The sequence below is a fragment of the Metopolophium dirhodum genome, chromosome 1, assembly GCF_019925205.1.
Source record: "Metopolophium dirhodum isolate CAU chromosome 1, ASM1992520v1, whole genome shotgun sequence".
In the NCBI taxonomy this organism is placed as follows: domain Eukaryota; kingdom Metazoa; phylum Arthropoda; class Insecta; order Hemiptera; family Aphididae; genus Metopolophium; species Metopolophium dirhodum.
This window is the reverse complement of record NC_083560.1, coordinates 137,969,165-138,174,179: the sequence shown is the minus strand read 5'-3', so window position 1 is coordinate 138,174,179 and position 205,015 is coordinate 137,969,165. Positions and strand designations below refer to the sequence as shown.

The 205,015-nt window shown below is 32.2% G+C and overlaps 23 protein-coding genes, 2 long non-coding RNA genes and 4 pseudogenes across 26 annotated transcripts; 15 read left to right on the top strand and 14 right to left on the bottom strand.

The window, feature by feature from the left end:
- The first annotated feature begins 8,794 nt into the window (after positions 1 to 8,794).
- LOC132932685 (zinc finger protein 862-like) lies at positions 8,795 to 10,520 on the top strand. Its single transcript, XM_060999054.1, has 2 exons — positions 8,795 to 10,327; positions 10,392 to 10,520. The coding sequence occupies exons 1-2, from the start codon at positions 8,795 to 8,797 to the stop codon at positions 10,518 to 10,520; spliced, it is 1,662 nt and encodes a 553-aa protein (XP_060855037.1).
- A 1,281-nt stretch (positions 10,521 to 11,801) lies between these two features.
- LOC132932684 (zinc finger MYM-type protein 1-like) lies at positions 11,802 to 14,000 on the top strand. The gene is made up of 3 exons (XM_060999053.1): positions 11,802 to 12,648; positions 12,721 to 13,074; positions 13,837 to 14,000. Exons 1-3 carry the CDS (start codon positions 11,802 to 11,804, stop codon positions 13,998 to 14,000), a joined length of 1,365 nt encoding a protein of 454 aa, XP_060855036.1.
- A 1,138-nt stretch (positions 14,001 to 15,138) lies between these two features.
- Positions 15,139 to 16,842, top strand: LOC132932683 (zinc finger MYM-type protein 1-like). Its single transcript, XM_060999052.1, has one exon. It carries the CDS (start codon positions 15,139 to 15,141, stop codon positions 16,840 to 16,842), a length of 1,704 nt encoding a protein of 567 aa, XP_060855035.1.
- A 5,814-nt stretch (positions 16,843 to 22,656) lies between these two features.
- On the bottom strand, positions 22,657 to 23,812 carry LOC132933972 (uncharacterized). The gene is made up of 3 exons (XR_009662966.1): positions 23,711 to 23,812; positions 23,579 to 23,636; positions 22,657 to 22,809 (listed from the first exon to the last, which is right to left on the bottom strand). It is a non-coding gene; the product is annotated as an uncharacterized LOC132933972 (long non-coding RNA).
- An 8,091-nt stretch (positions 23,813 to 31,903) lies between these two features.
- On the bottom strand, positions 31,904 to 35,225 carry LOC132933502 (uncharacterized). The gene is made up of 5 exons (XM_060999770.1): positions 35,110 to 35,225; positions 33,175 to 33,285; positions 32,715 to 32,971; positions 32,140 to 32,299; positions 31,904 to 32,022 (listed from the first exon to the last, which is right to left on the bottom strand). Exons 1-5 carry the CDS (start codon positions 35,195 to 35,197, stop codon positions 31,904 to 31,906), a joined length of 735 nt encoding a protein of 244 aa, XP_060855753.1. The 5' UTR covers positions 35,198 to 35,225.
- Positions 35,226 to 54,243: 19,018 nt separating this feature from the next.
- On the bottom strand, positions 54,244 to 54,957 carry LOC132932682 (proteoglycan 4-like). Its single transcript, XM_060999051.1, has one exon. The coding sequence runs from the start codon at positions 54,955 to 54,957 to the stop codon at positions 54,244 to 54,246; it is 714 nt and encodes a 237-aa protein (XP_060855034.1).
- Positions 54,958 to 64,179: 9,222 nt separating this feature from the next.
- On the top strand, positions 64,180 to 67,267 carry LOC132932681 (uncharacterized; annotated as a pseudogene).
- LOC132936678 (uncharacterized) lies at positions 65,047 to 66,495 on the bottom strand. The gene is made up of 4 exons (XM_061003445.1): positions 66,448 to 66,495; positions 66,028 to 66,388; positions 65,291 to 65,953; positions 65,047 to 65,186 (listed from the first exon to the last, which is right to left on the bottom strand). The coding sequence occupies exons 1-4, from the start codon at positions 66,493 to 66,495 to the stop codon at positions 65,047 to 65,049; spliced, it is 1,212 nt and encodes a 403-aa protein (XP_060859428.1).
- Positions 67,268 to 68,286: 1,019 nt separating the features above from the next.
- On the bottom strand, positions 68,287 to 70,665 carry LOC132932680 (52 kDa repressor of the inhibitor of the protein kinase-like). Its single transcript, XM_060999050.1, has 2 exons — positions 70,167 to 70,665; positions 68,287 to 69,983 (listed from the first exon to the last, which is right to left on the bottom strand). Exons 1-2 carry the CDS (start codon positions 70,663 to 70,665, stop codon positions 68,287 to 68,289), a joined length of 2,196 nt encoding a protein of 731 aa, XP_060855033.1.
- Positions 70,666 to 79,192: 8,527 nt separating this feature from the next.
- On the bottom strand, positions 79,193 to 80,344 carry LOC132933727 (uncharacterized). The gene is made up of 3 exons (XR_009662928.1): positions 80,247 to 80,344; positions 80,115 to 80,172; positions 79,193 to 79,345 (listed from the first exon to the last, which is right to left on the bottom strand). It is a non-coding gene; the product is annotated as an uncharacterized LOC132933727 (long non-coding RNA).
- A 1,869-nt stretch (positions 80,345 to 82,213) lies between these two features.
- Positions 82,214 to 83,281, top strand: LOC132932679 (uncharacterized). The gene has a single exon (XM_060999049.1). It carries the CDS (start codon positions 82,214 to 82,216, stop codon positions 83,279 to 83,281), a length of 1,068 nt encoding a protein of 355 aa, XP_060855032.1.
- A 15,804-nt stretch (positions 83,282 to 99,085) lies between these two features.
- On the bottom strand, positions 99,086 to 102,631 carry LOC132937130 (uncharacterized). 2 transcript variants are annotated; one of them, XM_061003961.1, is made up of 3 exons: positions 101,929 to 102,631; positions 101,542 to 101,721; positions 99,086 to 101,463 (listed from the first exon to the last, which is right to left on the bottom strand). In XM_061003961.1, the coding sequence occupies exons 1-3, from the start codon at positions 102,128 to 102,130 to the stop codon at positions 99,962 to 99,964; spliced, it is 1,884 nt and encodes a 627-aa protein (XP_060859944.1). In that variant the 5' UTR covers positions 102,131 to 102,631; the 3' UTR covers positions 99,086 to 99,961. The 2 variants fall into 2 exon arrangements, with proteins under 2 accessions (XP_060859944.1, XP_060859943.1); XM_061003960.1 differs by having other exon boundaries at positions 99,101 to 101,721; positions 101,929 to 102,131; positions 102,381 to 102,631.
- Positions 102,632 to 105,559: 2,928 nt separating this feature from the next.
- Positions 105,560 to 108,538, bottom strand: LOC132932678 (E3 SUMO-protein ligase KIAA1586-like). Its single transcript, XM_060999048.1, has 6 exons — positions 108,509 to 108,538; positions 108,146 to 108,211; positions 108,004 to 108,069; positions 106,056 to 107,598; positions 105,806 to 105,995; positions 105,560 to 105,764 (listed from the first exon to the last, which is right to left on the bottom strand). Exons 1-6 carry the CDS (start codon positions 108,536 to 108,538, stop codon positions 105,560 to 105,562), a joined length of 2,100 nt encoding a protein of 699 aa, XP_060855031.1.
- A 6,614-nt stretch (positions 108,539 to 115,152) lies between these two features.
- On the top strand, positions 115,153 to 115,590 carry LOC132934414 (uncharacterized; annotated as a pseudogene).
- Positions 115,591 to 119,313: 3,723 nt separating this feature from the next.
- Positions 119,314 to 120,092, bottom strand: LOC132932677 (uncharacterized). Its single transcript, XM_060999047.1, has 3 exons — positions 119,924 to 120,092; positions 119,750 to 119,854; positions 119,314 to 119,693 (listed from the first exon to the last, which is right to left on the bottom strand). The coding sequence occupies exons 1-3, from the start codon at positions 120,090 to 120,092 to the stop codon at positions 119,314 to 119,316; spliced, it is 654 nt and encodes a 217-aa protein (XP_060855030.1).
- Positions 120,093 to 120,115: 23 nt separating this feature from the next.
- On the bottom strand, positions 120,116 to 121,270 carry LOC132937448 (uncharacterized). The gene is made up of 4 exons (XM_061004276.1): positions 120,833 to 121,270; positions 120,655 to 120,765; positions 120,286 to 120,596; positions 120,116 to 120,232 (listed from the first exon to the last, which is right to left on the bottom strand). Exons 1-4 carry the CDS (start codon positions 120,900 to 120,902, stop codon positions 120,116 to 120,118), a joined length of 609 nt encoding a protein of 202 aa, XP_060860259.1. The 5' UTR covers positions 120,903 to 121,270.
- Positions 121,271 to 128,874: 7,604 nt separating this feature from the next.
- LOC132932676 (uncharacterized) lies at positions 128,875 to 129,828 on the top strand. Its single transcript, XM_060999046.1, has one exon. The coding sequence runs from the start codon at positions 128,875 to 128,877 to the stop codon at positions 129,826 to 129,828; it is 954 nt and encodes a 317-aa protein (XP_060855029.1).
- Positions 129,829 to 130,916: 1,088 nt separating this feature from the next.
- Positions 130,917 to 133,958, top strand: LOC132932675 (uncharacterized). Its single transcript, XM_060999045.1, has 3 exons — positions 130,917 to 132,513; positions 132,672 to 132,899; positions 132,976 to 133,958. The coding sequence occupies exons 1-3, from the start codon at positions 130,917 to 130,919 to the stop codon at positions 133,956 to 133,958; spliced, it is 2,808 nt and encodes a 935-aa protein (XP_060855028.1).
- A 3,184-nt stretch (positions 133,959 to 137,142) lies between these two features.
- LOC132932674 (uncharacterized) lies at positions 137,143 to 139,075 on the top strand. The gene is made up of 2 exons (XM_060999044.1): positions 137,143 to 137,484; positions 138,440 to 139,075. Exons 1-2 carry the CDS (start codon positions 137,143 to 137,145, stop codon positions 139,073 to 139,075), a joined length of 978 nt encoding a protein of 325 aa, XP_060855027.1.
- Positions 139,076 to 141,499: 2,424 nt separating this feature from the next.
- On the top strand, positions 141,500 to 142,546 carry LOC132933633 (uncharacterized; annotated as a pseudogene).
- Positions 142,547 to 142,814: 268 nt separating this feature from the next.
- On the top strand, positions 142,815 to 143,539 carry LOC132932673 (uncharacterized; annotated as a pseudogene).
- A 1,343-nt stretch (positions 143,540 to 144,882) lies between these two features.
- On the bottom strand, positions 144,883 to 146,253 carry LOC132932672 (uncharacterized). Its single transcript, XM_060999043.1, has one exon. The coding sequence runs from the start codon at positions 146,251 to 146,253 to the stop codon at positions 144,883 to 144,885; it is 1,371 nt and encodes a 456-aa protein (XP_060855026.1).
- A 6,537-nt stretch (positions 146,254 to 152,790) lies between these two features.
- On the top strand, positions 152,791 to 154,287 carry LOC132932670 (tigger transposable element-derived protein 6-like). Its single transcript, XM_060999042.1, has one exon. The coding sequence runs from the start codon at positions 152,791 to 152,793 to the stop codon at positions 154,285 to 154,287; it is 1,497 nt and encodes a 498-aa protein (XP_060855025.1).
- Positions 154,288 to 166,417: 12,130 nt separating this feature from the next.
- On the top strand, positions 166,418 to 167,284 carry LOC132932669 (uncharacterized). The gene has a single exon (XM_060999041.1). It carries the CDS (start codon positions 166,418 to 166,420, stop codon positions 167,282 to 167,284), a length of 867 nt encoding a protein of 288 aa, XP_060855024.1.
- Positions 167,285 to 168,596: 1,312 nt separating this feature from the next.
- On the bottom strand, positions 168,597 to 170,124 carry LOC132932667 (tigger transposable element-derived protein 4-like). Its single transcript, XM_060999040.1, has 2 exons — positions 169,896 to 170,124; positions 168,597 to 169,795 (listed from the first exon to the last, which is right to left on the bottom strand). Exons 1-2 carry the CDS (start codon positions 170,122 to 170,124, stop codon positions 168,597 to 168,599), a joined length of 1,428 nt encoding a protein of 475 aa, XP_060855023.1.
- A 1,019-nt stretch (positions 170,125 to 171,143) lies between these two features.
- On the top strand, positions 171,144 to 173,259 carry LOC132932666 (uncharacterized). The gene is made up of 2 exons (XM_060999039.1): positions 171,144 to 171,807; positions 173,210 to 173,259. The coding sequence occupies exons 1-2, from the start codon at positions 171,144 to 171,146 to the stop codon at positions 173,257 to 173,259; spliced, it is 714 nt and encodes a 237-aa protein (XP_060855022.1).
- Positions 173,260 to 179,256: 5,997 nt separating this feature from the next.
- LOC132932665 (uncharacterized) lies at positions 179,257 to 180,949 on the bottom strand. The gene is made up of 6 exons (XM_060999038.1): positions 180,764 to 180,949; positions 180,467 to 180,688; positions 180,229 to 180,396; positions 179,679 to 179,762; positions 179,433 to 179,604; positions 179,257 to 179,260 (listed from the first exon to the last, which is right to left on the bottom strand). Exons 1-6 carry the CDS (start codon positions 180,945 to 180,947, stop codon positions 179,257 to 179,259), a joined length of 834 nt encoding a protein of 277 aa, XP_060855021.1. The 5' UTR covers positions 180,948 to 180,949.
- Positions 180,950 to 194,075: 13,126 nt separating this feature from the next.
- On the bottom strand, positions 194,076 to 194,816 carry LOC132937255 (uncharacterized). The gene is made up of 3 exons (XM_061004089.1): positions 194,570 to 194,816; positions 194,336 to 194,489; positions 194,076 to 194,198 (listed from the first exon to the last, which is right to left on the bottom strand). Exons 1-3 carry the CDS (start codon positions 194,749 to 194,751, stop codon positions 194,181 to 194,183), a joined length of 354 nt encoding a protein of 117 aa, XP_060860072.1. The 5' UTR covers positions 194,752 to 194,816; the 3' UTR covers positions 194,076 to 194,180.
- Positions 194,817 to 194,895: 79 nt separating this feature from the next.
- Positions 194,896 to 199,677, top strand: LOC132932664 (uncharacterized). Its single transcript, XM_060999037.1, has 3 exons — positions 194,896 to 195,070; positions 195,963 to 197,127; positions 199,113 to 199,677. The coding sequence occupies exons 1-3, from the start codon at positions 194,896 to 194,898 to the stop codon at positions 199,675 to 199,677; spliced, it is 1,905 nt and encodes a 634-aa protein (XP_060855020.1).
- The last annotated feature ends 5,338 nt before the right edge of the window (positions 199,678 to 205,015 follow it).

Below are 205,015 nucleotides of genomic sequence, written 5' to 3'. Positions count from 1 at the left end.
AAACAGCATGAGTTGGGTCCCGATATACTTTATGTAATACACGAGTTGGGTCCCGGTATATTTTATAGAGTACACGAGTTGGGTCCCGATATATTTTATGGAGTACATGAGTTGGGACTAGCCTATTTGCGTTACCCAGGAGACACCACGTGGAGGTTGGCTAGAATGTCTCCCAAAAATTTTGTTTTTTGCTATGTTAAGGTCTGATGTAAAAATTATTAAAATATTAAAATTATTATTAAGTAATTAGATTAATTTTAGAAAATAAAAAATAAGTAATAAATATTTGTACTAAAATAAATATAAGCTAAGGAATAAATTTAAATGACACTTCTTTTACAAAATTTAACCGCGTCAATTCTCCACTAGTAAAAGAAAGCATCTTTTCTCTTAAAAAATTTTCTTTTTCTACGGTTTTTTTGATTGGCTGTGTGGCTGAGCTCCGAAGTGATACATAGATTTCACTTTGAATCCCAAGTAACATTTCTACTAAAACAAAAATGTTAGGGTGAGCTGCACTGATACTAGCATTTAATTTTGCATGATAACTTTCACAACTATTTGTGGTGCGATTTGTGGTTGCTGCAAACTCGGCCCAAATATTAGGTGGAAATAATGCATCTTGCTCTATATACGTTTTCAGTAGATAATCGCAAAATGTATCTACAGTTTTCAGAACCTTTTCATCACATTTTTGGTGATTATGAACGTTACATTTCTCTATTATGTCTAAAGTGAACGATAATTTTAAAAAAACACTTACATGTATTAAGATAACACTTCCAACGTTGTACATCATTTCGCAACATTTTGTGGAAGCGAAATTTAAATCTGTCTTCAATGATAATTTTTTTACCTTTTTCGCTTGACATGAAATCCATAATTTAATTTTTATATAATATTAACACTACAAAACACTATACTTATTTTATTTTATATTCTATTAGATGGACACTTCTAGCGTTGACATGTGCCGGTATACTGGCAAGTTACAATATTATGTTATCCGGCGACAACTGTCCGGTTACGTTGTATACGTCTTATATACGTCTTATTAAGATAAGATATTATCTACGGATATACCTAACCAAATATATTAATAAATATGGAAGAGACAAAATGTAAAAAAAAAAAAATGTTATTAGACATTATAATGTTATTATGGACACTTCTAACCTTGACACGTGCTGTCAATATTATACGTGTTAATATCTTATTAAAATAATATAATAATAATATATATATATATATTACCGCGGACCCAATTCGAGTATTATAAAATAATACCGCGGACCCAATTCGAGTATTTTAAAATAATACCGCGGACCCAACTCGTGTTTTTTTTAAGGGATCAAATATCTCGGGACCCAACTCACGTTTTCCCTTATGATCTACCTCAATTGTTTTATTTATTACCTGATCCGATAAATTTCTTATATCTGCCATAAACTCATTAATTTTATTTCGTAAAAATGTAGTGTCCCTATAACTTTGATCTGTTTGTTTCATTACCGTTTTAATGACTCGCGTTTGTGATTTCATTATATTTAACGTACTTTTTTCGGATTGTTGTAATTGTAATACATTATTTGTATTTGTTTCTACGCACTTATTATCGCATATTCCAAATAGTAAATTTTCTAAATTACCTATACCATCAATTATTCCTCTCCTTCCCCTTTTTGAAGGATGTCCTAACGTTTTCAAAATGTTTGCCCTTTTGTTTAAAATTTCATTAGTAAAATCCGTAAATACAGTTTTGAAATTTTGACAAATGATGTTAGCTTTCGATGGTATTAATTCGTTTTCCAGGCAATATTGTTTTGTACTATCTAAATATGTATCAAACATTTTCTCGCGTTCGTTATAAATTGTTAGATTAACATATGTTAAAAGTGTCCATTGTGTGTTTATGATCCTGACGGATCCTTTATTTTCAAAATAAAGACCTGAGTGATTGCTCACGTGTGTAATATTGTATAATGCGTGTTGTGTTCCGTGTGTTGGTGTGTGTAAAACAGACAGACCTTTGATAACCCTAAACCAATTTATAACCAGATTAGTACTTGGATTTCGATGTCAATTATTAAATTACACTTATTCTAATTTCTAAATTGTTTATATATTTATTTACCTACTTAATAGCTCGTTATTTAACATTAATTTTTTTTTTTAAGCATTTAATCAATTATTTCTTTAAATAACTGTAAATGATTCATATGAATGCGTATAACTTTATTATTTTTCATAATAGACACATTTACAGGTTCATGTACTTCTACTACTTCATACGGACCTATCCAATTTGGTTATAACTTATTTTTCTTTTTCATATTTTGCATAAGTACCTTATCGCCTATCTCTAATTCAATTGGATTAATATGTTTGTCATAAATAGATTTCGATTTTATTTTTGCTTCAATTAAATGTTTTTTCGCCATTTGCCTTGCTTCCTGCATACGAGTTCTCAAATCACTTACGTAATCATTGTAATTATAACCCTGTGATGGTGGTTTCAAAAAACTAGAAGGAACAACTGGCTGAATACCAAACACTAACTCATATGGTGTAAACTTATGCGCTGTGTGAGGTGTCGTGTTATACATGTACATAGCATAACTCAACATTTCGCACCAATTTTCCTTTTTTTTATCACTAAAGTTCCTTAAATACTCTTTTAAAGTCTTATGACTACGCTCTAAAGAACCGTTTGTCATCGGCGAATAAGCTGTTGTTTGCATTTTATTAATTTTTAATAATTTGCACATTTGTTTAAATAATGACGATAAAAAATTTGAACCTTGGTCACTTAAAATATTTGTAGGAATTCCAAAATAACTTACGAATTTTTCTACAAATGTCTTAGCTATGGTCGCTGCGTCCGTGGTTTTTAATGGATATGCCGCCGAAAATTTAGTTAAATCATCTTGAAGGGTTAAGATGTACATGTAATCATTCCTTGATTTCGTCAGAGGTCCTACTATATCTAAAGCTACTCTTTCGAATGCTCTCGATGACGTAGTGGTAATTACTAAAGGTTGTTTACTTTTCCGTTTTTCCTTATTAATTTGACACGGTTTGCAATTGTTAATATAGTTCCTAACTTCTTTTTTCATGCCTTTCCATTGTACCCATTGACGTAAACGTTTTACTGTTCTAGAAACTCCCTGATGTCCCCCTATGCACGTCATATGTTGTTCTTCAATTAATGCTTTTTTTACTTCATCGGAAATTTTGTAATCTGTATATATTTTTACTTTAATATCAGTACCTTTGAAAATGTATCGTAACATACTCCGAACTATATCATAATTAAGGTCAGACATTATTTTTGGAATTGCTAAAACTGTAATTTTTTCCTTTACGCATACGTTTTTTACATTGATTAGCGTTTCGTATAGTATTTTATACGTTGGACTTTGATTAAACGATTCTTCCGTAAAGGCATATAAATATTTCCTACCACTATCACATACTACTACGACCTCCTTCACCTTTGTGTTTCTGAATACCTGGCTAACTATGTGCCCTAATTGATTAATATACTTGCGTAATACATTAAATTTTAATTGTACATCTGCAGTTATAGTAAAAAGTATATCATAATCGCTCGGAATATCATTATATGTTTCATTAATTTCTTTGATATTATTATTTATATACACATTGTTGTTATTCATAAATTCTTCGAACGACATTTTATCCAATTTTTTTATTACGCATATACGCGATAATGCATCTGCATTACTGTGTTCCGTGCCCGGTTTATACACTATCTCGTAGTCGAATTCCTGTAATAATATACGCCACCGTGCTAACCTTGAGTTCATGTCTGATACGTTAAATAGCCAAACTAGTGGCCTGTGATCCGTAATTATTTTAAATCGTTTTCCCCATAAGTAAGGCCTAAAATGTTTAATACCAAAAACGATACCCACACATTCTTTTTCGATTGTAGAATAGTTTACTTCACTTGTATTCAGAACTCTCGACGCATAAGCAATTGGTTTATCATTACCCATTCCCCCTTGAGACAGTACACAACCTACAGCATAATTCGAAGCATCGGCTAATAAAAACTCTTTGTCGAAATCCGGGTACTGAAATATTGGTTCTCTAGTCAAAATATCTTTCAATTTTTCGAATGCGTATTGATGTGCGTCTCCCCATGCAAATTTTGTATTTTTCTTAAGTAACGAAGTTAATGGCTTCGTGATTTTCGCATATTCTTCAATAAACCGCCTATAATAACCTGTTAACCCTAAAAATGCCTTAATGTCGGTCGTATTTTTCGGTATTGGTATTTTTTTTACGCATTCTATTTTCCCTTCGTCGGGTTGTACCCCCTCGGCTGATAATTTGTGTCCTAAAAATACTACTTCCTTCCTTAAAAAGTGACATTTACGAGCAGTGGCGGACCCAGGGGGGGGGGGGGGGGTTGGGAGGTCAGCTGACCCACAGTTTTTTCCTCGGTAAAATGTGGCCTCTCAAAATGACAAACTACATAAATATGTACAATACTACAATAATCAAAATAGAAATAATATTGAATAATAATATGGGTGTTGTAAGTCATTTATAAAATATACATAGGTTTAAGAACATTTCTATAAAAATATAATTATAAATCATAAATGTATAAATATATTATGAATATTATGATGTATAGAAAGATACTGGGTATTGAAGTATAAATAGCGCATCCGAAATCGTACGGCCAGCACGTATCAACAAATATTATAATATCGAAAAACTTGCATACCGTAGTACCGTACGCACGGCTGCCTTTACAAAACATACACCGATTACCGATAGTCGATATTTTTGTTTATATAAATATATCTATTAAGTCAGTAAAATCACTTTTCTATTTATAGATTTTCTTATCGTATTATACTATTATAAGTGGAATCTACGATTATTTTATATTATCATTCAATATCCATAATAAATATAATATGAGCATTCGTCATTGGTTGTTATTGATGTATTATAAATATTATGTATAAATGTATAGTATCATATGACGTTATATAAAACTATTTTACTATTTTGTCAACGAGCGTCTGTTCACTCTGTTCACTATCATATTACTGTGTTGTATTGTATAAAAAAAAAAAAATTGTATTGCCTTAAGTGTAGAATAAATTAAGTAAGTTTAAGCATTATAGACACCATGTGGCGGTATTGTAACTAGGTGTACCCGTAGTGTAAGAAATTTATTTAGTAGTAATTAAGGTCGCAGGGACTGCTCCAGTTTAACGCTGGGGGTATGTTGTATATGCATGCACGCGTATGTATGTATGTATGTATGTATGTATGTATGTATGTATGTATGTATGTATGTATGTATGTACTATGTATATATATGTATGTATGTAATACATATATAGGGATAAATGTGTTGACTCGGGGTAAGACGAGTGTGTGACCGATTCGGTTCTCACGATGGTCTACGTGACCGAAAGGGCTGGGTCAGCACATTCTTATAGGCCTGGACGGACCGTTGCGGCGGGCCTCGCCCGGCGGACGGCAGTCGTGTAAGGTCGAAAGAGTGAGTAACACCCGCGTTACTGGTCAGAGCATCTTTTACAGTTTATTACAGAGCCTCATATAGTTTTAATCAGAACCTCTCTCAGTGTCAGTATTTATATAGATTCATTACATTAATTATATATACATTAATTCTTTTGTGTTTAATGGAAATATTTAGTATTAATATCAACTTATAAAAGCATTATATACATTATTACAACAAGTGTCTAATTTAATAAATTGGTAATCTTAGTATACGTAATCTACGTGTTACTTATTTAACACCAATACCTACGGTTTAACGTCATTCGACGGTGGATCACACTTCAGGACAGTGGTTAAAAGATGGAGTTTCAATTCCTCAAGAAGTGGTTTGCGATTACTCCAAAGCATTGTTGGGTAGTATTATCAGGGCTTTTAGCAATGGACTTTCGTTACATGATTATGTAAACAACTGTTTAGCTGCATCCAGTGGCGTGGTGAAAGGGGTTTAATGACGCCTAGGCGTCATGGTGGAAATTTGTTGGGTGGGTGGGTGGGTGTATGGATGGGTATGTAGTTGGATCCAACTTGGATACCAAACATTATGAAATAATATAACACAAACATTATATTAATATACCAGTAACCGTTGGAAACATTTCCACCTGCGCGACTACGCATAACAAGTCAACTACACTGTCTACACACAATAACACACTCATTGTTATATTAAGAATTAAATAGCTAAATAGGTAGGTAATTGCTTTCTGCTGGTAGCAATAATATGAATATTATTTTGTTATACATAAATACATAATAATATAATATTATAAACTAATGTTTTTAGAACATATTATTATTTATTACATTATATTATATCGTTGATTATAATTTATAAATAATATTTGATAATATCGGCGGCGGTTTACAACGATTATAAAAATAGTTTTATTCTACTAATTCCTAATCGACCCGTAGATACCCGTCTGTGCATTCTGTTTACAGTTTATAAATAATGACAGTTATTATTTATTTTGTGGTTATTTATCTAGATATAGTCGATATAGATTATGGCCAACATTCAACAATATATTGTTTTTTTTTTTCATTTACTATTTTATTAGTGGTGTCGAGCTGTTGATGCTTATTGCCTGGTCAATCGTCAACTTCGCTTTGCAGTGAATTATACAATCGTAAAAACGTACAGTTATGATTATTAGTTTATTACTAATTTTTAGTTAATACTGGTTGTTGCATTTAACTAGTTATTATTTTATTTTTGCTATACTGTAAATTGTGTTGTGAAAAAAAAAATGAATACAATATGTGAGTTTTGTGATCGAAAGCGTGTCGATCAAAATGATACTAATTGGAACAGACACACAGAAGCCTGTAAAAAAAAGAACAAAGGCATAAAACAAAAACAAAAATTGGATAAATTTTTTACAAAAAAAACCAAAATTTTAAACAGTAATTATAATGATTGAAATAAATAACATTAAATCGATTTTTTTTTTAATTATTTAAACTATAGCTATTCAACAAAATATTAATGAACTAATTGTTTATACTTGAATACTTGATAGTAACGAGGGAAGTAATTTCTTGTGTACAACTCTGAAATACCTGGTAATTTTATTTAATTTTTATTGATGTTGAAACTATTGAAACCTATGATTGTTAACGGAGGTCAAAGACATAGTTTCTCAATTATTATATTCATATTTTTTAATTATTAAACAAATTTAAATGTCTATGTAACTGAATTATACCAGACAATATATAATTTAAATGACAATAATAATAAATTACCACATTAGGTAGGTACTTTGTTTTAAATTAACTCATACTTTTAGAGTCACCATCTGAAATGGATGTACAAGAGTCAAGTACAAATAGTAATAAATTTATGCCAGAGATTATAGGTTGGTAGTTGGTACCTAAAGGCTATATTATATATATATTTTATTTTTTGTATTTTTATTAAACGATTTAATTAATAATGTATGTATTAATTATTTTAGTTCCAATATCTGAGGATGATTTTGTAGCTGAGTCAATTGCTGATGAATCTGTAGTAGCTTTGTCGACAACACTAATGGCTGAACATCCAGAAACAAGTAATTTATGTTCTTTACTAATAACTAAAACCATATAATGATCAGGATTGGTAGTTTTATATTAAATGGGGCCAATACAATTAGAATTTCACTCTTTTATATTTTACAACACTATACAGGGTGATCTGTTTAAGTGATTACACTCAATATTTTGAAAGTATTCACTATTTTAAAATTTTAGATTCATGCTTTTCTAAAAGTGTATATTTTAAATTTTTTCACCCTTATATGTATATTTTATTTTTCGTTAATACCCTGCCAAGTTATAGCTTCTCAAAGTGTTAGACCTTTTGGATAAAGTATTATGATTATATTAAGATATAATGTCTTATTTCTCAAATAATATCTACGTAGGTAGTACAATCTTATGTCCATACTGTGATTAAATTTTTAAATTATATTTATTCAGTTAAAATACATTTTCAGGTGATATTGAGTGAAATTTAGCAATTAAAATTTTTCCAAACGATCCAGTCTATATACCAGAAAATGTACCATACTCTCAGCTATTGTTATTTACCCAGTTGGGTCCTTGTCAACCATTACCTTCTGAGTTAATTGATAAAAAATATCCAATAACTACCAACACAAAAACAGGAAAGGTAAGGTCTTTTCATAATGTTTACAACTACAAACAATTAAAGGATCAACCCCCATGTAAAAGATCATGGTTATCATACTCTCCTGCTTTGAACAAAGTGTTCTGTGTGACTTGTAAATTGTTTGGTTTACCCAAAGCAAAAAGATTGTTAATTGCTTCCCAGGGTATAAATGAATGGTCTAATATTAAAAGAAATATTGAACAACATGAGTTGCTACCAGAACATTTACAGTCTGAAATGAGTAAAGCTCTTTATACCAATAACCATAGAATCGATTTAAAAATGGTACATGGAACTAATAAACAAGTAGCTGAAAATCGTGAAATTGTAAAGGTAGTCATTGATGCATTATTGTATACGGCTCGACAAAACATTGCTCTTCGAGGCCATAATGAGCACAAATTATCTAACAATAGAGGAAATTTCCTTGAACTAATTAATTTAATGGGAAAGTATCATCCAGCTCTCAATTTGCACCTTCAAAAAATAAATATTGTTTCAAAGAATCCGATATCATTTTTATCAAATGTAAGTCAAAACAACTTGTTAGATATTATGAAAGAGTATGTCCGTTCAATAATATTAGAAGAAGTCAAGCAATCACAAATGTTTTGTATAATTATAGACACTACTACTGATTTGTCGAGTTTAGAACAAGTAGTATTTGTGTTAAGGTATGTCTATATGGGAAAAATCAAAGAAAGATTAATTGCTTTGGAAACTGCCGAAGATAGTTCGGGTAAAGGGATTTTTGATGTATTTCAAAAAATAATGCAACAGTATGACATTAATTGGAAAGAATATTTATATGCACAATCGTATGATGGTGCTGCTTCAATTCAGGGACAATATAAAGGATTAAAAACATTAATTCAAAAGGAAAATGATAAAGCCATATGCGTGTGGTGTTTCGCCCACAGACTTAATTTAGTAATCGTAGACACTGTTGATTCTAGTACCAACACAAAAAAATTCTTTGGTGATCTTCAAGCATTAGTTAATTTTATGAGAGCTAGAAAAAGAACTGCGGAATTTGTAAAATCTCAAAAGCTTCTTCAGCCACTTAAGCGTGTTAGATCAATGAAAAATTTTTCAGACACAAGGTGGACATCACATGGCCGTGTCATTGAAGTTGTATATTCTAAATTTGATGCTTTACTAAATTCACTTCAAAAACTATCAAACTCTGAAGATAGAGTCACTTCTGCTGGAGCTAACAACTTTTTAAAAATAATAACCTCATTCAATTTTATTTTATCCATGATTTTTGTGAAAAACATATTTAGTATTACTACACCTCTTTCGAATTATCTCCAATCAAAATCCTTAGAATTTATAGAAGCTATTAATTTAATGAAAACTTGCATAAAACAATTAACTCATAAGAGGAATGATACTGAATATGAACAATTACTAAGTGAAACAAAACAATTTGCCGAAAATAATTGTCTTCCTTCTACAAGTTTTAAAGAAAATAGAAGAAGAAATAAAAAAAGGATGCCCGGTGAAAACACTGGGGATGAAGTATTATCTTCTCCAGAAAATAAGTATAAATGTGAAACTTATTTTCAAGTGTTGGATCAAATCATAAATTCTATTCATACAAGATTTAATGAATCCCATGAAATAATGAAAGATTTAGCTTTGTTATCTCCAGAAAGAATAGCATTATATAACAACCAAAATCAAACACTACCATATGATGCTTTTAATAGATTAGGTATGTGGATACAAAATCTTAATGTAGAACAATTAAAAAACGAATATAAAACATTTGCTAAAAGTTTCAATGAGTTAATTTCTATTATTAACTTACCATCTCAACTTCATACAGAAATGAAAAATATAACAAAACAAAGAGAAGGTGATCAAAACTCTGATTGTGAATTAAATAATAGTAGCAGTAGCAGTAGTAGTGGGAAAAGCAGTAAAATAACTGATAAATTAGAAAAAATACAATTCCACACCATGCTTCATGTATTATCAACTCTGGATTTATCTGTTGCTTTTCCTAATTTATATTTGGCATTTAAAGCTTATGGAACAATTCCAGTATCTTCAGCATCAGCAGAGAGAACATTTTCAAAAGTAATTAATTAACATACTTAAATTATATAATATTAACCATTAATTCTTTTATATGATTCTTAAGGCGAAACTTATCAAAACTAGACTGAGGACTACGGTTACTGAAGGAAGGCTTGAGAGCTTATTAATGCTTAGTGTTGAAAAAGATGTTCAAATTGACTACGAAGAAATAATTAATCGATTTGGTCAATAATCTACATTATTACAACGGGCACTTTTGTTTGTTTAATTTTAAATTTAAATTTAAACAATTTATTTTAGTAAAACCAATTAGTTAAGCCTCTCACATAAATGTGCTACTAGGTGGGTGGGTATAGGAACTAAAATATATGTTTTGCATCTTGGTTTATAAATGTTCACCACGCCACTGATTGTGTACTTGTGTTTTTGTCAAATATTAATGATGGAAGCTCCTAATAAAAAAATTAGACTATCTGGTGGAGCAAGGCGATTAATCAAAGAAAAAGAAAAAGCAGTTAAAGGCAATCAAAGTATTCTGTCATTCCTAAAATCAAACATCAGCCAAGAACCATCTTTGGAATATAATCGCAGTGAAGAGGAAGATAATCCACCCACTTTACCAACTCCTGGTGAGTATTTTAATTTCAAAAATAGAATTACTTATTTATTGATACAAATTTAAAATAAAAGTACATAAAAATATTAGATGCCTACAGCCTACTTACTAAAAAAATATAAATATATATTTTCAGATTTTGTTTCTATCTATGTGATTTTCTGTTTATAAATAATAAATATCAATCTAATAATTGTAAATACTTAGCCTAAAGTGTCATTAAATGTTTGTCCTGAAATTTGCATAAGCAAATCTAAGTTTTCACATCAAAATAAATAAATAATATATTCTATATTTCTATATTTTATTTATTAAATTATTAATCTTATTTAGACTATTTTCTTAATAGTTATTACTTATTACGAATGTACTTATTAGATATGGGCTGATGGGCAATACTTTTATTCTAATTCCGAAGTATCAGAATCAAGATTTATTATAAAATGTATATCCAAAGAATAAATATTTATTAATAATAATTAAAATTCTCCTGTTTGATTTTTTTTTTTTTTAATATTAAATACCTGATTCATATTAAATAATAATTAAATTATAAAAGAAAGATTTATCAATTATTAAAAAGAAAAATTATCTTATAGGTAGGTAATAAGATAAACTAAGAATTTTAAAATGCAGTATAATATGCAGTATTATATTTATAAATGCATTAGGTATTTAAATTTATATTTACTATTTCAAAAAAATGAATTGAAATACAAAAGTTTTGTGTGTCGTTATAAAATTGTTAGTTTCACTTTTCTCTAATTATTATATAGTTATATTTAATAAAGTAAGTCTTGATTATACAATCTATATTTTATAGATATTATAACAGGACATGACATTCTACCTCCAGCTTCTTTCTTAAAAGAGGAATTATTAATACAAACATCTTACATGCCAGACGATTCAAAACATAAACAAGCAGATTTGATACCTTTCAATGATAATATACCACAAATGGACAATTGTTCTTCTTCTCAAACCAACAAACAAATTGAACTTGCTCAAAATGTTTCATACTCTACATTAATTGATAGATGCCATGATTATCCATCAGATCCATATTTATTTATTGATACTGTGTTAACACCTCAAATAATCAGAACTCTTGTGGAAATAGGGCCTTGTCAACCTGGTTTTAATAGTAATAATTATGTTTTTGAAGAAAATGAGTGTGGCAAAAAATTTTCTCCCAACTGGTATAACAAAAATGTTAAATCAGGAATGAGCTGTAAAAGAAATTGGTTAGTATTTTCCCCAAAAGCTAACAAAATGTTTTGTTTTCCTTGCTTTTTGTTTCGATCTGTATCTCAGCATAGTTATCGATGGTCTAATCCTAATAAAGGTGTTTCTAATTTCCGCAAAGGAAATGAAAAAATTATTAAACATGAAAAATCCAAGGACCACAGAGATGCAGAAAATGAATATTTAATTTTAAAAAGCAGAATTTCAAAAGACATTACAATCCAACAAAATTTAATGAAAGTTCAAAAGTCTCAAATAGAATTTAATCGAAGTGTGTTAAAACGATTAATTGATCTATCTTTATTCCTTTCAACAAATGGTCTTCCATTTCGAGGACACAGAGAGGACATTAATCAGGATACACAAAGTAAAGGACTTTTTATTGAAATAGTTAAACTTGTGTCAAAATATGATGCTGTTCTAGCTAAACATTTGGCCGAGTCAAACCGAAATGAGACATACTTGAGTCCGAAAATTCAAAATGATATACTTAAATGTATGGCAGATGAAACATTACATAAAATATTAAATGAAGTAAAACAAGCAAAATATTTTACAATTATTGTAGATTCGACAATAGATATTGGAAGAATTAATCAATTTTCTTTTAGCTTGAGGTTTGTAGATCAACAAGGAGATATCAAAGAGCATTTTCTGTGTTTTGAAGAACTACATAATGCAACTGCAAATGATTACTTCGTCATTATAAAAAAGTTAATGGAAGAATATAAACTAGATATTTCTTTATGCCGTGGTCAAGCCTATGATGGTGCCAATACCATGTCTGGACGATTTTCTGGCCTGCAATCTAAAATAAAAGATGTATCACCATTAGCACTATATATTCATTGTTTTGCACATAATTTAAATTTGGTGCTTATAGATTCCATTAGATCATCTATAAATGCAGTTTCATTTTTCGGTATCCTTGAGGCATTGTATACATTTATAACTAATAGTTTACAAGACTAAAAATATTTGAAGAAGAACAAAAGAAAATTTATGGCCTAGTACTAACACTAAAACAACTTTCAGAAACAAGATGGGCAAGTCACAAACGTGCGGTAGACTCAGTATACATAAACTTGCCGGCAATTGTTACCTCATTAAAGCAAATCTCAAATGGAGAACTTCTCAATATAAAACTAAAAACCATTTCAGAAGCACAAGGATTACTTTTTCAAATAATGAATTTTAAATTCAGTTTTTTATTAGTTTTGTGGAAGAATATACTTGGAAAAGTTAATATTTTATCAAATTATTTACAAAATTCTAAAATTGATTTAATAACTGCACATGATATGGTTTCAACATGTTTTCTGGATATTTCATCTTTAAGAAATGAAGAACATTTTTTAAAAATAAAATGTAATGCTACTGAATTGTGTGGACAGTTTGGAGGCAACGATAACTTTGAGCAAGGACGTATAAGAACTAAGAAGAAAATACATGGTGAAAATAATTTAGAAAATATTATTGAGTCTGCTGATGAAAATTTTAAATGCAATACATATTTTGTTATTTTAGATTCATTTACAAATACATTAAAACATCGTTTTGAAGATTTCTCTAACATAGTTAAAAAATTTAAAGTACTTAATCCCAAAAAAAATGTCAAAAGAAAACATAGATGAAAATATTATTTCTATTCAAAATTTATCAACATTTTATAATGTTGACGTAGATGAAGTAGATATAGAAGCGGAATACCGTTCATTTTGTTTGGTTTACCATCAAGTATATGATGAAGTTGAACCATTAAAACTTAATGAAGTATTGAAGTTCATGATATCCCGAGACATGGTTTCTTCTTATCCAAATTTATTTACTTTGTATAAAATATTTTAAACTCTTCCAGTCAGCAGTGCAACTGCTGAAAGAAGTTTTAGCTGGCTTAAACTTCTCAAGACATACCTTCGCTCAACTATGACAGAAGACCGGCAATCAAATTTGGCAATATTAAGCATAGAAAGCAACATAGCAGTGGCGTAGCGTGTGCGTATGCTGTGTATGCACAGCATACACTTCACAAATTGAAAAAATATTTTTTTTTTATAGTAATAATTTAATATGTTTATAAAAAAATGTTTGATTGTATTAATTTAATATTTTATAATATTATTATATTTTGTATATTTTCTTCTAAGTTCATTAGGATTAATCCGCAACACTACGGCCGCCTCGCGCTTTTGTCCGTTATATTTATATCTAATAGCTATAATATAGTACATGACGTTCATTACGTACGCAGTATGCACGTTGGCGATTGCATACGGGTACAGACATTTGGTGACAGCTATTTATATTTCTTATCGATAATATTAATAAACAAACATAGAATTCTGGCGGTCGTGTTTTCGTCACTCGTGTATGCAGGATCAGTATTGCATACGCTATCGCATAGAACTGTTTGTCGTATATTTTGCCGGCTATAAGTGCGTATTATTAATCGTATATTATAAGACAGTGTGACATATCGTTTTAAATTAAAACTATTTAAACTCAATAAACAATAATGAATATAAATAATACAATATGTGAGTGTGCAATTGAAAAATTATTTTTAAAACCTTTCAGTTCACTCAATTTTGATGAAAAAAAAAGTATAATTGAGTTAGGAAGACCCACACAAAAATTACCCGATTTAACGACAAAATCAAAAAAATATGTTCGAACATTTAAATATGAGTATTACAGTACATATAAGTGGTTATCGGGTTGTAAAAAAACAAATAAGCTATATTGTTGGCCTTGTGTTATTTTTTCTCGCGAAGAAAATGTTTGGACCAAATATGGTTTCAACGATCTTAATAATTTTCATCATTTAAAAAGTCGTCACGAAGCCGCTAAAAATCACATACAATGCTTAATAGATTTAACTAAATTTGGTAAAATAAGAATAGATACTTGTTTGAGTGAAGCTTTTAGAAAAAATATCGAAAAACATAATATTACAGTTAAAAATAATAGATACATATTAAGCAGTATGATAGATTCAACGTGTTTTTTAGCTCAGCAGGAATTGGCATTTAGAGGCCACGACGAGTCAGATTCATCTGTTAATAAAGGTAATTATGTTGAACTTATTTACTTAATGGCCCAGCGTGATGAGTTGTTAAAAACACATCTTGCAACGTCCACTATATTTACTGGTTTATCTGGGGACATTCAAAATGACTTGATTCAATCAATTTCAAATGTTCTTCTTAAACAAATTGAAAATGAAATACGCGATACTCCGTTTGTTGCAATAATTATGGACGAGACAACTGATATTGTTTCAAAGTCACAGTTATCAACAGTGTTGCGTTATATTAATACCATAGATGGATACGAAGTTGTCGAAAGATTTTTGGGATTTACTGATGTTAGTGAAGATCGATCAGCGAAAGCATTATCAGAGCATGTATTTAGTTTTATTTCAAAGTATGCATGTGAAGAAAAATTAATAGCCCAAACGTATGATGGGGCAGCTGTTATGTCCGGGCAACATAATGGTTTACAATCGCTAGTGCGTTCGAAGTATGAAAATGCTATTTTTGTACATTGCTATGCACATAAATTAAATCTTGTCATAAAACAGTCAGTTGAATATATTAAAGATTGTAAAATATTTTTTTCAACCCTTTCTGGTTTATCGTCTTTTTTTTCAAAATCTACCAAACGAGTACATGCACTTGATAATGTAGTTAAAAAACGTTTTCCATCAGTAGCTTCAACAAGATGGAATTACAATAGTCGTCTTATTGAAATGATGGTTGAACATAAACTAGATGTTATAAATCTAATGGAATCAATCATAGAGAATGCCCAAAATTGGGATTCGGAAACATTGTCTTCTGCTAAAAGGTATGTGGAAATTCTTCAAAGTTTTGATTTCAATTTTTTTCTTAAATTATTTTCAATCATTTTACCACAAGCAACGATTATTTTTGAAATTTTACAAAAAAAAATTTTTGATATTTCTTATTGCTCAAAAAAGATTGACGATTTCATTGTTTATTTAAATACTGTCAGGTCAAGTTTTGATGATATTTGGTCACAGTTAGAAATTATAAACAATGAAATACAGCCTCAAATTCACCGTTCAAAAAGGCAAAGATTTAATCAAGTTTCTGGAGATCCAAAAACTAATTACAGACGACTATTTTTTGAAATAATTGACGTTATAATTAATAAGACAAAAGAACGGTTTTCAAATCTTAATCAATTACAATTTTTCGCATTATTAGACTTTAAAAAATTTAGTCTATATGCTAATGATTTTTCTATAAACTTATTCAATTCGTTGAAACAATTGTACGGTAAATATTTTGATTTACCCAAATTGAGAAGTGAACTTTCGGTTGTCTACTCGACCGAAGAATTTCAAAAACCTAATGTTCACGATCTTTTAATTTATTTAAAAACCACAAATTTAGACGAAAACTTACCACAAGCAACAAAATTGATTTCATTGATACTAACTATTCCAGCTACTAGTGCATCAGCAGAGCGTTCATTCTCGGCCCTTAAAAGGATTAAGAATTCATCAAGAAATTCCCAAGAACAAAATCGTCTTTCATCATTATCAATGCTGTCAATAGAAAAAAAATTATTGGTAGGGTTGAAAAAAAAATCTACGTTTCATGATGAAGTAATCAAAGCTTTCCTTACTAAAAATAGAAGAATTGATTTAATATATAAGTAATTTTGTAGTTAATAAGTTTATTATTTTTAAAAAGTGATTTATTTTTTGTTTATTAAATATAATATTGTGTTATGTACTAAGGTAATATATATTAAAAATTACGTAAAACTTTGTATGTTTCAAGTAATATTTTAAGATAAGTGTAGGGGGTGTGGGGGGCTATGCCCCCCACGAATTTATCAACTTACAAATTCAATGCATACACTAAGCTGAAACGCACGCTACGCCACTGCAACATAGCTCAAACAATAAATTTTAATAAAGTAATAAGTACATTTGCATCAATGAAAAAACGTAGAAAATTATTGTAATATTATACTTATTTTTTATATGTAATAATAAAAACATAATTTTGTATATGAATTATTTTTGTATTGGATTTTAACTACATTTTACTGTGAAAATGAAAGCAGTAATGCAGTTATTGGACATAAAGATAAAATAAATATACTGCAACTATAAGTATACAAATATAATAATAAATATGTATAATCTCTTCTCAAAATCTAAAGTAGGTACTCAAAATTATTTAAATATTCCATGTAAGTTTGTTAAATGAATTTCAATTTTAATGTAACAAATAAAAAAAAACATTAAACTTGAATTAATTAAGAGTATCAAAGTTTGTAAGTAAGTTTTAAATTGTATTAAAAAAATAGTTATGACTTATGCTTTATCTCTTCAGTTATAATAAATGTAATCTAAATAAGGTAAATCGCGAGCGTAGCGAGCGATTTTGTAATGTTACAGTTGATTGAACCTTCTACACAGTGGCCTCTCGTAAGTTAGGCAGACCCACAGTACTAAAATTCTGGGTTCGCCACTGTTTGCGAGGTTGTAATTTCAAATTGTTTTCCCTAAGCTTCATAAAAATAATCTGTAATTTCTTAATCATAGAACTAAGTGACTCAGCACTTATTACAATATCATCCAAATATGCGTACATATTTAGGTCTTCACAGCCTGTCAGTAATGCATGCATTAATTCCGAAAAAACCGCTGGCGCTGTTTTTAAACCGAAAGGCATTTTCAGCCATTCTCAATGACCCGTAGAGGTCGAGAATGCTGTTTTATGTGTGTCCCCGGGATGTATCGCAATTTGATGATAACCATCGGCAAAATCTAACGTGGAAAAGTACTTCGCATGGCCTAATTTATCTAGAATATCAGTAATTAAAGGAAGTGGCCAAGAGTTTCCCTCCGTAATTAAATTTAGGTTTCTGAAATCTACGCATAAACGATATTTCTTTTCACCGTCTATCCCTACTTTTTTTGGAACTAAAATCAACGGATGATTCCATGGTGAATTGCTTTTTACTATTACTTGTTGTTGTTCTAAAATTGCGACCTGTCTATTTATCTCTTTTTTTTGTTGTTCAGCCAATCTATATTGACGTGTATTAATAGGTGGGTGATTAAGTGGTGTCTTAATTTTGTGTGTAACGAGATCCGTACCAATAATCTTATCTCCTTCTACAAAAAACACGTCCGAAAATTCATAACATAAATCCGATAAAGCCTTAAGTTCTTCTTCGTTAAGATGATCAGTTACTAACTGTTCCGCAATTATTTTAACTATGTCTGAAAATTTAATTAATTCTGACCTACTATTACTATCAGCTTCAAAGTACATGATTACTTTATCATCACTATTTTCACCTATTAAAGCGGGCTCAATAACCTCCGTATCTGTATATAAATCCCAATTAATTTCGTTCATTTTAAACTCCTGCAAATTAACATAGTTTTCTGAAATATTAATAACATTCTGTATCAATTTATATTTATAAACATATTTGTTTTTCCCATTAAAGCATTTGATTCAATTTTAATCTGATTATTATTTAATGAAATTACTTCCTTATTTGCTCCGTGTTTTAACATAAGTATTGACCTATTTTTAATATCGCCTATCGTTTTTATTGTCGCTGAGGACGATGAACCAAATATTTTTCGCTTTTTGTTCGTTATTGTACTTAAGTTTACGGCAATCCTTAACTATGTGACCCGGTTTTTTACAATAATTACATAAAATTGGTGAATATGAAGTACTACTACTACCGTATTCTTTTTTTACTATCGACTCGTTTTTCGTGCTGTAGTTCGTATTACTCTTAGGTTTTTTACATTCCCTACTTAAATGACCGTAGGTTTTGAAAAAGTAGAAGTGTTAGGTTTGTCAAATTTTAGCTTTAAATTTTCTAACGCCTGTTCTTCTTCTAACGCTGCCTTAATCATTTCTTCAAGACTACCTAATTTTATTGCCCTCAATACTGTTCTAATTTGAAAATATAGTCCGTCTACAAAAATGTTTTGCGCTTGCGTTGTCAATACCTTAGAAATAGTTTTACTTTCCGTAGTAGATTTATCCTTCGTCATTTCGTTAATTAATCTATATAGAGCTAATTCTACTCTACCTGCATAGTCTTGGACTTTTTCGAATTTAGCCTGTGTAATTGAATTAAGTTGTTTTGATAAATACGTCTCCGAAAAGTTGTTCCCAAAATTCGCTCTAAGGACTGTTATCAAATCTTTATAATTTGCTATTGTTTTATGCTGAGTAATACATAACGCTTTGCCGCATAAATTGCATAGTAACGCTTCTAACACGTCATTAACAATTGCATCCTCAATATGTTTAAAAACGAACTCACATTTTTTTTCGAAAAGATTTAAATCCTGGGATGGTAATCCTGCAAATTCTGGCAACATCCTAATCGCGCTATCAAAACTTAATTTGCTCATTTTAATAAGTTCTATTTGTTCCGTTAATACTCCTAAGTGTGCTAGGTAATTATTTCTTTGTTCACCTGCTTCGACCCTACTAGCTAAATTGAAAAACCACTCTAACTCTGTATCTATTTCTGACATAAATAAAATATTATATTACCATAAAAATTGCATGTTAAATTCTTTGACTCGATTGATGATTGAATTGGTGTAGATGTTGATTGCAGTTTAATTTTATTGTTGATTGAAGTTGACTTGACTGTTGATTGCAGTTGACTTTTATTGTTGATTGAAGTTGACTTGATTTTCTGAATGCAGTTGAATTGTTGATTGAAGTTGAATTCGGATTTAGAAAGACGTTGTATTGTACTAATTAAATTTGTAGCTTAAAACATTCGACACACCGCTGCCACCAAAATGTTGTAACGTGTCCGCTTCAGCACTCGAAATAGAATTAGAAATATAATAAAGATACACCAATGTTCGTATTATTCAAAGTATTTTTATTAAAACATAACAAACGTCTGTACTGGATTTAGAAGTACATACTCTCGTCGTCTCTGGTATTCGACTCCCCGAGTTTGTCTATCACCTTCCTATTTATGCTACGCGGAATCACCTTGTTATGATGACGTCCGTACGATCTTAAGGTGTGCTCTATTTCTAGTCATCACCTTTGATCTGCGCACACGCTTTCCTATAATATGGACTTTTAGCAAAGTCAACGGATGTCCGTACATACATAATCATACATATTATTTATATACTAATAATGAGGATTATTACACTACTACTACTACAATTACCACGACGATATTATACATTTTATTCAGTTATAATAAAAACATTGTATTTACTATTCTAATTTGACTACTATTATTTTTAAAATCATCTACATAGTGAATCCCTGAAGGGGCAGCATGTAACACTGGCGCAGTCGGTAGGATATTCATTCAAAGGAGGCCACCGTCAAAGGTCACGCTACAGTAAACAAGGAGGAATTGATTACTCTTCCAAGGCGACAACTCTGAAGAGCACACACAAAACAAATAAGTCACGTTGCAGCACCATCAAATTCATCAGCATGTCATCAGCATCAAGGAACACGGATTTATTGTGAGTGAATAACTATTTTAAATTTGTTACATACACCAACATTTTTTAAGAAATATTGCATTTGAATGTTGAATTCAACATTATACAGGGTGTCCCACTGAGATCTGACAAATGAAATAACTTTTGTTCTAATTAATATTTTTAAAAAATTTCTTTTAAATATAATTCATAGACTATTGCAATACATTTTTAGTATACATTTTTTATTTTTTAATACTGAAAATAAAAAACTTAAAAACTGATAAAAAAAATTTCCAAAATATCCAAAATAGCCAATTTGTAAATCTGATTTTCAGAAAAATTTGTATCGTAAAAACATTTATTTAAGTCATGTGGCTGATTTTTTACCATTTTTTTAAATATCAATTTTCTTGTTAAGTAATATACGATCTAGTTTATGTTAGAAACATTATAATTTCAAAAAATATAAATCATTTTAAAATTATTTTATATGAACATTTTGAAATAGGTGCATGTTAAAATCTAACTATTTTTTTTATTGTATTTATTATAATAATAAGTTGTGTACTGGTGTATAAACTATATAATTCATGTGCTTATTACCAGAAATGTATAATACTATTTTTACAATTAATTTTAGTGTTTATACTTTTCATTTTAAATAATCCGTTGGCAGAATACAGTTATTTCAAAACGCAGTAATAGAAAAATAGAAGACGCTTTTAGCGTTTACTGTTCACACTTGCCTGCGGTATTGCGTAATCGCGGTGGCAGGCGAGTTATTACCCGTCCATAACCTGTTAACACAAAAAAAAATCGTCCCCACCCATAACCTACACAGTTATACAATATTATTCTATGACACAATAAATATAATGATAATAACAGAATATGTCCAATTTATAAAGACGTTGATTGTTTATTACGGACCACGGACTAAGAATAGAATAAATGGTAAATTATCTTGGGCCGTGTTCTTGATCATTAATATAAGATATTATAATCACAGATTTCTAAAGTTAGTGATTATAATTTATAGGAGCGTCTAAACACAGAACTGAACCGTGGCCTATCTGCGCATGCGCGAATACCATATCAAGATTTGAAATCTCTTATCATTTTATCAATTATTATATCATGCATTCATGTAATCATGTATAATATGAATATGTTTACAAAAAAACTAGAAACTGAAAAGTAAATCATACATTTTCATTTACATTTAATATTCATTAATAATCATTATGTATTTTTAGTTTAATTACATAAATAATGAATCTCTCAATACAGAATTGTTATTAACACATTAGTAAAATGTTTAAAGTAAAGCACATAATAAAATATTTCATTATTTTATGTAAGACTTACTGTGTATTTTTTAACCTTTCATTTCCTTTCTAGATATCTATAAAAATAATTAGCCACCATTAATATAGAAATTGTGGAAATTGATATTGTAAAATAATATTAGCTTGTTTTTAATTCTCATAACATCCTAAACATTGTTACTAAACATGTTATTGCATGCAATATTTTTATTGGATCTTGTATTTATCTTATATGTACAGTAATAAAATTTTCCTAATAAAAGTTGTAAAAATAGCTCTTAATAATTACATGAAAGATACAATCACAATGGTAGGCAACTTTGACAAAGTGTACAAAAAACGAGTTTCCACCTTAGAATTTCCACTAATTTTAACTTTATTTTCAAAATGTCAATTATTTGTGATATATGCAAAGTAGAATTTGCAACTAAGTCTTCATTGACAAGACATATTTTAAATAAACACAATGTTACTAATGAAGCTAAAAAAAAAATTTTGTCTAAATGTATCACTTGTAATGACAAAACTTTTTCAAAAAAAAAATTGCTTATTGATCATTTAAATACAGAACATGGAATGAGTATTCAAGAAGAAATAATAAACTTTTCTAGTGTATAAGGTACTACTATGACATAATAACATTTTTATTTTATTTTTTTTTATTAAATATACACTTCTTATAAACTAAAAAAATCATACATTAAATTATAGATTTTCAAAATTGGTTAATAAATTTTGAACTAAAAAATAATTGTCAATATTCACACCAAACCGGAAAAAGAATATGCAATGATGGTCGTAGAACTTACTATGAATGTAGTCGATCTGGCACCTATAAAGAAAAAGATGATTCTAAAAGACTAATAAAATCACAAGGAACTAAAAAAATCAACTCAAATTGTACGAGTCATATTATATTATTTGAGCCCGTAAACCAAAGCAATTGTAATATAAAATTTTATAAAGAACATTAAGGACATGAAAATGAACTGCAACACATTGGTTTACCAGTAATAAAAAAGCACGAGGTCGCTGCAAAATTATCACAAGGTGTGACAATTGGTAGAATATTGGATGATTTTAGGGATAACATTGGAAACAATTTGAAAAGAGAAGATCTAATTACTCGAGCTGATCTTCATAACATCAAGCAAAAATATAATATACATATTCAGGATGGTCAATTGCATAAAGATGACTCTACAAGTGTGGATATTTGGGTTGAACAAATGAAAGAGCATGGAGATAACAATCCAGTTCAATACTATAAAAAACAAGGTAAATTGTCCAACAAAATTATTTTATTTTAAATGTAGATTGGTAGGTACACAAAATATAATAGGTAAGTATAACATTATTTTAATATGTAATTTAATTTTTATTTAAAATATATAAATATAAATATAAATATATAATCATATAAATATAATTGTGTGAATTTCAGGAGTTATCGATATTACTGGAAAATTAGAAATAAATGATTTTTGTTTAATCATAATGGACCCAGCACAAAGACACTTGCTACAAAAATTTGGACATGGAAAAGTAGTTTGTCTTGATGGGACCCACGGACTTAATGGATATGATTTTGAGTTAGTTACCTTAATGGTAATCGATGACTTTGGTTCAGGGTTTCCGTGTTGTTTCATGTATACTAATCTGAAGGATACAAAAATATATACTATTATGTTCACAGTAATTTATGATGTCACAGGTATAATAAAACCACAAACATTCATGACTGATATAGTTGAAACTTTTTATTCAGCATGGGAAACTGTAATGGGCCCAGTCCCACATCGCATTTTTTGTTCATGGCATGTTGATAAAGCCTGGAGACAAAATTTAAATAAAATTATTGGACCTCAGTGTAAGGAAAAACAATCAACAATTTACAAATCATTAAAAATGCTTCAAACAATAACCAGTGAAACTGATTTTAAAAAAATTTTAAACAAATTTGTTATTGAAACGATGAATGATCCTGAAACTAAAGACTTTGGATTATATTTTGAACGAATGTATGCAAATAGAGCAACATTATGGGCATATTGTTACAGAAAAGGACTGGGAATAAAATGCAATATGCATCTGGAATCAATGCATAAAACTATAAAGTATCATTATCTAAATGGATGTAAGATTGGAAGATTAGATAAAAGTATAATGGCAATAAGACGATTCACACGTGATAAAAAAGTAGAAAGAATGATCAAATTAACAAAGGGTAAATCAACAACAAGAATACAGGAGATTAAAAAAAGGCATTTAACTAGTATTTCGCTTAATTTAAATATTACTAAGAACGATGCAAATAGCTGGAATGTAGATAGTGAACATACACCAAATCAATCATATGTAGTTAAAAAAAATAATGAAGAAATATGTTGTGTAATAGTTTGTAGTACGTGTAAAATATGCATTCATACATTTGAATGCACTTGCTTAGATTACTCGATAAAATCAATTATTTGTAAACACATTCATACTATCGCACTGAGTCATGAAAATGCCACGAATAAAATGATCAGTTCAGAATTAAATAATATAAATAAACATGTAAAAGATGGTACAAACAATACAAAAGAAATAGAAATACATATGAAGACTTTAAATAACAAAATTGAAAATGAAAATGAAAATTTGTATGAAATATTTTAAAAAAAAACTATGAGCACATTTGTTTAAACCATCGGAACTTGAAAGCAATGAACTACGAGACACCTTTTTAAATAAAAAATTTAAAATATTGCAGGAGAAAGATGTAGAACATTCATATTTTAAAAAACAATAATTAAAATTATTTTATACTTTCCAGACATTACTTTTATACATTTTATTTGATGAAGTCTAAAGACTTTTTTCATTATTTACTATTTAACTATTTATATTAACTTTATTATATAATATTATATTATACGTACCATGAAAATGTATGATTTACTTTTCAGTTTCTAGTTTTTTTGTAAACGTATTCATATTATACATGATTACATGAATGCATGATATAATAATTGATAAAATGATAAGAGATTTTAAATCTTGATATGGTACTCGCGCATGCGCAGATAGGCCACGGTTCAGTTCTGTGTTTAGACGCTCCTTAATTTATAACCTTAAAATAATTGTGATAAATGATAAGATACCATGTGGTTGTTGGTTGATAATCTGATAATGCTTGTGTTAGTTCTTCATGATTTTTATATGACTGTTAAAACACTTAAAACAAAAAGTTAAACTAAATTTAAATACGCATCTAATTATTTCATTATTTCAATCAAGTTGATATTTTAAAGTCATTGTAATTAGTGCCTTTGAATTTTTGTTAACTGGTTTAGTTTACTATACATATCTTTGTGTCTAGCTTATTTTAATATAATAAATGAAAACAATAATTCACCATTCAGATAATTTTATGAACAATATGTAGATGTGAATATTGTAGATATGAATATTGATTTATTAATAAATAAATTACTATAATAAAGCTTACAAGTTTAATTAATTGGTTATTTTTAATACAATGTGTCATTACAATGACTGAGTATTTATTGTCCGTCACTGACTGTCAAAAAAGTCTACAGTACGCATCACGAAAACGTGCGGATGACCGCCGCGCGCCCAGTGGCAATTTCTCGTTGGTGGTGGCCAAACTGTTTCGCGCCAAATATAAAATTTAAAACTCGTATTTTTATATTAATAAATTATGTGTATGTATTTAATGATATTAAAGTCAACAAAAGACAGGGACATTTTTAAAGGTGCAGGTTAGTTGTTTTTTTCAAAACGTATAGTACCCGTCGCACCAGTGGCGCGCACCTGTGATGGATCAAATATTGAGGCCCACTGGTTTACTGAAAAACCGACACACGGCGCGCTGCGGTCATCCGCACGTTTTCGTGATGCGTACTGTATGTATAAAAAGTAAGTATTAATAATTTGATTATTTTTTTACATACTATTTAAATTGTATTTTATCTTGTATGTAGTTCCATAAAATATGATCCAATTACTACAAGTAACATAATGTTTGATGTGCCGCAACGTACATTGTCAAAAAAAAAAAATTAAATAGAAAGTCTTACCTCAAAATGTAAATATAACTGAATAAGATCTTTACATTCTAATATTAATAGATATTATTAATTACTATTTTATCATTTTATTTTATCTTATAGGTAAAAGTAGCTTTCGAAATGAATTCTGTGATTCAAAATGTATACCTACAACATTGATGATCACACAATCAATATCTTGTCTGTTTAAGTATTAACATTCAAATAGTATGTAGGCTATATACACTACTATACTGTCTCTATAATCCTCTACAGTTTAATGTGTTGGAAAATCATCAATTTATGTACCAATGGATAAATTATGTATTTATATTTAAGTTAATAGCATGATTAAATAAATTAAATTATTAAAAAAAAAATGTTATAGGTGTTATAATAAATTAGAATCTTAGGAATACTGGGAAAACTCAAAAACTTTATAAAGTGCTAAGCAAAGAAAGGTTATTCTGAATTCACAAAATATGAGACTTATGGTCGTAAACTTCTAGGTTATAGAGACCTTTTATTTGGTTCTAAAATATGATTATTTTTCAATAATTTAAATAAAAAATTTAATTTATTTCTCCGTCACTAATGAGGTGAATTATAAACAGATAATTAATTTTTTTTTTTTGGAGTAATGACTGAATTTGTTTAGTTACTAAGAGTTTTCGATTATACACAAATACTCTGCTTATGCAATCCGTTAGGTATAAATTCTAAAAGTTTTTAGTTAATTAAGTGAATTTAGTCAGTATTTCAGAAATAAAATTATTTTACTACATTTGTATCTTAACAGCAATCATTGGAGTGCACAGCTGTATACCGTTGACATAGGTTTCCTTCAATAATTAATAAACTATACTGCAATACTAATAAGCATAAGGTATACATATAGTTTAAAAATAGTTATGATCATGAATATAAGTTGTTTAATGTTCATGAACTGTTTATTTATAATAATTATTAATGTTATATTACAATTAAAGTTAAATAAAAAAAGTTGATTTTTAAATTAAATGTCTGAGCATGCCTAAAACAGTTACATTAATATTTGATGCTTTTTTTTAATATAATATGTATATTTTAATATTTTTCTACTGTTTAAAACAATTAAATCAAACAAAAATAATTTCAACCTACAATCTTCTTGATTTGTATATTACAAATTTGATAATTATTACAATAATTTAATTATTAAATAAAAGTTAACCATCACAGATATTGATTTGTGCAAGTTTGTTAATGTTGCTGTTAAGATACTTAAAGATAAAGAAATTGATATTTAATAATTATTATAATAGGGTTTTTTTATTTAAATTAAAACAAATTATATGTATAACAAACATATATTGTTACGGCCAGCCTTTAGGTTGCTGGTAATGATTTTTTTCATTTTTGAACAGACAAGTTTTTCTATAAATGAAATCTTTGATTCAAGTGGCTGTAAATTATCTATTTTTACATAATTACTCATATTAGATGAGGGGGAATTATGTAAAATTTATTGCTCCTGAATGTAAATAATTTTAATTTAGTGAAATGTGTTGGATATTTTGTTTATTTGTGTATTTTATTATTTACTAAATTTATTTTTACCAATTTCTTTTCTTTGTAATCTATTGCAGTTTTATCATTCACCTCAATAGTGGCCACTTTTTGTTTGAGTAATTCCTATAAAAATAACACTTAGCATATTTTTTTTAAATAATTTTTTTACTTGTACTCACAATGTCTTTCTCTAAACCGTCATTTTTTGTTTTGAGTACAGACTATAAAAATATTGTAATTTATAATATTACTGCTAAAAGAGTGTATTTATACAATTATAATGTTACACCTATAATTAGGGTTAGGATGTTTATGCACTAAAAAACAGTTAAATATGCATAAAAAAATAAAGAAATGTGAAAAAAATGCAATATAAATATATATGTAGAGATAAATTAAATTATTAATAAAAAATCAACAAATTGTGTCAGTAAAAAAAAATTAAAAAAAAAATTTGCAAAATCATAAACATCCTAACCTTGTTTTATAAACATACATTTTTTTTCTTTATAAGCCTTTTCTTGAACTTTTAATGTTACCTAATAATATGTTATTGATAATAAATTGTATATCATGTAATTATTTTTTTATTATTTATTCTGCTATAGTTATTTACAATTTCTTCAGCAAGTGACTTATTTTCTGTTTTTCTGTTTTTGCGTATCACATCTTCAGCATAATAATTACTTTCAACATTTTTATTTTTTAAATGTTTGTCTAACGTATGGTATTGCTGTAAATTTGTGTATATACATAAGTGTCTCATTATTATTTTCAGAAAAAAAATAAAATTTCAAAAAAAATAGATATTAATTTCATTATTCACATACCTGACGTAGAGTATCCATTTCATTAATGGCATCTTTAAGTGCAGACTTGAAAATGATGTTTAAATTGAAATTCCTTTTTTTTTAAAAACTGTAATGTATTTATTAGTTGGGTTTTCTATTGAGGCTCTAACAGCCTATGTCTATCTGACTTAAAGATTTTTCTCAAATTTTAACTATAATATAATATAATATATTATATTATATTATAATTAATTTAACGATACTTGCTATTTATATAAATGCAGCGTATTCTGATATGTTGGCTATTTTTTATGAATGTGGTAAAAATACCCTAAATGCTTCTCGTAAATATTTACAAAAATATCCAAAACAAAGACAACCTTCACGAGCTATATTTACCAATGTAGCAAATACATTGCAACAAACAGGTAGAATAATAATATTTTAATAATTAACAATAATATAAATGTTTCATAAATTATATTAGTACCTACATACAATCTATTATAAATATTAAATAAAGCGCAGCTTGACATTTTGAAAATACATTAAAATAATTTAACTATTTTTTTCAAAAATAAATATTATGTTATTATTGTTATTGTTATTATTGCTACTATGTAAACAATTTTATAATAAATAATTAACTATTAAAATTAAATTATTTCATTATAAAATGTAAAGAATAATTAATGCTGTTGATTTTGAATCTGGATTATTGATCCGCTATCACTGTTTATTATTTAAAAATGATAATTGATATCACGGTTGTGGTGATTACGACGCGTTATCACCACTTACGCTAGCGCGTCCGTTTTCTCTTTGTGCCTAACTTTGAATTATATATCTTTTTTTTTGTATTGTCTTTGGCCGCGCTACGACGCGCCGCCGCAACTCTGTCTCCCGCCTCGCACGCCGACTTTTTCGCTGTTACGGGCTCGAATTCGTTTTCACTCGCCTCGCTTGTCACTACTTTTTACGCTCTCGACTCGACTCGAGCTGCCTAACATCTCGGCTCTCCGATTCCGACGACTCGACGTAACGCGCGCTAAGTCCGTACCTCCAACCTTTAATATTGTTATTGTTTTATTTTTGTAAAAATAAACTAATTAATTACACACCGTGCATCTTGACTTGTTTTGTTTTCCAACAAAAAAACCTCCTGTAACGAGTAACGTAGTGTTTTACCGGTGCCCCGTACCACGTTACGACCACGGCGCAGCCGCACCACGGTAACACCACACGGTCTTAGATAGATACTTTGATCCAATTGATAAAACATAATAATTGATAATGATAATAAAATTTTATATTCAATATAATCTTTATCAATAATATGGGTTATTTTTATAATATAGCTGTTATGACATGTTTTTCCAGTAATTCAGAAAACGAGTACCACAGAATTGATTTCTATCCAATTAGTACCATTGACAATAAACTATTGTGCACACAATTTATGGCCTACTTCAGATAAAAGAACAATATTTTAACTACTGGTTTTTAATAAATACAACTACCGCGATTAAGCTACGCAATACCGTAGCGTCTCATATTATTTGAAATAACCGTATTCTGCCAACGGATTATTTAAAATGAAAAGTATAAACGCTAAAATTAATTGTAAAAATAGTATTATACATTTCTGGTAATAAGCACATGAATTATTTAATCAATAATTGCGGGTATCATTGTATTAATATAGTTTATACACCAGTACACAACTTATTATTATAATAAATACAATAAAAAAAATAGTTAGATTTTAACATGCACCTATTTCAAAATGTTCATATAAAATAATTTCAAAATGATTTATATTTTTTGAAATTATAATGTTTCTAACATAAACTAGATTGTATATTACTTAACAAGAATATTGATATTTAAAAAAATGGTAAAAAATCAGCCACTTGACTTAAATAAATGTTTTTACGATATAAATTTTTCTGAAAATCAGATTTACAAATTGGCTATTTTGGATATTTTGGAAATTTTTTTTATCAGTTTTTAAGTTTTTTATTTTCAGTATTAAAAAATAAAAAATGTATACTAAAAATGTATTGCAATAGTCTATGAATTATATTTAAAAGAAATTTTTTAAAAATATTAATTAGAACAAAAGTTATTTCATTTGTCAGATCTCAGTGGGACACCCTGTACCTTCAAGTTATAAACAACATTGCATTTTTAGGTTGAATTATAATTTAAATTCAATACTAGTTTAAATCGGTGATTTTAGTTATATTTTATGATACCTATATTTTTTTAAATAAAATACATACACATTTTAACAATGGAAAATATGCTTTATTAAAAATAGAAAAAGTATAATGTTTAATACATTTGTTTATTTTATTTTAATAATGCTGCATTTTCCTGTTCGGTTTTTCGTTACGCTAACATTATCGTTTTTTCGGTTCTGTGAATTACTTATTGAACTCGGAATAGTGAAACACAGATAAAAATATTTGTCTAGTTTTATCCTACAATAATTATATTGTTTACCCATATAGCAAAATTACATTTTAAAAACATTTTCAAAATATCTTTTAGAAAACGAAAAACATTTTAATATCATTTTCTAATCATCAACCTAGGTTTTAAAAATATTTTTAAAACATTTTTTGTCGCGAAAAAAAAATCATCAAAATGTTTTTTAATCATTTCAAAAATATTTTCTATTATATTTTGAAAACATATGTAATGTATGTATCTAAAATATTTTTTAAAAATATTTGCAATATATTCTTATTAGTCCGTTTAATTCTGGCCATCAAATAAATCAATATGACAATATAATATAATAATATAACTTATATATTATGTTTAAACGTTTAAAGGGACCCATTATAATTTTGATAAATACATAAAAAAAATTATTTCCCAAAAACTGCTATAGTGCATAATATATTATGTATATATATTATATTATACCATGACAAGTATAATAAATTATGTACAAAAGATCAAAAATTAAAATTTCCTACTATATTATAATTACCTAATTACAAACTTGAATAAAAAAAAATACCTATATAGTACCTATATAAAAAGATTTATATTACCATATTTATACTTGCTGTAAGATATACTTTTTTTGTAAATATAAAAAGAAAAACAAATAATAATAGGAAATAGGAAAAGGTAGTTGATATTCACTAATAAATATTAACACATTTGTTATTACTAGTAGGTACCTAATGTAATTTTTATTTTTATTTTTATAGACAATATATTAATAATTATAGGTAACACATTTAAAAGGTATCTATAGAAATATAGCTAGTGTGTGTAATATACTACAATAGTGTAGTATTTGAATTATACATAGTATACATTACATACACGTGTTTATATTATTTTATATGTATATAAGTGTGGTATGTATATAGGGGATAGTGTATAATATTATTGAGTACCTAATGAGTTTAAATTATTGATTTTAAATTATGTAATACTGAATTTTTAAGTTATTTATATATAATTATGAGAATACAGTTGTGAATTAAAAATTTAATTGAATGAACTATTGTTTAGATTTTTTTTTTTCTTCTCTAAATTTCGCGTTTGCCATAAAAAATTTCATCGGCTTCAAAATTTCCATATCCGTACAATTTCTGTGTGCTTGTATACTTCGTACAGTAGCTGAAACGTTCAAAAAATAGACTTAAGATATAGTAGATATGTTATTTTGTTATTTAGAATTATTCTAGCAGGTACTAGGTATTAGGTTTTAAAAAATTTTACGAATTGTATAATTACCAAAAATAATGGAACAAGAATTAAGTATAGAAAATACATTTTTCTTTTTTTGGCCAGCGTATGAAAACTGTGCTAAAAGGTTGTTGTGGAACATTTTCGCCATTATCTGACGAGTCATATCAGACACCGATGGCCGTTCCAGTCTTGCTAAATATGTTTGCTGAAAAACAAATACTTATTATTGTCTATTGTTTAATATTTATTTTGTATTATAGCTATAAAAAGTTATTTTTTTACACTATATTCAGACGATTTTGAGTAAAGATAATGTTAATGAATAATGTTCGATGTATAGGAATTAATTGCTATTTTTTAACAATCAATTTCACAATTATTATTCATTTTATACACTTTATACATAATTAAAAATTAGATATCTACATAGTTGTAGATACTTGAATTTTTTATTGATATTGGCGTAAACATTTTAAGTTTTTTATGCATCGTATATCTAAGTAGTAAGTATGCATTTACTTAAATTAGGTAGATATAGGTTGTATAAGAGTAGTATAACAAACAAAATATTATAGTAAATAACTAATAAGTATAATCCATTCACATTGCATAAGTATTACCAATTTTAGTCGGAAGTCATTATCCTTCAACTTCTCTTCAAGTACAGTTAACTCGTCAATATTGGTTAATGGAAATTGATTAAAATCTTCATCGATTAAATAGTCATTGTTGGTCTGTAGTAATGATGAAGATAAAAGATTATTTGATTTTTTCATAATATCATTTAACATATTTTCAATCCTGTCGAGTTTTTTTGTGTTTTCCCTAATTTCATACTTCATATTTGTCATTCCTCGAAGAATATTGATGACAATTTCTGAAAAATATGTGCATCATTTATATTATTTAAAACGTATAAAGTATAAAGTATTTATAGGTACCTATTTAATATTTAGGAATATGTATAAATATGTAAAATGTATTAGATATAGCCATATAGGTAATTATATAGTTTTTAGGTAGGTATATGGTAAATTATAATTCATAGATATTTTAACAAACTATTTTTACTATTATTACCTCGATCTTTCAAATTATGAGGCGTTGGTTGAGTTGGTGTATGATCAAAATGTAATCGTTTTTTACCTTTTGATTTTGATGGTGAAACAATACTAATTTCGTTAATTGAATCTTAAAAAAAAAACATACGTTCACAAAAATATAATACAAGGACACAAGGTATACCATAATATAGGTACCTATTTAACGCTGTGATATATAGGTATATATATATATATAATCTACAATATTAAATTAACAATAATTAGTGAGAAAGCATAAAATTAGTGCACATTTTTCTCAAAATATAATATGAGAGGAACACATAATATTTTATCTCAGTCTACTCATAAGCAATTTTTCAATTTACCCACCTACTCAATACTTTCTAAGTTTTTAAGTAATATTTTGACAGTATTTCAATATAGTAATGACCTTTAGGTAGTATGTACATTTTAAAATAGTATTTCTTATTACATATTATACTAATATAGGTATAGTACAGTATAGTATAGCTGTTTAGTATAACAGTATAAGTATAATATAGGTAACACGTCAAAGTTTTCTTGGTACTCGGTAACTGATACGATTTAAAAAAAAAAAATAGTGGTTCAAAAACTAAATTAAATTGAAAATTTGAAAACAATAGTTTCATATTTTTTTTTTAAACATAACGTTTATTATTTGCTACCGACTATAATAGCTGTATATTTAATTCATAATAACTAGGTAGGTACCTACTCTATTTTTGTAAAAGATTAAAGAGAAATGTGAATATTCTTATTCAAATCATCAATTGTATTACCTAATGTTTGATAAAATTTACTATTATAATTACATTACTATGTATTAATATATTATATAATTATATGTAATATACCTATTATTTATCTATAATAATATATTTATATTATATTATAATTATATAATAACAATACATAACAATATTTATCTATCAAGTCATAGAAATCGATTGTTTTTCACAAATTATTTAAGTTGTGATAATAAAACCGCCAATTCAATTGATAACATCAAACCCACGTGGGCACGTGTCTCATTAGTCATTGTTGTTGTCTGGCGTTCCGTTTAGGTCGTTAAAGGCTAAAGCGTATTTCTATATTATTATATTATACTTCTTATGTTAGTACTTGAGTATTTCTATATTTCTATTCAAATTATAAACATAAATATTTAATACCGTAGATAGGTGTATAAAATATTATAATATTTTACAATAATTTTACCGTTAAGTTCTTTTTGTATTTTGTCGAGTTTGTTGTCGAAATAAGATTCGTTATGATTTATTGTCATGCTTTTGCCATCATCATTATCATCATCATCAGTTATGTTCCACATGCCAGCGGGTGAGTTCATTAATGTCACATTATTTTCTGAATCAAATATTATTAAACAAAATTATATTGTTTAAGACTCATAGTATTTAATGTTAATTTTAGTAGGTTATTAAAAAGTAGGTATAAATATTAAGTAGGTACTAAAATAGTCGATAGGTACTAAGGTACCTACAACAGGGGTGTTATTTCAACTTTTTGAAAGGTATGCTACTAACTAGGAAGGCCAAAATAATTTTCTGCAGACCAATATTATGTATTGTAATTTTTATTACAAACAATTATTTAAATCTTTATATGTGGTCCATGTAATAATCTTATTATATATAGACACAATTGTAAAAACAAATATTGTATTTTTTTTTCTCAAAATATTGAGCCCAGGAATTCTAAATTATATTAATAGTATGTAAATATGTAATGTACAAGTACATAAAACAAATCTTGAAATCCTCAATTATTCATAAAATACTTAATATAAACTAAATATTTTCATATTTATTTTATTTTTACTTCAAATAACGCCCCTGAACTACTAATCTATACTCAGGTCTATAATACTTATATTTGTAAGTTATCAGATTTAAATTTATATTTTTCATACCACTAAAAGTTTGTTTTTGAGATGATTTTTGAATTGCTTCACATAACAAATTTGGTTTGTCATTTATTCGGCAATTTTTTTCCCTCATCCATTCATCATCAAATGACGTATTTGGCAATTTTCTTTTGCCTATTTTTAGTACATATTATATTATTGAAGACATAGTTTACTTAAAGTATCTTCTTACATTTTTCACTAGTTTTTCTTACCTTTAAGTTTTTGAGGAGTATATATCATGTCAGTATCCAAATCATCAGTATCTGTAACATCTAATACGAGTATTGTATTGGATAAGTACTTATAAAATAATTAACTAAGTTTATCATTGTATTACCAGCTTTCTCTGTAAACTTGGGAGGATTTGGTACTTTCTGCTGAACGGCCTCTAACGTTTTGTTTTTTTTAGTCTTTTGTGTTGAAGTATTTAAACAATTATCGCTGTTAAATTGTTTTTTGTACCTGTCTTTTCTGGTTTCTTTTCCTTCGTTTGATGATGACAAGTCTGATGTAAATGTTGCTTTAGTAGCTTTCATCTTAGCTTCTTTTAAACTTACTAAAAATTAGGTAGGTATAACTTTAAAATATTTTTCATATAGATATTTGTCAATGATTAGTAATTAATTGTTATATTATAATCAATATTCTATTAATTTAAATTTGTATATTTAAAACACTAAACAAATGTAGGTATAATAAACTGATGTGTTTAACTATAACATTATTACTTACTAATATCTGTTGCCAAAACCCGTACATTATACCAGTTGTACTCATATGTATTGGGATGCATCATTTTTTCAATCCGTTTTTGAGGATTAAAATTTGATTTTGGCCAAGCACACTTAATGCCATCTTTTGATAGCCAATTGGAAGGAACAGCCTCAACAACATTTTCATGTTTAAATACAACGACAGAAAAAGTCATTTTTCAATATATTTCACTAAAATTTAAGTTAGAAATAATTATATTTATGTTTAATCCATATAATTTGTAATCATATTTTATTTAAATTATATTTTATTATTAAATACAGTTTATAAATGTACCTATATAATTATTATTTTTATTTATTAGTTTAATATTCTGAATGTATTATTGGTAGAGCTATGTTTTGGCCATCTTTTTCTATAAGCATTACTTTTTTTTTAATATCTTTTAGAGGAATCCAAATTAGCTCATTTGATAAATTTTTAACTATGTATATATCTAAGATAGTTGAGCTTATTGGTTCTTCATAGAATGGTATTTTAATTAAGTATAACTTTCCAATCAAAACAACTTCATTTGTGTTCATTGTATGTCCTATATTGAGAACTTCCATAATATTATTGTCTTTGGTCAATATAAAGCGATCAGCTGTGGACATTGTCTTAATTTTCATATTTTTGAAATGCACATTTCTATATTGTAGTGATGTCAAATCATCTAATAGAGGTCCATTTGAGTGTTCTTTTTTTAAAGTGATTTCTGTTTTTATATTTTTATGCTGAAAATTATTATGTTCGTTGTGTTCATAATTCCTTTTTATGATTTGTTGAAGTGGTTTATCTGACTTTCTTATCATCTTTTTAAGTGATTTCATGAAGTTTTCAAAAGGGAAGGAACTTATATTATCCAGAGAACCAAAATTGATGTAGTCATCAGCAATATGTAGTAGGCCATGAACGTTATGAGAAATAAAATGTTTTCCATAAATTATTTCAAAATTTTGTACAAAATATTTAAGTAAGTCTCTTGCATAATTTATGTACTTAATTTCCATATTATTACTCAATAGTATAGTCATAGCAATATTTAGTGACATAAAGTGTTTGAAACATTCATCTTTAATACAACCTTTGAAAATAATTTGCCCTGTGTACAATAGAATTTGTCTGAATTCAGTGGCCTTGAATCTTGCTAATTCATTCAAAGATCTTGGCTTACGTGCAAATTCACAAGGTATACTTGATTTCAAAGATATAAGTTGTTCTGATATTTTTTTTGATACTGAACTTTGTATTCTTACATTTAAAGGACCTCTATCAAGCCATAAATGGATTAACTTTTTCACTATACCAAGACAAACAAGATGCATATAGTCCAGTGCAAATGTATCAACAATATCAATATTTGGTAGACCAGATAATATAGAAATTATATTTCCAGTATGATGTTCTTCATATTTTCTGGTGACATAGTCATTATGTGTACGTTTTATTAAACTACTATTAGTAAATGGAAAGCATGTTCGATTTTTCAGGTATTCACCTTCTTCCAAACATCGCGTACATGAATCAAAACCTGCATGACCTTTTATTTTAAGTATAAATGATTTTGCTGGAGAATCTAGAGAAAACCCATCTATAATCACTTTCATAATTAATCCATTTATATTGATACCATTTGTTAATAATAACTTAGCTTCTGACACAAATTGATCTAGATAATCATTAGAATCATCTGGCTTCTGGTAGCCCCAATAAATTCCAATGGGAAACACCGAGTTGCGATTAGGGCGTATGTATCCTAAAATTGGCCATAACTGGCTTGAACTGCTTTTCGCGATTGGTAAACCGTCAATTCCAATAACAATTTTAATAATATCAATATTACTTGTGGAATTTATTTTGAAATGATTTTGAATTGCATTACTCAAGCCAAAATGATAATATTGACCGGGTTTTATCGTAGTTAAATTTTCTGTCTCATTCATTGTTCTTGTTTGTAGTATAGTCCGAGAATCCTTGGGAAGTTTTGATAATACTGGCACTTTTCTTAAAACTTCCAATAAACCATCCAAAGCATTTCGGCAAATATTAAAGTCTGTTACCCATTTGACTAAATTATGTTTAAATTCATCAAGAACATCAGTTGGTTTATTTGTTATGGGCAATATATTTTCAGAAACCTAAAATATATAATGTAAGCCCTTATAAATTTTAATGTTTATAAATAATTATTAAATAATATGCTGCATTTATACTTTGAATAATGTGTGATCAGGAGTTAACTGAGGACTATCACTTAAAAGTTCTTGAGCATAGTTTTCAGGAATAGTTTCTTCTGTATTGTTATTATCTACTTGCATTATATCATCTGGTCTAAATTTTACTACTTTATTAGTATAAGTGTCAAATCCAAGTATAGAGTCTAGCTCTTCCTTAACACGCCTTTGTATTGTTCGTTTACTTGCCATAATTCCTATGTTGATTTTCATGTTTAAATTTAAAAATAAAAATGAAAAATATCAGTATTACTATTAATGAAGGCAATGTAGGTACCTCAAAATGAATTTGATAGATTCATATAATTATTCATGTTAATATTGACACATATTATTCTTCTTTCTCTTACTATATATTACTCTATATTGTTCTCATAATTAATTATGTTATTCATACCTATCACATTATATTTTAATATAAACATATTTATTTAATATGTATTTATTATTTTAAGTTGTCTCTTATTCTTTCTATAAACATATTGCTAATATAAAATTACTTGTTTTATATACATGTATACAGTTCTGTCATATTTTATTTTATGTATTTGAAATTTTTTTTCCATGAATAAAGAATTATTATTATGATTATTAGTTAAAGTTATTATAAAAAAATTATGATCAGCTACTTATAAATTTAAAACTCTAATATTATCTAAATGTTGTAAGTAACTAGGTATGTATAATATATATATTATATAACTTATTGTACACATAGTGAAATGAAAAAAAATTATAAAATATTAGTTGTATAATAAAATAATGCACACCATAAAATATTTTACTATTCTACTTAAATAATTACATTTTATATTTAAGTATCTGCAGACTGCTAATTTTAGTATAGCTGATATTTAAATCTAACATATTGGACAAATATTGGATACATTTTTATTTATTTTTAATCACTAATTACCTAGTAATTTATGCAATCCATAATAATAAAATTATGAAACACGAAAAATAAAAAATAATAATTATGTCCAGGAGGAAAAAATTAAAAATGGTAAAAATTAATTAGACACTCAAATGGTTAATTAATCAATATAATAAAATAATATATAATAATATTAATCACTATTACTACATTGAATTGAAAATTTGTTGTGATTAGTATTAAATAATAATTTAACATAATATTAATAAGTCGTTTTTGAACTTAATTAATTAAAACATACATAAATAAATTTATATTATGTTATACTTACAGAAATGTTATACGTAGGTCACCAACAATTTGGTAAATTGTTAAAATTGGTTTATTTATATTTACAAACAAAACAACGAACAGGAAAACAATATTTCAGCTTTTGTCTTTAGTTTTAGACCACTAAAGGAAATATATTATGAGAGTGAACAGTGAACTTTTAATAAAGTAGTCGCGGTTTGCGGAATGAACAACTAGGCAAAACCTCGAGCGAAACAGCGCAGATTCTATTCTATCGTGCACACTTAACCGCGGTATTAGCAGGCATATCTTCTGATATGCGATTGGTTCTTGGCGGATGACTGATTCTGCGAAAATCTGCGATTAAGTTTAATAACCAGGCTAAACCTTTGTGCGTCTTTGTCTGAAGCCCGCGGTCCGCGGTCGTCCGATAATTCTTATAATAGTACACTATTTTATTTCCACTAAGTGTTTACTGTTTACGTACCTACTTCATAATTATTGTACATTTTAATTTTTGTAAATTATTTGTAAAATAAGTACTTTAAAATATCAACGAGAGATACAATTATTATTATTATATAGTGCCAAATCCTATGTAAATTATGCTAATAAATAATAATACGAATAGCGTGTTTAATGTTTATAGAAATTATAGCAATAATTGTGTACTAACGATCCTTATTAGTACTTACCAGTGGCGTATTTACAAACTAATTTTGGGGGGGGGGGTGTCATAATAGTGAAATAATTTTATTATTATATTATTGATAATATGTTTAAAATTTGACATCTTCAATTTGGCCTTTGGGGGGGGGGGGTGGAAACCCCCAGCACCCCCCCCCCCCCCATAAATACGCCACTGGTACTTACCAGTTCCCAATCCGCTAATAATTATATATAAATACGCATTATAATTTAAACTAATATGCCTATATTATTAGTTAAAGACACACTATAAGGTATATAAAATGTATATAATATATAATATAAAAACAGTAATATTATATCATATAGGTAATATATTTTATTTTTATTGGCACAGCATCAACAAATAAGGTTATTAGCTTGCCAATAATAATATAATATTTTATTATATATTGTAAATTGTAATAGTATGATCATTATTATACTGTCGCTTTTATAATAATATGAAAACTCTTAAGAAAAGATGCCTAGTGCCTACTCTTTGTTTTCTCCCTCCAGCTCACGCGCAACAATATCGATAAAACGTACATATTTATGCAGAATCATTTTTTTAAAAATGTTTTTGAGTAATCATCATGGAGTAAAATCACCTATTAAAAAAATTATAGGGAGTAATAATATATTTTTGAGGTATGAGTGTGTATGTATATGTATGACAATATCGCTTCGCATAAATAATGTCTCAAAAAAAAGTTTTTTTTTTTTTGTAAGTCGAATTCAAAGTCAAATAATATAAATAAAATACAACCTAGCCGATATATATATATCAAACCCTCAAAAATAATGTATTTTATAATTTTTTATTAGAGAATTACTCAAAAATCATAATAAAAAAAAAAGCGATTTTTATGTGAAAACCCGGTAAACATTTTTAAAATAAATTAGAAATAACTTTTTGATAATATTTTCTTCAGATATATTAATAATATCATTAAAACCTATATTTTGTGATAATCTTAAAATATTTTCTAGAATCATTTTCAATGCATTTTAAAAATAATTTAAAAATGATATTAAATATAATATATTTTTAAGATGTTTTTAAAATATTTTAAAGGAAATATTTTCCTTACGATGATTAAAATATATTTTTAAAATGCCATCATCATACAGAATGCTATGTGGGTAATAGCAAAATTAATAATAATATTTATTTATTAATTGCAAATTTCACTCGAATTTTTGATATATAAATAAAAGACATCATTTTTGGTAGAAAAAAAAAGATGTTATATAAAAATTAAACAAATCACTTTGTGTAACAAAATCTATTAAAATAAAAACAATTTTAAAATTATAACTCATCGTTAGAATTTTCAGAGTTTTCTTTCACGGTGTTGCATGTCGGACAATTAGGAGTAGTATGTTCTTTACATATATACACACCACATAACGAACAACTGACCTATAAAATATAATATAAAAATAATATAATGTATAAATAACCAATAAATATCTTTATAATGGTACCTTTGTAAAGCGATTTTTTCTTATTGGACAAAAATTACATCTGATTCGTTGATCACTTGTCGAAACATTTGGATTCGTACTTTCTTTATTATTTTGTGAAGTACATCCAGTCATTTTTATTATTTGTTGCCGAAGCAGAAATGATAAACATGGCTATTGGGTACGGTAATATCAGCGCTTGTCGGATGTCGCGGTTAACTTGTGATTCGGCCCCGCGATGTTTATAACAACGAACCGGTCGCGTTACGTCGTTTCGCACGTTTATCATTACCGTGCACCCTGCGTTGCCTCCTTAGATCATATACTATGGATGGAGCTATCCGTATAATTGCTATAGCACCAAACTGTGTCCAACATCATCCCCACCACCTTCAAAATTTCACGGTACATGACACTAATGCACATGCCCGAAAATCAGTAATCAGTATCAACAATGCCAACTGATAAGTGATAACACATTTTTAATAACTATTAACTATATAGTTGTATATTATAGTAAGTAGTAACAACTACTATTCTGAATAATGTTAATGCATAAGAAGTATTAACTAACATTTTAACAATATTTATTAAAATTTACATTTTACCATAGTACACAATATTTAATTAAACAAAACTTAGTCCAAATTCTAATAAATAAACTAATAAATAAATTATGGTAATCACATTTGAAAATGTCTTAATTACATAAATATTAAAATTTTAAAAATACAATACAACATCAAATATCAATACATCATTTCATTGCCTACTGATTTTTGAATAAAATTAACTATGTCATGTTCCTCCGAATATTTTTTTTGGTGATTGATAAAGTATGCATTTCAGCAAAATGATGCAATCTTATGTTGACATAATGGCGGATTATTAAATGTATTAGTTGCGATCTATGATTATTGAAAACGTCTTGGTTCAATATGTGATTTTTCATTATGTCATTATTGAAGATATATGTTTCAGAACAAACTTCATTCATAAATTTAATGCATAAATATTGACTTATATTTTTTTTGGTTAAAAGTAGATGATTATTCATTCTAATAACATGTTCTGTAGCTAAGCAAATTTTTTGTATATCGGCAGATGTGTTAATTAATCCGCCGTTATTTTTAATTTATAACAGTAATGATACAGATTCATTGTTTTCATTTTCTAATTGGGATTCACAGATCTTACAAATATTTTTTTGCCTTTTGATTTTACGGACTATAAATCCACTGGTATATTTAACAACATCTATTACATAATCTTCTAAAGAAGGTCTTTGGTACTCATAGTCGTGATCAAACTCTTCAAAATATTGTGATTCATCATTATTGTTATAGTTAAAAATCGCATCAGCGTCACTCCTTTTATTTGCACTCACATAAATAATGGTAAAGGTGTCCAAAAGAGTGCAGTTTCCCAATGCTGAACCACTTATATTGTGACGTAAAAGTAACCTTTTATACGCCGATCGAAATTGAACGGCGTTTGGATTATTATTAAATCCACCACGACTTCTCAACGCACTGAAAAACACCTCCAAGTGATCTTGGCTGCTTTTATATGAAAGTAAGTATGAAATATGAGGTTTTAGAATTTCATATAGTTTTAAAAGATTTGTTAAACATATAATTAGTCCTAAAAATCCAGTTTTACGCTGACTTTTCAATAGATACTCATTGTTTGGATTATTATTGTTGTTGCAATATGTAAGGTTTTCAACGTATTTTTTAAAATAAATTAAAAACTCTGATATGTATTGTTTGTTTGCATCATTCAATGGTCGGAAGTAATTTCCTTTTCCTAATTTGTTACGACAGTTTAACAAATCAAATACATTGTTTATAATTTCACAAAATTCTGCTGTGGGCTTAACTCCTGATAATAATTTAAGCTCTTCACAAAACAACAAACTACTACTTACACTTTGATTAAGTGTTTGTGCTGCTAGGCGCACATTCATTTTATTTTCAAAACTACGTATATGTGTTTTTTTTAATTTATTGGCTGCATGTAGACCTTTAGACTCCTGTAACTCCTGTAATTTTACTATATGCTTCCATTTTATTATTCATATGAGACGCATCCCAAAATACATAAATTGGATTAAACTGTAATGGTGTGAATGGATTATTAAACCATGGCTTAAATTTTGGAGAAAAATAATCAAAATTTGATCCCAGTGAAGTGCACATAGATAAATTGCTGGGAGCTCCATCAAATGTGATAGAATGGCAAATTACACCAGTTTCTTGCAAAAGTTCAAAACACTTGGTCAGAAGATTGGCCCTTTCACTCCCACATAAGCTATGTATCAAAAAATATCCTAGAGGTACTTTCCAATGACCGTTAACGCAAACCGCAAGGAAAACCAAAGCATTTGTTGCTTCTTGTGCATTGTCAAAATCTTCACTGTCTTCTCCAGCATTAGTACCCAAGTCCACCCGTCCATAAAATTTACCATTTAAATAGGATATTTGCTTTCTTATTGACATTTCATCAATACAAATTTTGCATATTATTGGTTGAGGAGATTGTTTTACACGTGATTGAATAGCTTCAAAAGCTTCTTTTGTAAATCCTGGTGTTACCGTCAACTACTGAATACCAAGTTTTTAATGTTGCTGGGTGAGGTAGTAAATTTATAAAAGTTTTCCTAACAAACATATATGCCTTTGAAGAGTAAAACTGTAATGTAAGGGCAAAGCTTCGAATAGATGATGAATATTTACTATTGCGGTATTTTAATGCTCTATTTAAAATATCTTTAATAGGCTCAGAAGTAGTGTTCTAGAAAAAAAAAAACCACTACTATTAAATTATAATTATTGTAAATATATTAATAACAATGATTTATACAGTTTATACATAAACCAACAGCTGCTCGGTTACTATAACTACTCTACTACTACTCTAGTGTTCTAGAAGAAAAAAATACACTGCTACTAAATTATAACACAAACACAATTTTGATTTTATTGGTCCATTTTTGATACAAATCAGGATGATTGAAATTCATAAAAACAAAAAATAAAAATTGTATTAATATTAGCTGCACAAATAACATAATCTCATAAATTAATGTCAATTTATTGTTTACAATGATTTATACAGTTAGTTTATAGTTTATACATTACCAGAATGTTGTCATGGGCTGCTTCACTCAATAAATTCTGTTTTTTCATGTATGCAAACAAACTTTTCAATGATGATAATTTTTTTTGTAACCTATTAATTCGTTGTTTTAATGTTTTGATTTTTCTCCTCTGTTTAATGATTTTTAATTTAGCCAATTTGAAATTTTCTTTAGCACGTTTCGGAGTACACAAGTCTGGAGTAGTCACATCACCAACATAACAAATTCTCCTTCGTTTTGGAGTTTCTGAAATGAAATGATTCATTATGACATATAAATAACACTAATAAATTACAATTTATAAAAATATTCATTATTAATATACCAATAATGCACTCAGATGGTCTAGAAGATGGTTCATTGTCAGTAATTTCAATTACTAAAATAAAGTATAAAACAGTTTCAATTAAAATGAAATATAATAATTAATTAATAACTATTCTTACTTTGATTAATATTTTGACTTGTGTCATTGTGTGAACAAGACAGTTCACTGTCAGTTATTTCAAGTACTAAAATAAAGTATAAAACAGTTTCAATTAAAATGAAATATAATAATTGATTAATAACTATTCTTACTTTGATTAATATTTTGACTTGTGTCATTGTGTGAACAAGACAGTTCACTGCAGTTATTTCAAGTACTAAAATAAAGTATAAAACAGTTTCAATTAAAATGAAATATAATAATTGATTAATAACTATTCTTACTTTGATTAATATTTTGACTTGTGTCATTGTGTGAACAAGACAGTTCACTGTCAGTTATTTCAAGTACTAAAATAAAGTATAAAACAGTTTCAATTAAAATGAAATATAATAATTAATTAATAACTATTCTTACTTACAATTTTTACTATAGGATACCATACGATCAGGTTCAATCATTTGCATTCTGTTTCAAGAAAATACAATTACTAAAAATAAAAGCACATTAAAAAAATAACCATAAATTCTTACTTAGGTTGGTTCACATATACATGTTGTGCAATCTTCTTAAATTTTGTAGGAACTGCACCAGGTTTTAATAATTTCCTCTTTGTCGCCTTATAACTATGTTGTTCAAAATGGAGGGAACATATTCTCCTGTCTGGAGAATAGTCGTTTTCATTATAGCCACAGGCTTTTAGCCAAGCGTTTCTTAAATGTTTATCAGCAGATAACCTGGAAATGTAATTTTAATTTATAAAATGCTACCTATCACCAGCCAAGTATTCATTCTATATAACAATGTTTATATATTTATAACTTACGTGTGCAATGTTAAGCCTGAGATTTTGGATGGAGTTGATTGGCAATAAAAACAACAAACTCTGCCCATGTTGATGAAAACAATTTAATAATTGAATATACAATTTTGATATCCAATTAGTGATTACTAATTAGTTAGTACTTGCCACTTGGTAAAAAAAATTAATAAGTTGACAAAATTTAAAAATTTGATTTTAAACGTTTTAATATTTAATTTCAACGTTATCACTTATCAGTTAACAGTATCATTCACATATATTTCTGAGCATGCGCATTAGTGTCGTGTACCGTGAAATTTTGAAGGTGGTGGGGATGATGTTGGACACAATTCGGTATACGCATAGCTCAATCCATAGTATATGATCTAAGGTTGCCTCTTAACAGTATTCTTATCTTATGATAAGATATTGTTGTTTTTCGTGTGTGCGTTCGCTCGCTCTCGTTCTTTTTTTTTGAAAAAATGTGAGACGTTACTAATTTATTATTACGTTTTTGTTTTTGTCTTCGTGTTGCCGTTTTGTAGGGACGTCGTTGTAATGCGCGCCCTCGCCGCCATTGACATCGTTTTGCCGTCTTCTTAAAGCGTGTAGTACTCTCGTGCTACACTGTACACTTTAATTATTTAATGACGTGCTTCGATGTCCTGTTGTTGATAAGTTGGTAGAGTCACAAAGGTATGTTTGGAAATAGTAAATAAATTCACGATTGTATTATACGTTAAACAGTTAGTTTAATAAAATAATGTAAAATAAAATAGTCACAAAGTAAAATACATTTGCACTTAAAATTTGTAGGCAGAGTTTACGCTCGGTACCTGAGAACTACGTGCAGTAAGCTAGTAAAAAGTAATTCTAAATCTATGTACTAATTTAGTACCCTTATATACACATGACCTCTTATCCGTGGCGTGACCCCGACAAAGCCACCGGATAGGCTCACTAAAATACATGCATAGGAGTTGTTTACGCCGAATATTCATGAATAAGCACTAGTTACAAAAACATTTATAATTAATGTAATATTTCATATTACATTTTTCTCAGTATCCATGAATACGCGTTTCCTAATCAAAAAGGCCAAAGGACAAAATAATATGTAAAAATACTTAATACCAGGAAACGTCAACTATACGAGTAAACATGGTTTACTACATGCCTCCCCTGTAAAATTGGAGCCGTAGGTTCCAATCAATACATATTCTTAAGTGTCGGATATCGCATGTGTCTGGTACGTCCCTTGGATCTTGTAAAAGTTGAACCTCGCAAATCGGTCGGAGATTTCTAGGATGTAGCGATTGGATTTCTGGACAAAGAAGGAAACCCCTAGCAAGTTTACATTGACTATAGTGGAATTCGTCTTATGCTACATAATGTTCCTTATTTTTACTTATCGCTAAAAACTTATGACTAGGTGCAATATACATACAATTTATAATATTTTGACAATAAGGCTTAGGTATTAAGTGATATAAAATAAAATTGTTTTGATATATTAATGGAATTGTTATGATAAACACAATGTTATTATTAGAGTAGTATATTTTAATATATTACAGTCTTACTATATCATTAACAGTTCCGATTGATAATGCGTAGGGAAAATCTGTCCCGATAGGTAAAGAAAGCCTAATGTCTTGAAATTGCCCTAGTAGTTCGTATGTTCCTATCAAATACGGATAAAACATATTTTTTTTTTTTAAATTATCCATAGTCGGTCTTATATTTGAATAACTATCCGTATACTAATAGGATACAATAAAATAATAAAAATAAAATAAAAAAAATAAAAAAAATTAATTCGTTCTAATTCTGGCATTATGTCTGCGTCTAGCCATTCCCCTTAGCTTTAACATGCACCTCATCCCGTAGTACTGCCTTGCTTGTGTGTCTATTTCGGGATTGTTTTCGTAAAACTCGGTTGTAACTCGCCACGCTAGGGTGCGACCCGCTCTTAACTCTTCTTCGCTCTCATGTCCCTTAATCACCGGTGGTTCTATCCCTCGGTAAATAATGGTAGCTTGTCCCACTGGGGTTCTGTTGATGCAAAGCAAAATAATCATAAAGAAGTTTCTTATCATACTAAAAAAAAAACCCCCTAACTTAGCATTTTCAATGATCGACGATAATATGTCGATTTCTGTCAAATGTTTCGTTAAAAGTAAGTTCATATACGTAAAATGTTTAAAAAATAAACTTATAGTTAAAAATGTGCGTATTGTTATTATAGTTATTTATTTATTTATTATTATATTTTTTATATATAATATATATATATATTACGATTATATATATATATACGTTAATCATGAAAAATGTTTACATTATAAACGTGTATTCGATAATCACGTCGACCTTTCTTTATTGTAACGTTTTCATTATCATGGACCATGATTACTTCGTAAGGTCCCGACCAATTAAGACTTAGTGTATTCTTTTTATGTTGTTCTTTAATTAGAACTTTATCACCTACGTGTAAAGTCAATGGGTTAATAGTTTTGTCGTAATAACGTTTATTGTCTCGTTTTTTATTGATTAAATTATTCCGTGCTATTTCGTGTGCCTGTTGCATATTCCGTTTAAAATCAAACACATAGTTGTCGTAATTATATTGGGGTTCGACCCTCCTCGATAGTACTGCCGGAATATTAGGTTTATGCCCGAAAACAAGTTCATAAGGTGTATAATTAGTTGACGTATGTACAGTGCTGTTGTAACAAAATGTAGCGTAACACAAAAATTTGTCCCATTCATTGTCGTTGTCTAGCGAAACCACAGCCAAGGAGGTGGGGCCTGTGTGTTTCGCTGGGCGTCTCGGGGTTGACGGACCGCGGCGCTTGCCGATGGCCGGGGCGTCCACGTTGCCGGCGGATGGATACTGACTTAGAAAGTTTGCTAACACCGAGCCAATCGTCCCATTTACGGTCGATTACGTGAATCAACCGGTGACACGAGATCCAATCATGGCGTCTCCGACGAACGACTCGCTGAAGTGCGTGAGATGAGAATCACAGAAGGCCGACGCTAGCTCCTATACGCTTAAGGCGTCGCGTCGGGTGATTACTTCTCCGAACATCCCTCATGAGTACCTTGACCGATAGATGGTCCGCATTAGCTATGAGCAAAGATGCGTCCCTGGCGGGAGAGATCAAACCGAGCGGATGGGAAAGCGCACTGGCGACTCGGTCGGCGGAGGGGCGGTGATCTGGATTCAGTCAACCGTTTACAAATGACCCAGCTCTGGAGGAAGGACTCCGGTGTTGTGCGCCGGAACCAACCTCGACGGCTGGGTGCCACCAGTGGCAAAACCTTGAACGCACCAGCCTTAGGGCCGGCAAACACAGTTTGTCGTCAAAATAAGCACAATTTGTTACCGTAAGACTGAAATCACCGAAAAGTGGGCGGAGTCAGGATCCACATGCCTGACCTACGGGCAGGTAACATCTTAGTAACGTTATGCGGAAGCGAGGAAGCGGGGGCTAAGGCCCACCGCTGCCGTAAGAACGGCTAAAGAAACTGCGGTGACGACGGCGACGGTGGGCTCGGATCCCCCGCTGCTGAGTTAACACGAGGCTACCAGAACTCTGAAGGCGGCAGAGCGAGGGCAGGTCTGGGGGACCGCCGGCTACACCGGTCCGGTGTTCCCGCGCCCCCATGGGTGAAGCGCCCGCCGGTCGGGGAGGGGCTGGCGGGCCCCCGGAGCGGTCCGACCTAGGTTGCTGAAAGGGCATCGAGGTAACCCCGTGAAGACTTACTGGCGCTCACCCGCCTGGCAAGGACGGCCCAACCAGGTCACGACGAGCCAGGCGTGTAGACTGACCAGTACAAGTACACACCTGCTACCGGCCGCTCCAAGACGAGTCACGTTGAAAAACTGGCTGACTAATCTGGTCCGGGAAAGGGGCAGGCGGGGTACGGTCTTGGTTTTCATTTTTCAGTATACAATTGAAAATGGTACAAAAAGTTCTAGTAATACCTAGGTGAATGTATCATGACAATTTTAAATTAGTTATTACAAAATTAATTTAGCAAACTGACTAGTGGAAAAGTAAAATAAAAAAAAGTATTTAAATACATTGCAAGTATTTATATTTTGTTCTTAAATACTTTTTCTTAAAAGTATTTGAAATGTATTTTAAATACTTTCTGAATGGATGTATTTGTATCTGTATTTAAATACAATTTTAAAAGTATCTTTTACAAGACTGTTAAAAAGTAATATTCATATTTCGTGCATTCTCTCTAAATTGTCTGGCAAGGAAAATGTTTTAAACGTAAATTAATAACCGGATAGCTGTAAGTTTTTACTGCCGTCAAAAACGCCAAATCAAGTAAAAAATTTAAATATTCCGCACGGTCGAACTAATCATAAAGCTGCTTCGATTTATTAGGGGCTAGCAGGTGTCGCCTACCTCGACTTTAGACAGGTATGCAAGGAGAGAATTGCACTATAGATGAGATGCTAGAAGGGTTTCGAGGGCGTTGCAGTTTTCGAAAATATATACCAAATAAGCCAAATAAATACGGTATCAAAATTCAAGCACTCGTTGATTCTCGTACATTTTATACGTCTAATATGGAGGTTTACGTAGGAACTCAGCCGGATGGCCCTTTAAAATGTGACAATTGAAGGGGTCAATGGATAAAGGTGTTAACTAACATTTTTGAAATTGTTCACAAACGCAACTTTTGTAACTAAATATTTGTAAACCATGGAACTTTTTTGATATTCAATATATGAAATTACTTATAAGAGTATAAATATGGGTCTAGGGGTCCTCTGTAACATACTATAACTTGGATATTGTACTTCCACCAAGTAACTAAAAAACGTCATTTAACACCTTTATCCATAAAATAATGGTATGGGTTATAAAGAGAAAATGTTTTTATGATTTATTTTTAATAAAATACATTATTAGTCAAAAAAAAAATATAATATAACTTTAATGTTTAGAACTTAAAACACCAATAAAAAAAAAATTAATTAACTTTTATCAAATATTAACCAAATCAATATTTATAATATTACTATGAATAATACTTGTACTTAGAAAAACAGAATATAATAAAATTAAGCTTATAATAGAAAATATTGTTCATAAAACCACTTGAACTCATCAGGAACAAATTGTACTTGTGTTCTTATGTTGTCTAGTTTTTCTTTAGATATATTCCCAGTATTGTCAGTCAGTCTTTCTAAAGTATAGTTGTTAGCATTGTTTGTTTTATCCTTAAGGATATGCACTGTTTGCACATAAATGGAACAGTTTCATCATGTGACTCTTTATATTGGTAGCTACCAAATTTACTTGTTCGTATCCATTTAATACTGTCACGAAAATATACTTTTTCACCATCAATATTTTTTTTTTTATTTACTAAGCGTAATTTAGATGGCAGTATCTCAATGTTTTGGAAATGGTGTTTCATGTCTGAAATGACAGCATTTTTTTTGCTTGCTTCTGTTATTATTTGTCGATATTGCTCTGGTGTATATATATTTTGGTGCTTTCTGAGTCTTTTTTCGACTCTGCCAAAATCTCGGTCTGAGTCAAGATACGAATGTCCTACTTCTGGAAATTTATGGTCTATTATTTCATATAAACCTTTCAGAATCATATATTGATATAAACATATTATATTAAAGTTTTTGTTTTGTCCAGAACACGAATCAGACCATATGATGAGATGATTAATATTATGTTGAAATGTTAACTGAGAGAGTTGAGTAAAATACATTAAACAGCTTCCAACTTCATTGCTACCTTTACCTGCTACTTCCTCAGTCCAACTAAACATAAATGGTTTGTGTCCATTTTCTGATGTTATTGTATGTATTCCAAAATTGTAAAACCAAATTTGCCGAAGATAAAATGCTTTTGAAGTTGACAGTTTAGGCAATGGCATTGTTTGCTGTAAGTCCATTGTCATGAAACATGTGCTAGGATTTTCTAAAGCATATGCCCTATCTCTTTTTTGTACTTCAAATGCAGTTTTATATAAATTAATATGTTCGGCATTTTCACTTTCACCAGAGTCACATTTGCTACAAGTATCACTTTGTGGACTTCCAAAACCAAGATTAAATTTTGTGCAAAATATATTTCTATATGTTCCTTCTTTTACCTTGTAACATTGAGGTTTGTTTTTTTCATCACATTTTTCAGTGTATAGTAAAAATAATTGATGTATATTTAATGTAGGAGATAAATACTTTCTATTTGGGTTATTATTTCTAGAATAATGGGAAGAGTCAGCAGGAAATGAATTAATATGTTCTACAATAAATGTTATGACATGATCCTGTATCTTATGGGGACGATTAGAATGTTTACCTTGAAGATCTTCATGTGGAGATGCACCTTCTGTATGTCGCTGTTGAATGATATCAACTTTATTACGGCCAATTTGAAAAATCTCACAGAATGCTGGTTTACATACTTGTATTTCTGATATCTCACTTTTAACAAAATATTTGAAACTACATGATCTTACTCTTGTTGCGTTTTTTGATACCCGGGCTGTCTCAAATTTTTTTAGACTTTTAAACAAATATGCATTTTTTACATTTGTATCCATCTTATAATAAGATTCAAATAGAAGCTTTCTTCTTTCCAAATTTACTGTAGTGGTACACTTCAAGCGACATTTTGACATACACAGCTGACCTTCATTAACACGCTTTGCTGGAACAATCACTCCTTTTTGTGTTGTATACTGTTTGCCTGTTTTTCTTTCAATAGTTGCTTTTTTTCTTTTCCAATTGTTTTGATTAAGTGTTCTCTTTCTACTTGCCTTTTTTTCTAGTAATACATCATTAATAGGTTCATCAATAACATCATTGAAAGCTTCAGCCTGTATATTATCTAAACAATAAAATAAATTACTAATTTATCATAATTTATTATGTTTTTAATATATATATATACCAGTAGCAGTTGGTCTTAATTCATAAAATATACATTGGCTTGTGTCTCTGTTTGCTTGTGGAGTCCCAGGGATGATATTTACATCTAAATATTAAAAAAATAAATTATTATTAGGTATGTTTAATAAGAAATACATTATAGGTATGAATTGGTAGCAAAAATATTCATATTTAAAATAAAAATATATTAGTATGCAAAAATCATGTAATATAATTTTTACATAAATTATTGGAATTTAAATTTTCAGTCATAGTAACTATTGGTATTTGTTTAAAAAATATAAATTGATCAGTGTCTCTGTTTGCTTGTGGGGTCTCAGGTATGACATTTATATCTGAATGTTAAAAACCACAATAATAATAATAAATTATTATTATATATGTAATAAGCAATATATAATATATATTAGTAGGTGAAAACATATATTCATAATCAAAATAAAATATTAGTCATATTAGTACACAATAAGCATGTATTATAATTTTTACCTTCAATATTCAAATTTGAATTTGCATAAATTAATCCCTGCTCTTTGTCTGGACCTAGTAAATTAATCAGTTTTGTGGTATCATTGTTTGCTTGTGAACTCTCTATCTCTAATACATCATTATTAACTAATGGATCTAAAAATAAAAGTAATATTGGGTTATATAGAATAGACTATTTAGAAACTATTTAGATACTTGAACATACAAAATAATCTTGTAAAATTTACCTGAACTATTCAAATCAAAAGTCAACTGCCTTACAACAGACGGACGTTCATTTGTTTCAAGTATATTATCAGTATCTAAAACAAATCATTTTGAAAAAAAAAAACAGGAATGAAATTAATAACAAAATGTGTAGGTAGTGTTAATTTTTTTATTTTTATACTTACTAAATGTATTCAAATCTGATCCATTGACGCGGCTACGACGGTGGTGGTAGGTGGTCCGCGGAGAGCCGGTCGTTGATGGAGTAGAACGGGTGGTGTTCGCACTCGAATGTTTGAAATAAACGACAAACACAGTTTTCGGGTAAACAAAGTCGTGTTTATTTCACCCCGTACCGGGTACGCATATATATAGTATATGGATACAAAAAAATATTAGAGATGAAAAAAAAAGAACAACATTCGGCGGGCTATATGGAAAAGGTAATTATATGGCTGGGATCGTGGTGTGTGCTCACAACGTGTCTTTTTACTAGTGGTAGGTCTACGACGGCCGGTACTCGTTCTACGCGACTCGCCTTCCCGTCCCACCTTGTGCCTTTGTGGCGTGGTGGGGGAGTTGGCGTTGTCGCGCTGTAGCCCGTAGTGGCGGTTGACGAAAAGTGTAGACTGGTCGCTGCGGTACCTGTACTTTGTACTGGTGGCCGCTGCGTACCGCGTCATACTCCCCCGCCAAACCGTCACACGGGGTACACTTGTACCGGTGTCCGTGTGTCATATCAGGACGGGGTGGCTTGTACTACCTCTGGCTTTCGCTTGAGGTAGACTTGCCCGCGCCCGTGAGTGTTATTGGGGGTGTTTTGGGGACCCTACCGGAGTGTAGTACGAGTGGTGCTCGTCCAACTCTGGCATCCCCTCGAACGCCACCAGCCAATCTGTCTCGGTAATTTCTACCGTGGACTCCGATTGGTCTGGCGACTCCTGGCTGGTGGGTTGTCCCGGCTCCTCGGACTTGCCGTCCTTGGAGGCCGGTTTGTCAACCTCCATCGGTGTAGGGTTGGTCGGAGGCGTGCCGGCTGCTTCCGGTTCTGAGGTTGGCGCGGGTTGCTTGGCAAGCCGACGTTGTTGGCTTGCCTCGCTTTCCCTGGCATTCCTCTTCTCCTTCAGCTGTTGGAATTTCCGGCGGTTCCTTGCCTGCTGCGCCTCCGTCCTCACCCTTCCTGTTGGGCCGGGGAGTACCCCCGTTGGCCTGGGTACCGGTGCCGGCTCCGCAGGTGTTACGGGGGCAGGTGTCGTTGCTGGGGGTGGTGGCCTTGTCAGGGACGGTGTGCGGCTGCCGGGTGTTGACGTTGGTGGTGGTCGGTGTGGCCGCAACCTCCGCTGAATGTCCGTCGTACGGTCCGCCCAGCCCCGGTTGTAGATGGCCGCCCGCACTGGGTCCTGCAGGAGTTGGCGGGTAGTCATCCTCGCGACCTGGGCGGCTGTTCGCGGCTCATCCTGGCCACCGGATACCAGCCCCAGCCGTTGGATTAGCTGGGCAACCTGCTGTTGGCCGGTCATGTTGTCTGTAAATGATTATTATTACAGACAATTGTTTATTTAATGTTGGCCTATCGGTGCCCGTTTTAAGCATGACACATATATTTTCCGCGGTGGTTGTTGGTCGGTTTGGAAGACTCCTTTCCCGACCTGTTTCGCCAGTCTTACCGGTCCCCACCACTTTGGTGCGAAACCGGCGTGAAAATCTTTGTGTGCCTTAGATAAGTGGTGTGCTTTGTAGTAGACTACGTCGCCCTTGCTGAACTTCACCGGTGTGCCGGTGTTCGTGCTTGGTTTTACCACTACCTTTTTGCCTAAAATACGTTTCTCCCGCTCTACCCTCTCTTCCTGTGTTTTTTCGATGTGTACCGGCGCCGCTTTAGACAGCGCCCAATCTCCGGGTCTCTTGCACTCTCTGCCGAGGACCAGGACCGCGGGTGGGTAGCATGTCTGTTCGTTGCACCTGTTCCGTATCGAAAATAGGATTGAGGGTAGTTTCGTGTCCCAAGATTTATGTTTGCCCGTTACTAGTTGTGCGCGTAACCCTTTTTTTAAATCTTGATTACGGCGTTCGACTGGGTTGGCCCTCGGGTGGTAGATTGGGGTCGTCCAACCCTGTGCCCCCCAGCGTTCTAGCGCGTTCATCATTTCGTTTGACACAAACTGTGGGCCGTTATCACTGAGACACACGCGGGGGTAACCGAAACGCGAAAAGAACTCGCGTTCTAACGTTTCGATTATTGTTTTAGAGGTTGCTGTTCCTAAGGGGTAAGCCTCGGTCCACCTACTAAAACAGTCGGTTGCTACCAGTATGTACGATTTTCCCTTATCAGAACGTGGGTATGGGCCCATGAGATCGACACTGATAACTTCCCATGGTTCACGGGGGGTTCTTGGTTGCATTGGGTCGTTTGGACGTGAGTTTAGTGGTTTCGTGCACGCACATACGTGGCACGCACCGACATATAACCTGACGTCGTTTTTTTGACCTTTCCAATAGTACCGTTGTCGAACCGCCCGGTACGTCTCTTTCCAGCCCGGGTGGTTGGATAAGACGTGATCGTGACACCTCCAAATTGCATGTTGTGCTTTGGTTTTTGGTATCACGACGGGTGTGTGGGTGCCTACGTTTACGCGTAAGAGACCTTCGGAAAAAACGTATGCGTTTGTTCCCGATTTTGTGCTCCTAGTGTTCCGCGCTGGCCCGTCCCACCTGTGGCCGGCGACTACTTCGCGGATTGTGGCGTCTTCGGACTGCCATTTTTCGAGAGTCGTCGCGGTGAGTGGTGTGTCGTCACTAACGTGGTTATCGAACATTGAAAATATTCGGTCAGATTCGAGGTCAACACTGGTTGTCGGCGCTGTGGGCGCCCTTACCAATTTTTCCTCAAGTCGATCTTCGTCTACAGGTGTGCCCGGTGCCGGGTCACGAGATAACAAATCTGGTGCTTCGTTTTGTATTCCCGGGACGTGTACCGTACTAAAATCTAAATTAGCTAGTTGTAGTGACCAACGTGTTAATTTTGAATTTTTGTCTTTAGCCCTGTGTAACCATGTTAGTGCCGAGTTGTCGGTTAGGAGTTCGAAACGTCGGGTTTCTAGGTATGGTTTGTCTGTCGCCCAGATTATCGCTAGGCACTCGCGTTCGACCGCGGCGTACCTTGTTTGCGTTTCGCTAAACTTTTTGCTTGCGTAGGACACTATGCGTCTTTCCTCCGGTCTGTCACCCCGTTGGAAAAGTACCGCACCGGCTCCTATTTCGCTTGCATCTGTTTGCAGACAAAACGGTTTGCTATAATCGGGTGGCGACAATTTTGGTGATGTGACTAGCGCGTTTTTTATTGTTTCGAACGCGCGTTGTTCTACCTCTGTCCATTTCCACCGTACTCCCTGTTTTAATAAATTAGTGAGTGGTGCTATGGTATCCGCGTAATTATCTACGAACTGGTTGTACCAGTTGCACACGCCCAAAAATTTACGTACTTCCCTAACCTTTTTGGGAACCGGAAAATTGTCAATGCATACCAATTTTTCCGGTTGTTTTTGTATGCCCTCCGAGTCTACGATGTGCCCTAAAAATGAAATTTCGCGTAGACCGATTTTACATTTTTTTGTGTTGCACGTTAGTCCAAACCTCTTGAGCCGCTCGAGAACCTTGTCTAAGTGGGTCTGGTGTTCGTACTCGTCCCTTGAAAATACTACAATATCATCCAGGTAAACTTGTACGAAATCATCCTGGTACCCCCTCATGACCTCGTTCATGAGTCTCACGAAAGTCATTGGACTATTCTTTAGACCGAAGGGGAGGACTCTGAACTGATATAGACCTCTACGTGTTCGGAATGCCGTATATTTTCGTGCATTTTCGTGTAGCGGCACTTGCCAGTACCCCGACTTAAGGTCAAAAATGCTGAATATTTTCGCGCCCCGCATTTGCCTAATCATTTTGTTGAGATCTGGCATAGGGTACGCGTCGGATTCCGTAACGTCGTTAAGCCTCCTGTAGTCGACACAGAGACGAAAAGTTCCGTCTTTTTTCTTTGCCATTACTACTGGTGCGGCCCATGGTGAGGTGCTTGGTTCTACGAGCCCCTGGAGTTCCATATCGCGTACCATATCGTCGATAGCAGTTTGTTTCTGCTGCGGATATGGGTATGGTTTGAGCGCGATTGGGGACGGGTCTTTTAGCAGAATTTCGTGTTCAATTAATTTGGTACGTCCTACTTTTTCGCTGAATACTACCGCGTATTTATTTAAAATCTTGGTTAGTTTCGCGCGTGTTTCGGGGTCGTTTCCAAATTCTAATTGTGACAGGTCGGGACGAGTGGCGGGTGGTTGAGATTTCCCTTTCCAACATGTCGACGTACGAATTTGCTTACCCATGTGAATTGTGCACGCGGCGTAATCCCAAGAGACTTCGTTGTTAACAAGAAAGTCGTGTCCTAGTAACGCGTCGCAATACAAATTGTCTAGGATGGTCGCTTCGAATTTTATATCGAGTGTACCTATCCTAGCTTCGAATGTGGAGGTGCCACTGGTTGTTGCAGTGCGACCGTCCGCCATCCGGACTGTGTTTGTTGGTCCGTGGGTGGGTGTTTTGCCGTATTTACGGGCTACTGTCGGGTTTACGTATGATTTTTGTGCCTGCGAATCTAATAGGGCTGTTACGAAGCCTGACGGAAATTCGAGTTCGACCGCGGGGGTCGGAATTTTGTCTTGGCATGTTCGCGTACCGTTATTAGTCGTATTGCAATTGGTCGAGCTGGACAACTGGTTCTGAACCGCGATGGAGACTGTCTGGTCGGTGGTGTTAACCGCCATGACCATACTGTCAACATCGGTTGCCTCGTTGCTCGCCTGTTGCCTTACGTGCGCAGACTGACCTAATGCGGGGATAAGCGCGGTGTGTGTGCTTGTGTCCCCGTCACCTGTGCGGGTGAACACCCGTGTCTCTGTTGCCTTTGTCCCTACACCTGTGGCTGCCCATAAGCCGGTTGTTGTTGAACACACATGTCACCGGTGAGGTGAGTGTGTTCAATGGTGGGGTGGTGTAGGTTGGGGGTCTGTGAACGGGTGCCGAGTGGTGATTGGACGGAAAAAATGTTCGTAGTTGGTTGTTCTGTGTGTTGAATTACCGAACTACGCGCTTTTCGATTACGCTTATTTTTTCCGTGTGTACTACCGATAGTGGGTGGTGATGAGTGGGGGGGGTGGTGATGAGTCGATGAGGGGGACTAGTCCTCGTCGACTCCCCCGCCGTTTCCCGACGTGGTCGGTCTGTTTGGACACTTACTGTTCCAATGGAGTTCCCCACAATATCTGCACGGCCCCGGTGGTGTATTATCAGTTGCTTTCGCAAAAAATTTTTTTTTGACCGGGGGGGCTGTTTGTGGGGTTTCCACCCCTTTTTTAGTTTTAGGGGCCCATTGTTGTGGGGGCGGGTTGGTGTTGTCCGTTACCGGGTCCAAAACGCCTGCGATGCGTCGTAGCTCGCTGAACGTCAATGGCCGGTGTAGACGTATGTGTGTACGGAAAGTGTCACGCGTTAGTCCGGCGATAATACCTACCAACTCCGATTCGGATAGGCCGGTATTTACGCGGCGCGCCAGCTGGTTTTTAATCAGCACAAATTCCGTTAACGACTGTCTGGGCGTTTGACGTGTTGACACGATGTCGGCGCGCAATCGAGACTGAATTTCGGCGTTGTTGAAATTTTCATGAAATTCCTCCCTAAATTCTGTCCAGGATAGGTCGAGTGCCCTGATAGAATTGTACCATGTACTCGCCGTTCCTTTTAATTGCGGCTCGACCGCCCTGCACCAACCCGATGGGTGTATACGCGCTTGCGTCAAAATCGACTCGGTATTGTCTATAAACCGTACGGGGTCCTCGGCCCTAGTTCCTGTGAACTCGGGTAACGAGGCTCTTGCTGTACGCAAGTCCTCGTACGGTATTAGTACCGAACGTTCCTGTACGCGTGCTTCATATGACGCGTGTGTGGTGTGACCCGTATAGTCGTGTTTACCGTCGCGCGTGAAGAACGGTCGGTTGTTCGTGGCGGCAGTGTGGCTGGCGCTCGGCTGAGCGCCGCCTTCGTTGCGCTCATACGACCTACCCGACTGGTAACTATCGTGTGTACGAGTTGTTATGTGTACGGGTGACGGGTGGTTGGTGTACCGCGGGACTGCAAAGTCGTGTGGCTGCTGCGTGGCGGTCGTGCGCGATTCCGTAAAGAACCGCGTCATGCTTGCCTCGAGCGCCATTAGGCGTGCCTCGAACGACGTTTTGTCGTTCGTTTGTGGCAACGCCAGTTTTAACTTTTGCAGTTGTTCCGCTGCGGTTTTGAAAATGTCGGTATCTAATGGGTGTGCGGACTGGCCCTGTTGCATGGTCAGCTGGTTGTCGCAGTCCTCTGGCCGTTCGTCCATTGGTCCTTGACTTGCCGTATGGCTTGTCGAGGTACCCCTAGTCGATGGTCCGAAAATCTGACTGACGTCCGTGCTTAACAGCGTTGATCGAACGTGTGGTTGTTGTCCAGTACCGTCCCCTAATCCTGTGATTGGGGGCTGCACTGGTTCAAACCTCACGTTCTCGGGAACTAGTCCGCTTTCCCTAAGGTGCTCCTCTAGCCTGACATACACATCCGACTTCGACCCGGACACACTGAGTCCGCGGGCCGAGCACTCGCTACGCAGCTCCGCCGACGATAACTGTTGTAACGTTTTACCAGTCATTATGTATGATTTAATTACAAATGCTGTAGTTAAGCAGTTGGTCGGTGAGGTAGCTTGTGTTTGGTGTGTGTACGTGGTTTAGAGACTTTTTTTTTTTTGACGTAAATTTTGTGCGCTGTTTACGGAAGTTTATCAGCGATTACGTTAGTAGGTCAGCTGTTGACGGTGCCGCCGTTGCGTTCCCAGAATAGCAGAACTGGGTCGACGTACTCGGCGGCGGCAGTTGACGGCTGCAGCGGCTGAAACCGGTTTTGGCCTGCGCGCTGTGCTGTTATCGACGGTAATGTCGCGGGACGAAAGGTAGGCGTTGCGGAGGGGTGGCGGTTGTTATATAACTACTTCCCAATCCGTATCACGGTTATGCACGGCTGCGCGGGATTCCCTGTTACGTGCTAGAAATAATTCTTACGTAATGTTCACTGGGAATCCTAGCTAACCGGCAAACACACTCCTGGCTAAAAGTCTTAATATTAACTTAATATAAGCAATCTACCGAAGTATGTGTCAGCGTGAAAAAACTCTTACCTTTACGCTGTCTTGAGGCGATGATTCCTCTGCGGGGAGCCAATTTGACGCGGCTACGACGGTGGTGGTAGGTGGTCCGCGGAGAGCCGGTCGTTGATGGAGTAGAACGGGTGGTGTTCGCACTCGAATGTTTGAAATAAACGACAAACACAGTTTTCGGGTAAACAAAGTCGTGTTTATTTCACCCCGTACCGGGTACGCATATATATAGTATATGGATACAAAAAAATATTAGAGATGAAAAAAAAAGAACAACATTCGGCGGGCTATATGGAAAAGGTAATTATATGGCTGGGATCGTGGTGTGTGCTCACAACGTGTCTTTTTACTAGTGGTAGGTCTACGACGGCCGGTACTCGTTCTACGCGACTCGCCTTCCCGTCCCACCTTGTGCCTTTGTGGCGTGGTGGGGGAGTTGGCGTTGTCGCGCTGTAGCCCGTAGTGGCGGTTGACGAAAAGTGTAGACTGGTCGCTGCGGTACCTGTACTTTGTACTGGTGGCCGCTGCGTACCGCGTCACCATTAAACAACAATTTCCTTGATGAGGCTAGTGACTCATAAGTAGATAAACAATTATTATCATTTTCATTCAAAACGACCGCGACGTACTAACAGATCGCGATAATCAATATCAAACAAACAAAAATTGTTAATAACATTATTATTTGATAATAATAAAATTAACCAATAACAAATTAAAGTAAAAACAATCCACGAAGAAAAGTTGGTATAATATTTGCAGATAGTGTCTAAAAATACATATACAAATAACACCGAAATTTAATTCAGTAACAGCATGGATAAAGGCGGTAATATCCAATAACACTTTGTTCTAAGGAGTTAACATACACTACCACCTTTATCCACTACAACTAATGATTAATTCTTCTTATAACACCCTTATCAATTTTTTATTTCGGTAACTACTAAATAAAACCTTATCAAATTTTGATATAATGTTTATAACATTATAACACCTTTATTCATGCAATAAAATGCATTTTTGGAAAAATGTCAGTTAACACCTTTATCCATTGACCCCTTCAATTCTCCGTCAAGTATTGTAAAACGACTAATAGCACCGATATCAAAAACTGGCCGCAATATTACTATAGACAATTGGTACAATTCAATTCCATTGGCTAATGAGTTACTAAAAAATCATAATCTTAGTGGGTACTTTGAGAAAAACAAAAGGGAAATTCCTCCGGTTTTTTAGAAACTAAAAAAAGAGAGGTAAATTCGACTTTGTTTGGATATGGAAAAGACCTTTTACTTACATCTTATACTCCAAACAAAAATAAAAATGTCATTATGATAACAAGTATGCATGATCAAGGTATCATTGACCCGGAATCCGGTGACCAAAAAAAACCAGAGGTCATAACGTACTATAATGGTACTAAAGGTGGAGTGGATGTAGTAGACGAAATGAAAGGCGAGTGGCAAGAATTAGTTGTCGATGGCCCCTAACTATTTTTTTTTCATTAATGAATATTGCCGGAATAAACAGTCAAATTATATATCGCGAAAATACAGGTAAAATGATAACTCGTCGAGAATATTTAAAAACTTTGGGACAAGAACTCACTAAACCTTACATGGTAAAACGTCTTGAACAGCCATTGTGCGGCTGCGGCTTTCCCTGATGGCATGTGAATGGCGCGGGATATTGCCGGCAACCTGATATGCCGGATAGTTACAAGGTGGTGGATGAGTTTATGAGGAAAAAGACTCGGATATTATAATTTAGTGGACTGTATTGAAACTAAAGATTAATTACTAAATTTACAGATAACGGGACGAGGAGGTCCTTAAATCTAAGACTATATTAACAAAATACATTTTACAAACATCGATATTTTAATAATGATTTAAATATGAAATGAACATCACCGGATTTATCCCTGGATGGCCTGACGATGTCCGACGATGTAGTTCATGAATACGCAACGAGGGGGCGTCAACCGAAACGACACAATGCAAATTACCACGACGACGGTGACGGTGACGGCGTAGACGAGATGTCGGTGGCAACGAGTGGCACACACGCGAATTAGTATTATAAAACGGCGACGGCCGTGGACGCCGGTGGCAGCGAGTGGCGCACACACGACGAGAGTACACGCGGTGACGAGCCGTGAACGTCGGTGGCGGCGATGGCGCACATAATATCGAGGACGTAACGCAAGTCGACGGGGCCGTAAACGTCAGCGGCGGCAAAAGCGCAAGCGTGACGCTTGTAGTAAACCATGTTTACTCGTATAGTTGACGTTTCCTGGTATTAGGTATTTTTACATATTATTTTGTCCTTTGGCCTTTTTGATTAGGAAAATGTGTAATTGAATAATATGATGAGATAATCTATAATTAAAGATTTGTTTTTCAAAATCTTCCTTGGCTTGCGATCTATTGTAAGGTTTCATAATGTGGGTATGTAACCTGAAAGCTTCATCTCCAACTATGACGTATGGTAAACTTTTGTCAGCACCAGGGAGTTGAGTATTTTCGGGTAATCCAAATTGTTTTGAGTAAATCCGTTTTCCCATTGCAGATTTTGAAAATATTCCGCTATCTCCCTCTTTCCCATATGACCCTACGCCAATAGCTAAAAATTTAGACTTGGCATCAACAATCGCTAGTAGCACAATTGAAAAATAGTTTTTGTAATTGTAGTAAAGAGATCCTGACTTTTCTGGACATACAACACGGACATGCTTCCCATCTATGGCTCCCACACAGTTCGGAAAATTCCACCTCTCCCAAAATTCTACTGATCGAGCTTTGAAATCAGTTTCGGTTGGTTGTGGTAAAAGTATGGGCATTAAATTTTCACATATAGCTGATAATACTTGTTTTATAATATTCGATATTTCACTATGTGAAATTCGAAAATTATACGCCAATGATCGATATAATTCCCCAGTTGCTAGGTACCTAAACATTTTATTAAAATATTAGAATATTTGGTAACCTATCTGCCTACCTGTAGGTACGGAGAATAAATAAAATTGGTCCAAAATACCATCTCCCGAATAAACACCACAGAGCCACAACTGAATTTTTTTTCTTTAATATTAGTTTCATGCTTTTCTTCATTTTTCTACATTTGAAATATTTTTCACCCTTATATTAATTAGGTAAACCACTATCAACTTTTGATTTTCAAATGACAACCTATTCTAAGAGTTTTATAAACTAATAAAGCTATTTTTTTTATGAATTATCGCGTTTAAATTTTCATTTTTCGTTATATTCCGCTGACGAAAGTTGAAAATTTTAAAGTGAAAATGCATGAAAAAAATAGCTTTATTAATGTATGCAATTATTAATATAGGTTGTCATTTGAAAATCAAAATTCGATGTTGGTTTACCTAATAAATATAAGGGTGAAAAATATTAAAAATGTATACGAATGTAGAAAAGCATGAGACTAAAATTATTTTAAAAAAAAATTTGAAAAAAAGTCTATACTTTTTGAAATAATGAGTGTTCAACGACAAAAGAATCATCCTGTATATTATGGAGCTTACCGTCCGGAGTGTGATAACAACGGGATAAATATTTTTCGTATTTATGTTATTTTTAGATGAAGATTGTAAAAAGAGATGGCGTTCGATTCGGGACCATTTTAAGTGTCTTAAAAGAGAAGGAAAATTAGGAACTGGATCTGCTGCTCGTAAACCAGTTAATTGGCCACTCTTAAAATATGTATCCTTCCTTTCGCAAGTTCCAGAAGAAAGGAGGTAATATAAAATGTGTAGGCTTCAATTATAGTTTCTATAGGCGTTTTTAATAAATAACTCTTTTAATAGGACCCTATCTAATTTATCGGATATTGGACAAAACGAAGAGATCAGTAATGACAGTACATTGGAAGATCAAGATATTGATGTTGAATGTTTTGATACTATACTACGTCCATCCTAAGAACGCTACTCGTTCGCGCATCCAAATGACCGAGCTCCGGGGTTTCGTAACCAAATTTCTCCCACTATACCATCTAGACGCCGCCGTAAATTCCTCCACTCACTACGTGCGACCGGCGGCTAATAACACGACCGCCGCCGCCGGTAGTTTGTATACACCGGCTCAAGTAACACAGCACGAAAAAAATAATACCTGGCGACTGGGGCACCTATTACGTATTCAACAACAATGGAAATAATATGTATGTAATTCATTTATTTGTATTTTTGCAATTATTTTTTATATTTAATTTATTTTTATCAACCAAAATTAATAATTGTACATAACATAATACACTTTATAATATTAATTTACTAAAAAAAAAATTAAAATACAAAAATAAAGATAACAAAAAAAATCAAAATAGTTAAAATACAAAAAAATCAGTCAGAATCAGAAGAACTTGTATCATCTGGTCCTATCGTCAAAACATGCCGTTCTCCATCTTCGGGTAGTTCGTCCATTAATTCGTCCGTTATATGTTCCAAGTCCCAAAACTTGTCTTTCACATTTTTGATATGTTCTACAAAATTTTCCACATTTCCGGAGTTACATGTTCCACGCCTTTTTTTAACAACTCGAGTACATCTTTTAATTTGAAGGTGTTCTTATGCGTCCGGACATAACTCTTCACAGACGACCACGCGAGCTCGATTGGATTAAGCTCGCAGTGGTATGGAGGTAATCGCAATATAATTTTGTTGTCGTTTTTTGCGTACTCATCAATTACGTATTGGTCGTACTTTTTTTTTATTTTGTTGACTCTTTCCATCAAATCGTTTTTCACAGTAGAATGTTCAACGATCTCGCCTTTATTTTCAAGCCAGTCAATAATTGCTTGTTTTTTCCACGACCTCACTGGAATTTTGTGTTTCTTCACGGAATAGTACGAAGCATTATCCATTACAATGATGGCATTTTTTTTTAGTAATGGCAGAGTTTTAACAAACCATTCATAAAATGTATCGCCATTCATTTCATCATGGTAGTCCGTCGAGTTGGTTTTGGATTCAAAACACAAAAGGCCCCCCGGGACAAAACCGTCTGACGACCCGATATGTAATACAATAAGTCGTTTACCTTTGCCGGATGGTTCCTTTTGTGATGTGGTGAGGCCTCTGAGAAATGCATCCCTTGATGATGTGACCGTGGTATCAACCCACGCTTTGCTATGCGTCTCACCTGCATTGACCCAAGTCTCGTCCAAATAATATATTGGCCGGTTCTGTGCTCGATAACTTCTTATTTTATACAAATAACCTCGCCGCCAAGATATTAGATCTTCTCTTTCTAAAAGAGCACTGTTCCGGTTTTTTTTACAAACTCAAATTGTAAATCTTTCAGCAATTTATGAAAGGACGAACGTTTCAGGTTTGGTAATGTTTCGTCTTCATTAATGGCAATTAACATTTTGTTTACTGTTGGCACCTCATGTTTCCTCCAAAAACTATGAATTTTTTGCCTTATGGCATTTTTATCAAACTCGTCAACTTTATCAAGTATTGTCATTTTATCTCTTTTTTTGTTGGGCGATGATACTGTACCTTCTTTTTTATACTCTGCTAATGTGGTTTGTACCGTACGTTGCCCAATACCGGTGGTTTTTGAAACTTCAATGATCATTTCTCTGTAGGACAATTTGGGCATCTCTGGATTTTCGAGCTGTTGGGTGACTTTATCTTTGTATACATTGATAATGATTTGCTTTTGACCAGTGCCGATTAACTAAAGAAAAAATATATAATTAAAAATTTGCAATAGAGAAATAGTATACAAACACTTACTTTTTCTCTTGGGTTTTTTTTGGCAGGAGAAACATCTATGACATCCATATTGTACTGTATTAAAAAACAATTAAATGCTTAAACACGAAAAAACTGTAAAAGTTGTGTTCACGCAAAAACGAAAATGTTGTGTATGTACACAAACACGTAAAATTATGCAAACACTATAGTACGCGCTGTATACAAACATTGTCATAGTGTCAAGGATGGCGGCTCCGTCGGTAGCAGCGGCGAAGGTGGCGGCGACGGTGGCGGCGGCCAGAGTTGACGGCGGCCAGCGTTCGGGAATGTTTAGTGGTGGGAATGCGCGAGATCGGACGAATTTTGGTCGCCGCCCAGTAGCGTTCTTAGAATGGACGGACTATAGTAATGAATCCGTTCAAACTCCACCAGCAAGCGATACAGATGCATCTAAGTCAAAAAAAAGAAAAATGAAAAAGTATCAGACATTTTAGCTGAAAATAGAGAGTCAAGACTGCAATTAATAGAAACATTGAAAGGTGCCGGTCAAAAACAAGAAGATGAAGTAGATGCATTTTATAAAAGTATTTCTCTTTCCGTAAAACGCCTTCCGCCATTACTGAGATCCGAAATCAAGATGCAACATTTACAAAGTTTACATAATATAGAATTGAAATACATGCACAGTCAATCACAATACCAGCAACCATATTTTTGTCCTCAACAAAACATACCAGAGCATTCATTAGTTCATCAGACTCAGACTCAGACATACCAACCATTAGATCAACAAGAAAACCAAAGTTGTCCATCTCAATCTATATTATCTCAACCCTTTTATGAGAATCTTCCATATTGACTTAGTGTCATAAAGAAGTGACTGATTTCTTTTTATTTGATATTTTAAGTTATTATTAAGTTTTATATTTTATTCAAATGTTGAATGTGTGAACTTGTTGTATTTAGTGTACATTTCAGTTCACACCATTTACCTATAAGTATTTAAATTCCTAACAGTACTTTTTTTTAAATTTTTTATCTTGATATTATAATATACTACATTGTTTGATTAAATTCCTTATTTAACTTAAAACATTTTAGTTTGTTTTCACTTTTTAAATTTAATAAACCCTGAGCGAATTGAACTGCAACGTGGGATTTATTTTAATTTTCATGTGACTCTGTTTTTGGGTAAATATAAGTTTATATTTTGAAAAATAATTTATACTTAATTAAATACCTTAAAGTTACTGCAAGTTTTTCCTTTGGTGTTATAGGAAACTTCACAGTAGTTGTTGGCGCTTTAAAAATATATTGTGCGATGGCAGATAAAACATAATCAAATTGACATTTTGTCAACCTAAAATAGTTTTGAAATTTACATTCATCATCGATGAGGTGTTTCATAACCAAATTTTCAAATGTTCCTTCATTACGCCTTTCTGTAAACATATTGTGTACTTTTTTCCTCTTATTTTTTTTTCGTGAACAGCAGATCTATGATTTGTTCATCTCGTTCTTCTTCTTCAAGAATATGCAGTAGAACAATCCTGGTAACGTCATCCATGGTTGAAAGTTGGTGATTAACTGCTTAGGAAATAAATTTTTAGTTTACTGCATGCAGTCAACTGCATAAACAAAACCAGTGCTGCTACATGCGACGGACGCAACAGCGACTGCATGCGGTCACTGCTGCAGTCAACTGCAGAAACGAAACCGTACCTTCACTTGTTACTTCAGTCAGGGGCGTAGGTATAGATTATTAATGGGGGGGTTTCGACTTAAATTATTAGTAATAGGCTAACGTGAAAAAAACCAAATGCAAATATAGGCGTATATTAATAAAATACTTTTAATATTATTTTTTTAAATCAAACATTATACAAGTAAATTTAATCGTTTCCTACGTTGTGTTAGCTTGTTCACAATGAGTAAAGGATCGACAGTTACATCTCTATAAATATTTAGAAGAGTAAGTCCAGTTAGTCGCTCTTGACCAATGGCGTTTCGTAAATACGTCTTTAACCGCTTTAATGTAGAAAAGGAACGTTCCGCACTAGCAGTAGACACAGGAAGAGTGGCTAAAATTTTGAGAAGATTATAAATGAGAGGAAAAAACTGTTTATCACACTTTTCCAATGTTTTAATTGCATTAAACTCATTCAAGTCATCACTTATTCCTTCCCACTTCTTGGTCCATAATTGATACTCACACAACAGATTTTCAAGTTTTTCATTTACCAGGTACATTTTATGGATTTCTGTCAATTTGCTTTTAGCATCATTCTTATTTTTCATAAATTTTGGAATTAAGATCTGTAGGTTCCCGATCTTTTCGTGATGGTTAGAAAATCTGGCTGCTAGTTCGCTTAGAACATGGTCAAGAAATGGATAGTAAACATTTATTTTATAATATATTTCGGCTGTCTCTGCAGGATTATTGCTTCGTCCTTTTTGTCTGTTTGTGATTCTAGGTGCTGTAAGTGACTCAATACCTAAATATTCTTTAGAATCTGTCACAATTTTTAAAAATTCATCATCATTTCGTATGTCTTCTAATGTTTTTTTTACGATGTCTACATATTTGCACGCTTCGGTCAAATCAATATTTTGAGTTTGAAGAATTTTATTAAGAGTTGACGTGAAACTGAAAACTTTTCGCAAAATGAGCATCGATACTACAAACTGTGAGTTTTCTATTGCTTGTTTTAATTGGTAGGCTTGTGATGCACATTCTCTTCGACTATCTTGTAGAGCTTGCAGTGCTTCTGTTACTACAGAAAACATTTCTGAAAATCGTTCTACTGCCAAATGTTTTTCAGTCCAACGGGTTTCACAAAGAGAAACCAGATTCAAGTGAATAGCTCCAGCTGACTCTGCTGCATCTTTAAGAAGACCATCACGTAACGCGGATTGTCTAAAAAAATTAATTACAGTCTTAATAGTACCAATACAGTTTCGGATCATAGGGATTTCACAAGAGTGTGCCAAAACCAAATTTAAATTATGGGCTGAGCAATGGATGAACTGAGCTTTTGGGTATTTCTCTGAGATTATTGTGCGCACTCCTCGAAATTGACCACTCATCACAGCAGCGCCATCATATCCTTGGCCAACTAACATCTCCATATCTAATCCAAGAGTCATTATACATTGCATGATGGTGGTGGCCAACGCTGAAGCTGTCACATCTTTTACATGCAGAAACTCTAAGAAATCTTCTCTGATAAATACATTATCTGCAGAAGAATCGTCTACGTACCGAATGCACAAAGCTAATTGTTCGTACCTTGATATGTCTTGCGTTTCATCAGCAAGAATGGTAAAAAATCCAGCATATTTTATTCTATTGACAACATTTTCTTGAATAAAATTGCCACATAGATCAATAATTTCGTTCTGTATAGTTGGTGACGTGAACATTGATCGACTGTCGGATGTTTGGGATAAAATATGTTCCTTTAGGAAATGATCACCCGATCTTGCACGAAATCGCAAAATTGCACGAAAGTTGCCATCATTATAGGGGGGTTCTGTTAAACCTATTTTGCCAGTTTCATTTTTACCCCTTAAAGCTATTTGTTGACGACCACATAAGATTACAGTTTCAACAATAGAGATCAATTTTTTCCTATTTTCTTCGGCTTGTTTTTTATTTTCTGAGTTTATAGATGTTATAATATCAGTAGTTTTTCCTGTCATAACTGTTATAAACCCTTGAGCTTTTTCAACTGAAAACATATGATAGTCTGCCTTACTATGACTGTCAAATATTTGTTTAGCTTTTTTCCAATTTATAAATGGGATGGCAACTAAAGACCGTAGTTCTTGTCCACCACGACCACCATGATTACGACCAAATAAAACGCACACTTTGCAAAGAGCACCTTTGGCAACATCTGAAAATACGAGCCAAGAATATTGTTCCATCCAGTGGCGTTGGAAAGAAAGACGTCGTTTATCACTCACAGGAAATTTATATGATAAAGGTGGCATCCACGGGTTTTGAAAAACTTTAAACTTTTTTTCGTTATCTGTCGGTGGATTTCCTAAATAGATTCCTACATCATTTTCAAATAATAGCTCTTGTTCTCCTTCAACGGAAGAAACTTTTTCAGAAGGACTTGAAGCTTCAGGATCAGTTGGGTCAGACACAAAAAGAGATGAGGGTTGATTAATTTGCAGGGTGGTTCTACTTTCGGATTTTTTTTTCTTCTCGAAAAAGTTTAAAACCGATGGCTGACTTATTCGCTTCATTTTGTTTCTGTTATAATAAAAATAATTAATTTTTTAATATGTAATCTTATAAAATAATTTGAATTATCGAAATATAGAATATTATAAATTAGAATCTCTAGAGTGAAAATAGTCTGCCCAATGAACAACAAAAACATTATAAAATTCGACGTTCAAAAAAATTACATTTTTATTTGAAACAGTAAACGTATAAAATACGTGTATTGCGAGTAAACTCAAAAAAAAACGTAGAAGTAACAGCCGTAACAATCTAACATAAACCCGATGTACAATAAAATTATAATCTACAGATGATAATAAGGAATAATTTTTATCATAGAAATACAAAAAAAACCTAAGCAACAATGAATACGTAAACATGGATAGCGTCAAAAACGTGCTGTGTTGACGTCGGTCACCGTGGCAAGATCGCGAACGTCAACTATATGTGTTGACATCGGTGATCGGCAGTGAACGTTTTAATATAAATGACAAAACGAAAAACAATTTGAAATAAATAATTCTGATTGTATTTATATAATATAAATTATAAAAATTAATAAATTACCTGTTTTGGCTGGAAAATAGTCTTTAGTTACACGACAACTACAATGCGCGACAGCTCCAGGATAAATGGCCTGATGTAAAACGGGGAATACGTAATTTCAAACACAGTGATAAGTTCTTATACTATTAATAAACTATTATTAGCAGTATTGCTGGTACGGCCGTATGCGTCGTGGGTAAAAATAAGACCGTCGGGCACGCAATTTTGTAGTTAATATTTTATATATAGCTATTACAATATTGAATATAACATTAGATATCTATTATCTATCTTGATAATCATTATTTTTCGTAACAAACACGTACTTGTAAAATTGTATTACAAAAATATTTTTTCCTGATTATTATTATTATATTATTATATATTAACTGATTGGGATTTTTTAATGGGGGGGGGGTTTGAACCCCCCAAACCCCTCCCTTACCTACGCCCCTGACTTCAGTGCTTACGGAAACTTTAACCTCCCTAATTTCCTGATCTACTTATTGAACACTCTCAGTTTCGCTTTTAGTTAGGCTAACAATAATTTCTTTTTGACTCATTAAGTAATAGTCATAATAATTTAATTAAATAAATATCGAATCCTAGTTAAATAGATTAATTTTAAACTTAATTAAAATGTAAGTGACACACTAGCGTAAAATAAATTAAATCGTTTATAAATAATAATTATACAATTAATAGCAACGGTGAATAAATAACTAAAACAAAATATTAAATACGTATAATTAATGAATGGACAATTAAATAATAACACCGTTATTATATTTCCCTATTAAAAACTTTTTTTTTTTTTTACTTTTATTCAATTTTTTTTTTTTACACTAACTCAATTAATCAATCATAGGACATCTATACTTAAATAGTGACTCCTACTAACTGTATTAATTAAATTAATTCAATTTTAAAATTAATTCAACACTTAAGGACTTATTCCGGCCTTATATAAAATTAATCTCAAAATATAAAATCACTGTCTTCAAATAAATTCACAAATATCAGGACTTACAACTTGGCCTATAAAATTCAATAACTCGACTTATACTGTCGTAATAATAACTCGAAATTCAATAAGACTCGACTTCAACTGTCGTAAAAATTCAAAATTCAATAAAACTCGACCTCAACTGTCGTAAAAATTCAAAATACAAGGAAGGACTTACTTACGGCCTTTTAAATAAATTCAATAAAACGAAAGGACTTACTACACGGCCTTATAAAATTCAAAAAAATCGACTTCAATAATTGTCCAAATATGTAAGTCAATTTTATAATGAATTCTGAGATAGCTATTGCTATGGACGTCTCCAAAACCGAGTTTGTTCGTTAATAAAGAAATACGTGGTGTATGAGTTATCACTAATACTTTATTAATATAATCAATTTTAAAAGAAATTTAGTTGTACAGAATACTTAGATTTAAATTATTAGACTTAAAAGATTAACAGAGGTTCTGCTAGATGGTCTGACAGTGCTACACTAACTCTTATACAGACAGGGAGACACGGTAGGAGCTCGCTCGGGCTCAAAACTGTCCACACAGCGAATTTCCTTAGACCGTGTGACTATGCCTGTTCACATATTAATATGCTTACACACTATTCTATATTATACTATTACATACTGCGTATAGCATACAGACAGGGGTTCACAAGACTATGTTAAATTTAAAATATGCCGAAATTAATGTTTTGAATTTTCTATTTTTCTGTTTAACTGTGGCGATGACTATGTTCTTTTCTGATAATTTATCGATTCGAAGTAGTTCCAAATCCCGATTAAAAACAATGATAGCGACACCTGCATCGGTGTCCGCTCCCATTATCGTTCTAATCGGAACATGGTCTAGTCCAGGAATACGACCACCTCTTGAAGGTTGTTCTTGGACCAAGGCTATGTCTACTTTCTTGTTGATGCAATAATCTCTTAGTTGTTCTACGACTATGAACTTCCCGTTCATATTCAATTGTACGATCTTTAAGGGTTGTTTTTGTATTACGTTTGGCATGAAGGGTCCGTGTAATCGGTCCTCCTTAGGACATTTTCAATTGGTTTTATTTATTATTATATTACAATAATAATTATATTAAAATAAAAACAATTAGAAGGTATAATACTATGATACGTATAATATGCATATTACAATTTATTAACATTTTACATAATAATATTACTAAGATACGTCTAGTATGATTGTGTTTTTATTTTTGATGTTGTCCGATATATGTGTAGGTTCGAAAATATTAGATTTTAATAGTCTTTTTCCATACCGTGATTCAATCAATTCTGGCAGAAGACATTCTTTATAAAATCTGTGAAATATAGGTATATTATTACAATTTATTTATTAATTTTAATTTATAACTATTACAATTTACACATTTTCAATCTTATGTAAAAGCTAATAGGTATTTCAATGCAACAAACTATATTGGTTAAATTGTATTATTTAAATTTTTGTAAACATACGTCCCTAACTGAATATCCTTTTTAGAGTACCAAAATCTTTCGTCGTAATCGATTACATCATATTCAATCCATTTTTCGGAGTATACAGCAAAATAACATACATTCATTTTTGTTAATTTTAATTGTCCCTGTACTTGATAATAGTATGAACTAGTTTTTTTAATTTCATTTTACAGTCTACAATATTTACATAAGGTATCTGTAAATTATCAAAACAATCATATTACTAAAATATTTATTAAATTAATTAATATTCTGTATACCTTTTTATTGTCGAACGCTGTTTGTAATTCATTCGTATCTTTGATCGAAAAAGGACATTTAATTTCCAAAACAGCTGTATCGCCAATTAAACCATCAGAGTATATAAAATATATATCTAAATATTAGTTGTATATTATATCACATTATCACCGCCGTGAAGTTGGCCCTTACACTTTTTCAAAAAAAGTTTTGCACAGTGCCAATATTTTGCAAGTAATTAGCAAGAATTTGCAAGTCCAATCCCAGAATTTGCAAGTCAAAAATAAAGGAGTTATAATGGGTGGAACCGAGGAAGGGCTAACTTCACGCAGCCCTGACTTGTTGTCAGAAACTTTCAAAACTGGTATCAAAACACTCGTTATAATTAGCAAGAATTTGCAAGTTCACTCCCGAAATTTGCAAGTCTAAATTCCTACCCCTACGATTTTTCAAAGTATTTTTCCCAGCCCTGATATGTTGTCAGAAACTTTCAAAACTGGTGTCAAAACACTCGTTATAATTAGCAAGAATTTGCAAGTCCACTCCCGAAATTTGCAAGTCAAAATTATACTTTAACATATTATATTACATAAATATGGCATTCACTATAGCTTACTTATGCTAAAATAATTAAATGTAAAAAATAATTTAAAATGAAATAATTTAAATTACAATGTAAATCATTTAAGAATTTATTAAAGGTTGTTAAAGATAAATCAAATTACTTTTTACAATGATAAAATTAGTTTACTTTAATTCAACTAAATTGAATAATTATATTATTTATTGTTACTCACCTGTATTGTGCGTCTACGTCTATGTCTACGTCAAACTACATCATATAAATAGATCTACACGTTACCTACTCTTGCAAAAAGACAGGCGTGTATTCTTTTTCCAAAGGAATTGATAGTTCATATGCATAGTCAAATGGTGCACATACACATAAACATTTTGTATTTAAGGTTAAATAGGTACTTACTTATTCAAAAACACACGTATACATTTTCTTCTTTAATTTGTTTAAAATACTCATACATTTTCATACATCACTTATACAATAACTAAAAAATAAAATTGTGGCAAAGGTACTCTAACCGCTCTAGGACAATTAAATAAAAATATCAGTTGTAAAAATTAAAAACATTACCAAAGCCTAGTGCTGTATTATCATATAAAAAAACTACCCTTGTATATAAAGTTTTTTAAACATTTTCAAATTAAATTTGTACATACATTAAAATGTGAGGATTTAAATTTTTGACAGATTCTTTATTGCGAATTTTTTGAATCCGCCTGTAAATCATCGTGCAGTTCCCAATTGCCATTGTTTCTTCTTATATACGTCACGTAATGTCCAGCAGTATAATTAATGATTGAAACTAGGATGTGCCTATAAAGGTCAAGTATGTTTAATTTTACTTACAGTGTACAGTTAAATTTAAAAAATGTATTCGGCATACGGCCGAGGAACAGGCAAATTAAATAACAATAATTGCTTAATTATCCAATGCACAAAATCAAATTAAATAAATATTATAATGACGATATAGGTCGTAGGTACATGCAATAAATATATTTAACAAATAAATACATTGGTTGTGAATATTGCAGACAATTTTTTTTAAATGTTTTTAAACATTTTTCAGATAGAATAAAAATAATATTCTTTAGTCATTACTCATTACTAATATATTTATTATTTTAGATGACAAATTAATCGTCTTAAATCTTTGAAATTTTGATAAAATCCATCTCTATTTAAATTATTTTTTTTAATTATTGTAAATAGCTCTTAAATTTAAATATATTTTTCAATTAAAATTAACTATATAAACTACAATGAATTTTTATTATATTATTTTCATTATTATAACTAATAATTAGCTAAAAAAATATATTTATAGTTTTCTGATACAAATTATCATATAACAATAATTGTTCGTAATTCTTATATTATCATATTATATTTGTATTATTTATATTAGCATATTATTATTGTATTATCTTAATTATTGTAACCGGTCCGCGCACATAAGAGACCAGCGACGAATCTCAATAACGTTCAGTACCCACCGCGTATACCGACCGCAACATTGTGCAATACCGTTACCGAAAGTTGTCGTGTTTTATTCTATGTTAAATTAATTATCGGTCAACTGTTATTATTATTTCTATTATTGTTGTGTTGTCAAGTTTGTTTTTTAATAGTAGTCAACACCATCGAACAAGAAAATTGAGTTATTTTATTTACGTCCTTGTGTCCGATTCTTAATTATTACATTCTTAACGACCACAAAACAATACCCATCTATACATTCCACATATCTAAGGAACATTTTGGTCCTTCGAGCCGGATGAATAATATGGTATGTTATTTTTGTTATTGTTATTTGTTCTAAGTGATTGAGTCGTAAATGGTAATGGTTATAAGTAACTACAAGAGTATTACAAATTAGCTGCTACAGAACGTATTATTTGTGAATTGGACTTTGTACCTGCCGCGATAATTGCACCGTCGTCAACACCCACGGAAGATCATTAACCGAACGCGCATACGCCGCTCATCGCACCGATATATATATACGTCAATGACCGTGAATTATTATAAATTATAATTATTGCCGTATATTATTACGACATTATCGTTCGTGATATAAAATCTTTTACTACCGTACTTACGCAAATCCGTCCGATACATCGTTAAAAAAGGTATTTAATTTATTAAGTATACGATGGGTGTATACGAGGAAGCTAAGTTACGTCTAGGTGACCTGCAAAAGAGAATACAGCGTATTCATGACGCCGAATTGGAACTTTCGGATCCAAAAGCTACGAAAACCAGTGTTACTAAGTTCAAAATAATGTACACTACTCTTGAGAATTTGCGAGATGATTTTGAATTACAAATAACCACGATAATTCGTCATTTGAGCAAGATTGGTTTAACTGCAGAGGACGTCGTCACAGATAAGATACGCTCGGAGTTCGAAGAAGTGTATTTTAAGTGTAAAATAATTGCAGATGAATTTTTACCTGAAGCAAATTCAAATGCAGAACTAAATATGCAGACCTTTATTGAACCAAGACGTAAGGAACCTACTTCCACCTTTTTACCGATTAAAAAATTAGCGATTCCGAAATTTAGAGGTGATCCAAAAGAGTACACTAATTTCCGTAATCTGTTTGATACTATCATACAAGAAAACGAACAGATAAAAACAGTCGCAAAGTTCGGATATTTAAAATTCAATCTTGAAGGAGAGACCTCAAAACTAGTAGGGAATCTAATGTTAACCGACCGTGATTATGAGTTAGCTTTGTCACTATTGACAGCAAGACACTCAAATCGTCGTATCATCGCAGAAAGTCACTTAGATGAACTTTCTAATGCACCTAAAGCAACTTTTAGTGACGGTACGTCTATTAGGAACTTACTGAATGTGGTTACAGAGTCAACGGGTGCCCTAGAAAATCTGACCTATCCAGTCGACCAATGGGATCCTGTGTTGCTGCACTTACTACAGAAGAAATTGGATCAACCACTCAGAGCGCAATGGGAGTTACTAGTTGATACTACCAAAGATCCAACCGTTAAGGAATTTATAACCTTTTTAACTATATTTGCAAGTCTGTAACTGTGAGCCAAATCAGTAAGGAAGTGGTGAAACCGTATATGAAAGGATATACATCGTCAAAACCAACCGTTATGTTCAGCAGTCAGCAAGAACAAAAAACTGTAACTATTAAGTTTCAGCGATTTGACCATAGTGAGAAAAAAACGTTCTCATGTCAAGTATGCAACGAACAACCTGGCCATCTTCTCATTCACTGTGCTCAATTCAAAGAGAAAAATCCACAGGAACGTTACCAGATAATCAAAGATTTAAATCGATGTTTTATGTGCTTCAGCGAACACCTAGCCAACCAGTGTAAAAATACGAAAAAATGTTATGAGTGTGGAGGGAGACACCATACCATGCTCCACCTTCTGGTTACAGAATCATCGAGCACCATGCCAGAGCAGAGTGTCTCAGCTCATGTAACGATAGCCGCCACACAAAATCGTCGACTTCATAGCTCAATATTATAATTCACCGCTTCAGTGAGAATACAGAACGAAAACGGTCATTCTGTTACAGTAAGGGCACTCTTAGACAGTGCTAGTTAAAGCAGCTTTATCACGGAAGGCTGTGTAAAACGATTAGGTCTGAACCGAATGAATAGTGAGGTTATGATACAAGCACTAGCAGGTACACAGGTACCAGCAGTAAGAGGAAAGATGAATGTAGTTGTATAGGAGCGTCTAAACACAGAACTGAACCGTGGCCTATCTGCGCATGCGCGAATACCATATCAAGATTTGAAATCTCTTATCATTTTATCAATTATTATATCATGCATTCATGTAATCATGTATAATATGAATATGTTTACAAAAAAACTAGAAACTGAAAAGTAAATCATACATTTTCATTTACATTTAATATTCATTAATAATCATTATGTATTTTTAGTTTAATTACATAAATAATGAATCTCTCAATACAGAATTGTTATTAACACATTAGTAAAATGTTTAAAGTAAAGCACATAATAAAATATTTCATTATTTTATGTAAGACTTACTGTGTATTTTTTAACCTTTCATTTCCTTTCTAGATATCTATAAAAATAATTAGCCACCATTAATATAGAAATTGTGGAAATTGATATTGTAAAATAATATTAGCTTGTTTTTAATTCTCATAACATCCTAAACATTGTTACTAAACATGTTATTGCATGCAATATTTTTATTGGATCTTGTATTTATCTTATATGTACAGTAATAAAATTTTCCTAATAAAAGTTGTAAAAATAGCTCTTAATAATTACATGAAAGATACAATCACAATGGTAGGCAACTTTGACAAAGTGTACAAAAAACGAGTTTCCACCTTAGAATTTCCACTAATTTTAACTTTATTTTCAAAATGTCAATTATTTGTGATATATGCAAAGTAGAATTTGCAACTAAGTCTTCATTGACAAGACATATTTTAAATAAACACAATGTTACTAATGAAGCTAAAAAAAAAATTTTATCTAAATGTATCACTTGTAATGACAAAACTTTTTCAAAAAAAAAATTGCTTATTGATCATTTAAATACAGAACATGGAATGAGTATTCAAGAAGAAATTATAAACTTTTCTAGTGTATAAGGTACTACTATGACATAATAACATTTTTATTTTATTTTTTTTTATTAAATATACACTTCTTATAAACTAAAAAAATCATACATTAAATTATAGATTTTCAAAATTGGTTAATAAATTTTGAACTAAAAAATAATTGTCAATATTCACACCAAACCGGAAAAAGAATATGCAATGATGGTCGTAGAACTTACTATGAATGTAGTCGATCTGGCACCTATAAAGAAAAAGATGATTCTAAAAGACTAATAAAATCACAAGGAACTAAAAAAATCAACTCAAATTGTACGAGTCATATTATATTATTTGAGCCCGTAAACCAAAGCAATTGTAATATAAAATTTTATAAAGAACATTAAGGACATGAAAATGAACTGCAACACATTGGTTTACCAGTAATAAAAAAGCACGAGGTCGCTGCAAAATTATCACAAGGTGTGACAATTGGTAGAATATTGGATGATTTTAGGGATAACATTGGAAACAATTTGAAAAGAGAAGATCTAATTACTCGAGCTGATCTTCATAACATCAAGCAAAAATATAATATACATATTCAGGATGGTCAATTGCATAAAGATGACTCTACAAGTGTGGATATTTGGGTTGAACAAATGAAAGAGCATGGAGATAACAATCCAGTTCAATACTATAAAAAACAAGGTAAATTGTCCAACAAAATTATTTTATTTTAAATGTAGATTGGTAGGTACACAAAATATAATAGGTAAGTATAACATTATTTTAATATGTAATTTAATTTTTATTTAAAATATATAAATATAAATATAAATATATAATCATATAAATATAATTGTGTGAATTTCAGGAGTTATCGATATTACTGGAAAATTAGAAATAAATGAATTTTGTTTAATCATAATGGACCCAGGACAAAGACACTTGCTACAAAAATTTGGACATGGAAAAGTAGTTTGTCTTGATGGGACCCACGGACTTAATGGATATGATTTTGAGTTAGTTACCTTAATGGTAATCGATGACTTTGGTTCAGGGTTTCCGTGTTGTTTCATGTATACTAATCTGAAAGATACAAAAATATATACTATTATGTTCACAGTAATTTATGATGTCACAGGTATAATAAAACCACAAACATTCATGACTGATATAGTTGAAACTTTTTATTCAGCATGGGAAACTGTAATGGGCCCAGTCCCACATCGCATTTTTTGTTCATGGCATGTTGATAAAGGCTGGAGACAAAATTTAAATAAAATTATTGGACCTCAGTGTAAGGAAAAACAATCAACAGTTTACAAATCATTAAAAATGCTTCAAACAATAACCAGTGAAACTGATTTTAAAAAAATTTTAAACAAATTTGTTATTGAAACGATGAATGATCCTGAAACTAAAGACTTTGGATTATATTTTGAACGAATGTATGCAAATAGAGCAACATTATGGGCATATTGTTACAGAAAAGGACTGGGAATAAACTGCAATATGCATCTGGAATCAATGCATAAAACTATAAAGTATCATTATCTAAATGGATGTAAGATTGGAAGATTAGATAAAAGTATAATGACAATAAGACGATTCACACGTGATAAAAAAGTAGAAAGAATGATCAAATTAACAAAGGGTAAATCAACAACAAGAATACAGGAGATTAAAAAAAGGCATTTAACTAGTATTTCGCTTAATTTAAATATTACTAAGAACGATGCAAATAGCTGGAATGTAGATAGTGAACATACACCAAATCAATCATATGTAGTTAAAAAAAATAATGAAGAAATATGTTGTGTAATAGTTTGTAGTACGTGTAAAATATGCATTCATACATTTGAATGCACTTGCTTAGATTACTCGATAAAATCAATTATTTGTAAACACATTCATACTATCGCACTGAGTCATGAAAATGCCACGAATAAAATGATCAGTTCAGAATTAAATAATATAAATAAACATGTAAAAGATGGTACAAACAATACAAAAGAAATAGAAATACATATGAAGACTTTAAATAACAAAAATGAAAATGAAAATGAAAATTTGTATGAAATATTTAAAAAAAAAACTATGAGCACATTTGTTTAAACCATCGGAACTTGAAAGCAATGAACTACGAGACACCTTTTTAAATAAAAAATTTAAAATATTGCAGGAGAAAGATGTAGAACATTCATATTTTAAAAAACAATAATTAAAATTATTTTATACTTTCCAGACATTACTTTTATACATTTTATTTGATGAAGTCTAAAGACTTTTTTCATTATTTACTATTTAACTATTTATATTAACTTTATTATATAATATTATATTATACGTACCATGAAAATGTATGATTTACTTTTCAGTTTCTAGTTTTTTTGTAAACGTATTCATATTATACATGATTACATGAATGCATGATATAATAATTGATAAAATGATAAGAGATTTTAAATCTTGATATGGTACTCGCGCATGCGCAGATAGGCCACGGTTCAGTTCTGTGTTTAGACGCTCCTAGTTGTATGTCCTGTTGGTTGCGATGAACCGCGCTTCATGTTAAATGTCTTGATACTAACCCGAATCACCGGATCCCTTCCCTCAAACCGTATCCAAGTCGAATCGTGGCCTCACTTAGAAGGATTGAGCTTGGCAGACACACACTATAACGAACCGTTACCGATTGACCTGTTGATCGGAGCAGGTATGTTTCCATACGTCGTATCGGGAAAAAAGAAACAAGAAGATGTTAATCAGCCGATAGCATTCTCTACTGTGTTTGGGTGGGTACTTATGGGTAGAATTTCCAGTCCAGTCGCTTCTATACCTGTAACCATGTGTTCAACTTTGGAGTACATTGACCGGACTTTTAAACAGTTCCTAGAAGTAGAGAATGTACCAACCGTGGTCAAAAATATGCCAGAGGACATTAAATGCGAGGAAATATACAAGGAAACTACAAATCGTCAACCAGATGGTAGATATATCGTAAACTTACCATTCAAGCAAAAATTACCTCTTTTGGGATATTCCAAGGATCAAGCGTTATGTCGACTAAGACAATTGGAAAATAGATTTCAAAAATCACCCAAGTTAGAAAGAGTACAATAAAGGAATGCGAGATTACTTAGATACTGGACATATGTCAGAAGTAGAACACGAGCAAAAAAGTGAACGTAATTCTTACTATATTCCACACCAAGCAGTCGAACGACCTGGGAGCACTACCACAAAAATGCGCATCGTTTTTGATGCCTCAATGAAGACAACCTCTGGGATGTCATTGAATGATCATCATCATTGTGGACAAAAACTTCAACAGGACTTGCCAGGTATAGTTTTACGATTCCGTCTTCACCCTATCGTATTCACTACAGACATCATACAAATGTTTCGGCAAATAAACGTCACCGAAACCCATCGACCGTATCTACGATTGCGATACCGATTCTCATCCAATGAAGATATCCAGGTATATGAAATGAATACAGTAACGTTTGGGTTGAGATCATCACCTTTTCTCGCTATACGAACTATTCATCAGTTAGTCCAAGACGAAGCTACAAATTATCCAAAAAAAAAGACTATTGTAAAACGGGACATGTATGTAGATGATATAGCCACTGGTGCTGAAGAAGAAGAGGAGGCCATAAAGATGCATCAAAGTCTAGTCAGCATATATGCGAAAGGACACTTTGAGTTGCGAAAATGGTCCAGTAATTCAAAGGAGCTACAAGAAAATATTCCAGAAGATCATCGTCAAACACATCCAGTCACGTTTAAGGAATACGATTCAGACTACACCAAGGTGCTTGGACTCAACTGGCAACCGCGTGAGGATTCATTCAGTTATAGTTATCAACCTAACCCTGTGCGATTTAGCAAACGCGCTATATTGTCTGAAATTGCAAGAATTTACGACCCCCTTGGGCTACTAGCACCAGTAACCACAGCTTTAAAACGACTTATGAAATACCTGTGGCTAGCAGAAGTTGGATGGGACCAGGAAATACCAGAAGAAGCAATTGTTGCGTGGAGAAAATACCATGAACAACTATCAGTCCTCGCAACCCTGCGAATCCCACGTCAAGTTACCCAACCAAACTCCGTGTACGAGTTACATGGATTCAGCGATAGTTCCGAAGCTGCCTATGCAGCAGTAGTATACTGTCCACATATCTAAGGAACAATAATAATATTCTAACCTTGTGTTATTTCTTAAAGTTTTCCCTTCGTATATATTTATTTATTTTATTATTACTTGTGTAAACTCAAAATTGTTTACTTCAATAAATTATAAGTAAAAAAGTTTAAAATTCAATGAATAGTTACTTATAGAACCTAAACAAATACTATTTTTATAGAATTATAACTTACTCTGTGTTTTCGATATTTATATGCTCTGAAAAATCTACTAATGTTTTTTCCTTGCCTTCATTTCCATACAAATAGTCAGCTTCAATGAATAAATGACTTTGCAGTACCCGATACGTGGTTTTGAAGCCTTTGCATTCCTAATTATAACATCGTTCTGATTTCTTGTTAACGTAATTCAGGAGTAGTTTTCTGATGTCAGGTAATCTACTTAAATTTGTTTTCTTCAAAATTATTGATGGTGATGGCAGTATTTTTTTATTTGTGAAATTCTTTGAACACTTGATATATTGGACAGAGCTAGGAGCAGTATTTAAAAAACTATAAATTATTTTTGTGACATTACATATTGCATTAACATATTTGACAGCAGGAATATCACCCTCTACTTTAAAGCAAGTTAATAATAATTTAAGTCTTGCTATATAAATGTCCTTGCTCTTCCATATAAAGCTATCATATTCCCCATAATTAGAAAATCGTTGTTGGTGTGGTCTAAAATTGTTTTATATGTGGGATAATCATTATATGCGACAACTATCCCAACTAAATGAACACGTATTTGATACTATATAGGCAGTCTTTTTCTAATGACAGGTGGAAGAAATGTTGCCGTTCAACATAAGCGTATTTAAATGCGATCTCTTCCTAGATGAAGTAAGTATTCGGTCTATTTCTGGACATGAATCCATATACTTCGTAGGGCGTTTTTTTTCTCGTGGCTTTTTCTACGGTTTCTAATTTTTCTGACTTGAATCCCATCCATTGTTCTTCTTCATCGATAGTTTCTTTACTAATGAATGATATCAGTTGTAGGTACTTATCGATATTCGAGACTAACAGCGATACAATTGTCTATTAGTATCAGGATTGGCAAAAACCTGGGCTCTATCGATAAAACCCAACCCGGTTGGGTTTTTTCGGGTTTTTTTCAATAAAACCCTAAAAAACCCAATAACCCGGCGGGTTTTATTGTAAAAATAATAATGGGGGGTTTTTATCGGGTTTTTTTCTGAAAAAACCCATCCGAAAAAATCGGAATTTTTTTCCATTTATTAGCTGCACTGTTATTTGATTTTTCCCTTATGGCGTTATTTCTAAACTGGCCCCGCCAAAACTATATGATAAAAAAAAAAAAATAAAAATTTTTTTTTTAAAAACACACTTCTATAAAAACATAAAAATAATGAAAAATTTACTGATGAAAAATTTAAAAGTGTAAGGTGCTCTTACACTTGACATATACTCCCAGTCACTATCTTATAAACAGGATTGAACAAAGAAGTGTATGTGAGACTTAGCTCGGCTTTAAATGTTTTGTATGATGCTCCACACACTTTTAAATTTTTCATTAGTTTTTCAGTTTTTATAGACAAGTGTGTTTTAAAAAAAAATTTTTTTTATTTTTTTATTTTCTACTTTTTAGTTAAAAGTAATTTTTTTATTAGAATCCGTGCAGGGGGGATGCCGGGAGTTCCTCTCCGACGCTGATTTTTTTTTCGGCAGGTAATGGTTAGGTAACCCACCTTGACCCAGAGAAACCCTTCATACCTTTACTTCCTCGGAGATGACTTTGCACACCCATCATCGCCTACCTGGAAGTCCGTGTCCCAAAATGACAACGGATTATCATCAAAGACCAAGGTCTATACCAATTTTCAGAATTTTTCATCGACAAAAAGTGCCTCAAATCGAGCGCGCAAGATTTGATTACAGACAGACAAACAGACGTGAAAGCGAACTAAATAAAAGTGTGTAAAAAAACAGAGTATTTTATCCAGATAAGCAGCCCGGGTTTTATGGGTTTTTAAAAAAAAAAATGAGTGGGTTTAACCCAGAAAAGCAGCCCGGGTTTTTTTATGGGTTTTTCAAAATATCAAGTGGGTAACCCAAAAAAGCAAACCGGGTTTTTTCGGGGTGGGCTTTTTCGTGCCAACTATTATTAGTATGGCTATAAATATTTATTATAGGTACCTACTAGGTATGGTATGGTTATCTTTTAACTTGGATGAATGAACAGAATGTTTAACTCCTAGTCTTTACAAAAAAAAAATACTATAGCACCTCCAAAAAATCCCTAATTTTGAGGGCTTATATCTCACCAACAGATTATTCAAAAATTAAAATTCTTTTATGAAAATTCATAAAAAAAATTGCGTTAACATTTTTTTAAAATTTTAAAAATAGGTTGCCATTTAAAATTCAAAAGTTGAATGTGGTTTCCCCTACAAAAATAAGGGTTAACATAATAAGTGGTCTAAAACATTTAAAAAATTTATAAAATTTTAATATTCCAAAAAGAAAAATTTGAAAAATGTTAATACTTTTTAAAATAATGAGTGTCTTATATTAAATTGATCACCCTGTATATGTATAATAATAATAAAAACCAATACTTCGGAAAAAGTAATGTCAATTACGGTTTTTTTGTTTTTAATTCAGTAGCACCAGTCAAAACATTTTGCATCTTTGATATTAAAACAAATTTAATAAAACTAATATTTATCGGTACCTAACTAAAAAAATTCAAAAACTTTTAAATTTTCACTTAAATTGTAGAAGTTAACATTATGTTGTATTGCATTCGTTATTTGTATAATATTGATTAGTTTGCATAGAATTAAATCATACTATAAAATAATATAAAATTAACCTTTTTCTGCAACGTGTGATCCATATGTAATATTAGTATAGATAATTTCTCCGTTATTCAATTGGTTTTTAGATTTCTGACTGCCATTTGATTGCAATGATGAAGACCTTTTAGATAAAGTAGTGATTTCATCATTAATCCATGTATCAAAAGGTTTATCTGAAACTATTTAAATTAAATTAACATTTAAAAATAATGAAATAAAATGAAAATAAAATGAATAATATTGAAATATATAATTTATTATTTTATTATAATATTTATGAATAAAATGAAAATGAAAATGATATTATATTTTAATATAAATATATAACTAACTGGTATATTTCCTTCTTTTTCTACTGTCTGAAATGTCAGGTAATAATGATCTTGATTTTTTTAAAACAGAACTATACCAACTGGTACCGTCTATTATGTCACAGGTTACGTCTGTAAGAAATATATTATAAGATTTTTAAAAATATTAAAATTAACAACAATTTATAATGATTAACAGTCATCATGTATATGCGGTGAACTACTTTTGCATACAAGCCCCTCCCCCGATGCATCTTTCACAACTGGATCAGTATAACTATACTGTTCAGATTCAACTAATAAAGAACTTTTCGGGGAGTCATAAATATGTTTTCGATTTTTTCGGTATTACAGGAGCAATTTTTTCTACAGGACAAACAACATGGTATTAAAATTAAATTATTTACGTTAAAATATTACATAATGTTATGTTATTATTAGTATATATATCACTTAATTGTTAAACTATTATAAATTTTAGAAAATTACCTGTATTTTTTAAATCTATTTAATGACTTCTAGCTATTTTCATAATTTGTTCTATACCAATTAAGTGCGTCGAAACGAAACGGTCTAAAGACATTTGTGTGGATGTTTGTAATATTCTGTTTTTTAATTCTGAGAAATTTCCCTCGACAGAAGCAGACGTTGCAGTTTCATACGCAGAATTAAAAAAAGGCCGCATGTCATTTGTCCATAAAGGGAATTCTTTACAAATCCTTAAAATCTGTTCTCCAAATTCTGGTATGAAATATGCACTGATTTTATCTCCTTTAAAATGTGCTCTTGATTTGCTTTCTCGTTTAATGTCATCTATGAAAATTGTAATTTTAGAAAAAGTTGATTTTGAATAATTGTCCTCTTCTGAATAAAGCTTATCATCACTTTCTTTGTCAAGTTGTTTAAAATCGTCTTCGTTAATTGATTGATTATATCAATGTCTACAATGTTTTCAAAAAGGGAAATATTTTTTATTTGGTTTAATAGTTTTACACGTGCAACTTCAGAAGGGTGTTTGGTATTAGATATTTGACATTCACCTTCAGTTTCGCTATAACATACGGTCAATATATCTATGAGAATATTTTTGAATTCAAATAAAGATTCAGCCTTTATAAGTAGCCTAGTACATATCACATAAAATTCCTTTAATCTGATTGTTCGCTTGCCTTTCCAACACGTCCACCTACATACCAACTTGATCAAATGAGCAACATCAACTCGTAAGTAGCAAACGGGTTTCGCTGAAATATTTCCATGTGATGCAGCCAGTGGCGTGGTGAACATTTATAAACCAAGATGCAAAACATATATTTTAGTTCCTATACCCACCCACCTAGTAGCACATTTATGTGAGAGGCTTAACTAATTGGTTTTACTAAAATAAATTGTTTAAATTTAAATTTAAAATTAAACAAACAAAAGTGCCCGTTGTAATAATGTAGATTATTGACCAAATCGATTAATTATTTCTTCGTAGTCAATTTGAACATCTTTTTCAACACTAAGCATTAATAAGCTCTCAAGCCTTCCTTCAGTAACCGTAGTCCTCAGTCTAGTTTTGATAAGTTTCGCCTTAAGAATCATATAAAAGAATTAATGGTTAATATTATATAATTTAAGTATGTTAATTAATTACTTTTGAAAATGTTCTCTCTGCTGATGCTGAAGATACTGGAATTGTTCCATAAGCTTTAAATGCCAAATATAAATTAGGAAAAGCAACAGATAAATCCAGAGTTGATAATACATGAAGCATGGTGTGGAATTGTATTTTTTCTAATTTATCAGTTATTTTACTGCTTTTCCCACTACTACTGCTACTGCTACTATTATTTAATTCACAATCAGAGTTTTGATCACCTTCTCTTTGTTTTGTTATATTTTTCATTTCTGTATGAAGTTGAGATGGTAAGTTAATAATAGAAATTAACTCATTGAAACTTTTAGCAAATGTTTTATATTCGTTTTTTAATTGTTCTACATTAAGATTTTGTATCCACATACCTAATCTATTAAAAGCATCATATGGTAGTGTTTGATTTTGGTTGTTATATAATGCTATTCTTTCTGGAGATAACAAAGCTAAATCTTTCATTATTTCATGGGATTCATTAAATCTTGTATGAATAGAATTTATGATTTGATCCAACACTTGAAAATAAGTTTCACATTTATACTTATTTTCTGGAGAAGATAATACTTCATCCCCAGTGTTTTCACCGGGCATCCTTTTTTTATTTCTTCTTCTATTTTCTTTAAAACTTGTAGAAGGAAGACAATTATTTTCGGCAAATTGTTTTGTTTCACTTAGTAATTGTTCATATTCAGTATCATTCCTCTTATGAGTTAATTGTTTTATGCAAGTTTTCATTAAATTAATAGCTTCTATAAATTCTAAGGATTTTGATTGGAGATAATTCGAAAGAGGTGTAGTAATACTAAATATGTTTTTCACAAAAATCATGGATAAAATAAAATTGAATGAGGTTATTATTTTTAAAAAGTTGTTAGCTCCAGCAGAAGTGACTCTATCTTCAGAGTTTGATAGTTTTTGAAGTGAATTTAGTAAAGCATCAAATTTAGAATATACAACTTCAATGACACGGCCATGTGATGTCCACCTTGTGTCTGAAAAATTTTTCATTGATCTAACACGCTTAAGTGGCTGAAGAAGCTTTTGAGATTTTACAAATTCCGCAGTTCTTTTTCTAGCTCTCATAAAATTAACTAATGCTTGAAGATCACCAAAGAATTTTTTTGTGTTGGTACTAGAATCAACAGTGTCTACGATTACTAAATTAAGTCTGTGGGCGAAACACCACACGCATATGGCTTTATCATTTTCCTTTTGAATTAATGTTTTTAATCCTTTATATTGTCCCTGAATTGAAGCAGCACCATCATACGATTGTGCATATAAATATTCTTTCCAATTAATGTCATACTGTTGCATTATTTTTTGAAATACATCAAAAATCCCTTTACCCGAACTATCTTCGGCAGTTTCCAAAGCAATTAATCTTTCTTTGATTTTTCCCATATAGACATACCTTAACACAAATACTACTTGTTCTAAACTCGACAAATCAGTAGTAGTGTCTATAATTATACAAAACATTTGTGATTGCTTGACTTCTTCTAATATTATTGAACGGACATACTCTTTCATAATATCTAACAAGTTGTTTTGACTTACATTTGATAAAAATGATATCGGATTCTTTGAAACAATATTTATTTTTTGAAGGTGCAAATTGAGAGCTGGATGATACTTTCCCATTAAATTAATTAGTTCAAGGAAATTTCCTCTATTGTTAGATAATTTGTGCTCATTATGGCCTCGAAGAGCAATGTTTTGTCGAGCCGTATACAATAATGCATCAATGACTACCTTTACAATTTCACGATTTTCAGCTACTTGTTTATTAGTTCCATGTACCATTTTTAAATCGATTCTATGGTTATTGGTATAAAGAGCTTTACTCATTTCAGACTGTAAATGTTCTGGTAGCAACTCATGTTGTTCAATATTTCTTTTAATATTAGACCATTCATTTATACCCTGGGAAGCAATTAACAATCTTTTTGCTTTGGGTAAACCAAACAATTTACAAGTCACACAGAACACTTTGTTCAAAGCAGGAGAGTATGATAACCATGATCTTTTACATGGGGGTTGATCCTTTAATTGTTTGTAGTTGTAAACATTATGAAAAGACCTTACCTTTCCTGTTTTTGTGTTGGTAGTTATTGGATATTTTTTATCAATTAACTCAGAAGGTAATGGTTGACAAGGACCCAACTGGGTAAATAACAATAGCTGAGAGTATGGTACATTTTCTGGTATATAGACTGGATCGTTTGGAAAAATTTTAATTGCTAAATTTCACTCAATATCACCTGAAAATGTATTTTAACTGAATAAATATAATTTAAAAATTTAATCACAGTATGGACATAAGATTGTACTACCTACGTAGATATTATTTGAGAAATAAGACATTATATCTTAATATAATCATAATACTTTATCCAAAAGGTCTAACACTTTGAGAAGCTATAACTTGGCAGGGTATTAACGAAAAATAAAATATACATATAAGGGTGAAAAAATTTAAAATATACACTTTTAGAAAAGCATGAATCTAAAATTTTAAAATAGTGAATACTTTCAAAATATTGAGTGTAATCACTTAAACAGATCACCCTGTATAGTGTTGTAAAATATAAAAGAGTGAAATTCTAATTGTATTGGCCCCATTTAATATAAAACTACCAATCCTGATCATTATATGGTTTTAGTTATTAGTAAAGAACATAAATTACTTGTTTCTGGATGTTCAGCCATTAGTGTTGTCGACAAAGCTACTACAGATTCATCAGCAATTGACTCAGCTACAAAATCATCCTCAGATATTGGAACTAAAATAATTAATACATACATTATTAATTAAATCGTTTAATAAAAATACAAAAAATAAAATATATATATAATATAGCCTTTAGGTACCAACTACCAACCTATAATCTCTGGCATAAATTTATTACTATTTGTACTTGACTCTTGTACATCCATTTCAGATGGTGACTCTAAAAGTATGAGTTAATTTAAAACAAAGTACCTACCTAATGTGGTAATTTATTATTATTGTCATTTAAATTATATATTGTCTGGTATAATTCAGTTACATAGACATTTAAATTTGTTTAATAATTAAAAAATATGAATATAATAATTGAGAAACTATGTCTTTGACCTCCGTTAACAATCATAGGTTTCAATAGTTTCAACATCAATAAAAATTAAATAAAATTACCAGGTATTTCAGAGTTGTACACAAGAAATTACTTCCCTCGTTACTATCAAGTATTCAAGTATCAACAATTAGTTCATTAATATTTTGTTGAATAGCTATAGTTTAAATAATTAAAAAAAAAATCGATTTAATGTTATTTATTTCAATCATTATAATTACTGTTTAAAATTTTGGTTTTTTTTGTAAAAAATTTATCCAATTTTTGTTTTTGTTTTATGCCTTTGTTCTTTTTTTTACAGGCTTTTGTGTGTCTGTTCCAATTAGTATCATTTTGATCGACACGCTTTCGAAAGTCTCACAAAACTCACATATTGTATTCATTTTTTTTTCACAACACAATTTACAGTATAGCAAAAATAAAATAATAACTAGTTAAATGCAACAACCAGTATTAACTAAAAATTAGTAATAAACTAATAATCATAACTGTACGTTTTTACGATTGTATAATTCACTGCAAAGCGAAGTTGACGATTGACCAGGCAATAAGCATCAACAGCTCGACACCACTAATAAAATAGTAAATGAAAAAAAAAAAACAATATATTGTTGAATGTTGGCCATAATCTATATCGACTATATCTAGATAAATAACCACAAAATAAATTATTTATTTATTTATTTATTTAACGCCAAGCGGCAATTTATAGATACATTGTACAATTAGTAGATTAACATGAAGTGATAATAATGAAATAAAATACATGGAAAATATAGTTATAATTATAGACTTAAGTTTAAACTTATACTAAACAGCGTTAAACTAGAAGAGTACATGCTAAGGTAAAATAAACTAAAGACAAAAACATTCAGTAGAGATAAACAGTAATATAGTCAGCCAAAGATCAGGAGCTATTAAGTAGGCGGAGCATTCTATCTAATGGATTATTAGAGGAGTAGTTAGTACGGTGAGAGGAGACAAGGTATAAAGAGTGATTTCTAGTGAAATGCACAGGAACACGGAAAGAGATTGAGGACAGAAGGTTAGGGGCATCTATTGAGCCGTTGAGGAGGGAGGTGATGAATGAGAGGTCAGCATCGACACGACGAGATGCGAGAGTAGGGATATTTAAGGAAGTTCTAACTGGTAGGTAATCATGGGGTGGGTGAGCAATATTGAGTATAAAGGCGGCGTAGGAAAGGAAGCGGTTTTGGACACGCTCTAAACGTAATTGGTCCTTGGCTAGATATGGGTACCATACAACTGAGCCATATTCTAAGACAGAGCGGACAAGGGAAAAATAGAGGGAGCGAAGACAAGTAGCGGACGTGAAAAGGCTAGTGTTGCGCTTTAAGAACCCCAGAGTTTTTAACGCTCTACCAACCGTAACATCAATATGGTGTTCAAAGGAAAGAGAAGGAGTGAGATAGAACCCAAGATCTTTGACAGTGGATACACGTTTGAGAGTAGAGCCATTAAGGGAATAAGGATGTATTATGCAAGTACGTTTTCTATGAAAAGACATAACATGACACTTGTTGAGGTTGAGCGTTAGGCCAATACGCTGGGCCCAGAGAGAGAAAGTATTGAGATCTGATTGAAATTGAAGACTGTCAGACGGAGATGTAATTTTTGAGAAAAATTTAATATCGTCAGCAAACAGAAGAACTTTAGAGGATGAAATGTACCTGTTAATTGAGTTAACGAAAAGGATGAACAGAAGAGGACTGAGATGCCCTCCTTGGGGGACCCCAGAGGGAGTAATAAATAAGTCAGAGTCAACGCCGTGAACTCTTACGAATTGCTTTCTTTGACTTAAATAAGATTGGAGCCATGAGAGTAAAGGATTACCGATACCAAGTGAATCCAATTCAGAGATAAGGCGGCTATGAATGACAGTGTCGAAGGCTTTATTAAAGTCCGTGAACACAGCATCAACTTGATAATCAGACTCAAAGCTTTTTAAAATATATGATGTGAAAGATAGGCTGTAAGTGACAGTAGATTTCCCACTACGGAAACCATGCTGCTCATCCATTAGAATATGGTTAAGACTTCTTTTGATTGAGGAGTAGACGATGGACTCAAATAGTTTGGAAATGTGTGGTAGGATGGAAATAGGTCTGTAATTAGAAACGAGCGAGGGATCTCCAGATTTAAAAACAGGGGTGACAGAACATGTTTTCCAAGCAGCTGGAAAGATACCCTCATCAAGAGATAGCCTAAAGAGTAGAAATAAAGGATAAACAATAGAATCTTGACAATTAAAAAGTAAACGTGCTGAAATCCCGTCAGGGCCATTAGAATTGGTGTTTTTTAAAGAGTTGAGTGCAAGTTGTACATCGTTGAGGGAGAATTGACAATTAGAAGGAAGTTCATATGGAATAGTATTAATATTAGAAATATTGACGGGTGGAGAAATAGAGTTGTTATACATAGAATAAAAGTACTTAGAGAATAGGTTAGCCGAACCAAGAGGAGTATCAACCTTATCATTGTTCCAAAATAGTGTGGCGGGTATAGTGTTTTTCTGGTTTAGATTTTTAATAGATTTCCAGAATAGTGAGGGATTGCGATTGAACGAGTTTTCGGTATTTTTTATATAAGACAGGTAGTCTATTTTAGATTGGCGCTTGCATTTAGCACGAAGTTCGGAAAAAGCTGAGTAGTCATAGGGGGACCTCGAGCACTTATAGAGTGCGTGAGATCGCTTTTTCTCCAAAATAAGATTTTTGAGGGAGGGAGATGTCCACGCAGGGAATTTAGGCAATTTAAATATTTTTGTGGGAACAAACAGATCGATAGCATGAAGTAGGGCTTCATTAAAAACAGAGGCTGCATCTTCGATTGTGTACTGTGAAAATGTTAACTCCCAATTAAAGGGGTTAATAAATTGCGTTATGGCAGGGTAGTTTGCAGCCTTAAAATCTTTATAAGTATGAGTATTAACTACTGATTTGTCAGATTGTGAAGGAAGGACCACGTGAAGAGGTGGGTGGTAAGGATCAGGAATAACCAAATATTCCGTTGCTAGAGGTATCGTTGTTCATGATTTCTATCTGTTGCTCTGACGGTTTTTGCCTTTTTGTACTTCCTGAATATTTTTGATGCTCTGAATTTGGTTGAGGTTCTGGGTGATCCGTGTGCTCCTTGTCTTCTCGATGCTTTGGATGTTCTGGACTTTTGACTTTTTGATATTCTTGATGCTCTGAACTTTTGACTTTTTGATGTTCTTGATGCTCTGAACTTTTGATTTTCGGTTGCTCTTGATGTTCTGAACTTTTGATTTTTGGTTGCTCTGGATGCTTTGAACTTTTGATTTTCGGTTGCTCTGGATGCTCTGAACTTTTGACTTTAGGAAGCTCTTGGTGCTCTGAACTTTTGATTTTCGGTTGCTCTGGATGCTTGAACTTTTGATTTTCGGTTACTCTGGATGCTCTGAACTTTTGATTTCCAGTTGCTCTGGATGCTCTGAACTTTTGATTTCCAGTTGCTCTGGATGCTCTGAACTTTTGATTTTCGGTTGCTCTGGACTTTTGATTTTCGGTTGCTCTGGATGCTCTGAACTTTTGATTTTCGGTAGCTCTGGACTTTTGATTTTCGGTTGCTCTGGATGCTCTGAACTTTTGACTTTTTGATGCTTTGGATTTTCGGTACTGGTTTGAAGCTCTGACGTTCTGCCCAACGTTTTACTACGCAAGAAGTACCTAGCTTCACCTAAAAGTTCGTCTGTTCTTCCTAAGGTGTCTCTTGCCCCTGCGTAATACACTATTCGGCTCATACAAGTCCCCACTTGAGGGATCACTACTGGAGAAAATTGTGCCTAATAAATATTATTGCATATTGAATTGTAGTCGACTGTTGTTGTTTACTCTCGATAACGCTTCTGTAGATAGCGGCACGATGTTGTTGATACTCTGATCTACTGACACGGTGGCGTTGACCTTGCCCTACTCCTGCGGCGGCGTCGCGTACTGCTCCTCGACGATGACACTGTTCAACACGGCGGCGGCGGCGGCGGCTGCGACGACGACGACGATGACGGCGATGACAACCGACCCTTCCTCGCTCGTGTGTACGGGACGCTGACCCACAGCGTATGAACGATTTGCCTTGGCGGCTACGGTGACGCGTATGAATATTATATATGACGCACAACAACGAAACTGCCAGCAGCGCGTATCGAACGAATTAACACTATTTCTTAGATCGTATTTTATATGATCGGGTTGCCTCTACGGCGGCTGCGGGACGATGATGTCAGCACGCCCGTCCGGTAATGAATTGTATAGATGTATATAGTATATACTGGCGTATATACATATATATTATATCCGACCGGCCGAATGTATAATGTAACACGCCGTTACGGCACTGACGACGGCGGTGCGTAATTTTCCGATATACACTATATATTTTTTTTAAATATATTTTTTTTAAATATGTATACTATATATATACCTTTAGACACTCGAGTCTCCGATTATTGAACGTGATTGCCTTATCTTCCTGTACTGATTTTCCGTAGTGATTTTCTGACACCAAACCGGTTGAAACCAAACGGCGGTGGTCCACGTAGGTTCTTTAGTGATCTCCAAAATTGCACTGTCACAAAATAAATTATGACAATTTTTCTCTTTTAGAGATCCCACCGCTGCCACCAATGAAGTGTGATCCACCGTCGAATGACGTTTAACCGTAGGTATTGGTGTTAAATAAGTAACACGTAGATTACGTATACTAAGATTACCAATTTATTAAATTAGACACTTGTTGTAATAATGTATATAATGCTTTTATAAGTTGATATTAATACTAAATATTTCCATTAAACACAAAAGAATTAATGTATATATAATTAATGTAATGAATCTATATAAATACTGACACTGAGAGAGGTTCTGATTAAAACTATATGAGGCTCTGTAATAAACTATAAAAGATGCTCTGACCAGTAACGCGGGTGTTACTCACTCTTTCGACCTTACACGACTGCCGTCCGCCGGGCGAGGCCCGCCGCAACGGTCCGTCCAGGCCTATAAGAATGTGCTGACCCAGCCCTTTCGGTCACGTAGACCATCGTGAGAACCGAATCGGTCACACACTCGTCTTACCCCGAGTCAACACATTTATCCCTATATATGTATTACATACATACATATATATACATAGTACATACATACATACATACATACATACATACATACATACGCGTGCATGCATATACAACAGTCCTAACCAATAAAAAATGGTTAGTGTATCCTGCTTTTCACTCAACATTTGTGTTACAGGAACTTGATACGAAGTAGTTGAAACAACTGCCTCGTACAAAAATATATGACTAGATTTAAGATGTTGATTTGTTCTTATTAATTTTTTTACTAAGCTCCCTGTAGCGTCAATAGCTAGTATACAATAAGACTTTTGTATGTGTTTGTAAGCTACCAATTGGTAAGGAGTCCAGTAATGAATAAAACACTTATCAGCGCTTATTGTTTGAATTGAACCACTATATTTACTGTGTTTTAATTCAATTAGAGATTTAATCGGGCACTTTTCATTTGTTCCTAACATATAATCATTATACTCCTGTTTGCATTTTCTAAGCACCGGTTTACTATAGATATTTGGTGGTAATTTGTCACCAAAATCCATAGACGAAACTTTACTTCTCTGCCAATTACTAGCACAACTTCTGGATAGATCTTTCCCCACATCAAATCTTTTTGAACTCTTTAATTGTCTTTTCGATCTATGTTCAGCCCATTTATCTCGGGTATCTTGTGTTACGACTGTTACTGAGAGAGGGAGACTTTCCAATGGTTCTTTATCAGCCCATCCAACCATCTCTGAACAAACAATCTTTATACCTTCCTTTAAACTCGATATAATGTTTGCTTCGATAAATATCTAAAGCTACTCTACATCTTTTATAAATGAACGCACAGGGTAGTTTGTGGTTTTAAAGGAAAGCATCATTCATAATATTGGTCCATATGCCTTGTCTTAAGACAGTAAATGGCTTATCTCTTTTTCCGTAACGAACGCCTGTCAGTTTCATTTTAATATATTCTGTGTAAGGTATATTAAATTTAAATGTCTTTAAATTTCCATCGGAATCAGAATCACTTTTAACGTCTAAATTTGTAGAACTTTCAAGCACATTTTCTTCAATTTCAGAAGTACTTTGATCAATTGGTATACCAAGAATCTTTAACAAATTTGTTCGCCAAGACTGGCGATCTTGTAAAATGCTTATGTAAAGTGACCCAGCAGATATTTTTCCCTTTAGTTCATCACTAATTTTGACCCAAATTGAACTTGAGTATGCTGATAGAACTCCATTTGAATCAAAGATATGTTTTGCTTCTCTACTTAGGATTTCAAACACTGAATCATAATCGACTTTTGGTTTTCTTCCACGTCGGGACTGCTACACACAATTTATATTTATTATTATTTTATTGTTTTAATATTTAAGATGTTCCTAACTAATACACATAATATTCATTCTAAACCAAACATACAAAAATATAAAAATAAGATTAAGTTATTTTCCACGTTCAATATGTGTATACCTATTAAACTATGAACATTGCATTAAACCTAACAACATTTTTTGAGAAAATATTATAATAAATATCTAAATATCAATGAAACTGAATAAATGTATTTTATAACTATATTAATTATTATCTGCATAAATGAATTATTTTAATATTTTATAATAATTTAATTTTAATTTAAATGTTAGCCAATTGATAATACATTGATATCAAGTTACATGTATCCTTATATATATAAAAGAACAGGCCTTTTTTATGTACCAATTTTGTGACGACGCTATTTAACTTTTTTCCAATTTTTTTTCACAAAGTTGTTACAAATACCTTCGTAAGTGTCACCACGTCACCCGATTTTCAAAATTTTGATTTTAAAGGGTTGTAATTGGCAAAAATAAATGTTTACGTGTAATTTGTATATCTATATTCATATAATAAATAACAATAGCAGTCGGCTGATAACGGGAAATACGGTACGGCACGGCGGTCCGAAGGTTTCCGTCTACCTGGACTCTGACCTTTTTTTTGTGGGTGTTATGAATTGTTCCGAGGCTATATAATAAATTAATTAATGAGTTGTATAGAAAACACTGACTACAAATAATAATACATTTCTTATCAAATGCGATAAACGTGTTACGACCGACGATCCGCCAGACGCCGAACGCGTGTTGTTTGTTGGTTCATCAGTGTACTGCGACTGTGATCAGTGAACTGTGCGCGTTTGTGTGGTGTTTCCCTAAATTATTTAACTACAATTGTCATTTACATTATGAGTAAAAACCACTGTACTGCCAAATTCTTATTTAAACGACGATGTTATTAATGCATTTTTAGACATCGTAAAATTACAAACATCATTTATTCCACAAAACGTATTATTTTATCAAACACCACTTATGTATTCATTCGTTGAGAACGTGGATGATTTTCAAATTGTATATAATGGTTCTATTGGAAATTATGCTATTGGGCATTGGCTATGTGTGTATTATCGTAATGAAACTAAGTGCGTAGAAGTGTACGATAGTCTATACCACACGCTTAATAATAATTTAATTGTGATTTTGGATATTTTATATCCTTCAAAATCCAATGTTGTGTTTAAGTCTGTTATAAAACAGCCAGATGGGTATTCATGTGGAGTTTTTGCAATTGCATTTGCTACAACATTAATATTTGGACGTAGTCCATCGGATGAATGTTATATTATCGATTAGGGGAAGGCGGGGCAGTACCGTACGGTTAAGCTTCCATGGCTTATGAATCATGTAATTTTTAACGAAATTAAATTTTTTAAACTGGTATATATAGAACAACTTATGGTCTATAACTTTTATTCGAAACTTTTTTGTATTTTTTTTTTTTTAATGTGTCTAATTTGCGTTTTACTTTTTTTGGGAAAAATACGGATTTACCCCAGGTGCGGGGTAAATCCGTATGTACCCTGGGGCAAAATCGTATGAGGATAATTTTTTATACCAAAACACAGTTCATTATATTTATTGGTAAATTATTAATTGGTATTGGTCTTTTGTTTAATTCATTTATAAAGTTTAACTAAAATTAGGCAGTAGGTAGTAAGCTATGTATGATTTCATTTTCATTAATTAAAAATGTACCTAAACATTGTTTTCAATTCTTCAAAATGTCAACAAATTAATAACACAATACAATATGCGATAAAACCTGCTCCCATTGGCAGTAGTACAACAAATACAACTTACCTAAGTACCTATAAAGTTATTAAAATAAAACAAAATCTTCTTTTAATATAAGAAATAAAAATGACCACACAAAATTACTTTTTAATAAAAATAATAACAAAATTTAATATGATAAATTTTTTTGGCAATTCTAGCTAGAACATAAACAGTTTATTATAATCATAAAAATAAAACAAAACCTTATTTTTTTATAAGAAATATAAATTATTATACCAAAATAACTTTTTTATAACTTTTCCAAAAAAAATAATAATGAAACTTAACATTATGCCTGCCTAGCACATAAATATAGTAGGTAAACATAAAATAATATGTAAATATTAAAAAAACAAAAACTTTTTATAACTTTTTCAAAAAAAAATAATAACAAAACTTAACATTATGCCTGCCTAGCATATAAATATAGTAAACAATATGTAATATAAAAATAAAACAAAACCTTTTTTTCTTATAAGAAATAAAAATTACCTTAATCAATAATGTTTTACTTATTTTTTTTTTATACAAAGATCACAAATGTAGGTCTTCCAGTTATCAACTCCTCCACAAAGCTCATGACACCATCTACAGCAATTTATACATTTAACCCATTTCTCTCCCTTTGAGTCTTCTTTGTATGGCATACTACAATATATACACTCTTCGTCGGCACTGTCATCATCATCAGTTGAAACACATAGCTTTTTGGGGTGAATTTCTTCTTCATCTGTAGAAGTGAATAATCTTTTTTTAATATTATTTTTCTTTTGTTTTTTCTTTGGCAGTGGTTTGCTGTTTTCTTTAGCTTCTTGGAGTTCTTTTTTGTATGGACTTTCAGTGATAATTGCTGTCTTTCCTCTTCTTCTTGATGATCTGTTAATATTTTGAGCTTTTGGTATTGGCAAAATAATTTCTGGAGATATAGTAAAAATCTGTTTTTCATTTGAAGAAAAAGTTGTATGTGGTGTTTCTAATACCAAACTTTGAGACAATAAAGATGAAACAGCTGCATTTTGAACATTATCTGCAGGTTGTTCAGTATTCAATGTATTAGCAGAGGAACTAGGTTGGGGAGTAGAATATAATGCAAGAGCACTATTATTATCAGCTGAACAACAAGGTTGTGTTTGGGTATCTAATGACATTTCAATATTATTGGTAGTTTCAGCTGGAGCAAAGTCAGAATTGTCAAATATGTCTGAATTAAATGGAGCTATACCAGTTTTTCTAAAACCAGAAATTGCATTTTTAGGAGTTGCTGCTTTTAGATATGCCTCACGAAAAATTTTAGAAATGTGGCGAAGACCAACAACTTGGCCTGGGTGGTTAAGTAACCACAAATCTAACTCTTGGCTATAGTATGTACTGAGTGGACCCATAAAGCTCACATCTAACGGTTGTAATTTGTGAGTTGTATGGGGAGGAAAACAAATGATAACTATATTATTTTTGCGGGCTACATCTATAACTTCAAGGTTTTTAACATGAGTAACATGACCATCTAAAAGCAATAAAATAGGGTTTTCTTTTGTGGGATGTGTATGCTTAATAAAATGATGAAGCCACTGCACAAATATTTCGGATTGCATCCACCCTGATGGATGACAAACAACCAATGATCCAGGTGGTGCTTCTTCTTCAAAATCTGGATTTAATCTGACTCTAGGGAATATTAATAATGGGGGAATATATGAACCCGATGCTGAAAAACAAATTGTCACTGTAACATTTTGACCTCTTTCAGCTGATGACAGTTTGCCAACTTGTCTTCGTCCCTTTTGGGAAATTATTTTGGCTCTACTTTTGGCTACATTTGACAATCCACTTTCATCAACATTAAAAATTTGTTCTGGCTTAAAGTGATGAGTCTCATAACATTTTTTTAACAAATCATAAAAACTATTCACCACCGGTCGATTGAAGCCCATAGCTCTCACAGCTGAAGTTGGTTCTGGGATCCGTACTGACAACTCTGGGTGCCTTAATAAAAAGCCTTTTAACCAATCTTGACCTACATAAAAAAAATTAAAAGATAATATAACAATAAACTTTAAAATATATAAATAAAAATAATCATTGCTTAATTCACCTGCTAAACCATTTGTTTTATTAAAATTATGAGCAATATTGTTTCTTTCGGCAAGTTCAAAGGCCATTTTTCTAAAATGATTTTGTGTTAAGCCAAACAAACGACTTTCCATGTCTTTTAAATATTGTACAAGAACATTTTCTTGTTCGATTGAAAATACTTTTTGATAATGTCCCAAAGCTATAACAATAAAAAATTATACTTTTAATTGAAAACAATTATTTCAGCACATAATTGACAAGTTTACAATAAGCACCCCCTTATAACTAAATAATATGTTATCTAATATCAGTAGAAAAAAATTGGTTTTCTTAATAAGAAATTTTCTGTAATAATACCTATATCAAACTAATTACCATAATATTGTGTAATCATTAAAATATATACCTTTTAATCCACACTGTTGTACATTTAATTTTCCTTCTTTAACTTTATTGACTCGATCCTGTAACGTTGAACGAGGAACTTCATAACGAATAGACGCAGCATCATAAGTCAAACTTCTTTCCACCACAGCTAATACAGCCATTTTCATATCATCTTCCAACCATGATTGTCTGTTTGATTTCCGAATATAATTACGAACCATACTAAGAAAAATAAAACAATTCAATAGGTACTAATAAATTGTTTAAATTCAACCATAGCAATTGTCAAAATATCAACGTAGTAAAACCGTACAGTGTATAACCATACGATTTTGCCCCATACGATTTTGCCCCACAAGACTATTAAAAGTTTTCGAGCTTTATATCAAACATTAAATTAATAAATGAATGCATTTATACAACAAATGTAAATTACACTTCATTAGCTATTGAATAATAAATATGACATACCTGAACAATTTTTTCGCATATAAAAATTCACTCTTTGAAATGTTGATAATATTTTAGTAATTGAAAGTAAAAACATAAAACGTATTTATTTTAAAAACGTGATATCAAAACAAGTGCACTATCATATTCAATAGATAAGCAAACAAAACGTTTCAAATCGGTGTCTTCAGTTTACCTCCATGATAACAATTATTGATAACATTCCGATAATACGATTTTGCCCCGCATACGGTAATACCCCGTCTTCCCCTACAACAATACGATATGTAAAACCTGGACATTACGTAACCATTTAAATAACATATTAGTCAGTACATTATTACAACCTTTCCCTACACACCATACACATGTAGCCCAGAGTACTGATATTTTATCTTTAAAAAACAAAAAAATAAAAATAATAAAAACAAAGACTGCAATGGGGCGTAAAAAGCGTAAAAGTATAATTAATAAAAATATCAGAACTGCTATGCAAGGTAATAAAAAAAATATTGAATGGAACAATAAAGAAAAGTCTGCTTTTAATTATTCGCCAATTGTAGATTACAAAAATAGTAGACACATTAAAATTGGACACATGGAAAAATTGTGTAATTTTTGTGATGCTTTAAAATGGTATGCGGAATCTCCAGGACTGTGTTGTTCGAACGGTAAAATTAAATTACAATCTATTGAAGATCCACCAGAACCGTTACGTAGTCTTTTTTTTTGTGAAAACATTACAAAATCTAAATCTTTTCTGACTGCAATAAGAAAGTATAATTGTGCGTTTCAAATGACCTCTTTTAGAGGAAAACAAAATTTACATGATAAATTCATGCCAACTTTTAAGATACAAGGGCAAATATACCATAATGCAGGCAGTTTATTCCCCGTGCATTCAAGTGAACCAAAGTTTTTACAAATATACTTTGTAGGCAATGACAATTCCGAAGCTGAATTCAGGCATAACAATATTCCTAACCTCGACCCCATAATTGTAATCGAGTTACAAAAAATGCTTCATTTACATAACAATCTTATAAGATCTTTTAAGGCTGCTATAGATTCACATGAATATGAAAATATGGAAAACTTAAATATAGTTATACATGCAGAACGAGTAACCTATGGCAATCATCCTGGACGTTTTAATGCACCTTCAGTTAATGAAGTCGGTATCGTAATAGACGGTCAACAATTAGAAAAGCGTGATATAGTTCTTAATGGTCGAAATAATACGTTGAAACGTATAAATGAATTACATAGATCATATGATGCCCTACAATATCATCTCATGTTCTGTCGTGGTGAGGACGGATACAACATCGCTATTCCGAAATTTGATACCATGAAAAATCAAGCAGATACAAAAATTATGACAGCATCTAACTTGTATTCATATAAAATCATGATACGGAAAAATAATAGCAACTATTTACATTATTTTCGGCAGTTATTTAACATGTATTTGGTAGACAGAACGTCTAAATTGTATTCGCTATAATCAATGTAAACTACGCGTAGACAATTATATACATTTACAGAAGAATTTCGGATGGAGGTGTATTTCAGGATTGTCAACTTAATAAAAAATTAAAATCTAATTCACTAGATTTACCATTATTAGAACCACTACCGGGCAGACGTAAAGAAATACCATTTTTTTTTTATTGGAGATTGGGCATTTCTTTAACAGACAACATAATGAAACCTTTTCCTGGCTTATTTTTTAAAGGCACGCCAGAACGAATATTTAACTATAGACTTTCTCGAGCCCGTCGGGTGGTGGAAAATGTTTTCGGTATTATTTCATCTGTATTTAGAGTTCTCCGAAAGCCACTGTTGTTGAACCCAGAAAAATCAGAACTAATTGTTATGACCATAGCACACCTTCATAATTTTTTAAGACGCAATAATACCTCAGCTGCTGTTTATATCCCCAATGGAATATTCGACTCTGAAGTAAATGGAAACTTTATTGAAGGAACATGGCGGGAGACCAACAATGAAGAAATATCATCCCTCAGACCAATAAGAAGAGTACCACGTAAATCTACAACAAATGCGATGCAAATACGAGAAAAAGTAATGCAATACTGTATTAATGAAGGGAATGTTATTTGGCAAGAAGAATATGCATAATCTAAATATTTAAAAAAAATTTAATTATTTGTTATTTTTATAGGTTTGGTTTTATATTTTACTAATTTCTACTGAAAATAAACATGAAATAAAAATATTTCAATATTTTTTAAATTATTTATATCTATATAATAACTTCTAAATTTACAGTGCATCTTCTCAGACGAGGATTATCTTTGTTCATTAAAAACTCGAGGCTTTCAAATGCGAACCATGATGACACATACACGTCTTGAGTAGGTACCTGAGTGAACAAATTTAATGTTTAACCATTAAATAATTTAGTTTAGGTAATATTGACTTACCTGAACCGGTTCCTACACTTTTCCTTATTTTCATTTTTTCTCTTCTATGTGCGGCTTGTATCGACACCATTTTATTTCTACACTCATCCGGCGTGATAGCAGTTGAAATGTGATCGGAAAATTCACTTGCTATTCCATTCCAAGCGTCATTTTTTAAAATCTTATTATAATGATTTTTGTTTGTAGGATCCCATATAATTTCTTTACTACGATATATTGCTATAAGTTTTAATACATTTTCATTTGTCCAGTGAGCCATCGTGACAAAATGTATAAGTAAACAAAAACAAACGACTATATAGTGTGTGCTCGGAGGTTAATCGGCAACTAAATGTATATTGTAAAATGGTAAAATAAAATGTACGCTGTGATTTTGTATATTAATATATTGATTTACATTATAATAATAATATTCGTTTAAGTTTATACGATATACTATAATATAATAATATAAATAATATAGTATATTATTATTCGTATGATGTTACCAGTGATGTAGTCCTAAAAAAAATCATGGGTACACGCCTTACCATTATTCGATACTCATACAATACTTCATCTATTTGTCTATATACTATACAATAAAACCTCATAAACTATATGATTGGTATATTTTAAACTCATAAGCCATTAAAAAAATTCAAAACTATCATTTTTCTCAAAACATAATTAACAAATCAATGAAACATATTATTATTTTTGTTTATTTATTATAAGACATTTTTAAACATTTAATTATAATTTATAATATTAAAGTAATTCCCATAATTTGGACTTTAGGTCTTGGTTTGGGACTGTAGTGGCAACTTTTCTTGACCTATTGTCATCAGCATCTCTATGCGAGGTTAACCAACTTTCAACATAGTCTTTAGGATTCCTTTTGTTTAAAGGTGGACCATTAATATTTATGAACATTGAATTTGAAATATTTTTATTAGCAGTCTTGAACGTAGATCTGTACATATATTGTTCATAAGACTAAACCCACGTTCACACTCTGCTGTTGAGCATGGGAATGTCTTAATTAAAATATTTATGTCCTTAAGTTCTTCTATTAAGGTTATATTATCTACTTTATCATTTTCATCAACATAGATTCGCATTCCTTTTAACGACTTTACTTCATTAATACAAAATCTGTTACATATACGTTGTATTTCTTTTTCCCCAAAGCGTATATCAACTTCTGAAGGCCATAATTTTTTATCAAATATTTGAAAGTCTTCAAGTATTATTTTTTCTTCACCTTCATTTGGTATAAGTCTCATATTTAAATTATTTACAACACTTTTTATAAATTGGTTCTTATTTATACAAGTTATCTTTTCATTACTAGATAAAACAACAGTTTTAAACATCAATTTTTCTTTTGCTTTAACAGCTTCCGAATAATATTTACCATCCATGGTTTTCAATGACTCAATAACTCTAATTGTTCTTCTAATTAGTACATCAGCTTGTAATAGTGACATATCTTGTTTTTGTAAGTCAAGAGATAATTGTGATATTTCAAATAAAATATCACACATTAAGGCTAAGTCTAACAAGAATTGTATACATCCTAAACGCTTACTTAGCCCACTGTACTTAGATTTCGTTTTACTATCACGAAGTGTATCTTTAGAGGCTTGAACAAGATGATTATACAATGCTGGATATATTTTCCAAATTACACTAATTGTTCTAAAACTACTTGCTACCCAGCGAACATCAAGAACTTTTCCAATTTTTAAAAAAATTTCATTTAGACTTGTGCAGTGTTCTCTTAACTCAATTTGATTTTTTGGAGATCTACTGTATAAAGAATATAAAGAATCTAAAAAATACTTAAAATGGTTGGTACCAGTTATTTCCTTTAAAGTATCACCGACTGCTAGCTCTAACCGATGATTAAGACAATGCCACCTAAAAATTAAGGGATACTTCTCTTTCAAACGTACAGCCACTCCATTTTTTTTACCAAGAAGTACACTAGCTCCATCCGTTACAAATGATACCCAATGTTCTACCAAAAAATTCTCTGTGAATCCAGAAGTATGAAGACATTCTATTAATTGGTTGACTATGTTAGAAGCTGTTTGACTTTTTAATTCTACCAAATCCAAAAATAAAAAAACAGGTTCTGAATTTAATATTGATGCTTTAACATAAACCACCATACCTGATAAAGTAGTGGATTCATCTATAAGAATAGAAATCTTAGATGATGTTGCTATTATATTTTGGACTATTTTAGTTTTCATTTTGTCTGCAATATGGGAAATAATATTTGTACTAGAGTACCTTGAATGCAATGTAGTACCCATGTCAAGTCCATTGAGCTGCTGTAATTCAATTAATTTTGAGTGGTCATCATAAGGTCTATTATATTTAGAAATATAGTAAGCTGATCGAAAAACTTTTTGCGTTGTATCGTAGAAATTAGATTTACCAGTTTGAAAAGCTTTGCTTAACAAGTTAGAACATTTTTGTTGCGAAATTTTTTCAGTTTCCATATGGGCTTTGGAGGTTTTATGTTTTAACATTTTGTGCCGTAAATTAGTCAATCTGGCAGCTTTAACTGTATTGGAACCACCATCAATCATTGTTAAGCACCATTCTTTTGATATTTCAACACCTTTGCTTTGAAATGTTTTTAATGTACCTACTGACTTACAATATTCACAACCAATTTTTCCATCAATGCATATGAGCCAAGGGTATTTGTTTTTTTTTTCAACCCATTGATTATAAGACCATTCTGATGGCCAAGGTACTTTGATTCCCAGTTGAATTGTATTATCGCATACCTGAAAAATAAAAATTAATTAAGAACTAGTTATCAGTAAACCTATTCCATATAGCATAAATTATATTATTTTATGCAGAAAATGAATATTATTATTATAGCTTCAAAACTCTTGGAATAATTGAAAAATTTCAATAATTTAAATTTGATTATTATTTACCAAGGTTAAATTTGTTGTTTGTTAATAATTGTTTCAACAATATTAAGATACCTAAATACAGATTTTTTAAATATAACTTTTATTTATTTTAATAGCTTATTGACCTTATTCATTACTGATGTAAAATGAAAATATATCAATAAGCCTTAATTATTTTAAATGGACAGAAAATACTAAATTGTTAATAAGTAATAACTCAAAATAACTAAAAAAAAAAAAAAATAACTAAATCTCAAAACAACTTACCTCTTTAGACTTTTTCGTTGGTGATGGATCATCGTCAACACTTGAATTATTACTACTACGTTTAACCTAAACACAAAAAATCTAATTAAAATCTAATCAAAATTTTAAATTACTCAAATAACTAAATCTAAAAACAACTCACCACTTTAGATTTTTTCGTTTGTGATGGATCATCTTCAACATCTGAATTATTACTACTACATTTAACCTAAACACAAAAAGGTTAGGTTAAAATTCAAAAAAACATTTGTAAATATCATATTTAGGTATCTATGATCCATCATATTTAACCAACCATATTTTTTAGAGCTCAACATTTCTAAATTAGGTAGGTAATAGGTTCTGTCTAGTAACAGTTAATTACCTACCTACGTTGAAAAAAATAGATAGTAGAGACTATATAGAGTGCCTTTATTATCTAGGCTCTCTAGTAGAGACCAATTAAAATATAACATAAAAAAAAAAAACTTGATGCCATATCAATAATTAATTAAAATATTCTTACCTTGGTCGTTTTTGTAAGAAACTTTTCCATTTTGTATGTTAATGTATAAGTATAGTATTCATTAATAATTTATTAATACTTAACACGGTATTTATTAATTATTACTCATAGAACATTAAAATAAGAATATAATATAATAATAATAATAATATTATTTTATAACCGACAGCAGGTTTATGATATAATTTTATTGTAATTTGTAATGGATATTCGAAACGATAACTGATAACTGAAAACTGGACAAAACAACAGTAATGTAAAAGTTACCAATTAATGATTTAAAAATAGATCTGTGTACGCGTTGGACGGCCGTTTCACGATGGTAAAAGAGCCGACCTTGCGTAGCGTACCGCGCAAACGTTTTCTGAATACGGGTAAACAAGGATCTAACATCATGTTGGTTATGGACTGCCGCCTGTCGGGCTCGTATAGTCAAGTTAGTCTACGGACTAAGATATAAATAAAACAACTGGTAGCGCTGAAAACATTCGATTATGAGTGTTGATCAGTGGCGGCGCGAGGTAAAATTAATATGTGGGCGAAGTAGACTTAAAGAGGCCCTTTTTTAAAATTTTTTTAATAAACATTTAAGTAACAATAGTTATTTAATAAATATTAAGATTTACAATTTTTTAAAACAATAAACTCTAATTATTAACCTTTTATTTGCAAAGTAGTCAATATAATTTTATTTAAACATAATTATAAAATTAAATACATATTTTTTTAAATTAATAATACTGTTAGAAGTTTCATTTTTTTTATTTACAAGAAATGGACTTTTCGGCTTTTTGCTTCACTAAATGTTTTAAGTATATCTTCGTAATTTAAATTATTTGCAATTTTCGTTTCAATGGACAAAACTGCTAATGCTGAGAGTCTTTCTTGTGTCATCGTATTTCGTAGGTAATTTTTAATTATTTTAAGCTTCGAAAAACTTCTCTCTGCTGAAGCTGTACTGACAGGAATAGTGAGCATAATTCTGACTGTTATATAAACATTTGGATATATTTCTTGTAAATTATTTTCTATTATGTATTTGATGAGTTGTTTTGCATCCTTAATAAAGTCTGGTAGACTTGAAATTATGAGTTGTAATTCTTCGTATAATTCAAATGATTGAATGTCGCTCTTTTCACCTTCTTGAAGAACTGTACCTAAATCACAACAATGCTTATAAAGATCTTCTTTGGAAATGGATCTTAAAATATTCATATCATAAATAAAACCAAAATATTCAAAGTATTCATTCAATGATTTAAATCTCCATTTAATGTCATGTAGAATTCCATCAATCATGCTGTTAAAAAAGTCAACTCTAAACTTTTTTTCACCATTCTCTATAGGTTCATCAGTGTGTTCATAACTAAACATTTTTTTCTTCTTTGCTATTCTCTTGTTTTTAAAATTTAATTCTATTTCATAACTACTTTTTTCTATGAACTGGCGAGATTCTATAATACTTTTATTGAATCCTATATCACGATATTCTTGAATCCAATTGCAAAAATTATTTAAAGAATCAACAGCCATTTTTAAATTAACTTGAACTGATTGCCAGATTTTACTTATATTATTTACACGAAGTAAAATTTCATACCACACATGTATTGCAACAATAAAGCGAGGCCCTTTGAGGTGCGAGGCCGTGGGCAATGGCCCACTTCGCCCACGCCTAGCGCCGCCACTGGTGTTGATGATAACAGAGGAACCTTTTGCGGGCCGTTACCCGCCCACCTTGTCGTTTCCAGTCCATTATATCTTAGTCCGTGGCTTAGTCGTTTTCTAGTTTCAGACTTCAGATTATATTTAGGAGGTAAACGTAAATCAGCTGATCGAGTTTCGCTTCTATATTGTTCTATGACAATAGTAAACAAATTACGCTTATTTTTTTTTTTTGTCATTGAATATCAAAATTTAATAAATTATATTACCCAATAATATTTTCTAAATAAATTGTATTGACTAGGTAACGCTTATACGTATGGTTCATGGTCCGTGTACCCGCGAACCACGATTTTCGTTAAGGGTACACGCATTAATCTAAAATTGGGAGGTGAGTACACGCCGTGTACCCGCGTGTACCCACCACTACACCACTGGATGTTACACGGTTATGTTCGTCATCTCGTCCATACATGTTGTAACGTGAACGCGTATCACCCTTTGATGTTTCGCCAAAATACCGACAATCAGCGGATCGGCGGTTTGTTACAGAAGTATGGTACAAGTTCGACGATTTGTTACACGCATATGACACACGAACACTGTTACATGTTACAAGTTCGCCGTTTTGTTACGCTAGTGTGTACGCGGCTTAAGATCTATTAAAATTGTTATCATATAAAAAGTAATAAAAGTTTAGATTTGACTTTTATGCTGTAAATATATTTGTTTTTAAAGGATAAACACTAATATTTGACACTTCCTCTCCCTACAAAAGGTTTCTGCTGTATTTATAATAAATAATAACAATTTAAATAGAATATAAAATATCCACATAACAAACCGTCCCAGCTCAGAATCGTTTTTCGTTTACAATGATAGTATATCATTGAATTCAAATTTAATACCATCCATTAAACAGTGACCCACTTGTAACCTACTGTACAGCAGAGCGACATCCACTTAACCACTTTTTTTTTGTTTTTCTTGAAGCTTTCTAAAACGACTAAAAATACTTTGAATTTTCCATTTTTACCTCTCATTAGTACCAACTAGATTCACTTTTATATCAGAAAACATGCTGAACTCGAAAATCGGAGAATTTTTTCTACTCTGAATGTTACTGACATCCAGGAAAAAAAAACACATATCATTGTAAGTACTAAATACAATAAGTACATATCGCTACAGTCAGAATCTGAAATATTATACTTTAAACTACCTATGATATTGTATTTTTTACGTTTAAATATATTTGATATTATAATAAACATAAATTCATAGGTATGTATGTTTGATATATTTTGAATATATAATTTGGCTTATGTCTTATATAAATAAGTTCTAAAATGTATGAGTTTACTTGACTATACCCTAACGGCCAACCGCGGTAGTGTTTAATACTTCAATGCCAGTACAATTTGATAATGAAGTCTAAAAATTATTGACAGTTTACATTTTATCGTAATACGAATAATATATAATATTATGTATTTTAAATATCAAAAACATATTAGGTAAAGTTATTTTCGCTGTTTATTAATGCTCGCAATTATTATTATTATTATTATCTATTACTTTTTGATTGTCCATTTAAAAAGAAAAACCTTAAATGCGAAAATAAGACAGTTAATTGAAAACTCAATACCTCTGATGGCAGCTACACATCGAACTATCGAAGACAACGGCGTTCTGCTAATGAATGAAAAATATTTCTCTAGTAATTTATAATCGTATTAAAAATAGCACGATATTGAAAATAATAATATACATAATATATTGAACCATTTGAACAAAATTGATAAAAATAACACTTACATGTTCTTCTCCAGCGCGAGTGGCCGGCGAATAATATTAAAAATAGATTTCGATTAAAACCTATCTTGTTTGTACTTTTGTATGCTATAATAGACAGCCGTTAACATAATAATGTAATATATAATATATTACAATAATATTTAGAATAGCTCAATGGGCATAGGGACACAAAGTTAAAAAAGATAAAGTATATGTTTTAGCGTGTAAGTCACTAACATAGGTAGGTACTAACTCGAGAAACAAATTGTGCTGACATATTATGTGGCAACATGATAATTGATAATTGATAATATTTTGTTATTTAACGCCACCGCTTCCGTGCATCATGTATGCTGTATGCAGGTGTCATAGAGTCGACAGGAGTGTGTGCACTGTGCGTATGTATATAGTCGGGGACACGAAAAGTGGCGTGTGACCTAGACTGTACCCCAAGCCAGTGGTCGGTGGTTCTCAACATGCGGCGCATGCGGCGTAATTCGCGCGCGTAGCGTAACATTTTGTGCATTGTACATATCATAAAAAAAATAAGGTTACTGTTTTTATTCTATGGCTTTTAGGTTGTTTGTTGCATAGACCTGTTATATAGGTCTATGGTTTGTTGCAGCTGTTATTTTCCCTTGCATTGTGTGGGGAAAGAGAGGTTGTTTTTATACTAAATGTACAATGAAATACCATAGCATGTACCTACCTTTAGTAGCTCGCAAGTGGTTGACGAGTAGGTACATTCGTGTGTTAACTGTTTAGTGTTGTATTGCCTGTGCGTTTCAGTAATTTATTTACTGTGCTGTTATTTTGTAATTTTTTAAAATGTCTTTTAATGATGAAGATATTCATAGTCAATCTAAAAAAATTATACACAGCGTGTATATATTTTTAAAAAAATTATCTAAAAAACCTGATTTAACGCCAGACTTTTTTAAATGTGCTCAAGACCTTACATCCCAGGCATGTGGAATTTCGCTTCGCACCATAAGCTGCATTTGCTCCGAAGCATTTTAATCAGAAAACACGCAAGATGAACAACGAGTTGTTCCATTTTTTAAATCTCCACATAAAACATATAAACGCGCGAAAATTCAAACCTAGTTGGACGATTTTGACGGAGATATAGTCAGAAGAATTATTCACGACTTTTATGATAGTGGTGAGTACCTGACTGCCTTTTCCATACTCAACACTTACTGAGAAAAAAATAATTACACTGGAAGCGTTAGGTCAATGCGACGCGTTCTTAAAAAATTGAATTTTTCATTTAAGAAGTGTAATGACGGGCGCAAATTTTTAATGGAACGTTTAGACATAGTTGCTCTACGGTGCACATTCCTCAGAAAAATGTGCACACTGCGTAAAAATAACGATAGTCGCCATGTTTTTTATGTTGATGAGACTTGGGTTAATCAAAATCACTCACGATCCATTATTCGGCAGAACAATGAAGGTACGGAAGGATTAAAGGTTCCAATTTGCAAGGGTGGTCGACTGTTTGTATGTCACGCAGGATGCGCCCGCTACGGTTTTATTAAGGATTCAAAATTAGTTTTTCGTAGTAACACTGGTAATACTACAGACTACCATAACCAAATGAATGCTGAGGTATATAAAGAGTGGTTTCTTGAATTACTCAATCATCTTGAAGAGCCCTCTATTATTGTTATGGATAACGTTTCATATCATTCGACCTTGGCTAAAAATTATCCTAAGAGTAATTCTAGAAAATCGGATGTACAAAAATGGCTTCAAGATAAAAATATTCCCTACAGTAATCAAGAAACATTAGCCGAAATCAAAATGAAGGTGAAAAATAGGGCGTCGTTCATAACCGCACACTTTCAAAAACAGGTCGTCGTTCAAAACCGCACACTTTCTTATCTAAATAAGTATATGTCCGCCAAATTAAACCGTTCAATACCGCACACATTGATATATGTATATCAATAACGTATACATTTATCTTAAATAACATTATCGTTTAGTACCGCACACCAGTTAATCATATTTAATCAAGATCAGAATAATAAAAATAAAACTTTCGGGATTATACGCAGATTGCTATATCTACACGTTTAAGAAATAAAATAATATACGATTATGGTTTTTATTTTCCAAATATTAGTACCTAATAAGTTAACAACATTTAGTGTGATCGCGACTATATTCGACTTCACGTATATATTTTATAGTCATTTTACATTTAATAATTTGACATCGAATTCGAATAATGGATGACGTGATACAAGTGTACACAATCAATAATTTACCAAAAGTATTCATATCGACTTTTTCGTACTAATACAAATTCCGGGGACTTAGTTTGGCGTTGCAATAATAAGTTCTGTAGTGTTATGGTGACGACAAATTCAAATGTAAATGTATTCATCAAACAAAATAAAAGTGAACATCACCATGAAACAAATGAAATTAACCCAGAATTAAAAGAAATTCGATGTGCCGTTAAACGTAAATCCAAATTGGATTTAAACGAAAAACCTTTAAAAATTATAAGGAAAGAATTATGTACGTCTTCAGTGAGTGCAGATAATATTGATGCTATGAGACAGTCTATGTATCGTGAAAGACGAAAACTTCTACCCCCTGTGCCTGTGTTACTCTCAGATGCTCTGAATAAGGTAAAGGAATCAAACATCACACTAAATAATGGTGAACAATTTGTGTTTGTGAATGAATCCACTCAAATAATAATAGTGACATGTAAAACAAATCTCCAATTTTTATGCAATGGAATTGAATTAATATTAGCAGACGGAACTTTTACTTATTGCCCGAAACATTTTTATCAACAATATACCATCCACGGCGTTTGCAAAAATTATTACGTACCACTTGTTTTTTGTTCTTTGCCGTCAAAAACAAACGATATTTATAAAAAAATGTGGGAAACAATTAAAGACTTATGTTTAAATAATGCCAATAGTGTATTCCAGCCTTCACTCTTACCATTACATTTTGAACTTGATGCTCACATTGCTGCTAAAGAAGTATTTCCTTTAATTATTATTAAAGCCTGTCGTTTCCACCTTGGTCAAGCATGGTACAGGAAAATCAGTTCCATTCCAATATTAAAAAAAAACTACGACGATAAAAATTCACAATCTGGACTATGGTTAAAACTTTTTTTTGGTTTGCCTTATTTACCATCACATATGATTTCTGAGGCGTTTATTGAGATAATGGCTACTTGTCCAGAAGAAAATCAATATTATGATTTTGCTGATTACATATTAGATAATTATATTGAGACTAATAATTTTTCACCATTTTTTTAGGGCAGAAGAGCCTAATAAAAGTACAAGAACGACGAACGGTGCAGAAAGTTACCAATTCTATGTTCCACATCCTACTATATTTCATTCGGTAAGAATATGAATTTAAAATAATAAATATATTTTGAGTTATTATTAAATTTTTTTTGTTTTTTTTCTTCCAGATAGATGTGTTAAAACAACAACAAATAATTACTGAAACCGAATTTCGCCTCATACGAAACGGCAATGTGAACCGTACACGCAAAGTATGCAGGGAGAAAGAAAAATCTATTTAAAAATTATATGATCGTTTCATTAACAACGAAATTAGCTTGATTGATTATTTAAAAACATTAGGATGTAAGTTTATTTCAATTTAATTATATATTGAATTATTTTATATTATGATTTTTAATTAATACTAAATTATTTTTTAATAACAATGAAATTAACACTAAATTATTTTTTTAATTAATAACAATAAAATATGTTAAATTTTTAACTGTCAATCAAATGTGTGTGGTTTTGAACTATCGACCTTCCAAATTTCCCTTTTTAACAATAGAATAAATGTGTGCGGTATTGAACGATGTAAAATGTGCGGTTATGAACGGTAAGTGTGCGGTTTTGATGACCGCCGGAAAAATATAATGCCACGTGAAAAATCGTATCTCCTTGATCAGTTGGCATTAGAAAGAAGTCATGAGGTGATACGACTTCCTCCCTATCACTGCCAGTATAACGCTATTGAGTTGATTTGGGCTCAAGTTAAAAATGAAGTTGCCAAAAAATATAACACTTTCAAGATGGTAGACATTGAACGTTTGACTCATGAAGCGTTAGGTTCAGTGACTGTACAAGACTGGGAGAAATGTGTACGAAATGCAGAAACTATTCAATCGCAAGACTATGAAAAAGAAGTTCACAGGGATGCCATATTAGAACCTATTATATTGACCATATTACCAGGTGATAGTGATTCAAGTGATGATGAAGACACAGATAATTATGAAGATATATTTGGTAACTAATTTCGACTTTAATTAGGTAAATTAAATAAAATTGTATATATGATGTTGTTTATAGTATTTTGTAAAAATAATAATTTGTAAATATATAACATAAGCATATAAAATGATAAGATGTTTTTAAATTAAATTTTTTATATTAATAGTATGATTTTGTTGTTTTGGTTTTTATTATTATAAATAACTAGCCGACCCGTCACAGCTTCGCCCGGGATTGGTTGTTTATTTTGCCTCCGGACGATGAGATGTATAATTTTTTATTCAAATTTTATCGTGTAATTGATCGCAAGTAAATATTAAAATTGTTAATGAAAACGTATTTAAACGTTTCTAGCGCTATTAATGATAAATATATTTTTATTAAAAATAGTTGATCCCGTGCACTTTGTTGCCGTTAAATTTACTAACTCTATATGACTCAAACATTGTTCAATTTGTTATTTAATATTCGGTGTATGGTGTTCAAAACTTATCTTAACTTTTCGTTGTCCAGAATAATTCTGATTCGCAGCAGTATATTATCAGGTAGGCAATCTACTTACCGTAGATCGCAGACCCCGTACTGTTTGTATACGTAACTTTATAATTTAACTCTAAAGTATCAAAGTATTTACAAAGTTTGTCGTTTTTACTTAATTCCACTTACAGTGGATTAAATAATCATTTAATACAAAATCCTTACATAATCTAACCGTACTAAAATCCGATGAATAAAAACAAACTAAATTTAATTTTTTTTAAATTAATCTATCTTCTTCTCAGAGGTCTAATCTACACACAAACATTAATTTTTATATACCTATATATTGACGAAAAATAATAATACAAATCAACAAACATGTCCGATTAACCAATAGCAACCAATATATTAGAATACACTATTATTATTTTAATCTGCAAAAATAAACTACATTTTTTTATTATTTAGTTTATTTTTTTCTGGACAGATGGCGCCACTGTTGTATTTTTGACATCCGTATTTCCTACTTTTCTGGTGGATTTTCCGAAAATATTTTTTCATAAAAACCTTGTCCTGATAATTACGAACGAAACAAAATAATAATCAGCCAAATCGGTTCAGTAGTTCTCTCGGTTAAACCGGTCGTAGAAAATCCCTTACAATTTTATAAAGTAGTATAGATATGAAAATATTTTTAAAAAAGCGAGGCAATTAGTATTGGCCGTTTAAGAACCCATTAGACAATTTAACCGCTTGGATCGCGTCGGTCACACGCCACTTTTCGTGTCCCCGACTATAGTATACATGTATGAGTGTGTGTGTGTGTACGTGATGGCAATTTCCCCGGCTACCACATGGGGCTCAGTGGATTATTACAATAATGTGTTTGTTTTAATGTACCTAATATTAGTGTTATTGACCATAAATAGCTTCTATTTTTTCTTGCGATCGTTTGACATTCGACCTTAAAAATAATACAAGTGTAAAAAACAGAATGGATAAATAAAATACATATACCTAATAGTTAGGTATAGGTAGCTACTAGTTTTGTATATTGTATGTGTACCATATTCATGTAGACATAAAACATGATTTAAGACTGCAAATGCAAAGTGAAACACTTAGAAATAAAAATATAGGATCCAGGTAATACAAATACATCTTAGGTTAGGTATAGTATTTGTAACGTATGTCATCATTAATTAATTGTAGGTACATATTATTGTATATAGGAATTTATATTACTTATTCTTATTTATAATATGTAATTTATTAAATACTAAGTTCAAAAAAATCACATTTTAATTTATGACATTCAATAAAATATACATGTATAATTAAATAAAACTAACACAATAATTTATAACCCTTTAGTCCTCAAAAATATTATAACAAAATAAAAAACCCTCACATAAAAAATTATAGTGTGAAATAGAATATATCAAGTGCGTTTTTATAATGTAAAAGCAACAACTTAAATGTACTAGACCGTATTTAAACATTTAGCGCCCCAGGGCAACAGAAGTTTTTTTTTATTAAATTGCTTTATTAACAATAAAATATAAAGTAAGCAATATATAGGTAAGGTCTGATTCCAACAAAAAGTTAAGGATGAACATTGAACAACTCACATTTAAAAAAAAAGAGGCCAAGTGCGAGTCGGACTCGAACACGAAGGGTTCCGTAGCACCAAGTAACGTAAATATTAAGTCGTTCGGCCGGCACGAACTATGGCCCCAACACCAGGTCCAGCAGAAGTCTTATACCAAGTCTCAGTCCATTATGGCATTATAGCCCATCTTAGTCTATCTTAGCCTGTGATTAAGATTACATTTTTAAATATATACATGACAAAATAGATATATATTATATTATATTATATATATTACTATTATTATTATTATTTACTTGTCTACTTATTGACTTATTAAAAAAAACTACTTACTAGATCTCGTTCAAACCAATTTTCGGTGGAAGTTTGCATGGTAATGTATATCATATATTTTTTTTAGTATTATTATTCCAGTCCCGGTTTGCACTGCGTTCGATGCACACGTCTTTATTATACTCCGTTCTAAACTCGTTATCGTTCTCGCTCTTCACATCCGATTATGTCCAAAGTCATATCAAAAAATTGCTCACGTCAAACCCGATCCTAAAATTGTAAATAAATTTGAACTTGTAAGTACGCCCTCTGTGTATTTTACAAAATGTAGTTCTAATAATTGCTTAAGTTAATTAGTAGTGCGATTATCCAACAGTCGTCGCGCCATTCACAGATAACGCGTTCGCGTTATCGCGTGCGTTGCGCACCGGTCGTGACACTGCCCTTACGTAAGATAAGATGTCGATTAATCATTCGAAAACAAATCGTGCATATAATAACACTATACAGCCTGCTCGTTTATCAAATCCTGTAAATTCAAACAAAAATCAAATCAACACTAACTGCAATACTCAAGGGAGTAATATGCCCAGCAATTCAAACGGTCCCTGGCAAACGCAGAAAACAAAAACTACAAGAAACCTATCAAGTTCTTCATCCGACAATAATTCTCACAAAATTCTCCGTCAACGGAGCCTCAAAAAAAAAACTTGTTTGAACGACCGGATAGAGACATTCTCCGTCATAACATCCAAAGTTGTATCACCAAACAGATAGCGATAATGATCGTTGAAATTCATATGGTTTCTGACTAAATGCCCGCGGATTCCTTTCGCCCTGATCTTCTCCTTGCCATTGATCTTATATGAATAAGACTTTGCTCTGAGCCCACAAAAATGCGTCATAACCTCTGAATTTGTTTCATCGGAAAACAAACCAGGGATTTTCTTTCGCTCAGCAATGTAACATGGATGATCTTGTGGTAAGTCTGATGTATCTATTCGATCGAGTAAATTCTCCAGGTCTTTGTAAAAATCATCGGTTTGAATATAGTATACCAGTGAATCTAAAATTACAATATAAATTAATATATGAAAATTAGTATAGTTTGAAAACATTTACCTGTATCAGTATACATGAGCTCAATTTTATCCCTATAATGAGCCTGCATAACGTTATAATGATAATCATACATGACGGTCTTGGAAATTTCCAACACTGCAAAACCTGGTGAAAATAAAAAAATATTAAAATATGTTTGATAATAGTAAATTAGTTATATATATATATATTTACCTATATATATTGGCTTGTTAAACATGATAATTTTGTTTTCTAATGAGACAGCGTTGAGGGTTTCGTCATACGTAGTACAGTGTTTGAATGTAGTAAGATTTATAAGTTTTTGCAAACGTTTTTCACTACAAACAAGCTCCATTTTAAAACGTTTCCTTAAAGATTCCATGGTTTTCCCAAAAACGGCATTGTTTAAGAGTTTGAAGAAACCCTTTTCAAAGTCGTTCCTCGCTTTTTCCGCATCTCAGTGTTTAATTCTATGTATTTTTTAAGCCAGTCCGACTGATTAAACTGCACAACTCTGTGAACCTACAATAAAACAAAATATGCAATAAATAAAATAAATAAAATAAATATGCTACTTTTTCCACAACGAGTCCGTTGGCTATAGCCTGCTGCAGGTTCCGATAATGAATCACATAGTTTTTCTTTGATTCTAAAGTCGCCATAAGTTTTTTAACTTTTGAACCAGGTGGAATACTATTTTTCGGTAGGAATGGCAGATCATTATGCTTGTCGTGAAGTTCTTTTGGATATGATATATCGACCTCATACATCCGCCCGATTGGTGATCTATCGTTTAAATCATTTAGCCCCTCTAGTTTCGGCTCAACCCACTTAAATCCTCCGTATGGCATGAATTGTGACATTGCGTAACCGTACAAGTTGTTACCTGCAATTTAAGTAATATAATAAATTTAATATTAAATTAAATATAACATTATACTCACAATCCTGATAAACAAGCCATGATTTTGGTTGTGTTGGATCATAATCTGGTGTCTTTTCATTATTCGCCTTTGCATATCTCATGCTCGCCTGGGTCAAGCCGCCACGAATTCCTATAATAAAAACAGATATTTTATCACATTATTTTTTTATTTTTTTTAATAAATAACCTGACCTCACCTTTCTCGAACATTAACAAAATATCATAATCCGAAATCAGTTCAAGTTGTTGACCCGTGTATTTCAGCATACAGTCAAAACTAAATCCCGGTGCTGTGTAGTAAAATGATGGGTCCAGATGGTAAGTTCTTATACAGAGATCTCGGAAATTTTCAAATACATCAGTCAGCAGCAGCACGTCGATTTTTAAATAAAGATCAGAGTATTCCCCGAGTGTTTGACAGTTGAAATGATTCCAAACTGTATTTGCATGCTCAAAATCCTCATGTTTTATATGTGATTCGTCCAATGTACTGTAAAAATATTTTTTCGCCGGTAAACTGGTTTCTTCAAGCTTATCCCAATCATCTGTGTAGTCATACGGGTATACCCCCTTACGAGTAACTAGTGGTAAATCTTGTGTAGAAAAATGTTTTGCACTGTCTCTAAACTTTTCAAATCCTGGTGTAATTAAATTTTTTGAAAGTGTTGATAAACTGGAGGCCATAAATCTTAGTGTGTCGATAAATGTTAAGAAGTTGCTAATGTATTTTGAAAACGTAATAAACTTTTCTTCGCTGTTTGGTATTACCGAGATAGAGTTTGTATCATACCCGAGACGAGTGACAATAAAATGTGCATCATAATTTGATAAATTATGAAAAAATACTGGTACGAAGTTAGGTGTTTGAAGTTTAAGATTACACGTATTGCATAATGATTGTCTAAATTTCCCTGATAAATGACAATGATCAGCCACTTTATGATTTTCATGAGAAAATTTGGTTTTGCATAAATTACAAGTATTACATGTTTCATGTGTTCTCCGCTGTTCAATAGTGAAAATTATAGGGGTGTTTGTTTTGAGTAGTTTTTCAATTTTTTGACCTATATTCACAATACTATCTATAAAATGTCTCGCCACGTCTTTATTATATTCATTTCCACGGTAAATTACAGGTGATGTCGGAATTCCGAATTTTTCAAGCAGTTCCACTGGTATTTCTTCATTTGCTTTAACCATAAACCCATAGCTCATGGGCTCGTGTTCTTGAAAAGCTGTTGTTTTTTCTCCAATTTTCTCATCACTTTTCTTTAGAATTGCTTCGAAATCCGCGTAAATTACTATAGGATGACGTTGCGTTTTATCCCATGCAGTAAACTCGAGTATTGATCCGGGTTCAGGTATCTGAGGTAGTATGGGCTTGTGTTCCCCACATATTAATTTATGTTGTTCAAGTCCTGCAACTCCGTTTAATTTATATTTGTATTGTTGTTTATCGAATGATGTAAAGCACCGTTTGCAGAAAATTAACTGTCCATTATGTTTGGTTTTTAGAGTGCTAATGAGTCTTGAAAAATTAGAGATGTAACTATAGTGTGTGTTATCGTCTTGGTCTGAAATTAGTAAAAGATCAAAGTGATCGGGTTTTTCTTCATGTACTACTTTTAGTGGAAATACTTTATATTTCGGAAATTTTGGTGGTTGAAATTGTTTATCGATACCGTAAACATTGACAGAGACGTTTGGATTATTTTTTTCAAAAATTTTAATCTGATGTAGTGGTGTTGGAAATGATAGATTTGTAAAATTATATTTTTTTTGGTGTTTAAAATAATTATCACCAACACGATGTTTATTATTTCCTGTGACATGTTTTGCTAGGATCGCCCATTTGAAGCATTGTGAGTCTAAGTTCTGCGGATTAATCACAGCTTTTTTATTTTCTATTGCGCCTGGTAGTTGTATGTATGATGAGCCGCCTATAGGTTTATATTTATATACACCTAACATTAAACCGTCTATACATTGTAATGTGAAACCACTACCCTTGCTTGTATACTCGTCTTGCTCTTTCATTAATTTAGCGAATACCTCTTCAACAATTTCCTGTACTCCGGTATCACAGAAAATCGCCTTAGCTGATGTTTTAAAAGCACGGTTTTCCGATTTTCAACATTTGGTATATTATATGTCGCCTCAAGCTTTAAATTAAACTTGATCGGATTTTTACTCGCAATTGATTTTAGTAAATTGATTAGTTCGGATTTAATCAAATCAAAAAGTAGATATAGTTTTGAATATTGTTGGTATTTTTCACGTAATACCAGGTAATTGCATGATTTGATGATGTAGAGATTTGTGTAAATCCTGAAGATTTTACGAGATTTAAACGTAATTTTTTTAGCCTAACAGCCGACGTTGTATTTGCACTGGAGACACGTTTGCCATTAACGAGCGTAGTGTATGAATCTTTTATTTTTTTAAAAAAAAAAAACTAATTAGTTTATAGCACGCTTATAAAAAAAAAATGCTAACCTTGAAAATCATAAAGTCTGAGATCCTCAACGGTGTCTAGAACTTCCAAGCATTCAGAGTCATTCACGTTACTCCAAAATTCGTCCCTCACGTTATCTCGAATGGGTGATAAGCGGACATTTTGTTTATCTCGTGCAGTTGATACGCAATCTTTACGAACGGATGATGGACCAGGCTGTAAGTCTGGTACAAAAACGTGTGGCGCGATTTGTACTATACCTGATAAAACATTTGAAATATAATAATAATAATAAATATTTTAAGTGGATACAAAAATACATACCATGAACATTTTTCAAATGTTTTTTGAGACCGGCCTTATAACTGAACGTAATACCACACCTAATACATGGGATACGCTCGGCGTTGTGATTTTTTTCGTGTCTAGTTAGACTACGTTTCACCGTGAATTCCGAAGGACATTGTCGACATTTAAACATTTCGAGATGTGTTTTTCGGTGAGCGATCAAATTTGACTTGTATACGAATTTCAAAAAACATTGTTCGCATTTAAACATTTTAAAATAAATGAACAAGAAAAATTAAAACGTTATATGATAATTACGTGCGTAGTATTGACACAGAGCGATCGAGAGAGATATAGGTTAATATGGTACGACAAAATATCATCAACTACGGGGAGTAATGAATAGCGACTATTCATTCATTCAAAAAATCCCTACCTAAGACCTGCCGCCGCCGCCGCCGCCGCCGCCGCTGCCACCACCGATCTTAGTTATACAATGAAATACAGGGTCGTCGGTTTGTTGTATATATCGGGTGTGTTAATATCCGTATGGTAAAGTGTTCCATAGATACGTATTTAGTAATATACTTCTATTACTATGTAGAACATTGTCCACGAACTGTTGAAATCACACATTTTTTTTTTAATTATTACTATATATATATATATATATATATATTAATGTGGAGGAAGATCTCAAACCTCTAGCCAACAAACTAGTGGTGTGTAGTTGTATGGTATAGCACATTTTCCTATCAGGTATGCAGGATGTGTTTGGATCCATGTTTTTCAAATAAATCTCTAATTCATGTGCACCACTATTTTTGGATATGTACATTGCACAACCTAGGAAAATAGAAATATTGTATGCCTGTAGCAAAACTTCAGGTCGTATTATACAGATGTTCATCTCGAGTACTTCCCGTATGATATGTCTCATATGAAATAAATACGAAACATTTCCGATACTTAGCTTAATACAAACGTATTCAAGTTGATATATTATATATACCTGAATATTATAAATATGTAAATACGTAAGGGGAGAAAAAAAAACGTGGTAAATAGTTATAAATAAGCGTTTATTAGTATATGTATAAACATCGTTTACTTATCTAAAATTCACTTATCGTGTTAAATATTTGAGGCGTTAATAATTCTATTTCTGCTGCAAGTGTACAGGTATAAAACCGTGCATTTTTTTTAACTCATTCGTTCCTACCCATATCTGCAAGCGACGCCCACAAGTTTCGCATTTTTTAAATTCTCTTATTATATCTAGCATGGTTGACGGTAGACCTGCAGCGAGATGTTATTCGAATTTGATTATATATAATATTTTTGCAAGTATGTATGTATGTATGTATGTATGTGTGTGTGTATGAGCGTTCATATGTAATTGAATGAATAAAGGACTGGGCGGCTTGTTTGTATACTATATTATGGAATACTGGAATCGTGTGTGTGTGTGTGTATGTATGTATGTGTGTTTGTATGTATGTATATATAAGTTCAGAATGAAAACTGAAGAGTACTGTATAATGTTTAATAGTATATTATAGTTTGTATGTGTATGGTTATATCATATTTATATGATGCGTTATTGATATGTAAGTAATAAGTATATAAATTGTATAATAATATGTTCAGGGGTTTGTGATAATGATGTGTGTATAATTGTTTAGATATATGTAAGTACCTATGTATATTATATGTAGACTATATTATAATATATTTGAATGTGTGTTTGTTTGAGATGTATGTATGTATGTGTGTTTGTACGTAAGTGCGAATGTAGGTATTTATAGATGTGATAACTGATAACATAGATATGATAACGCGGTGGCGGGCTCGCGCGCGTTCGCGGCGGCCCTTTGTAAGGTATAGTGGTTGAAATTATACATCTCGTACGTATGTGAACGATTGTCGTAAACACCAGTTAAATGAGATAGAAAACACCTTGTAATAAGCGAGTAAGTTGCGCAGCGGTGTGGTTGTCGTGTGGAAAGCGACCGGTTCGAGTTCGAATCCCGGTTCGGCAAAAAAATTTTTAAATTATTTCCCGCGGCTAATTAATAGGGAAGAGTGGCGGGGGGAATATCGTACAAGTGCGTGATTGATTGGGGGGGGTATATGAAGAGCGGGGTAGCGGGGGAATGTCGTGTACGTATGTGATAGATCTGCTCAACCCATGGGTTGTGCAGAGAGAGGTGTAGAGATGTATAGATGTATGTGGGTGTGCAACGGGCTTCGCGGGATGTGCCACATCAGGTATAGGGATGTGCTATAGCAGGATGCGGTTCCAGAACTCTCTTTTTTATCCTACTTAAGCATTTAATTTTTTTTCTTATTATCAAAATAAATTACTGTACATATTAATTAAATAGCTATCAAACTTGAAACATCAGTAGATTATTCTCATTAAATAATGATTGTTCAGAATCACTGCTAACGTCATTCTGTTCAATAAACTCAGGTTCATAATCAATGTCGTCATCATTGTAGTCTTCTAAAAAAAACCTCGTCAGAAAGCTCTTCCAAATACTGAACAATATCATCGGATGCAGTGTACCTCTGTGCCTGAAAAATAACATAAAAATTAAATTCATGACGAATATAAAAATACCAGATTTACAATTATGAACTTAATCACCAAAATAAATACATATGAATACACTAAAGAATTGATGAAAAAGTACAAAAAAACATAATAAAAAATACTTACATTTTTGTGCGCACTGCGGTGTTTGTACCGCAATTACAAAGTATATTGATGCGCTCAGCGTCTCGCGTGCCGCAAACAGACATACGTCAACTTCAATACTGGCTAGTGATACAACGCGACATGACTGTTGGCTGACTCTTGCGCCATCATGTGTCTTATTGAATAACTAAAAGTTATCGTGCACCTCAATCGGATACACCGAGGTTTTAGAAAGTTGCCGCGTTTTTTCAAAAAGTGCGGCACGGAAGCCGCACGAGCGCATAGCAGAGGGTTAAAAATGTAGGTCCATACGGCATAACTTCATTTAATCTTTTACAAACACTACTATCTCCGTCTCCTGAAGAAAAAACAAATAAACATCATGATATAATAATATGTGATATTATGATTCATTGTAGCAGTATATTGTATAAATATGTTGCTACATTTTATTTACCAATTAACTGTTTAAATTTTAAACCGTGCATTTTAACGCTGCATAAAAATCCTTCTGCTATAGCATCGGCTTCTATGCTGGTAGCACCATTCTTCCAATTTAAAAAGCACTTGTGTGTCATGGGAGATTTACCGATGGTTTTCGCTCTTTCGCAAATCACACAATACCGATTTCTTATACCAATAAATAATATTTTTTTCGTCCGAAATCCAATTATAGTGGCCTGTAGAGAAATACCAAATTATATGACTAATGTCCAATGTTGGAAATAGATAACTAAAAATGTATCTAAATTCTAAATAAAGATAAAAATCAATGTACTAAATTTTATATAGATAAATATAAAAAGGTGGGCAAGTGGATGTCCCTCTGCTGTAAATTGAAAAAAAATTGTGCCTAATATGTATTTTTAATATTTTTCATCTGCCTTTGAAACAATATATTAGCAGCTTTCTATTAAATTTTCATGCTTTTTTACCCAATAAATAAAATTTTATGGACATTTATAGAAAAAAAAAAATTAAAAAGTTGTAATCTGAATATGTCCGTAAACAGTTCAAAACAAATCAAAATATTTTGAAAATTATATCGTGTATAGTAAATGCTAATATAAACAACCAGTGAAAATGTCATGTATCTACGGTATTTTTTTTTAGAGTTACACCAAAAACCGAAATCGATTTTTCTCGAAAACCAATTTTGCGTAAAAATTCTCGCTTTTCCTTAATTTTTCCCTGAGCATTTGAAAACTATTGGGAATTTAAAATTTTGACCTCTCAAAAGTACCAACTAGATTCACTTTCCCGTCGAACAAGATACTGAAGTTGATAATCAAATCATTATTTCGACTACTTTGTACCGTATACAATGGTTTATCACTCAATACAAATAATTTAGTACATCCATCACTGTTGGCGCTGACAATGACCATCAGTGATACGCTAATGAGCACGACGGCACGAGTGTCTTATCGGTCAGTCCCACCTTCCACTCATCTCTTCACCCTATTATATATTCCTTGTGTATTATTATTATTATTGATTATTAGAATCACCATATTTATTGTCTTTGTTTTAGTTGTATTATCTTAATCTTTATTGTGTTTTTCTTATTATCATTTATTGCGGCCAACGCCCTTGTTGTCATAACATTTGTATTATTGCTTTTTTTTTCTCTCGTCAAATTCTTATTATTGTTCCGCTATTGCAGCGTTCTTTTTGTTAATGTTATCGTAGTGTTTGTTACAATCTTGTCGGGTGTACGTATTTATTGGTACACACCAAGCATCAACTATATATATTGTTAATTTCGATCTGTACAATCGGACTGTCTGATCATTGTGATCAACCAAATTATTATTATAACTGCGGTGTTACGTGCGACGCTACTGAAATCCGTCACTGCACCTGCTCATTATTATTGTTTAAATAAACGGCCAATTATTACCATTCAAACCGTGAGTTATAAATTTATATATTTTAACTATACTATTGCCATCCGTGTGTCACCTGATCCGACGGCTTGTACGCCCACTGTGCGCCTCACCGTCACCAAGTGCCAGCTACTCCCGCGTAATTCCGCCAGCACTCGCCGTAGTGTGTGAGAGGCCGCCTAGGTCTTCGGAATCCGCATTCAACGGGTGTCTCCAATGTGGGCAGGCTGTCCGGGTCCTTGTCAAGACTTCAATAGTTTAAGCTTAGTCATTAAGGTTTAGCAAACTCATGTGAGCTCCGTGGTCATTGCACCTGTCCTAACCGACTACGGAGACCCCCCCCCCCACCAATAACCAAACTCTAGAATCTTGTTCTCCTCAACACCTCACGACCCTTTCCTAATCTGAGGTCATCGTTGTCGTCGTGCATATTAGGTTGCCTACCCAATTTATAAAAGGCGACATAAGCAATCCTAATCAATTTTTTGGTCTCGACTGTTCGTCGAGTGGTCCTTCGGGAATGTGCTGCGTCAGCTGTCTTGGCATACACATATTTTTGGTCCTTCGGGCCGGATGTACTAACAAACTGCGACTAGTGTGGTGCTCAAGTTCTGTTTGAATTCGTCGTTTGTAAACAGTGACAGAGAAAAATTGTCATTACCTGTCCGTAATACTGTAGTTGCGTTCAAAATAAATTCATACGATCAACACCCTGTGTTTGATTTATTCTAATTACAAACTCCGCAACTTGTTGTAAAAAATGGTCACTCCTCCTTCAGTAACTTATGCAGAGGCAAAAGCACGGGTTGTCCGTGCAATTGCAAAAATCACATCATTTGTCGCTGCAGCCGGTGAAATAAAGCCGATCGTTCTAATGCGGGCAAACATGCTAAAGTAGCTAAGATGCTGTCTGAGTTAAATGACATTCGTCGAATTGCTGAAGACGATTTCCAAGTCATGGAATCTTCTGTTAGTAAAAAGTTAGCCCCCATGGAAGTCGTAGATAATAAAGAGAGTCTAAGCCTCAGTGCCGATTTTGACAATTTGTACTATGAACTTGCTGCCTTTGCTGATGTGTATCATATTTCATTATCTCCCGGCATGGATACATCCTCAGCTCAGTTATCAGCTAACCAAACAACAGGCTCCAGTAATTTGTCACATTACAAACTGCCCAAACGGAGCTTTCCTACGTTTTCTGGAGTGCTTATTGAATGGCAAGGTTTCGAAGATCTCTTTAAATCAATTTTGTCCCACGCTCCTGATCTTCCCGATGTTGAGCGATTTGAAATATTAAAGACCTCTCTGCAAGGTGAAGCTCTATCGTTGGTTTCACATCTCCCTTTGACGTCCGCAAACTATAACAAAGCTTGGGAAGTGTTGCGTGCTCGTTATGGGAACAAGCGTGATTTGGCTCGAATTCATCTGGACGCCCTCCTAGCACCCTACACAGTCAATTGTAACGACGCGGCTTCCATAAAAACTCTTCTCACGACCATTCTTGAACACACTGTGGCCCTAGATAATTTAGATTTTGTTACTCGCCAATGGAGTCCGATTCTTGTTCATATCTTTGAAAATCATCTAGATTATGATTTTCGCTCTCGTTGGGAACTCACTGTTGGAGATCGCCATCAACCGGCCACGAGTCACTTTGTAGAATTTTTAAGGAGCCATGTTCGGTCAGCCGAAGCTCGTGCAGGAAATTATTCAACGACTTTACAATCTAGTACTTCCCAACCAAAACAGTCAAAAAAGGTATATACTACACACTCTCGTCCCACTTATGGACCAAAAGTGTTGACCGCCAGTGCGGCGTTATTCACTGAATCAGGTCATCGGTCGCCTGCTATCTAATGCCAATTGTTCCTTAGTAAAGGCCCAAACGATCGTTTTCAGCTGGCAAAAACCCATCGTCTCTGCATCAACTGTCTCGGCTGTGGACACTCGTCCGCTGCGTGCCCTTCGAAATTCAAGTGTCAATTGTGCAATCGTTCTCACCATACCTTGTTACACTTTGAATCAAGTCCAGCCACGAGTACACCACCAAGTAGTTCCATGGTGGTCCAGTCAGGTGATCCTACCCGCATGGTCTCGTTAGTTGTAAAAGATAACCCCCAGAAAGTGGTATTATTATCAACTGTGCTTCTGGACATTTGTGGTACCGATGGTCATCGTCATTCGTTTAGAGCCCTATTAGACAGTGGCTCTCAAGCCAGCTTTATCACGGGCAAATCGGCTGACATTCTTATGCTCAATCGCCGACGTTCGCCTGCGAGTATAACCACCTTTGCTAACACTACTGCTACTCCTGTTTGTGGATCATCCGTTGTCATTGTGACTCCTCACGGCAAACAAACACCCAGCCTAAGTATTGACGCTTTGATTGTACCACAGATCACAGGCAAAACCCCGCAAATCTCGTTCACACCTGGTCAATGGACACATATTCACCATTTGCCCTTAGCAGATCCGTCATATCACATTCCTGGTGACATAGACTTGCTGTTGGGCGCCGACATTCTATCGTCCATATTATGCGACAGTCTCATTTCGGGTAGTGCAAGCGAGCCTACTGCGTTAAAAACAATTTTCGGTTGGGTTTTGTTTGGGCCGACCACCACAGCTCCCCCTGTTTTACTGGCCACAATGTGTGTGTCAACATCCAGCAACCTTGATGCAACCTTAAGAAAGTTTTGGGAGTTGGAAGAGCTACCTGTAGTTCATCACTTTAGTCCCGATGACAAAGTTGCAGAAGAGATCTACGTCTCAACCACTACTCGTCTTAGTTCAGGTCGTTTAATGGTTACACTTCCGTTTCGAACACCGTCTCCTGTGTTAGGTGATTCTAATACTCATGCTCATCAACGCTACAAGGCCCCTTGAGATTCGACTAAGTCCTTCGACTAAGATAACCTGATCTTCGAAAACAGTACATAGACTTTATGCAGGATTACTTGTCAAGTGGTCACATGGAACTTGTGCCAGTGTCTGAACGCGACAATCCAGTGAATTACTATATACCACATCATTGTGTCATAAAACCTGACAGCAAGACAACAAAATTGCGTGTTGTATTCAATACTTCAGCCCGTACTTCAACCGGAGCCTCTCTGAATGAGAGTATGTATACTGGTCCAAAGTTGCAACCAGATATTCAAGTTGTATTGCTCCGCTCTCGTCTCTGGAAGTACCTGTTTATGGCTAACATAAAACAGATGTACCGCCAAATCCTAGTTCAACCTTCAGATCGAGACTATTTGAGAATCCTGTGGAGATTTTCACCCTCGTCTCCAATTGATGAATATCGGCTCTGTACAGTTACGTATGGAACGTCAGCAGCATTTTTTCAAGCTCTGCGAACTATTCGTCATCTTGCTACACTGGACGGTGCTAAGTGGCCGGTAGCCGCTGACGTTTTACTCAATGACACTTTTGTCGACGATATTTTAACTGGTGCAAACTCAGAAGAAGACGCTCTCAACTGTCAAGACCAATTGATAAACCTTTGTGCACTCGCTCAATTTGAGCTCCGCAAGTGGGCCAGCAACAATGTACAACTTCTACAAATGGTCCCACCAGAATCTCGTGCAATGTCCGTCTCAGTCTTGTTCGACAGTGACAAACTCTCTGATTTGAAAGTATTAGGGTTAAAATGGGACCCATCTGCTGACATTTTTTCCTTTAAAGCTCAGCCATCGATGAATCAACCGACAAAACGATCTGTTCTGTCCGACATTGCTCGTGTCTTTGATCCGTTAGGACTGTTGTCACCCATGACCTTTTTCACAAAACACATCATGCAACAGCTGTGGACCTCCGGTATCAACTGGGATGACCCAGTTCCCTCTGACATTGCCTCCCTATGGGCCCGATATCAGTCTGAACTGCAGCTAATTGAAACCATTAGTATTCCTCGTTGTATTACCTATGATCATGCTATTTCTGTACAACTCCATGCCTTTTCTGATAGCTCTGAAAAAGGTTATGCCGCGGCAGTATATCTCCGTGTAGAGACAGTCACGTCAGTGTATTGTCATCTCATATCAGGAAAGTCAAAAGTAGCCCCTCTCAAGCGGTCCACAATTCCCCGTCTGGAACTGTGTGGTGCCGTATTGGCTTCGAAACTTCTCCGATTGGTTGCTGACTCCTACACTAATCGCATAACTATTGACGAACTCCACGCCTGTACTGATTCCACCACAGCTCTCGTTTGGATTAGGTCTTCCCCTCATCGATGGGCCACATTCATCGCGAATCGAACCAGTCTGATCCACGATTTAACCACACCTGCAATTTGGCGCCATGTTCCCACGAAGGAGAATCCAGTCGATTGCGCATCGCGCGGATTGTTTCCTTCCGAGCTCCTCAACCACTCACTGTGGTGGACTGGTCCATCATTTTTACTGAGTCCTCCAGACAAATGGCTAAAATTACTGTTAACCAAAATTGAAGATTTCACTGGGCCCCCCTCAAGGGAAGCTCGAGTACCTACTGTGGTCACCGACACTGTAGACATTCCGATAATCGATTTGTTAAATCGTATGTCATCTCTGCAGAAGATCCTTCGCGTAATCGCTTACTGTTTTCATTTTTCCAAGCCCCAATTAGCAACATTATAAATGCGACAGAGAACACTCGTGCTCTCTCTGCCTAGGTCTACTTAGTCCAACGTCAAACGTTTGCCGTCGAAATTGCAGCTCTGTCAAACGGTCTTCCCTGCTCAAAATCTCTCCGACGTTTAGACCTGTTTCTTGACCCAGTTGGTGTTCTCAGAGTGGGCGGTCGGCTTCGCAACGCAGAAATTCCATACGTTCACAAACATCCTGCTTTGTTGCCGTCCCGTCATCGTTTAACTGATCTAATAATTGATCACAACCATTGTGCATTAAGCCATCCAGGAGCCATGACCCTCCAATCACATTTACGTGAGTTTTGGATACTGTCAGGGAGGTAGGCTATTAGGTCCCGGCTGCGATTATGTATTCCATGCTTTCGCACTAGACCTCAAACGGTTCAACAAAAAATGGCTGCTCTACAGAGTACAACAGATAAAACCATTTGCTATCTCAGGCGTTGATTATGCTGGCCCGATATCTATCAAAGGATCCCGTGGTCGCGCATCATCCAGGAGCTCTGCCTACATTTGTTTATTCGTCTGTACCGTAACCAAGGCATTGCACATAGAGCTCAGTTCTGACCTGTCAACGGAAATTTTCCTCCTAGCGTTCACTCGTTTTGCTGCTCGTCGTGGACCGATCAAAGAGATCCATAGTGATTGTGGTACTAATTTCGTTGGTGCCGCGAATCTTTTAAACCCGCTAAATAACTTCATCGCATCAGAAACCTATCAACACAGTGTACGAAATCATTTGTCCAAGGACCAAATTACTTGGTTTTTCAATCCTCCGTCTTCTCCTCACTTTGGAGGACTCTGGGAAGCTGGAGTAAAGTCGACTAAGTCGTTAATTTTTCGATCCATTGGAACCCATAGACTCACAAGTGAAGAACTGATCACTTTGTTGACAAAAAATGAAGCCACTCTAAATTCACGGCCTTTGTGTGCCCTTAGCAATGATCCCAAAGATTTAGAAACTTTGACGCCATGCCATTTTTTAACGCTGGAACCATCGACATCTCTTCCGGACCCTTGTTTGGAAAACGTACCACTCTCAAAAATGCAGCGTTGGCGCTTAGTTACTGATCTCAACCGGTACTTGTGGACCAGATGGAAAAATGAATATTTGTCTACTCTCCAGCTGCGAATAAAATGGTCTGATGATGGAAAGCAGTTGAATGTTGGAGACCTTGTCCTAATAAAGGAACCCTCGCATCCGCTGTATTGGCGATACGGACGTATCACGGACCTCCACCCTGGTGCAGACGGGGTATCACGCGTTGCTACTGTCCACACGTCGTCTGGAGTTCTAACTGAGTCCTTCGGGAATGTGCTGCGTCAGCTGTCTTGGCGTACACAATCACATTGACGAGGTGAACTCGACATCTACTATACAGCAGAGCTTTTTAAAAATGTATTTATTCTTTTTTTCTTCTATACCAGCGAGTTCCATAACACTCCATGCTGTAGTTTCCATATAAATACTTATTTCCTCACTATATTTTATATATGTCGAGGGGGCCATACATGGAACATCTAAACTTGCCGAAAATTCAGCTAGTTGTGTGTATCCTATACCAATTGCATACGTGCCATTAACAACTGCTTTGTTAATCGGTAAACAGTTTAGATCGTTGTTTTCCGATTCCAGAGTAGTCAATAGGTTACACATTTTATATTTAAAAATCCATTTTGTAGCAAAACCTTTTGTAATTTCGTTTATTAGTTCAACATTCATAAACGAACATCCTAGCCCTGGAGTATGACATTGCTCATTTTGTATTTGAAAAAATACGTGTTTCATGTCAACAATCCTCCTACCACCGCAAAAACTGGTAAAATAAATTGAATTAACTATTTTGTAAGTTATAACTTACATAAATCATCATATATTAATTAAAATAAACTTACTATGGTATCTTCGGAATTAGGGTGACTGTATTCTGTACATAAGCTATGCTCCATAACAGTCGAAATATCATTATTATATTTTCAATTCGGTGAACTGATACAATCTTTTGGTAAATTACAATTTGGAGTACTTGAAACTAGGTTATTGTTCACATTATTTGATGTAGACAGATTATTTGATGAACCAATTTCACTAAATAAATAAAATTTTAAATACCGAAAAAAAAAATAAAAAAAGATTTAGCTACAGTCTGAATCTAATCGAAATTCAAAGAAAAATTATCAAAAATATTTTGCAGGTATAAAAATTAAAATAAATTATAATGAGTGAATGAGCGTATTAGGTAAATAAATGTCGTGATAAATGCGTAATAATCGTCATAATTTATAACGAACTATTAATAATTTGGGGGATTTTTTTTGGCACCATTGTTTTTAAATCGTCATTTTACATGAGTTTCGAAAAAAAAAATTTAAAAATCTCGTATTAGCTGAACTGCATTTTCTCCAAGGTTGATTTGAGTTCAGTAATATAAATTATAAACTGTGTTACTGTGTTATAATATTTAACTATTTTAATCATTCCATATCAAAAAAATGTAATAATCTTGTAAAAACTTACCTTTTGTTTTTATTATAACGCTTTAAAATAAGGTTTTTAGTTATATATTTCCTACGCGGACGTTTTGTTTTTTGTTTTTATTTGCCATATTTTTAAATTACTATTATAAACAACACCAGTGGCATTAAAATGCAATAATCTAGACCTGTAAATTATTTGTACATACTGCCACGAGTCACATAAGAACTCAGAATGACTACAATACTATTATAATCATAATAATAATCTTAATTTATTTTAGTCATACGAATAAGTAGTGGACGAATAATAATAATACGGCGTATAATAGTAGTAATTATGGTTATTAGTAGGACTAGGATTTATATGCATTTGCATGTTTTTTTCCTTAAGTCCAAATTGATTGGTTGCTGGATTTGTCCACGATTTGGCTTATTCTCGTTGAAATAGACAAATTTTTTTCTGCATATTTTTGCATATTTTGAACATAATGCATATAATTGCATATTCATGGATTCTTGAGAATTTGATTTTTTTTTACTCAAATTTTTAAATTATTATAAGTTATTGTGAATTTTAAATGGTGTTTATTTCACGAAATCGATAGTTTTGGTTTATCCGTTGAATTGTCGTAAGTATATAGTATAAATACTATCTATCTAATCTTATTTTGATCGGACGACTGATAGCATTACTTATAAACATTGTTATACAGACAGCACAACATTATTTCATTAGTATGTCGTGTGTTGCGTAAATGTACGGACATTTATACTTAATACTTTAAGTTTTATAAAATGCCAAAAGTTCAAAGTGAAAGTGCCAAGTTACGTCATTTTGATGAAGAATTTTCCAGTGACGTTTTTAAAACAGATGGTAAAATAGTAAATTAAAAACTCGTTTTTGCATATTTTTGCATTTTTTGGTAAGTAAAATGCATATTTTACAATTTTTATTGCATATAAATCCTAGCCCTAGTTATTAGCTATTACTATTCATAGAATTGCAGATAACAACGACGACAACAGCGGCGGCCGGCACGCGCTACCTCCCTCCCTTCACACACAGTCAATTGGAAATTTTATTTATATAACTATCCACTAGAAGCAGCACACAAGAATACGGCATGATAAATTAAACATATCACAAATTCACAACTAAAACATAACTACGGAAAATTGCAATTGCTCGCTTTACAGTACGTTTTTTAATTAGCTGTATCTTTTTTACTAATTACTTTTTTATAAAACGGATATGATATTTTCTTGGAAATATTGTTCTCTATACATTTTATTATAGGTATTTTAAGTCTAAAACCCCTTTTTAGTGAAGTTATGATTGTTTTACGTGGACATGTTTTTACCGTTGAAAATAAGCGGTATAACGTCCTCTTAATAGATTCTTGTGAAACCGTGGATTTCTCCTAACACGTATGCATTTCCACTAATAGAGCAAAATAAAAAAAGAAAACTAAAATTTCAGTAAAAATGGCTTACTACTTATAACTGGTTGGTTTATTCTGAGTTACAAGAAGGAGCTTTTTGCAAGTTTTGCTTGGTATTTGCAACAACTGGTGGTATTGGCCAACAAAAATTAGGAGCTCTTACTCTAACAGCTTTTACAAATTGGAAAAAAGCTAAAGAAGTTAGTGAACAATCATTAAATTAATTAATTTTATTTTCAACATACATCATTTTAAAATGTTATAGGCGTTTAATGACCTCAAATTATGACTATCATAAACTGTCTGTTGCAAAATCAGAAGGGTTTTTGAACATCTATAGCAACAAAAAACCATCAATAATTGATGCCTTATGCTAGCTCCACACTCTCGCTGAGGCGAAGCGAGGCAGCGCAAGCACGAGAGTGTAGTCGGTTCACTCGTGTCGTCTCGTCTCGTCTCGTCTCGTCTCGCCTCGTGCGCGCTCCACTCCGAGTCGATATTTTGGTCGCGAGTCAAAAGACCACGAGACACGAGGCGAGGCGTACCTACTTCACTCTCGCTTGAACTCGCGCGTCCTCAGTTAAAAAACAAAAATAAATCAAAACGTTTTGTGCAAAAATGGCTGATTGGACGAACGAAATGTCGATTAAATTTGTGGAGTTATACCAAACAGAAGAGATTTTATGGAATGCAAAGCATCGTAATCATAAAGATAAGGCAAAAATTAATGACGCATGGTGCAGAATTAGCAAGATTTTGAATATACCCATAGAAGATTTGAAAAATAAAAAAAATTCAATTATGGCTACATTTCGGGGCCATTTGAGAAAGAAAAAAGCGTCCATTAAATCAGGAGCCGGCCAGAACGATATTTATCGACCAATATGGTTTTTATATGATCAAATGGAAAGTTTTCTTGGAAAACTAAACGATTGCAACGTGACATTAAATACTGAAGAGGTAAATATAATTCTAATTATATTTCTTCATAATTACTAGTTTATGTTTATTTGTTGAAAGGTATTAATTATTATTATAAAAGTATGACGTAAATTGTTCTCTTATTTGTATTGCATTTTCTGGTGATCTGCGTGGTACTTGATCGATAGGCCTAATAGCACAATTTTCGCCGATTTCTCTTCTCCATGAACCCGGTTGAATTATCACTCCAGTATTATCAGAAATGTCTATTTTACCGGGAGGAGTATAAATTGATGCAGCCGTTTCATTTCTCCTTAAGAAATTATGCAATAGCACACATGTCAGTGTTATGATGGAAACTTTTTCTAACTCTATTGAAATTGGTTTTTTGAAAATTCGGAATTTAGCAGCCATTATTCCAAATACATTTTCAATCACAACACGGGAGCTTGATAATTTTTGATTAAAAATGCGTTTTGGAGAGCCAATGTCATGGTTTCCGGGAAATGGTTTCATCAAGTTGGTATGAAGAGCAAATGCTCCATCTCCTAGGAAAACATATGGTAAATCAACATTTGAGCCATGAAGGGGAGAAGGAGCAGGAATGTTAAGGCTGTTTGAGCACATTTTTTTCCACAGCAAAGAATTTTTAAACACACCACCGTCGCTAATTCTACCCTGACTCCCTATATCAGCAAATAGAAAACGATAGTCACTACTAACTAATCCCATTAACACAATACTAAACGAGTTTTTATAATTGTAGTATTCTGAACCAGAGTTAACTGGGCATTGCAAAACTATGTGTTTTCCATCAATTGCTCCGATACAATGTGGAAACTTTTCTCCAAACCCTTTTTCTATTTCTAACCAATCACTTGAAGTTGATGGTAGCTGAAATATAAATTAAAATAAATAATTAATATTTATAGGCATTGTATTGTATAATGTAATTACTAGACAACGGATTTAAATGCTCTTTTTAATATTTTAGGGAAACATTTCGCAAATAACTGACCAGGAAACATTAGACAATGATAACGGCAATGAATTTAATTCTCCTAACAATATAACTAGTCAACCAACACAAGAAAATATCCAGATACAACGACCAACATCTCGCCGGCGAGGAAATCCTGAAGTTGAAGAGGCTGGGAGACAAATGAAGAGGGCGTTTAATACCTTAGAAAGTGTTTTAAATAAAAAACACGAAGACGATGAGTGTGATTTATATGGAAGGATACTTGCAAACAAATTACGTAAGTTGCCGGAAAACGAACGACAACTTTTTATGTACGATATCGATGGAATGTTTGTTCAACGCTATCATCGGCTTAATAATCCCTTGTTATCTTCACTACAGCCTACATTTTCTCGAGCATTCTCTACAGGAATGAATACTGCAAATGAATCATCATCTACTGTAACTTCTTATTCTGATTCGCCATGTACACCACTTTCAATACTTATTCCAGAACAACCTTTAACGACATATTCTACTTATTCAAATTCAAATACACCAAGTAATACTTCAAACCAATCGACATGCTCTAACTCTCATATTCAAAATATAGTGGATACAGCTTATTACACTGCTGTTGGTAATTATGAAGAAAGTAACAACCAGTGATAGTATTAATATTTAGCTTATATAATTATGTTCCTAGTTATTCTAGCACAAAGTAACTAATTTATTATTATTTGTTTTCATATAGGTAAATATTTAAAAAAGTTAATATTTATGTTTTTATTGTTAAATTTTTATTTTATTTTACGAACAGGTTGTTCATATAAAAACATTTAATTTTCTTTTGCACCATTTAAAATATAATTTTACTATGAAAAGTGTTATTTATTAAATAAATAATTATAATATTTTTACCTTCACTTCATTTTTAAGTACTTGGTTTATTGCTGAACATACTTCTGGTACAATCTTTGATATTATTTGGCTAGATACTTTAAACAAAAAGTGAAGGCTTTTATAACTATCACCTGTAGCTAAAAATCGTAGCGTAATTGCTAGTCTTATCTTAGCTGGGATTGAATCTCTCAGTTGAGTATCTTGTTTTGAAATAATAGGTGAAATTAAAGTGAGTAAATATTCAAAATCTGATAATGACCGTCTGGTAAAATTTTCAAACTCGCCTGAAGGTTCATATAACAATTCTACAAATACATTTTCCATGCTTTGCCTGAAAGAAAAATGTTATGAGAAAATAAAGAGTAGTACAATTAATTATAATTATTCTCTCCTTCATTTTTCTTATTACGCCATTAAGGTCAATACTTAATATCAAACTAACTTACTTTGTTCTGTTTCTGTGTATTGTTGTTGTCCACCATCTCCTCTTATTGGGTTGTTTAACTTTTTTTGAGTGGCTTAAATTTAGAAAATTATGATAACTGTATGCACACAATGCAGCAGCAGCTGTTATTTCAACCACGTCCATTTTGAACAACCGCTAAAAACAACTGAGTGAGTCACGAGACTACACGAGAGTGTAGACTATGCATTCGTGTGCTGCCTCGCCTCGCGTTAACTCGACTAGACTCTCGACGAGGCGACCTCGCGAGAGTCTGGAGCTAGCATTAGATGACGACAGGTTAGATAATTGGAAATAGTAATGTATAATATTGTATTACCTAAGTACAACAAAATAGAGAAAGACTGATTCCAATAATAGAATGCATTTTACTTTGTGGATACCAAGAAATTCCTTTAAGAGGTGATAATGATTTTGGTCCAATTAATTTTAAAAGTAAGTAACCTATCAAAATAAAATTATAATTACTGTGTAGCGTGTTACTTTATTTTTATTTTTTAGCTTCAACTCACAATGAAGGCAATTTTCGGGCAATTTTAAAATATAAGACAAAAGATATTGAGTTAGTAAAGTCAAACCTTGAGTCAGATACAAGAAATAATTATTTAAGTCCTCAAATTCAAAATGAGATAATTAACATTTGTGGAGATATTTTAACAAAAAAACTTGTTGATAAAATTAATAAGTCTCAATGCTTTTCGGTGATGGCTGATGAGACCACAAATGTGTCGGTATCAGAACGATTGATATATGTGTACGCTATTTAAGTGGTACTGGTTCTAATATTGAAATAAATGAGGATTATTTAAAATTTTATGAAATCAGTAGCTTAACTGGAAATGATTTGGCATCAGCAATTCTCAATGGAAAGTTCTAACTATATATTATATGAATAGTTCTATATTTATAATTTAAATAAATAAATAAAATAATATAGTATGATTTAACTTTTAAGGCTAAATTCATGTGGGGTAGATTGTGATTTTTTTATTTGGTCAAGGGTATGATGGTGCACCAAATATAGCTGGGCGTTTTAAAGGAGCTCAAACAATTATACGCTCTCAGCATCCTAAAGCTGCACACCCGCTCAACTTAGCAGTTTCATCTGCATGTAATATTCCATCGATTAGAAATTGCCTCGGAATTGTTGAAAAATATAATTGTTTTTTTAATTTTCCCAAACGAAATCACGAACTTTTAGAAGTTATCAATAATGGTGATTGGCAACCTAATGTAAAATCTTTAAAACGTTTGTGTATGACAAGGTGGGTAGAAAGATATGACCGCTATCAATGATTTTATTGAATTATTCCCTTGTGTTGTTACTGCACTAAATAACATATCAGAATGGAATGATGGTAGTGGTACAAGTAATGATGCAAGCAAGTTATTAAAGGCAATTGATTCGGAATTTCTTGTGGCTCTTCAAGTTATAAAAATATTAATTTTTATCCTTATATATTAAATTCTACTTAAATAATTACAATTAAAATTTTAATTATTAGTTTGAATTTTATTTTTGTTGAATAGGTTTTATTTTCATTTGGTTTACCACTGTTTAAACAGCTGCAAAAAAAAAACATAGATTTGAGAGAAATAATAGTAAGTGGGTCCATAGAGGCGACCCCCCACCCTACCCCGTATAGCTGTAACCCCGGCTGTTACACGCGCAATCTTCAGTCGCAGTTTTCCTTTCATAGTGACAAGTTGTAACACAGTGTATAAAAATGGCTTCAAGCATTGAAAGGGTATACAAATATATTGCGCCTGCACCACCGGCCGAACTCATCGACTGTACCAACTACACAATCGATTTTGTAAATCGCAAGTTTTTACAAGTCGGCATCGATCCTACACAGGAGTTCAATGTCTCTGTACGTATAATTACTCCGTCGCGTTTTGTGAACATTTCCGTGGACTTTTTGAAACGTATATATTCATTGGTTGGCCATATTATATCACATATACTAGATACTACAGTAAAATACAAAAGATTTATTTTTCTGGAGAACGAATTTGTTTTGCTTACGTCTATGATATATAGAGGAGAGTGTATGTTAGTGATAGAATCAAAAGTTGAACATGGATGTAGAATTTTATTAAGTCCGAAAGAACTAATGGCAATTCAAAACATTGAGTGGACTATTTTTGAAACCGTAAGCAGAAAAACGATGGTCGTGCGACCAATGATTCTATTAAAACTTGATCAGATAACGGGATATTTTAAAAATGATTATAATATTGAAAAAGACGCGACACTCGAAGAATTTGTAGCAATAATCAAAGGAATTCAAATTGAATTAATATCTAAACATGTACCGAAGAACAAATATAGTTTTATAAATCAGATAAAACTGCTCGCAACTGACCAACTAGCAATCAGTTGGATGGAGAAACTTAATAAATCATTAAAAGTACGAATGCTTGATTTTTATTTATTTTAATTATACTATTCAATTAGGGTGTCGAAGAAAATTACAGTCCGGAAGATTTCTTCTCGCCTCCGTTTACTCGGCCATGCAAACAGCCAAAGAAGACGATAATTTTATAAATATACTTTATAATCAGGTGAACGATGAATACGATGGACCCGCCCCAGCCAGAGACGAAACAAACAATTTAAAAGTAAAGAAAGTTTATAATCATTTGAAACCTTGAATATAATTGTATTCATTTTTTAGGATTTTTTCGAGACATATGATTCAGCGATGACTCCAATAGAAGCCGACAATATAGCAGACGAAAACAATTGTTTTTTTCAATATTTGTTTTAATATATACAATTTGTATAATATTTAAAAAATAAAAAAATCTTTTTTCTCTAAATCATATATGTTTTTACTCCCGCCCATAAAAAGGGCCAGACCACCCTGAAATTCACCTATCTAAATACACTTTTACTCCCACCCCATTAATACTCCTACCCCCGGTATTAGCGCCCCGGTATCACACCACAAGACAGTCGTGAGTCTTCCGTCAAACGAGTCGTGTGCGCCCTATTACTAACTTATTTCGAGACAGTCGTGAACGTACCTAACAAAAATGGCTAATAATCTGATCGATTGTGCTAAATTTTTTTGCAATATTTTTATAAATATAGGATTAGATCCTGATTTTTTGTTAAATTACGTTATATGCGTCTCAAATAACTTGCAGTGTGTTAAAATGAGTGTTGAATTATATAAATCTCTAAATATAGCTCTTAACAACATACATTTTTTACTACCATCTCATTTACTGTTGGAGGAGTTTAAATTGATATCAATAGAAGAATACAACGGTGACAACGTTCTCTCGATAAAGTGTTTGCAACAGGATCAAAATGTGCAATTAACTAAAGAGAATGTTTCAAGGATCTTGCAATTAAGTGATGCCATGGAAGAAGTCATTCAGCTGAAAAATATATACACACGATCTACTGCATTAAATCAAGCCTGTAAAATTTCAATGTATCTTGGAAAGGAAATGCCATTACTCAAAGATACAAAAATAAACGATGTTGAAGATTATTTGACCCGTATCGATGTCCAATAATTGAAAGAACAACTTCCTTACACTATTCTTTTTTTGATAGCAGATTTGAAGATTAAAGCAGTCAAACAATTGGCAAGGGGTTGGTTATCTTCTTCGATAAAAACTACGGTAATACGATTATTTTTACATATTATTTTATACTAAAGAAAACAAATTTTTTTTAGCCTGAAGTCAGGCTAACGACGAGGGCATTCATAGCACGTAAAAGGGCAAATGATGTAAAAACATTGTAAACCTTATCTATGTAAAATGTATTATCTGTGTAAAATTTTTTAAATTTTAAAGCTCTTTGTAGTTCTACAAATTGTAGCCCTACAAAAACCTTTGAAAGGGCGGTGAGGTGTAGCGAGCTGTGACTGTTTAACCATTTATCTAAAAATAACACCTATTAGGCGGTAGATCAAAGTGTAGATCAAAGAAATCGTATATAGTACGCGCCGCGTAATAATTACGTTAATAATAAAACTAGTTAGTACATTAGTAATAAAACTAGCAGATGCGCTGCTTGTGTAGTAGTACAAACGAATATCGAGCGCGCGACTATGAACGGCGTGCGTCAATTTATATATGACTACTTATATAAATAACTCGCATAAAATGTCCATATAAATCGTGAGTGATATGGAATAAAGCACCGCACGTGTACAATAACAACATATATATGTGTTCAACTTCCTACCGGGTGCAAGCGCGTGACGAGGCCGCGAGATGACCATATACGGTTATCCAGAATAAGTAGGGACAGGGACAGACCCATCGAGGAGAGTTCATAGACAAGCGTTCATCAGACGAGCAACCGACGAGCTTAGGAACAGTCATCAGTAACTATTGTCACATCTCGCTAACTTCATTCGTATATTTGGACTTAGAGTAATTTTTATATAATCAATCACAGTTGAATAAGTTAAATAAATCAAACATATTATACTAAAAACTCAAGATCTACATTTTTTCCATCATCCTTCAATCCTATTAATATTATATAATAATTTTATTTTTTTTAATTTTTATTTTTTTAATTAAAAACATTTTACAGTCATTTAAATAAAATAAAATATTATTATTATAATATTATTAATACAATTAAATAATTTTAAATTAAATTAAAATAATTTTTCAGTCATTTAAATAAAATAAAATATTATTATTATAATATTATAAATATAATTAAATAATTTTGCAGTCATTTAAATAAAATAGAATATTATTATTATTATATTATTAATATAATTAAATAATTTTATAATAAACTAAAATAATTTTTCAATCATTTAAATAAAATAAAATATTATTATTATAATTATTAAATACTTTTAATACTTATTAAATAATTTTAAAATACACTATAGTACGCGAGGCGAAAAGTGAGCCGCGATCGTCGCGCGCCAAGCGGCTATTTTTCGTCAGGGTTACTCCGCCTATTCTTACTGTTTTCCCGCCTATAAAGTAATTTCAAACGACGTAATGTAGATTTTTTTAATAAATTATAATAAAAAATAAAAATAAAATACAAATAACACAAGTAATACATAAAATACAAATAACACGATTAATACATATTATAATACATTTTTTTTTAATTAATCATATCGTCTTCATCATCGTCTTCGTCAGTAGAACTGTCGCCGGGATTAATTGTCATTATAATAGGCTCCAAAATTTCATCTCTTAATCCTTCTTTCACCAAATCGTCTTCTTGAATTTTATCGCAGTGGTCGCCACATTTTGCCCAATCTTCTGCTGTGACTGCATCTAAAGCACTATTTACTAACACTTCTATATCTGCCATTTTGAAGGTGTTATTTTTTTCCGCGACTTTACCCTTAACTTGCGCCCAGATTAATTCGATTGGGTTATATTGGCAGTGGTAAGGAGGAAGTCTTACCACTTCATGGCCCATTTGAAGTGCAATTTCGTCCAATTTATATTTTTTTTCTTTTGGAATCGTCAATTTGACTTTTTCCCGTAGTTCGCTTAATGTCTCTACTGGAGAAAAGTCTACAGATTTGTCTTGTAACCATTTTTGTACATCTGCCTTTCGAGTATTTGCCTTAGGATATTCTTCTGTTAAGGTAGGATGGTATGAGGCATTGTCCATTACAATTATACAAGGTTCTTCTAAATTGCCCAACATATCTATAAACCATTTTTGAAAAATGGTGGCGTTCATTTGAGAATGATAGTCTGCCTGCGATCCCGACTTGCAACGAAAAACCAGTTTTGAATTTTTGACAAAACCAAATGAAGGTGACCCAGCATGACACACAATAAGCCGACCGCCCTTTCCAATAGGTACTTTTAATCCTTCGGTGTTGTCGGAGTTTTGCCATATGTGTCCTCGCGTATGATTTTGGTTTACCCATGTTTCGTCTAAGTAAACTATTGGCCTTGTATCGTTATTACGTCTGAACTCGTTCATTTTTCTCAAAAACTTAACCCGAGAACAAATAATATCATTTCTTTCCATTAGAAATTTACGCCCATCATTACATTTTTTGTATTTGAAATTTAAACTACGCAAAATATGTCGCACGGACCATTGTGAACCCGAATAATTAATTTTTTCATGCAACGCTCTCAATATTTTTGCACTAGTTGGATACTGACCATTATCATAAAAACTATGAACTGTTCTTCTGACAACTTCATTGTCAAAATCGTCTAAGTTGGTCATAGGTTTGGCACGTTTATAAGATTTCCTTGGAGACTTAAATGAAGAAGGTTCGGCAGCTAGTTGATTTTCACCCACAGTCATTTTTTTCCCTTCAGCACAAACTCGTTTAACACAAGCAAGACTTACGCCACACGCTTCAGCAGTCATTTCACGAGTTTGACGAAAAAAATTACTAATTTCTGGCTTACCTTTGTCACCAGCCAATGTTTTGAAATAATTATAAACATGAAAAATAACTTTCTTCGTTTGAGAATGTGTGTCTTGATATGCCATTTTAAAACTATTTTTGTATACGAGTAATTATTAAAGAAATAATTAAAAATACTATTAACATTCAAACTTTAAAAGCGCGCACTTTAAAAACCAACCATGTAAGAACGCGGGAAATATGATTACAAACGTAGATAATAAACGAATAAAAACACGTGTAAACTCGTATCTCGAATGTCGAATGACTAACCAAACCTTAACAAAATATTGTGGTATGCAACAGCTGCAGCACTACCCCCTACTGCTAAAAGAAAATAAATTGGTCTCCAAAATACAATCAATTGTACAATAAATTACCACCTGCCGTTTTTAAAATGCGCGCCAGCTGTTTCCATTGCACACAAACGTAGAACCCCTGAAACCAGAAAAAATGACCGCTTGACGCGCAACGATCGCGGCTCACTTTTCGCCTCGCGTACTATAAAATAATTTTCAGTCATTTAAATAAAATAAAATAATAAATTATTTTTAAATTCAATAATTTTAAATAAATAAATTAATAATTGTTTTAAATAAAATAAATAAATAATTATTCAATACTTTTAAACAGAATTTTTAAATTCAATAATTTTAAATAAATAAATTAATAATTGTTTTAAATAAAATAAATAAATAATTATTCAGAACTTAAACTAATAATACTTAAATAAATAATAAATTTTTTTTTAAGAGGAAATACATCGCGTAAATAAATAAATTAATAATTATTTTTAAATTAAAAATAAGTTATTGGAAATAAAACAAAAATTGAATTAATTATTTTAGATATTTAAATAAAACTTTTACGATTAATAATAAATAGTTAAATTATTTAGGTTGAACAACAATCCAGATTTTACGTAACAATTAATTGAAATAAACCGTGTTTATTATTTATAATAATTTTGAGAATTATTATTTGATATTTTAATTATTGAAAGGCAGTTAAGTTTTTATTGTTGAATATATTCCACAATATATTACGAAAAAAAAAAAAAAATTATTAAATAATAATAAAACATATTATACTAAAAACTCAAGATCTACATTTTTTCCATCATCCTTCAATCCTATGACTGGGGCACGTTACAATACTTTATAAAACTTTATATTTAAAAATACAATATTGTTTTTTTTTTATTATGTCATTATTTTTGTATTAAAACATAATGTAATATTTTATTGTAATATAACATTTTATGATATAATAAAAAGAAAAAACATGATATTTAAAAAAAAGTAATTTTATTTTACAAACTATTTACAGTTTTCTTACATCACCATTAAATGGATTATAAGTTATAATTTGGTCGTGTAAGATGAGACAATAGGCTGCAGTCTTTTCAGGTATGATAATATCAGTCTCAAATTCAATACGTAGGTCCACGGTTGACGACTTCACATTGTCGTTTTGATGCGATGGATCGACAACGGCGATTGGTACATGGTTTTGATAAATATGTTTTCATAGTAACGGCTCGCAGTAGTCTCTTTCGTAGTACGATTTCTGAAAATCTATGTAAACTTTATACAGTATCGAAGTATGTTTGTTTTGGAAGTCTGCTCAGAAATCTTCGTACGGATACGCTTCAGAATTTAAGTATACTTTAAGATTTTTCAATCTACAGTGGTCGAATTGACCGGCATCGAGTGTTATATTATTTTTTCGATCTGTTTGAAATCCAATCAATACAAATCTAGGTTTTTCGAGTAAATTGCTAGACTTTACAATCCACGAATGTGAAGTATTTTAAGGTAGCACTGGATATTCGCAGAGATCCCAGATTCTGAACGCGCACGATAACGTTTTACGAGAATCCAATATTTTTAACAGTCTTAACTTTTCTGTGATTTTATTTTCTGTACTTCTACTCCGTGTATCTCGTATCGCATTTCGGAGAATAAAGGAACGAAGAAAATTAAAATTATTTTTCATGAGTTTGGTTTCGGGTTTTTTCGGTTTGGATGTTGACTTCTTCACTGTAGATACAATACTGATGGGTTTTTTGATTGTAGCTCTTTTTATATTGATGTTAAATTTAAGCGCCATACCCACGCGTTGCAAGCTAATCGTAATTGGTTCGCCGCGTAGATTTATTAGACAATCGTTCTGATCTTTTAATACGATATTTACTCTCTCTATCGAAGTCGTGTTGAGACCATAAAAAACTGAATGTCTAGGTACCTCGACGATTTTATAGCCTGGTGGAACAGTTTGTAACGTCACGGAATTTTTAGCCTCCTTAATAAATTATAATATCCCCGAGCATACCTATTCTAACGTTGTTGACAAGTCAACGCACCTTTATTCTTCCCACCATGGGTAATAAAACTAGATATCGCGCGCTAGTGCACTAATGACCGCAGTGTTATGTAATAGTTGTTCCCCGATCCCCCCTTCACCATGCAGTGTCCGTCGTCAAAGTGTCGCGGTTGCCCGCCGTCCGTTGCCGCCGGCACTTTCGTCGCGTCCGCCGGCACGGCCCGCAGGCAATACTGTCTCTATATCCCAATTACTGTATGAATTCCCGTAAACTTACGACACTGACCTGCCCCACTCCATCAAGACCCAACACCGAGTTCAGCAATGGCCTGACTGCTTGCCCACCGACGAGTTACTACTTTTTCCAACGGCCAACACGTCGGACGCGCCTTTTCTTCATAGCCAATTGGTAAAAATCGCTCCGGTCTCCCGGCTACCACAGACCACGTGATCGCGCAACGATTGTTCAGCGCCACGTAACCCACGACACGGACGGCAGATTTTCGATTTTTTTGTTTTCTCAACGAGGTCCATACCAGCCATGATGGGCTAAGCTGACCTCCATGGGCCCGATGGGGCGAAGTCAACCCACATCAGCACCGTCTAATCCAGACCACACCAGCACAGTCGATGCCGTAACTATACCTTTCCCTTGTCCCCCCCCCCCTGAAAAGCACGATATTAGGCGTCGCAAGACGCGGGCCCCGCTGTAATTTTCCCCGGTTTAAACGAACCACTTGTACATTTTCCCGGTAACCCCGTGAGGGCATCGTGTACCACAGCTCTATAAATAAGTTTGTTCCCATCAAAGTTTTTTCACCTTCTAAATTTCCTAAATGGACATCCACCATTCTTCAAAATCTTATAATAACCAAGAAGAAAGCCCATGCAGTTTATAAGCGATCCAAGTCGATATCTGATTATCTTGTTTTCTCTCAATATAGAGCAAAATGTAAACGCCAGTCAAAAGTTGATTACTCGGCTCATATTAGGCATACCGAGGAGGCTCTATCATCTTCCCCCTCCAAATTCTGGAAATTTGTAAATAATCTAAAACAGAAACCTCCAATTCCGTCATCACTCCATCTCGGTAATATTGCCTCAAATACTCCAACTGAATCAGCTAATCTGTTTTCAACTCATTTCTCCTCGACGTTCAACTCCTCGGCTTTCCAACTTCCACCATTTACTGGCTCATCTGATTACTTATCCTATGAACTTCCTTCCGATATAACGTTTACTGTCGAAGATGTTTTTTCCGCTATTAAATCGTTAAAAAATACTTACTCTAATGGTCCAGATGACATATCCGCTCAATGCTTGTACGTTTGTCGTTTTTCTATTGCTTATCCAATTTATTTACTATTCTGGCGTTCATTAGATTTAGGTATTTCTCCTAAGGTTTGGAAAATATCCTCTATAGCACCTGTTCTGAAATCTGGTGACGCTTCTGATATCCAAAACTACAGACCAATTTCTATAATACCACATATTGGTAAATTATTTGAATCGATTGTATACTCCAAAATAAAGTGTAGTCTTAATTATCTTATAAGTGAGCAGCATGGTTTTAGATCACATAAATCAACCGTAACAAGTGGTGTTGCCTTCTCTTCTTATTTATCAGAAGTTATCGAACACAGAGGTCAGGTAGATGTAATCTGTACAGACTTTAATAAAGCATTTGACACAGTGGACCACAATTGCCTCATAATGGTGCTTAAGTCTTTAAGCATTGGGAATTCCCTACTATCTTGGTTGCACTCTTACACCACAGGTAGAAAACAATTCATAAAATTCAAAAATGCAATTTCAGAGTTAGCTGTGATACCATCTGGAGTCCCTCAAGGAGGCCACCTCAGTCCTCTTTTATTTATTCTGTTTGTAAACTCGATAACCAAATGGATCACTAAGGCTAAACTCCTTCTTTTTGCTGATGACATAAAAATATTCCTTAAAATAGACAATCTTAATCAATGTCATATCCTACAGTCAGAACTAGATATTTTTGCAAGTTAGGCGTACTCCATAGGTCTTAGCCTTAATATAAGCAAATTTCATGTTATGTCGTTTTCTAGGCAGCGATCTCCTATCTACCACAACTATTCTCTTAATGGCACTTCTCTTAATCGTGTCTTCCTCTATACAGATCTTGGTATTCATTACTCACCATCATTAAATTTTGAGCACCATATAAATGTCACTGTAGGTAAAGCTTTAAAAGTATTGGGTTTTATTAAACGCAATACTAATCAGTTTTCTTCTGTCCGTTGTCTCTGCACATTATACTTCTCATTGGTACGTTCTATATTAGAATACGGTGTGGTGGTGTGGCATCCCTACATTGCCTACATAATGAAGATACCTCACCCTACGCATGACTATTCCTTAATTCGTAGTTCATTGGCAATACCAATGCTGTCAACTCGTCGACATGATGCCGATGAGCGCTTTATAACCTCGCTCCTAGGTGGCACCATAGATGCGCCCGATCTTCTCTCTAAAATATGTTTTCGTATCCCTTCCTTCTTCTCCAGAAATCACGCACTCTTCCAAGTTCCAACTCACAATACATTATACGGACATAATCACCCCTTGCACAGAATGCTTCGTAATCTTAACAATCTTAATTTTGATTTTAATAAGTAATTAAATAATATCATTGTTATAAATATTTTATATCATAGATTTATATAAATAAATTAAGGTATTACCATTTAGTTTAAATTATGTTGTGTTTTTCCGTATGTTCTAATTTTGTGTGTATTTGTATTATTATATTATTGTTATATCTATTAAATTTAAACTTAATCAGTTAATTTAAAATTGCCGTTTGGCGTTTATATATTATAAATAAATAAATAAATAAAAAACAAAAAAATTACACTTAATGATAGATACAGGTAGTCAGGTAAACATACTCAAAATAAATTGCTTGCGCAAAGATTTAGAAGTAGACGAAACTCGAAGAATAAATTTACGTGGGATAAACGAGGACCTCATTCAAACCATAGGGAAATTAATAATACCGATAGAATTAAACGGGAAAAATATCAGTGCAGAATTTCATATAGTAATAATAATGATAATAATAATGAACTTTATTGCAACAACAACAGTACATACATAATAAGAAATAACAAAATAACACGAGTTACATATTACAGCACCCCCTAAAAGCAAAGCTTGTGCTGGGGGAGCGAGTTCTTTTTACCTGCCTAGAAATATACATACATTTGAATAATATTATAATAAATCTGTTTTTTATACTATTACACTATAAACATAATAATACATAATACAATATCTTAAATAATAGTTTCATTAAGTATAATCATTAATCATATTTTCTTTAAATCAACATGTCTAAGATAAGTTTTGAAAGACTTTAAATTTTCAAACTGATTAATATTAATATTTAATAATCGACATAAATTTAAACCAGTATACAATACACTTTTTTGCCCTAAGGCTTTTTGGCATTTCAATAAACGAATATTAACATTTTGCTTATATCTAGTATCATGATCATGATCTGATACAGGTATTAAATGTTTATGCTTAAATAAATGAACTAATACAGCTTGATTATATACTACCTTAAAACTATTTACATTAAGTTTTTCATAAATTAAAATAGTATTTGTTTGCAGTGGAAGATTTAATAAATATTTAATAATACCATTTATTGTTACATTTAAGTTATGTACAATGCTGTTACAAGCTCCTCCCCAGATGGATATACAGTAAAACCTCCCTATAACGGACCCTCTATTAAACGGAATCCTCTTTATAACGGAAAATGTCAATAGTCCCGGTTCAAATAATATATGAAATTAACCTCTCTAAGACGGAACCTCTACAAAACGGAAACGGACAATTTTCGTGATCCAAATAGTAAAAATAATCTCTATTAAACGGAAAATAAAATTATTTAAAGATAAATTACAATTATGTAGATACATATATACTATGTACATACATATATATTTGGTGACTAGATAATCTTAACTTTATTATTACCTGAAATATCAGTCGACAGTATCGCTTCACGATTGTCATATTGAATTGTTTATTACCTTCTAACGAATATTTATAGTACAATGTATAGCAAAGATTAGATAAAGATTAGATACTTGTGTACATAATATGTACCTACAATATAATTTTGTTAATATGAACTGCCCAGTCGTCTTTTTTCTGTCGAATTGTTCATATCGTTTAGTCAACGTGTAGTGCTCACGGTCTGTTTTATCGTTGTGATTTCGCTTGTTTTTGTACTGTTTTTAATTGTTAATATGCCACGTACAGCCCTGACTTTGTCCGATAAAGTTAAACTAATCGAGTTGAAGGAGACACAAAAACTAAGTACGAAAGAACTTATTACTAGATTTAAATGTGGAAAAACTCAAGTTTACGACGCGATAAAAAATAAAGAAAAAATTATGGATGATTGGGTAAATAGCAAAAATTCCGGAAAGAGCAAAAGAGTGAAAAATCCCTTGTTTGAACAAATTGACCAAAAGTTATATGAGTGGTTTAACAGCGTTCGGTCAAAAAATTTACCAATTTCCGGTCCAATTTTACAAACAGAAGCTATGAAATTGGCTGAAAAAATGAATGTCAACGATTTCAAGGCTTCGAATGGTTGGCTAGAAAAATTTAAAAAAAGGCATGATATTGTTTGGAAACAAGTGAGTGGTGAAGCCAATGACGTTAATCAAGAAACTGTGGAGGAGTGGAAGCAAAAAATCTCAAGACTCATTGCTGGATATGAAGCAAAAGACGTCTATAATGCTGACGAAACGGGGCTTTTTTTTAAAGGTATTCCAACTAAGTCACTTGTAATGAAAAGTGAATCATGTTCTGGAGGAAAAAAAGCCAAGGATCGCTTAACAGTGCTCATGTGTGGTAGTATGGCTGGAGAAATAAGGAAGCCATTGGTAATAGGCAAGTCTAAAAAACCACGGTGTTTTAAGAACATGGACATTTCTTCATTACCTGTCATATGGAAATTTAATAAAAAAGCCTGGATGACTACAGAAATAATGGAGCAGTGGTTGCGTTATTTTAACGCAGATATGCGATCTCAGAATAGAAACGTCTTAATGTTCTTAGATAATGCTGCATGTCACCCAAAGATCGAACTATCTAATATGAAAATACTTATGCTGCCCCCAAATACTACATCAATCACCCAACCAATGGATCAAGGAGTGATTTACACGTTCAAATCTTACTATCGTAAGTTTTTACTTCAATCTTTATTATGCAAGATGGATAATTGTTCTTCAGCCCATCAGTTTGCGAAATCAATAAGTGTCTTGGATGCTGTCAACTGGATAGCGTTGGCTTGCAATAATGTGAAAGCTGAATGTGTGCGAAATTGTTTTCGTAAAGCCGGGTTTCTTTCAAATGAAGGAACCAATATAGATTTACCAGAAAATGCTTTGAAAGAAATGAATGAGGAGTGCGTTACAGCAAATGTTGATGTAGAAGATTTCATTACATTTGATAGTAAATTAGAGACGCATCAAACTTACGATTCGGTGACTTTTTTAGAAGACGAGGAAAAAGAAGAAGAAAACGATGATAATGATGACAGCGAGACCAATGATGAGCCAAAAATAAAAGATTTTAAAACCGCAATCTCATATTTAGAAGATTTACAAAAGTTTTCAGCCATGATATCTAATTCAAATCTGTTAGAACTTACCACAAAAGCTCGAGAATGTGCCGAACATGCTGCTCTTAAACACAAAAAGCAATCAAATATTAAAAATTATTTTTCTTAATTAAAAAAGAGTACAAATATCGAATTGTGTAAAATGTTTTTTTTAGTTCTTAGTTTTATTTTTTAAGTATGTATTTAATACATTTATTTATTACACATTTATTATTATTTTTATCACATTTAAATACAATTTTACCTAAAATATATATTTTTTAACAGATACATACATAAATACATACATAATACTTCTTGAAACTTCATTTTTTTTTTTTTTTACATACCTCTCTATTACGGAAAACTCTTTATAACGGAAAAATTGTTGGTCCCAAGCGATTCCGTTATAGAGAGGTTTTACTGTACCATATGAAAAAATAGATTGCACTAAGGCTAAATAAATAATTCTTTTATAATTTACATCTAATATATACCTGGCTTCATGAAATATATAGAAAAATTTACGTAAAATACCATTTAAATAATTTACATGACCATCCCATCTAAGTTTATGATCTATTTTTAAGCCAAGATATTTTAACTCATTGACTTTTTCAAGTTTTACACATTTTGGATCACATTTATTTAAATCAGTATTACATTTTAGGGAATGTACAATCAAATTATATCCATGTAAAACATTAATAACAGATAAATTAAAACATATAAATTTAGATTTCAGTAAATTTAACTTTAACTTATTTTTACAAAACCAAATATATACTTCATTTAAAATATTATTTGCTTCATGATACAAATTGTCGATTGTTGGTTCGGATATTAGAATAGCTGTATCATCAGCAAAACTAATGAATTCTTTATTACTATCTGTATTTATATTCAATAAGTCATTTATAAAAAAGATAAACAACAATGGGCCTAAGACTGTTCCCTGCGGAACTCCACAGGTTATATCTTTAGCTTTACTATAACACTCATTTATTTGAACTATTTGAGTTCTTTCATTTAAGAAAGATTTTAATAGATTATTAGCAACTCCCCGAATACCCGAATATTCTAGCTTTTTTAATAATAACTCATGATTTACGCAATCAAAGGCTTTTTGCACGTCTAGAAAAATACCCATTACTTTGTTATTAATGTCAATATGTCTACGAACAAAGTTATCAAGTTTAAAAAGAGCATCACTTGTTGACAAACCAGCCAAAAAACCAAACTGTGAATTAGAGAAAAATGAATTCTTTTTAAAGTAATTTAATAAACGGCTTTTGATACATTTCTCAAAAATTTTTGATATAGTTAAAGATAGTGAGATAGGTCTATAATTTCCACATGATAATTTATTACCTGATTTAAATAGTGGAATAACAATACACTTTTTAAAAGCTAAAGGGAAAACACCTTTTAATAAAGCATTATTAAAAAATAACGATAACGGTATAGAAATAGATTTAGAAATTTTCTTAAGGATATAGTTTGTTAGACCATGTTCATAATACGAATTAAAATTTTTAAACTTATCAATATACTCACTAATCTCTTCACTACTAATTGGATTAAGAAAAATACTGTTATTGCTCTGATTTTTATCGTTAAAGTAAATATCAGCAGAATTTAAATGTTCTATTTCTAAATTATTTCCTACATTTACAAAAAAGTCATTAAAATCATTACAAATTTCAGATTTAGATTCAACGATAATACCATCTTTATTTATAATTTTATTAATATTATTCATTTGTTTGCTCGGTTTACCCATAATTTCATTTATAACTTTCCAGATTTGTTTGCTGTCAGATTTATATTGCTTTAATTTATTTTGATAGAACATTTGTTTTGATTTTCTTATCAAAAGATTTAACATATTCCTATATAATTTGTAGAACTTTTTAAATTTTAAATCAAAAGGCCTATGTCTCAGCTTAGAAAAAAGTTTTTCTCTATTTCTAATAGAAGTAATAATGCCAGGTGTAATCCATGCTTTAATATTTAGCATTTTTTTTGGTATAATCTTATTAATAGGGGTAGATGAATATTTAATAAATTCTACCATTTTGCAATTAAAAGTATCAATCATAGAATCAACGTTTGAAGAACTAAAACAAGAAAGCCAGTCTTCAGTTTTAATTAATAAATCTAAATGATTTATATTAATTTTACTTATATTTGAATTATTAGATAATGCATTAGATTTATTGTGATTGTTAAAAATTGGAAATACTATAGCTGTTGCATAATGATCCGTAATATCACACCTTAATATGTATGGAGTAATTTTAGTCGTATCAATATTATTAACGAATATATGATCAATACAAGTTTGAGAAAAGCTAGTTACTCTAGTATAATTATTGATACATGGCAAAAATCCATTAAAAGCCATAATATTTAGATATTCATTACTTATTTTTGAACTTTTCATAATATCAATATTAATATCTCCACAAATAATGTTATGTACATTTTTTTTATACAAACTAGATAAGAATAATTCTAAATTATTGATAAAGTTATCTATATTATCATTAGGAGATCTATAAATACAAAACAGATGGAATAAATCATTATTTATTTTAAGAGTAAGGTGTGATGAATTGCAATTTTTTAATACTTGTGTATTAACTGTTACTATGTTTAAAAAGTAGGAACACGATTTCCAATTCCCAAGGACGGTATTCTAGGAAACAAGTTTCTCTCAGCTAATAATGTAATAGTAGATGTAGCGAAAAACAAGTTGATTATCCAATCGGCCTCCCATTCACCAACAATGATTAATGAAATCGTAGAGGAAACCAGTTCTATCAAATTAAAACCACGAACTGAAACTATTATAGGAATTTTGATTGCCAACCCATTAGTTGAAAACAAGAATATTCTAATACACAAACAACAATTAGTAAAGGATGTGTTTTGTAGTAATACAGTATCCATCGTTAGCAATGGTAGGGCAATAGTTAGCATGGTGAACATATCAGAAGAAATAAAGACTCTAACCAAAACTGATTTAAACAAAATACTTTACGATACTGAGTACGAAATATATAAAGTTGAAACAAAAAACAATCACAACGAACGTATAGCAAGACTAAAACAAATGATAATAACTGAACACATGGACGAAACTGAAAAACAATCTATTTATGAGATATGTCAACGATACAATGATATATTTCATATGGAAGGAGATATTTTAACTTTTACAACCGCGGGTACACACTCTATTCAATTAAAGCAGGACCAACCACCCATATATCGTAGACCTTATAGATAACGTCACGCACAACAAGACGAAATAAACTCGCAAATTAAAAAAATGGAAGAAAATTGAATTATTGAGAATTTTAGGAGTCCCTGGAATTCCCCTTTGCTATTAGTACAAAAAAAAATGGATAATTCAGGCAGACAAAAATTCAGAGTAGTGGTAGATTTTAGGGCACTTAATGAGGTTACCATAAATGAATTTCACCCTTTGCCAAATATTATTAGATCAACTAGGAAACAGCCAGTTTTTCAGTAGTTTTGACCTTTCTTCTGGCTTTTATCAAGTCAAGATGGACAAAGGCTCACGGGAGTTAACAGCCTTTTCGACTAACCAAGGTCACTGGCATTTTAAACGAATGATTCAGGGAATGAAGACGAGTTCCGGAACTTTCCAAAGAATTATGAATTCAGCCTTAGCAGGTTTAATAGGAATTAAATGCTTAGTATATTTAGACGACATAATCGTATACGGGAAAAATTTGTATGATCATAACGAAAAGCTAATAGACGTTTTCGAGCGATTAAAAACTAACAATTTGAAATTACAACCAGACAAGTGTAATTTCTTAAAAAGAAAATGTATATACTTAGGTCATGTCATTACGAAAGACGGGATAAAACCAGATGAGCGTAAATTAAAAGCAGTAGTAGAATTCCCAGAACCAACAACAGTAAAAAACATAAAGTCGTTTTTAGGATTAAGCGGTTATTACAGGAAGTTCATAAATTCGTATAGCACAATATCAAAACCATTAACTAATCTTTTAAAAAAGGATACTAAATTCATATGGAGTAACGAGTGTCAAAAATCATTCGATACCTTGAAAACAGCATTATGCTCCGAACCAGTTCTTAAATATCCTGATTTTACAAAGACCTTCTTATTAACTACGGACGCGAGCAACAAGGCGCTCGGAGCCATATTATCTCAAGGTGAAATAGGTAAAGATTTGCCAGTTTTTTATGCATCACGCACATTAAATAAAAGTGAAAGCAATTATTCAACAACTGAATTAGAATGCCTTGCAATAATTTTTGGGGTTAAGCAATTTAGACCATACCTATATGGTAGGAAGTTTATAATACTTAGTGATCATCGTCCACTAACATGGCTCTTTAATCTAAAAAATCCATTATCAAAACTAGCTCGATGGAGAATACAGTTAGAAGAGTACGAATATGAAATACGCTACAAAGCCGGAGTACTTAATTCTAATGTAGACGCGCTTACGCGAATGTATTCAATTCAGGAAATAAAAAATGAAACATATGAACAATTTCTCGAAAAAATAGAAACACAACTTCTTACGAATAATAACGTGAAAGAAACTATAGGTACACTAATAGAATCACCAAAAGAATATAATATAGTGTCAGAAATTGCAAGGCAGTATAACTTTAGGACAGAAACAAATTACCAATTAAAAAAACAATTTGGAAACGGTGCGATGTTACCGCTCAGTAAAGTAATAGGGGACACGCCTTATTACAAACAGGAAAATAGATTCATAATATTCCTAGTAAAAAAAAATAGAGATCGGCAGAAAACAACTTACGAAAACATGTATATATCATTAGTAAATTTGAAACTACTTTGCGAAGAAAACGAATTAAAAAAACTAGCTATGAATAAATTAGGCGAACATGATGATTTAGAATGGGAAAAAATAAGGTCAATGATACGATACATATTTCGTAAAACAGGTATAGAAATCATTATATGTGCAGGTATAGAATATACTGAGGAAGAAAAAGCGATTATTTTAAAACAGTTTCATGACTCAAAACTCGGAGGTCATTTAGGCGTTAACAAAACCATTAAACGAACAGTTCATATGGAGAAATATGACGTTAAGAAATATATAAAGAATTGTACATCGTGTCAGGTGAATAAGGTATCAAATCGGCATATCAAACAACCAATGACTATTAAGTCTACAAGTTCAAAACCATTTGAAAAGATATTTATGGATATAGTAGGGCCTTTGCCGATAACATTATCTAATAATATTTATATTTTAATTATGGAAGATGATCTAACGCGTTACACTTTGGGGGTTCCAATTCCTGACCAAAAAGCAAACATGGTCGAGGAAGCCTTTGTTATACACTTCGTTTGTGTACATGGCATACCGGGAACAATATTAATTGATCAGGTCACCAATTTCCTTAGTAAAACGTTTGCTGAAGTTCGCAAGTTATTAAAGATAGAAAAAGTTAACACTAGTCCTTTTAGGCCACAGGGTAATCCTTTTGAACGTACTCATAATACCTTAGCTGAGTACTTACGACATTATGTAGACAAAAATTTAAATGATTGGGATCATTTATTACCCTTTGCATTTTTTGTATATAATTCGACAGTACATTCATCTACTAACTTCCAGCCATACGCACTAGTTTACGGACGCACATTGGAGGTACCAATTAAATTAAAAACCGAACCAGAACCACGATACAATTACGATGATTATTTATTTGATTTAATGGAAAACATGCAAGTGTCACATAATATAGCTAGGGAACAATTAATTAAAAATAAAATAAACAGTAAAGAAAGATACGATAGAAACAAAAACACACAAGAAATACATGTTAAGGATTTAGTACTCCTAAAGGATAATAATCATAGAACAAAACTCGATCCATTTTGGTTATGGCCATACGAAGTCATAGCAATAGTGGGAAATGAAAATGTAGTTATACAGCGTGGGCGACGAAGCATCACTGTCCATAGAAATAATGTTTTTTTTTTTTTTTATTTTTACAAGAAATATACAATCTATACAATTAAGCACAATAAGTATATGTGAGATTAGGGTACAAAACATTATGGGGTTACGTGAATAAGAAGCCACCCATCAGTAGCACTTAGCTTGTTTATTATATGATTATTTAGCTTAGGAATGTTAGGATTAAGTTAGGTGATCCCTACACCATTTCCTTTTCAGCCTGCGACGGGGATTTCCAGGAAGTGATGGGATATGTAGATTTTTAATCAGAGGGTTTCCGTGGTTTTCTAATTTATTATAAAAACGCTTATAGAAGATAGCAGCTTCTTCTTCCACTGTTTTAATACCTAGGTCTTGGTGGAGGGTCATATTAGAGACGAAGGGTGGGGCATTTGTGATTTTACGAAGAGTAATATTTTGGAAGGCCTGAATTTTATTTAAATTAGATTTTTTTGCCGATCCCCATAGTTGGATCCCGTACGTCCATATGGATTTCAGAAGAGACTTATATATTTGAAGTTTTGTTTTTAAAGATGAGAATTTATTTTTTGAAAGTAATACTTTTAGAGAGCGGGAGCGAGCATTAAGTATTAATCTTTTTTTTCTTATATGATTTTGCCAAGTTAATCTTTTATCGAGGATTAGTCCTAAGTATTTAACAGTGTCAAGAGCAGGGATAGGTAAATTATTTACAGTTACGTTAGGGCAAAGTCCGTGTCTTAGGGTGAAAGTTGTGTGAATGGATTTGTTGTTGTTTAATTTGATTTTCCATTTGGCATACCATTCTGAGAGTAGATTTAGGTGGGATTGTAAATTTCTTGAAGCAATTAGTGGATCATTATGTACTGACAGTATGACTTTATCGTCAGCATAATCGGCAACAATAGTATTTTGTGTAGAAGTTTGATCGGCAGCATAAATATTAAATAAGATAGGAGAAAGTACACCTCCTTGGGGTACTCCTACACTAATTGTGGCTATATTTGAGGTGGCGGAACCTTGACGTATTTGAAAATGTCGGTCTATGAGATATGACTTCATTAGAAGAAATAGAGTAGGAGGAAGAAATTTACGTAGTTTAAACAGAAGACCTTCATGCCAAACTTTGTCAAATGCTTGGGAAATGTCTAAAAATGCACAAGTACAGTAGCATTTGTTTTCAAGAGTGGTAGAGATTGCATCAATTACTCTATGGACCTGGTGTACGGTGCTGTGTTTGGCTCTAAAGCCAAATTGTGAGGACGGGAGAATATTTTTTGATATTATGTGCGGATAGATACGTTTGAGAATTAGTCTTTCGCAAATTTTTGAAAAGTATGGCAATAGACTTATAGGTCTATAGGATGTTGGGAGGTCAGGAGGTTTATCCGGCTTAGCAAACATAATTATTTGCGAAAACTTCCAGAGAGTGGGGAAGTATGAAAGTCTCAGTACAGCATTGTAAATATAAGTAAGCAGTATGAAGGCTTTGTTCGGTAAGCAATTAGCAACATTAGCTGTTATTAGATCAAACCCTGGAGATTTTTTTCGAGAACAATTTGAGATCATACTTTTAACTTCATTAGGTGTAAAGTATTTTTCTGGGCGAGCACTTGGTAATGTAGAATGTAAATAATTTTCAACATCGATAATATGTTGCGGAATATGGATGTCCTCATGCGGACAAAAAGTTTTAGAAAGATGAACTTGGAATACTTCTGCTTTTTCAGCATCTGAAACGGCGAGCGAGTTGTCAGCATTTAACAGTGGGGGTGAGGCGGTTTTAAATTTAAGTAAACGTTTAGTTTCCCTCCATAAACTCCCATCAATGACAGATAGAGAGTGTAATTTTTGTTCGAATTCATATGATTTATATTTTGCCAAAGCCTTTTTCAGTGAGTTAGCGAGTTTATTATAAGCTGTTTTGTGAGATGGAAGCCTAGTGACTTGGTATTTAGCTCTAGCTCTTCGTTTTTCTACAATTAGGCAGCGAATTTGATCGGATACTATTGGGTAATTATTTTTAGAATTATGTGTTTTATTAGGCTTGGTGGCTTCCCAAGCAGCTGATTGTATTAGCGTAGTCAAGTTATTTACCGCTTCATCGATATCATGATTTGACTTAAGTTTAATTTTTAAATCAATTCGTTGATTAAGGATATTTTGAAATTCAAGACGGTCAGTAAAAGGGGAAAAAAGTCTAGGTGGTTCAACTCGTGTAAAAACAGTGGCGGACACATTGAGAATAACAGAAGAATGATCAAAGTTTAGATCTAATATGTTATTAGTTAGGCAGTGTAAATTACTAGGAATTTTAGTGACAAATATATCTAAAATATCAGGTTTTTTTGCTGGGGAAGAAGGCCAGTAGGTAGGGCCCGGTGGTGCAAGTACATTAAAATTATTTGTGTTGACAAAATTGTATAAGACAATTCCACGAGGGTTATTTGTACGACAACCCCAAGCATTGTGTTTAGCATTGAAGTCGCCACCTATGATAAAATTATTTTGAATTGAATTGAAGTAATCTGTGAACGTAGCATTCGATAAATTGTGGCGCGGAGGAGAATAAAAAGCACCTACAGTAATGGGTATGTTATTTAACTTAATTGTTATTGTACACGATTGAATATAATCGAAACAGTAATTGGTAAGGGGTTGAAAGTGGATTGAATTTTTAATAAATATTGCAACACCGCCATGTGCCGTATTATCAGGGTGATTGGCTTTAATTAGCAGGTATGAAGATATTTGTATATTTAGTGAAGTGTGTTTCTGTGATAAGGGCAATGTCAATACGTTTATCATATAGTACATTTTGTAACATATTTGCATGATTTTTAAGACCATTAGCATTAAATTGTAAAACTAGGAGGGACTTATTTGTAGCAGAATTATTCATTTTTTCTAGCCAATAAACTTGAGATTACTTGAGTAAGTAATGAGATTAATGGATTGATAAGAGTCTTAAGCTCACTTACAAAGCTTGACATTAAAGAATTAATATCAGGAGTTGGCGGAGGAATATCCGAATTTACATGTTGACCTTGAGTGGCCTGAGCATACGTTTTAGATTGGTCAGAAGAAGGATTGTAGGGAGTGGTATTACGCGGGTGGCTATCTTGTACATTGTTAGACTTATAACTAGAGTTTACATGCAATTTGTGATTATTTAGGTTGGTTTTCTTACGTTGCTGGAGGTTTTTATAAACTGTACATCCCCTGTAGTTTGCTGGGTGGTTAAAAAATATTATAATGATGCACAAGCCAATTAAAAAAAAAATATATATATTTAGTAATATATATTTAATTAACGTGTAAATTATTAATTTAATTTTAAGAATAAAACTAAATAGGAAGCATAATACAACCAATGTACAATTAAACATTTTTCTAAATATTCTTTAAGCAGAAAATATAATAATAATGAAAAATTATAGATAAATTTTAATTTTAGGGACAGACAAAGGGAATTCATTTTGGAACTTTAAATGGCACTCCAACAAGAATTACATGAAACATATACTATAGGGCCGGAAAACACTCCGAGGTGTTTTATAGGTCATATCAATACTGCAAATAATAACATTGAAGAACCTTTCACAACTCTCGAAAGGACTAAAATAATAGAAATTATTACTAAAATCATGTACGATTTGTCATCAGATTCAGTGACGTCAATAGATACATTATGTAAACGACTAAACAATTATATGAAACTTGAATATAAACTTGTTACATATTTTTCGTTAAAGGAGTACAATACAAAATATGATTTACTGGGGGAAAAAATGAAAAATATTACAAAAATATGTACCGATCAAAAACATATCGATTTATGCGGGAAATACCAGATAGTGATAACGGATTTATATAGCGAAATAAGTAGACAAGAAGAACGTATGTATTTGTCATTAGGAAGTGGTATGGATCAATTGGGTGCACATGGTTTGCGCACATTTACTAAAATTACAACTCATTTGCGCACATTTTTACAACTCGTTTGCGCACAGATTATTTCTAGTGTAACCACTGGTTTGCGCACACATTTCCCTTCCCACTTTTACAGACTTAGGACTGTCAGTGAATATTTTAACTTCACTGGTGTGGTTAAAAATGTATTTTTGGTGTGTTGTGTTAAAGAATATGTACAATTAATTTTTATTTTAGCGGTCATCTATTTATGTTTAAAAGCGGTTGCCCATTTGTTCCAAGTAATTCAATTGATCAATTTCATTGTTTGAATATTTTGTCCACAAATTGTTCATATACTCAATTTTTTGTAATATTTCTTTCCGGCGATAGTTATTAATATTCATTTTTATTGAATTCAGTTTAAGATCAGTTTCTGATTGAATGTTTAAAATAACATCTATTACTTGGTATACGTGTGGATGAGGGTTATAGAATTGATTATTAAAATGCCTATGGAATGCTTCAGCTCCGTTCGTTGTTCTGGGTAAATCATCTGGTTTTTCTGCCCACAGGGATGTATTGAAGATTGAATTAGGTGATATATATGATTAAAAAACATAATCAGAGAAGTATAATCCATCAGGTGGAGCAATAGCTATTAAATTTGAAAATGCTATTTCTATTTCATCGGGTGGCAAGTACGGCAAACCAAAAAAATATTTAAGCCATTTACCTACATCTGAATTATTATTTTTATATTCCCGTAATAATTTACTACTTTTTTGTATTCGACGAAACCAAGATTGAGCTAAATGAAATGTGCAGCATACAATTTTACACTGTGGAAAGACATTTAAAATTGAGTTATGAGCTGATTTTTCAAAATCAACATGAAATTCTTTAATAATAAGTTGCCGATCGACAATGTGAGTACAAAGATTTTGAAGTGTTTCCCACATAGTTGTGTATGTTGACGTATGTTTATCTTCTAAAAAACAAAATACTACTGGTACGTAAAAATAATTTTGATAAATATGAATGGTATACAGCTGTGTAAATAATTTTGGGCAATAAGAAAATGTTCCATCTCCAAATACATGTGGAGCATCACATAAAGTACTCAAATTTGTTGAGCATGTAAGCAATACTACACTACTATCATCACTGAAATACATAAATTGTTCATCTTTAAATTTAACTTGGAATTCTTTCAGCTGTAATACAGCCTCGTTAACAGTCTTTGGGAGTTTTGGGAAATGTTTTTTTCTAGTTGCATACATTGAATTTCGTAACAAATGCATGTCACCATGATTTAAATTATAATCTGATTTTAATAATAATTCTCGTCTAATAATTTTACTTGGTTGTGTATGCATTTCTTCAACGGCTTTTCTTTTAACAGAACTACGGATAATATCTTTATGTACTGCGTTCTCAGAATATTCACTGTGATTATGTTCGTTTTTATGATTAATAATACTTGTACACTGAGGATTTAATGTAGCAATTGCCTTACATTTTTTATTGGTACATCGAAATGAAAAATTCCCACATTTTAATTTTCTGTACTTCGAAAACTTAAAATTGTCAATAGAAACACACATTTTACCGCGACGCGTATAGTATATATTTGTTATTTCGTAATCCATATTTCTGTAAGCGCTATACGAGAGAATTGTCGAAACTAAAACTAAAAATTTGTGTTTGCGATTTCAAAACGATAGTACCAGTTTATTGATGGGTCATAAATACTGATAAAGTTTATCGAAGTAATATTGCCGATTACAGACCATTATCTGCGTCTAAAAACCAATTATACTTAATATCACTGTTGGCACGTGTGTTGTGTAAAGCTGTGTTGTAGGTATATAATAATATTATGTACAAAATATAATCATGGCTATACCATATTATTGTATATAATATGTTGTGCGCAATCGAGTGGTTCCTTCTACAATATGTTGTGCGCAAACGAGTTACAGGTTTTAGCAGGGAAATTTTAAAATGTGCGCAAACTAGTTGTAGCCGGATCAATTCGATAATAAGCAACGGAAAAGAAGGGGGCTAGTAAACATAATAGGTAACGCTATGTACACGTTATTTGGCGTATGCGATGATAAATGCACTAAGAAAACACGGGAAGCTATAAAGCAAACAGAAGAATCGGGGGCTAATATACTACACATAATGAAGGCTCAAACAACAGTAGTAAAAACAATAGTAAAAAATATAGGAAATACGTTAGAACAAACTGAACAATTATATAGAAACATTTCTACTAAGGAACAACAATTATACGTAAGAATGTTACAAATACAAACTAGAACTGACGATGTTTTAGACTTATAAATGACAGGAGAAGTACATAATTTATACACAATAATCACAAATCAATACGCAAATGAAACTCAAACGTTAGGACAAATAGTAACAGCCGCTAGAGAAGGAATAATACACCCAAGTCTTATGACACCGCAAGAATTAGCATCAACTTTAAAATCAATAGAACTAACAATTAAGAAACAATATAGCATTCCTATGGGAACAAAAGCTTCAGAATTAAATAAATTTCAAAAAATTACTAAAATGAGTATTTACTATGAAAACGATAATTTAGTATTCATTACAAAAATACCGTTAGTTATTGACATTGAACTTACATTATACCATTTAATACCTATACCAATAATCCATGTTCAAAATAATACTGAAGGGTGGTATCTTCTAACAGTTACTTATAACAATATTGCAATAACTAAAGATAGAAAACGATTTACTACGTATACAGAAAAACAATTGGACGATTGTACAGAGACTACTATATATAGAATATGTAGAACACCACAACCAATTCAAGAAAACAGCGAACGCCAACCCTGCGAATTACAACTATTCAAAGGACCTGATACTACTTCTAATCAACGGAACTGTGCAATCGAAAAATTTAATCTACAAAGAAACATATACCATAAATTGCGAAACAAAAACACCTGGTTACATGTGGGAAGTGAAGCACTGACCGTAAGTTGTACAGATATGGTCGAGCCATTTACGCTAGATACAAATAAAATTGGAGAAATAACTATCGTGAACAATAATTGTCAAGTATTTACACAAGATGCAGTACTAACCGCCACAGAAGAGATTACCAACACGAATTATAAGGATTTCATACCTACAACTAACATAAAAAAACATTTTAGAGAAGATACCTGAACACATACATAGATTCGAAGTAAATAAAGAATGGGGAGACAATCCAAATATACAATTAACGGATCTACACGGCGTATCCAAGTCCTTGGATGAAGTACAACAAATGATGGACCAAGAAGTTTTAAGAGAACAAAGCCAAAAACACCAGTTTATACACAGTAACCTACTATATGTAACAATAATATTAGCAGCACTATCTCTCATACTCATGATAGCAATATATATATTAATTAAATGCAAATATATTAGTAATGAACAAGTAATAGATATACCCAGAAGAATAGCCAAATATAGACCATCAAACATAAGTGACTACATAAGGGGGTTTGCAGATTCACCCCACCACCGTCACCAAGATAATAGTAGAAAAAAAATAACAATAAATAATAAGCTAGTTAATTAACATTAATAATAATTATATATAAATAATAGTGATGCAAACAAAATAATATAATTAATTATGTTTCAGAAAATAAAATATAAATTATAAACATGGGCGGAAATGCACCAATACCTTAAGAATATTCATTAACATTACATGCAATCGATTTTATTATAGAATTAAAGGAAGTATTATTAACTAGTGCGCATATTCAATTAGTACGAAGAAACATAGTATACGTAAGCTGTTTTGAACATCATGTACTAGAAGCAAACCATACCACAATCAGAAGAAGATTTAAATTTAGTGATGATTCCTTTGACCACTTATCTTCATCCATTTTGTAACCTTACACGTCCGAATATATCAATTTGTTTAACTATAGGTGCAGTATTAAATCAATTAATTAATAGACGTATTTTTACCACCGATTTCTTTTTATAAATAAATCCTTATTAAAAAAAAAATAAACATAATAAAATAAATAAAAATAATAATAAATAAATAAATAATAATAAAATCAAATAAATAATAATATAAATTATAAATAGTAAATACGTACAAAAAAAAAAAAAAAATAATACGTAAAAATAATATTTCATAAGTAATATTAACAGCAATTAGAATACAGTAAAACCTCGTTAAGACGCTCTCGAAGGGGAAATCGTAAAACCGCGCAATATGCGGGATAGCGTTATAGGCGATATCCCGCCTATTACGCTCTTAAAGCGCTATAGGCGATACCCGCATATTAAAAGCGTTTTAAATGTGATAATATGTATGTACATAGATAGAATAAATTAGAAAAATGTTCATAGTGTGACTTGTTATGTATTACACAGTAACATAAGTTGTATTTAAAATTAATAATAAAAAAACATCAAATATACATACAATAAAATTATTAGGAACATATTTTATAATTATGTATTATTTTCTTGGATTAAAAAAAGTGGTAATGGTTGGTTGTTTCAATACATTATTTTTATATTTATTCAATAAGAAATTTTCCACCCTACCTAGATATAGAAGCATGTTTTCGGAGCCATCAGTTGCAGTAAGTGCCTGTCTCAATGTAGATATTGATTGTACAGTACTAGCGATTGACGGAAGTGGTGGAATGTATTCTTCCTCATCATCACTTGGCTCATCTGGTTCATCGTTTACTGTAGCCTGATTGATAATTTCTTCAAGTTCTAGTGCCTCGTTCGTTATTAATTGGTCGTCAATGGATGTGTAGCCTGGATAAACCTCCTCAAAGTCCCGAAATTCGTCTGAGTCCAAAACGTGAGGGTCTTCTTGTGAGACGTTATCAAAATAGGCTTTGTTGAAACAGTTTTTAATAACTTCTGGTTTTATCTCATCCCACGCAATTGAAACATAATGAATAGCATCTAAAACATTGATTTTGGGGATTTCTGCATCGGTCACCGATTCCATTTCTAGTAAATACCGTTGAACTAATTTCTTACGGTATTTCTGTTTTAAAACTTTGATCACACCTTGATCAAGGGGCTGAAGCTTGCTCGTAGCATTTGGCGGGAAAAACACAAGTTTGATATTTGTAAGGGTTATTTCTTTCGGATGAGCAGGGCAATTATCGACAAATAAAAGGACGTTTCTTTTCTGTTTAACGAACTTGCAGTTGAGCTGTTGAACCCATTCAATGAATAAACTTCCAGTCATCCACGCACGGTTTTCAGCTTTATAATCACACGGTAAAGTGTGTACATTTTTAAAACATCGGGGGGATTTCGATTTACCTATTACCAAAAGTTTTAGCTTGTCAGTTCCAGACCAATTTGAGCAAGTTAAAACAGTTAACCGGTCCTTACTTAACTTACCACCATGACATGTTTCGTCTTTCATCACAAGTGACTTATCTGGCATCAATTTAAAGAACAAGCCAAACTCATCAGCATTGTATATATCCTCGGGTGAATAATCTTTCAACAAATTTGGTAGAATTGTCTCTTTCCACGATTTAATACTGTTGTCATCTACAGCATCGGCTTCCCCACAAATTTTACGATAGACAATACCGTGCCTTTTTCTAAAACGATCAAGCCAACCATTAGATCCACCAAAGTCCGTTATGTTCAACCTTTTTGCGATCTCATTTGCTTTTTCTGTCAAAACGGGACCATTTACAGCCAAATTTAATGTGCGAGCTTGTCGAAACCACTCCAACAAAATATTTTCCAACTGCTCATTTTTACCATTTCTAACCTTTTGACGTTTCGTAATGCCTGAAAAAGCGTTTTTTTTCAATTTCTTTCCGGTTCTTCAATATGGTCCGCAACGAAGAGGAAGGCAATCTTAATTGGTCGGCAATTTGTTGTTTATTGAATACACCAATTTTTTCATCATACAGTTTAATAATTCTCAATTTATCGTCAATAGACAAAGCTTTCCTTTTCACTCCGGCACTACTAGATGACGTAGACGCACTCGTCATTTTAAACCACACACGAATAACAATAAACAAAACATACAAATTATAAATCTGCGTGTGATTTCACGTGTACACTTCAACGTCCGATCATATAACTAACGTACGTACGTACTAACGAAATATAGTAAGAGTATAAACCACATCAAGATGTTAATAATAAATATCAATTACTCGGTCGATAATAGATAAACGTTTCAACGAAATTCTTATCGCTGATTGTATTAATTGGGTTTTTTTCTATTTTAAAATGTTTGAGAAGCCAGCAATTAGAGCGTATTATGCGGGATTACGTAATATGCGGTGGCGTATTAAGCGTGTTTTTTTCAATGTTAAAAGTGTACAATTACCTGGGACCGGGAAAAATCCGCGTGTTAAGCGGGATGGCGTATTAAACGGGAGCGTCTTAACGAGGTTTTACTGTAGTAGTAATATCAACGTAACTATCATAATAAGTAATACAATTTTAACTATTTCTGAGTATAAGAAGGAAGAAACGAAACATAAAATACACGTAAAAAAATTAGCATATAAAAGATTTTAACAAAACAAAACATGAACGAAAACATACCATTGTCGGCAGAGCTTCCATTGACACTACAAGCAATAGATTTTTTCAGAGAGCTGAAAAACGAATTAATAACCGGGCAGCACAACCAGTTCGTTCGTGGGGATATAATTTGTGTAGGATGTTTTAAGTGACATGTTATTGAGGCTAATAGGAAAATGACTATACCGTTTACACAACGTGTATTAAATCAAGCTATGGTATCAGTAACTGCGTTTATACACGCAGTAATTAATAACCCTAGGGCGGATAGTTCAATCTGTGTAGAAGTGGGCGTGCTTTTAGAGCAACTTATCGCACGACGTATATTATCAACGGACCATCTATTCGAAGAGTAAAACATAATAACAACAAACACAGGGAAATTAAATATAGTAGTAATATGTAACTATAGTAATAATAATATGTATAATTTAATATTGTATATAATCTAAGCTCTCAAATCCGTTTTTTCATAATGGATTTCGAATTCACTATAATCAATAAGACCGAAATATTATTGGTATCCGGCGCCATCTCCAACAGTTTAGAAAAATATAAGCCGATGAAACTGGAGGGGAATCCTCTTGTACTTACGCAAGACGATAAGTTAAGGAGGTTCCGGCGCCGTGACTTGGGAAAAGTTGTGCAAACAATCAAAAGGGTATTCCGGAATAAACCAAACTTGACCACACCATTGTTGGAGCAATTATACAAAAGTATGAACCATCAGGGGGAGTCAACTTTGTCAACGGTATACCTACAGAAATATTTGCACATTGATAACAGGGAGCCAATAATTGTTTTTTGGAATGGAACGACAGATCTAACAATTATAAAAAGATTAAGGTTAAGGGGTATTTTAGCATTTTTAAATATAACAGCATATAGTAATAGGAATAATGATGAATTCAATTTAAAACTAACTAACATGGAAACAAGGGAAACTTTATATTCAGGGTACTTAGGAAAACTTAATAAAAACGACAGAATGTTAAACTTATTGGAAGCACATGGATTGGTGTGCAATGCGAATCATCATATCACGCATTGTCACGATCCTATTGCTGATGTAATTTTAACCAAATGCGTTTTTGACTATGTAGTCGCGAAAATAAAGCTGATATATTTATATAGACTAGGTAAAAAATATAGAAAAAAGTAAAAATATATATTTAGATTTTTTAGGATAATTTCACGGTGAAGGTAATGACGTAAACTTAACACAATTATATTATTTTAGATTTATCGAAGAATTAAAAAAAATATTAAGCACCGAAGTACATATTTATAAACTTAAGAAAAATAAGATGGAATCGGTATGCTTTAACTGTCACATATTAAAAGCAAACATAAGATTAAACGAACGTTATGATTTCAAAAAATTAAATAAGATAACCAGAAATATTGAACTCTTTATGAATGAACATTGTTACGGAGAATGTAAGGAATTACTTAAATTAATAGAAAAAACAAGAGATCCGAGGTATATACTATTATATTATTCACATAACTTATCAATTGGTGGTAAATAGCTTTACGTACTAATATAATATAATATATGTAGGTAATAGTAAAAGTTGTTTCCCTACACAAAAATCAAAATTATTAAGCTGTTTCCCTGTACAAAAAATATCATGTTATTTTTCCCTGAAATTAAAGTGAAATTGTTTCTATAAAAAAAGAAAAAAAAATCATTATGTTGCATTCCCTATAAATTATTAAAATGTTTCCCTATATAAATTGTTAAAGTGCTTCCCTATAATTATGAATAGTAAAATTTTCCCCTATAGTATTTCTCTATTATGATTAATTTCCCCTGAAATATATAAAACGATGTAGACTGTGCTTGTGTGAAAGGGTGTATAGGTAGCTTCGACCCGCATAGGGCCCCTGTTCCATTTAATATATCTCATAAACTAAAGTTTTAATTCTCTTTTTATTATAACAGTTGAATCTGGTTATCATTATTATATTTTGTTTCATTAGTATAAAATTAACTGTCAAGGACATTCCAACATTTATTGTATAACAGTATATTAAATTAATTTAAATCTATTTCCCATTTTAATTAAGAATATTATTATTAAATTATTATTATTAACCTGTACCGTTAGGGCTGCTTATTACTTTGTTCTGATTAAATTCAATTAAATTATTTATCTATTTTTCCTTTCTCTGGTGGGTACATATTTCTTTCCTCACTGAGCAGTGACCTCGCTGTATGGTGTTTTAAGTACTTGGACCAGCGTTGCCACCACCTCTTAGAGTTAGGACTTGTGTCACTATATAAATATATTTTTATTTCTATTCTCCGTTGAGATCATTAGTATAGTTAATTCTTTATTAGTGTAAGTTAATACTTCCTATAACTTAACTAGTTTCATAAACATTTATATTATCTTTTCATTGTGGAGTATTACTTCTTCAATTTTTTTTTTATTCATAATAAATAGTGTTTTCCCTACTATTCATCTTCATTTAACGTGTTCAATTAAATAAATTATCTTTTTTATAAATTATTTCATTTCCCCTCATGCAAAGTGCAGGCAAAAGAACCACCCGACAACCAAACTGGTATAACCCTTCAGTAAATTATTCATCTCCCCTCTTACCCCCCACCGATTTCGATTTTATGTCCGTTGACGAAGAGTGCGATGTCTCCTTGACTCAAAAGGCACCCCCTATTCTCGATTCCTTAGACCACCGGCTCAGAGATATGTTTGACAACTTTGCCCTCCAGTTTGACGCTATATCCAAAAGGTTAGTTGCCTTTGATACCAGTATTGAGGAGCTGTGTACCCGTGTTGACGATAGTGATACCGAGATTCGGACTAAGTTTCAACAACTACAGGCTGACATCAACCGTGATTTTATCAATATTCAAAATGACCTTTCTCATCAGCAGTTATGTGTTCAGGAAACCCAGAAAACCAATACCCTCATGTCCCATAAGATCCAAGACACCGTCAAAGCTCTCACTAGTCGAGTAAGCATGGTCGAGGGTCAGTCTGCCCGTCTTGCTGCCCTGGAAAATGTTGTCCGAAACCCTATCTCTGTCCCTACCCCCCTTTCTACAACCTCATACCCCCTCACAAGTTCCCAAGCCCCAGCCAACCTTTCTCAACCCCTTGTACAAACTTTCAATAACAATAGTTCCACCATGCCCCAACCTTCAATTAAAAATAGTCAACCCCCCTTACAACACTCTTTTAATAATTCTCAGCCTTTCTCACAAAATTCATTTAATAATCTGTTCACTTCTACTACAATTACAAACTCATTCCCCACACAACCTGCTGCCCCTTATCATACTTCCATTTATTCTGCCCCTCAACTCAATAGTACTTTTTCAAGCCCCCCTATCTCAGTTCATAGCACTCACTCCCTCTCTAATGGTTCTGGTATCAACCTGGATTCGACCAAGCTGCCCACGTTTAATGGACAATTAACACCCCTTCACCCCCGAAGAGTTCCTCGAACAAGCTGAACAATATTTCTTAACGCAACCCCCCGTCCCCGATCAATTCAAAATTAACTATGTAAAGGCCAAGTTTATCGATGATAATCAGCTATGGTATAACACGTTACTTACCCCACCATCCGAGTATAGTGAGTTTCTTTCGTTATTTCGTAACCATTTCTGATCTGCCAATCAACAACGCGCCATCCGAAATGAGTTCTACCGACCATATCACCATAACGACAATACCTCCCTCCAAAAACATGCGATGGATTGGATAAATAAGGTCAGGTTCTTACAACCCCCGATCGACCAACCCGAAATGGTTGACCAGATCCTGTCTCACTATGCATTTCATATAGCAGTAGCTCTCCGCGGTTTACGCATTACCACCACCAATGACCTCATCCAACAGCTCTCTCACTTTCAACAAACCCACTCAAATAGGAACCTTCAATCAAATCCAAATCAAGCACTCTCCCCCCAGCAAAATTCTCACCATCATTCGTCAAACTCCCCACGCTACAATCAATACCCTCCCCGTCAAAATAATTACTCCCCTCGTTTTAATAATTACAATAGGCCTCAATCTGAAAACACTCCAAATCTCTCGTCACCCCCTAGGTCGAGATGACCAACCCCCTAAAGACTCCCCTATCATTCTTCACTATACTCTACCACCTCCCATTCCTCCCGGCATAATCCCTCTCTTTCAAAATTTCTCATTCGAACAACAAAAAGACCCTAAATTATCAAAAATTATTTCCACAATCAAATTAGATCCCCCACCAGCATGGCATCAATATTATACCATAAAAAACGACATTTTATTTATCCGCAAATTCAAGTACGACACTCATTGGTCTTTATATCTGCCCTCCCACCTGGTAACCCCAATTATTCTATTATTCCATGATTATTATGCTCACACTGGTCCCCTTAAAACTGCTCACGCTCTCCGAAACATATGTTACTTCCCCTCATTCTATAAAACCGTCCGTTGTATAGTACAAGCATGCGAGTTATGTCAGAAGTGCAAACCGAAGACTACCCGTATTGCTGGTCCTATGCAACCCATTCTCTCACAAAAACCCCTTGAAAAATTGTTAGTTGACTTTTATAGCCCTCTCCCCGTAGGTATGTTTCAATTTTCCTATGTCTTTGTAATTGTAGATAATTTTTCCCGTTTCATTAAGCTATACCCTCTCCGGTGAGCCAATGCTAAAATCTGTATCAAAAAATTAACCACTGATTATTTCCAAAAATTTGAAGTTCCACAAAATATTGTGTCCGACCACGGTCGACAGTTTATCAGCAAGTATTGGCAAACCTTCCTTAAAAAATTCGATATTCAAATTTCCCACACCAGTATTTACCATCCACAGTCCAACCCCGCAGAAAGAGTCATGAGAGAGCTAGGTAGGATGTTCCGGACATACTGTCACCAAAAACACTCAACGTGGCCCCAGTATGTACCATATATCGAATGGACACTCAACAACGTACGCGCCACCAAACTCCCTCAACACTTTTCCTAAAAAATTCAGAACATAATCCACTAATACAGTTTATACAATTCCCCCATAGCAACCCCCCTTTCGAATACAATAGACAATTAATACTCGCCCAAGAAGTTCAACTCACAAAAGCAGAATTCCGTAAGAAAATTCAAATGTCAAAATTAAACCCCACTCACTTTAAAGTAGGCGATCTCGTACTAGTCCGCACCCATATGCTCAGTAATCAATTAGACAAAAAAATATCCAAATTCTTTCTCCTCTACATGGCCCTTTCAAAATTAAAAGTATTAAAACTATTAACGCATACGAACTTGTACACCCTGATGATGGTACACCCAAAGGTACCCACAACATAGACCACATTAAACATTATGTACCACCTCCCGGGTAACATCCTCAAGGGTGATCACTCTCATCAAAATTATTTCTCCAACTCGTTTCTTTTTACACATACAAACAATTAATTAATAATAAATTCTAATCAAAATCTCAGTTCTCCATATAAATATACAGTAAATCAATGTCAGCTTAACAATTCAATCAATTAATACCTTTTTCTTTTCTTTCGATTCAAAATCAACACAATTAGTATACATACCAGGTGACACGAATTGTCCCAGGGACTCCATGAAAATGGGGGTTCGCATGTGGTGTACTCTGCCTAATACGGAGTCACTACCGTGCGCGAGCTTCAGCTCAGCACAACTGTGCACCACAGTTGTACGAACAACATTCGTAGGTCCAGTCATTTAATTCGTAACTTTCCGCGTTCTCCCCCCCCCCCCCTATGTCCCTATACTACCCCGCCTTTTTTCTGTCTCTCATATACCTTCTTTCAAATTTGTTGTCCCCCCAGCTCGGTAGGGCCCCCGTCGTGCAGAGTGTACTGATACTACACTCTGACCGGCAAAGAGTCTGCGACACTCTTCTTTTAATTAAACCGGTGTTGTAGGGACATCCTAAGCCAGGGAGGATCCGGCTTGGGCCGACCAAGTGCGGCAACCTTCGGGTCTTTGCGGTTCATGCTCTACCCACACCCGGGGCGGTCGGTGTAAAAACTGGCTTCCCTGGGAGTGATTGTGTAGGGATGACCGGGTTGCACTCGGCGGTCCACAGTCGGGTATATCTATGATCCGGAGGGACGACTCTCATTTGGGAGCAAAGGGGCCACAGACCCCGCCTCTTGACCGCCCTTTTCCTACAACATGCAGGAACTTTCTTGATAGCCCCCCGTAATAATTGTTAGGTCCCACCATGGCTTGCCATGTGTGTAAAATTAAAATGTCCAGAGTCATCCACGCAGTGCAAGGTCCGTGTTATCTTGCCTGTACACAATAGTTTTATTTTTATTTTTTTTTGTCTTCTCCCTTCCATATTAAGTTCCCATAATATGGTCGTACCTGTTACAGTCGTGACCCCAGTAAAGGCATAGACTGTCTCAGAGTCCCTTCTCCCTTCCCCATTTAGGTCCCTGGGTATTATATTGTTCCCCGTTAGGATTATAGTGGTTACTGGTATCTTAATCACTCCCTGGACTAGTCAGGTCATTATTATTGGTAGGTTTTATTATTATTATAATGTGTTCGCACTTTCGTGCTGGATTTTATTATATTCACTGTGTGCGCACAGATGCGTAGGTTTTATTATATTTTTCCCTGTGTACCTTACACTAAGGTGTGGTACACCTTATTTATATTATTATTGTGATGTTAGTACCCTTACCGCCAATACTCCCTAGCTCAACATTATTACCCATTTATGGTTGCAAACCAAACTTTATTATTATTACCTTAAACTATTATGAAGCTGTCCTCAGTTAAAATATTGTATTCCCCCAAATTGTATGTCTATGGTCCCCTAAAATTCAGTTCCTCTCTCTCTACAACAAGTGGTTTTCGGTTCTAACTTAGGTAACAACCTTAACAGTATGGGGGGGGGGGTTATGTAACGTCACGGAATTTTTAGCCTCCTTAATAAATTATAATATCCCCGAGCATACCTATTCTAACGTTGTTGACAAGTCAACGCACCTTTATTCTTCCCACCATGGGTAATAAAACTAGATATCGCGCACTAGTGCACTACCCAGATAGCAAAACTACATTATAATAATATTAAAATAATATTATTTTAATAATTTCAAATAATATTATAACATTATAAAAATAAGCTTGTTAATACAATAACGTTATTCATACATCATATTATCAAATTTTGCCCAACACAAACACGTTCTTATAACATTATAAAAAATAACATTTTTATAGTATTATTATAATGATTAAATAATAATTATATAAATATTATAATAACATTTTTGTTATGTTATTATTATGAATAAATAATCATATCTTAAATATTTTAATAGTTCCATAATGTTATTATAATGATTATATAATCATTATAATAATATTATACAAATGTTATAATAATGCAATTGTGTTGAGCAAACTTTGATAAAATTATGTATTAATAACGATATTATATTAACAATGTTATTTTTAAAATGTTATAATATTATTAGACATTTTTAAAATAATAAAATTATATTTATTGAATAATAATAAAAAATAAAAAAATCAGATGAATAAATTGTATATTTACTAATCAGATTGCTTGCTATTTTGTACTTCATAAGTTTATGTAAGTAAAACAATGATTTTCAAAATTTTATTTGACTGATATACTTTCTTTAACCAAGTATTGGGTTAAAAAATAAAACCTAAAATAGTTAAATTAAAACACTTTATTTTGAATTTACTTTATTCAGAATATAACGATACATTTTAACAAAATAAATTAAACATCTCTGCGTATTATATATATATAAAGTCAGAATCAGTTATACGCGTATATAACTAATTAACTAACATAAATAAACAAAAAAAATAATATTTTATTTATAAAATTTGAAAAACTATATAGATTATAGTATGCATTATAATACATTAATATAAACAATTAAATAAAAAAACTTATTCATAAAACAAAACTGTGAAAAAGTAATATAATAAATTAGTTAGAAAACTAAAATTGTAACAAAAAGAAAATTCTGAATCTGAATCTATTATTAAGTATATAAGTTAAAGAAATAAAAATTTAAAATTTGAAAAAAAAGTTTAAAATAATGAATAATTAACTGCAATATCATAGTACTAACATACAAATCTGAATAACTATACATATTATAAGTATGTATAATGATTGTAACTTGTATAATATAATATAAAATATCCACTTATATTTTTATTCTAGACTTTGCACCTGCAATAAAAACTTTCAGTGGTTCTTCAATTTCTAAATTTACAGCATTGGAAAACTTTGATATATTTCTGACAGCATCTAAAATAATTAAAATCAATACAAAAATATAATTAGGTATAAAAACATGTAAGAAATTAAAACATTTTAATCAAAATAATACTGAGTTTATATTTTTAATAATAACTCACCTATAATGAGATTGCAAATCAATAATTTATTAAATATTTTCTTCTTCTTTTGTCCAATATAGCTAAATTCTTGTAAAACTGTATCACTTATCAATCTAGATGTTATTTGTCTGACAGTACTGGATAACGATTTTTTTGCTAGATAACTTAATTGTGTTACCTGAAATAATGTTATGACAAAAAAAAAATAATCATTAGTTACAAATTACTGTAAAAATGTTTCAATTTTTATTTAACCTACCATTTTTGATTTAAATGTATTATCAGTTAAATATTCTTCACATAGTTCAAGTTCAGTCATATTTTGTATTGGAAATCGTAAATTTGAATGCTGGTTAATATCAGAAGAGGAACTTTCGTTGGTTCTATTTCCAAAAGATGAAGTATTTAGAATATCTTCATGACTGTTTAATGTTTTGTTGATGTCTCCTATATCAACACTTATTTTGGCAAGGTAGCTTAAAACAGTACTTTGAAAATCATCCGCTAAAAATATATCAAAATCTATTAAAAATAAAAAGTATTCATTAATTTTAATATTTAATAGTTATAGAATAAAAAAAAGATTTTAATGTTACCTTGACTTAACACATTTTGTGATTTGACTTTTTCATTTTCATTGACATTAGTAGGGTCAACTATTATAGATTCGTCGAAACTAGCTGAAAACCAACAAATATAATAATTGAGCAATCAGTTAAATTTAAATCAAAACAATCGATTACTATTTAAAGTGACCTTATTAATCAATGATTGTTTTAGTTACACCCAGATGCGGACACAGATTTTTTCACAAGGGTATAGGGTATAGGGTATAGGGGGTCTATAACAATGGAAATAAATTGAATTAGCAACAATATTAATACTTATTTCTGATTAAAATTGATGCCCATTACCCCCACACACATATTGTATTAGTATTGCCAATATTAGTTTACAGTTTTACACTGTTTGAAAAAGTAGCAGTATAATAATAGTGTAGTTTATACATAATTTAATAAATTATAAATAATTTAGTAATAATACCTAGTTTTAACATTATGTTTTCAGTAGCCTCTTAAGTCCAATCAGTCAAGGTTACCTTTGTTACTGCCCACCCCCTTATTTATAGATATATTTTTAACTTACCAGATAATATATTTAATGAATTAAAGCTCTTTTCATGAACTAAATGTTTATCGACTGCAGGAATGGTGACCTCTGTAATTGATGAACTAATTGATGTGTGGGCACAGTTTGGTAACAATGTCTTTAAAGCGTGGTCTCCTTTCTCAATTGCAATTTCATCATCTTCGCCTAATTAATTTATAATACAATATTAATCAATTTACTAAAAACATGATTTTATAATTCATGTAAATCTTACTTGATGATCCATCAGTGGATAATACATTCCATAAGTTATTAGAACTCTTCTCTTTTACAGATTTCGGCAATACTTTTTTTTTGTGTTTCACTATTATACTATCAACATCCGAATCACAAGGCCTCTTTCTTCGGACTTTTCTACTCTTCTTATTTTCACTTGATGACATATCTGATGTAAATTCTGCTATGGACAATTGACCTTTTGCATCTTCATATGAGTCTGTATAACATGTTATGTAATAATAATATAAACAAACCATTGCAACAATTATATTTAAAACCATCTGAAACATACCTAATGCTTTACCAATTTGTTTTGCGTCTAGATAAATGAATTCTATTTCATTCGGCTGCTTGCGTCGAGTAATAAATTTGGATACATTTTGTGTTGGCCAAGCACACTCATCTTGTTTTAACCAAAAAGATGGTACAACATACATTGAATTGTCGGTAGTAAACTCAACTACAGACCACGACATGTTTTAAACTACAATAAATTATAATACAATATTAAAAATTTTAAATTTTACTTATAGAATATAATAACTTAAATATAAATTTATACACATGAAACTTGAGAACTTAAAATCAAGCATTAACATTATGTACAATAGGCATAGAAATGAAACCATTATTTGAATACGGTATTAAAATCATTTTTTTTTTTATACTTTGAACACTAAAGTCAAACAATTCATTACTTAATAAATTTACAACATTAACATTCAACTTAGAAGATTCAAAAGGTTTTTGATACAAATCATATTTTTGTAAAAATATTTTGCCAACTAATCTTATAACATGTGTTTCTGTTGAACGAATAATGTTCATAAGTTTAACTACTTCATTATTTGTGGTTAAGAAATAAGAATCTGCTTCAACATGTGTCTTAAGTGTCACATTTTTCAAATTTAAAGTTTTAAATTGCAATTCATTTATATTATTTTGTATTATTTGGTCATTTTGATGTAATCCAGAGCATATTTGTTTTTGCTTCAATTTATTTTCATTTAATGGTAGTAAAAAAGTTTCATTATAACGTTTAACTATTTGCTCTAAAGGTTTATGAGGTTTTCTCAACATTTTTTTTAACTGTCCCATGTAGTTCTCGAAGGGAAATGCTGAAACATTATCCAAAGGACCATACATATCATAATCATCAGAAATATGATTTAAACCATGGACATTGTGAGACATTAAATAGGATCCATAAATTTATTCATAGCGTTTAAGAAAATAATCTAATAGATTTCGAGCGATGAATAAAAATTTTGAATGATCTGGACTTAAAAGAATTGTCATGGAAATACTAAGAGCTAGAAAATGTTTCCAGTGATGTTTTTTGAGAATTGACTTCATAACAATTGGACCGGTGTACAATAAAAATGTTCGATACTCAGTTGCTTTCCATCGACTTATTTCGTCGAAGCTACGGGGTTTTCGAGCAAACTCACATGGAATCTGTACTTTTAATTTTTCCATAGCTGAGGAAACTTCTTTTATTTTCCACGATGGATAACGAACACTTACAGGTCCTTTAATCCACATCATAATAAGTTTACGAACCACGTCCAAGCAAATCAAATGCATGTAGTCCAATGAAAAGGAAGTAACAACATTAATTCCAGGTAAAGAGGCTATAATTGATACATCATTTGAAATATGAAATTCTTCTTTATTTTTTTCTAAGTAATCATTATGGCTGCGTTTAGGTGAAGCATTTGAAAGTGACTCATATGGGAAACACATTCTGTTTTGTAAATATTCTCCTTCTATTTGGCATCTAGTACAGGAATAAAAACCAGAGTGTCCTTTGGTTTTTAATAAAAATGATTTCGCAGGTGCGTCACAGCATAGAGCATCAATTGAAAAATTAAAAACTATATTATTTATTTCTAATCCATTTGTGATAAGTTCACTTGCCTCTTTACACATTTCATCCAAAAATTGATTGCTATCTTTTGGTTTTAATTTACCAAAATATATTCCAATGGGAAAAACTGCACTACTTGGTCTAATATTGGCTAGTATAGGCCAAAATTGGTTTGAATTAGATTTTGAAATGGGAAGTCCATCTACTCCAATAACAATTTTAATATCAAATCCTTCAAATTCATTAGGTAAATACCGTTTAATACCTTTTTTAATACCAAAATGATAATAGTGACCAGGCTCTACTGTATGCATATTATTAATATCTATTGGTTTTGTCTGCATTACAGTCCTAGCAGTTCTAGGAAGTTGTTGAAAACATTTATGTTCCTTCAATATAATTAAAAGTGCATCAAGCGAATTGTTTGAGATTTTAAAGTTTGAAGCCCATATTCTCACATTTTCAATAAATTGTTCTAATGAATTACTCGTTTTGACTAATTCGTCTTCTGAAGATAAAGCAGGTCTTTGATTATCCGAAATAAGATCATCTGGTAAAATATTGGGCAGTTCATTACATTGAATAAATTCATTCTCAGAAATATCTGAGCTGTGGTGTATCAATTCAGGACTTTCATGAGAAGTTGAAGAAATAATAGGATGGTTAGCTTGAAGACTTCTAGACATTATTGATATTTGATCTGCAATACGTCTTTTTTTGGTTCTACGGCTAAGAGGTATATTTTTATTTTTCCCCATTTTCTTCTTTACCTAAATGTATGCCATGAAAGATAATTACTAGATATATTTAATTACCTACTAAAACTATTATATAGAAAATACTTAATATTAAAATATTAACTTTCACGTTGGTAACCTATTATAGAAGATTATTTTTTTTATAAACTGAGGTGGGTATCTTAAAAAAAATTTAATGAATTGATAAATTAATCTACACAAGTATAGGAATAAAATTCTAGAGTACCTAAAAAATAAACTACAGGCGGTCTTGTAAATCATTCGAGTACCTACCTCTATCATTATAATATTGTTTTTTTTCTAAATACAATTTAAGACTGATAATATAACCATATAAAACAATTAGTCTTGATGATTTACCCAACTAAATGCCATAAATTCCTTATTTATAGAGTATTTATAGACACAGTTCCTTATAAAATATGATATTATTAACAATATAAAACCAAAACATTATTTTTGATATTTTTGTAGTTTAGTTCTAACTGTCTTTCCCAGTTACAGTGCAGCATAGGAGTGAAATATAGTAACAAAACTACCAAAACTATGATAGGTACCTACATGAGCATAATATAATATCTAGTAGTTAAAAATTGTTGCCAGTACTCATAAAGTACTTGTTTTCTTGTATTTAAAATACTCGGTTAATAGTATTTATATCTTTATTTAAAAACTATTAGAAAAATATTTTTTAGAAGACTGCCTGATAGTTACTATCCAATCAATAAAATGTTAAATTTAGGGTTTAAAATTTATAATTATAATTTAAATAGGTAGGTATATTAAAAGTTTAATAATTGTCTATTTGCACCAAATACCTATAGGTTTCTATGTAAATATGAAATAACTAAAACTTATTTAAACAGTAAATAAATCCTATGGTATATTGCCGTCTTGACGATTAATTTTATAATACAAATAATTAATAAACTAAATAGGTACCTATGTAAAGTACTTAAGTAACAATACCTTATATGCAGTGGCGCCGAAGTCCAAAATTTCACCTATGACATTAGACATCTCCACATAAAATTTTGACACCTACCTATTTCTTATAATTACTTTACCATACACCAAGTATAGTTTGTATGTTGTCTATTGAACAAATTTTCATAAAATAGCTATAGAATGACAAAAGTGACCCCCTACCTACTAAAATTACCTATGACAATTGTCATAGGTAAATATATATTCTGGCGCCACTGCTTATATGGTATTCTAAGATTAGGTTTTTGTAACAATAAAAATGACAAAGCATAATGGAAGCATAAAAGCATAAAGGTGTGTTTACATGGCGACAGTAAACCTTTAGAACTGTAGTAACTGCAGCAGTCCATAAAATAGTAAATACAACACTTATTTAACATGAAATAAACTTACCTACACTTCAAACGATAACGACGACAGTACAAATATGTGGTGTTCGAATAGGTATTGGCTACGTGTGGTACGTAGGTATTTAGGTATATGAAGTATGAACACTGTTAAAACCAAATTCCAATTGTTAAGTCGTCTTGAGAACAATGAATAAGTACAAACGCAAGTACTGTGAATCGAGATTTGTGAGTTTGTGACATAACCTGTAAATTACACTATAGCGGTAGAATATACCGCCGTCGCGACAGGTTTACGTTCGGCGTCGCGCATACACCAGTACACCACCAAGAACCAGCGGTTTGCGACGTGCGCGCTACCTACCGCTGCATAGAGTAGTGAACAATATACAGCCAATTCCAATTAGCACAACTTAATATTATACGTGTTTACTCTCACGCTAACCAACAATTTAAGATATTATCGTGCGCTAACCATTAACGTACAATTGTCAATTTATTTGAAATTGGTGTATACTTGTCGGACTGTTATGATCGGTGACTGTCGTGCACGATCGAGCGCAAGAGTGGGAGAAATTGGGTTCGGGACTGCCGCCAGCCCTCAGTCGCATTGCGCAAAAGCGGTTTATTCTTATTTGAAATATAGTATAGTAAAAGTGTAAACAGAAAAAATTCAAAATCACACGATAAAGTTATGTTTATTGTTCGGTGATTTTTTTTTAGGCGTTTTAATAAAATAAACAAAATTAAACTTTGTCCAGATCCACTACACTATGCACCGTGTATGCGCACTGACTGTAGACTGTAGTGTGTACTCAGTGGCGTTATTTGGGGGGTGGCAACTGGGGAATTTACTCCAGTCTAGTATTTACATAAACCTTAAGTGTCGGCACATTTACCACCTAAAATAATATTATAATATTGTTTTTTAATAATACGTAATTAAGATATTATATATGTATACCTAATAAAAATAATAAAATAATATTTAAAAAATAACGTTATTATATTCTTATTAATATAATAATATTATTCAAATATAAAAAATATATTATTATTACCTTATATTTAAAATATTATTTAAATTATCTAATAATAATAATAAAAATATATCCTCATTTCATTATAAATGTAATATTATTTTATTATGGAGAAATTAATATTACAAAGTCATAATATTATAATTTTGCTATCTGGGTAATGAGTAATGACCGCAGTGTTATGTAATAGTTGTTCCCCGATCCCCCCTTTACCATGCAGTGTCCGTCGTCAAAGTGTCGCGGTTGCCCGCCGCCCGTTGCCGACGGCGCTTTCGTCGCGTCCGCCGGCACTCCCCGCAGGCAATACTGTCTCTATATCCCAATTCCTGTATGAATTCCCGCAAACTTACGACACTGACCTGCCCCACTCCATCAAGACCCAACACCGAGTTCAGCAACGGCCCGACTGCTTGGCCACCGACCATTTAATACTTTTTCCAACGGCCAACACGTCGGACGTGCCTTTTCTTAATAGCAAATTTGTAAAAATCGCTCCGGTTAGGTTAGGCAATCAGTTTGTTCGCTCGTCGCAAACAGTCGACACGTAGCTACCTTTTTTATAGGCGCGAATCGCCGTAAAAATTGTATTGTGATAATAAATTGTAAGGCGCTAATCGCCATCGTTTTTTATACCGTACCTAGTTGTCGTGGCGCAAATAGCCAGCATTATTATTATTGTTTTTGGTCGGCCGCGAATCGCCGGCGCTATTATTATTGTATTGGTAGTGATGTCGTACGCGATCTACCCAAATAGGCGTTCTACCGGTTATTCCGAATTTCCGAATTTCCAAATTATCTTGAAAATGTACGACTATTTATTTATACGTTTATATGACTTCCCTTTTATAGTTCAATTAATACGACCCACACAGCACAGTACATCCAGTGGATATCCAATAGTAATGTCAAATAACCATATAATGTCTTATCCAAAAATTACTTCAGATGGATATCTACTAGATATATTAAAAAACCATAAAATATTTTATCCATTAACTTCCAATTCCGGTTTTCTGCTGGATATTCCAAATTTCCATACAATATCTTATCCAAAAATGATGCTTCGTGGATATCAAATATTATATATTATATTATAAATAATTATATAATATTAAATATACATGGTTTTTAACGTTTTTGTTTTATACTATAATGTTAATGTTATTTATTTTTTACTGCAATTACCAATGAGTAGTTCAAGACTGAACTTGTAGTAAGAGGTACACAATTTGTTTTAATGTTAAATTTTAAATGAAAATTATGCTTTTTTTCTAAAATTACCAGTTGAAATGTTCAAGACTGAACCAGTATACATAAGTACATAAATTCTTTTAATTTTAACTGTTCATGCCAGAACTGTATGTTTTTCTTTTTGTTTTATACTATAATGTTAATGTTATTTATTTTTTACTGCAATTACCAATGAGTAGTTCAAGACTGAACTTGTAATAAGAGGTACACAATTTGTTTTAATGTTAAATTTTAAATGAAAATTATGTTTTTTTTTCTAAAATTACCAGTGAAAATGTTCAAGAACTACTGAACCAGTATACACTATACATAAGTACATAAATTGTTTTTATTTTCATTTGTTTTAATTTATCATATAAATATTTTTGGGGTAGCAAAATGATACTCTTGCGACCCCATAATAATTTTGGGGGTCGCGACCGCTACCCCTCGCTACCCCATAGTTACGCCACTGGGATCAAGGATAAGTGATAGGTAATGATTAAGGATTAGTGATCAAGAGGGGTATATGTATAATAATAATATGGTAGGTGTGATACATAATGTAAAAAATAAATATTACACAAGTGATATGGCTTTTACGTGTATGTTTCTCTCATGCGTTCTTAAAATATATCAATTCTTGATTAACAATAGCTAAGGTTTTATTAGCACACAAACATGTCGATGCATGACTAGTCCTGATGAATGTTGTTTTTCTCAGATGTATTACATAACAATTGATCAAGACGTTGTTTGATACATAATGTATCCGTTGGTTCGAAAGTATTAAGGAGATATGAAAATTAATGTATCGTTGGATATATAATATGGATGAGGCATCATATAAGTTTTTATATATTATTACCTAGAAGATGTTGAAATACTGAGAATTGTATGTTACTCAGATAATGATACAATTTCATAATCCATTTAATGGATAAGTAAGAACCTTGTAAATATTTATTGTAAACCTTAATATTATTTTAATAATTGAAAATACTTTTTATACATCGTGTATTTTTGTTTCATATAAATTATTTAATTCTCTATAAATATTAGAATAATCTACGCCTCACATTGTGTAGGTGCTGGTGCGGGGTGTTTGGCGAATGTGGATTGAGACGGCTGTGGTGTAACCGGTGTTTGCCGGTTTGTATGTTCACATTGCACAGACACTAAACGTACCGACACAGACCGGCACGGACCGGACCGTCAAAACATTCTTTCGGATGATGGTCGGTCGGTCCGGTCGGTACCGGTCCGTGCTAGTGCGGTGACGGTACTGACTACTGACCAATGTGCATTATCTCATATAAACTAATAATATACTATTTTGTCGTGCTGGTACGTGCTGTGCCGTGCCGTGCCGTGCCGGACTAGTGTGAATCGGGCTTTATGTAGCATTGTTACCAATAAATAAAAAAACTTTGTATCATGATCGGGTGGGGGGGGAGGGAGGGGCGAGCAGTTAAATAAAATATATCCAGGGAGAATCGTAGGATCCTATAGATATAAATACCATAGGTTAGGGGGCAGATATGTAGATATCAGAATCTTATATAATATATTTAAATTACTAGGATTCCATTTCAGTTATAATTATGGTTTATTGTCTACTAAACACTGACAAATAATAATACTCGCAAATATAATATTCCTAAGCTATGTTCTATTATACTATCTGACTGTATCGTAGTCATACATAGTCGTAGTGTGTATTGAGATCTGAGGTGTATAGTGAACTGCTTTACTAATCCATGGTGTGTGTTGGTCATAGCCCTTGCAATTATGTGTGTGTTTTAATAATAATGTATCGATCATCAGTTAATCGTACATAAGGTAGAGTTCGTATTATATACACACGGAAAAAAAAAATTACTATAAAATTATAGATATTCAAATTGTAGGTGGTATCACTATATTTTAGTTATTGTTACTAATTCAATTTAGCAAGTATTACTAAAGTGTCATAGTTGAAATATTATAGGTACAATCACTATTATTTAGTTACAGTTACTATTTATCTCGGCTACGATTTAGTATAAAAACAGTTTAGTTGTATCTACTATAAATATTAGTCGTTTCACCTATAATTTATATCAAAATTGAAAAAATTATTGTTTATTTTTAGAAAGCGAAATATTCCGTTGTCGTCAAACCTCTCCCCCCCCCCCATCCACCGCCGCTAATAACTACGTCCATGGCTGATTCCCGATGTTTATGCCGCTTTTAACCATCGTGTGTCCGGCGTCGATACAATAATTTCGTTGTGTACGGCGTACTTATTTTACTATTTTACCATTGTGCTAATATTGTTTCTCGCGTTTTCTTTTAATTGCACTATCCGCAGTTAAGTTGGATCTGTCATCGTTTATAAGTAGGTATAACACTATATATATTATCTGTATAAGTAATTATACCTGTTGTGTCCCCACCGCGTATGGTGCTCCGTCGAGTCCAGTAATGTTATTTGTATAAAGATAAGATATCGTCGTTCACATGAGTGAACGTAGTAATTGTTTTTTTTTTTTGTGCACGACAGTCGTCGCTAGTCGATCGTCGTAACTAAATACCCCTACGCTTTATAAACACAAAATGTATATTATAACTTAAAGGTTTATATTAATTATTAAAAGTGTTTAATTATAATAAAATATAAATGATAATAAAATCGAGCGTAATATTTGAAATGTCGAAATATACAGTCCACTAACGTCACCATACAATCGTGGCTTTCATGGCTACATTTGGTCCATTCGTCCGGATTAATAACCACGCGCGTGCTCGTTCGATTAAATGTGAAATATAGTTACATTGATCGTCTTAACAATCGGATACTGAAGTAGATATAGCGGCATATCGTTCCCTGTCTCAAGTATCATCACTGCGTAAGAGTGTAGTTGCTGATGTCCTAAAGTCAAGCGTGAGGATACAGTAAACTAATTCACCATCGAAAAAAGAAAAATCGGTTGTTAAAGTGAAGTGCAGTTGCTGAGTCCTAAAGTCAAGCGTAAGGATACAATAAGGCAGTTCACCATCGAAAAAAAGAAGAAAAGTCAACTGTCAAGGTAACAGAGTCACTTTCATATTTTCCTTTCCCATATTATTTAAAAGTATTCCTGTCTAGTTACTAAAATAAATATAGTAATTCCCGGTCAGGCTAAAGAGTAGAGTACAGTTACAGTAGGGGAGACCGGGTATGGTTGTCACAATTTTTACATTTCGATTTTTTTTAAAAAAATCTTTTGTTTTTTTTTAACCTTGGTAAGTTCACAATGAAATATATTATCATAGGCACTCCTTGTAAAAATAGCGAACACTAGTATTCAAGTTAAACGCATTTTAAAATTTTTTTATTTAAAAAAAAAAATGTGACAACCAGCCCCTTTTAAAGGTTGGTTGTCACAAGGCTTGGGGTTACTTGTCCCAGGTAATTGAAATGACAAATAACAAACAATTTCAACTCTTATTTGTTATTATATAATTTGTATAGAACAAAAAACAACTTTAACAATCATGTTCAATCATGTTTAGATAATGACTAGTTTAAACTTAGTACTAGAATAAATAACAAAAGAAATAAGTAAACAATATTTTGTAATACAACTTAATTAAAATATAATATCATACTGAGATAGTAACTAGTTTAAACTTTGTACTAGAATAAATAACAAAAGAAATAAGTAAACAATATTTTGTAATACAACTTAATTAAAATATAATATCATACTGAGATAGTAACTAGTTTAAACTTTGTACTAGAATAAATAACAAAATAAATAGGTAAAAATATTTTGTAATACAACTTAATTAAAATATAATAACTTGAGTAGAATGATACGTTAAGCAGAACTTGCATCACTTACAATAGGGCTATCACAATTGTGGCACACATAATGTATGTTGCCAGCGGTACACTCCTTATGAGACCATTCTTTACACTCCATGCATTGGATCCATTTTTATCTGGGACGTGAGTTTGAAAAAGGTTCTAAACATACCAAACAAAAACATTCCTCCTCTTCTAGGTGGTCTGTTGATAATTTTCTTTTTTTAGGAACTTTGGGGACAGGTGCTTTCTTGGTGGTGTCACTATTATGTTTTTTTGTTTTTGTTGGTTTGATTTTCCTCATACATTTTTCTTGTTCCAATTGGTTTTTAATTGGACTATCAGTAAGAATAGCAGTTTGACGTTTTCGTCGATTATTTTTGGTTGTTTTTCTAGCAGATGCTTTTGGAAACGGTCGAATATCAATCGGAGACACAACGGTTTGTTTTTTTTCAGAATTGGGCGATGTTGTAAAAGTTTGTTTTGAATGACTTTGGACAGCTTCGGGATTAGAAATTGACATATCGGAATAACTTTGTTCTACAACCGGTATATTTGGTGAATTTGAAATAACTATATCGGTTTCAGATTCAACATTTCCATTAAATGAACTATTAGATTCTACGTTTGTGTTTTGAGTTGTTGGATCTGCTCTATCTGTTACATAACTTGGTGCAAAATCGATGTCTGAAAAAATATTTCGATTGAATGGATATATACCAGTGCACCTGAAGCCAGATTGAATATTTGTAGGTGTCATAGAAAGAGGATAAGCTTGAGAAACAGTGGTTGGTATATCATAGATGGTCATTGTTTTGCCTGGATTATTTATTATCCAAGAATCACCAGCAGAATTTAAATATTTTTTGAATGGTCCAAACACTGTTCTGTCGAGAGGTTGCAATTTATGTGAGCAATGCGGAGGAAAAGATAGCATAATTATGCCATTATTTTTTGCAAAATTAAGCCCCTCAATACTCAAATGTGATCCATGGTTGTCCATCAATAATAACACAGGTCGTTCGGTTGTACTTTTTACGTGGTTATGGAAGTGTTTAAGAAACAATATAAAGTCTTTTTCTTGCATCCAACCAGAAGGATTAGCTGAACCATTGGAACCGGGTGGACCGTTTGCTACAAAATGATCTTTATAATGGACACGAGGGAAAACAAAAAATGGTGGTATATTGTTACCGATAGCTGAAATTGCACATGCCATAGTCACTAAAGTACCTCGCTCTGCTGAAACTATGCTTCCTACTTGTTTGTATCCACGTCGAGCCACTACTCTATTAGGAGATTGAACTGTTGTCACGCCAGTTTCGTCCATATTCCATATTTCATGAGCTTGGAAAAAGTGTCTTGACATGACCGTAGACAAATTGTCAAAAAATGAATTGACGTTTGTACGATTAAAGCTAGAAACTCGAGCTAAACTTGTTGGTTCTGGTGTTCTAATAGACAACGTAGGATGTTGTTTTAAAAATGCTGTAAACCAATCTGAACCAGCCAATTTATTTTTAGTCCATGATTGAGGAATATTCAAAGAATTTTCAATGGCTAACTGGTAAGCTAAAGTTCGAATTTCTTTAGGGGATAAACCAAAATAAATATCAGAAGCTCTTAAAATGTAGGACTCTAGTTGACTCTCTATTGTTTCATTAAAAACTATTCTATTTTTAATGTAACCAACATTGATTGTAGGAGTAACAATTTTATCATCAAGCTGTTCTTTTTCGGGTATTTTTTTACAGTACCTAGCAAGTGTGCGATAGTTTATTTTAAACTCCAATGCAGTTTTTCGAATAGACACATTATTTATATTGACATTTCTTACAGCCCTTAACATTACATCGGGAGGTGTTTCTCCGTTTTCAGTCTTTTTTTTAAAATTACGAACCATTTTTCCTAAAAATTTAAAAAAGTAATTTACCTATTAATTAGCTTAAGTAATACTTATTAACTTAATAGATTTTTTCTGGGGCTGATTGTCACATGTGACAACTGGCCCCACGTGATATGTGACAAGAAACCCCAGTTCACTACTTCAGATAAACACCTTGATTATTGCTTATCACTTACATGTACGATCGAAAACGATACACAAAAAAACTACCTTAGGACATTACTTAAATGTAAAGTTGATAATAATAAGAATAGTAGTAACATATAAGTAGAAAATTTGAATTGAATTCATGAAAAATATTTACTTACCGACGTGAAATATAGTTTTTTTGATACACACAAGGTTATACAGCTGCTAACGACTTCGTGACAAGACTAAAATGATTAGAATTATAGTGATAATGTGCTATATCATTTTTGAATAGAAGCGCCATCTAGTTTCGGAATAATATAGATTGTGACAACCAACCCATGCGACAACTAGCCCCGGTCGCATATAAGCAAACCATACATTGCTAGAGACCCATAGGAAATAGAGAGCTCTCATTGGTCCTATTACATTTGTGATAACATGATAAAATTATCAATATTTTCAAATGTTATGTTTTTTCTAGTTCATACATGAATACATGGTTCATATATAAAATATAATGACAATAAAGTATAAGTTCTCAAGTTAAAATTCAAATCACGTGTATAGGTATGTACATCAAGTCAATTTCTACAATTCATAATAATAATAAAATATAAGTTCTCAAGTTAAAATTCAAATTACATGTATAGGTATGTACATCTAATCAATTTCTACAGTTCATAATAATAATAAAGTATAAGTTTTCTAGTTAAAATTCAAATTCGAATTAAGTGTATAGATACATATTATAGTCAGTTTTAAAATACTAAAAATTAAAAATAAATTTTAAAATTACAAATAGGTATTTAAAGTGAACCGTGACTTTTAGCATTAGGTTGATTACAATTAATATTTTGGTTCAAATTTCTTTTCCTTTTTTTAGCAACTATTTCTCCTAATGGAGGTCTACCAGCTAATAACCGTTTGCTACCTTTTGTAGTACCAGATTTTATAGTATGGGTATGATGATTATATATTTCTATACAACATACTAAACCTTTCTGTAATATAAATATTACATATTTATTGTAATGCTTATATTATTATTATTATTATTTATTTTCAATTATTAAGTGTTGTTAATTTTTAAATCACATCATTAATTGGAAAATATTGTGGATGTATTGTTTACAATACTATACCAGAAACAGTGTAATACAATATAGACTTTATTATCTGTTAATAAATAATGAACACACATTAATTAATTTTATATATTTCTATGTAACATACTAAACCTTTCTGTAATATAAATATTAAATATCTATTTATTGTAAAGCTTGTATTATTATTGCTTATTACCAATTGTTAAGTACATAATATTAAGTGTTGTTAATTTTTATTTTTTAAATCACATCATTAAAGTATAATATACAGTGTAATACAATAAAGACTGTATAATACAGTGGAAAATATTGTGGATGTATTGTTTACAATACTATACCAGAAACAGTGTAATACAATATAGTCTGTATTATTTGTTAGTAAATAATGAACACAAATTTAAAGTACCAATTTATTTTTATCAGACAGACATAACATAAATTGTTTACTATGACTTGTCAATCAATCTGTAAAAATGTAGAATTCATTTTTATTTCACAAATTTAACACATATTTGGAGTCTGCAAAAAAAAAAACTAATTGTGAAAATTAAAATGAAAATAGTATCAGAATAATATATTACCATGGATGATCTGGACAAATTCAAAAACAAAAAGACAAAAAAATTAATTATGAGTTTAATTGAATTTATAAATACCTTAATAAATGGATCTTTCTTCCTTGTAGATACTGTGTCCAGTTTAATAACAGCCTTAACCTTAGCTGGACATTCAGCATTTTTCGAAATTCCTTTTTGATTTTCAGATATACTAGGCTTCTGAAATCCACTATGTTGACAAACAAAGTTTTTTCTAAAAAATGTTTAAAGATGTTTTTTAGTTAAGATTTCTACGACATAAATAGTAATGTAAATACAATATAAAATACTTACGAACACACAATTCGCTGCCCATTTGGAACACTAGTTCTAACGTTCCAATTTAAATAATTTATTTTACCAAACTCAGCAACCCACACATTGATGTCTTCCATAGATTTCACATCACATCTTAAAGTTATATTTACATTGTCATCTTTGACAATTTCATATTTAAATGATGGTGGGTAAATCATTTTATTAAATAATTAAAAATGTTAATCAACAAATCTATTCTAATTAGAAAAAGCATAAAATTTGAAAATATTGATAATTTTATCATGTTATCACAAATGTAATAGGACCAATGAGAGCTCTCTATTTCCTATGGGTCTCTAGCAATGTATGGTTTGCTTATATGCGCCCGGGACGACGGGCGAAACAACCTGCCTACCGCAAACGAAGTTGTGGCCGTGTTCGTAGGCAAAGGGGGTCGTCCGCCAAGAGACATTAATCTGGTCATCTACGATACGAATCCAATCAACCCGCAACACAGGATGCAAACCATACCAGCGGGTTAGTTAATAATTATTTCCTATAAACACAGCTGTCTCAAATTGTTCACTTATATTCACTATATTTATTGCACATTAATATCAACACCATCAAATAGAATCATAGTTTTTGTTGTAATGTAAAGCTAACACTGCGATTTTAAATTTACATGAAGTATACACTACATTTTGGACATTCTTTTGAATGAATCTATTAAATTCTATTACTTTAACAATCTGAGGTATTTTAATAAGCTTTACTGATATTTTGACAAATCCTGCAGCAGTCTCCTATTTTTTTTTTTGCGGAATAAACAGATGAAAGACTGAAGGATAATTATATTATTGTTCGCATCTCCGACAATAAGTGTCGTTCAAAGATTTATCAGTGATTAGAATGTTAGATAGACAGGCCAGGAATTCTATTCAGGACATAATTTAATCATAATAGATAAGGTATTGCTATTCGAGCTAGGGGACCTATGTATACATAAAATATTAGATAAAGTTAAATTAACAATATTAAATTCCTTACAACCATATTCATTATAAATTATATTCATCTTGTAGTGATAGTATGACAATCAGTCGTGTTATGATTTGTATGTAGTGTACTATATAATTTATCAATAATCAAACATAATATAGTCACATTACTTCGGTGCTTAATTTCATGATTTGTTTGGACTTCATAACAGACATCACTTACAAATATACACTATAAATCCTTGGAATTCAAAGAGATCAGAGTTTATATTTTTTTTATACATTACCTTTCTTTTGCGGTTATGTACTTGCTATACTCACAACACAATCACAACTCTATCCTCTAACCCCCAGCTACTACAAATCGTTGTTTTAGCAATTCACTTTAAATAATATATTAATATATACCATTCGTTACATTTCACAAGGGTCGTGTCACTCGGATCCGATGTTGTATCCGCTGTTTTTCCCGTACAGCGAGGTCGGTTGGCATAACGGGATGTTGCAAGCGGGCAACCGACGAAACAATGTCCGCAATCGCAACAGTATCAGAGAGTTTGCTTGCTACCGTTTGGCTGTTAGATATCTGGGAAATAACGACCAAAGGCATGAACTGTTTAGTTTATTACATCAAGGTCGGTTCTTGTTGCAGATGTATGTGTGCGACCAGTATGTTCGAATGGAGTCGAACAATCTGAACTACATACGTTTGCACCAGAGGGATCTCCTCGCCGAAGCGTATCAAGGGCTCATGGACCATGTGAACCAACAGCTCCACGTCGATCCCATGGCGGTCGGGCGTAGGGTCATATGGCCGTCGACGTTCACGGGTAGCGACCGATTCAACAAGATGAATTATCAAGACGCCATCACCATAGTGCGTACCAAAGGGAAACCCGACCTGTTCATAACGTTTACGTGCAATCCCAGCTGGCCAGAGATCACTGAAAACCTGGCTGCCCACAGCACGGCAAGCGACAGGCCGGACCTGGTGGCCAGAGTTTTCAACAGGAAGCTACAGGAGCTAATAGTTGACATAACTGTGAATCGTGTGTTTGGTAATGTCGGCGCTTACGTGTACACTATCAAGTTTCAGAAACGTGGTCTGCCCCATGCGCATATACTGATAATCCTGGCGGAGGACTGTAAGTTCCGCACGGCCAAGGACGTGGACGACGTGGTTTGCGCCTTCTTGCCGGACCCCGCAATCGACATGCGCCTACACGACTGCGTCAAGTCTCACATGATCCACGGGCCGTGTGGAACAGTCAATCCACAGTGTCCGTGCATGGTGGACAACAAATGCTCCAAAGATTTCCCGAAAGCGTACGCAGAGGAGACTGTGTACGTTGCGGACGGCGGATATCCAAAGTACCGCCGACCGGATGACGGCCGGGTGGTACTTGTGAGAGGTCGTGAGGTTGGTAACGAGTGTGTAGTGCCATACAACCCTTACCTTCTGGCCAAGTATGACGCGCACATCAAAGTCGAGATATGCACGTCCATAAAGAGTGTCATGTATATCTACAAGTATATATACAAGGGACACGACCGTGTGACGTTGGAAGTTCAGGACCAGGATGAGATTGCCAAGTGAGTCTTAACTTAATTTTATAATTTACATATTTCTAAATAAAATTAGGTATAATGATTATAATAGTATATTGTATATATTGTATATGTTTATTTAGTGTGTTTTTTGTGTAGGAATTATTTACTACTTTTTATGTTCAGGAATTTTAAATATTAAATTGGACTATTTTTAAAATTCACATAAAAATCTCAAATTTAAAAATTCTGTTACTTAATGACATTTGTTTTTATTCCATTGTATTACTCTTGTTTTGTTTTTAATTTTAAATATGTACGTTTTAGTTTGAAATAATAAAATTACTTTGGTTTGACATTGGCTAAAAACTAAAATTTTAATGATTGAAGAACTTTACTTTTTTATGAAAACATTTCTACATTTTAATAAGAATATTCAGTTGAGCAAAACTTTAGGAACTTCTACATTTATAAACTATTATTATTATTATTATTATTATTATTATTATGACATTTTATATCATGTGTTTTCATTCAAACTGTGTATAATAAACATTCTATTGCATACAGTAATACACATCAATTGAATAAATAGTTAACTAATAAATCATTAATTAATTTTTAATAATTCCCATCAATAGTGTCTAAGATTTTTATAATTTTATATTACATTTAATCCTTTTTTTTCATGTGTCTTCATTCAAGCTGTGTATAATAAACATTCTATTGCATACAGTATTAAACATAAATTAAACATAAATTAAATAAATAGTTAATTAATAAATGATTTAATAGTGTCTTAGGATTTTTATAATTATATATTAATTAATATGTAGGTTGTACCTTATATTATGTACTTCTATACAGAGAGTTCTATAGGTGGTCTACATTATTATTGATAGATTTTTATTATAGGTATTACATTGAAAATTATTACCATTCCATCATTATTAGCATATAACAATATTTTATGCATGTGTCATTTTTAGCAGTGTGTCCAGTGTGTATGAATTATTTTACTCACTATTCTTTAGGTTTTTAGGGTAGTTGTAATCGTTTACCGATAACTTTTAGTTTTTTTTACTATTGTATACTAGCTATATTATATACTTAACATTTAATGTGTGTTCTTTAGGTATTATTATTATTACATTAAATTTGTTATTTTATGCTTTTTCATTCAAGTTGTTTATACACATTACATTGCATACAGAACTAAACATCAATGACATTAAGTACACCAATTAACTAACATACCTAATAGATATAAATTTTGGTTTATAACCTGATCTAAGTTTAACCGTGATCACATAATATAGTGTCTCAAATTGTAAACTTCAACACCTCGGCAATGTAAAACACGCTTTTATGGATTGTTATTTTCGTTGGCATAAATTAACATTCCTACAGCTTTGCCATTCTTAAATAATATTATACAGTTATAATGTACTCCACCTGATACAAATTTTAAAATTAAATTAAATTAAAATAAATTAAAATTAAAATATAATATAATATAATAATAATAATAATTTAAATTTTGAATATTTTATGTGTAATTTTCACAGTACAAAATATAAATCGAATTAAATACACCGATTGTACACTGTTATCACCTTGATCACCTAATATACTACTAATATACTAATACCAACTCTGTAAATTATAGATTAAATTGTCTACTTATATAAATTAATTCATAACATTCACTAGACGTCCACTATGATTATATTTAGCTACTCGAGTTGACATTAATAATTTGATTTCACGACATTTATTTATCAAAACATCATAATACAAAACATCATTATATATCAGTCACATTTATTGTATGGCAAACAATTTCACACCGTTCAACGGTTGTAGGGATTCTTCGTCATATGCACATTGTAATGCAATGCTATGTGTCTACAGAACAAAAAATAAATTACATTTACTTGAATTATATAATAATAATAATACCAATCACAACACCAGACGGTATCATCTATAGAGCCATTGTTAGTTATCTTTTCAATATTAATTTTCAGTTACGTAAACTCAAGATATGTCAACCCACCAGAAGGCATCTGGCGGTTGTTTTCGTACAAATTGCACGGCAAAAGTCACACGGTCGTCAGACTTCCTGTCCACCTGGAGGGTCGTCAGAACGTGTACTTTGCGCCGGGCCAAGCAGAAGAACGGCTACAGAACCAAGCTGTGCGTAGTACGAAACTCACGCAGTTCTTCGCGCTCAACACAACAGACGTGAATGCTCGACAATACTTGTACCACGAAATACCGACGCATTACACCTGGCAGATGCCACGTAATCAAGAAAACGTACTCGTAAGAAATGTCACCCAATGGTTGCCGCGGCGGATTCGGATGGCAAACGTTACGTTGGCTCGGATGTACATAGTAAACCCCAGTGGACCGGGACCGTTTCCACCTGAGATTGCTACTTCTGAACCGAAGAGGCCCGAAGTCCTTTCAAGACATAAGGACGGTGGACGGGGTCGTTCACGAAACATTCACGGCGGCTGCTGTTGCACTCGGATTATTGGAAGACGACCGAGCGTGGCGGGATTGCTTGACGGAATCGGCGACGTTTGACGTCACTATACTGGTGTTCTGCGAGCCCTCAAACCCGCTGGCGTTGTACGAGGCGAACGAAGCAAACATGATGGAGGACTTCAACCGCCGTCTCCAAGACGTCGACCGCGCGAGGGCCGCGTGTCTGGCGGCCATCGAGGATCTACTTCGTGTACACCGGAAATCGCCGGGCGACTACGGTCTGCCCCTCGCCGACCCCCGTCTACTGGAACCGCTGCAGGACGACGCGCTGTTCCGGGCAATAGACGCGGCGGCACGGTGGGCCCCACAAGTAGACGCCTTGAACGCCGAACAGCGAACGGTGTACGACCGCGTGATGGCGGCCGTCGACGACCAACGCGAGGTGGCGAAAACTTTCTTCGTCGACGGACCCGGGGGGTACCGGAAAAACGACGCTGTACGGATGCCTGATATGGGCGCTTCGGCACCGACCTCCGCAGCGGGAGGTGTTGTGCGTGGCGTTCACCGGTATCGCCGCGTCGCTCATGGACGGCGGCATGACCGTACACTCGACGTTCGGACTGCCTTTCGGCACGCTGACCGAAGACTCGACGTCCAGCGTCACCATGCAGTCCGAGCGAGCGCAGAAGATACGCAACGCGGCGCTCATCGCCGGGACTGCAACTGACGGTGGTGGACCGCCTGCTCAGGGACGTCATGGCATCGGACTCAGGTGACGCTAGATTATCAAGTCTAGGTGACGCTCGATGATCAAGTCTAGGTGACGCTCAATGATCAAGTCTAGCGTCACACCAGATGTTCAAGTCTAGGTGACGCTCGATGTTCAAATCTGAGTGATGCTAGATTATCAAGTCTAGGCGACGCTAGATTATCAAGTCTAGGTGACGCTCGATGATCAAGTCTAGGTGACGCTCGACGATCAAGTCTAGGTGACGCTCGATGATCAAGTCTAGGTGACGCTCAATGATCAAGTCTAGCGTCACACCAGATGTTCAAGTCTAGGTGATGTGGAGAGAAAGTTTGACAACCTCCACGTGGTCTCTCTGGATGCGAATACTCAAAGGTGTATTCGTAACTAATGTCAAACGGTTTGTTAGGATTTTATTATATTGTACAGTCACACATACATTTGTCAATAATTAATTTACGCTATATCAATAATTATTTATTTATACCTACTTCAAAATACATGGTCAATGTAATGAAATGTAAAAAAACATTTAAATAATATTGTGTAACTTTCTAACGTTAGTTTAAATTATTTGACCTTTTTATATGTTTTGTTAGTATTAATATCATACAATGGATTTGATATTGATGTATGTATGAGTAACTTTTTAAATTTGTTTTTACTTTTAATTATATAATTTTTACTTTTACTTATATAATATTAAATTTTAAACACAATTTGCAATAACTTTTTATATTAATCTAAATATCTGTTAATATAATATTATTATAGTTGAAATTGCATTCACAATCCTATACTGTGATTGTATTTATATTTGTTATACTATGCTATTATGAAACTTTTTACATTTGTTTTTTACTTTGTACCATATAAGATAATTTGGTATTCAACCACTATTTGTTATTATAGTACTCTAGCTTTATATTTAGCTCTCTATAACTTTGCTATTCATGTCTGAATGAATAACTTTTAATAACAATCTAAATATCTGTTATTGATTTGTTGTACATATATTAATATATTAAGTAACTTTTTACATATGTTTTTACTTTGTAATGTATAGTTAATTATATTCAATATTTTATTGGTATTTGACCACCAATTGTCATTACAATGTTTGTATAATATAATACCTTTAAACGCCTATGTCAAGAATTTTGTGATTTATATCAGTATGAATTATTTTAAATAATAGTCCAAATATCAGTTAGTTTCAAGTAGACTGTATTGTTATGTTTCTATTGTTTTTACTGTTATAGGAAACGTTTTAATTGTATCATCAATATTTTACTACCTACCTTATTATTATTATTACCTACTTATTACACTACTATTTGACACAATTCAATACTATAAGCTATTTTACCTCTCATCACTTAGAATTACTGGTAATTTGTAAATAATTTGTAACGTCTATGTAAGAATAAAAATAATATTGCAAGGCGACTCATGACTTATATTTAATAGCCTAAAGTTTTATTTGTATCGTCACCGTATTATAATGATACATCAGTATTGGTTGGTGTTCTTTGTATTACACTGCCTATTTTCGTGATACACATCTACCAAACAAATGGATCATAACAGGAAAAATGTCTCACTGTCCATGACGTCGTCATTACGCCGTATTGCTGTTTATCATTGTTGATAACAGTAGACAAGCATATTATACAAAACGCGTTTGCGGCATTTTTAAAAAAATGTATTTGAATAGTAAGTTTTTTCTCTGTCTAAATAAGAAATTATTTAGTAAAGGTAGCTGATATATAATTTTGGTTTATCTATTTAAAACAATAGAAAGTAACAACTTTTAAAATAATAAAAAAATAATAAGTATAATAGACAGCAGTTTTGTATACTACCTAAAGCTATAAGCAGAGGTGGACAGGCCAGGTGGGACAGTGAGAATAAGATAAAACCTAACCAGCATAACATGTGTAGTGATCCCTCACTAACGCTTATATTTTTGAGTTGTGACGACGTTGCTGTATGTGGTAGGATTTGTATTGACAGAGGTTCAAGTCACAGGTTTCAACAATTAGTTATAACAGTTTATTTAATAAGATAAAGTAATTTGTTACAATAAATGTTATAAAAATTTGTGGACAGCACGTTAAGTTACTGCCCGAGAACTAGTTAAATCTACATAAGATTACTGGAAATGTACTTAGTCTGGCGGCGGTGTAGAGTGCGCGGACTCTACGACCAGGTAAGTACTACATGTAGAGCTATGGGACTAATTCTAATTCTGCTATGGATGGAGACTCGTCTATATACCAAGTCTCCCTTAACGATTAAGTACACGGTATCGACTTAGGAGGTGGATCGGAAGAGCACCGGCGAAGGAGTAACGAGTACCGACGCAGGTGTGAATGTTGTTGCCAAATCCTTGAGTTGAATAGGTACCGGATTATTTGTGATTCTCAGAATCTGGAGACTTGCAACAACAACCAGGCGTGGTACGAGGTTTTAATTTATAGTGAAGTGACAAATAGTTGAATAATAAAAATAATAGTAAACTGTCGTCGGTTTACTACACATGTAAACAGTTCAATAATCAATAGTATTTTGTTTGCAGTTCGCACTTCGTTGTTGCAGTTTTTTTCTAATAGTTAGTAATAATTATTAATATTTAATATTTAAAAAATCTATGTAATAAGTAATACCAGTGGCGGCTATCCTATGGTATATGTGCTGCTGAAGCAACACATACAACATTTGGCGGGTGGTTGGATGTTGGGTGATTTTTTTTTTATATTAATACCTACTGAGACTTATTAGTGTAACATAATTAAAAACAAAACAATACTAAATACAAGTTCTGAATATACAGCATAGGTTGAATTAATTGTTATTAATTATAATGCCATTGTGTGTGTAAAATATAATCCTATTTATATCGCTACTTAAAAGTTTCATAAAATTACCCATGAATAATATTTTTTAATTACAATCAAATAACTAAATTGTTATTTTTCATTTAGCTATCTAATTTAATCCAAATTTTAACATTAATGCTTAAAAAAATGTTGTGTATGCAACTTTAATATTTTTAAATAGCTATAATAACAACTACAAGGAATTTTGTTTTCAAGCCTTTTGACAAGTGAACATTTTTTTATTGACATTTATAATCATTTAATGTTTGTATTATAATTTAATTACATGCTATAGTATTTTTCTATTATATATATTTTTTCCTTAATAGAAATATGGTTGTTTTAATGAAAAAGAATTTTAATTTTATAACTAATTTATAAAAATGAAGATGTATATTTTAAAATAGCATAAAATTAGGTTAGGTTAAAAAAAAAATCATAACAAAAATATCATTTATTTTGTAATACAAATTATTGAACTACACTATATGATTATTTTATTTCATGTCTATATAGCAGTTGGTAAATATTAAATAGTATACCTATTAAAAATAACATTAAAAATTAATCTTTTATGTAAGAATGATCAAATGTTGGAGTTGAACTGACATTTAAAGTGTATTTTGTAATGTTTTTTAAAGATTGCCTTATATGTTTAGCTTCTGTAGATGATAGAGCAGGTTGATGGTTCTGCACTTTTTGTTTTGTCCAAAAACGTGCCTGTGGTTCAATTTTTCTTTTTAATGTTTCATTGATAGGTTTTTTAAATCTTGTGCCCTTGGATAGTGTTGAAATTATTTTATATTTTTATCGCAATGCTTTATGACCAAGTCTTTATCCTCTTCATTTAAATTTGAACAATTAAACATACCACACATAATTTCCATTTTATTTTTAATTAATTTTTAATTTTCAACTCTGTATTGAACATTGATATCATTTTCAGAAATAACTAACCAGTAATCATTAACTTTTGTGATCATATCTTGAGATATTTGTCTACTTTTTTTATGAGCTGTGTTTATTTGCATTATTTTTGATGATCTCTTCTCTTTTGAGATCTTTATTACTCTTTCAAAACTTTTATCACGGACAAGTGATATTAGAGCATTAATTGCCATATCCAAACGTTTACAGTGCTTCCCTTCAAGGTAGCAGTATTTAATGTTTTTATGCAATGATTCCAAGTACATATTGGTGTTTATCCCCACATGTTTTCTGTTGAACATTGCCCACTTTTCTACTCTTGTTGAATAACATTTTTCAAAATATTTTCCAAAGTCAACTGTGTCTGGATCTTTTAAAAGATCATTTAGAACTTGATCAATTTCAACAAAATACGAACTTTTATCTACCTCAAACATAAGTGATTTTAATGTTTTAAAAATAATTTTTTTTTTTCATTACCATTAATCTTGTTTAAATTTTTTACCCAATTTCTTAGTACGTGCCATGTGCATAGAAGCTGTTTAACAGCATATCCCATTATAGAGCACCAGGCATTATAAAAGGCAAGCTCATCATCAGACATGAAAATGAAAGAATTAATGGTGCCAATAGTGTTCTTAATGCATTGAAAATAATGCTTGTAAGTATCAGTGTCAGATCTATTCGAAAAACAAAAGGCAACTGGGTACCCGTTTCCATACTTATCAACTACAACAATTATATACAGTTGAAAGCTGTATCCGTTCAACCCGTGTGTACCATCAACACACACCTTATCGTTGCCAAATTTTATGAACAGTTCTGATTGTAATGGAGTCATTATAATTAAACAAAAATCATAAACTGTAAAATGAGGAAC

Excerpts from the sequence above, each read along its gene's own strand:
- LOC132932666 (XM_060999039.1), top strand. The coding sequence starts at position 171,144 with ATGGATTTCGAATTCACTATAATCAATAAGACCGAAATATTATTGGTA. Across the intron at positions 171,808-173,209 it reads GATATATTTATATAGACTAG|TGCAGGCAAAAGAACCACCC; the intron begins GTAAAAAATATA and ends CCTCATGCAAAG.
- LOC132932672 (XM_060999043.1), bottom strand. The coding sequence starts at position 146,253 with ATGGCATATCAAGACACACATTCTCAAACGAAGAAAGTTATTTTTCAT.
- LOC132932664 (XM_060999037.1), top strand. The coding sequence starts at position 194,896 with ATGTATGGTTTGCTTATATGCGCCCGGGACGACGGGCGAAACAACCTG. Across the intron at positions 195,071-195,962 it reads GATGCAAACCATACCAGCGG|GGTCGTGTCACTCGGATCCG; the intron begins GTTAGTTAATAA and ends ACATTTCACAAG. Across the intron at positions 197,128-199,112 it reads GACCAGGATGAGATTGCCAA|TTACGTAAACTCAAGATATG; the intron begins GTGAGTCTTAAC and ends ATTAATTTTCAG.
- LOC132937255 (XM_061004089.1), bottom strand. The coding sequence starts at position 194,751 with ATGATTTACCCACCATCATTTAAATATGAAATTGTCAAAGATGACAAT. Across the intron at positions 194,490-194,569 it reads GGGCAGCGAATTGTGTGTTC|AAAAAACTTTGTTTGTCAAC; the intron begins GTAAGTATTTTA and ends AACATTTTTTAG.
- LOC132932680 (XM_060999050.1), bottom strand. The coding sequence starts at position 70,665 with ATGAAGCGAATAAGTCAGCCATCGGTTTTAAACTTTTTCGAGAAGAAA. Across the intron at positions 69,984-70,166 it reads ACAAATATTTGACAGTCATA|CTTTAAGGGGTAAAAATGAA; the intron begins GTAAGGCAGACT and ends GTCAACAAATAG.
- LOC132932677 (XM_060999047.1), bottom strand. The coding sequence starts at position 120,092 with ATGGAATCTTTAAGGAAACGTTTTAAAATGGAGCTTGTTTGTAGTGAA. Across the intron at positions 119,855-119,923 it reads TAACAAGCCAATATATATAG|GTTTTGCAGTGTTGGAAATT; the intron begins GTAAATATATAT and ends TATTTTCACCAG. Across the intron at positions 119,694-119,749 it reads GCTCATGTATACTGATACAG|ATTCACTGGTATACTATATT; the intron begins GTAAATGTTTTC and ends TTGTAATTTTAG.
- LOC132932674 (XM_060999044.1), top strand. The coding sequence starts at position 137,143 with ATGGCTGATTGGACGAACGAAATGTCGATTAAATTTGTGGAGTTATAC. Across the intron at positions 137,485-138,439 it reads TGACATTAAATACTGAAGAG|GGAAACATTTCGCAAATAAC; the intron begins GTAAATATAATT and ends TTAATATTTTAG.
- LOC132932676 (XM_060999046.1), top strand. The coding sequence starts at position 128,875 with ATGCTGTCTGAGTTAAATGACATTCGTCGAATTGCTGAAGACGATTTC.
- LOC132932669 (XM_060999041.1), top strand. The coding sequence starts at position 166,418 with ATGACAGGAGAAGTACATAATTTATACACAATAATCACAAATCAATAC.
- LOC132932665 (XM_060999038.1), bottom strand. The coding sequence starts at position 180,947 with ATGTCGTGGTCTGTAGTTGAGTTTACTACCGACAATTCAATGTATGTT. Across the intron at positions 180,689-180,763 it reads ACAAATTGGTAAAGCATTAG|ACTCATATGAAGATGCAAAA; the intron begins GTATGTTTCAGA and ends CATGTTATACAG. Across the intron at positions 179,605-179,678 it reads ACAAAATGTGTTAAGTCAAG|ATTTTGATATATTTTTAGCG; the intron begins GTAACATTAAAA and ends TATTTTTAATAG.
- LOC132932684 (XM_060999053.1), top strand. The coding sequence starts at position 11,802 with ATGCCAGACGATTCAAAACATAAACAAGCAGATTTGATACCTTTCAAT. Across the intron at positions 12,649-12,720 it reads TCAAAATGATATACTTAAAT|ATTCGACAATAGATATTGGA; the intron begins GTATGGCAGATG and ends CAATTATTGTAG. Across the intron at positions 13,075-13,836 it reads AAATGCAGTTTCATTTTTCG|ATGAAGTAGATATAGAAGCG; the intron begins GTATCCTTGAGG and ends ATGTTGACGTAG.
- LOC132932670 (XM_060999042.1), top strand. The coding sequence starts at position 152,791 with ATGCCACGTACAGCCCTGACTTTGTCCGATAAAGTTAAACTAATCGAG.
- LOC132932678 (XM_060999048.1), bottom strand. The coding sequence starts at position 108,538 with ATGGAAAAGTTTCTTACAAAAACGACCAAG. Across the intron at positions 108,212-108,508 it reads TTCTTACAAAAACGACCAAG|GTTAAATGTAGTAGTAATAA; the intron begins GTAAGAATATTT and ends TTTTGTGTTTAG. Across the intron at positions 107,599-108,003 it reads CAACGAAAAAGTCTAAAGAG|GTATGCGATAATACAATTCA; the intron begins GTAAGTTGTTTT and ends TTTATTTTTCAG.
- LOC132936678 (XM_061003445.1), bottom strand. The coding sequence starts at position 66,495 with ATGGATGTCATAGATGTTTCTCCTGCCAAAAAAAACCCAAGAGAAAAA. Across the intron at positions 66,389-66,447 it reads AAAAAAACCCAAGAGAAAAA|TTAATCGGCACTGGTCAAAA; the intron begins GTAAGTGTTTGT and ends TTTTTTCTTTAG. Across the intron at positions 65,187-65,290 it reads CGCGTGGTCGTCTGTGAAGA|AACATATCAAAAATGTGAAA; the intron begins GTTATGTCCGGA and ends AAAATTTTGTAG.
- LOC132932667 (XM_060999040.1), bottom strand. The coding sequence starts at position 170,124 with ATGACGAGTGCGTCTACGTCATCTAGTAGTGCCGGAGTGAAAAGGAAA. Across the intron at positions 169,796-169,895 it reads GCATTACGAAACGTCAAAAG|AAAAAGCAAATGAGATCGCA; the intron begins GTTAGAAATGGT and ends CCGTTTTGACAG.
- LOC132937130 (XM_061003960.1), bottom strand. The coding sequence starts at position 102,130 with ATGGTTCGTAATTATATTCGGAAATCAAACAGACAATCATGGTTGGAA. Across the intron at positions 101,722-101,928 it reads ACAACAGTGTGGATTAAAAG|CTTTGGGACATTATCAAAAA; the intron begins GTATATATTTTA and ends TTATTGTTATAG.
- LOC132932685 (XM_060999054.1), top strand. The coding sequence starts at position 8,795 with ATGAAAGAGTATGTCCGTTCAATAATATTAGAAGAAGTCAAGCAATCA. Across the intron at positions 10,328-10,391 it reads CAGAGAGAACATTTTCAAAA|GCGAAACTTATCAAAACTAG; the intron begins GTAATTAATTAA and ends ATGATTCTTAAG.
- LOC132933502 (XM_060999770.1), bottom strand. The coding sequence starts at position 35,197 with ATGAGGGAAAAAAATTGCCGAATAAATGACAAACCAAATTTGTTATGT. Across the intron at positions 32,972-33,174 it reads TCATAATTTGAAAGATCGAG|AAATTGTCATCAATATTCTT; the intron begins GTAATAATAGTA and ends CATATTTTTCAG. Across the intron at positions 32,300-32,714 it reads ATGACTTCCGACTAAAATTG|CAAACATATTTAGCAAGACT; the intron begins GTAATACTTATG and ends TTTGTTTTTCAG.
- LOC132932682 (XM_060999051.1), bottom strand. The coding sequence starts at position 54,957 with ATGACCGGCCAACAGCAGGTTGCCCAGCTAATCCAACGGCTGGGGCTG.
- LOC132937448 (XM_061004276.1), bottom strand. The coding sequence starts at position 120,902 with ATGCTGAAATACACGGGTCAACAACTTGAACTGATTTCGGATTATGAT. Across the intron at positions 120,766-120,832 it reads TTTGTTAATGTTCGAGAAAG|GAATTCGTGGCGGCTTGACC; the intron begins GTGAGGTCAGGT and ends TTTTTATTATAG. Across the intron at positions 120,233-120,285 it reads ACGGACTCGTTGTGGAAAAA|GTTCACAGAGTTGTGCAGTT; the intron begins GTAGCATATTTA and ends GTTTTATTGTAG.
- LOC132932679 (XM_060999049.1), top strand. The coding sequence starts at position 82,214 with ATGCGAGATTACTTAGATACTGGACATATGTCAGAAGTAGAACACGAG.
- LOC132932683 (XM_060999052.1), top strand. The coding sequence starts at position 15,139 with ATGATAGATTCAACGTGTTTTTTAGCTCAGCAGGAATTGGCATTTAGA.
- LOC132932675 (XM_060999045.1), top strand. The coding sequence starts at position 130,917 with ATGCAGGATTACTTGTCAAGTGGTCACATGGAACTTGTGCCAGTGTCT. Across the intron at positions 132,514-132,671 it reads GATAATCGATTTGTTAAATC|CTCTGTCAAACGGTCTTCCC; the intron begins GTATGTCATCTC and ends TCGAAATTGCAG. Across the intron at positions 132,900-132,975 it reads GACCCTCCAATCACATTTAC|ACCTCAAACGGTTCAACAAA; the intron begins GTGAGTTTTGGA and ends CTTTCGCACTAG.